At 39.4% G+C, this 288358-nt stretch overlaps 9 protein-coding genes across 14 annotated transcripts; 6 read left to right on the top strand and 3 right to left on the bottom strand.

Moving 5' to 3' along the window:
• The first annotated feature begins 25786 nt into the window (after positions 1–25786).
• Positions 25787–51075, top strand: LOC146583075 (zinc finger BED domain-containing protein 5-like). The gene is made up of 3 exons (XM_085279866.1): positions 25787–26033; positions 26430–27649; positions 50965–51075. The coding sequence occupies exons 1-3, from the start codon at positions 25787–25789 to the stop codon at positions 51073–51075; spliced, it is 1578 nt and encodes a 525-aa protein (XP_085135992.1).
• Positions 51076–156764: 105689 nt separating this feature from the next.
• Positions 156765–166199, top strand: styx (serine/threonine/tyrosine interacting protein). Of its 2 annotated transcripts, XM_085266837.1 has the most exons (11): positions 156765–156962; positions 157312–157344; positions 158879–158932; positions 159034–159131; positions 159217–159277; positions 159370–159406; positions 159490–159529; positions 163576–163626; positions 164273–164345; positions 164970–165060; positions 165615–166199. In XM_085266837.1, the coding sequence occupies exons 1-11, from the start codon at positions 156795–156797 to the stop codon at positions 165686–165688; spliced, it is 780 nt and encodes a 259-aa protein (XP_085122963.1). In that variant the 5' UTR covers positions 156765–156794; the 3' UTR covers positions 165689–166199. The 2 variants fall into 2 exon arrangements, with proteins under 2 accessions (XP_085122963.1, XP_085122972.1); XM_085266846.1 differs by lacking the exon at positions 157312–157344.
• A 588-nt stretch (positions 166200–166787) lies between these two features.
• Positions 166788–170154, bottom strand: gnpnat1 (glucosamine-phosphate N-acetyltransferase 1). Its single transcript, XM_085266859.1, has 6 exons — positions 169981–170154; positions 168995–169158; positions 168797–168859; positions 168424–168551; positions 168054–168115; positions 166788–167911 (listed from the first exon to the last, which is right to left on the bottom strand). Exons 2-6 carry the CDS (start codon positions 169146–169148, stop codon positions 167764–167766), a joined length of 555 nt encoding a protein of 184 aa, XP_085122985.1. The 5' UTR covers positions 169149–169158; positions 169981–170154; the 3' UTR covers positions 166788–167763.
• Positions 170155–171109: 955 nt separating this feature from the next.
• On the bottom strand, positions 171110–183966 carry LOC146583072 (E3 ubiquitin-protein ligase AMFR-like). The gene is made up of 14 exons (XM_085266797.1): positions 183794–183966; positions 182978–183291; positions 182802–182894; positions 182534–182698; positions 180136–180288; positions 179392–179432; positions 178671–178803; positions 178424–178557; positions 178220–178330; positions 177307–177503; positions 177121–177224; positions 176298–176432; positions 175963–176147; positions 171110–173241 (listed from the first exon to the last, which is right to left on the bottom strand). The coding sequence occupies exons 2-14, from the start codon at positions 183230–183232 to the stop codon at positions 173082–173084; spliced, it is 1866 nt and encodes a 621-aa protein (XP_085122923.1). The 5' UTR covers positions 183233–183291; positions 183794–183966; the 3' UTR covers positions 171110–173081.
• Positions 183967–186621: 2655 nt separating this feature from the next.
• LOC146583071 (leukotriene B4 receptor 1-like) lies at positions 186622–188597 on the top strand. The gene has a single exon (XM_085266823.1). The coding sequence runs from the start codon at positions 186650–186652 to the stop codon at positions 187664–187666; it is 1017 nt and encodes a 338-aa protein (XP_085122949.1). The 5' UTR covers positions 186622–186649; the 3' UTR covers positions 187667–188597.
• A 450-nt stretch (positions 188598–189047) lies between these two features.
• On the top strand, positions 189048–190800 carry LOC146583070 (leukotriene B4 receptor 1). The gene has a single exon (XM_085266809.1). The coding sequence runs from the start codon at positions 189357–189359 to the stop codon at positions 190446–190448; it is 1092 nt and encodes a 363-aa protein (XP_085122935.1). The 5' UTR covers positions 189048–189356; the 3' UTR covers positions 190449–190800.
• Positions 190801–193964: 3164 nt separating this feature from the next.
• On the top strand, positions 193965–217657 carry esrp2 (epithelial splicing regulatory protein 2). 4 transcript variants are annotated; one of them, XR_014891230.1, is made up of 18 exons: positions 193966–194158; positions 194338–194490; positions 194951–195079; positions 202003–202116; positions 202544–202658; positions 203165–203260; positions 204232–204286; positions 204799–204909; positions 205486–205618; positions 205901–205943; positions 209208–209509; positions 210098–210331; positions 210653–210851; positions 213892–214096; positions 214260–214449; positions 214792–214820; positions 215419–215519; positions 216211–216231. XR_014891230.1 is itself a non-coding variant. In XM_085266786.1 (17 exons), exons 2-16 carry the CDS (start codon positions 194359–194361, stop codon positions 215503–215505), a joined length of 2145 nt encoding a protein of 714 aa, XP_085122912.1. In that variant the 5' UTR covers positions 193968–194158; positions 194338–194358; the 3' UTR covers positions 215506–215519; positions 216211–216350. The 4 variants fall into 4 exon arrangements, 2 of the variants coding, with proteins under 2 accessions (XP_085122908.1, XP_085122912.1); XR_014891217.1 differs by having other exon boundaries at positions 193965–194158; positions 214260–214820; positions 216211–216229; XM_085266786.1 differs by lacking the exon at positions 214792–214820 and having other exon boundaries at positions 193968–194158; positions 216211–216350.
• Positions 217658–220206: 2549 nt separating this feature from the next.
• On the bottom strand, positions 220207–278812 carry nfatc3a (nuclear factor of activated T cells 3a). 2 transcript variants are annotated; one of them, XM_085266771.1, is made up of 10 exons: positions 278568–278812; positions 261169–262351; positions 255322–255484; positions 243189–243388; positions 242500–242672; positions 241934–242074; positions 237371–237426; positions 237120–237246; positions 233357–234433; positions 220207–223208 (listed from the first exon to the last, which is right to left on the bottom strand). In XM_085266771.1, the coding sequence occupies exons 1-10, from the start codon at positions 278656–278658 to the stop codon at positions 223159–223161; spliced, it is 3261 nt and encodes a 1086-aa protein (XP_085122897.1). In that variant the 5' UTR covers positions 278659–278812; the 3' UTR covers positions 220207–223158. The 2 variants fall into 2 exon arrangements, with proteins under 2 accessions (XP_085122897.1, XP_085122889.1); XM_085266763.1 differs by lacking the exon at positions 278568–278812 and adding an exon at positions 271712–273911.
• Positions 278813–286005: 7193 nt separating this feature from the next.
• ddx28 (DEAD (Asp-Glu-Ala-Asp) box polypeptide 28) lies at positions 286006–288069 on the top strand. The gene has a single exon (XM_085280361.1). It carries the CDS (start codon positions 286185–286187, stop codon positions 287868–287870), a length of 1686 nt encoding a protein of 561 aa, XP_085136487.1. The 5' UTR covers positions 286006–286184; the 3' UTR covers positions 287871–288069.
• The last annotated feature ends 289 nt before the right edge of the window (positions 288070–288358 follow it).

The following is a 288358-nucleotide window of genomic DNA, read 5'->3' as shown; positions in this document are numbered from 1 at the left end:
AGATGAAGTGAAAATGTGTTACATTATGCTGAGTTCTACAAAATGTATTGTTTTTACATAATAAATTGTCACCGTGACCTTAAACAATTCAGTTACTGTACCTTTAACTGGGTAGCTGAAAAACTCAATGGAGTTATAAATCTTATACTACTTCTTGTCCATAGACAGAAACGCCTACTATTTGGCAAGTACAGCCTCCTCAGAGAGACTGACAGTGTTGAGCCTGAAGCAATTGCTTTAAATTACTGTAGGCAATAAACTAATAAGGTGATGAATGCCCTTATTACATCCTTAGGTGTAAAGTTTTAGCTTCATGATTTACTATTTACAGTTCATCTCATGTTAATTTACTTTTTTTAAGAGATGCTCTAAATTAAGTCAGCTATGCTGAATGACATCTTTATGAACACTTTTCTTTATTCATTAAATGAAGTGTGTGACTGGAACTACAGAATTTTAATGCATTAACAGAAGATTTAGTTATAACATTAGGACATTATCACATTACTATTGTGAATTGTTATCCCTGTATCTCAACAGAGCCAAACGTCCTGTTAAGAAAATGATATTGATATTGTTCAGATGTTCTGTTAATATTCATCATCACACAAGCGGTTACAGTATTTTAACAATCTGCCATGTTCAGTGGTGTTGTACCACGCAGTAAAATAAACTCTAAAATCAAACTGCACACTTATTGCTCCATGCCAAACAATTATACTTATTTCCCAAATACTTGGTGAAGACAAAGAACATTTTACCTCCTAGGACCTGGCGTTCACAAATGTGGACATCACATTTTGGGTTGTCTAGAGCAAAATACAGGGAGTGCAGAATTATTAGGCAAATGAGTATTTTGTCCACATCATCCTCTTCATGCATGTTGTCTTACTCCAAGCTGTATAGGCTCGAAAGCCTACTACCAATTAAGCATATTAGGTGATGTGCATGTCTGTAATGAGAAGGGGTGTGGTCTAATGACATCAACACCCTATATCAGATGTGCATAATTATTAGGCAACGTCCTTTCCTTTGGCAAAATGGGTCAAAAGAAGGACTTGACAGGCTCAGAAAAGTCAAAAATAGTGAGATATCTTGCAGAGGGATGCAGCAGTCTCAAAATTGCAAAGCTTCTGAAGCGTGATCATCGAACAATCAAGCGTTTCATTCAAAATAGTCAACAGGGTCGCAAGAAGCGTGTGGAAAAACCAAGGCGCCAAATAACTGCCCATGAACTGAGAAAAGTCAAGCGTGCAGCTGCCAAGATGCCACTTGCCACCAGTTTGGCCATATTTCAGAGCTGCAACATCACTGGAGTGCCCAAAAGCACAAGGTGTGCAATACTCGGAGACATGGCCAAGGTAAGAAAGGCTGAAAGACGACCACCACTGAACAAGACACACAAGCTGAAACGTCAAGACTGGGCCAAGAAATATCTCAAGACTGGTTTTTCTAAGGTTTTATGGACTGATGAAATGAGAGCGAGTCTTGATTGGCCAGATGGATGGGCCCGTGGCTGGATTGGTAAAGGGCAGAGAGCTCCAGTCCGACTCAGACGCCAGCAAGGTGGAGGTGGAGTACCAGTTTGGGCTGGTATCATCAAAGATGAGCTTGTGGGGCCTTTTCGGGTTGAGGATGGAGTCAAGCTCAACTCCCAGTCCTACTGCCAGTTTCTGGAAGACACCTTCTTCAAGCAGTGGTACAGGAAGAAGTCTGCATCCTTCAAGAAAAACATGATTTTCATGTAGGACAATGCTCCATCACACGCGTCCAAGTACTCCACAGCGTGGCTGGCAAGAAAGGGTATAAAAGAAGAAAAACGAATGACATGGCCTCCTTGTTCACCTGATCTGAACCCCATTGAGAACCTGTGGTCCATCATCAAATGTGAGATTTACAAGGAGGGAAAACAGTACACCTCTCTGAACAGTGTCTGGGAGGCTGTGGTTGCTGCTGCACGCAATGTTGATGGTGAACAGATCAAAACACTGACAGAATCCATGGATGGCAGGCTTTTGAGTGTCCTTGCAAAGAAAGGTGGCTATATTGGTCGCTGATTTGTTTTTGTTTTGTTTTTGAATGTCAGAAATGTATATTTGTGAATGTGGAGATGTTATATTGGTGTCACTGGTACAAATAAATAATTGAAATGGGTATATATTTGTTTTTTGTTAAGTTGTCTAATAATTATGCACAGTAATAGTCACCTGCACACACAGATATCCCCCTAAAATAGCTAAAACCAAAAACAAACTAAAAACTACTTCCAAAAACATTCATCTTTGATATTAATGAGTTTTTTGGGTTCATTGAGAACATGGTTGTTGTTCAATAATAAAATTATTCCTCAAAAATACAACTTGCCTAATAATTCTGAACTCCCTGTACTACATTTTGCTCTACAAGGGCCTGATATGCACTTACGAGGACATTATACTGCCACTGTTTTATTGAAATCTTAAACAAATATGCTCATATGTGAATCTCATTTTTCTCAGAAACAAAAATTAGGTTAATAAAAAAATCAGGTAATTCTTTGTTTTTACATTCATCAGGTGCCAATCACCCCAAATATCAAAGAGAAATTAAAAATGCATGCCATGGAAGAGTTCGGGTCTTGTGAGGTTAAATAGAAAACAGAAGCAAAGTGAAAAGACAGAAAAGACAAAGATGTTTGGACACAGATACAGTCTAATGTTACTTAGAGTATTAGCTGGATGTGCATTACATATACAACTTTTTTTCAACATAGAATATGATATGTGCTGGCACATAATACAGCATGAAACCTTTTTTTGTTAATGTATTTATTGATTCTAATTTATTTTTAAATATTATTATAATTGACTATTGAGGTTTTGGCTCTTTAGGTTTTGTTATCTGACTTACAGTACATCAAGTGTATAATTAAACGTTTGCCAAGAAAGTTTTTTAATAACAACTAAAATAATGTTTGTTTTTCTAAATCTTCTATTTGCCTATGGAACAGATTAGACTTGGAACTGATTTTAATTTATAATTAACAGCAATGAAAGAAACAGGTCGCTTTACAAATATAATACCTAATGCAGATATTTAAGCAGCTTCTATACCTGGTATGACATTGTTTTTCTAATTCTGCAAGTATCAGACATCCTCTTTTCTATACACAGAAGAAACTTACCATTGTCCTTGATGAGGACTCTACGACTTGGCAGAATGGCGGGGGATGGAGGAGGAGGAGCAGGAGGAGGAGAGCAATGGCAGTAAAAACATGGCTGAGCACCTGCCCACAAAAGACGGCTGCCAGCTCATAAAGTGACTCTACAGCTCAGCGTGGCCTCATAAATCCTTCTGTATCTACTATGGGCTCCACAGCGACAGATACAAAGATGTAAATGCAAAGTTTGACTCAAATTTGAGAAGATGCTTTGTAAAAGATTAACATGACTACTTTCTAAAGCATTCAATGAAGATTTATCAATTCCTAAAAGGATCTGATTCGATATGTTAGTTCATCATGGCATGGTGCTTTTTACCGTATTTTGATATAACAGAGCGAGATAAGCTGCTATATTAAAATAAAGACTTAATTGCTAAGAATGGTCAGATCTCTTATAAATTGCACAGAACTGTCCCAGCACTCATCCAGTGCCATGTAAAATTCACAAACTAAAATGCCTTTGAATGGTTTTTGACCATGAAAGTTTATTGTATCTTCGACAGTAAAGCACATTACATCATAAAAACTCAATTTTGGATTCACATTACCTTTAGGGCCCAGTTTTTATGTAATTTTATGTTTGGATGTGTGGTCACAATCTGAGTAACTATTGCAATATTGAACTAGTCGCTATAAAAAGTTTTTTAAAAAATCATCATCAATGCATAATGCAGGTGTTTGTGTGCCGAATGGCATTTCATTGTACTTTGCTTTCTTCCCTTGGTGAAGTGATTAAAGTTGGACTCCAGTATCCTACTGGGGGACTGCAACACTCACTTGGGCAGGATTGTGACAAGGAGGAATGGCCTTCCTGGTCTGAACCCAAGTGATGTTTATGCTGTTGGACTTCCATGCTAACCACAGTTACAGTAGATAACAACCACCATGTTCAAGTATAAGTGCACCGAGATGACCTAAGTTGCAGGTTGGTGTTGATGAAGTTTTCAGACCCGAAGCTGTATGTTTTGGACATTCGGAGACTCGGGTATCTGATCAGTTGCCAGATCTGCCAATTGATCAGATGGCAGGGGAGGGAGCTGGACCTGGAGTACCCAGATGTGTAGTGAAGGTGCATTGTGAGAATTTGGCCGAGGTCAGTTTGCAAGCATTCTGAGGGAGCCTGGGGATATTGAGTAGACCAGGTTACACATCTTAATTGCTGAAGCTGTTGTAGAAAGCTGTGGACACTAGGTGGTTGGTGTCTGTTGTGGCAATAACCCCATCAACCTCAAGACAGTCCTACTGAGCTTAGCTGCCTTGTGTGATGCAGCTGACAGGTGCCAACAAGCCAAATGGTATTGCAACCCGAGCAGTTGCTGCAGCAACAACTTGGGTTTATGAGGAGTTAAGGCCACAGAGCAAGACTTAAGCTCAGTTTCAAGACTTCCACTGTGCACTACGGTGGTTTGAAGTGTGAAGTACACAGGATGAGAATCAGTACTTCCAAGTCTGAGGCCATAGTCCTCAGCTAGAAAAGGGTAGATTACTCACTCCGGGTCAGGCATAAGTTACTGCTGAAATGGAGCAGTTTAAGTATTTTGTCCTCATCTCACCACTTGAAGCAGAACTTTTAAAACATTACAAATTCAGCAGATGGTAATTTTATTACGTGAAACTTTTATTTGTGCTTTAAAATGGTAAATCCCTAGGGAGTGTGTTTAATTTTAAAAGCAAGCTTGTCTTTAGAAGTAGAAAATATAGTCAACAGCAAGCACAATGAACCATACTTTTTTTCCTTTGGGTGTGGCAGAAAAAATTATATAGCAAGTTTATGATGAGTTCCAGTTGCCCATTCCCTGGGGTGCAGTTTTGTCAGCACATCACCTGTTCCTGATTTCCGGGCCATCATCTGGAGGGTTCTTAAATCCTGCCTGCCACTCTCCGCCAGCTCGTCCTGCTACCATTGGTGGTAACTCGGTCTTCTTTGTGTTCGATATTCATGCTCCCCTGTTTTTGGATTAATGTGTTTTCCGTCTCCAGTTTTGTCCATCTCCTGCCATGCTTATCAGCAGCACTGGTCTTATTTCCACCCAGCTCTCCAGTCTGCCTTCAGACTAAGAATTTCACACGTACCTGCTCCTCGGCCTGCCCTCCTGCCCGTTGCGTCAACTGTGGATATCTCTCCCCTGTGGACCCCCTGGAATCCAGATACATCTCACCTGCATATTCCTTCATCCCCTGGACACACTCACAGCTACCCCTCCTATGCCAACCGGTCTGCATCTACAAGTACTCCTCCACAAGTACTACTTACCTCAGCCCTCTCTCAACCTTGTAAACCTTGTACAAGGCTTGTACCTTTGTGCAATTGAGTCTGCTCTTTCCTCACTTTTCCAATCCCATCAAAAGTTTAAGACCACTTGAAAAATGGCAAAAAATCATATTTTGCATGGTTGGATCTTAACAAGGTTCCAAGTAGAGCTTCAACATGCAACAAGAAGAAATGGGAGTGAGACTAAACATTCAATTTATTGAAAACAATGCTTAAAGTGAAACAGGCTGTTTTACAGCTGATCAAACGTTTAGGACCACACCATATATATATTGTCTTATGTGTAATACTGAATTAGAGTAGAAATTCAACCCCAATTCAATGAATTTATGCAGCATTTATGACACACTGTATTACCTTAGTGACTTAGGCATGATATTTTATTTTCATAGTTGCCTGTAACAACCACTGTTTTCAGATTTTTTTTGATCATCAGGTGGCATAGGCAGCTGTGCAGTGAGTGAGCCAGGAAAATAACTTTCAAACATTAATGTTTCCTAGTGGAAAATGGCCCATGACTGCAGGGGTGGAGCAAATTTGAGATTACAGAACAGTATCAGAGTATCAAGAATACATACTATGGCCCTAAGTTCTGGACACTTTTTTTTTCTGTACAGCAACACTAGATAAATGTCTTTATAATGTTCCTTAAGAACAAATGGATGTCATCTGTGAAATATTAGGTCATTTGAGATCAAATAACATTGTGAGTGTTAATGTCTTTGCTCATGGGCAATTGAATCTGTTTGTTATGAGATGGACGTTTCATACATGCAAAATCCTGATAGAAAACATGAAGGTAATATGTCAAGTGTCTCAGATTGAGAAATTAGATATATTTTCCTAATATTATGAATCATTTTCTTCAACATGAAGTAGGGATGATTCTAGTAATAGCCAAGTACGTCTGACACACTGCTGCACCTTCAGAACACTTGAAAACATCATGCAATATTAGCAATAATTTCCACTCAGGTATCTCATTAATTTGTTAATTTTCGCTGTAGCATTTTGCACATGTACAGTATTGTATTTACCTAGCAAAATATGTTTCCTTACACATTCAATTCAATTCAATTATATTTATATAGGCAAGGCAAGGCAATTTTATTTGTATAGCACACTTTCAGCACAAGGCAATTCAAACAGTTCAAGGTGCTTTACATGATTAAAATAAAACACAAAAAATAAAATATAAAACACTGTAAAAGTAAAATACAAGAAAACATTTACAAAAGAAAGCATTTACAATAAAACAATAATCAAGACAATAATTTATATGAAAAAATTAAAACAAACAGGCAGAGAGCCATAATAGGATCAGTTACTCATAAGCAAGTCTAAATAAGTGAGTTTTAATTTTAGACTTAAAAGAGTTCAGTGTCTCTGCAGCTTTACATTCTCCTGATAATGTGTTCCAGATGTGGGGAGCATAGAAACTAAAAGCTGCTTCTCCATGTTTAGTTCTGGTTCTAGGGACGGTCAATAAACGAGAGCTGGAGGACCTGACTGATCTAGATGGTTTGTACCATGATAGCAGATCCCTAATGTACTCTGGTGCTAACCTATTCAAAGATTTATAAACTAATAACAGCACTTTAAAGTCTATTCTCTGAGCTACAGGGAGCCAGTGCAATGACTTTAGAACTGGAGTAATGTGCTCTATTTTCTTGGTTCTAGTGAGAACACGAGCAGCAGCGTTCTGAATCAGCTGCAGTTGTCTTATTGATTTTTTGGGTAAACTTGTGAAGATACTGTTACAGTAGTCAAGGCGGATAGAGATAAATGCATGGATGAGTTTTTCTAGGTCTCCTTGTGTCATCAGTCCTTTAATCCTAGAAATGTTCCTCAGGTGATAGAAGGCTGACTTTGTTATAACTTTTATGTGGCCCTGGAGGTTCAGGTCTGAGTCCATTATTACACCTAAATTTCTGGCCTGGTCGGTAGTTTCTAGTTGGACCAGTTTAAGCTGATTACTGATATTTAATCGATCTTTTTTGGGTCCAAAGATAAGTACTTCAGTTTTGTTATTGTTCAGTTGAAGGAAATTATGAGACATCCAATTATTAATTTGCTCAATGCATTTATTAAGAGTTTGGATAGGTTCAATATCACCTGGTGACATTGAGATATAAAGTTGAGTATCGTCTGCATAATTGTGGTAGTTAATATTATTAGTGGTTATAATCTGGCTTAACGGGAGCATGTAAATGCTAAATAAGAGGGGCCCTAGGATGGAGCCCTGGGGGACCCCGCATGTGATTTCTATATTTTGTGATGAAAATTGGCTAATTGACACATAGAAGTTCCTGTTCTTAAGGTAGGACTTGAACCAGTCGAGTGCTGTACCAGAGAGTCCTCTCTAGACGTTCCAGTAATATATCATGATCAACGGTGTCAAACCCCCTCCTTGAATCGCTACCTTATCGTGGTGGAGGGGTTTGTGTGTCACAGGGATCCCAGGGGCTATGTTGTCTGGGGGCTTTTGCCCCCTGGTAGGGTCTCCCATGGCAAATTGGCCCTGGGTGAGGGACCAGACAAAGAGCGATTCATAAGACCCTTATGAAAAGGACATCGAGGGAACAGTTTACCATGCCCGGGATACGGTTACCGGGGCCCCGCCCTGGAGCCAGGCCCGGGGAGGGTGCCCGAGGGCGAGCGTCTGGTGGCCGGGCCTTAGTCCATGGGGCCCGGCCGGGCACAGCCCGAAGAGGAGACATGGGCCCATCCTCCCGCAGGCCCACCACCCGCAGGAGGCGCCATAGGGGTCGGGTGCATTGTGTGCCGGGTGGCGGCCAGGAGCGGAGGCCCTGGCGGACTGACCCCCGGCTGCCAAGACTGGCAATAGGGACATGGAATGTCACCTCTCTGGTGGGGAAGGAGCCTGAGTTAGTGCGTGAAGTTGAGAGGTACCGGCTAGATATAGTCGGGCTCACCTCTACGCATGGCTTGGGCTCTGGAACCAGTCTCCTGGAGAGGGGCTGGACTCTGTCTCAGTCTGGAGTTGCCCCTGGTGAGAGGCGGCGGGCTGGGGTGGGTATCCTAATATCCCCTCGGCTTGCTGCCGGTACGTTGGGGTTTTTCCCGGTGGACCAGAGGGTTTGTTCCCTGCGCCTTAGGGTCGGGGAACGGGTCCTGACTGTCATCTGCGCTTATGCGCCGAGTGGCAGTTCAGAGTACCCAGCCTTCTTAGAGTCCCTGGGGGGGTGCTGGAGGGTGCTCCACCTGGAGACTCTGTTGTCCTGCTGGGAGACTTCAATGCTCACGTGGGTAACGACAGCGAGACCTGGAGGGGCGTGATTGGGAGGAACGGCCTCCCTGATCTGAACCCGAGCGGTGCTCTGTTATTGGACTTCTGTGCTAATCACAGTTTGGCCATAACGAACACCCTGTTCGAACATAAGAGTGTCCATAAGTGCACGTGGCACCAGGATGCTCTAGGCCGTAGGTCGATGATCGATTTTGTAATCGTATCAGCAGACCTGTGACCATATGTTCTGGACACTCTGGTAAAGAGAGGGGCTGAGCTGTCAACTGATCACCACCTGGTGGTGAGTTGGATCAGGTGGCGGGGGAAGACGCTGGACAGACCTGGTGCACCTAAACGCGTAGTGAGGGTGTGCTGGGAACGTCTAGCAGAGGCCCCAGTCCGCGAGATCTTCAACGCACACCTCCGGCAGAGCTTCAACAGCATTCCGAGGGAATGGACCATGTTCAGCGTCTCCATTGCCGAAGCTGCTGCATTGAGCTGCGGCCGCAAGGTGGTTGGTGCCTGCCGTGGTGGTAATCCCCGAACCAAATGGTGGACACCAGAGGTGAAGGGAGCCACCAGGCTGAAGAAGGAGTCCTATCGGGCTTGGTTAGCCTGTGGGACTCCGGAGGCAGCCGACAGGTATCGACAGGCCAAGCGGAATGTGGCTCGGGCAGTGGCTGAAGCAAAAACTCGGGTGTGGGAGGAGTTCGGAGAGGCCATGGAAAAAGACTTTCGGGCTGCCTCGAAGAGATTCTGGCAAACCGTCAGACGTCTCAGGAGGGGAAAGCGGTGCTCTACCTGCACTGTGTATAGTGCTGGTGGAGCGCTGCTGACGTCGACTGAGAAAATTGTCAGGCGGTGGAAGGAATACTTCGAGGACCTCCTTAATCCCACTGACACGTCTTCCGAGGAGGAAGCAGAGTCTGGGGATGAGGGGAATGACCCGCCAATTTCCGGGGGCGAGGTCACTGAGGCAGTTAAACAACTCCTTGGTGGCAGAGCCCCTGGTGTTGATGAGGTCCGCCCCGAGTTCCTGAAGGCTCTGGACGTTGTAGGGCTGTCCTGGTTGACACGCCTCTGCAATGTTGCGTGGAGATCAGGGGCAGTACCTGTGGACTGGCAGACCGGGGTGGTGGTCCCCATCTTCAAGAAAGGGGACCGGAGGGTGTGTTCCAACTACAGGGGGATCACACTCCTCAGCCTCCCTGGGAAAGTCTATGCCAGGGTGCTGGAAAGGAGAGTTCGTCCGTTAGTCGAACCTCGGATACAGGAGGAACAATGCGGTTTTCGTCCTGGTCGCGGAACACTGGACCAGCTCTTTATCCTCTCCAGGATACTTGAGGGTGCATGGGAGTTTGCCCAACCAGTCTACATGTGTTTTGTGGACTTGGAGAAGGCATTCGACCGTGTCCCTCGGGGTGTCCTGTGGGAGGTGTTGCGGGAATATGGGGTGTCTGGCCCATTGCTACGGGCCATTCGATCCCTATACAACCGTTGCAAGAGCTTGGTTCGCATTGCCGGCAATAAGTCGGACTCGTTCCCGGTGGGTGATGGGCTCCGCCAGGGCTGCCCTTTGTCTCCGGTTCTGTTCATAATTTTTATGGACAGGATTTCTAGGCGCAGCCAAGTGGCGGAGGGCTTTCGCTTTGGCGGCCTCAGAATCTCATCTCTGATTTTTGCAGATGATGTAGTTCTGTTGGCTTCATCGGGTGAGGGCCTCCAGCTCGCACTGGAGCGGTTCGCAGCCGAGTGTGAAGCAGCGGGAATGAGGATCAGCACCTCCAAATCTGAGGCCATGGTTCTCAGCCGGAAAAGGGTGGAGTGCCCACTCCGGGTCGGGGATGAGTTCCTGCCCCAAGTGGAGGAGTTCAAGTATCTCGGGGTCTTGTTCGCGAGTGATGGGAGAAGGGAGCCGGAGATCGACAGACGGATTGGGGCTGCAGCTGCAGTAATGCGGACGCTGCACCGGTCCGTCGTGGTGAAGAGGGAGCTGAGTGTAAAAGCGAAGCTCTCAATTTACCGGTCGATCTACGTCCCTACCCTCACCTATGGCCACGAGCTGTGGGTAGTGACCGAAAGAACGAGATCACGGATACAAGCGGCAGAAATGAGCTTCCTCCGAAGGGTGGCTGGCCTTTCCCTTAGAGATAGGGTGAGAAGTTCGGCCATCCGGGAGGGGCTCAGAGTAGAGCAGCTGCTGCTCCACATCGAAAGGAGCCAGCTGAGGTGGTTCGGGCATCTGACAAGGATGCCCCCTGGGCGCTTCCTGGGTGAGGTGTTCCAGGCATGTCCCACCGGGAGGAGGCCCCGGGGCAGACCCAGGACACGCTGGAGAGATTATATCTCTCGGCTGGCCTGGGAACGCCTTGGTATTCCCCCGGATAAGCTGGAGGAGGTGGCTGGGGAGAGGGAGGTCTGGGCCTCTTTGCTTAGGCTGCTGCCCCCGCGACCCGGCCCCGGACAAAGCGGATGAAAATGGATGGATGGATGGACGGTGTCAAACGCCGCGCTAAGGTCCAGTAGTACCATCCATCCATCCATTCACTTCCGCTTATCCTTTTCAGGGTCGCGGGGGGCGCTGGAGCCTATCCCAGCTGTCATAGGGCGAGAGGCGGGGTGCACCCTAGACATGTCGCCAGTCTGTCGCAAGGCTAACACACAGGGACAAACAACCATTCGCACTCACATTCATACCTAGTGACAATTTGGGTTATCCAATTAACCTATCCCCATAAGCTGCATGTCTTTGGACGGTGGGAGGAAGCCGGAGTACCCGGAGGGAACCCATGCAGACACGGGGAGAACATGCAAACTCCACACAGAAAGACCCCGGCCTGATGTTGGAATTGAACTCATGACCTTCTTGCTGTGCGGCAACAGTGCTAACCACCGTGCCACCGTGCTGCCAGTAGTACCAATACTGTGGATTTCATTTTCTCTCAGCACGCCGGCACTCTCTTTTTTCATTACATACCAGTGGATCACTTCTCCACGGAGACTTCTTTTTACTAGAGACAGTTTTAACCTTGAATGGTGCAATCTTATCCATCATGTCTAAGATTTTGGATAGAAAATCATCTGTTTGTTTACTGAATGTGTGTTGGTGGATGTTGGTGATTTAAACAAGGTGGAAGTGTACATCACTTTAAAATATTCAGCTGAGTTTTCTCCAAAGAAGCGTTTTTTAACAGTGACCTTACTCTGATTAGGTATATTGGCTAAGATGTTGCTATCAAATGAAATGCAGAAATGATCAGATAATGCAATATCAGTAACGGCAATGTTAGTGATATTTAGATCTTTGCTAATAAGTAGGTCCAGAGTGTGTCCTCGATTATGCGTTGGCTCACTAATGTGCTGGATTAGATCAAAGTTATGGAGGACATAATTTAATGCTTTTGTTCCGCTTGTCAGTATGAATGTTAAAATCTCCCACAATTGCTATCTGGTCATAGTCTAGACATATTGCAGAGCAAAGGTCATTGAAATCATTAAAAAAGTTTGTATTAGATTTTGGTGGTCTATATATGTTTAAAAATAAAACTTTGTTTGGTTCATTTATTTCAGTAGCTAAATATTCAAAGGTCCTGAACTCACCTAGCGATACCTTTTTAAAGTTTAGTGATTGGTGAAAGATTACAGCAAGACCACCACCTCTTTTGTTTTTTCTGGTCTCACTAATGAAGTGATAATCAGTTGGGCAAGTCTCTATTAATACAGCTTGTTCTGAATTTCCATCTAACCAAGTTTCTGAAAGAAAGAGAACATGTATATCATGTGAAATGATGTAATCATTAATTAGGAGAGACTTCCCTGATAGAGATCTAATATTTAGTGCAGCTGCTTTAATATTTCTTTCAGTGATTGAGAGATTATTTTTGCACAGTGTTATATTCAGATTCTGTACTGTTCAATTATAAGTACTTTTAGTGTGTAAAGATCTGTTGCCTATAATAACTGGTATTTTGCTTTTAGTATATGAATGAGAGTGAGAGTGACCGGACACATTTTGGTGGGAATGATGCAATCTGGTAATGGCATCCGGTCAGTATCAGATATCAGACTCAGTTAGGTGGAGTGGAGAGCCATATTGTCTATAATTAGTAGGTGGGTGTGGTCCCACTTTTGGTGTCAGACGAATCCCTCTGTTGATTTGGGTTTGAAGGGGTTCGGGAAACGACTTAAATGGTGATATGATCACTGATGAGGATGATGATGATGAAGGTGTACAGGCATCAGCTGGTGAGTTTCTGCACGAAGTTGAAACTGCATATTTGGCTGGAGTCGCTGTAATCTCTGCTGGAAGTGAAGTTGTTGGGGGCTGGCATAGTAACTCAGCTGTTTGAGCTATGTCAACTGATCTGTTTCTGCACAGCGTTGCTGAAACTCTGTGTTTCTTTCGAGAGTCGTCAGATGCCGTTGTTTTTGGGTTGGCTGATACGTCTCTGGCAGGCTTATCACTGAAACGTGCAAGTACGTCATGGTCTCTGTGTGATACAGCTGGTTGGCGTCCACTGTGTGTCTCAGCTGATACTGACGTCTTTATCTCAGTTTGAGAACAGGGCGATGAGTTCACGTGAGACAACAAGTTCAGAAGATAAAGCCTCTGACCTTTCTTATTAATGTTACGTTCATTTCTTGTAAACAGGTGCTTCCTTCCACAAAAAATCTTAAAATTATTTATTTATGCTATTATTATTTATTATTTAGATTGACCTTTCAGCACAGACAGTTTTAACAAACCTGCTGAACGATTTCATCCTGCTATATTCTTCATCGTAGGGCGTTGCTGGAATCGGTCCAGATGCGTGGAGTTGCACCTTGTGGTTGTCAAAGTTCTGAAGTAAATCCAAAAAGTCTTTCTTTAAAATTTCGGATTTTTTCAAAAGGATGTCAGCAGCTCCAGCATGAACAACAACTTTTTCTAGCTCTGGGTTATTCTCAATAATTGATGGAATCCTCTCAGAAATTTCTTTTACTGTCATTTGTGGACAATTAAAGACACTAGTATTGATGCATAGCTGTTCAATTCCTTTGATTGATCCGTCATGAATAATAGCAAGTGCTCTCCCTCGCTTGCTGTTCTCTGTTGTCTTTGCCCATTTCGTGCGGCTTGTTTTATCTTTATTTACATTCCGGTGATCTCGCTCTGCAGCTGACAGTCTTTGCGGGCTGGACGGTGATGAGCTGAGAGGCGCAAATCTATTTTTTAGAGGAATAATTGAAGTTGTTTCTTGTTGGAGTGTCTTTCGATGTTCCTTTATCTTCTTCCTGGGAGTCTCCCGTCTAAGTGGGGGCCAAAGGTCTGATGAATGGGGAGTCCCTCCCGACAAACGTCCTCCACTCGGAGGGGTCCCACTCTGTGTTGATGGTATTGGTCCGCCATTTCGTGGATTCTTTGTAATAGTTCCTGAAAAGTCTCATCCGAGCAGAGGGCCATCCTCTGATCCTTGATTCCGCGCGCGGCCTCCTCGCTGTCTCCCACACGCACCCACGAACGCCACAGCTAATCGTCAGTAGCCCAGCAACAGGGCCGGCTCCGTGGCCGAAAACCGCAGAAACAGCCTGATTTCTGTCTGTCAATGAGTAACGTGATTGTTGGTGTCTTCATCTGACTCGGCTGTCTTAGCTCGAGCTCGACCTGCTGAGTGTGACGGGCTCAACAGAGGGGTAAAAAGGCGAGCAAAGCACGTAGTGTGCGAGTATGTAGCATGAATGTACTAAAAGTACCTGGTTTTGTGGTTGTGGTCTGCGGTCCCTGACCACTGCTGACTGGCTGGCGAGGGGAGCTTAGCTCTCGCCGTCTACGTCTGGAGCTTCACCGCTGTTCTAGTGAGAACTTTTTCTCTGGCTTGGCTGTCGGACGGCACGTTGCTACGTTGCTACTCTTGCCAGAATTGCGACGATCAGTGTGTAGATGCACAGCGCCAAATCATAACAACACTCACCTCAAGGCGCTTTATATTGCAAGGTAGACCTACACTAATACATACAGAGAAAAAAAACAACAACAATCATATGACCCCCTATGAGCAAGCACTTTGGTGACAGTGGGAAGGAAAAACTCCCTTTTAACAGGAAGAAACCTCCAGCAGAACCAGGCTCAGGGAGGGGCGGGGCCATCTGCTGCGACCAGTTAGGGTGAGAGAAGGAAAACGGGATAAAGACATGCTGTGGAAGAGAGCCAGAGATTAATAACAAGTGTTGATTAATAACAAATGCATATCATAAGAATATTTACCTCTGTTTTATATATATAGATGTGTGTGTGTGTGTGTGTGTGTGTGTGTGTGTGTGTGTGTGTGTGTGTCTTTAATAGCCTAATCTAAACATCTGCTGTACATATTGAGCAGAACAAGAAGAAACTAGGCACTTTCACTGGTGCTAAAATACAGCAAATAATGAATCATAGACAAAAATTCTCTCACTTTTCTCTTACATTTTTGATTTATGATTATTGATGTGCCAAGATGTAAATGTTTTGTCTAATGACCGGAACTAAAATATTCTGTAATCAGTGAGAAGGAAGGAGACTACTCAAAGCAGGTCTGTCATTGGTCAGAATCTAAATATAGACGAGATGATGAACAGCTAAGTATTACTAATATTGTTTCTCATGATCTACTTACCTGTGACAAAAGTTGAAAATGTATTTGTGTGACGTTTGCCAATGAGATGCCAGCTGTGGCTCCCCTTCTTTACACTTAAGGTTTCTGAGATTCTTTGAACCTCTGTTTGCTGAAGTGCAGTAGGAGTGCAAAGGTAACCAGTATTTATTTTTGAAAAAAAAAAAATGAAAAGGTGGCAACAAAAAAGTAATCTTTTACAATAGTGTGAAGTTATCTGAGATTGTGTTACAGTCTAAACCAAGACCGCTAAAGACCACAGAAACCAGACAAGAGTGGTACATTTACATCAATTAGCTGACCAGAAGAATATCATTTAGCAATAATTTAGCAATTAACTTAACATCAAATATGCCCATATCCCAGCTTCCCACTTCATACATAATATTACAATCCAGTTCAGTTTTATTTATGGAGTTACTAATGATAACAACAGTCGCCTCAAGGCTCTATTATACAAAATATCGTTGGGATTTGGAAAAAATAAGCAATATTTTCAAATAATAATGAGCTCCTGAAAAGAAAATCAACTAAATAAGCAGCAGGTGCTCTTGGTCTCTTAATATAATAATTAATGTTCAGTCTACAAGGTTTATAATGCCATTTCCTCAGAGCAGAAATAGGGTCGTGTATGCTTCTACCTGGTGTTATTCCCTGACACTGCCAAGAGCAACTAAAGTTGATTTGAGGACTGCTCTAAAATGACCCATATATAAACCGCTGTGTTCAGTGAACAAACACACAGACAGTCTATTATTTTCAGCCTGCACTAAAAGCAGTTCAATTATTCTTTAAGCAAAACAAAGAGTAAATACAGTCATCGCTCATGTTACAGAGACCACATGAGAACAGTTTTTCTCAGTTGTCAACGTTGCATTATTCACCTGACCATTTCTGTATATAGAAAGAGCGAATTCTTAGAGCCATTTAAAATTGATTTAATTCAGGATAATAGTAGCACATTTGTAACTGATTAGCTACATTTTGTTCAGCTTTACTTTATAATGGATGAATCTTTATTAATACAGCCTCATCACTGTTAAAAATGAGTCGTGTATTTAGAATCATCTGCAAACTTCACATGTGTATTTGAGTTGCTAGCAGGCTGGTAATCAGGTAAAGATGGATTAGTCAGTGTGCAGAACACTATGGTTGGAGGGACTATGAAATTCCTAGAAAATGTGGCTTGGCAGCCAGTTTTCTTGAAATGATCTAATCGATAATTGTGAGGACAATGTAGAGTTGTTGGTATCAGAGAAAGCCAAACTTTGAAATCATTTGTAAATGACTAGACAGAATGAAATGCAATATGTATGACATGCTGTATAGGGGCAACACAGTAAGAAAGAAGGTGGTTGATATTCTCATCAAATGTGTATATTAGAGATGGACCGATCCGATATTACGTATCGGTATCGGTCCGATACTGACCTAAATTACTGGATCGGATATCGGAGAAAAATAAAAAATGTAATCCGATCCATTAAATATCACGAAAGCACCTCACAAAACTTGCAACACGCCGTAACTCACCTCAGAACGTTAGCACGTCGGAGCAGTATGCATCACGTGATAGAGCGGCTGTGGCATGCGGGACCTGTCGGTGGTCTGGATAGCATGTGGAGCTTCGCTAGCAACCCGGCATTTCATCTCCGACAAAGTTATCCCCGAGAGAAGTAAAGCAAGTGTGTAAGTCCATCTCTGAATGTTTGTAAAGCATTCCTGCGTTAAGCTTAACAAGCGACTGCCTCTCCTGCTGCTACTTCAATCATGAAACTGCTTAACGATCAGCTGATCGGCTTTTCTGTCGCGAGTCCGTCTCTCTTGTTTGTTTTTGGCCCACTTTGCACCAGAAAGAGGAAACCAGCGGCTGAACAACAGCAGCACGTTTAAGCTTGATAAGCTGTTGTTAGAATTTATTTAATATTACTTTCTACACCAGGATCTTTTTCTTCGTAGCTGACGCTGGTAACTGTGCAGGGGCGGATCTAGCAAAGTTTAGCCAGGGGGGCCGATAGGGCATTAACAGGGAAAAGGGGGCACAAAGAAATACTTTTCTTTCTTATTCTCATTTAAAATTTCTAGCTTTTAATAAGTAATTATCTGACACCCAAAGTTTTAATTTGATGTAAAAGGAATAGAAGTCAATTACTGTATATAGTGACTATTAAGTCTAATATATATACCCTAGTAAGCTATAGTACTTTTTTCCTTTGGGAAGGTACCATCTGTGCAGTCTGCAATTTTGTTGAAGAAAGATGTTGAATCTATTTAATATTTCTTGAAAAATAATTGATTTCTGTGCTTTTTTTTTCACACTGCATCAAATTAAGGTTGATTACGTTGATTAAGCATCATGAGGTGGAGCGTGAGGGGTGGTTCCCTATTTTTTATTTATTTATTTTTTGTTGTTGCTGGGAGTTGGAACCCTATTAGTTAGGTTGCTTAATATTTACGCTAAGTACTCTTTAAAATACCAGAATAGGGAGGATGGTGTAGGTTTAAGTTTATTAGATTGATCAGTATTGCTGAACTATGAAATATTTTTTTTTGCATACAGGTATAACAGAATAGCTTTAGTGTAGTTGTTGTTTTAAACTTGAGTATGAACTTATACAAAATGCAGCAAGATATTTAAAAAAACAGTTTTGTTTATTAAAAAACACTATATCGGATTCATATCGGTATCGGCAGATATCCAAATTTATGATATCGGTATCGGACATAAAAAAGTGGTATCGTGCCATCTCTAGTGTATATCAGCTGGTCTCAGTCCTAAAATAGAGACCTGTCATTTTATTGTTTTAAAAACTTTTTAGGAAGGCTTAATGAACTATTTGTTTACAGTCTATATGTGGTAATTCATCTAAACTGTGAATGAGGTAATATATTAAGTTACCTCTAGCTATGCCTTAGGTCAGTGTTTCCCAACCTTTTGGAGCCATGGCACATTTTTCACATTAGAAAAAACACACGGCACACCACCAAGCAAAAAGCATATTGATAATTTGTCCCCGCACAACAGGTACAGAGAAATTGGTTCGGTTTGTCCCCAGTATACCTTTTTTGCTTTCTTCTGACCACTACTCATGCTAGGGCCTTCATTTGGGTTGGAATTTTCTCCAGGACCCAGGTCAGATTGACTACCTTTTCTTTTCAAATACTTATCTGTTGCTATTAAGCTGTTTGTATCACAGCATGTAATTTCTTCATCGTCTTCTTCTGTTTTACTGGCAGTTGGTAACCCATTTAATTAGAGCAGTATTTGTATCGCCCTCTAGTGGAAGAGAATGTAATCATTCTGCCCTTTACTCACCCTGATCGCTTAGAGTACTAATCAGGTGGAACCAGATAATCTTCCACAGCACACCTGATCATTTCTCACGGCACTATGTGCTGCAGCACGATGGTTGGGAAACACTGCCTTAGATATTGCCAGTGTTATAGGCCATTTATTTATGTGTCGCATTTGGTTTGAAAATAAATAGATTCTTTTCTCAGCAGTGATACTGGCCAAAAGAGTTAATGCAGAATTTTAACGAATTTATGTAAAAACTGCATGCTTTGTAAAGCTACAGGCAGTTTGCATTGGCATTGAAAGCTTTTTGTTTACGTGTTCATTGACAAAATCTATTTAGTTTCCTTTATCAACCATACTGAAACCAACTGGAGTTCACCATAGATCTTGAAATATCTCCTGCTGTGGTGATACTTGACCCTGTGTTGGCAGAAAGGATATTCAGGAATGGAGGCATGCTTGGCTTAACATTTGAAGGCTGGCCTTCCTACCCTACTTATCACTAAAAGATTCAGTAATCATCCCTGCATCTGTTTTCTTGCAGCGTATCCAACCCAAACCTGAGTGGAACTTAAGCTTACCTGAGGTGATCGTGATAAGAGGTGGGATACACCCTCAGCATGTCTCACTGAAGCATAAAAAAGTGGATCAAACCATAAAACATGTAAAGAATCCAATAAATAAAAAGAAAGCAATACTGACATGAGAAACTCCACAGAGCTTGCTGCAGACATCAGGTCAGCATATATTATAATATGACACAATCAAGAGTCCTGTAGTTGTTAAGTTTTTATACTCTTTGGTATTATATAAATAAATGTCTATAAAATCTAATCTCTCTTAGTGACCTCCAAACCCTTAAAGTCCTTAGCATACCTCCTCTAAATCAATTAAATGTAGTGAGCTGAAGTGCTTAAACAGACACTTCTCTCTTGTGTTTTGACAATACCTTCTGAGGATTCATCATAGACGTCGGGTCAGAATATATCAAGCAATTGCTTGAAGCTATATTTTGTTTATTTCTGTTATTAATCGTGGAGTTGCCAACTGTCACTCAAAAGCCCACAAATTTACCGTCATTCAATAAAAATGACAAGATAAATCCTTTCTGCAACACAATCTCCAATTTTCATGAAAGGTGGATCTCTCACCATATGACACTTATCCCTAAATTTCATTTTACTCATATTCAGCCCTGTTAAACCTTTTAAGGAAAGGACACTTTTGAGACTGCGAGGAACTAACGAAATTTGTTTCACTTAGGAAAGTAAGTAAAGACCTTCAGCAAATATAGCAGAACATTAAGCTGACTTGTGATGATTAAGCACCAGAGCGCTGTCATTTATTTCTGCTATTCATATACATTTGAGTTTTTTGCACTTTATGAATTTCTGTACAGCAAAACTGTACCATTGTGCATGAATAGTCAAAATAACCATGGTGGTCATCAGCGTTATATTATATGTGATATCTGCATCAGATAAAACTGTAAATATACTGTATGATATAGACTAGGGCCAGCTTCTAATCCCCCAATGTGACTTCTTACCTAAAATGAAGTTTCATTACATCTACATTACATTTTATACAAATTCATCTTACTTTGTTGCTCCTTCCAAAATTGGGTCAGCAAAGTCCCTTATCTGTAGGTATGATGTCATACTGTGTGATTACATTTTTTTTATAAAGGCAAACATTTGAATATCCTATTCCCTATTATACATACGATGTCTATGCAATGTACTGCAAACATTTCTGGAAAAGGATCCAGTAATTTTCCTAATTCTGACCAAAGCTCTCTTTTAATGAACATTCTCTCTAAAGTACTTCCAAGAAGATACCAGGATTTAACTAGTGTGTGTGTGTGTGTGTGTGTGTGCATGAGAGAGAGGGAGAAGTAGTTGCACATCTAACCCTAATTGTGCTTATTGCTTGTCCTTTTTATATTCTGATTTAAATCTGTTTTTAAAGAGCATGTAGTAAAATTTAGGAGATTGCATTACACATAAGTATTGCAGGATGAAATAAAACAGACAAATATGATTCTGAATATTTATTAATTTCATACTTCTGGATATTACCTAACCACATGTTGTGTGTAGGTTTAATGGTAGTGGAACAAAAACACGATAAACTGTAAGAGCACCCAATAAAAATGCATGACTGTTGTAGTGGAGAGAATTTTAAAAGCTGATTACATGCAATCAAAATCAGGACACCATTATTCACTTCTACAAGTGCCCCAAAATAAAACATATTTATATGCTACTTCTAAAATGTACTTATATGTAGCACTTGCAAATGTACCTGTTGCTTTTCACTATTGCCGTTAGCCAAACATGGCAATAAACTCACACAAACTTTTACTTGACTTTTGTCACAACTCAAAAATATGTATTTTTAAAAAATAATTAGCTATGCATTTGGGAAGAACAGCCACAATCTCATATATAGACTGTCAGCTTCTGCATCTGTGCTGCATGACTGTTATTTAGAGATTTTAAAGAAAAAACTTGGCTTATACCATTTGCGAAGTCTTACAGTGTTTATCTGAACAACTCATTTCTATCTTAATTTAGAAGGTAACCCCACAACTGAACATAAATTTATTTGAACTTCTTAACTACAAACATTGTGTCTCATTAAAAGTCCAAAATGATTATGAAAAGGCGGCAGGTACCCACCCTGTGAATATTCTAGTAATGCAGAAGAAATTTTGTCTTGTTAAAATGGCTCTGGTTGCAAGTCACTGATGAATAAAACATTTGTTTGTGGGTCCCAAACAGCACTGTTGTGAATGTTAATCAGTACGGCTATGTCACATTTTGAGGAAAAGTTTGTTTCCACTTCTGAGCGCTAACACTGCAGCCTGTATATAAATATGGGGTTTAGACCATTTCATGTATAATAATATTTACACGTATTGTCAGCATATTCAGGCATATTCTAGTCAAGACTGTCCCTTAAACATAATAGTTTAAAAACATATAAATATTTGAAGCCTATAAAACAGTCCAAATGTGCTATCATCTGTCCCAAAAGGCAAAGGGTGATAACGCATCCCTTCCAAACCAAAATCCATATCCACAGATATACAGACAATTCCCACCCATACACACACTCATGCACACACATTCGCTCCTTTCCTTCCTGCTTCCCCTCCAGTGTCTCTCTGTTTCTCTCTCCCCAGTTGGGATTATTTACCACTACATCCAGCAGACTGAAGCTTCACAGCTACTCTGCCCCGGGAACGCCTGCAGCCATGCAGCAATCAAAGCGAAACGTCATCCTCTACCACCTGCACCCATGGGAGCGTGGCAACAGAGAGGGAAGGAGAGTAGAGGGAAAGAGGAGGAAGAGGGAACGGTAAGGGAGGGATACAAACAGGGGGACCAAGAAGGAAGAGGAAGATGAGAATCTGAAACCTCTGGGATTGAGAGAATATAGAGGAAAGAGTCTGGGACTAAGTGAAAGAGAGACATTATCAGCAAATGCTGTGTCCCCACATGAGCTGTTCAGGACCCACACAGATGGAAGCTAAAAAGGAAACGAGGCAGAAGAACAGATGGAGACAAAGGGAAACTTAAAAGTTGATTACAGAACAGGAGAACTAGCTGTAGACAGGAGATGAAAATGAGATCAACAGCATACCTGTTTGAGACATAATGAAAATGAGAAAAGGACCGAAAAAATTAAGAAATTAATGTTTTGAGGGGTAATAATTTTCAACAAAAATTAGGTTTGGGAAAAAATGTAGCTTTTCCTAAAGCCTGTGAGAGAAGAAAGAAAAGTTAAACAGGAAAATCAAGTCAAGCTGAAAAGATGAAAAGGAAGGCGGACATTGAGGCTAGAGGCTCATACATTAAAAGCGTAGTGAGGCCAAACAGAAAAACAATGTAGGAATGATTAAAAAACACATTTGAAAGAAAAACACTGGCTGCATGACAGCAAATCAGTGCGTTTAGGCAACACAACCCACTGAAGTTCAAACTAAGGATCATAATGAGGAAGAAAGATCATTTAAGTGACTTTTAATGTGGCGTGGTTGTTGATACCAGATGGGCTGGTCTGACTATTTCACAAACTGCTGATGTACTGAGACTTTCATCCACAACCATCTCTAGGGTTTACAGAGAATGTGCCAGAAAAGGGAAATTATCCAGTGAGCAACTGTCCCCTGGGCGAAAATGCCTCGTGGAAGCCAGAAGACAGAGGAAGATGGCCAGACTGCTTTGAGCTGATTGGAAGACAACAGTAGCTCAACTAACCACTTGTTACAACCAAGGTATGCTTGTCTGAATGCACAGCATGTTGAACCTTCTTACCAAAACTGGAAAAACATTGTCTGGTGTGATTAGTCTCGATTTGTCCTGGTATGGTCAGAATTTGGTGTAAACAACATAAAACTATGGATCCATTATGTGTTGTATGAACAGTTCAGGCTAGTTGTGGTGGTGTGATGGTGTTGGGGATATTTTCTGGGCACACATCTCGTGGCTGTTTCCAGCAGGAAAATGTATTTTTAACATGACATTAAGTTTACTGTACTCAAAGTGGTTCAATTGTGGTAAAGGTTCAATTTTGAAGTAAACATGCTGGACAACAGCAAGAAAAGAGGAGATTATCCAAATATAAAAATGTATCAGTTTGTGCACATTTATTTACTATTTATTTATTTTATTTTTAAATGGATAATCTGTTATCAAAAGCTGATATGACATTTATGCTAGCACCACGTATAGCACAGGAAGTAATGTGCGTCGGAGATTAATGCTTAATTTGGCTTGTAAAAGTTTTTCATCCTTGTACTGCATGTCTGTCTAAGTAGAACTGTAATTTAAAACAGTCAAACCTTTTGAAGCAGCATATCAAATGAAGTGAAGTTATGGTGTACCGCCGCAAGCACAAGCTTTTCCCCTAATAGCTGCCAATGCAGAAAGCTCTGTCGATCCCCAATTATACCATGATAAAGTTAGTCTCTCTTAATTGTCCATTAACGTAATTATCACACACAGTAATTGCCTTTTAAAATAATGGGCACCAAAATGGCCCAGTAGCTGAATTTTGATAAGCTCAACACCTAATTTAGACCCATGATGTTTTACCTGAGTGATAAAAATGCACAAGGGAGTGATTAAACCACAGGAAAAACAGATTCCGAGATCATTAAATGCTTAAGTGGAGCAGTTTTCCTTTGAAACCACATGAACAAGGCCAGGAAGTCTCTAAATTAAAATTTGGACAAATAATAATGAAGTAAGGAGGCAAGTGTCATCACAGCGAACGAATAGAGTGGAAGAAGAAAGAATGTAAAAAGAAAAACTTATGTGTGGAGTGGAGGCTGTGTGAAAATAAAACTAAAAGAGATGAAAAGAGAAAATAAGAGAAGTAGATAAGGGCAGTACGGACCTGAGAAACAAACACAAAAAGTGATAAAAAAAAAACAATGAATGTTTGCAACAGACAGAGTGGGCAAAGGAGTGTGGGGATGCCTGCTGGGCTTCCTCCAAAGTGACAGCTCGATAAACACCTGAGACTCAGACAATGATGATGGGCGTCAAGGAGCGAAATGCAGCCTGGTTCTCGCTTGCTTCCTCGAGTCTGGTGATAATGGTAATAAACAGCAACATAAATGAACTGAGCACCAGTGTGTGTGTGTGTGTGTGTGTGTGTGTGTGTGTCTGGGTGGGTGTGCAGATATATATGTTTGCAGCATACATGAGTAAACCTCTTTGGTTTGACAGAGCTTTATGGATGATGTGTGCATTGCCAGGATAAAAGGCAGATCTATTTGTGCCTTATATTAGAAGAGTGTATGGGTAGCCATCATTCTAGCTACTATCTTCCTTTTGCTTCTCTTACTTTCCTAAACCCTCTCCTTCGTTCACTCTTTGCTTCTTACCTACTCAGTTTCTCTTCATATCCTCTATACTTCTTCTTTTCCTTTTCTGTCGCCTCAGATCTCATGTTTATTATCAGTTTAGTGGCATATTGCCTTTACATTCGATCTCAGATGGGCTCCCCTAAAGACATGAAAAATTCATCGAAAGAGACTATTACAGAAAAGCTTCCACAACTGATTAAAAATGCAAGACATTTATTTTCCATTGTAGAGTTCAGAAGTTAGGACAAAACACTGGAGTTTCACACCTGCCATGTTCCTTGCATGTGGATAAAAGACGTTTGATTACATTTCATGGAGTTGACAGAGCTGTTACGGAGCATAACAAGTGGATGTATACGCTGTTAGCCATGTGTGTGTTTGGCAAACAACATTTCAGAAAGTTATGTTTACTTTGTCTGAATGCCGTTGTGCAGTTTTCTTATCGTTTCACAGTAGCTGTGTCTGTGTGTTGGTGTGCAATATGAAGACTACAGGAACTTGGACTTGTCAGATAAATTAGTCAACAACTTCAGTAAAGGGTTGTGCAGATATGAGTAAAATGCTGTACTTGGGAAGTTTAAAGTTTTGCTTGTTAAAACACAACATAGATTAGACTTTGGATTTTATCCCTTTGGCCCCAGTTATGGGGAAGGGACGTGTCTGTAATTGGCCAGCCACATACTGTAACTGAGTTTTAATGCGAACGCACTGAGGCTCCTACCGTATCAGCAAAATTTGTGGATTAGTCTCTGACCAAAGAGCTGGCTGACCTTAATTATTAGTAATGAGATGCATACTAATGTACCAGAAATCTATAAATCCTGAAAGGGCTTATGACAGTTATTGCTCTAATGAACTCACTTTACCATTATATACCACCACTGATGACCAGTAGCATTGTATCGAGCTTTTGTATGTCTAACAGTCTGTAAGACCACATGTAACAGAAGTGGTTGTAAATCAAAAGTATTGCTTACATCAGTAGTTCCCAAACTACCGTATGCGTACCCTCGGGGGTACGCAAGTGGCTGTAGGGGGTACGCGTGGGTTGGGGTTGGAGTGGGGATCAAAAGTTTTAAAAGCCGAAATTTGCGCTAATGCAGTTTTTTTTGCCTGTCAAATACATGACTATATACCACCCTCTGGTGTTCAGCAAAAAAATAGCTCTGACAAAATACATGGGCGTGATTTGCCCAAATGACTGACACCTAACAGTTGAAGTTGCCTCCAAGCATTCAGTGCAGCGCGAAAATGGACAAGTGGTTAACAAGAAAAAAAGGCCCTACCACAGAGACACCGGCCACAACAACCAATAAGCTCAAATCTGAAGATGCATTTTCCAGTGACCGCACAGGTGATTGTTCAACAACAATGTGTTCGTCAGATTTGGATGCTAGCAGTGCTAGCAGGGATGTATCTGTGGTTACTAGCCAAGTGGCTAGCATAGCTGGAGCCAGCCATGTGGAAAGTGATGAAGTGTCTGATGCGGAGCGTCAAAGTGGGAGAAAGCATGACAGCACGGACTGTAACACAACCTCATCAAAGAAGCGCAAATATGATGACAATTATATTTCGCTGGGGTTTACGTGTATAAATATTGGTGGATTTCCCCGGCCACAGTGTGTTATTTGTGCAAAAGTATTGTCTCAGAACTCAATGAAACCTTCACTTTTGCGCAGACATTTAGAGACAAATCATCCCCATTTGAAAAATAAACCAAGGGAATATTTTGAGCGACAGCTAAAATCACTTTCAACAAGTAAAACCTGCATTCAGGTGCCAGATCTTATGAATAAAAACAGACTACAAGCATCTTACATGGTCAGTTACAGAGTGGCTAAAAACAACAAACCCCACACTATTGTGGAGGACCTCATTCTCCCTGCTGCTTTAGATATGGTAGGGACAATGTTGGGGGAAAAGGCAAAAAAGACGATACAGTCCATTCCATCATCAAACAATACTGTCTTACGGCGCATCAATGCAATGTCAGAAAATGTTTTACAGCAGCTACTTCTACGCATACGCCACAGTGAATGTTATGCAATACAGCTAGATGAGTCCACGGATGTGGCTGGCCTGGCGCATCTTCTCGTATATGTGCGCTACATTCATGAAGGAACCATCAAGGAGGACATGCTGTTCTGTAAACCGCTGGAACAAAGGACAACTGCCGCAGATATTTTTCAAAAGCTGGACACATTCATGAACACACATGGACTCGTGTGGGACAGATGTGTTGGCATCTGTACTGATGGCGCACGGGCCATGACTGGGAGACACGGAGGTGTGGTTTCGCGTGTGCAAGCAGTCGCGCCAGATGCCTCCTGGGTACACTGCAGCATCCACCGAGAGGCTCTTGCTGCAAAGGGAATACCTGTCCGTTTGAAACATGTTTTGGACACGAGTGTAAAAATGGTTAACTTTGTGAAAGCCAGGCCGCTGAACTCCCGCTTATTTGCTGCGTTGTGCAATGAGATGGGCAGCGAGCATGAGACATTATTACTCCACACAGAGGTTCGCTGGCTATCTAGAGGGAAAGTGCTGACCCGTTTCTTTGAGTTGAGGGATGAACTTAAAGTTTTCTTCAGTAACCATCCCTTTGAGCTGTCTGAACATTTGCATGATGAAGAGTACCTTACCTGCCTGGCTTATCTGTGTGATATATTTTCTCGTCTGAACGAGCTCAATCTCGGATTACAAGGCGTTTCTGCAACTATATTCAATGTTCAAGATAAAGTTGAGGCCATGATAAAGAAGTTAAACCTTTGGAAGAACTGCTTGGATACAAACAACACTGAAGTCTTTCCTGTGCTGCATGATTTTCTGTGCTCTAATGATCTCACACTATCTAAAAGTGTAAAGCGCGAATGTAACGTGCACCTTGAGGAGCTGGCGGTGCAGTTACGCCGATACTTCCCAGATACGGACGGCTCAAATGATTGGATACGTCACCCGTTCACCGCCGTGCCTACTTCGTTATCACCGTCTGACCAGGAGAGCCTAATTGAAATCGCCACAGATGGATCTCTAAAAGTTGAACACGCTCAAAAGAACCTGGCGGATTTCTGGATAGGGCTGCGCACTGAACAGCCCGCGCTGGCTAAGCGCGCTGTCAAGACTCTGATGCCTTTCGCCACCACATACTTATGCGAAAAGGGATTTTCTGCTTTAACAAACATGAAAACAAAATACAGAGCAAGACTTTGTGTGGAAAACGATTTAAGACTCAGCCTTTCCCAAATTGAGCCAAACATTGAAGAGCTGTGTGCCTCTGCTCAAGCACATCCATCACATTAAATAAAGTTCTGTTTAATGAAAGTTCATGGCCTTTATGCTCTCGACAAAAAAGTGAATTCTAATAAATCCTTTGATACACTGCTAGTATTAAGTAGTAAAGTTTGTTATTAAAACTCTGTCATTACTAAAAAATATTGATAAATTCATTTGGTGGTGAGAAATAATCGACTGTGCAGTATTTATCTTTATGCATGCGATATTGCAATGTATTTATAGACACTAATTAAGAGTCGTTCGTAGTAGGGGGTATGCGGCTGAGGGTGACATGTCTCAAGGGGTACGTGGCTGGAAAAAGTTTGGGAAGCACTGGCTTACATCATCTTGATCATCATCTTGATTATTAAATTGGTGGTTTGATCCTTTGAGTTTGGGCTTCAAGACTGCATCAAGGTTGTCAGATGATCAAGAGGGTCAAGTGATGTGATCAGTGCAATTTCTCTATTACAGTGTAATAGAGTTGAGTAAAGTTTGACTTATTTGACTGTTTTGTGTCGCTTAATGCGCCTTACAATCCGGTGCGCCTTATGGTCCTTTAGCATGTGCAGAAGTCCAGCTTTTTATGCGGTGGTTGGCATCTTCCTCTGCCTTATGGGCCTTTGATGCCTTTGATGGTGCAAAACGTTTCGTCGACATGGTTGTGTTTGTTGGGGAGAAAACTTACAAACATACAGTTCAGCACTTCACAGTCACTCTGCTAGTGATCGAAGATTTATGCAAATTGATTGCATTCTGTGCTGTACAGGAGACACGCCATGGAGGAGATTGATTTACAATGGTCTACAGCCAATCAGGACGCAAAACGCAATGCCCTGAAAAAAAAGCATGCAAAATTGCACACAAAAAAGCAGCGAAAGGTGAGCCACGTTATAGTGAGGGACCACTGTATTTGTCTGTTATGAGGACTATCCTGGTAAAGAGAAGGTGAACACTCAGTTTGCCAGCTGATCTGTTGAGCCCTATCCTTTGATTATAAGTGCTAGGTAAAGACAGAAAAACAGAAAAAACGAGATCAAAATGAGCCGATTTTTGTGTCCCCTCGGGGACATGGAAGGGAGCACAAAGTGGAAAAAAGCCTGTGGAAATGTATCTCATCCAATGGACACTTTCCTGTGGAAGTATCCTGGGAGAACCTGGGCAAGACCCAAAACACAGCTGAAGCAGTGTATATCATTTCTGGTTTTGGACATGCATCTGGATTGAAAATAAAGAACTTAGATCGGTAGAAAGTCATTCATGTACTGGAGCCAATGGATGATGTTAGTTGGGTGGTCATCATTTAAATGTGAATAGGAAGAGGGTATCCTACTGATTATTAATATCAGCATTTTATCTTATAACAGTGAGATTAGGTTTAGTAAAACGTTTGTTGAGGTATGAGGGTGGTAAAAGACCTCAATCTGGCATATGTAATTTGCTCACACAAATCAGTGTCTCAACTATAGATATATAGTTAGCTATATAGAGTGTGCATATATAGGTATATTTCAGCAGAAACTTTAGTGTGATCAGTCTCTGTCTAACATGGTGAGTTTGGAAAAATGATCTAACAGCAAAAAATGTGAAAAGTGTTTTCTTAGCAGGAGCAATTAAAGAAAAGAAGAAGAAAGCAGAAGAAAGTCACCTGTCTAATAAAAACAGCTTCTGTTGTGTCACTTTCATCAGTGGGGAGTCAAAGAGAGTGGAACACATGCAATATTAATAACAGGAAGCTGAGCGAGTTCAGAAGAACGCCACTTCATAACTCTTGATACCTGTTTGTTGTTTAGTAATTTTCCAGTCTCATTTTGTTTTAAAGTATTTTGATGCTACTTTTGTGGATGATTTGATCTTTGTGATGTTCGATGATGATTTTGAATAACCTGACCAGTGACCAGCTGGAGAAACAAAAGGACAAGGCTACAGCTTTCATTCATTAGAGCACATTTGTGATCATACAGGCCTCAAACAAAATCCAGCATAAATCCATACATGAACCTGGATATAGTCTTTTCTTCCTTAATGTTATATTAATCATTTATTGTATTTTATTTTAGATAGAGGTTTGTATACAGACCCATTATTATTTAACATGCTTATTATGAGATTTGCCCCAAAACCAATAATCCATGAGTTTTTCAAATTAAAATATCTCCCTTGTGCCCACGTAGACAATAGGCATCACATAGTCCAGGGGTCGGCAACCTGCGGCTCCGGAACCGCATGCGGCTCTTTAGTCCTTATACTGCGGCTCTGCATGGTTTGGGAAAATAAATTTGTTTTTTTTTAAGTATTTAGCTGAAGTGTATTTTATTTATGTTCTTTTTAACTTGTAGTTCTAAATTGGAAGAGTAATGTGATATTGAAATATAAAATTATATTCTGTCATTACTTTGATCGCTCAAAATAAGCGTCACACTCGTGGAAGCCGGCATACCCGCCGAAACGCCGTGCCTTTATCGAGACTTTCAACCCCAGGTAGGCCAATTATGGATCTTCGGATCCACATTATGTCAGCAGCTGTTCTCCACTGTGAACTATGTTAAAAACAAACACCGCTCACGCCTCACAGACGACAGCTTACAGTCCTGCGTAAAGATGAAAGTGACTTCGTACAGCCCCGATTTGTAGACGCTGTGCGCAGAGGTTCAGGAGCAGAAGTCCCATTGTAAACATATCACGGCAGACCCGACGATGTTTCCATGAACATGCTTTTCAGCATCTACCACTTTTCACACACGGTTGCTGTATGCATACAGCCGGCTGCAGCTTTTCAGCTCACAGCCCGACACACACCAACACAACAGCATAGATAGCACAGACGTTAAGGCGGCGAGGCGTGATTGCGGGTGCCGCTCAGGTGCATCCGCCTCCCCTGCAGCGGCCCCGCCACACACATTAACCAGTTAAAATACATATTTAGGCAGAATTTTGCAAATATCTATTTTTCTTTTTTTTTTTAGCAGCATAGTGCTTTTTTTCCAATTATTTTGTTAAAAGTCAGGTCAAGGCTCCAAAAGCCCAAAGGCGATATGAGGGTGGCGGCTCACAGCAGTTTTTGTTTGCTACATGGATCATTTTAGTTCAGCTGGGTGTCTTTCCTTTTGTTATATTTCTTTTAAGAGTTCAAAATGTGTTAATTACATAAATAAAATGTAATTTTCTCAGTAACACTTCATGGATTTCATAAGCAATAGACCTTAGTTGTTCACACAAAGCATAAAGGTAAAAAACAATATATACAGTGTTATCTTCATTTTAGATGTCAAAAAGTATTTGCGGCTCCCAGTGTTTTCTTTTGCGTGGTAATCGCGTCCTAATGGCTCTTTGGGTGTTAAAGGTTGCTGACCCCTGACATAGACTAAACAGAATTAAATAAACGTGTTACACAAGCTGACATGATAAACAAACACAGTTTAGCCCTCAATCCATTTTTGACTGTACTGTAATGGGCAAAGATTAAACTGTGCAGTTCTGGACACATTTTTACAATGCTGGAAGTTTTACTGCAGAGATATCAGTCAAATATGAGCAGTTATAGCTCATTCAGATTCTAAAAGCAAACCAGTCAGCCAACCAACCATTAAGGCAGTCAATCAATCCATCAGCCAGTCAGTCATTCGACCAGTGTATGACAAATTGAATATTTCTGTCTGCCCATTACCCATTCACCTCATTCAAGAATAATCAGGTGTACTCAACCTCATCACCTCTCTCTCTCTTTCTCTCTCACCCTCTCTCTCCAAGACTTTGCTAGAGGCAATGTAGAATCAGTGATGTGATTCCTTTTGTCATCCAGATAACTTAACAATTTGCAACTAGGATTCCTTCACACTGTATGGCCACAAGTAGAATTTTAGCTAAATGAGGCATCAGTAAATCAGCAGGCAATTTAATGAAAGAAAAAGCAGCACACTTCTCTTTTATTCTTTTGTAACATCCCCAATCTCGCTGTGTGCTGACTGTGCAAGATAGTGACAATTAAGGTTTGAAAAAGACCTGATTTATAATTTGCAATCTGTCAAGACGGGATATTTTACTTTTCATGGTCTTTTAATATTTAATGACTCAATTTGTATTTCACAAAATAAGTCACAGAAAAGTCCTAAGCTATGTTGTGTTCAATTCATTAGGTCATTGCCCCTCTTTATGAAAATCTAGTGCTCCACAGATAAATGCATTTTCAGTTGGGCTGATTAAGTCAGGTGACTTCTTTGCCCAGTCCACAACTGTTCTCTGATAGTCTCGTGCAGTCCCATTCCATATACTGTGTATTTTCATATCAGAGTAAGTATGATAAAATTATAAAAGTAATATTTGTTGATATAAAGAAAAGAGCAGTTCTGACTGCATTTCAATGTGGAGAGATCATTTAGAAGTAAAAACAATGATTTATTGATGTACAGAGAGCATGAGTAACAAATGTAATTTTGCAATAGACTCACATGAAGAGACATAGCTGAGTAGCATCTCAAATGAAGGAAGGAAATAGGACAGAACCCCCAGAGTCTTGATGCTGTGGTGGTGGAGCAGATGGCAGATGGAGACTTGGATGAGACTTGCTGAATGTCCAGGATAAGATGGAGATGGGCTAGTGGTATGTTGATGAATGATGGCTTGCAGAATAGCAGAGCAGCACTGAGTTTTAAAGAATGGAGAACAGTGTGTGTTATTATGAGGGGGGGGGGGTATATCCATAGAGAACAAAACTTTTTTTCCTAGGGTACAAATATACCTTTTAATGCCGTTAAGTGAGGTATAAGAGTCTATAGGGATTGTCATGCTTTTGGCACAAACCTCAGGTGGCCACTCCAGGAACTGCAGTTTGTGGTAGGCCTATTTATAAACTGGCTTTCTTTTCGAGCTCCAGAGGTTGTTGTTTGGCAAAAATGCAATGCTCCCAAATACCAAATAAACCACAGCCTCTAGGTTAACAAACTTGTAATCTATTAGTTTATCTCAGGAAAAATGCGCACAGCCAGTAATATGTCAGTTAATAAACAACTGGGACATGGTTTTAATATCAAGAAAAATATTGACTAACTGTGTTCATGCAGTGTGTAGTTGGGACTGGCATCTCTAAGGAGACTGTTGCAGATAGAGCAATAACACTCAAAGGATACACTGAATGTGTATATCCTGTGCCAAGAAAAAGCATTTGGCCCTTCTTGAGTAGTTTTTCTGTGTATTTTTCCCACTTACATGGTTCAGATCATCAAACACATTTGAATATTAAGCAAGGGCAACCCAAGTAAATACAAAATGCAGTTCTTAAATGATGATACTACTTGTTGAGGGAAAAAAACATCCAAATCTACTTGGCTTTATGTTGAAAAAGTAATAGTCACCTCTTGTTGAATCGTAAATTAACTATTATTAAACATTTTTTGGCACACCCAGGCATGATTGCTGGTAGATATGAAGAATCAAAACAACAGCTGTCTGATGAAGTAAAGTATGTTAAAAGAGCTCAAAAAGCAACACACCATGACTCAAAGAAACAGCTGAGGATGTGGACTGCGAACTATGGTGACCCATTGTCCGCAAGTGAAGAAAACCTCCCTTCCTAGAGGTGTCCAGCCTACCAAAATTAGTTGAAGACTGCATCAACAAATTATCTGGAAGATCACAAAAGAACCCAGAACAGCATCTAAAGAAATGCTGGCTATTTTTTTTTTCCTAAAGACCAAAAATAACACAAAGCTTTTCCTCACTTTTTCAAAAAATAAAAAAACATTTTGGACTGATGAGACAAAATTTGAACTTTTTGGGAGCTTGAGTCCTGTTACATCTGGCATCAAATTAACTCAGCATTTCATAAAAAGTACATCATACCAAGTGTCAAACATGGTGGCAATAAAGTAATGGTCTGGGGCTTTCCTGCTTCAGGACCCGGACAACTTGGCATTATTTTTGGAAGTATGAATTCTGCTCTCTACCAGAAAATCCTGAGGGAGAAAGTTCTGCAAAAATAAAGCAAAATAGAGGTTTTGTTGAGACCTTGTCACAGTCCAGATTTAAATCAGACTGAGATGCTTTGGTATGACTTACAGATTTTTCTATAATGCACTGTGGTTGCCAAGGGATCACTGACTGGCTTCAAGGCCTTCCTGACTGGGGCTTCAGTAATCAGTCTCACAGAAAACCAGCAACCTCCAGCAACTATTTGCTAACCACCAAGGAATACACATTTTTTCACTGTTGGATCACCCATCGGGCCTATGTGACTGAGGTCATATGAATTGTCAAGCTGCTTTGGTGTGCGAGTGAGGCAGCTCCAGTTGAGTTGAATTTTGTCTGCTTCACACTCCCATATTTTTTTTATTAAGAATGTATGATTAACACAAAAACACACTGTATGTATAGAAGTTTTTAAGTAGAAAATTCAGTACATATTAATGCTGCCAGATGTTTGTGTTAGTTTTTTTTACACTAATAGATGACAACAATTAAATATTTATTTTTTCATGTTTTTTTAATGGCTATAGATAACCGATAGCACACCTGCTGCACATAGCACTTTAGGAATTGCCTCAGAGATCTCAAACCTTGCTGATCACAATAAAGAATGGTGGCAGAATCAGTAACTGTTGTCCACTATAGCAATCACATATCAAAGACCAAGGCTTCTATGGTGAGTCTGGATGAAAGATGATCTCACCCGTTCTGTTGTCATACAGTGTCATCGTCTATATTGATTCAGTGACAGATTACTCCCACGGGGAGCAGTATTGGCAGATTGTGTGTGTTTCTTGTTTTCATTTCTGGGTTTCTTGGCATGATGCAGTTGACATAGGGTGTATTGATTGGGCAATTATTGCAACACTTGAGACAGCTGGGATCAGAGGGGTTGGAATAGGAGGAGCATCTGTAAATGTGTTGTTATAGCACCAGGAAAATATTCTCTTTTGAGCAGCAGCTACACCTTGTGCACAGAGGCATGAGCACATACTCCCTCCTCGGGATAAAAATGGAATATTATTCCCAAAACACACAAATTTAAAGAAAATTAAATAAGTAAAAGGTGTACTGGAAAATAATAAAAATCAATCCTCATCCTCAGCTAAACGACTTGTTCATTAGTGTGACCAGCAGCAGTAGTAAGCAATATACTGTTACAGCCGAGTATTGATTTGAAGTGGGGTATGTATAGCCTTTCTCTGTAAAGTGCCATGTAAACCAAGAGAAGCAAAGCTGTTTAATAAGAAAGGGCTTAATTGCTCTGTGTTTAGAAAACAGCTCGGTCTATTCTCAAAAGACCCCGAAAGTCTGCCAAACTGATCAGTATTCATGTGGATTTGCAGATATACAGAGAGCTGTAGCTCATTCCTCACATCCTGGACCTTTAGGTATTTGTGTGATAAAAGTTGCAAGAAGCATTGTTCACCAATTAAAAACAACAATTGCTGCAAATAGTGTCTTAGATCGGCTCGTGTTGTCACTGTATCACAGAGAGTGGATCGTATGAGGGAGGGAGACAGAACTGCATTGCTCTATATCAACTCTCCAGAGGCCTGTAGTGAAAGGACTGCGCCAAATATAAAAAAGGGAATTAACTCGATGTTTTAATTGCCTGTGTGTTAACAGCGCTTGAGATAAATGAGCAGCATTTAAAGAGCGAATTTTAGCTTTGTTTTTAGAAAATGAATCCGTAAGAAAAGAAGTAGTAGACTCCTATCACACACAATCAAAACTGAGAATATTGATTCCATTGCGCTTTAAAATATTCTCTTAAAAAGTAACTTTTTCTACTGAATCAGTAGAAAAAGCAACATATATTATATATTTCACTAATATAATATTCATAATATATAACAAGCAAATAATGAGCTGCAGGAATATAGTGAATACCATCACTAGACCATCTGAAACACAGTTACTAAAGCATTGCCTGAGGCAAGGGTGAGTTTCATTTACATCTCTCACATTTATTATTCACCTAGTTTTAGAGAGTCTGGCGAAAATAGGTGGACTAAAGATGATCAATATGAACAGTATTAATATTTACAGTACTCTTAGAGACACTTAATTACTTAAATTAATATTGTATAAACTGCAGAGCTGAGACACGATAAAGGCATTCACTGACTACATATATGAATTCATATGAAATGTGCATGCGCACCGAAAAATAGATTGACAATTCCTTTTTGGACATGTCACTAAAAGATAGACCAACATATAACACACCTGTACACATATTCACATTCACACACACACACACACACTTTGGGGCCATGTTCCAGACATCCTCCAGAGTACGATGAGGGCAGAGGAGACAGTGATGGATTACATGCACATCTGGGCTGTAATAAGTAGGCCCCATATCCCACCTGCATTCAGCAGGAGGCAGAAATCCTGCATAATGGCTCTGCATAGAAGGCCAGGTACCCCAGGCTGTATAATGCCTTGTCAGCGTGCATGTGTGCGTCGGCGTGCACGTGTGCTTCTGTCATTACTGGATTTACAGCTCAGAGCAGAATAAAGCAGTTCTCAAAACCATTCAATATCACAGCTGTACCTGAAAAAAAGACATGCAGAAATAAACATGAAGTGTATTTCTGATCTTTCTTCTAATTTTGAAAGACACAATAAGGGTATTCATCTGTTGCTCGTCATTTAAAGGGATATTGTTTTAATTTGTAAGCAGTAGAACACATATGTGTTTTGTTTTTTGTTTGTTTGTCTTGGTTATTGAATCAGTTGCTAAATGTTTCCAGAGTTCCCATAAAGGATTTATAGGACATGATAAACTGTGAAGAAAAAAATCTATTCCAACGCACAAAAGAGACGTCTCCTTTTAAACCCCTAATAAAATCGCTGATAGAGATCTCGCAGGTGCTGGAATGAGACAACAATCGATGGGCCACAAAAAGCAAGACACAGAAAACTACCACCTGCGATAATCCTTGAGCTTGTTTAGCAGGGCAGTCTATCCTCATCATACTGTAGTGCATCTACTAAGGGAGCCTGTAGCCTCAATAGCTCCTTAAACCAAAGACACCTGGGGGAAATATTTCAACTTAATTTATTAGTTGCTTGTTTGGTTTTTTATGCCAAAGAACTTTAGAGATGATGGTGGCTTAAATAAATGGTAGATTAATATTTATCATTGATCATTTTAACTAGCTGTGTCCTCTATTTTGTGTTATGCTTCTTGGAAAATTAGTTTATTTTGTGGCACTTTTTTTGTCTTAAAACATACAATGCAACACGATTTTCATGTCTAATTGAGCATGGGCTTTTCACTACTTATAAGACTAAATCTATAAATTCTATTTAATCGATTTCTTATATAGATTTCCATTTTATCTGCCAGCAGTTTTTGTATTAAATTATTTCGGTATTTTTGAAGAAAAACACATAAAGTGAAAGAAAAAATAAAAACTTGGGCTCAACTACATAAAAACAAACACATTCTCTGTAAAATCACCCAGTTTATCTGGTCTATAAATACAACAGTGTGTACAAGAATGTGTATAAAAAACCCACCATGACATTCATCTCTTTCTTTGCTGGCAATCACTTCCACTGCAGTATGTTCACGCTTCAATGCCCTGGCTGTTTGGGAGCCACTGACCCCTTACCACAGCTACTGACCAAGGCTGATGAAATCCTTGACAGGTAGGTTGTAAGATAGGTTAGATTAATTAGGTTGTGGTTTAGCTGATGTTGCAACATGCTCTAGAAGTATTATTGTGGGTGTGTAACACATCAAGTTGGGCCTTGACCTTTTTAGGCTAACGTAAAGAAAAATACTAGTTATGATGAAGCAATCCCTGGAGGGGGGAAAAGCTGCTGTTTTCCCAAGTGGGTGCAAGCTCTCGTCATACTGCATGAGTCTGCATGTGTAGTTTTGTCTGATGAGAACAACTGTGTATATGTTATATCGTGTTTTCTTGTTTTCTCGCCAAGAGTCTTTACACAAAATCAGGTTTTTATGCTAAAGAGGAAGCTTAAAGCAAAGTTACCATAACTTCCAGTAAAATTAAACAGCCTATCCCAGCTTCCATTGGACAGGTGGGGTACACCCTGAACAGGGTCACCAATCTGACTCAAGGCTAATACTCAGAGACAGACAACCATTCACACACACATTCACATCTAAGCATATAATATTTTGTTTGTCTGTTTTAAAAAGAAAATTGTAATGCAATGATTTTCAATGATTTGAAACCCATATTTTATACAAAGTACAACATAGAAAATATAACAACATACGGTTCTTAACAAATGTAATAAATCATCACCCAGTGTAAGTTTATCCCACAGCTTCACTAAATTAGTATTAGTATTGGTAATGACCAAAACCTTTTCCTTTTAATGTTTTTGTAATGGAATGCTTAATCCACAAGTATGTCCAAGCTCTATAACTGAAATGAAAATTTTAATGCTAAAATAAAACGATTGTTGTTGTCCAAATTCACATTTCAAATTCAAAGTTTTACAAAAGAAAAGGAAAAAAGTAAACCACAATATGTTTTTTGATTATGAAAATATAGTTATTTACTTGCATTACTGGAAAGGTATTTACTTTTAGTGGTTGAATGTTATGCAAGATTACTTAATGTGTGATAATCTCCAATATGCTATGTAGCTGAAATTTGGGGATAAAACATTTTTATATTTTAATCAAATGCTTTAACCAAAAAGATTTTATTATTTTACAAAAATGAGCTCATTTGATGTTTCATGGTAGGATGAACATGTCTCCAAAAACTTGATATTATGGCAAATGATAGCGTGGCAAAGATGGGCTCACCATAAGCTCACCAACCCCTCCCCCAAGTTAAATAATGCACTTCACCATAAAACTGTGAACACAGAATATTTCATCAACAACAGCACATAATATCATCAAAGATATAGAGAATCTTAAGAAACCTCTGTGTGCAAAGGACAATGCTGAAAATCAACGTGGGAGACCAGGCCCTCAGGTGATAGTGCATTAAAAAAAGACTAAGTCTAATGTTAAATGGACTCAGGCTAAATGGAAAACTGTTCTGTGGACAGACACATCAATTTTTTGTTGTTGTTGTTCCTCCGAAAACATGGACCCCATCGAGGAGAGGGGCTTGTTATTCTCACTCACTTCTAAAGCCTGTGTCTCTGATGGTATGACAGCGCATTAGTGCCTAATGAATTGGCAGATGGCACATCTGGGAAGGAACCATCACTAATGAAAAATATATACCGGTTTAAGAGGAACATATGCTCCCATCGAAATTACTTTTTTTTTTCAGGAAGGCCTTGCATCTTTCAGTGAAACCATGTTAAACTACATCTATTAAACCAGCTTTTAAAGCAGTGTAGCACACAAGTCCTCTTACTGTACTGAAAACACCTGGGACAGTTGCACAGCTAGAATCACATATCACACGAAAAAATGGGAGGCTTCAAACTTAGATTTTTCCAAATGTCTCAGTCCACATGAAAACACAGAAAACAAGTGTTTTAACAAGAGCGTTTCAGAGCAACAACTGGCATTATAACCCTAAACATGAACAGATGTTGTCCAATCAAAAGTCCACAAACAATAATAGTTCACACAACTGACGTCAGTCGCTCTTGGAGCTGAGTGTAAAAACAAAGAGGGAGATGTATGCTCCAGCAGGAAATCTAAGTCACAACGTCAAACCCCTCTGAATTCGTAATGACGTACATAACCCAGTATGCACCTCCCTGGAAATGCAACAACACATCACATCGATGTGCCCTGCAACTATTGTCACAGTAGATTTCTTTTTATTTCTAGCTACTTTTTTTACTCTCAGTGAGATAAAAACCAACATCATGTCAATGACAATAGCTATAGTATCTACACAAGAACGCACAAATGTCAGCATGTGTTGGAGGGGAACTGCTACAGTAAAACAGCTGGAATAGGGAAGACAGAATGTAGAAAGAAGTGGAGAATCTAAAGTGACAAATGTTTGCTCCTGCAAAAAACTGATAGCAACAAATAGCTGGGAACCCGAACAACATCACATGGTAATTAACAAATAATGCGCCAGCACAAGCATAAATACCAGCAACGATCTTGGCCCCTTCAGTAGGTAAGAGGGAACTAGTGATGGGATTTTCGGCTCTTTTTAGAGAACGGGCTCTTTCGGCTCGGCTCACTAAAAAGAGCCGGCTCTTTCGGCTCCGAACCAGCTCTTCAGGTTGTCTTGTTGCTTTAAACAATTTATTATTAACAATAATATAAAATTATGCACAAAAGGAATTACTAATGTAAAAAAAAGTGGTTTTATTTATATATGTTTATATATAAATATATGCGGTGGCCCCTAGAAACAAAGCACGTACAAATTCCAAAACACATTTCTAGAGTTAACTGAACTTCCAAAACAGAGCTACCCAGATCACTTAAATTACACAATTGAAAGCATATGTGTATTGTTTGTGTATTTATACACAAGCACTCATATATATTCAAATAATTTAAAAAAAAGGTTCATTTACCTGTTACTACCACACACCAAATCTGGTCGTTGGTACTTCCTGGCTTGTGTAGCCACTAGGTAACAAAAGCTCAACACTTCGCCCTAGCATCCTGGAGCACTTCTGTTGTGTTTTGTGCGTGTTTTGGAGTTTGTACGTGCTTTGTCTCTAGGGGCCACCGTAAATATACTTTTATTTATTCACTCCACATAAAATGTAATAAATAAATCATATATTACAAAAACCAACTATTCACAGTTCAGCTTTTAACTATTTAAATTTTCAGCTTTTTCCTTTTAAACGAATTTAAAGTGAAACAACACAAAAAACTGCAAACCACAACACAATTAAATATAAATTAAAATATGAAAAGAAAAACATCATGCATATTCTGTCATATGGACCTGCATGAATAAACTTTCTGAATCATTTATCATCCGCAACTGAAAATAGGTGTGGATGATTACTATACCTTTCTAATGTGATTTGTTGTGCCTGGCTCTCTTTCTCTCTCTCTCTCTCCCTCCCGCTCTGTTCCTGTGCTACTGCGAGTGTAACTACCGCCCCTCCCCCCTCTTCCCAGCGCAAAGCACAAGGCTTGCGCTTGCCCCTAATTTTCTTAGGGTGGCATGTGGCTGGCAATAAATCAAATGGGGTGGCAAAATCAAGCCCCCCCCCAAACACTCATGCAGGTGGTTACATATGGTTAAAATGATTCAAATGCAGTAAGTATACAAGTTTTTCATATAAATAAAATCTATAATTATTGGCTGTTGCCCACATAATTACACACTTTAGTTACATAAAACGTGTGAGTTTTGATCCTATGTATAATAAATAAATATGTGGCCCAATAAGTATAAAATCCAGAAAGCTACACAACATTTGTTCATTTACAAACACAAGTCTAACTTAAGTTTCCCACTGTTTTTTGTTAGAAAACAATCAAATTGTTACATGCTTAAATTTATATTTATCAATCTAAAAAAAATAAACATTTAGTCGGATTTGATGTTACAATTAAAAAAGTGTTTGTGTTTTTATCTGAAGAGTATGTAAATATCCGGTTTCAACTGTATATTTGATAATGTTGCTGTTTGGCTTGATTGTCAGCACAAAGAGGGAGAGAGAGGAGCAGAGATTGAGAGAGAGGAGAATGAGGACAAAACAGAGAGGGAACAAGAGCAGGTGAGACAGACATGTTAGGCTACATTCACACTGCAGGCGAAAGCGCATCAAATCCGATTTTTTTGACCCTATGCGACCCATATCCGATCATGGTATGACAAATTCGATATTTTCAAATCCAATCTGGGTCACTTTCGTATGTGGTACTGAATCCGATACATATCCGATGTTTCAGAAAGCGACTGCTGTGTGAATGGTCAAGTCGCATTAAATCCGTCTTTTACGTCACTGACACAAGACAGACGCCAATTATCAGCGCTGGAGAAGCGCCCGATAAGACATCGCGAACGCTTCCTGGCCATCCGGTGAAACTGCTGGGAAGACGACGTTGGAGAAACGTGAACATTTTATTTGTACTGTATAATCTGCAGATTCTGACAGAAACCTGCAACTATCCTTTGAAGCACCGCTCCTCTAAAACAGCAATAAGGATAATTATTAGGTTATCCACATTATTATGTAAATAACAAAATAAAGCAAAAACTGGGAAACGTGAAGTCCAAAGTATTTATATTAAGGCCATCAGTCAAACAATATTGTTTGCTCTGGGTCTAAACACAGCGCGTTGTGTGTGACATCTTCTTTTGCGCATGCAGGCCGCCTTAGTCAAATGGTTGTTTACCAAAAGTATCACCGTATCATAGGTACTCATGTATCTCGTACCTAGTGTTTCTTTTTAGTTTGTTGTTTTTCAAATTCTATATTTATTAAGTTATGCAGGCTTGTTTGCACAACGAGGCTAAATAATTATATAAACTTTTCTGAATCTAAATAGTGGACTTTGGTAAAATTAAAAAATAAGTGTAGTGCAGGTCTGATTCTGGTTCTGTCTTGGTTAAGTCCTAAGTAGTCCTGATTTTGAACTGTTGTAGTCCTGTTTTAATTCTGGATCAGTTCTGGGTCTGGTTGAATTGGGGTTTAGTCCTCGTGTCTTGATACAGCCCCGACTTTGTTCTGCCTTGCTGCTTAATTAAAAAACTAGTTTAAGGTGTCCTCCATAAGTGATATATATATATTTCCCTATATGATGTAATTCTTTTTTGAACAAAACTCAAAACAGAGCCTACTAATCTTTCAGTCATTTCTAACGCCCCCCCCCCCTCCCCCCTCCAATCCCACATGCATACTACCTTTTAGAGCTAAGCCCTGGGTGTATCAAACGTCTGCCTCCGCCTCTGATGTCAGCTGCAGAAAACATGTCTTTCGTAGATGCAGGATTCATTGGTAGTGTTTTTACCAGACTCATTAGCATCATTACTCATTAATACTTTCAGTGTGTTAGTGAAATGTGATCTTACAACTCCTTTCTTCCACAGTTTTTATAAATTGAATTGCTGTATATAATGTAGCTTTTTTTTTTTTTACTCCATCAGAAAAGCTGCTTTTCTCCATATTCACATTTATTCTCTCTGTAGCAGTTCATGTCCCCTTTTAAATTCACTTCCTCCTCAGGACCATACTTGGAGACTTGTCACAGTCTGCCAGACGGCCAAGACAGATGATTTGTGACCCCTTATCTCAAGGCACCAACACAAAGTAGCTGTTTTGCTGTGTTGCATTCGTTTGATAGTAATCTCTGCTCTGCAGGCTCTACAGGGGATGGATTAACAGAACCTGCTCCTGTACAGGTTTTTAAGTAGGAAACTTATGTCGTGAGTTAAAGGATAATGCATTTCAAAGGTGCTAACATTTTTTTTTTTTTGCATTGTTTTTTGTATTGTTTGTTTATTAAAGACAGTGATGTTAATAATAAACTCACTCTGTAGTGCAACCACTGACCACAGCTCTCTCCTCCATCTGGCTAGGTTTCACCATTCAATAATATGACAAAAGGGAAACACAAGTAACCGCATTTCAATTGGTGGTGTGCCTGTCCTTCACTCTTGGATGTTTTTCTTCTTCTTATGACTCAACCCATATCTGCACCACTCTCCATCTGGTCCACTTGTTCCAGATGCAACTGCCAGACTTTTTTCTGGCTGGGCCATCTGGGCAGCTCTCTACTGGCGCTCAATTGAAAGCAAATATAGTGCATTTCTTGTTGGATTGCTCTTTTTTTAATGTGCTGCCTCCCAAAACTTGAACACACGTTCAAACGGATGGCACAGATAAATGGAAAACCGCCGTTTGGGCAGAGTGCTTGCACTCCCTTGTCCTGAAAAAGAGAGGACAGTGTTATGCAAAGAGTTTGATCGTGCATTGCTGGAAACTATTTTTAGAATAAGGTCACTCACTCTCCATATGAATAATGATTTTAACGGGTAAATTTGTTGTCTGTGAACTTGTCTGGCTGGATTTCACATTACATACGTGAAATCAAGCCAAAAAACACCCTTCCTATCTCTCTTTCACTTGCAAGCTTTGTTGTATTTGCAAAACACTATAAACATAAACACCTTGGTGAAAGGCTCGGTTTATTTATTCTTCATTTCCTGAGCAATAAATTTCATCCATCATTTCATATTGTTTTTTCTTTCTTCTTCTTTGGCAGCACTATTAAAAACTCTCTACAAATAGAAAAATATGTCTGTCAACGTATCTAATAAATTCTTTTCTATTCTGCCTTCAAGTAACAAAGAACATGCATTCACAGCATGGTAAGAAGTAGAAAAATAACAACTGAAAATCAAAGATTTACTTTTATGGGGTTTTTTGAACTTCTGAAGATAAACACTTTAGTCATATTAAACATTTGCTGTGATTAGTCAGTGCAGTTATTAAAAGCCACCCACATCTGACAATACTTATACATCAATGCATAAATATACATTCAAGAGGCTGAGACAAAACAAACGCTGCAGTCATCTGTCTATCAAAAACATTTTTGAAAGACTGCTGCAAAAAAGCCTGCATCAGAGAGAAGGAGGGAGAGAACATTTCTCCTATCCTGTCATTTATCTACAAAGTTCCATCGCTTGTAATAATAAAAATGCCCCTGATACAAAGAGTTAACAAATTAAAGAGGAAACCAACGCAAAATGTAACTGTCAGGTTGTGGGTTGCTATTCATCACTATGAAACCTGCTACCCATAGATCTAATGCAACTTCCAAAAGATTCCCTCATATGGTAGCACAAATGCTCACTCAGGGAACTGCAGATGGCTTTCCCTCCCTGAGTCTGGATCTGGCACAGGTTGTCTTTTTTTTTAATCTATAAAGGAGTTTTTCCTTCCCAGGGTTGCCAAGCGTTTACTCTTAGGAGGTCGTCTGATTGTTGGGGTTGTCTCTGGATTATTGTTGGGCCTTTACTTTACAGCGGTCCCTCACTATAACACACGCGGTCTCGATGTTTCGCTGATTTTTTTTTGTGTGTGTGCAATTTTGCATGCTTTTTTTTTTATTATTATAACAGGGCATTGTGTTCTGCGTCCTGATTGGCTGTAGACCATTGTCAATCCATCTCCTCCGTGCCATGTTTCCTGTGCAGAACAGAATGTTTTCAGCTTGTCAAATTTACATAAATCTTCGATCGCAAGCAGTGTGACTCTGAAGTGCTGTACTGTATGTTTGAAAGTTTTCTTCCCAACAAACACAATGTCAACGAAACGTTTTGCGCCGTCAAAGGTACCTGCGGTAGCACCCAAAAGGCAGAGGAAGATCCTAACCATCGCACAAAAAGTTGGATTTCTGGACAATGCTAAAGGAAGGTAGAAGTTACCGTATTTTTCGGACCATAAGGCGCACCACATTATGAGGCGCATTAAGCGAAACAAAACAGTCAGATAAGTCAAACTGTACTCAACTCATTCTTTTTGCTTCCTCCACTTCTGTACCATTAATGTTGAATTCTCTCGCTGCTGCTCTGTTCCCATGTTCTAGACCTGAAAACAGGGTTTGATCTTTGTTTTCATTCTATAATACTGGACTTTTTTTTTCTACGAAGGTTTGAACTTAAGGTTTGAATTAAATTTAAAACATCCTCGTATCCGTACAACATTAAAAAGTTTTTGCATCTCTGTGTGTGGAGTGAAGCTGTGGAACAGACTAAGTAAAGATATGAAGCAATGTCCAAGCATGGCGCAGTTTAAAAAGCGGTTTAAGGATATGGTTTTTACAGGGTACAGGGAAAAGGTAGAGATTTGATAGGGTGTTCTTGTCTAATATTTTCATGTGTGTGCGCATGCACGGGTTTGTTGGTATGGGTATATATATATATATATATATATATAATTGTAGGTTGTGTATCCTTGAGGTGTTAATGGGGTCATTGAAAATGTGTATATGTGCGTATGTGTGTATATACGTATGTATGGATAGATAGAAACATATATGTGTATATATTAAAAAAAAAAATTACACATAACGTATTATGTAATTGCTAGGAGGTATTTCCGTAGTCTATTGATACTAGATAGTGGAAAAGGGGTGGGATTAAATAAGCTTATGCTTCTTCCTGCTCCTTTTTGAACATGGACGTTATTTGGAGTTGTGGTTGCTCGTTTTCCTTTTGTTTGCTTTGTTCATTTGTCTCTTTTAATTCTATTTTTTTTATACTTTTTCAACATGTTCAAAATAAAGATTCAATCAATCAATCAACTTTGAGAGCATTTAAACAAGAGAGAAAAGTGTGAAAACGTTCATGCCTGTCTGAGAAAAGTGTATAAAGGGTGTAGTGAGGGGTTTTACAGCCTTAAAACATCTATAATTATTGTAAAAAAAAAAAAAGCTGGCTACTTTGCAGATTTCACCTGTTGCAGGTTATTTTTGGCATGTAACTCCCGCGATAAACGAGGGACCACTGTACAATAACTGTTGACCTGGACAATTTGAAGTGAATTGAGCATCTTTTTGACCTTCATTAAAATATCGTATACAAAACTTCTATTTTTATCTTTTCAACTTTTCTGTTGAACTACTATATTTTTTTACTGGTAGTCATTTAATGGTGGACTATAAAGGGAAGGTTTACTGAGCTGACCACAAATGTAGCAAACAAAAAAGCCTGTTAGAAGCATTCTATTTTTAATAAAGCCAGAAATTTGTGTTTAGATAAATAACACCAACACTATACATAAGAGAGCTTTTTTCCTCTACTCTACAAAGTATTCCTTTTGTTGCTTGAAAAACACCTCCTATACTGTACATGTGCACCACAATGTTTCACTTTGCTTGGGATGGAGTGTAAATGTAGAGTTTGAAATTTAAGTTCCTTTATTTAAACAAATTTCTTTCCCACGCCCAGTCAGTAAAAATGAGTTATTTTAGGTTCACTTTATTATTTATTTATTAGATGTCACACTAACTTTATTTGTCAATGAGCCTTCACTGAGAAATGGCCAATCTTTGGCTGGTCTGGCAGTGATAGATCTTTTTATAGGATTGCCTCTATAGCACTGACAGCTCCTTACCACAGTAGACTCATCATGCCTGGGCCTGGCTGGCAGGTCCCGCACGAGGGAACATATCAACATGAGCATAGGCCTTAATCACCAGTTCTCATCAGGCTGTCAGGCATGTCAGGCTCTTCATAACCCCCTCCAAATACCCCCACACCTCTAAAGTAGTCATACTCCTACCTTAGAATATACAGTATCTGTACTGTGTTACTGTACATATTGCTGTATTAATCCCAAAACCTATATTTAAACCTAAAACAACTACAATCACAATTCCCACACTGAGAAAATAAAAAGTGATTTTAATAGTGATCAAATTATATTGTGAGTACATGTTTTACTAAACACACTATACATTGCAATGACAAAATTCATTGCCACTGAAAAAAGACAGATGACTGCATAAAGTCACCAAGTGGTCTAACAGGGAGCAGACAACGCTTTAAAAATAATGACTGCACAGACCACAGTTGATTTTACTTTATTGTCCATTTTTTGCTCCTCTTGGGCTGTGCTGCATTGATTTCAGGTGGCTGAATGATTAAGTGATTGCACTTATCTCCGATGTGCTCCCCAAATGGGAAATCGTATACCTGAGGCACAAATCCCTCAAATAATCTCTCAGCAAAATATTGGGCACTTGCAGCATAAGCTCAAGGTGTACTGTAGTTGGTAAACACACTTGACCAGATAAGATCAGAATCTGGTGTTAAGCCACAGTGTGTGTGTGTGTGTGTGTGTGTGTGTGTGTGTGTGTTTGTGTGTGTGTTTTGTGTGCCAGAGGCAGATGGCAAGAATAATGCTTTTAAAAAAGAAGATTTAGAGAAGCAGAGTGACAGCTCCATGTATAACTGGAAGAATCAGGATGAAAACGGGAAGAAAAAGATGTGATCAGAGGAGAACATATGAGCCAATCAACTGTGGGAAGACAAGCAGAGCAATATAAAGACAGATAAGAAAGAAGTGAGAGGCTTTCATTACAGGAGTCAATATTCAACAATGCAGTGTTTTTTCAGACAGGACAAACTTTACTAAAGAAACATTATATACAAGAAAAACATATGCAACCAAAGGAAGTAAAGCAGACACACAAATGATCTCTTATCACATATTTTATGGCTTTAATAGCTTATATTATCACACACAATGGTATCTCAGCTTAATATACCTGGGACGTTTCTTAAACTTCTGCTTCTTCATTAAAATAATTTTAAAATATTTATATTTTGTTCCTTTTAATCATGAAGTCAGAATGTTTTTGATATACCTTTATTAGTCCCACAAGGGGAAATGTTGTGCTAGCTGAACCGTGCACAAAAATGGGACTCGTTTGGCAGATGAGTTTTGCCCTTCACCTTGACACTGTGAGCAAATTGGAGAACAAGCAGAAATGACAGATGGGCAAAGAAGAGTGTTGTTTCCATCCAGAGGGTGGTATGATTGACCTGGTTCAACACATCCGTACTGCCCAGCCACAGCTCAGATTTTGTCAGTGGTTCAAAAGGGTCTGGCACTGCTGTTTCTGCATTGTGGGAAATGCTGACAACGTTTGATTCTCCTATCTGCATATATTTTAACATTAAGCACACTTGGTTTTGTTTCACATGATTGCAAATTAAACATAGTATATTTTTAAGAAAAATATATAATTATAAAATATATCAAATATATAAACCTCTACATTACATAATAATAAATAACTTCACAGCAGCTGTGCCACGCTAAGCTACCTGATCTAAGAATATAATGAAGGGAAATTACAATTTATTTTTCACTTGGAGCCCAAATGTGGGCTCAAAGGGAATCCTATTTTATGCTAAAATTCACAGAGTTAAATATTAACAAATACCTTCTCACTGGATTGATTTTAAACCCATAGATCAATGGTGCATGATCTTTTTTCCAAGTAATAAGCCAGCCCAATAATAACATTTTCTATGAAGGGCAAATCTAACACATGTTTTATTCCTTTGATCTGTGCTTTGATTCAGGGACCACGGACAAATATCTCTAAAAGCTTCAAGTAACTTGCCTTACTTCATGTTAATAATCAAAACTGGCATTGCTGCAGACAGTGTTGCCAACTTAGCAACTTTGTCGCTATATTTAGCGAGTTTTCAGACCCCTTAGCGACTTTTTCTCTAAAAAAAAGTTGCTAAAATAAGACGTGAAAGCGCGGTTCGCTTTTACTCTCAACAAGCAGCGGGTGCTGTAACGCAGTCAGTTCTTCTTTTACTCTTTTACTCTTATGCTGTTTTGTGGATCACAAGGTTTAAAACTACTTATAAACACACACACACAAAGTAACTCCACCAGAGTGCCTATTTCGGGTCACTTTTGCCGGTCCAAGCCCGGGTAAAGGAGCAGGGTTGGAATTGTGACATTAAAAAAAACAATAATTGCTAAAAGAAATTAAATTTGTAGTCCTAAATAAACTCTAAATGCATTTAGGACGTTTTTTACTCACTTTATGTCTCTTCCACGATGTTATTTCTCTTATTTCCAACAACATAGGTTACAATTAGATTAGCATGACCAATTATGCAAATTAGGCGATGACGTCATTTAGCGTCTTCTAGCGACTTTTAGGACAACCAATAGCGATTTTCCTTACTGAGGAGTTGGCAACACTGGCTGCAGAACAAATGCAGGTAATGCACCGACAAGTGTAAAACTTTCAAATTAGCCTCCTGGGACCCTATTTCCTCACATGCGATGTGTCATTTTTGTCTTTTCTGCACCTTATAATTCATTCTGCTTAAAAAGTGTTTTATACTTTAATACCTACCACAGAACCAAGGCCGCCAGAGCTTGCTTTATATTTTTACATATTTTACAACTGTTATAGCCCACATTTTAATAATATGTATGCATTAAGTCCATAGTAACGACATAAATTGCAAAAAAGTGCAATAAACTACAAAAAAATTGAAAATTGTTTTTGTTTTTTTTTACATATATTTCTACTTGGAGAAATTTAAGAGGTTTATCCCTCAAAACGTTAAATACAAAAAACTTGCAAAAAATAGTTTACAACAACAGGAAATTTATTTTGAGTGACTTCATAGTTTTATTTTTGAGATACACCAATTTTTATATACTGCAGAAAAAACAATCGTTCGCACTGACGTCTATTTCAATGTGGGAAGTGTTATGAAAAGCTGATCGGATCGGCAAAGTATGTTTCTGGAATATTATGTTTTTGTTCCTGCAAGCGCTTTTTATGCAGCTTTTGCAAAGCTATGTGTGGAAGGAAACCGTGACTTAGGACAAGCTGATGGCATAAGATGTAAGTACAACTCCTCCGGTTTCATATACGCAAAAAAAATTATTGCGCTAGCTTACACGGTTCCGGTTCTACAGGGATTTAAAAATAGTTACGCAAAACGGAGCGTGCCGCTCCGACCGGCTTTAAAGGGTTAAACAGCAGTTACTGTTTATAACTGTAGTATGATGTAAATACACTCACTGTTTCCTTGTTCAGACATGACGCTTAGTTTTCTACTTCTAGTTCCAACTCAAAATAATTAGCATTTTACTTGTTGAAATATAAATTGTTAACAAATGTCTTGCTATAAAATATAATTGTTTGCAATATTTATGCGTGCTGGAATAAAATGTTTAGGATCTGTGTATTTCATCATGCTAAATATTGTTTATTTTACTTGAATCTTTTCATGTTTACCTATGAATTTTCTCCACATGTCACACACACACCTGTTATGTATTCAACTCTGTATGCATGTATTCTTATCCCTGTTAGGTGGTGTCCACAAGCATCATGTGCTAATACAATGCTGACATTGCTTATTAAACAAGAGCACGAGTCATGCTTGTTTGATTAACATCAATACAAATTCTCCCTCTCATCTGCCTATCTAAAGCTATGGCCACACAGTGTTTTCTCCTTCAATTTGAATCTCAATGCTCACTCCTTTCCACACGGCGGCATCTTTAATAAAGGCTGCTGCTTGTCGGCGAGGGTGTCCTGTCTCTAGTGAGATGGTTAATAAAGCAGAGATGTTCTGCCCACATCCACAGGCTTTGAAAGGGAGGGGTGGGAGGAGGGGTGAAGACTATTATTCAGTCAAGAAAAACACGGGGGCTTTACATACAAGCACCACTGTGCAGAAGCAGTGGTGAACTTTTCTTCTTGTTCTTTTTAATGTGTTTTTCTCTTCCAGAATCTAATAGCTTCCCTGGACCCAGACAGCTTCACGTTAATTGGCCAAGGAGGCGATGCCAAGGCTATTCTACTCATGTCCTCTGGCGCTGCCACCGCCAACTCAATATAGACCTTGAAGTTCACTCTTATTCTCTGTGTCTGCCTGTTTCTCTCTTTCTCCTTCATGTTATTTTCCCTTTCTTTTTTCCCTTTATCCCTGCATACCTCCCCAGTCTTTGCATGGGTGATTGTTTGTTTGTTTCTCTCTCTTTCACAAACACACACACACACACACAGCCTTTCTCCTTTCATTGATTCCACTTATTTTTCTCGTCATTGTCCCCATCCTCCTGATGTTTTCCCACTCTCTCTTGCTCTCTCTCACCATGTCTTTATCTAACTCTTTCTCTCTCTCCTGGTCATTCTCTCTCTGCCCACCCCACCTGCTTTGTCGGAAGCATATAAAGGAGGAGCTTTAAGTCACAGCTAATTTGGACATTGCCCAGTGGGACTCATACCAAGGCCAGCTCAGCAGGATATCAACACTAGAGGTACCCCGCGGGCCTCTTCTTCCGTTCTCCCCATACATGCACGCATGAAGGAGTAAAGTTTTTGGCCTTATGTGTCGGACACCATAAATGTTGGATTGCATTCCCTTTCTTGTACTTTGCCCACTGATAGTCTTTATGTTTGTGGAAGGGGAATTTTACAAGGAGAACATCCTTGTCTTCTATTACTTCATGTTTTGTCTTGCTTCAGTGTGGGTATCCCACCAGCACTACTTTGACTGCAGCCTTTATAACTTGCATCACCTGTTATTTGAAAAGGATATATTGGACGGTTACAAGTAACAACAGCTCTGACTCTGGTCATGTCCAGTCATTGCAGAGTTATGGTTCAATCCAGGGTTGTTCAACATACAAAAGTGTCCTCGGTCAAGCTGTTTCAACACAGTTCCTTGTAAGGAAGGTCACCTGCCACTGGTGGCTGGGCATGTGTGCGAATGAGAAACATATTGCACCACAGAATTGCTAAAATAAAAATGTACTGTTTAACTTTAACATTACATGTAAAAAAAATGTGAAACAAAGCCCTTAACTAAGCATGCAAGAGGCAGAAGAGAAATGGAGCTGGTTCTGTCGTGGTTCACTACTTTAACACCATATGTTCAACAAAATTCACAGACGCAGATAAATGGCACAAAAATATGAGCATTGGTATGTTGCAGTGGGGGAGCTTTAGATAGATGAGATAGATAGATAGATGCGAGCACTTCGTGTTGTTCTTTCTCAAACCCTTCCCGTGCCGACCACTGTGTGAGATAAGAAATGAAGTCAAAGATACTAAAAACCGAACATGACAAATATCTGCAGTTTCTGGAAATTTAAATCAATCAATTTAATGACATTCCAAAGTATCCACAATAACGTATGTGATTTAATTTTTTTTCCCCATATGCAGTGTTATCCTAATCCCGTCTCATATAGAGTACAGTATTGTGTTCCTGGATTATTTTTATGACAGATTTAAGCACATTTATACATGCAATTGGTATTTTTTGCACACTCTATTAGTAAAAAACTATTTTTGATTCAGTATTGTAATTGCCTATGTTAACCTGCCTCATGATGTCATGAGGAAATTAAAAAACAAAGACCCTTTGGCCGGACTTTTAATGATTCTTCAGATGAAGTCTGGGCCATTCATTTCATAAGTGACCCCAAGGTTGTCAGAACTCTGTGAGGAGACAAACCAAAGACTCTAAGGAGCCACAATTTCTTGACATTTTTAAAAAGTGACTTTGAGCAATAGTTCTTAAGGCTTTCTCAAGGCCTACTTTTTGCTCCTTCCAATCCTTGTACCTGACCATTTTTTGTGTGTCTGTGTGTGTGTGTGTTAAGCCACTTAACATTGACCCAAGAATCATTCAAACAGGCTCTTTGTGTGATTCTAAAATATGATATGAATGATAAATGTAAAATAGGGTTATGAGCTTGAAAAATCATGTTTTAATTTCACACCACAATACAAATGAGGACACCACCAACACAGCCAAAAAATGTGCCACTGTCCTAATATTTCTTGCACAACTCACCCATTGTGTGCCTCTCAACTTTTGTAATGTCTCTTGAAATGGTAAGAGGGGTTGACAGCTCATTCGCCTTAAAAAAAAATAAAATATATATATATATATATAAACATGTCAGTTGGTGTCAGCAGTTGCTCAAAGTCTAGCATCCCTGTGGAGCACAGAGTAATTCAGTCCATCTATTTTGAAACAGTGCAACACTTAGCTTAGTCACAAGCCTGAGCAAAGGCAGACACAGTGCAGAAAGACGTCTATCGATCAGAGACAGGCTGTCAGATGTTTGAGGGAGAGGTTCACTGGAAATCGCCTCTAACGAGCTCTGCTTTCCTCCCACTGCAGCTTTTGATTCATTGGCGTCGGGAAGAGAGAGAAAGACGTAAGAGATGTGCTATGGTAAATGTGCGGTTTAGTGTCACAATCAATGAAAATAGCAGCAGCACTCTCTTCTCAGACAAACCCGAACACACACCCTTTACCCAAGCAAAATCGTTTTTGGAGTAGAAGCAATAGAGAGGCAAGTGTATTGAGATCTAATCAAATATCCTAACACAGTGTATTGATCAGAATTTCAAGGCAGAATTAACCAGTGTTCCCCCCTTGTTTGTTCAATATCTGAGAAGAAAACAAATGTTCAGAATGAGCCGAGTGAGCAAAAGGACAAAGAAATTACCATACACAAGAGAAAGTATCTCGTCGCAGTGTTGAAAATTCACCTTTTCAGATATAAAAATGAACGTGAAAAACAAAGAAAAAAGTTTTATTTGAGCAATGAATGCAATCAAGAGCAAATTTCCCCCGCGTGTTAATAACATTGTAATTAAATGAATCTACTATTGTAAAAATTATAATCTGTTATTCAATGTCAATTAAATTAGAGCAGGAAAAGAATTATACATGTTTTTAAGATCTTTTCATTAATCACCTAGAGAAACAAGAGGATTTGATAACTGGCATAACACAAAAGAAATGTTTTGTCTCTGTTAATGCGCATCTTTTTACAGTTACCCTTCATAAATATTCGCCATTTAAAAGGCTTTTTTGACATATATGTTTGCTGGATTGTCACTGAAAAAAGCCCTCAACAAAACAGTCACATGACAAATCCTTAATGAAAACAGTCATTAGTAGTTTGAGTCAATTATGAGCACATTAATTGTAAAAAAGCTAGAAGTTAAAATTGGCTGTTTTCACTACACTTGTGTGTCTCTGTGTGATAAATGGCATCTCCCATTTAACACTATTTGTATTTGCCATCTTCTTCGATCCATCTATAAACTCTCCCACACTGCAAGCTCAGTTAGACTAGTGAGTGGTTTGCTTAGATGCTCCAGAGGGGACATGGATGTGTCAGGGAGGAGGACAGACCTCTAATTAGTTGGCTTCTTTCTCTTGGGAAGGGAGTGTCTCTAAGACGCTGTCCCTGCTTCCTAATGAGCGCATTGGAGACCAGTGAGACAAACCCTCGCTAGGTAGACCAGCAGTGCAGATTTCTGCCTAAAGTACACTTAAAGTACCTCAAACTGTTTGTCCCTAAAGGTCTTACTTCTTTTTTTCTGTCATTCACTTTCTTTGTCTCCTTCTTTCACTCTGTAAAGCTTGACCCCCACCCCCACTACTCTCAAACAACAACAAGCTACTCTTTTTCTCAGGAGACTATAACACACATAGGTGAGTGCGCACACACAAAATCAACGCCCAGGTATTGGAGACAATCGCACTCTACAATGCCCCATTATTGCTGCGGTGTGCTAAGCAAAGCATCAATACACAGCTCCTTAAGCTCCTAGAAAGGAGGTTTTAATCTGAAGCAATAAGACCACTGAAGATAATAAATTACTTGAGAGTCTGAACATACTTGCACAGGCGATTACCTTCTCAGTTTGTGGGAGAGCAGCAGGATCATCTGTTGACTTGCACAAGGGAAGAAGTCTGCGGAGAGAAATAATTCACACCACCCTCCCACTTCCTACCCCCCATACAAGAGATAGCTTAGTGGGCTGTGTTATGTTGGGGTTTGATTAAAGAATCCTCTCATTAAAAGGTTCCCTCCAGTTACTAATCAAAGCAGAGTCGATATCTGAGAATTAGCTCGCCAAACACTCTTGCCCCGCTGTTTTCACTCTCCTTCCTGCTTTTGCTTACTCTCTCTCTTTTTCTCTGTTCATCCATTTCCTTCTCTATTCTTCTGCCCAATTTTATCTGCATTTTTGTCCCTCCTTTAACCTCACAGGCTCTTCCATCTTCTTTATCTCCCCTTTCTTTTCCTTCCCGTTAAATATCCAGTCTTCTTCTCTGTCCACCCATTCTGCATCTGTCCTTTTATTGCTGGCAAATTAACTGAGAGACGGAAGTCCAGTGATGTCAGTCAGCTGTATTCTACGTATATCTTTAGAGACAGGAGTCAACCAGCCAAGGAGTTACACGTTATTTTGCTTTAAATGTTATACACTGAAAGTATTGCTCTTGAGTTTGGTCGATTACACTCTATGGTTTAAGGCTGTTCAGACAAACAACAGTTTAGTAAAAACCAACCCGAAAGCATCAGTCATTTTGGGGCAAGTGCCCTAAAAAGAATTGTTTATGTTCAAATAACTGTGCAGTTCAGCACCCCAGTAATTACAATGGGAGCAGGTCACATAATACACTAATGACATGCAGTGTTTGCAGGGGTAGATTGGAGAGATGCCCAAAAAATGGGCTTGACAGACTGTTGATTGGAAATTGAGCTGATTCTTATTTAGTTCTTACCTTCTGGTTGGAGGTTGTGTGATTGCATGATGTACAAAAGTGTACCTCTGTACTTTTTCAGATCAAAACATCCTGGCAGAATCCATGAATGTGCAGTCACATTCATTTTTGTCACTGATGTTTTGATTAATTGCAAATATATACTTGGAAAATATATTTGATGGCTTATGAGCGGCTGGTACAGTGAAAGTATTTTTTTTCTGCATTGAAAGTAGCATGAGAATATACATGAACGTCTTTTTAGGGTTGGTGTAGTTTAGTTGACTGATAATACAATAATCCATACTCTATTTCCCACATAGCCAAAGAACACCACATTTGACAAAAATTAGATTTAAATGGCAGAACTCATGTGGCTCCCTTTATGCTTTATCTTTATCGATCTATCACTGCTTGACCTTTCTTGTGTATTCAACAAAGCATTTTAAAGGTTTCCGTAAAAATCCATGCACTCTCTTTTGTATGATCACGCGGTTCACTAACCACTGAACACAGGGCAGCTTGGCTCCCACCAGAATCTCTGTCATACCTCCTCTGTCTTTTACCCATTTTGTATGAGTGTTAGATCCTCTCTCAGCCTGTCCCAGACACAGGAGGTGGAGTGGCATCAACAAAGAGACTCTGCTTCTGTGGACTGATCTCTGCGTCCTTTTGAGTTGACACCGTTTTCACGAGCTGTGTAAAAAGCTACAAAGGTTTTCTGCCTCACACTCTGTTGGCTAATTGCATCAAAGCATTTGGAGTCTGTTGTCTCACCCCCTGTGTTTGTACAAGCATCAAAAGGAAAGAGCTTCAGCATGTGGAACCTGTGCCAGATATCATCTATCCAGCACGGAGGGACACAAGAATGCATAAACCACGAGAGCGTGACGGTGGCATTTGTTTGTCTCGACCTGTACAACAAACACAACCTGACAGGAAATTTAGAAATTCTGCATCTCTCTCTCCCAATAATGAAGGAAACCGTATGGCACAGTCTGCCTAAGACAGAGCGAGAGAGGTGTGAAGAATGTGAATTGAAGACGACAAGAATGAAGGATAATAGTGGCGAAAAAAGAGAAATTAAGAATATTTTCTATAGCAGGCTTGCAGTTGATTAGACAGTGTATGAAAGGGACTCCTTGCAAACTGACATGGGATTCATGCAGGTTGTGTTTGTCTGCACGGGCCTTCATGTGATTCTGTTTTCATACCCATGACTTAGTATGATCACGTGCATACATTCTGCACAAATGCATGACTGTGCATAGAATGAGAATCCATACACTGCACGGTTTTTCCTCTGCACACTGTGTTTGTGTATGACAGCAGGGTGGGCAACACAGAGCAGGGCTTTGTTGAAGCTAAAATGCTGGCGGTGTCTGTTCATTCAGCCATGTGACATGATTTATGTGTGAGATACAGAGTGTAAATGTCCTGCCTGTGACCAGCAGACCAAACAACAGACCAAACCTGAAGATGAACAAAACTGATTATACTGTGTTTTCCACCTCACTCATATTTCCTACCACTCTCCCTCTATCTCTCTCTCTGATACCATGTCTCTTTATCTCTGTTTTTTTTCCCCATCACCCTATCTTTGTTTGACCTGAGATCCCTCACTGCCCATGCCGTGATTTTCTTCACCCATACGCAAGAAAACTTGGTTAGATGTGCTCAGCCTCTGGGTATGCTAAGCTACAGTCACAGTCATTGACACCACTGTTTTTAGAAGTTGCACATGTGCAGTGTTGCATTGCCTGGTAATGTGTTTTAAATATGTGTAAATAACATAAGATATATAACAGTTACGCTGCTGTTAATGTGACAAAATGATAGAAAAAGAAAGAAGAAGGTCAGAAGTGCAGAGTGAGCAACGATCTTGATGTTATGCACAGTTTCTCTGTTCTTTTGGTGTAGACAGCAATGAAATGACAGAGCTAAAAGTGCACAATCATCAAGTATTAACTAGATTTTACACAATGTAGTTAATAATCATTGTTAGTAACTTTTTAAGAGTTTTATTATCTTGGAACGAACATACATCATCAGTAAAAAGTAACAAATAGTGTTATACCACATAATTCTTAATCTGCTCTCTATATGTATCCCTTTTGTTTCAGAAGAAATAAGTACTATTAGACTTTGTTATAATTAAAATAATAATGATAAATCAAATTATATAAATTGAATAATGGCAAATTTGTGGTGTACCACAAACATTTTGAGAATTAATGCGCCATTAATGAAAGATTATCAATACAGCAATATATTTAATCTTGAATTGGGGCAGCTCAGCCATCTGTAATACCAAGTGTAATGGCATTTTCCTGCATGACACTAACTATAATTTTAATGCAACTGTCAAAAAAAAAAAATCTAATATTAAATGATTCTGCAAATGTCTGCACCAGGCAGCAGCAGAGCAGTCATACATATGGAGAGATGGTGGTTATGGTAAATAAAATGTGGTTAATGACAGATTTACTGCAGGTTTACTGTGGTACTGTAAATAAAGTGGCAAATATCAATAGCTATAGTGAATGGTGCAATATGTCCTGCACTGTAAATCTTAAGGTGCGGAGGAACTTTGCAACAGTCGGTTGGCTCTTTAAAAGGGTTTTTCTTTGATAAATTGCTTTAAACAGGTTATAAACAGGTGCTTTTTGGGGGGGTTTTTTGGCTGGGGTGGTCATTTTTTCTCATCAAATTTGGCAGTGAACATCAGTATTATGTGCTGACTTACTTAGACTTAGATCCTCCCGCGCCGATCGGCGCATCGGGCGACAAGGGAACGCCGTCGAACTCGCCCTATCGCGGCAGTTGTTGCTTCATCCCATGACAGTTCGACTGAAGGTAAATCTTCAAGGAAAGTCCTCCTCCGTGTCATTTTGGGTCTTCCTCGCCGTCTCTTTCCATTCTTTGTGTTCCACAGAACCGCGACACGGGCAGGTCTCGGGTCCGGTAGCCGAAGGATGTGACCGGCAAATCTGAACCGACGCTTGGTGACTTGGAGCGGCTCTACTCCCGCACGGCGATATACTTCTTCCGCCATCGAAGACAACGTTATTGGAAGACGTCAAGATGGCGGTTGATCTTTGCAGTTGATTTCCAAGTCTCCGCTGCATACAGTGCCTTCGGTATAACAATGGTCTTCAGGAGCCGCAACTTGGTTGATAAAGGCAGTGCGGTGGTCATCCATATAGGTCGTAGTCGTTGAAAGGCTGCCCATGCTTTCCCAATTCTGCACTTAACGTCATGCTCCACGTCCCCGTCACTGCTAAAAGTGCAACCCAGGTACATGAACCTGTCCACCTCTTCTAGCTGCTGCTGCTCCTTCACAGTAACCACTGTGTTTGATGGTGTAGCGTAACCAACTCGCATAATCTTCGAGTTCTCACCGCTGATCCTGAGTCCTATCGGTGCTGCTTCGCTTTCCAAAGATGAGGTTGTTTTCTGAAGAGCCCAGAGTGTTGGTGCAAGTAAGGCTATGTCGTACGCAAAGTCCAAATCTGTGAACTGTTGCAGGGGATCACGTCCGACATGGTCAATGGCGATGTGCCATTGACCATGTCATAATGTTGTATTAGGTGCTGAATAGTATGTAAAGGCCCTTGTTATATTTGTAAGACTAAGATGTGTTAGGTGACGGCTGTGTGCGGACAGGGATAGGACCCAAGATGCACACTCCAGAGACAAACTTAAACCAAAACAGCTTTAATGCTGAACACAAACATAACATAACTGGAAAAAACTCAAAATAAACTAACACCTGTGGACTGGCAAAACACACAGCAAAATAAACGGTAGATCACGACATGGACACAGAGAAACACAGGGCTTAAATACACAGAGGGAGCAATCAGGGAATGAGTAACAGGAGGGAAACACAGCTGGGGCAAATCAGGCCTAACGAGACCAGGGGAAGCAAAACCAGACACATTAACATCAGACATGGACTTCCAAAGTAAAACAGGAAACATAACACAGACTCTCGGGAAAGCACTAAAACAAAGGGAACAGAGACGTGGGACCAGGGCAGACACAGACACTGACTGGACGTGGAAATACAGCAGACAGGGGAGACAGCAACAAAAGGAACACAGACAGAAAACCAAAACACTAAAACTCTAACCAAACCCCACCCAGAGGACCTTAACTTAAGAAAAACCCGTAAAGCAAAGCTAGAATATAAAGAAATAACAAAAATAAGAAAAAAAAAATGCATATATCAATCACCTGGGTCACCTGCTGAGAAAGAAAAAAGAAAACAAGCAGAAGAGAACAAGAATAATAGAATAAACAATATCACAATGATATATGGGAATATGACAGTAAATACTAAATATTAAACATTATTGTGCAGCACATAAGATCAACAGAACACAGTGTGCTTTGAGGTAGGAGCCAAAAAGGGTGTAGTTTGTGGGTGTGATCACCCGTGTGTACACCTGTGAGCATGGACGCGCTTGTTTTTTTTTTTTTTAAGGTTCCTTCATCTAACGATCTGCTAGGGAGTATGGGGGGCCATAGCCCCGTCCTTCAGGGTATGAAGCAGGTATGGAGGAGATCAAAACTCCAGACATCCAGAGGCCCCCAGAACACAAGAGACCAAGGAAGACCAACAGAGGGGCAGCCGCGCCACTGTCCCAGTAAGAGCTGAGGAGAGTCCCAGATGAGGGCTCATTCAGCAGCCGCGGAGCAGAAGCCAGGGGGAGTTGCAGTGACGCGCCCGTGAGCTCCGCCGGCAGCCAGCCGTGCCTGAGTGACCGAGCCCCAGGCCGAGAGGCCAGGGGCACCCCACCTCCGAAGTGGCCCGAGCGAGCCCCAGGCTCCAGGCCCCGATAAGCGGCCGCCAAGGAGTGAGCCGGTGTGTACCCGGACGCCCACCCCCAGACACAAAGAACCACCAACGCACCGACACCTGAGGGAGTCCGCCACTGGCAGGGGAAGTGGTGGTGGGTGGAGATAGGCCTCCCAACCTTGGAGGGCCTGAGATGTCCCCAGAGAGGTGGCGTCTGATACCCAACCTGACATATAGACACAGACACAAACATCCATTCCCACCCCCATGCTCTCATATGCACTTACTCCACACTCAACCAACGTGGAGACAGACATAAAGAGACGCTGTACACACGATCACACTTCCCAAGCGTACTCTACGAACCGGGTCTAGGTACCCTTGCCCCTGGAGGGGGGGGGGGGAACTGCACCCAGACCCAGGTGGTGTTACCCTGGGTCTGGGTGGTGTTACCCTGGTGTTACCCAGGTGGTGTTACCCTGGGTAACACCACCTGAGTCCATGAGAAAAGATTCATTCTCATATCTGGAGGAATAAATATATTTCAATAAATATTAACGTTAGCCCACGACTTTGTTCCAGTTTTGAATTTTGGCCCACTGTGTATTTGAGTTTGACACCCCTGATGTAGAGGTTGCAGGTGGAGCCGGTGGTGGTTGAATGGCCGCACACGAACCGTCAGCAGACACTGGAATGTGCTGGCTGGGTCCTCCCGGACCCCCAGCCGACGAGGCAAGAGGCTGAACGGGCCCCTCGGACCCTCCAGCGGAGACAGGAGGCTGAACGGGCCCCTCGGACCCTCCAGCGGAGACAGGAGGCTGAACGGGCCCCTCGGACCCTCCAGCGGAGACAGGAGGCTGAACGGGCCCCTCGGACCCTCCAGCAGAACCAGTTTGCAGAACAGATGAAGTGGGTGTGATGTCAGAATGTCCAGAGTCAGAATGCTCAACAGTTCTGTTGTGGCGGCGGCCTTCGGGATGAGGAAACAGGAACCGGTGGAGAAAAAGAGACCTCCTCCTCATCCTCTGACCACAGGAAAAAGGCAGGTGAACGAGAACCCAGCTGGTGTGGGGAGGGAGAGGAAGTCCGTGGCAATGTTGAGACAGAAGGAGAGTGTGTGTTGTCATGGGGTAACGGTGGGGAAGATGTAGAGAGTGAGAGAGCAAGCTCACCAGCCTTGACTTGCTCTCTCCAGGCAGTAATGGTGTCGTCCAATTTAGTGTCCTTAGCAAACTGAGACAGCTGAGGGTTATGGCGAATGATGGCATCCACTGCATTCAGCCCGACTGCCATAGTCCGTAGATCCTGTGACTGGGCAATGCGGTCGAGCAGACTCACCATCCGCCTCATCTCGCTGTTGAACTCCGAGGAAAAGGAGTCTGCAGGATCCATGTTCTGGTCGCGATCTTCTGTTAGGTGACGGCTGTGTGCGGACAGGGATAGGACCCAAGATGCAGACTCCAGAGACAAACTTAAACCAAAACAGCTTTAATGCTGAACGCAAACATAACATAACTGGGAAAAACTCAAAATACACAGCAAAATAAACAGTAGATCACAACATGGACACAGAGAAACACAGGGCTTAAATACACAGAGGGAGCAATCAGGGAATGAGTAACAGGAGGGAAACACAGCTGGGTCAAATCAGGCCTAACGAGACCAGGGGAAGAAAAACCAGACACATTAACATCAGACATGGACTTCCAAAGTAAAACAGGAAACATAACACAGACTCACAGGCAAGCACTAAAACAAAGGGAAGAGAGACGTGGGACCAGGGCAGACACAGACACTGACTGGACGTGGAAATACAGCAGACAGGGGAGACAGCAACAAAGGAACACAGACAGAAAACCAAAACACTAAAACTCTAACCAAACCCCACCCAGAGGACCTTAACTTAAGAAAAACCCATAAAGCAAAGCTAGAATATAAAGAAATAACAAAATCAAATAACCAAAAACACAAAACACTGGGTCACCGACCCAGGAACCCTAACAAGATGAACAACCTTGTGCGTCTTACACCTGAGACACTTGGGAGAATGTTGGAATATAATAAGTCTCCTTGTACCCCAGCTTTTCATGAAATTTAAAAAACCTCTAGGGAAAAAAAAAAAAGACACGTTCAATTCCACCTGACTAAATATGCCAGTTAGTGCTTAAACAGTGACCTTACAATAAGACCAACGTTATTTACGCACAACTCACCTAATTTAACAAAAAGAATACAGCACAACAAATGTTCCATTGAGTTTAGTTATACTATTTAACTCATCTTCAATGAGCTTCTTTTGAAAATCTTTTAAAATCATTCATTTTTATGAAAGAGTCTGAATCTGGTACGAGAACATGAAAGTTTACCAACCTGATGCAAGTGTGGTTTAACGTCAGTGCTGGGTGGATGAATGCCAGCATTTTAATATAAAAATATAGATTAACTGTGCTCTTTCTTTTCATGCACAGTATTGGCACGGCATATCAACTTTGTGTCACAATTAACTTTTAAAATATTACGTTAATAACCAGAACATTCAATTTTCAGTCGCTAAACTGTTTGTACCAAGGTCAAGAGTGAATCGTCAAGCTTGGCATTTTACTTAAACGAGTCTTTGAAACTTTGCCCTTCAACAAGGAATGTTTGAATTGTTTTAGGCACAAAGTTAGATGGGATGAAGGATGTGAGGGGAAAGGAGAGTTGACAGCAGATGAAAAAAGTATAAAGTAGATAAGGGTTGAGAAAGAGAGGAAGAGGAGAGAAATAAAGGACACAAAAGAAGATTAGGGCAGAAGGGAATGTCAGTGTCTATGTGTCCAGGTGTAGAAATGATGGGGAGTGGCAGACTGTGTGTGTAAATTACGGGCTGGCATGTTGAATATTTATGAAGGAGAGGGAAGCGCAAAGGGAAGAGATGGACACAGGAAGGAAATTGGAGGGGACAGACTATCTCCTCTGATGGATAATGACGGCCTCAAGTCACAGATTAAAGTCTGGACAACTGCTTCAATAATGTTAAATCCACCATGGGGCTCTTTTCAATGCATTTAACAGAAATAGGGCGGGAAAAAGACTTCAAGAATGAGACATTTCTATAGAGAATGTGAAACATGATGATCATTTAATAATGACTATGTTTCAGATAATATTCTCAAACCAAGACTACAACAGCAGTCTAACTGAGTTCACATTTATCATGTTTAACACGCTTTACGATAAGTAAATAAGATTCAGTTAAGTACTAAGCAACTGAGCAAACATGTGATTATCACATTTATATAGTTCAAATAAATAGCATGTATGTATTCAAAGATAAACTAAGGTCACATTTGATATTTAAGAGGAACAAATTCACGTGTTTCTAGTAAAAATATTTAAAATATACATAATGATTTTATTTCTTAAAGTCACACATCCACACTCAGGTTATTGTATCAACACTAGTAAAACCTGTCAAGCAATATATAGTCTTCGTACTTAGGTTGATAAGAACACATTGTAAGTACTTTGATTATGTTAAGTACAAAATAGTACCAAAAAGAACCTCACAAATACAAACTTTTTTGTAGATCATTACGTGTAGGGTGCAGGACTGTGGATGTAATGGGCCAAACACTTTACAGAGTGCTCATGCACATGCATAGTGGCACATATAGTGATGTTTAATTAGAGCAGCAAGTTCCCTTTGGCAATGAAACCTCCTGGTTTGGGAGAGAAGCATCTGGACAATACTATCCCAGAGGCCCACATGCTGGCAACTAACTGAGGAGTCCCCACTGTGTTTGAAGACAGAATACAGAGCAGAGCAAAGCTGCCTGTCCAGAATAACACATCAGTCAGACAACTGGGGCCAATTCACATGTCCAAAGGAGCGACATACATAGAACAGAATAGAATTAAGGGAGGCGGTTTTGACGATTAAGTTCTTTTTGTGATGAAAAAAAAAGAGTAATCAGAGTACATCACTGTACATCATGTCTTCAAAGCTGCCTATACTCATCTATGCTCATACTGGGACAATGAGGGTTTATATTGCATAAGCTAATTTGCTAATAACCAGATATGTCGTATTGCCATATCTGTTTGCATATACAATGTGCAGACTGTACTGTCTTTCTATTAAAAGGAAACATTGTTATTAAAAGTGCTCTCATCTACTGTCGCATATTTTTGTGGCAATGATGAAAGAAGAGGAGCAAAAGAAGAAACAAAACCACATGGAAACAGATAGATAGAATGAGGACAGCTTGGACCGGACCTAGAGCAGAGCAGCGGTAGCAGCTGTTCATATTTCCTGTTCTCTCCAGGCCTATATACCAACACATCATGGCAGCATACCCTGGGGATAAATCAGAGAAAGGCTCTTAAAACAAAACCCAATTAGCACAATGTAGCAATAATGGGCTTTTCTCAGGTGCATACTCTGTTAGGTCTGCCATCTGCACTCACATCTATATAGCCCAGCTCATTGCATGTTAGATTTAAGCTTACACCAAAGCACATTAAACCAGTTGCATATATTTTAGTCATTTTATCAGCGTTGCTGCGCTATTACCAATTTACTTCTCTTCATGTTATAGAAAGTTTACTAATGCATAAGATGAAGTTTAGCTTCAAACAAAATAGTGTTTCAATTTGAGCTGGTTGAAAATACGTAGTAAATTCTTAAAGCAGCATGATTATAGAGGGATTATTTTCTTGCAGAAGATTCTGTTTTGTCCCGTGGGAGTCAGCAGATAGACAGTAAGCAGAGCCTGACATAATGCATGTTCTGAAACTTTTGACACAAAGCAATATAACAAAAATTCTGACAAAATAGAAAAAGGGGAAAAGTAACATCGTGGAATATCTACAGTAGATAAGGTTGGGGGGGGGGGGGGGGGGGGGGATCAGCCATGCAGCATTTTCTTTTCATACTGCAGTGCATAGGAATGAAATATCATCTGTTTTTTTCTTAAGGAAAAAAAACAGCTTAGATATCTGATAATGTGGTTTCGCTTTTTTGTGTTTCTAACATCCACTTGTTATTTAGGTTTACATATGTTAGATATAGAAATACAAACATAGGAGAGTGTAATCTTTTTTTTTTATTAACCAATTAGTTAGTCACTTGATTCTTTATTGTCATCCAGAGAGGTTGGTATTACCTTAAGATTGGGTGTTTTGAAAGTTACCCAAGAACAGGTCAAGAGGGCAGACTAGAGGGAAATGGAAATATTAAATATAGATGGCGATTGCTGACAGCAGAGTGGAAGAGAAATAAACTTTCCAACCATGGAACACCCTGTCAACAGTATATGCCCACATCCTTATTATCAAGGGGACTCATGTCAGCTCTGTCAACAAGCTTGAAGTGTCTTGCTATCTGTGGAAATGTGTTAAGTAGATGTGGATCTGATGCTCTCCCTTTGCAGCTCTTCACATTTTCAGAACTGTCCAGTAACTTGGTAATAAGACAGTTTTACCACATGCACATGCTTTTTACTAATAAAATAAAATTAATCAAAACTCAAATTTATATAAAATGTTCTCTAATGTGTTAAGCAAAGTGACTGGTTACTCTCAGGGCATGAAATCATCCCATTTACTAGCCACATGCTGTATAATTTATGGCTCTGGTGGGTGACTCAGGCTGTCTCACTTTTAGCCTGGCAGGTCACAAGATGGTTTTCTAAATGTGTTTTTACAATTCTATAACCTGAGCTGCTAACATGTTAAATTGACTTGGAAAATTTGGTGTCAGTCAGCCACTGTGAAGGAAAAAGTTTCTTGGTCGGGTCTTTTTAAAAATAACTACTGATAATAAAGCCTCGAGGAAAGCAATCTAGTCAGCGGGGCTTCCATTATAAAGAGCCAGCTAGGGCACGAAACCTGTAGAGTGATGTTCAACTTTAAAGCCAAATGTTCTTGTTTACAATTAGTAAATACCCCTCACAATGCTACGAAAATGTGACATCAGTAATCTTTAAGCTCTGTTTGGATTTCCAGATGGACACGAGTCTGGACACAACTGAATCAAGCTCCAACCAATCAGAGCAAGAAAATGTGTTACTATATGTAATTGAGCAACTAAAAAATCTATAAAGATTACATGGTTATATCTCTGTATTAAGCCTGCTACACATACTTACATACATTAAATGGTTTTGATAGGCCTAATAGATGGAAACCTGTTTTAACAGGAGGTGGGTCAGACATATTCTGTCTGACCAAACGAATCATGACCTCTCTAGTTCCCAGGCTACTGAATACCTGAGGTCATGGATTTTTCGGAGGATATCTCTGCACGCATCAGCACAGACAGTGTAAGTGTTGCTGTTGCTTCCAGCAAAAAGAACATTTCTTTGTGTAGCACTTGTTACCAAAGTTCATGTGGTATTCAGTTAAACTCTGAGGCTTTAGCTTCATTTTTATAGCGTAACTCAAAGTGAATTAAAAACATTTAGCACGATTTTTCAGCTTAGCCCCAGTGATGGTTAAGAGACCAGGACACAAATCACCAGAAGACACCACTTGCCATCTTCCTAAAAGATAAAGCTATTCCAGAGGTTACCCTCACTGAGGTACTAATATGCCATCATTTCATATCACACACAGCATGGTGGCACAATTTTCCCAGGAAAACCAATTTGTAACACAACTGCATAAAATATGAATGATAAGTGAGAGCAGAGAGAGACACTTAAGCAACTTGTAATGTGTCACTTTCCTGAGATAACTGTCAAGAGAAAGCACCAAACCATTAAGTCAAAATGAATTTTTTTCACCAGGGTACCATCGCTACGACTGGAAGTTCAGTAAGTAACCTATCAATAGTGTAATGAGTTCGCCTATTATTTGATTTGTTCAAGTACGCAGGATTTGTAGTTGTTAAGTTTGCAGTTGACACATTTTCTTCAAGTAGTTATGCAGATATAAAACTTTTGTCCTCTTTCAGCTGCTCTCTTTAGGATTCACCACAGTGGATCATCTTCTTCCATCTCATGCGATCCCTTGAATCCTGTTCTGTCACACCAGCCCTCTGGATAAAGACTTTAAGAAGTAATGAGGACTGTTTCATACATATTTATCTACATATTTATTGGTATATGTCTAACTGAAATCCCACTTTGTGTGAGTGTGAGTGTGTTTTAATTATGAAACTGCAGCTCAGCTATAGCACTGTGGTTGTGCTGCCACAAGAAGGCTCCATGAGTGACCGCAAATAACTGCTAGGAATCGATGATAAGACAAACTGCCTTGTAGTACATCGCAGGAGAAAAAAAATGGGAGTGCTTTCTTGTTCTTATATGCAGCATGAGGTGTGATCAGTGAGCTCAGAGACAATTCCTGCTGCACAAGAAGAGGGCACAGCACGGTTATGCCAGTAGGTGCAAGCACTAACTTTTATTTGTGTGGATTTTTTATCATGTTACGCAGGGTTTAAAGTGGGATTTAGCAGGTACTGGGGTGGCATGTGTAAAAAAAGGATTACTTAGAAATATGTCCTATAAAACTAGTTCTGTGAGGCTGTGATCAGGTAATCTGTGCTGCTACCACCCGAATTCACTGCTCTATGTGGATTTAGCCAACTGAATTCAACAAGATAAGCAGATGTTTCACAAGCTGTATGGCTGTGCATAAAAAGCTAGTATTTATACAAGGTCTTGTTCAGAGAGCAAATAAAAATTAATCACCTTGAAAATTAAATTGATGTCAAATGCAAAATTGATGTCTGCAGTTTAACTCTGACCAAGAACACCATGTCTGCTCTGTACTAGTCCAACATACAGTGAATTACAGTAAACGTCATCACAGTACTGCAAACTAACTAGTTTGCTCTGAACTACTTAGCAGGTCTACATTATAATCGTGCAAAGTTTGCATAACACAGAATTAGTATAGGACAATTTGTTTTGCAGAAAATTTCAGAAAAACATATTTCAGCAACAGATCTTATATAGATCAGATATCTGATTTCAATTTTTAAAATAAATTAGGACAGGAAGATATCAATAAATTTTCACTTGCTGAACACTCCTTACCAATGTTCCCTCTAATTCTTCATGTGTCTGAGCAAATGTACAAACTCCCTGAGCCGACACTTGGACCACTGTGAGCGACAGCAGACCTGTGCACTGTGGTCACGCCAGCATCGAATCCATCCAAGTTACATGGTTTATTAAAATAATCAAATTACAGCATTTACATTTATGTTAGACTACTTTTAATTAACTGCTTTAGCCCACTTACAGGTACACTTAAAGGGTCGGGGCAGGGGTTTGCTCACAGGCGGAGAACGGAGAGTGCTTTGTTTTTACCATTTCTTCGCCCAGTAAATATAAACAGATAAAAAAAATTAAGATGAACTTTTGCGAGATCTCGCAAAAGTTCATCTTAATTTTTTTTTCTCCCATGTCCCACACTTTTTCCGTCAATTGTTCCGTCTGTCCTGCTCACATCTCCAATGGTAGTACAGGTTGTCATTAACGTGGCTTCACTCCACATCAGCCACACCGCTTTGCCAGCTAAAACACTGGTGTCAGCACATAAGGACGCTGTCACAGCCTGTCAATGACGTTGATTAGCTGCGTATATACGAATGTGAATCGCATCATTGGCTGGACTATGGGATAAGGTGGCATCGTTCTAATCCCATACGGGAGCAGCCAGTCACTTACTGACTAACACTGCAAAACAGAATTTTTAAAGCTTTAATTTTAAATTCATTTCCGGTTAGATTTATTTTTTTGTGCACAGCGCAGATTTTCTGTCCACAGAGACCGTGCCAGCATTACCTGCCACTAAAGAAAGAAAGAAAGAAAGAAAGAAAGAAAGAAAGAAAGAAAGAAAGAAAGAAAGAAAGAAAGAAAGTTAGGTTGTTTATACCTGCTTCACTTCTGCAGCTAGATGCTGAGGTACCATGAAAGCAACTTTACATGAACTCATCATGGAGATGAAAGGAAAAAGGGATATGCTGAAAGTGTAAGCAGGCTGTGGGATTTCATTATATTTTTATTACTGATCAAGTATCTCCACGCCATCACAAAAAGCAGTGCCAGGCACATGGAAAATTAACTTGTCTGAAAGAAACATGTATTAACCTATATATCAGATTCAAGGACTGGTAGGTTCAGGGATCAAAACACCAACGTTCCGATTAGTGGGTGAGCTGCTCTACACTGAAAAAAAGGGATTGGCCAGCTCTTGGATTTACGTAAGCATCTTGCGTGTATTTAACACAAGTGCCTCATGATATGCAGAGAGGCTTGATTAAATTGTTCAAGATTTCAGTCTCACGTGCTTTGGATCGTGGTTTCAGGAAGGCATCCATCTCAGTCAAGTCGAGCAGCCGCCTCTACTGTTTTCAGTATACCGAAAAAAGTAAATTGGGTGGTTGTTACATTAAAAAAGTCTTGTAATTTGAACACCATAATTTCATGTTTCTATGAACGTAATTAAATCATGAAGGATCTGTACGAAATTCAACAACTTAATTTGTTCTTGTTGAGATGACCTGATACAATCTAGTAAGAGTGGTTAGTTGCTGAACTTGTGAAATTCACAAGATCGCAGGAGATGTCAAACTGCAGGAAAATCACTGGAGTTATAAGAGGCAGACAACTACACACACACCACGTGTTTGCTATCAGTATTTACTGTGGTTTAACCTGTCAAGGACAGAAACGTACAAAAATTTGTGCATCAAGCCTTGAAATCATAGCTTTCCTACTTTTAAGTCTGGATTGGTGGCGTGGTGGTTAGTGCTATTGCTTCACAGTAAGAAGGTCCTGGGTTCAAATCCACAATCTGGCTAGTTTGCACTGGGTTCTCTCTGGGCATTCTGGTTTCTTCCCACAGTTAAAAGTCATGCAGTTGCTAGTTCATTGGTGATTTGAAATTACCTGTGAATGTGAGTGCAAATGGTTGTTTGTGATAGACTGGTGAGCTGTCCAGGGTGTACCCTGCCTTGTAACCTATCACTTCAGGGTTATTTCCCTGCAACCAGGATAAAGACAGGAGGATGGTAGTTGTTGTAGATCCATTCAACTTTCATTGTAACTAGACTATGTTGAACATTATGTAATATGAAGACAACATGTAGTATTTAAGTGACCAAGTAGTACTGGGCTAAAAGTTATTGAATAGTGTTGAAATAAAATGACAAAATTGTGAAGGATTAAAATATTCCAGCTCAACTTTGTTCATCTAAACATGTTTCAATTGCGTTTTATGAACACAAAATGCACATGTTTATTGAATATGAAAAGTTATGTTGATTTAACTCAGTTGTTTAGGTTTCTGCCAAAGCAAAACATTTGTGTGCAACCAGTGTCCACTATTGAATCAAATAAATCCAACATGGCCTTTCTTTCAGTGTACCACCTGAGCTACAGACACACCGTATGTGGGGATTCAAGTCTTCATGTTGAAGATCAAACAGCCATCTTCAAACTGAAAAGAGACCACAGGCTCCAAGGCTGAAGAGGGTAGTATTTTAAAGGGAGTGGCAGTCAAATTTAAATCAGGTCTTTTTTTTTAACTTGTTTGAACTGAAAGAATCACTCGATGTTTTAAGTTACCCCTGTTGTGTTACACCTCGTATTTGTGAAGAATGAACCCAGTTTGATAGTTAGGGGTTTGATTGCTGTACCAGTCACACAATTCAGATTTCAACTTTACATATAATCTCTGTGATTTTGTTGTGCCTATTTACGGAGTATCTACTGAGTACCAGTATATACTGGTATGGATATATTGTGGTGGATGATTAATTAACTCATAGTTCTTCCCCCCTGGTGATTTTAATGGGAGTGTGGTGCCACAGTTTGTGGAAAACATTTTTTTCTGTCCGTGCATTTTGACTTTCAGCTGTTGACATTTCCTTTTTTTCCAACTATGAAAGTTAAAAACCACATTTAAAAACTAAAAAAAAGAACAACTTTAAATTTAGCTTCTTTTTCACTCCCTATAAAGCTTTGTGAAGCTCTCACAGGACCTACTGTATGTATGCGACTTCTTTTGGTTCTTGTCAATACTCATCGTGTTATAAACTTATAGTAAAATATCAGTGAAACGGGGCTGCATTCTTTGAGGTTTTTCTGCTTTTCCTCTGATTTCACTCAAACAGCATGTCCCCGTGGGCTCTGAGCTGGTGACTGATTACAGATTCTGTCGACAAGCTTAGCATCAGTTTGAACTGTGCGCATGGTTGCATAAATACCCATTTCATTATCCTCTGACAGTGACTCCAACACAATATTTGCCTGCATCAAAAAGAGCCTTTTCAGCCTCCTGGGTGATAGTGTTGTCTGTAAGCATTAATAGTAAATTCCTTTACAAGGTTTGTATGATGCTTCTTGTTCTCAACAAATAATATAACCACTGAATCACGACGTGTGTTTTAATGCGATATTTCACACAGTGTTTCTTTAGTGCACTGCTTGTAATCTGTTTATTTAATTTAAATTTTCACTGGGATTCATTTTATCACATATTTGAGGTGAATTCACAACTATCACAAGGCTCGTCTTGTCTAATTAGGGAAATATCATCCAGCCTTTTGCCCATTGCAGAAGAGGTAATAAAAGGTGAAGGTTTTAAAACCAAACCCAAGCATTTGGTTGAGCAGAGGTGGCAGAGCAGACAGAACCCTGCTCTGAACCACAAGTCTCATTGATTGTCTCTGTACACTCAGTCATCCAGAATAGCTGCCATTTGGGTGTGTGTATTTGTGTGCAGCGCTGTAGGACCCAATGATCAGCCAAACACATCTTCTAAGGGGTTTCTGCTGTTACTGTAATAACACACATATGCAAACATCAACATTCATCACCCAAAAGCCCCACTGGAATCATCAAGTCTTATCTGTCCTTTCCACAAATAAACGAAATCGACTTTGGTCCAGTTATCTCTAAACCTGAACATGGTCTACTGAAAATGCTTTTTATACATACACCACTTAACTCTTGCAGAGGCACTGACTCACATCCAGGAATATCTAGTTAAAGTATGTTTCTTATTAAATATATTTATTAAAAAAAACACACAGTATATATTTTGTTTACAGAATGACCAGTAGAGGTCCTTTACACACTGAGCACATTGTGATATCATTCCATATTATTGCCAATTTGTCATGTAACATATCTGAAAATGATAACAATGCACACACAAAAATGGAGTCGATACCAAGCAATGAGGAGCCTGTCCTCATGTTTCTAAACAAGAAAAGGGGGAAACTAAGATTCTAGGTTTATCCAATTCTCAAGAGAATGCAGCAGCAGGGAGCATTTCATAGTTTGATCCAGGAATTGAAACTGTATCATGACTGCTTTCCTACATATTTCAGCATGTCAGTGGGGCAGTTTGAACTCTTGTTGGCAGAGTTGGAGCAACATCTGAGGAGACAGAGAAATCATTTCAGAGAACCGACTGACCCAGAGCAGTGTCTAGATGTGTGTCTGAGGTAAAGTAGTATTATTTTAATATTTCCAAATCACTGTATATTCAGTACAAGTGCCCTTGTTCCCAAATGCAGTGGTCTGATTGGTCAAGTCTGTTTATTCATATCAGGAAAAATCAAGCTTGTTCTGAAAACTCTGCAAATTAGTTCTATGAAGTTATGCTGTCAGTGTGTACAGCTGCATTAAGGTGAGTCTCAAAAATAATTTTTTATGTGTGTGAAGGTCTCAGTGTGTTCCTGCAAGCGGAAGAGCTTGAGATTGTAAAAAAATTCAGGTATCCTGGGCACACTCTGAACTCAACTTTCACTTTTAAAAGCCATGTTATAAATGTGTCCAGCATTGTTAAATTGCTGCAAGTATGTTCTGACATCCATTTATTTTTTCACATATTAATTATTTTTTCACTAACCGGTCATTAAAAAACAGCACTTAATGTGATTTGAACCAAATTCATTAGAATCATTATTCAAAAAGGCCATTAAAACTCATGATAAAAAGTCATTTTCATTTCATTACTGTAAGAATTTTTTTAAATATAAGTTTCTTGGTATTTAGAATTTGAAAAAAAAATCAAGTATGTCTATTTTATATATTAGGTTTTGCACTGGAGGTGGAGCTCACACAAGGCACAAGAGTAGATGGGACTGTGAGGTGCCTTATAGGTCGATTGCATTTTTGACTTATTTCTGTCTTGGTGTAATAATTCTATTTCTTTTTATTTGTTTTTTTTGCATGTCTTTTTTTATTGTAAAGTCTTTATATGACCTGACTTGGGACTACAGATTTAGATAGATAGATAGATAGATAGATAGATAGATAGATAGATAGATAGATAGATAGATAGATAGATAGATAGATAGATAGATAGATAGATAGATAGATAGATAGATAGATAGATAGATAGATAAGGAGCTCCATTTTTCCTGAGTGAAACTTCAGAAAATAAGTTCTGAGTTCATCTTGAGAAACCTGAAATATCAAAATAAAAGCTCTGGCAAACGCTGAGAATGAGCTAGTTTAGTCAAAAGTTGCGGTGAGATTGTCAAAATAAAAGCCCCTAGGACATGACAAGGTTAGTTTTAAATGTATAAACGTCACCTTAAAGTAAAAAAGAAAAACTGTTTAATGTGAAAACTGTCTAGAAAGAATTAAAAAAGATTAAGGCAGAATATACAGGAGACAGTCTGAAATCTGACATTCTCTGTATGTGTGTGTGTGTGTGTGTGTGTGTGTGTGTGTGTGTGTGTGTGTGTGTGTGTGTGTGTGTGGTTTTGGAGGTGCTCACTAATCAGCATTTGTTGCATTACTATTGATATTTTATACATTAGTAATACAAGGCTGCAGAAGCCTGACAGAACCTTAATCCAATAACAGGACTTGTATTCATGCAAGCCTCTGCATCTTTCCTGCTGATCAATAGGAAATGACACTACATCACAGAGGTCAAATCCTTTGTCTGTACAGAAAAATCCATTTCAAAATTATTTCTTCTGTATGCATACATAACAGTCACAACAATAGCTTTTGTAGTCTGTTTCTTTTCAGCATGAAATATAAATTAACCAATTAATGTAAATGAATCTTTTATTTATCTTTGAGGCTGATGACACAACATGTAGTTGTGTAAAAAACAACCTATGTTACAGCATCCTCTCGTGTGAAATTTGAGAGTGAGTTTTTCTTATGTTTACTGCAAACACTTCACTGAATCATGCTGCTGTATGTGAAATGACTACTCCATTAAATTCAGTTTTCATAAAGAAATCCACATAAGCATCAACAACATATGAACTATATATATATGATGTCTGTACAGGTATAACCATATTAAATATAAATAACATGGTAAACTTACCATAGGGTCTGCCTTTCATGGATTCCTTTGAACATCAAGCTCCCACAGCCTCCTTTCAATATTAATCCCGGTATCCAGCTGTGAGAACCTAACCTGTTTCAGTTGGAAATCAATAGCCTGTGTGAATCCATTGCTTTCCTCTTGCATCACATCCTGTGCTATGAAAGCAAGTTATGAGAGGTGTGTGAAAATGTTGGATGTTTCTACAACATGCTTGTCCCGCTCTGCATGTAAAACACAACTTCATTATCATCAGCATATGTCATGCTAAATTCACATAACTACTACTATTCTTACATTATAGCTTTACTGTAAAAAACTGTCAGAATGTTGTTTTTAATAATCGGGCATTAAAAGTCCACTAATCATTAGAGATGGCACGATACCACTTTTTTATGTCCGATACCGATATCATAAATTTGGATATCTGCCGATACCGATATGAATCCGATATAGTGTGTTTTTTAATTAATAAAACTGTTTTTTAATATATTGCTGCATTTTGTATAAGTTCATACTCAAGTTTAAATAAACAACAACACTAAAGCTACTCTGTTATCCCTGTATGTAAAAAATACACTGCACCCAAAATAATTCATAGTTCAGCAATACTGATCAATCTGATAAACTTAAACCTACTCAATCCTCCCTATTCTGGTATTTTAAAGAGTACTTAGCAGAAATATTAAGCAACCTAACTAATAGGGTTGCAAACTCCCAGCAAAAAAGAAATAGGGAACCACCCCCACCTCATGGTGCTTAATCGGCGTAATCAACTTTAATTTGATGCAGTGTGGGAAAAAAATGCACAGAAATAAATTATTTTTCAAGAATAATTAAATAGATTCAACATCTTTCTTCAACAGAATTGCAGACTGCACAGATGGTATCTTCCCAAAGGAAAAAGTAGTATAGCTTACTAGGGTATATTAGACTTAATAGTTACTATATACAGTAATGGACTTCTATATATTTTACATCAGATTAAAACTTTGGGTGTAAGATTCAGATAAGTATTTATTAAAAGCTCGACATTTTAAATGAGAATAAGAAAGAAAAGTATGTCTTTGTCCCCCTTTTCCCTGTTAATGCCCTATCGGCCCCCCTGGCTAAACTTTGCTAGATCCGCCCCTGCACAGTTACCAGCCGTCAGCTACGTAGAAAAAGATCCTGGAGTAGAAAGTAATATTAAATACATTCTAACAACAGCTGATCAAGCTTAAACGTGCTGCTGTTGTTCAGCCGCTGGTTTCTACTTTCTGGTGCAAAGTGGGCCAAAAACAAACAAGAGAGACGGACTCACACAGAAAAGCCGATCAGCTGATCATTAATCAGTTTCACGATTGAAGTAGCAGCAAGAAGAGGCACTTGCTCCATATATCTGTTGTTAAGCTTAACGCGGGAATGCTTTACAAACATTCAGAGATGAACTTACACACTTGCTTTACTTTTCTCTGGGATAACTTCCTCGGAGATGAAATGCTGGTTTGGTAGCGAGGCTACAAATACACACAGCCGCTCTATCACACGTGAGCACACTGCTCCTACTGCTACGGTTATGAGCTGAGTTACGCCATGTCGCAAGTTTTATGAGGTGCTTTTTTGATATTTAATGGATCGGATTACATTTTTAATTTCTCTCCGATATCCGATCCAGTAATTTACGCCAGTATCGGGCGATACCGATACGTAATATCGGATCGGTCCATCTCTACTAATGATAATACTGTAAGCTATTAGGTTTTTTTTTTTTTTTTTAAACAAGCCAAACTAAAAGTAAAATTCATTTCAACAATAACATTATTTTTCAGCTCTGCATACTTCAAATTTATGTGATTTGAGGAGCTGATTTTGACAGGAAAACCTTTCATCTAAAACTTTCTATTAGTTTAATAATCTTGCTTCTTTTTTACCTTTTTTGTCATTTTTTAAACCGTTTTAGAGAGAGCACTGTGGAGTCTGTACACATAATGTCAGGCACGGTGAGTAATGCATCACAAATGTGAACATGGACATGCAGCATCTGTGTATGTGTGCGTGTGTGTATGTGTGTGCTTTTATATGCTGCCGCAAATTTAGAATTATCTGGCAGCTCTGTAGATTATATCCCTTCATTCTGGAGCTTAGCCTTGTATTTGTCAGATCCATGGGATTCTGTAGAGCCCCTCCTTGTTATGAAGTGGCCTAAATGATTTAGACCTCTCTTTCCTCTAATCAAATAATTGGTTGGTGGTGATAACTAGGCTATGTGATTGAGACTAGAGTAACAGAGCATCACAGAGGCAAGGAATTTAGAAATTTGCCCTTGTCCTAACTTCTCAAAGTCCTTATTTGTTCCAAGTCAAATGGATGATTTCTGTAGTCTGGAGAGAAATGGAAAAACCGCAATTTCCAGCAGTCTTAGCTGGTTGATTTTGTTTGATTTACATGAAAGGGATACACACGCATATTTAAAAAACCGAGGGGGTTAATGAAGACTGACTGAAAGTCACTAGTGCTTTGTTCTCAGCATCTACAGGGAGCTTACTCATAAACCCTGACACACAAACGTTTTGGCACCCACACACACATTCACAACAGGTTGAGCTGCCTGTCAGTCATGCTTCATCCTTAGCCTGTTTCATAAGAGATGAGCATGGTGTTGTTCAGTCAGCTTCACAACAGAAAGAGGATGTGGAGATGGAGGCAAAAGACGAGAAATATCCATTTTTGCATTCGGCAAACAGCCAAAGCTTCACTGAACCGCAGCCACTTATTTATCAACACTTAAAACAAATATGCACATGCATAAGCATACTGTTGACATACAGTACATCTACCATATGCAAACTCTATTCATACACCCAGCCTTCTCCTTTGTCTTTGAATACAAACACACAGACAGAGGTTAGGCAGAAATACATTTAGCAGTTTGTTATCGTCTGTCCACCCATATTTAACAAAGATGTTGCTAGCCTCCACAGAATCATACAAAAATTAGTCTTTTAATTGTGCCAACCGAGCACCACCATTATCCTAGTGTTAATGTTTCACTGGGTGATTCAGAGCTCCCTCACTGTACAGCTGCATTATCAGGCTTTGTGTGGAAAAAAATTACATAATTTCAAGAGTTGTGATCCACTGACAGGTTAAATACTGATGAGAGCACATGTAAGTTACATGTAATTTCAAGCATTAACAGAAAAGAAATTCAAATTGTAACATTTCTAATTCTGTAAAGTCTTCTCCATATCACTTCTCATTTCTCACCATTTTCGCCTAAGAGAAAACCGGTTGTCAAAAACTGTCACGCTCGTTGGCAAGACCGCTGACGTTGGCACGGTGTGTAATGAGGGACTGTCGCTGGAGCACTGAGGGGAGACGGCAGCGACACGCCAGCGTGGGAAACTCATCTAAATCACATTACCAAACCCTGCCCCGAAGGCTCACATGGCTGGCAGATTAACCTGCATGGGCTGTCACCATCGCCTCTACTGCTTTCTCTAAGTTCACTGTTTTGTGTAAGGGTGATGGGTAATAAACTTTGTAATCTGGTCCACAATGCTGAATTACTTAAGTAGTAAATTAAACCAAATATAGAAGAATCTAAATTAAGGTGCAAGAAGATAAAATCACCTACTGAAGACTTCTGGGGAATACTGATGAATCACTCTTATTTACAATGAGTGAATGAGGATGCGTGACACGCAACAGGTGTGGGTGCATCATTAGGTGACCAAACTAACTGCCAGTATTTGCAGCCAACTGGCTTTTTACTGTTGACAGCACACTGCATCAAGAGCCAAGGTGATTTTATACCTGCATGGGGTAAAGCTCACCTCCCTTTCCAACCAGCCACACTCTTATCTCAGCTGTGATTTGCAAGATGCACTAGTGGTGGGCTGCCAGTTTTGTTTTTCTCCCGCTTATTTCATTCAAGAAAGTTATGTTGTAATTTATTTTAGTTAGCTTTTGTTAGGTTTATTTGTTGCCTGCTCACTTAGATTTGGCGTGTTTGTTGTGTTGACCTAGGAAAGGTATTTCCAGCTCTATCATTTTTACTATGCTGTAAATAACCACATCAGTCAAGCGGTCTGTCTTCTTAGGTGCTTGGAACTTAAGGAAAATAGGTGTATTTTATGTTGCTGCTCTGGGTGACGTATTGTTTTTGGTTAAATTTCCACATTTTCAGCAATATTTCCATTGCTTATTATTAAAACTCCCACATCATGGTTACAGCCTATTGACTTACAGAAAAAATACTTTTTTAAGTAATCCATATTAAGAGAACCAAACAACATATAGGCACAAACACCTCATACCAGCTGTCAAGCCCAGTGGCAGTGATGATGATTTTACAGCCATGGGATCTTGGCATCTTGCAGTCATTGAGTCAGCCACATACTCCTGTGTATACCTAAGTACTCTGGATTCAAAGCTTGGCTGACATTGGGTCATGAAACAGGACAATCATCTCAACCATTCCAGCAAATAGACAAAAGGACGGCTGAAAAATTAAGAAATCAAAGTTTTGCAGTGGCCCAGTTCCAGTCCAGACCTGAAATGCTTAAGAGACCTGTACAAATAAATACCAACAAAGCTAAAGGAACTGACGCAACGTTGTAAAGAGTAGTGGGCTAAAATTCCTACACAACAATGTCAGAAGCTGAAAAAGTCATACAGATAAGAAAGTGGTTCTACAAGCAACTGAATCATGGCGTGTACTTCATTTTCACATGGCTGTATTTACTAGAATCTTAATATGGAACTATGGACTGGAACTCTCTCCCTCATACATTAAGAACTGTGGACTCGGTAGTTGTTTTTAAAAAACAACTCAAAACTCACCGTTTTAAAACTGTTTTTGGTTAAATTTCTGCATGTTTTATATTGTCGGTTTTACCCTTTTATTATTTGTTATCTTATGTGCAGCAATTTGTCATTCTGTATAGAAAGGTGCTATATAAATAAAATTGTAGTTATTTATGACTTTTAATATTATTATATATAATCTTAATATTATAATATCATGCTGTATTTTTATTTTCACCCTCTTAAACTTGCTATTAATGTAAACACTGCTGAAACACCCAAGATGAACAGTGCTGAGCTTCATTTTAACATTTTTATTATTATTTAATTAGCTCATCAGTGCTGCCTGACATGGTGCACAGCCAGTCAGAGTGGCAATTACTGCTTTAGCAGGAGTCTAGAGTGGCATCATATGACATAAGTGAGGCACATTTAGCAAACTGTAGATACTCTGACCAGAGAGAGACACTCTGCCACCAGGGCTAAAAATTCATAATTCAGAAAGAGACATGGAAATTCACTGTCCGCAGTGCTATTAGACTGATTGGCAAGGTATATTACATTTTCCTCATACATTCTTTTAATAAAAACATCAAAATTATTCAACCACGGGAGCAATAAGCAGACTTACAGATAGAGTGAGGCAGGTTTTTCTAAAGTGCTAACAAAAAAGGATCCTTTTAGGCATACCATTTGAGATCCAGCACTGCAATATCATTCATCAGTTTATCCGTCCAGGGATAGTTTGCTGACCACCCCTGCCCTTTTGCAGCAACAAACTGCTTCAAATTCATTGGCTCAGTTACACACATTCACACCTGGGATATAACCACTGAAACCACATAATATCTTGCTGTTTCTCTTGTACTTGACAGGTCCATTGAAGCAGCTGGGGTTAAACACACTGTTCAACAGAACCTTGACAGAAATCACTATGGGAGGATCTGGGGTCATTTAGTTTACGCACCCAGACTTTCTGGGCCCCTGTGGAGTTTTCGGTTATGTCTGTTAAACATAAAGCACCGCAGTGCGTACATAATATATCACACATAATATGAAGAATGAACAAACTTTTCTAAGTATTTCTACAATTATAAATTTGACACATGTTGTAAAAAAAATCTTTATTTTTTAATCAAGCTTTAATTAAGGGACCGGTAAATTTATGTTATGAATCTTTATACTGGGAAAATGAAGACGTTTAAAACTCTTCAAATTCAAAGGATGTCAAGAATATTGCTCATCAGTACAATATTTAAATGAGGGAAATTCAGAATTATTTTAGTTTGGCCATCATGTTGACCTACATTAACCTCTATTCACTTAATTCCAATGAAGGTCACTAAAGCCATGCAAGCTGATTTAAATATGAGTTCCATCCAATATTGAGCCCCACACTAGGGAGCAACCTTCCCTCGACATTTAAGCCAGACTTATGAAAACCTAGACATATATACCTAGTGACTGGTGTTAAGTGGAATGAAGCCCAAAGGAGCTCGGCAGGTTTTGGCCCTTTGAAGCTGACAGGCCTGCTCCCTCCTGGCACGCCATGACTCCACTTTCTGCTTTATGGGTAATTTATTCAGCTGAATAATTAAGGGCCAGTCGGCAGCAGAAAGCACGAATAGCAATAAGCACAAAGAAAGTGTTAGTTTCCTTCAGCTTGTAAAGCCAGGCTGCCCAAAGCTAACCTGAGTCTGAAATATTATTTGAAATGGATTTTAGCGCTTTCTTAGGAATGACTGATCTTGTGTAGCATAGTATGTAAAAACTCAGTTTTTCTATTCTGCATTTACTGCAAGGTTCACTGCAAAGTGAGCAATAGATTGTCCTGTATGTATTTATGTTTTAGTGGTTTTAGTGTTACATTATTGCCATTAAATAGCCATAAGACATAAGACAGTTTGCCTTCTATGTTTCAAATTATTGATAGTTTAAGACTGAATATTAGCAATTAGATATTAGCAATTACCAAGGTAATAATTTAGGAACATATTGGTATTTAAAAGACAGTAGTTACAGCAAGGGGTCAAAACCACAATTAAAAGGCCCAAGTGGAACCAAGATAGTAAGGAACAAAGAAATTTAATTTAAATTGTTAGATTAAAATGGTAATACAGCCAAACTTTTAAGACCGTAATCTGCTGATAATAGAATAATGCATGTCAGGTTTTGTTTTGTGTTTTTAAATCAGTGATTAACACCTTAAAAATAAAATGTAAGTTTTAGAAAGATAGAATTGGTAATTAGCATATTATAAAGTTTATTTTATACACAAGATGATATTTAAAAATCGTCTTATTTTTGATTGTTTTCAATCAGTATATCTCATTATACAGTATTTAGAAATCATATCAATAAATCAAAGGAAAAACCTTTTGTTTATCTGGTGCTAATACATGATACCTATACAGGTTTTCCAAAAGGGAAAAATGTAGGTGTTTTTTTTCTTTGGTTTTGCACTTTTAACGCCTTATGAAACTAATAATTTTTGCTGTCAGTGTAACTTTACACACTTATCTGTGACAGTGGTTTGGCCATGAAGCTGGCTAAGTGTAAAAATCTCAGCCCCAAAACTATAGTATAAGAAAAATGGCCGTGGTAGAATGCAGAATGACATTCTGCACAAATTATAGGAAAACCCACCGATCCATTGATCCAGAGACTTTTAAATAAATTCTATTACTGTCTTACAGTGCTATTTTACCAGAGTCTGACAAATATGGACAGACACACACATATGCTCTCATGCTCCTGGCTCTGTTTCTTTGTAATTGAGGTCTCTGTGATAAGCCTGGGTCAGCAAAATAATGGAGCACAGAGTCCATTTAAAACATGAACACAATTAGGTGGGAGGCAAACACTGCCGATGGCTTCTGACCCCACTTCATTATTGTGCAAATGGAATGACTTTACTATCTCACTCAGTCTCGAACATAACCACTTGTTCCCTGTGTTCTGTACATACTTACTACCAATTGCACATGCCAGATAACCCACTTATCTCCCAAGCCAATATAATGATTTCAATCGCTGTTAGACAACAAACATATACTCAGACATACAGTACCACACTCTTATTTGAACGCCAGGTAAGTACATGTGGAGAACAAGCATAAACTGTCTCAGGCATCCTCTCATTAGGTGCATTCACAAAACCATTGAGACTTATACTGATCATCAAAAGGCAATTTAACTCTACTAAATTGCCAAATTGAAAGGATCACACAATCCAGCATAAGCAATTACAGTCCAATAGCTTTCTGCCCTGATGTCTTAATGCACAGAGAGGGCCCTTTTTTTTTCTTCAGGTTTTTTTCACAGACTATTTCATTGTCTTTGGAAAGACACACATTTACAGCAGATGTGAAACCTGTAATTTTGAAGGAGATCTCCCGCATGTGTAATGAGGCAGCTGTCAGACTCCTCTGGCCAGTCACTGATTGAGCTGTCAGTTCAACTGGGCCTTTCTATAGACATGAGTGTAACCGGTTGATACAGATCAACAGCTACGACAGCACTGCGTATGCAGGATAAATGACTCGTGAATTAACTGCACGCGCATAATGCCACTTTAAATTTTGGTTTAATTTGAGTATGCAACTCAAATCCAAGAGCAAATTTTTCTTTGTTTAATCTTCTACTTTGAAATGCGCTTCAGCTGGCTGAGATTTGCACACTTTTGTTTCTGTCAAGCAGGTCGGTCAGAAAGGCTTCAGTCCCCGTGACAGTTTCTCCAGTTTTTCATGTTAAAAGCCTGATTTGTCTGCATGATGATGGAGGGCTTTCATGTCAATTTACAGTCAACTTTTTGGGAAATGGGAAAGAAATTTCAGTTTGTAAAGCAGATAGGGCGCCCTTTATGTAACCAATACTGTGTGTGTCTTTGAGAACCACAACTTTATTGGCATCTGTCAATCAATAATAAATAATAAGAATAAAGCACAAGAATACTACAAAGACATGTAAAGCTATGGGGAGCTCAGTATGTGAGTAAAGTCATTTTGCAAAATTTTATTTACATGATATACAGTATGCCAACCAACCATCCATCTATTTTCTGCCACTTCGTGGGGTACAGGGGATTGTACAATCGCATCTGTTTTCAGAAACACTTTCAAATTATTAGTGTTCTAAGAAATATGCGTTTTTTTATTTGATGCAGTAATAGAGGGGATTTGATGCCAGTTAACAACAGTCACATGATGAGCCGTTTGCTGATTTTGTAGCATCTTTGCCAAAAATGAGTTTCTCCAGTAAGTGCCAAGATTCAAAGACAAATGTGAAAGTGAATTTATTTGGCTCCCAGGTCTTATACAATATGACATTTTGGCATTTTGATATTAATGAGTTTCTGTGTCATTTACATAGTCTCAAAGACATATTGGATTTATACAGGATAGTAATATTTCAGTGATGGAATTTTAATTTGTAATTCTTCTCTCTTTTCTGTTGTTTTCTCAGTTTGGCTAAGCATTATCTCATTTTGAATGGCATGTCATATCCTGTTTGTTCTAGTCTCTTTCACTATTTGCCTTTCAACAAACCTGTCTGTTTTTTCTGTGCTACTCTTTATTCTTATGTTTTATCATAATAGTTAATGGACATACAGTATATACACAGGGTCCAATTTGTGGACAAAAAAATGGGAATGCATCATTCACAAAGTTGTAAATGATGGACTGAATGACGGTCAGGTTGGGGTTAATCTTAACGCTGGGAATGTGGCTGCTCCTCCCTATCAGTCCATCACAGCAGCTTTGCACCATCCGTTGCAAAGCTAACAAACAATTCATGCTATTTCTTCAGAGACTCCCTTCAGAAAGCCGACTTGGTGCATATTTGTAATTTAACAAGATGAAAGAATTCTGATGTCAACAATCCAGAAAGTGGTAGTATGAATATTTCCAGAATTTGTTTGGTGATTTTTCTGATACTTTGAATCCAGTTCGTTTTTCATTTACTTAGTTAATTGTAGTTTTCACACTGAAACAGCAGCGCCATCTAAGTCATAACTACATTGTTGTTTGAGCTCTAGTCTGTTTTCAAGAAGCAATACTATGCATTTTTAAATGCAATAGTATACTCCTATGTACAGAAGTTGTACATGTTTTTTAAATTTTATTTTATTTATTTATTTATTTATTTATTTTTGCCAAAATAAACCACACTCCAGAAGCAGACATCGACCTCTAGTAAGAGAGTAGGAAGCTTTGTACTCCTAGCATCCACCCCAAACAACACCTGCCCATGCAGATGCAGTTCATGAGTACCTAAGATAAATATGACTTCTGTGTTTAATCTAGTCAGAAATTACATAAGTATAAAAATAAATGATCTGTAGAATAGTAATAAGACTTGACTGTTCATACATTAGCTTCTTGGTATTTCACCAGAGGAGAAATAATAAAGGTCTGTTTTCTTTGTTTGACAGCCAGAGAGATATTAATCTAAACATTCAAGGGCATCTGGTAATGTTTTGATCTAAATTCATATAGGTTATAAAGGTGATACATCTAGTTAAATATCACAGAGAATTGCTATTTTCCTGAAAACTTTATCTTGCACAATTTGTTATATAATATGTGGGATTGATTTCATATGGGACAGGAGCACATCCAATAATTGAGTTAGAGCTCTTTCACTGTCAAAACAATAGTCGTGTTGGTGCAAACAATTAGAGTCTGTAGCGATAACAAAGCCCTATTTTATAGTAACTGTAAAATGTTTTGCCAGGCTGGAAATCATTTATGTAATATATTTGACTTCCAGCAGTCAAATTGTAATGCCGTTAGACTAATGGCTGCCCTCTTACAGGCTTTACAACAGCATTGGATGATAAGTATAACAGGTTTACATAAATAAACAAACAAGCAACAGTATAACATTCCCATCCCCATGGGTGTTCTAAGTCGAAGTGATATTTCTGGGGGCAGGTGTGGTCTGGTGGAAATGCTGCAGTACCATATGCTGCATGCACCAGTAGTCACCAAGCCTTTCAGGAATGCTCTGTGATCACATAGCATAAAAGTTGTGGATCTATATAATCTAATGAATGGTTCAAACTCATGGATAAATCAGGTAATCCAGCTTGCAAAAAAAAGAAAAAGAAAACAGATCAGATATTATGAATCCTATGAACGTAAGGATTTTGAGAAACTACGTGTAGAGGCATATCACAAATGAAAAATAGAGTGTAGTTTGTTCTCAGCAAACAGTCATGGAGTAAATTAGATAATAGTATCTATTTTTTTGTAAGAATGGCCTTGATTGCTTCGTCAGCCAGCCAAGGGGAAAGCTGCAGATCTCTTCCCTCCCTCCATTCCTTTCTTTTTATTCTACTTTGTCTGTAGTAGTACCTAACAAAGGCCCTTAACAATCACAAAGCCACTGTCAGAAAAAACAAGCCCTAATATAGAAAATTTGTGACTCTTAAGTCAATTGTAAAATGTGTGCTTGCAGACAAATAAGGAAAGCTGAGCTCCATTCAGACCCAATCAAGAAAAGCAATTGAGTGTTTGTAAAGTAGATCTATCTGTAATCCAGAAAATACATGTACTATAAAAACAATGTGTTAGTTTACAACAAACAACAATCTAAAACTCAGCTAATTCCATACAACATTAACACTAAGACTTGAAACTAGCACACCTAAATGATCTTGCTTTTCCCTGACTGTGACTTGTGTAGACGGAAGTTGCTGAAACTTTTTCTCTGTCTCATCCATTATCCCTCTTCTTAGTCACTGTCTGTGCAGCATCTGTTTTTTAAAACTCATACATCTACAACATTTTTATTCTTCTTTATCCAGCGTAGTGTACTGGGCCAGAATATATGTATCCTTTTTGAAAAAAGTAAGTTGATATTTTTGGAAATGTTATCTGTTTGTTTCATTGCCATCAGTTATAACAGTTAGGTTAACTTAGCATAAATGGAGAAAGCAGACTCCACAAATGGTTGCTGATTTTTGTACGATTCTTCTGTGAAACTGTTCATTTCAGTACTGAAGAACAACCATGGAAAGGGTGAACCACGATCTTTCATCAAAGACATCTGTATTTTTTAAGCATATAATTAGAAATTCAGAGTCAGTGTGGGAGTGGGCATTTTGATAATCCTGATGCAGAGACATAATTCAAACATGTGCAAAACGCTAAAGCATTTGAGGTCATGTGTAAGTTTGATCCTCTAGCAGCAGAGCTATTGAGCCACTGCCACTGTTCACACAGAGATCAGTGACTAACATGGCTTTTTGTCGATGAGTTGTAACTGGTATTGAATCCATGTGTGCTTGTGTGTGTTTAGGTGTGTGTGCTGAGGAGAGCGGTAGCAGTGAATGATATAAATTTTTTAGCTACATCCAAGTCTACATTGATTTTTAAATATGTCCTCGAGGGCACAGTTCACTTTGATGTGCAGCTGCTTGTGCATACAATGCAATGCAATTGAAGGCAGCCAGGATGGTAGAAAAATAATTGAAAGGAATGCAAGCACAGACACACACTTACGCAGATGTAATTTCTACTTCACCTAGAGTGGATAGAAGGTTTCATGTTGGTAGCCTTTTCCTTGGTCATGTTGCACATTTGGTAAAATAAGCCAAAGTTAGTATGGTTACGATCTACATCTCCCCTAAACACACACACACCCTCACATACAAAGGACATGCATACTTAACTAACACTTTCAAGTCACACATGGGTTGAAGGTGGGGGTGGGATTACATCAAGGATCTCCTCTGAGCCCTTTCTTGTTTACAGTGGTGATGGACACTTTGACAGATGAGGTGAGGGAGTAGTCTTCGTGGACTATAATGGTGCAGCAACATTGTGATCTGTAGTGAGTAGGGAGCAGATGGAAGAAAGCCTAAAGAGGTGGAGGCATGCACTGAATGGAGAGAAGAATGAAAGTCAGTAGACAGTAAGACAGATGTAAAGGTGAGGTTATATGGAGCAGAGATAGTGCTGAGTTTAAATACTGGGATCAAATATCCAAAGCAATGGAAATGAATGAGAGAGTTCAGGAAGGTGTGAAGAGAAGAGAGTGGGTGAAGACATGTGTCAGGGGTGATTTGTGACAGAAAAATAGCAGCAAAATCTGAAAACGATGATTTACGCAATAGTGTAAGTGCTGGTAGTGGGATCTGCTATGGCATGTGGTTCAGAGATGGTGAGACTAACAAAAAGACAGGAGGTTTTGAGGCAGTAAAGGTATCCATGAGGTGAACAATGGGAGATAGAATCTGATACAAGATGTTTCTGATGCTTTTTACTGTGTCATAAAACACAACACACACATAACATACACACACACAACACACAAAAAGACAGACATAACCTAGTAGTTAGGTTGCAGTAAACATTGTTATTTGTATATTTATCTAGTAGAATACGCTCAAGTATCAAAGAAAGGAAAATATCCTACAAGAAATTTGCAAAGTAATAGAGTCACGACAAAGGCTGTGAATACACATGAACCGTACATGTTGTGGGGTTTTGTTTTTTACAAATTTGCAGGAATTTTAAGCATTTTTTTTTCCATTTTGTTATTATACAACACCGAGTGTAGAGTGTAGTGTTTTGAGGTGAAAATGTAATTGATCCATTTTTTTTTAATAAGGCTAAACTATTACTTTTATGGTATCACACACTGTAAAGTATTTATTTTACTTGCTGGTATTTTCAATATTTGTTGTTCCATGAAATTAGACTTATATATATATATATCGTGTCCCTTTGTCTTATTACCTTATTTCTCCTTCCTGTTCATCCAGTGGCTTTCCTTCCTGCATCAAACAACCCACTTGATTCAATAATTAGCTGTGTCTGCCCGGGTGTAATAATGTCGAGGGCACTGGCAGGTGTGACCAGATACAATCTGTTCTTTAGCATGTGAAGAACTTCCTGTCTTGGCCAATAACTTAGTCACTGCATTACAAGAAGCTCATTGTCAGTGTCTGAGACATGCACACACACTTCCTTACACTCCCGTCCACACACAAACATAGAATCATCCACCGTCAGTGTAGGTATGTACGTGTGTGTATCTTTCTTAACCCTTTACAATTCTGCCCCCTCTTGGTAGCTGTTATTGCAGCTAAAAGTGTCCATTGAATGTAAACCACACCTCTACCTCTACAAGGGGAAGCTCCACTCCGCTTCCCACTCCAGCATAGTGTTTGCATTCACATAGCACTTTGACTTTAATAACTCTAAGATAATACATGGCATGAAATTATATTAATGATAGTAAAAAAAATTGTGTGATCTTTAGAAAACTGTTGCGCTCAAATTTCTCATCTTATGTCAGTACAGAAACAGGCAACAATAAAGGTGTTTAATGCCATTAATTAAGAGCCCTGTTGACTATGTGTAACTAAATAACTATAAAAAAAATCACATAAGGCTTGAAATTTTTACATTTACTGCCTAAAGCTGTCGCACTATCAAAATTACATGCGGTCTAATCAGTTCTGCACGGGCTTCATTTGACACACTCTAAACCCCACAGCACAGTATGCGCATTATGTGGCTAATTAAACACACTAAACCAAATGCTAAATTACCCACTGCAGACTAATCATAGGTAAAGTATCCAAACAATGGTGAAATAAAATCCTTCGAACCATTGGGAAATTGGGTATAAAAAAAAAATCTGGGAAGGTAGAAAGGAAAATAAGTGATGCAAAGTCACAAAAATTTGTTCCAACCACTATGAGTCATGACTGGCCTATAATCAAATTTTGTTTTTCATTTGTTTTTTAACTCCTTAGGAGTAAGTCTTAAAAGTACTCAAAAAGCCACAGAGATACAGCTTGTGTAACACAACCAGTGTCCCCACTTTGATTTCAGGCGGCACATTTTTATGCTTTCCTCTTCACTTGTGGCTGTCAAATAAAAATAAAAGAAGAGAAGCAAGACAGAAAAAAATCTGTACTATGACAACAAATGCAAATATGCAAAAGCAGACAGCAAAAAATGGACAGAAGATTATAGGTATGTAAAGAGAATCAAAAAAAAGAAGTGTGAAAGGAAGTGAAAGCACAGGATGTGCAGGGATCGATGTTGAGCAGCTATATTTACCATGGTCCAATTAAACAGGAGGAAACAGGAGCACACTAATGACCTGACATTTACACATACTGAACCCTTGATTTGTTTTGATTACAGTGTGTGGGTGGGTGGGTTGGGTGTGTGTGTGTGTCTGCAAATAGGAGAGAATGAGGATTTTTGTAGGTGAACCTAGTGAACTTATCACCTAGTGATAGTGGACCTATGAAAAGCAAAGTCAAGTTTTAGAAGTAGCATTTAAAAGCAGCTTAAGTTCAATAAACATATAAATCCATTAAAATGTCCTCAGACCAGATATGTGATATGGGTTTTTCTTTTACTAATAATAAGTTTATAATTTCCTAAGAAATACATAACATTTAAAGCATCTACAAAGTTAGCTGAAACACTAATGCCATGAGCTAAAAGCCAAAACTAGTATCATTACTAATTGAGCCAGTGATGATCTTTAAAAATATATCCAGATCAACCACTGTGTTTTTAAACAACCCCCATGTGGTCACTTATGTAAAACACAAGGCCTTTCTGAAAAGACAGTGGCGTCATCTGTCACCTCGGTCCACTGCTGGCAGCAGTTCGTCACCTGTTGTAATCTGCAATCACTCTTCACAAGATTATTCAATTAGCTACAGTAACACCTTTCCAAACTCTAATTAATATCCTTGTGGCTTATTTTTTTCCTCCAAGTAATAGAGCTCTTTCTGTACAGTTCTACCTTCTTGGTGTAACAGCCTGCTCTCCAGCCATTCTCCCAAATCTGTTACCCAGGATTTAAACCTTAAAAGTCTTGTGACGGTCTCATACTTTGGGACTTTTGATATTTGTATTCTGCCTCTGAGTGAGTTATGTTGAATTGCAGAGCAAGTTCAACATAACCAGGCTTTCTCGGGTTAGCTGGCTTGATAAAACCTAAAACCCCAGAGATAATGGGTATCACCACTGTGATTAGCAACCTTTTCTGTTAACCCAGACTTTCTTACTCAGACATTTTGGATGCTCAAATAAAAGTGGCAGTTTGATACATTACTAACTCTAAATATAACATTACATAAAATATTGGAAGGTAGTGATGCATCAATCGACCAGCCAGGGAGTGGAACTGACCGATTTCCAATGTTCTCGCCCTGAACCAGCGACTGTCCAGTCACTCTCCCATTACCATCTCCAATTATGAATCTGTTTTATATATATTCAATACGTGCACAGTGGTACAGGAAAATACCACTGTGCACGTGGTATTTGCACGTGGTATAGGCTGGTACACTACTTACAGAAGCTGGAGTTTTCTAAGGCACAATAGAGTCCTAGGTGATTGCACATGGACATTACCATCAAAACTTGTGCTGTGACATTTTCTTCCCAACCATTGCAGCCACATACTAACATTGTTTACAAGAAGATGTGTTACATAGACGCAGTAAAGCAGATAAAGAATCTCTTTATGTCTATATGTCTGGTTTTAGAGTCTCTCGATTCAATCTACTTTCAAATTCGAAAAAATGCAAAGAAAAGTGCATTGTTTGAGTTGTTTGGATAAGCAAGCTATTTTGGAGGTTTGTTAAATTTAGGGTAAGACTATCTAAGTTTCGAATTGACACAATTAAGGCGCCGTAACCTCATAATGGTGTCATCAGTTCATTGATTTAATTTTTACGTAAGGTTCCACTAACTTTGATATCATGATGCTAACATTCCAGTGGTAGCAGTAAAATATACAAGAGCTAATATTATCAAGACATTTTAACCAAAACTCAAATATAAATATTCTTTCCTTTGAGCTGCAGCGTTTTTTTTCCTTCTAGATTATTTTGGTACATGTTACACAGTTTTAACAATAGTAGCTGTAGGACTGTCTGCCTTCTCTTGAATATGACAGAGCTAAATGTTGCTTCCTCTGTGGTGCTCAATGCACCAAAGGCAGTTCAAGGTAATTCAGTGATTATGGCCAAGTATATACTATAACCATGTTGAGAATCCATCAACATAGGATTATAAAAGAAACAATACCCTCCTTTGAAATGGACTTAATGCCCAACCTGCCACCGCCTCGTACCTATACCTAGAAAAATCTTCTTCCATCTCCAATATCTCCAGATGCCTTGGCGGGCCGCATCGTAATCCATATCCCCCGGCCAACACCTAAAGTAATCTCTCACCCTTTCTTTTACATCATTCCTTATCCTGATATTCCTCATAGCCTCTGCCTATTTCCCCTCCTCTGTCCTCATTTCTCTACCAAGCGCTAGTGAACCATTGTCCTTGCCCAGCTCATTGACGGTGCTACTAAATCACGCTGGATTCTTTCTCGCATGGAGTATTAGCTTACTTTGCTCTGTTATTGCTAGCTTTGGCCCACAGGCATCTGGGTTCTTCATGGTTCTGCTTACGACTGTCCTTCTGCCTCCACGCACACATATGGGGATGCACACCAAATCACATTCATGCACACATCCCAGATTATGCTCAGCATGTTGCAGAGGAGATAAATGGCTCCTCTGTTGCACAGCCACAGGTTGGCCAAGCCTGGAGGGAAAAGGATCCATTTGAGAGCTCTGCAACATGGGGCAGGGTTTAGGGGATAAGGGACAAAAGCAGAGGACAACTAAAATTGAATCATGATGATTTCCAGAATACATGCTCCAGGACGATTGGATTGGGAAAGATGAATTAGTGGAGAAAATAATGCGATCTTATCCAGAAGGAAGGTATTTTATTTTTTCCTTGAATGAAAACTTTGAAATGTAGAGTTAACCATGTGTCATTTAAGAATAGTGACCCACCAAGAGAAGTTTATTATTGTTCATAAATATCTGATTACTGAGCTCACAAGAGGAGGAAGACAGCAACGATATGTCCTAGTTAGAGCCATCTGCCTCACAACAGGAGGAGGATCTATCTGTCTGGGAATTACCTGCTGATGGGAAACACCTGAAGGGAAATATGATCCATGTGAGTCGTTGACAAATCTAATTATAAACTGCTAATAAAAGGATGCTTCAGCTGTATGTATGCTTTGAATTTTTGAAAAGGCCTTATTTAATATTTCCTGATTTTACTTTTATGGCATTGCTTTGTTAATCATAGATTGACATCTTACAAATATATGTTTAAATTTACAATAGGACTCAGGACAGTATCCTACCTCTTGTTTGAGACCTGAGCAACAGCAGCACATCTGTGTGTCAGGGAATTATTCATACCAAAATAAAAACGATGTCTTTTCCTGCCCCCACTCCCCACCCCTCCATTTTGCCCTGATTTCAGTCTTCTGTTAATGTCACGCAACTTATGACAAGAGTTTCAAAACTATGCTGTATTTTAAAAAGCACTCTTTGTGGACAGTACTATACAGCTCCTGTATAATCTACTGGTCCAATGTGGGGCCCTAGGTGAACTTGACATACAAGGCCGTCCTCATTGACATGCATGCCCATGAATCACTGTCAGAGACAAAGCTATTCTAGTAGTACTGCACTCATGAGTTTGGTGGAATACAGTTTAAACAAGTAAAATAATACAGTACGGTCATGCTCATGTACATTGTTGTTGCCATATGTAGTAGTTTAATTATTTAAAAGTAAATGTGGAAACGCTGGAATTTTCAAGTTGATATTTTAGACATAAACTGCAATACAAATTAGAATTATGCTTCGATGCTGGGCTGGTCAATCACTCCTCAGCTTACTGTAGTATGCATTGTCTTGTAACTCAAACTAATGAGATGGATTCAGGAAGACCAACAATTCACATAAATGGATTAAGTGAAAGTCACTTTCTTGCCTTCTTGGCTGCAAACTCAGTAATAAAATCCTTGTAATCCAGCTTGAATGCAACATTCTTTTCAACCGATAGCAATGCAACTGCAAAGCCTGCAAAGTCTGCCCTGCAACACGAAGGTGTGCAAAGAGGTTTTTCTTCTTTTTCCTCTTCTCAGTTTTAGCTTTCAAAACCTTTGTTTCCTTGGTTCCACAGTCACTGGGATAATCAATAGTTTTGTGGTCCCTTATTTCAGGGTAGAAATGTACTGGGCCTGTACTATGAGTTGAGCTTACTTTACGATAATCCCAAGGAGAACAACTACAGCGCTTCAAACACTTTGTTTTATCAAAAGAACCGAAGGAACTCTCTCAAAAAGTAAGATTAGTCTCATTCATTATACTCGGTTTGGTCAGATCTGAGAGAAGCTGGCATTTGTTTAAAAAAGAAGTTTAAAAAAGTCAGTGAGACTTTGGATCACTATCACTTTAAAGTAGTATGTTAAGATTTTATTCCAGGTTTGCAGTATGTTCATTTGATTTTGATTCACTTTTCTTTCCTGGATTTGTTTTGATTACAGTTTAATGTCTATATCAAAAGCAATCTCTGATGCAAAGAGTTTTACAGCTTTTCTTCTGAGCATTTTCCATAGCTAAGTAGAGTCTAAAACATCATGTGAATCCACAAAGCAACGTTCGGAAAGCGATTTGCCATACTCAACCCATGTTAAATTCTGGGTGTGCCCACCACATTGCATAAACCAACTTCAGGAATAGGGATTACTCAGATATTGATAAGGTTTCCGAAAGAGACTCAGGCGCAGGCCAGGGTTTTCCTTTAAGCGAAGGACAGTGCGTTTATTTACAGTGAACACATACACCAAGTGGCTATATACAACGTGCAGGGGAAACGGGTCCGGGTCGCCAGGGTCCGTGGGAAACAGGGTTGGGAGAAGGGTGTTCCACACTTTCTGTACAAAAACGTTCCCCCTCAATCACTCCTCTCCGCATCGGGTTCCAAAAATGATCTACACACAAAACGTCGGGTTAGCAGGATAATTATAAGAAATTCTCAAGGTACAGGTTAGCAGAAACACAAGTCTAACTGACACTGATAGCTCAACGATCCAGCGAAGACTAGTGCAGACTCGCCATCTAAGTAGTGCAGTAATCATCTGGGATCAGCGGCCGGTGTGGTGATGAGCAGGTGTGTGGGCCAGCAGCGGGAGCCCGCAGTGAGCATCGCCGTGGCGAGAGAGAGAGAGAGTGAGAGAGAGAGGGCGAGAGAGCAAACAAACCACAAACATATTGCCCCATAGAGGATTGACCAGCGGGGCACAGGGACCATGACAGATATGAGTTTGATTTTCCAGATTTTTGTTTTATTGTGTCCTTGGCCCCAACAGGCGTTTATGTTTAGTCCACAGGCCTCTAGTTCAGCCAAGAGTTTATTGGGATGAAATCAATAAGGTTTGCTTCTACATTTGCTTCTAATGATGTCATATTGACAAAACAGTCATCATTGACATTTGCTCTTAGTGGCAAATACCTGGTGTGCACTCAATAAGCACAGAAAAGTATCCTGCTCATGTGCCATAGTTTGTGGCCATGAAAGAAAGTATCTCATTTTCATTTTTAAAGCCATAGGTAATGTCTACATTTCTGATACATACTGTTTGTTTTATATTGTTTTATTTTTGTTTGTTCAAATCTGGCAAGCTTCTCAGTAACGAAAAAAAGGTCAATACTGTTGTCTTCATGAAGGTTTGCTTTTGTATCTGTAATCTGTATTACTTACTTGTACAATTTACAACTAAAGCACAATACAAGCCAATATCTGAATCTTTCTCACACAATAATGAAAATTTAACTTGGTGACAAGCACGTTTTCACTTTTTTCAAAAGAAATCTACTGTCTTGTCATACAGATGCAGTGGCCAGTAAGTTTGCTCATTAACCTCTCTAAGTTGCACTGACACCTTTTTCACTTTTGAAGAAATACTCTTCATTATCAAGTCTCATCTTTCACCACAGTCTGCAGTAAGTTGTAGTTGGCAAAGGAATTGATTGTCCGTACCAACTTATAGTTAACTGATACCATTGAAAATACCAGAAGCCTGGGTCCCAGTGTGAGTGGTTCTAATAGTCGCTGTATTATCATTTTCACAACTGTGAACTTCTCAGCCACCACATATCAGTGAAGGGAAAGGGTGACTTTATTAGTATCTGACTCATTTCTGAGAACTTAGTCACACATTGCACGATTCCATTTCTGCTCCATTTCACCAGCAACAAGATCGAGCCTGCACTACATAAAAAAGAAAAAAAATGTCAGAGAACATATTAAAGCTGAGGGATCACAGTGTGATATCAGAAGATGCATGTCTATTTAATAATCATCACATGCCGATACCATGCATGTGTGAATCTTAGTTTCTTAACCTCATTTCTTAACATTAAGTTTCGTGAAGGAAATGCAGAAAAGGTTACGAAGAGCGATTTTGCCCTCGATGCACAGTTCCCACTGGGATAATTGATGGTGATACTGAAACCCTGGTCTCCTACATAATCAGTGGGTTTGCAGCTTTTGGGGCCCACCCAGTAAGGATGTTACTTCCTGTATAAGATCTGCTGAGAGATTCTTTCTCACAGTGTCATGTTGTTCTTTCATCAAAGAGCCTTTAAACATCAAATGTTTGTATCTCCAGTTTTAGTTCCAAGCACAATGTGTCTTGCAGCTGCAAGGCTGCAAGCTGCAGGGCCTTATCAACAGCTCTATCGTTATTGTAGAGCAAGTTTTTGAACCTTTGACCCAGTAGAGATGGAAAAAGTAGAAGTTGATCATGGTGACATATCAACAAAGGTTGGCAGGACATTACAGGTTTACTCAATCCAATTCAATTAAATAATACAATATATTACAAAGTTACAAAATATAAGAAATAGCTTTATTGTATACAAATATCTTAATCATGAATATCCAGAATACTACGGAGATTAAATATATGATGATACGATTTACATTTTACTGTAAACTGTAGAAGATTGTTATTTGTTATTTTCATTGTAAAGATGTGCAAAAGGTTGTAACTATTGCACTGTGTACTGTGGATTAGTTGGAGTGCATTAATACATTAATATGTCTTTATACACATCACACATTATAGATATAAAGATGATCATTATTTTGATATTTCAGTGTGGTTAAATCAAGACCTGAGTTACACATGCTGTTACGGTCGCTGACCTCTAGTGGCTCTCCCTCTGTAGAAGAGTTGTTTTTCTCCTTTTCTTGTGTTGCAGGTCTGCCTCATGAGCCGCAGCTGAGGTGTGTTCCAGCTCGTCAGCCACGGCATATAGGCTGCCATCCTAAACTGCCACACCCCCTGCCATTTTCCCCATGTTGCCAGAGCTGTGAGCTGTAGAGTTTTGGGCAGCGGGCCTTTGTGTGTATGTGTGAGAGAACTTACCCTCTGTGAACTTTGGTTTTTCTTTCTTTTATTGTGAGCGAAGGTGTGCCCTTATTGTGATAATTAGTTTGTCATTGTGGAAGCAGGTAGGGGTTCTCTGCCATTTTTGTTTCACCTGTTTTCTCCTGGTTTGGTTAGACAGGGAGCTCAGCCATTGTATTTTGTTTTTGGTTAGTGAGTACTTGGTTTTGATTTCTAGCTAAAAGGGGGTGTTTTGTTTATTGTTTTGGCCTTGGAGACCCTGAAGAAAAGAGCTTCCCTGTGTTTTTGTACTGTAGTAGTTTTAGGCAATAAATCTTGTATACTGACATCTCTTTCTCCAGTAGTTCATGTGTTCCCTTTCACTTTGTGTTACCCCTCACTCCAGTCGACACTCCGTTCATTAAGTGGGGCGTAACATAAGTGGGGGCTCGTCCGGGATTATTTGGGTTATGGCACAGTTTAGCCTGGGTGATTTTATAGCTGGGCCTGCATTGGACCAGCTTGATGCATGTCGGAAGGAGGATTTGTGTGCTGTTGCCGCGCATTATGACATCCTTGTGGCCAAGTCCATGAAGAAGAGCGAGTTAAAGACTCTTGTTGTCAGTGGGTTGGTTGGGCAAGGCGTGTTCCCCTTAGAGGTGGACTCGGGGGATGCCGCGTCACTCCTCGAAACCTCTGGTCATCCTCAGGTTTGTGCTGAGGAGGGGGCGGGGACACCTACGGTGGTCAGACCAGGTGAGGGAAAGCCACCAACCTCTCTTCCACGGTTTGAGCCCTTCTCTGTCGAATCTAGTAATCCCAGTGTTAGTGCACGCGTAAAGGTACGTTTAGTTCACTCCAGTCGACACTCCGTTCATTAAGTGGGGCGTAACACATGCCTACAGACGAATCCCTGACTCTCTTTCCTCTGGAAACCTCTGGTTGCTAGGCTGGGGGAAATGGGCACTCCCCAGCAGACTGGAGAGTGGTTGTTGAAAGCTGCTGACTGTCACCAGGTTAAATCGGCCACAAAGTGGGTGCTACAATAAAAACTTCTTTATGACTGTTTTGGTTTCTAGCAAATTGCCAGGATTTGCCTGGTACTTTGCATGGGAAATGCCAAGTTGTCTGTAAATGCCAACTAGTAGTAGCGGTAGTGGAAAAAGTCTGATGGAAACAGGAAACAGAGAACATTAACCTTTAAAAGAAAAGTTGTGACATGTTTCAAAAGGGCAACGTTTCACTACTTTTCAGTTTCACTACTGTTCAGCAAACAGGTGAAAAATGTTTGCAGTCAAGGCAACTTTTTACATGTCAGCTATGTGCAACTGTAGCAATCTGCTAGGAGCCAACGCAAACACAAAGAGGTTTTGATGCTTTTGATCTTTGCGACTATTTTCCCCGAATATTCCACTATTACACCTAACCTCAAATAAGTAGTGTAGCTGTGACTAGTCTAGGTTGGTAATAGTAATGGGCGATTCTAGGTTCAAACTTATGGGTGAAACTCAGCTCCCAATCATAATGTCATGCATGCAGTGCCTTGTAATTAATATTAATGGAGTATGATTTGTTGCAGATGTAATCAACCCTTTTCATACACCGTTTTAGAGTGGAGCCTTTAGTTATCAAACCAGATGCAAAGGCCCAGTCATTAAATAAGTTAAATAACTTTAAATAACTATTTGCTGATGATAGTAATAGTCTAATAATAAAAGTTATTAGGTTATTAATAACAAGCCACACCTCTGTGTGAGCACACTGTAACATCATGACATCAACCACACTGGACATAAAACCTGTTTCCATCTATCCTGTACTGTCGTCAGTAGAGAAAATATAGCATTTGAAGGTTATTCCAGGAAATAATACTAAAATATGCTATTATTAATACTATTAATAATTATTTTTAGTGGTGCTTTAATCAGATTTGGGGGTGCTCAAAAAGGGTCTTAACTCACATATGGTCATAGTCAAATATTGTTTAAAAATGATTATCAGCAAGAAAACATCACAACATAAGCCACAAGTAAAGTTAAAGTTTGGGATAGAAGAATATGGCCAAAATGTTAGCCGTTATTAATATTCTGCTGGAGTGATTCTGTGTCTGCGTCCGCTCTTACTCTCTCCCTCTCACCAACTGTCTGTTCTCTTAATTGGAGCTGGGAGTCTAGGACCACTTCTCTGACCGTTGCACACACCCTTGGGAGGCAGGTCAGTACAGCAGCTAACACAAATATCTGTGTGTGTGTGGGGGGGGGGGAAGAGAATGAGAGAGAAAGTGGTCGCTGTGAAATAGGAAATTGGCTATAAAAGAACTGAATAGGACTAATAAAAGGCATATCCTGCAAGATTTGCTGTGAGTATTAAGCCGGATATAGTTGTTATGATGAGGACTTACATTTTTTTATTATTGCTAACTATTTCCTGAATGACACATCATATCAGTTAGCACACATGTTAATTTTAAAGAGAAGTATTAAATAGAAATCTCTGTATGCTCGCATTGTGTGCTTCAGCTATACATCGTTCATGTTCAAATCAAGGTTGTTTTTTAAGGGCTCTGTATTTCACTCATTATTTTGTAAGTTCACTCATGCATTATTTTTCAAGAGCAGTTTTAACAGTTCACTCGGTATAGCTCCACACTGTAAAAAGAAAAGATGAAGTACACTCAGAATGAGGGCTTTTTACACTGTACATCAAAGAGCTCAACATCTTCCATTTAGATGTCTTATTAATAATCAGGATTGTGAGCCCTGAATGATGGGGGAGTGGGAGGTGATTGGCATTAGTTCATATCTGCTGGAGTCTGTCATGTTTTAGGCAGATTCTGTGGAGTGCAATTTTCTAAGCTTCTGATTCTGTGTGGGACCGTTAGCTGTGAAATTTGGTAAAGTGCTTTCAGTGAAATGCTTTTTCAGTGCCTGTTTTGCCTAATGATGTGGGACTGTGTTTAGAGAAACAGCTTAGTGAAATGAGAATGTGGCCTGGGTGACCACTGCGGTCTTAATATAGTTTTTTGGCAAAGCCTTTTTGGACATGTTTTGTATTTTTCCAGTGGTTACTGATGTTTATCTGTTTTAATATTTTCATTTTGTATGTGTCACAGCATTTGAACTATATTCTGTACATCCTTTGGCCTAATGCTCATTCAATATAAGTACCTTTTTGTCTCATATTGTCTTTGTGATTCATGTCTGTTTACAATGAATACCTTTCATTACATCATATTATCCATCCATCCATTTGCTTCCGCTTATCCTTTTCAGGGTCGCTGGGGTGCTGGAGCCTATCCCAGCTGTCATAGGGCGAGAGGCAGGGTACACCCTGGACAGGTCGCCAGTCTGTCGTAACAGATAGACAGAGACAACCATTCGCGCTCACATTCACCCCCGTATTCACACCTATGGGCAATTTAGAGTTTCCAATTAACCTAACCCCACTAACTGCATGTCTTTGGACTGTAGGAGGAAGCCAGAGTACCCGGGGAGAACCCACGCAAACATCGGGAGAACATACAAACCCCACACAGAAAGACCCCGGCCGGATGGTGGAATTGAACCACCGTGCCACCGTGGTGCACATCATATGTTTTTACTGTAATATCTTTTAAGCAATATTAAAATAGGCACACTAGAATAAGGGGATAACAAAAATACTTACGTAAATACAAAAATAAGTAAGTAAATTTAAGTACTGCTCAGTTTCATGGTAATTTTGCAGACAAATAAACAATATTTCCCCATTTTACATTGTAAATGCTCTGTATATTTTGGGGCACAAGGATTATGAATTATCATTATGGTGTAGATTAATCTTTCCTCTATATTTTTGGGGGGGCTTTACTTAACAGTAATTATGCATAATGGATGTTTTGCTACTCAATTTTCCAGTTATTTTACCAATATAAATGTGGCAAAGACTGTTATTACTGTTATCCCTTACCAACTGACAATAATAAATAAATGCCATCACAACTGGGAGGTCTATATAACCTGATAATGATGAAGCTAAATCTAACTTCATTTCTTTTCCCTTTAACGATCACTATTCAAGTGAAGGAGTAAAGGAGTGTTTAGAAAAGGAGTGTCGTCTTTACTGTAAAATACATGGAAGTCAGGCAAGGTTATTCCACTCCATAATAAAAGTACAGTGTCATTTGTGTATCTATTCCTGTAAAATACCTGAAATTTAGGCACTACTTAAATTTACTAACAATGTAATGTTACATTGTTAATGTTAATGTAATGATGTTATACACAACTTGATATTATTTATTAAAATTACTTACAGAATAATTTGTGTCTCCTTTTCTGTTAAATACCTGCAGTTATGTAAAAATTAAAATTACTCATGAACTACCTGAAATTATTATCACATTAATTAAAAGTACTTACACACTAATTAAATTTACTCACTATATGATTATGTCATCGCGTAACTTTGTGCTGAACATTGGGGGGGGGGGGGTCAAGATGTAGATAGTTGTAATTAATAGATACCATTCAGCATCACTAGACATTTAAAACTGTTATTTAATGGCATATTTGTGTACAATACACCTGTAGCAGCACTATTAACTTTGGAAAACTCACCCTTTGTTGGGGTTTGTTAGTTATTTTCATTCAGTTACTGAAGACACACACACGGACACACATACAGTTTCAGTTTAAGCATTGTTTTCAAAAAATTGCTTGCTCAAAAAGATGTTTTTGTCTCACTCACATTTCTTCCTGTTGCATGTTGAAGCTCTACTTGGAACATTATTAAGATCCAACCATGCAAAATATGATTTTTTGCCATTTTTCAAGTGGTCTTAAAATTTTCATCAGGACTGTATACAGGTTTTTTTTCCCCAAGTGGCCAATCATGTTATCATGTTTTTTGGTTAACTGATAACCCTTATTGATGATTCAGAATGATGATGAATAATTACTCTGCTGCATGCTCATGTACAAGTAAGTCCTCTCAGCAACATAGGATTGCTCATCTATTGACATATGCAATAAATAAAAGGTCTCTAATGAGGAAAAATCAACATGTCATTTCTTAATTCATCCTTTTATTGATAGATTGATTAAACACAAGTTATGCGTGCATTAGGCTGTGCATTTACGCAAGTTAGATTAAATTACAGGAAGCTCATGGAGGCTCCTCTGCAAAATTAGAACTAAAGAATGATCTGAATGTTGCGTATGATAGCAATAAATGAGCTCAATTATGTATGTGTGATTGAATTGCTCAACCACTGTGTGAGACACTCCATCTATGTACGACAATCCTTTCCTCCAAGCAGATGCTGCTTTTTTCTTGTCTCTCAGCTTAGCTACTGCTTAATGCGAATCCCATCTTGATCATAAAGCACATTATATTTAGGTGCATGTATGCAAATATGTCAAAAATAAAAAGAATACAAATTAAATTAAGTTTAATTTAGTTTTACATCATGTTCCTTTAAACAGATGTCTTCATGAGTTTAGTGTTCCAAAGGAAACCCAAAGGAAACGTGACTAGAAAACAATTATTAGAGTAGGATTTTTTTTTTTTAAATCATTCAACCCAAGGCAGCACAGACGTTCATAAATTTGTACCAGATGAGACAGATTTATGAAAGAAGCTGCTGTTGATTAGATCTCAGGTAGTCAGAAAACATCTGCTTGTTTAAAATGCAGCATGCGTTTCTGCTTTCAGATTGTTCAGTCCTCTGAGGACCTGTTGAATCCAAACATCACCACCGTCTGTACAAAGAACCAATGAAACCATTGGTTCTTTGGTTTCATTGGTGATCGTGGCTCAAGAGTTGGGAGTTCGCCTTGTAATCGGAAGATTGGACACAACGGACAAGGACACAACGACCGCTCGGACAGTCTCGGTCATTGTGTCCTTGGGCAAGACACTTCACCTACCGCCTACTGGTGTTGGCCAGAAGGGCCGATGGTGGGATATGGCAGCCTCGCTTCTGTCAGTCTGCCCCAGGGCAGCTGTGGCTACAACTGTAGCTTGCCTCCACCAGTGTGAATGTGTGTGTGAATGGGTGGATGACTGGGTGTGTAAAGCGCTTTGGGGTCCCTAGGCGGGACTAGTAAAAGCGCTATACAAATACAGGCCATTTACCTTCTTAATATTAACTGCAAATGATTAAATGTATAACACTTTGTCACCTTTGTAACTTCTCTGAAAGGTACAAATTTTGGCAGCAGTGCACTGTGAAGTAAACATGTTGTTTGGCTGTGACTTACAAGACAACATCATTTTAGGGTTTGGATTTCTTTTACTCCAGTGACAACTCGCCACATGTCTGTTGTCTTCAGCACGGAGTCTCTTGTTAGCTTGAAGTGCTGCTATGTTATCAGACTCTCCTCAGTCTGTCTGCCCAAGGCTGACTCACTGCTTGGCATTCACTAATGCCACCCACACCAAAAACTCCTCACACACTCTCTATCACAGGAGAGCTTTATCTGTTTACATCTGTCTTTCTTGCCTACTTAGAGACACACACATCGGGGTGGCTACCTCAAGCTTTTAAGTGTCAGAGGGTAAAAAATAAGGGCCAAAATTTTTAGTTTTTGTACTTTTCTTTTGCATTAGTCAGGAAATCAATTTTTTGTCATTAAGTTGACATTATTGTATGTCTTGTCCTGTGTAGTGTTCTGTATTGATTTAATCTATGACTTGGTATGAGTTGATGGGTTACATGAGCTGTAACACTTCCCCTCACACTGCTTTTTACTGTTTATTGTACTTTGCTTGCGTCTCTCTTATTTTGTTGCAGCAAGTATACTGTATTTAATAAAGTTTCTGGCAAAGACAAGAAGTTTGCTTTTGTATCTGTAAGATTTTGCCTACAGCATTACATGTTGTATAATTTTGTAGGGTTATCGTAGCCACGCTGCCCCTCGTATCTTCTGACCTGTGGCACATGGGGTTATTCGCCCAACACAGCACAATGATCTATTCACGCACACCAACAGAGACACATATTTTGTCTCTCGTTCTCTTATCTGAAAGTAAACACATCTTCATTTTGTGCTGGAGGCTGCATGCCACACAGTGTCTGTTGTAATCTGCCTCCTCTTGACAATTCTCAATTCAGATGCATCTGAGCGGCAACACCAATCTGTTTTGTCATACATCAATTTCACAATCTGTATCAACCAGCGCTCTGCAGCAACTTCTCCCTTTCTCTTCCTCTCAGCACTGAATTTCTCTCCCAATTCTTACTCTCTCTCCTTCCTTCAATGTCTTTGTAAATTTTGAAGATTTCTAACTTACAAATAAGAATTTCAGGCTACAGATGTTGTCATGAATAAGTAAAAACAGGGCATGTCGATCCCAGTCCAGCAGCCAGACCCGGATCTTCAACAAGTAACAAAAGTAGTGATGACCATTTCTATCTGTTCATGTTTCTGCAGTAGGATCAATGTGGTGATAGCTTTGAAGTCTCTATGAGCTTTTTTCATATTTGCTTTGTGCTATTGGCTTTGTGTTCATAGGTAACAATGAAAAGAAAGGTCATACATGTGTCCTCATTAGGAGAGGGATTTATGTTGCTGTGTAGGACTGTAGCCTATACATTTATGCTGTTAACTGGTAATTATGTGACAGTATGTTTCAAATCATTTTGCAGAGTAATGAGAAAGTACTGTAACGAGAAGTGTTAAATATTACTTTCTCCCGCAAGTAATTAAGTAACATACTGCATTACTTTTAACAAATGTAACGGGTAATATGTAATGCATTACTTTTCTTGAGTAAGAACCCAAACAAGCTGAGAAGTTATAGAGCCCGGGGTGACTGTGGCTCAGGAGATTGGGAAGCTCATCTGTAACTGGAAGGGTGCTGGTTCGATCCCCCTGCTCTCTCTGGCCTGGTCGTTGTGTCCTTGGGCAAGACACTTTACCCTACCACCTACTGGTGTTGGCCAGAGGGGCCGATGGCGCGACGAACATATGAGATAAGAAACTGTGAATTGTGGGAACTCGTGATCCATATTCTGCCCCAGCAGCTTGTTTTTTAAAATCCCGGTCTATCCCAGAACTCTAGTTCAGTGGCATCTATGTGTATCTAGGAGAGCAAGGGTGTCAAAGATAAGGCCCAGAAGCCAGAACCGGCCCAGCAGAGAATCACATCTGGCCCACTGGATGGTTGTGAAACATGTAAATAAGGTCGTAAATTTTAGACTTTTAACGGCATTTTCATGAGTTTAACAGCTCACTAAAATAAGTTAATCAAAGCCATTTATATTACACTAGAGTAAATAAGTAATTGATAAACAATGAAATGACAGAAAAGTTCCTGTTTTTTCACTACCTACTAAGAAATGTCATTTTTTACACTGGGTTCACACATGCTCCTTCACCTACATATTATAAAGATGGGATGTCAGTCCATTAATTCACAGTACTGTGAAAAAGTATTTTTCTGGCTTCTTTTTTTTTTAATGTGCATCTTTGTCACTTTTACTTGTTTCAGGTCAAATAATTTTTAATACTTGCTAAAGATAACCCGAGTAAATATAAATGCAGATTTTAATTGATGAGTTCAATTTTTAAGGGAAAAAAGCTGTACAAACCTACCAGAGACAATACTTTTTTAACTTTCTTTTACTAGATTGGACCTATTACGCTTACATAATGCTTTCAACACAGCAGAAGTTTGCATAAAATCACATTAACAGGTAGACACACCTGTTAATGGGGGTGGCTTTTGCTCAGGTGGTAGAGCAGGTCAGCTACTAACCGGAAGGTTGGCGGTTCGATCCCAGGCTCCACCAGTCTGCATGCCAAGATACTAACCCCATATTCCTGTCCAATGCATTCATCGGAGTGTGAATGTGTATGAATGTTAGACAGTAAGCACTAAAAAACAGTTTAGAAAAAGTGATTGGGTGAATGAATTAGTTGTGTAAAGCGCTTTGAGTGCTCAGATAGAGTAGAAAAGCGCTATATAAGAACCAGTCCATTTACCATTTACAAGATAAGGATTGCTTGTTTCCCCCTAGAATCTCAAGGTCCTCCAGACATTAAAAGACTATTTTTGCTATGTCTCATTTTTGTGTGTTTTTGTTTATTCATACAGCAGAAAGAACATTTTTAGCACAAACATCACACTTTACGAGCATTTAGTTAGACGTGCCCTTTGACCTCTCCAAAATCAAAAAATACAGTTCACCTATATTTTGAGTTTTCAGGTTTTTCTTTCATAGTTTCACATTTAATACAAAATGGTTTCCTCTTCCCTTTATTTCATGCATCAGACAGAAGTAAGATATTTTTATGATCTTCTCCAAAGCGAAAACATTGCGCACTTTCATGCTTAGAACATCAGCGTTACCTTTTTTAATTAGGCTGTTTTACCATGACAGATCAAGATCCAACACCAAAAGACATGGTGTTTTTAACATCAGACAGGTGATCTGTCATTTTAATCCACGGTTTAATAATTAACCTGTGTATAGATGCACTCCCAGTAACAACACATAGGATGTGGTGTCTCTAAAACCCGTGCAGAATACATAATAGAGAATGATTACTGCAGCTCATTTTATCAGTGTTGTACGACTGTATAAATGAAGCTGCGAGTAAAACTGCTCTGAACAACCATCAGATTAACAGATGAACAGACATGACTGAAAGTAGCTGTGTTCTGGCAAAAAGCCATTCTAAGTCCTCTTCTTCTCATCCTCCTCCCTCGCGTTTACTACCTCATGCAAACATAGGTTTCTTCCAGATGTTGTTTCAATCAGTTTCAGGTACCAGCCTTCAGCTCACCTGTGTTTCCTGTGCACTCATACCTACCTTATACGGGTGTGAAAAATTTTGAGTCATTGTGGCTAAGAAATGACACATCTGTGCAGTAATTGTGCTCGACTTGAACCACTTGTAGTTGCCATTATGCATCTCAAGGCATCATCATGGAAAATGTGTTTTAGTGGTGTGTCAGGTTTAGTGAAAAGAGCGATTAAGATATGCAAATTTTGTCTAAGTAGGTGAAAATGGTTTATAAAGGCGGGATTGATTCAGTAAATCAGTTTAGGACAGAATGCAAGTGGTTCAGAGGATGGGATTTAGTGTTGTAGCAATTCAAGAAACTGTAAGAAAATCTGTTCAGGCTCTTCTTTAAGCTATGGCTCTTAGACTACTATAGAAAAGACAGAACAGTTTATTATTCTGCTTTCAGCTGGTATTATTCTGGTTTCAAGTTGGAGATTTCGAGCCTGAATATTTATACAAAAGCCGAATTAATACATGACTGCCTGAAAGAGGATAAATGGTTGGCAGTAATACAAAGAACGCAGAAAAAAACATGAAGCCGTCAAAGCACATACAATGTTTAATGTTTTGAACTATAACTGTGTGGTCATTTATTATTAAAACCAAAATAATACAGAAGTATCCCTTCATACTTCCATGCAGGGAAGACCACTCCGGTTCTGTTGTTACCATCACATTGTTTGTGGACTAATTCTCTGGCTACACTTTTTAATGGAGCTTCTGTGCTATTAGGTCGAGGATAAAACCTATGACACAGAACACGGGTGAGCAAATTATAAAGTGAGATGCACAGAAAAAACAGTGTGTATGCAGATGGTGAAGAGAAGAGAGGAGAAGGTTTTATATTCATTAGTGTTTTCTACCTGTTCCATTACTATTATGTTGCTGCTGCCTTTACTTTTCCCATTTTTGTTTTTAGCTTGCACAACTCAAAGCTTCAGGATTGTTTTTCTCCCTCTGGTTGTCCATTTGTGTGAGCTTAATGAGGATAAAGGTGAGGCAGGTATCAGAATAGCAAAAAGGATACGAATGAAAGAATGAGCAAGAAAAGCAGTACCTATGCAAATGGACTTAATGGGTGTATTGAAAAAGGGTGAAAATGTCTTTCCTTTACCTGGCCTACAATCTTATTGGGCTTCTGAGCTAAAACATGCATGTAGAGGATGTGTGCACCGTTTTAACAGCCTGAGGAAAGCCTTTTAGAATTTTTATTTTTGCTATACTCCAGAAGTAAGAACATTGGTAGTTAGGCAGGTCTCAGTGCCATTACCTCTGTTTCCTTTAGTGACTTTATCCTTTAGCTATCATAGATTCTTCTGTATTTAGTACATGTGTTTTTGAGCCACCTCACTTGATGCAGGCTTAATCAGTTTAAGATTAAAAACAAAACAGTTTTTAGAAACATTACATTGCACGACATTAATAAGCCATCATTTGGGATTATTAAATAGCCAGAGACCTGAAAATAAAATGTCTTTGCGAGCTAACACATTTTTTGCACATGACTTTTTTAATCAACTCATTTTGAGTGAAATGTCAAATCAGGACCTTTTAGGCTTTGTTCTTTATGGACTTTCTGTTCTTTGCAGACCTCCAAAGTCAACTCTCCCTTTGACTTGCATTTGTCATGCATTTGGGTCTTCTCACAACGCAGGTTATGGTTATGCTATATTTAGCCCCCAAGTGAGACTGTACTGTAGCTCTTCTAGAGTCTCCTGAGGCATGTAAGGCTTGAGTCGCATAGGTGTAAGACGAGTCATTGACCCACTTGCTGGAGGTTGTGGAGGTTGCTGGCAGTCACTAGGTACAACCGGATGCTAGCACATTGCCGATGTGTCCCACAGATTGTATGGAAGATACCAACTTGTCTGCAAACACTTGACAGCTATTCACCAAGACGTAAAACTGTGACGTAACCAAGATCATTCATATTCAAGGCAAAAATTGTGTCTCATGAAACTTGTTAGCTACATTAGTGATGCATGATTTACCAAATGATAGGTGCAGGTCATCAAAGGTCACCAGAAAAGAAAGCAAGGCAAGTAAACAAAATAACTGAAAGGAAATCCAGTGATTCTAAACTAACACGAGCCACATTAAATCATTATAACAGCCAGTCAGAAAACATTAAAAAGCAGTAACTAGAACCCAAATAACAGAAGAACTAATGCTCAAGATACTGGAATGATAATGAAACCAGAACAGCAATCAAAAACCCAATCTCACAGTGATAAGACACTTAAAAAACAATAGAGTACTAAAGGAGAGTCCTAAAATGCCAAAGCAACTCAAACTCCTAGCACCAAAACACTGATCTTGGTTCTTACAGCTTCTGTGCATCTTGTGCTCTACGCCTCCTCCCTACACCACTTACTATCACACAGCAGGTTGTCTTTCTGCTGTAGTGGAGGACCTGCCATCTCACCCTAAAGAATTTCATCCCTTCTAAGGTTTACTCTTTTCTTTTAATGGCAAGTGATATGCTGGCTCGCCCCTTTCCTTTGGTCATCACATCACACAGTGGCATTTTTCTCTGGAGGTATGTGACCTTTATCAGGGAGCAGAGCCCAGTGTTGCTTCAGCTAACTACTGACCCTCTCCCAGGGAGCTCATTAGCCAGCCACACTCTCAACTGCCACTTTCCAGACACTTGGGCAATTAAGCTCTTTACAAATACCACCAATACCTGAGGACAGCCAGCAGCAACGGACAAACCAGGAGGGCAAAGCCGATGAATGCGTGTTTTTGAATGTGTGTGTCAGCAGGAGGGATAAGTGTTCAAATGTCTGTGTGTGAACACGTTTGGTCTTTTAGCTGCAAACACAACAAGTGCGTGCGGGTGCACACTGAGGTAATTCATGCCATAGCAGTGAAATGTAAACCACACTGGCACAGCCTGGATGTATTTAAACACCAACCAAAAACTGTACAACAACCTTAAGTTATCTATATCTCAACCAAACTTTAACATTATAGTAACAGATCCATCTTAAATTAGTCTGTGATTATCTTTTCATTATGTAGGTTTCTGTCATTTCTGTTAAAAAAAGAGACTTTTGGGGGGTTTTTGCTCCTTTTTTGATGCTTCAATTTGGTGAGTTCTCACTGATCTGGAAGGTCAGACTTCAAGCCTTTTTTATACAATGACCAAAACCAAATATTATGCAGTCAATGAAAGTATCATTACAAAACAGATAATGATAGATAAATAGATATATACGGGTCGCTGAGAGCACCCAAAAGAATTAACATGTGGGGGGGAAAGAACAACATAGTTGGGTTTTTTTGCACTGCTGAAGTGCAGAAAGGCTAGAATCAGTTGACCTTTGATTTGATATCTCGAAATCTCATTACCCAGCTATATTGATCTTGTTATTGCTACTTGTTATCCAGAGTAAAAACCACAACCGGTGCCTGAATGATTATTAAGATCTCTCATTAACTCTAAAGGCTAAAGTGCTGTGACTGTTGAGTGTTTGTCACTGGAAGCCCAATTTGAAGCTACTAAATAACAAGGCTGATATGATCAGAGGAATGACCAGAGCATAGCACAGTGTCCTGTCTGTCACTGATTGGCAGCTATTTGGAGAAGTTAAGCCTCAGTGGGCTGTAATATTTGGTACGTACTTGCAAAATCTTTGCATTTGACTCACAGTCAACCACCTTCTGTCCTCCTAGCTTTCCTGTCACTCACATGACCACAGCCGACTGTCCAATTAAATAAAACTGTTTTAAAAGTAGACAATTTCTCTGATACTCTTTTGATCGTGGACAGTGTCGTCTAATTTGTGAACTTGAAGAGCTTTTTGCCAAAGTTGAAAACTAAACACAAAAACTCTTAATGATAGAACACAAAAGACAAATTAATGTAATGTATTCAAAGAGCTGTCAAACTAAAGAGAACTTGGGAAAGTTACACAACAAAACTTGCAAACCCCACTTTGCATCTCCTGTCCTGCCTGTTGACCTGGAAGACATAAACTCCGTGTGCACTGACGAGGTGGTGTGAAGACAACGATGGAAGGAGGAAAACGGATAATGAGAGAGATAGAGGGATACTCCTTGAAGCAGCGTTACACTCCAAGGTGAACCGAACACTCGATCCAAGACTGCGGTATCCTTCATTAGACAACCCATCTCATTAAACAAATCTCGCTATAGGCCAGAGATACGCTGAAAGAAACACGCTTTTATTTAGGAAGCAAGGCCAATTAGCATTTTCTTTGAGAAATCCGTCTTAATGAGGTAACAGGCTTTGGCATGCAGCCACTATAGTCCAGTTAAATGATTCCTTGAGTCTTTCGTCGGTTCTCCGGGGCACTGTGTCCTAGGCTGTAAATATTTACAGTTCAGAGCTTCTTACTGGTTGCATTAATGGCAGTGTTTTGTTTGCGGAAAAGGTTGAAGTTCAAAATGCATCTGCAATGCAATTATTTGTGTAGTTTTAGTAATGGTAATCCAGCTGGCTCAGAGGATGTGGAGGACGCCTTCTTTGGAGACACTTTCCCCTTCTCTCTCTCTTCACTTAACCACTGAATCCCATCTTGAAATGGTGAGCTATTGTGTGGCCGGCTCTTCAGCAAACAATCCTTAATCCTATCACCTCATCTCCGGTCTCTTGTTAATCCTGGACAGAGAAAAGTATTAAGGAACAAGGGGGACATGATGATGGTGTGGAATACCGACCTGTGAAAACAGCTCGCTTAATGATTTATCGCATTCTGATTTAGCTGAAAGCTTAAACTTAACCATTAAAACCATTTTTGCTATTAAAGAAAAAAAAGAGTGTTTTTTGTTGTTGTTTTTTATCCTATCAGTGCAACAGATTTACATTAAAGTACAAATATATTAGAAAATTGCAACACTTGTCAAACTGTGATCAACTGGAACAGAAAAGGAAACTAGTGTTTTTCCATAATTCTCCACTGTCCTGCATTTCATGACAGTTTCTCCAGATAATAAATATGTCATGCTGAAGGAAGGCTAATCAAGCATTTTATTTTTAAATTCTGAGCTATCAGCTTCTGTCTGCTCACGAAAGGCAACGTTTGACTGTAAAGTGAAAGAAAAAGGAAATTAAGACGTCTGTATTGTTCTCGCTTTGCAAACTCTTCTGACCACAGGAATGGGTGCTCCTCGCTATTCGCTGAGAGTCTCTCCTGCCCCCTGCTGATTCCTCTAGGAACGGTTTGGTTTAGCCAGAGAAGAAGACAGAAAAGCCACATGAGCTACAGGGTTTAACCCATAACCTATGCTAGAAAACAAGCTTTCTCTGAGCCTTTATTTTACTAGTCTTTGTTTTAGGGAGGTCTAATAAGACATAGGGAAGGAGAAGGGAAAAGAAGGAAAATAACAAGTCAGACAAGATTGTGAATTTAAAGTGGGTGAAAAAGAGAAGGGGGCAAACATGGGGAAAAAATAGAGACACCTAAGAGAGATCTAATGAATACCATGCTCTTTAAACCATCTTCTGTCCAGCTATTTGATCTGTCGAAAGCATTCTGTCAGTCCCTATAACCAGCCCTGTTGATTAAAAGAACGATTTTAGAAAAAGGAATATAAACAGTATCTCGCTCTCTTTCTGCAGTACTCTCTTTGTAACTCTCTCTCCTTCTGCTTCTTGCTTTGTCTTTATAGCCATGGGCGATGACTGAATAATTCTGTTTGAGATTTGTAAAAGTAAGGGAGAGAAAGACATCTTGACGTGCTGAATGTGAAAACAGTGATCGTTGAGAGGTGAGAAATATCTTGTCTGCCAGAGGTTGTGCCATAGATTCACAGCTGAGCGCTGAGACATTATTTTGGTGGAGTTTGAATGGCACAAAAGAGAGTGCACTGTGACATCCGTATTCTGAAATTTGCACTGTTTTTCAAAAATTAGAGTTGGATTTCCAGCACTATAATAGCATCTGTTGCTTTGCTGTTGGTGAAATTACGCAGCAGGGGTTATTGGATAACAATAAACTTTAAGAATCTAGAAAGAGTCCAGCAACTGCTGCTACTGTTACACAAAAATCTGTGTGTTTAACTTGAAACTAACCAAGTGTTTCTTGTCACAAAGTCACAAAGCGTTCCTATTTTAGAAGAGATGTGACCTTAAATCATTGCATTTCTGTCAACCTTTATAGTTTTCGTTTGATTGAGTGTAAGAAAATTAATGTATTGATATACATTATGTGCTCTCCTCTATTTACTTTCTACTTAGTAACCTTCTCTATGGAAAAGATGTGTGTAATGTACAGGAGTAAACAAGAAAGGACACCTCTGACCACACATCAACGTCCACGTAAAATCCACATTTGATGCTGAATGCATGTCTGCATCCATATATAGAATTAATATTGTTAACTTGTTAAAAACTGAATTTTAGCATGTTTATCGGTCACTTACTTACCTAACTAACTATAAGGCTGCAAGAGGATTAGACCTAATTATGAGAGAACTGAAAATGCAGGAAGAAGGAACTAAAATTTACATCTTCGTCTGCAATATTTTCATGTGATAGAGCTGTGTGTATTGAGATTCCTCTAAAAAAAGAGAAGATCATGTTAACATGTGCACTGCTGGGGTGCAACATTGTGATTCTCTGTTTGAGAGCTGATTGCTCTGTGGTCTCCTGGCAAGGGTCAAGAGAAAAACAAGATTTCCCCTCATTGTAGGAGTCAGAGAAGTTGCAGCAAAATTAGCAGCACTAGAGGATGGGTGGAGCAACAAGGTAGATTGCTAGAGCGGATCCTTGCTATTCCTCCTCTCCGTTCTGATCCCTTGTTAACCCAACTCTCAACTCTTACCCTGGGGAATAAAAAGAATAACTTTCATATTTACTTAATTCCCTCAATGTTACTCTGAAAGTACTTTAAAGTAATTCAATTTTTTGTTGTTGCTTTAAATCCAGGTGCTGTGGTCCTCGGGGACTTTCTGTCTGTGTATTATAAGCCCTGGAGTTGCCCCCTCCCCTATTATCAGTAGACATAAGTACCTGTCATCTAATATTAGTTAACTAAACCTATTAGATAGTTCGCTAGAAGGCCAGAAAAGTTCAACTATGCTTTAAGGTTTACCATCACTCTATGTCAGCAGAACTAGGAAAATCTTATTACTTCATTTCAATAAGGAGAAGAAGACTTGAACACAAATAATTATGCCCAAAGTCTTCCACCCATAAAAAAATGGAAATAACAGAGACAGAAAGAAAGCACCAAGAAGCGAAAAACACATTTATGTTCATGTTAAACATATCAACATAAATCCATCTTAATTCAGGACAATTATAACAAAACCATGTCACTGATGACTCCTAAATAGAAATCAAATTGATCTACAGGAGACTTTTGTGATGGACAGAGTGAAACCTTGTGCAGCTCAACAGCTCAGCGGCTGTTTCAGGGAATTATGTTTTAGTATTCTTTTATTTTAATTATACTCTGGAGGAGGGTTAATAGGATGGCTAGTGCTATAAAAACCACATCTATATTTGAGAGGTTTTCCTCTGTCAGCAACTGTATCATTACAGTGTTGCATCTCAGAACAGGAGTGCTAAATGCAGTGATTATGTGGAACATCTGTCAGTAAAACAATTTCTGGTGCAACAGGAGAGGTTTGAAATGCTGCCAGAGCTGTAAAAATGTGACTGAACACCTGCTGACTGATGTGTTAATGCGTCTGTTTTTCTTTGCAATTGTTGTCATTCATATCAATTTACTGCTTGTGAACAGGATATCCTTCCCTTTCCCTCTCATCTGAACAGTGAGGTTCACGTCTTAAAGATAAATAACTAGCTACAGCACTGTGAAGTTTTGGTTTTACTCAGGTGACAAAGATGCAAATTTACTGCACTATGAGCAGTAAGGACAGAATTAGGAAATGTCTGTGACTACAGTCTGGTAAACGCCTACACTGCAATGCAAGCTGTTTCTTTATTGTCATGCTTTTCATGTCATGGGAGCTGTAACTGAGCTCTTGGCCTGACCAGTGCTAGATAAAGAAGCAGTCAGACATTTAAGAGACTCGCCAATATTGGGATCGTGACTCAAGAAAAGTAATGCATCACACATTACTTGCTACTACTAAAGTAATGCAGCACGTTACTTAATTACTCACCTGAGAACTGAATTTGCTATGGCCACAAAGATTTGAACAAGTTAGATAAAAGCTCAACAAAATTGAGGTTTCAATTACCTCTGCTCTGCTCAGTGCACCGCTGTCTCACTGTGCAGTATATATTAAGAACATTAATGTCACTGAAAGCATATTCATTGCATTTTACTGGCTCCTTTTGTTTAGAACGCGTTAGATCAGAACTGTTTACAAAGATTTACAATAATCTAATGCAGCTTAATACCTCTGCTACAGTTTACTGGCAAAACTGGAAGAAGACAGCTAAACAGACAAATGGATTTTGTTTACTTTGATCAGTTGTTAAAAGGAACTCTGGTCTTGATTAGGTGCATTCCTCAAGGAAATCAATCAACAGCCATAAACAACTTTAACTATAAAAGAAATCCCCCGGAGTCCACTATTTCCTTCGCCTTTGATCACCTTGCATAGCTGAGTGCATGCTATTTCAAAAATGACTATGAATTTTAAAAGGAAATTCTGCCATTTAAGAGAAAGTATGATAAGACTAACATGCACAAGATTCTCAAATAATTGCAACAATAAATGCTTTGAACTTTAAAGATCTTCAGTCCATTTTAAGGATGCCTGGTCAAATTGTTGGCCCGCAGGGAGTGGAGAGACATGTGCCCTCTCTGTCACACATGAAGTTGCCGGCCTCATCTTCTCAGCAGTGTATGCAGACCTTGAGAAGAATGTCATTACCCACAGAGGATTCTTACGATGCCCCCCACTTTCGCCACCCACTGTGCAGGCATCCTAACCAAGTGGTAGGAGTTGCTAGGGCAGCAAAAGGCCATCATGGCTGAAAAAGTGCATAATATACTGGGGAAAAAATGGCCTGTGGGCAATGAAATGTGGCTAAAAACTCACAGCTTAAGCCTTCATACGAGTAAAGTTGGATTTAAGTCATCAAAGTGGTTTATTCTAGCTTTTATTTCTCTTCAAAATTTAAAAAAAGATGCATGAAAATTTATGTATTCGCTTGTTAGAAACTTTGCCCAACATAGTGACAGACATGTGGGTGGAAAGACAGATGGACAATCATAATGACAGACAGCGAGCCTGGCTGTGAAATCAGCACGATGTCCTGAAATGCAAATATGCAGAGCCTGCAAGATACCCAGTAACATTTTAACACCATGAGATTATGTAACTCTTCACATTATTACGTGAAAAAAATGTTAATGTTCTATTTGCTTATCGTCTCTTATACTGGAAAAGAAGCAGTTTTGCTTGTCAGAATACAAACACAAAGAAAACTGACTAGTGATATCGTTGTTATTCTTGTGTATTCTGATTGATTGAATCTGCACTATGTTTCTGTCCAAAGTGTAGAAGTTTCATTTCAGTGTTTGCTTACTTCACAAAATTTTATAAGGGAGCATTGAAGTAGCAGACTGGAGGTCTTGCTTTTGAAGCAGAACCTTTTTCCTCTGAGGTTCATGTGTTGGATACAGCTTTGTGTCACAGTCACAGTCAATACACACTGCTCTCCATCTCCATCATCACAGCTCCACGGGGACTGGGAAGGAAGAGAAAGGAGAGAGACTGTGTGTGCATGTGTGGGCATTTGTAGACTATGATTGTCGGCGCCTTTGTACCAACAGGAAATGTGTGTGTTTGCTGTTTGGGATGTGTGCGCGGATCTCTGTGTGTGTTTGCAAGTGTGTGGGAATGCATGTTTGTCTCTGTGCGTGTTTTGCATGGGTAGGAATGTGTGTGTGTGCGTGTGTGTGTGTGTGTGTGTGCCAGACTCCCAACTCTCTGTGGTATTCTCCACTTCTCTAACCGTCATCCTTCTGTCTGCTATCTGTCTAAGCTTAAAGCGCCAGTTGTTTTCTAAGGGGCCTGTGGGAGAAAAAGAAACAACTGGGCGATTACGCTTTTTCTTTTATCCTCACAAAGATGTTCTGCTCCTCCCTGTCTTGCTTTTCTTCCAGGAGGTCTTTGCTGTGAGGCTTTTCCCTTTCTGCCTTTCAGTGATTTTATTTATCCATGTGCTGCTGCTCAGTTTCTCTCACATCTCCTCCCTCTCTCTTAAATGATGATGTTGACTTTGCTTCTCAGTTAAGACTCTCCCTCTTTTTCCATTTGTCTTTCTGCGCGTCCCTCATCTGCTGTGTTTTATTTTCTTTTTAATGTCTATTGAAGCAGCTAAAAATATTCACACTTCTTTCTCAGTGATTCGGACTGAAAGGCTACAACTTGTTTTTGTATACCAATATATATACATATAAAACTTTCAGAAATTTGCATGCTATGCTCTGGTCATTACTATTCCGCTCAGATTTTGAATCTGATATCCTGCTGCACTCTACATTTGCCTCATATCCTTTTGATTATGAATAAACATCACGGCCAATCATGGTGCATCCATTTACCTCCAATTCTGATGCCCCTCACACACACACACACACACACACACACACACACACACACACACACACACACACAGCCATCCTCTGTATCGTGTTTGAAACACACATGAATACACGATGCTTACCTAGGAGATAAACACGAATTGCATCTGTTTAACTGATTAGGATTTGAGTGTTGTGGCTGAATGGACAAACCCACACTAAGACTCTGCTGAATTATCATTTTATTACAAAATATAAGAAAGGTCATCCATTGCTTTCTGATAACTAAAATCTGGACGGCTGATATTAAATTGCGGGAGGGGGAGTGACATTAAAATCCGCCTCAGGATGGTGTACAAAAAGAAAAGTAGTTCCTTATCTCACCAGAGCACAGTTTTATATTCCTGGGTTATTGGAGAGCCGGAGTTGAAGCTTAACTTACTGTTATAAAAGTTGTTTAATTTCGAGGTTCTATATCAACCATTTCTGTAAAATTATACTTTTATGTGTGTGTTAAGTATTTCTATAGGGTGTGCAGTCAGGTTCATAAGCATTTAGAAAATGATCATTTACTGTAAGTGCAGACATTCAGCTTTAATTCAGGAGTTTTAACTAAAGTTTTGCATTAATGTTTAGTAGTTTTGGTACATGGCTGTTTCACGATCCCTGCCACAGTTTCTGTTCTCTAATTATCCATTAAAAGATTAATGGCATCCACATAGGGAGTAATCTGGAGTAAAGTGGTGACTAGAGACCACAGATTGACAATAACATTCACTGACAAGCTGCTGAAAACACAAAGTTTGTGGGTTTCAAATTAAACTTTTCTCAGCTTTGAGGCAAGAGGTTGAAGTGACTACCAATGAGAGGAAAGGATAACACTAATTGACATATGACAAGGTAGTAAATTAGTTAGTAGCCGACCTAGGAATCCAGATCAAGGAGAGTCTGCTAGCAAACAAATTTCAGCCCCAGAGCGATGCATGACAAGCACATCGGTTTCTGTGTGGATGCCCCTGTAAGCAAAAGCAAAAGATAGAGTTCATCTGGAAACTGCATTAGGTAGTTGTTCTCTGGAGCTTTCAATATGAGATCCGAAGAGAGAGAGAGATTTTTAAAATCCTGGAATTGAGGACTACATACATAAAATTAGCTCTAATTCCTAAATTCCTAAACACTTGAATTAAGACAAGACAAGACAAGACAAGACAAGACAAGACAAGATAAGATAAGATAAGATAAGATAAGATAAGATAAGATAAGATAAGATAAGATAAGATAAGATAAGATAAGACTTTATTGATCTTATGACTGAGAAATTTGTGCGTTGCGACAGCTCAGGTACAGATAGCGGAAGAATACAAAGAGTATACCAGAATATAAAGTCAAGAAATACAAATAAATAAGATAACACAATATATAATACAATGCAATATATACACAAATACCCTGAATGTGTTATGGATAGAGGGTTATGGAAATATGCAAGTAATAAATTTAAACTATTCTACTGCTACTATTACTATGTAAGTAATAGATATCTATAAGTATCTATAAGTATAGACATGTACATGCACACATACACCACACTCACTAAATACACATATGCATACATATACGTACACATATACATGAACACGTCCATACATATGGAATTAAAGCTGAAAATCTGCTCTTTGATTTAAAATCCACTGTGGTACTGACAGAGGTGAAATTCCAGAAATATTGTCTAAATACTTATCTAAGTATACTTTCTTTTTTGTTTTTGTTTTTTACCTTGCAGTAATGTTTAATAGGCTTTAATAAGGCTGAAGCCAGTTTTAGTGACTGCGCTCTCAAAGAAGAAGAAGTACAATTTGATAAGACATACTATCACCATAAAGTTTCACTTTAACAGCTTGAAATATAGAGGAGTGAGCAGCTTTCGTATGTGAAAAGGCAGAATAGTTTGACTGCTGCTTTGCACCCTGTCCAGTCTGCAGCAATCCTCAGACACAGCACCTGAAGCAGATCAGGAAAACAGCTCTGACCTTTAAAGCCAGCCATGGCATCAGGAAGAGCAGAACCAACTGTCTAATGGTGTGTAGCCCGATTTATTTATTTAAATACTACAGAGAGTATAATGTAAGCTGTCCAAAGACATGTTGCATTGCATGTGTAAGTGAAATGGTGTAATGCACCACAAGCCCATTACACTAATTAAAATGATCAGTTGACAAGGAGAAAAACATTATAGAGAAAATGACAGAAAACAGGCACAGCTGGAAGGTGACGCAGCATTCCTTAGGAGACAAATCCAGGGTCTGCTTCATGAAGAGTTAATGTGAAGGCTGATTTTGTGGGTCCCTTGGCAGTGATAATGTACCCCATGAATCCACGCTGGAAAATAAAATGACCCACAAAAAATGACTTATGATAAGTGACAGGTGTTTTTTGTTTTTTTCGTTTTTTCTCACTCACTGTCCAGGGATTCTGTGCTGGCAACAGACTGTTTGGGAAACATTACTGAGGTCGTTTCGCACTCGGGGAAAAACAACAATTGTGCGTCTGGGGAAATGAAAAGGACGGGAGAAAATCTTGTAAATGAAGTAACAGCCATATGCACAAATGCAAATGTGGAAAGAGAGATTTTCCTTCCTTGAAAATACAATAGTTACAACTAAAAGGCTTAGAAAAGAACTGTCTTTTCTCTTTATTCTCTGTGATTTACACAATATTTTTACTTATGTCCTGTCTTTCCATCTGATATCTTCTCTTTTTCAGTCAGATACGCTATCGTTTCACTCTTTTACAGGTATGATGTCTTCTTTTTCCCTTCCCCTCTCTATTTTTGTTCATGGCTCCGTGTCTCATCTTTTTGTAAATTCAGTATTCTCACCCTGTGTCAAGTGGAAGGTAGGAGACGCCCAGGTGTAAATTGCACAGCTTGCGATGGCTGGAGAAAAGCACAAAGCAATTTCCACACCATTTCTTTGTAGGGTCCATTGCCTCTGCTGCCAAGCCCTGTAGGGACCTCAAACGAAAAGAGAAACCACCACTTAACCGCCAGCCAGACAGCATGGAGGAGATTAGGAGAGAAGAGCGCAGCAAGAGGGAAGGAGAAAGACGTTATCGCAGCTCACCCTCGACTAGCAGTCAGAGCCACCCAGATTACTGTTATTGCCACAGATTTTAAACAACTGAATCCACACTGCGGCTGACAATAAAGAGTGTAAACCCCGCTGTTTAAGGGTGGTTCCACATCCTGGAGCAAATAATATGATTCTGAAAAGGACGTGACTGTAACCACCCAGCCTAAACAATGTGTCTGATTCTGCCTTTATGTGCTATATACTGCTGTTGTCAATGAGGTTTCACAGACACAGGCCAATGGTGCAAACACCCACAAAATGAAAACTTCATTTAAGGTCTCGGAAATTTTTGATTTGGACAAAAGAAATAAAATGAATTGAATTTGAAAAATATTTTGAAATCTATATATGACAAAAACCAATGCAATCTTCAATATAATACCCATCAGACGCTCTGAATCAAAACTGATTTGCATGTCTTATCCATCAGAAAAAGCTTGTGACTAAGCAGTTTTGGCTTTAGTAAAATCTGATGAAAGATAGAAATGGGATGGGAGTATCATGCAGAAAAGGTGAGCTACCAAGCTGCCAATCATTAGACAAGTTTACTAAATCTCAGATTACAAGGTTATTTCGCATTGAGTGCCATGTGTTATCCATTAATGGCAACCTAAGAATGATTAATATTAGGTAAAGACTGTGATTAAAATTAATTAAGGTATTGTTGGTGAGAATAATTTTTAGTCTTTAATAATAATGTAATAACCTTCGTTGCAACCTTATAATGGAATGCAAACTCTGTTTACGTCCATCTACCATGTCAGACTCTTCCACATCCTTATATACACCTTGCTACCTTCCTACAACCACTGAATGCTGGCATTGGTTTAGCTTCAGAATCAGTCAATGAAGATGAAATTCCTCAGAAATTCCAGAAAAGCAGAGATTTATACTGTTTGTTGTTTACAGCAAGAACCCTTAGGCCACTTGCAGACTAACAGTTACCGTGCATTTAAACAAAACCCAGTCCTTTCAGTCATTTGAATAATGTCTTTCCAGCAGCACAGAAACGTCACCAATTTTGCCTCTTAAAAATTAAAGCTTACTTAATCAATTAATCTTCATCACATAAAACGTGCAATCCTCTTATATTCTAATTAGCATCCTAACAGATGCTAGTTTATCACTATCAGTCATCTCTGTGTGCACAAGTCACTTTTGTAGATAATATAGCACTTCAGCTATATAGATGCATATGCTATTAAAATAAAAATCAGAAGGCTATCCTAATGTTTGTCCAAAAACTGCAACAGCATGCCCCAAAGCACAGTTAAGTCTATAACTGCTAGACAAAAACACATATTTTCCCTAAGTACACCACCAACAATCAATGTGATTGAAGTGCAGGCTTTCAGCTTTAAAGGACATTACAAAAAATGTATCAGGAATTACACCCATTTTTATAGACAATCTCCCATTTTCAGTGGCTCAGAAATAATTGGACAGTTGACTGACAAGCAGTTCTGAAGCCAGGTGAGGCCTATTCCCTTGATATTTCATGACACTTGAAGCCATCCTAATGTCTAAAAGATGAATGTGAGTCTTGAATTTGTTATTTATTGTTCCTCATTGTAATTTTTAGTATTAATTTTTAGTAGAGGCCTATATTAACATAATGATAAAATAATATCAGTAGATGGGAATACAAACTTTTTTTATTCTTATTATACTCAGCTTGAATCTGAAGCAAAGGAAGGAAAATGTTTCTCTATTTTCTGTTGCCTGCATTGTAGAGGGTGACTTTGCCTGTAAATGGGAAAATATATACATTTACAGGCAAACTGTCTTCATATTGGATACTATAAAGTTACCTTTTAATCCACCTCTCCTGTCCTGTCTTTCTTGCCTTTCTCCATCTCTGAGTCAAGTTAGCTCTTTCTTCTCTCTCCCTGTGAAATACAGCAGCTGGACCTTTAGCTAGCAACACATGGTGCGACAAACTGCACACAAACAGTGTGTTTGCTGATGTTTGTTGAGCAGATCGAAATGTTGTGTTTGAAATGACCTGCCAAAGTCCTGTCTTGTAGCACTAGCTGGATGTACTGAAGTACCACAACTTTGGGACACCTGCATTTGTTCCGGTATTGTGACAAAAACAACAACTAGAAAACCCTGACTTTGGCACATGTCATCTCGTTTTGTGCAACATCTTGTTATTTATAAATGAACAGCACTGCCATTCATGTGTTTCTGTTTAGGTTCAGATCGGTTTGATGTTTTAAGGCTCGCAGTGACGAAATAATAACTCAATGCAAATGCATCAAACCAAAAGTAACGAGCCTGTTTTAAAATGTAGGGAGTATAAAGGACCGATACTTGTTTAAAGTATGTATGTAGGGAGTAAAAGTAAAACGGAGACAGGAAAAAAATACTCAAGTACCGATACCTGAAAATTGTACTTTGACCTAAATGCCTGCTGTTGCAAGAGGAAGAGAGAGAGGACGGTCTCGATTAAGCTGAGAAAAACAAAATAAACCTATCAGAGAAACTTTAAAGTGGCCAAATCAAGAAACTGGCCTATATTGTTTGAAAGCCTGGATGCACTTACCAGCTCAGCAACACTAAAGGAAATTATTTATTATTTTCATGGTTAAGAAAAACAACTTTGCAACATCTAGCCAAGTCAAGAACACTCTTAATGAGGTGGGTGTTTCAGTGTAAAGGGGTACAATCAAGAGACACCTCTGTGAATGTAAATATGGATGGTTTACAAAAAAGTGCAAACCAACGGTTGCACTCCAGAACGAAAAGCCCAGACCTGACAGAAAACATCTAAAAGGCGAGGGTGAGAAACAGCTCATGATCCAAAGCATACCATATCCATATAATCTGTCAAACATGATGGCGGCAATGTTATGGCATGGGCATGTATGCCCGCCAGTGGAACCAGGCACACTAGTGTTTACAGATGATGTGCCTGCAGGATGAAGTAGCAGGGTGAATTCTGAAGTGTACAGGGCTACTCTCTGCTCAGATTCAGCCAAATGCCGCAAAACTGATCAGACAGCACTACTCTGCTGTATGCCAACTACTGTAAGATAAATGTAAATGTGTGTGATCCATTAAACTATTGTCAGTGGTAATGTGGTAATAAACAATGAGAATGCAGGTCCCATCGAGAAATGATCAGATCATTCGGTTTCTGGATTGATATGGTAGAAAAGCATAATATTATTTTATTTACCATATCAATTGTTTTCAGGAGCAACCAGATAAGAGTAACTGGGTCACTGGTGCATTTTCTGTCACTAAGCATGCAACTTTTACCATGTGTACACTATACATACTGTTTGTGTCTGCTGTTTTTCAGAAGTAAGCTGTAAATAGATCATTGCCTCTAGCTGTTTATTCTTTCTGCTGCTTGTTTCCTATCTACCAGTCCAGTCAGTACACTGGTTATTACTGCTTAAAAAAATCCATTTCCAATAATTGCAATTGCCAAAAGCCAGTTGACCTACAAATCTCTCAAAAGCTGCCTGTAAAAAGCACAGACAAAGGCTGTTTATATGAGATAGTGGTTCTCACAAAGCAATTGGGGGTTCTAGTTTAATCTTTCTGCGGCCTACCTTGTATTTTGATATAATCTCTGAGAAATATGGTTTTGACAACAACATTTACAGTATATCACGCTGAAAGCTTTTAAATAAGGACCGCAGCGCTGAAAAAGAGACAATATTGCTTATTTATTGTAGAAATTTTGTTTCGGAGCTGCAGGGTGGTTTGACAGACTATAATAACTTCCCATGGAAACGTAGTGAGTCCATTAGACTACTGCTCCTATTTAAAAACATCCACACAGGCAGTTTTTGGCAATAATTCAGTACCATCCAAGCTGATCTATTAAGATGTATTACACCCACTAGAGACCTACGGGGGATGGAGAGGTCAGATAAAAGTGAAGGCCTCACCTCAAGCTGATGCCCGACATCCAAATCAGCATTTCAAAATCACTCAGCAAGATTAAAAAGGCAGGGAATGGAAGGGATGAGTGGGATAGAGAGGTAGGGAGCTGTAGGATAAGAGAAGCAATCTAGGTGCTCCTGCTTAACTGTTGGCACGATTAGATACATCTTGTTCCATTATGCATTTTCTATTTTCTATTGCATTTTCTCCAAGGAGATTTGAAACATTTCTGATAGCTTTTCAAATGACTTGCTGTCTATATCGCTTACTTTAAGGCCACTCATGGACACGGAGACTGACGTGCATACAGAGGAAACATTATCAGTCTCTTTCTATTTGTCTTTTGATTTTTTTTTTTCATCCCTCACAAGTTTTTCCTTCCTTTGTGGTGTCACTCTTTTCATCTTCCTGTTAATTGGCTTTCTTTCTATGTGGTTAGCTGTTTTTATATTACCATTCATGTTGTTTGAGCAGGTTTAAAACAAACATGACCCCAAGTAAAAGAGGAAGGAGTGAAAATGCATAAATCTACAAACCCCCTGACACACGATAAAGAGCAGCTCTCTGTGCTGCTCTACCTGACACATTATCACCCTGTCTGCTGTTTTGAAGACACTGTTACAGGGGAAAAGACAGATGCTGTCGGAGTCTAAAGCAAGAAATAGCAGGACAAACAGAAGGAGAAATTTGCACTTTGGCTTATGCTATTACTGGTTGCTGATGTACAAAACTACTGCTTATTTATAATATTTTTAGGAGTTGTAAATACAGACGTAGCACTGGTTACATTTCTTTATTGAAACCCTATAAAGGAGAAATTGATTTATTATATCAAAAAGCAATTTTAAAAAGCAAACCTGTGAGTACCTGTGGCAGGCAGAAAACATGTTTTGAAGAAATAGTAACACATCTGCATTCAGCAGAGTACCCGGGTAAAGTACAACCCTGAGATATACACACGATGGATAAACAAACTCTAGCAGCTCATATTTTCTTAAACACTTCAAGCTAAACGAGTAAATATACTACAATGTGCATATGAGTAAATTCCCTAAGGAATATTAGTTAAAATGTGGAGTAGTGCAAATGTATAAATAATGCTAGCTGGGTATAGCAGGTGCTTCCAGACCACAGGAACTTTCAGTGTTGTAATAAGTGTTGGAGGTAGAGCTCTCTATTTTTCTGTGAGAGCACTGCACCAACAGAGAGCTCTTACCTGACTGCAGTGCCTCTCAGCTCTAGGGAGGCTTTTAGCATCTTTCAGGTGGATGCTTTGATTTCATGACCATAGATTTCAATTTTACCATTTTGGTTTGCTCTCACTTCCACCAGCCTTATAATGACGAAATGAAAACAAATTCCTATATCATATTTGTTATTTTTAATTCTGAACTGTATTTTTTAAATGTTACGCAAACAAAAAACGCTTTTTATTACTGACTTTTCTATCCAGGGTTTGATTGTATAATTGTAATTTTGAGTTTTTATTGTTAATCTTTTATTTTAATTCTAGTTACTGCTTAGCTTTTAGTGGAGTCTCTGGTGTCTGTTTGGATTGCTGCAATCCTGGGATCGCTCTCCTGTTCCTGTTTTTTTGTTGTTGCTGTTGTTTTTTATTGCGCTTCAGTTCCTGTTTGAAGTTTATTTCTTCTTGTTCCTGCATGTTCCTCCCTCCGTCTCATCTATCTGTTAATGTCTACTGTTCAGCGTGAGTCTTCTTGACTTTGTTTTTAGTAACTGCCTTTTGGTTATTTCCTGATTTCTCTTGCGTCTTGTTTCACTTTTTACTTCCTGTCTGTCCGATTGTCTCACTTGTATTGATTACACATGGACCAATCCCCTCCTTTTTCTAAACAGTCACCCATCAGTCAGTATGTTGTCTTGGGTTTTTTTTTCTTTTGTTTCTCCTTCCATGGTCCAGTGTTTTTCTAAGTTTAACCTCATGCTCTTTGTGCCAGTTTGGTTTTTGAACACATTTTTTTTATATTTTTTCCAACAGACACTGGATATGTACTTTGTGTCTGGTAGTGTGCTATAGATTGCAGTGTGACAAAAGCACTTTTAAACCTGTAACCAGCACAAATCAAATGGTAAATGGCCTGTATTTGTATAGCGCTTTTCTAGTCCCTAAGGACCCCAAAGCGCTTTACACAACCAGTCATCCACCCATTCACACACTGGTGATGGCAAGCTACATTATAGCCACAGCCGCCCTGGGGCGCACTGACAGAGGCGAGGCTGCCGGACACTGGCGCCACCGGGCCCTCCGACCACCACCAGTAGGCAACGGGTGAAGTGTCTTGCCCAAGGACACAACGACCGAGACTGTCCAAGCCGGGGCTCGAACCGGCAACCTTCCGATTACAAGGCGAACTCCCAACTCTTGAGCCGTGATCGCCCCAATTACATCACAGTGTTTCAACTAAGTTAATCATACTGTATATACTGCATTTTCATTATGACCTGTCACGCAGTATCGTTATTTTGGTTTGTAGATCTTGAATCTAGGAGCATGGACTAGTACGGACCACTGAAAAAATTCTATCTATCCATCCATCCAGAGACACATAGATATCCATGTATGCATTTATGTTTCGTTAGTTGGGGAGGGGATAGATATATAAATATCTGTAAATAACATGCAAACTATTCCCTGATCATAAGTTGCCAGAGCTGCATTAATTTAACAGCTTGTTCTTGTGGTAAACTGCAATGTTGCCATTTTTAACCATTTTCAGTGTAGTTGTGTGAAACATTGTCAGTCCTAGATGCACATTTTAAGCAGAAATGTATATGTCCCTTGTATTTTAAAATATCCATCTCATTTTTACTTTGAAAAAATAATAGAATATATTAGATTGTGGCATGTTCTCCATATGTTCATATAAAGATCCCTAAAAATGTGAAAATGCTACCAATCCTACAAAGTCCTACAAAAATGCACACCCACAAATGCAACAATATGCTAGACAGGAGGTGACATAACACATCCAAGTCTCTCCCTACAGTGATGGATGAGTCCAGGCATACCAAAGCGAGTCGAGGCGTTCCACAACATTGACAGAGAGAGACAGAGATGGGCATTTTCTGTGTGTGTGAGAGGGAGAGTGACTGCAAGAGAAGGAGAAGAATGATTTTTGTGCATGTGTGTGAATACAAGAAAGACAGCGTGTGTTCTCATGAATGTATGTGCACACGTGCGCGTGTGCAGATATGTGGGTGTTGATGGTTGTTGCTGAGCGAAGTAGAGCGGAGGGTGACAGTGATAGAGAGGTTCACAGGAGGGGAAAGGGAGATGACTGGAGGGAGAAGAGCAGTGAGAAGGACAAGTTACTGTCGTCGGTGGTTGATGACTTGAGGAAAAAAAGGGAGAGGAGAGAAAGACATCATCAGACGGGGGAGGGGGAAAGCGAGAGAGGGGTCATGGCTGAAAGAGAGGGAGATTCCATTACTCAAGAGAAGGAGTCGGTTGTCTTCGGTATCATTGAGGAATGCTTCAGAGCGTAAGTGAAGTCACAAGCTCACAGCCTGGAAAATGTGTGTCCTGCTTGAAATAAGTTTGATTTCAAAGAGAGAGTACGATTCAAACATGGGCAATATGTCAAGACTGTGCAGAAAGGCTGTTTTGATCAACTAATTTCACTTTTGCCATCACATTCATCTCTGCCACTAATGCTGATTTGGGCTAAAAGCACATTTTAGATTTCACCAAACTGTAACTAAAAAATATTATTTTGATCCAGCAATAGTATCTTTCAGCAAATGCTCAGGTGGGTAAAATGTCTCACAGTTATGACTGTGACCAAGGAATGATTGTGTAATCATTAAATTATAATGCAAAATAATCAGGGATCAGACAAGCAATGCAAATTATAATATAAGATGCAATCAAGAGGAAGAAGTGATTTCCTGCAGTTACTGATAGGAGAAGACAGACTAACAGTCAGCTGGGAGGCTTTAGATCATTACCTCGATTTCAAAAGAGAACATTGATATTGGAGAGTTTTGCAAAGCGAATATCTTTGTTGTGATAATTTAGTGCCACTCCAGCTCCGGTATCGTTAAAGTTATTTATTCCTCCAGAACAGGGCTTAGCTTTTCATCCCATCACTGAAGGCTGAGAGTGTTTGATGTTTAGACTACAGCACAGAAACGGACTGATACAGGAATGAAAAGGTTGATGGTATCCTATCTGCTCACCGCAAGCTAGGATGCCAAATAGAGTACGAAGGCAAAGTGCATCGTGGGTGACGGGTACTTTACCAGAAAAGTGACAGGAAATATGAAAGGCAAAACAAGCCTTGTTTTCTTCTCGGAGCACAATAACGTCACCGGCATGTTTTGTAAAATGATGGGTAAGACCATAAAGTGTTTTGGATTTTTTTTTTATCTTTGTAAATTTCAGTTTCAGATTAGCTAATTGCAGCTAAAATCTAACTGTGCATCTAAAAATCCAGACATCAACATGAGGGCTTGATAAATATAGTACCATATATGTGACCAGCATCATACAGAGGACTGCAGATTTATGTTGCTTTTCCAACACTAACAGTGGACATCTAAGAATAGGTATTGCTGTTGAATAGCAGCCCCAATGTGTAATATCTGGGTTTTGGATATAGGCATATTACATATTCTCAGTTTGTGTAAAAGTCTTGAGCCACCTTCATCATAATTTGCTAGAAAATAAGGAAATAGGCATAGTGATTTATTAAGACATATACAAACATACATGGAAAATGCAGTATGTAAGGCGGTACATTTCTGATTAGCTTGAAAGTATGACCATCATTATCATTATTTAATATAGACTAAATTAATTAATATGACAGCTTCTACTATGTTTTACAGATGGCTGTAGACATCTCCCTCCTGATCTACTCTGTACATATTGACATAAGTTTGAACCTAAAACTGCAAATTTAACTTTATCACTTTATAAGACCTGTTCATAATACCTTCACTGACTTCCAGTTCCTTTCTTGTATAATTTGGCAGACCTTCGCCTTTCATCCCCTTCTATCTTCCTTGTGAGTGGCTTCTTGACAACCAGGCTTCCATTAACACCATTTCTGATGGGGCTCCGGTGAAAAGCGAGTAGTTGGATGCATCTCTCAGGTCCTGTATCAGGTCTTTAGGATTTAGAAATAGGCTTTGTTCCTGTTTCTTAAAGAAAGACTATGCTGCTTATGCTTTCAGAAAATGTTCAGTTTCCTTACATTTTTTAAGGACACACTGCATATCATGCTGAGACGTGCCAGTTTTGCACCAGTAGTTCTTTGTGAATCACCTTGTTATTGCCAATTCTCTCAAACTGTGTTATCTTTAGCATTTTTCTTAAATTCAACTTAAGAAACGAGGATAAATGATGTGTTTTTACAATAGACTGCCAGTAAAAATGTGCTTAAAAATACAATTTATAATTGGTTCTTTGCTGAGATGTCTTGTACGTGTAAAACACAGACAAAACAAACAGAAAAGAAAAAGGTCAGGTACAAGGACTGAAGTGAAAATGAATGAAAAAAGCATCCAGTATCCAAAGAAAAACTTTCACAAAGGCTACAGAACTATTGTTCAAGACCACGTGTACAAAACTGCAAGAAGGTCTGGCTGATTGGAATAAAAATGTAAATGAGGGGTATTTCAGATTTAAAAGTGACCTAGTACTGTGCATTTTAAAAATCTGATCTCAATGACAGGTAAACAATTTTTGCAGATGTACAAAAAAATTGTAATATCCAGTAAAGACAGTTTAGCATAATAAATTGTGCTTCATTTGAACTGTAATACTTTTGTAATTGTAATTGTAATACACTGTGTAGGCGTACCTAATAAGCTGGTAATATAGTATAAATCATATTGCAGCGCTAAGTTTGGTCTCTGATTTAGTCTATTTAAGCCTTTTGTTATCGGCAGGGAAAAAAAATTCCCTCCCTTGATGTCGAAGCATCAATGTAATACAAAATAATGAACACACAGCCTCCCTCGGCTTGCCTCCATCTCTCATAAGTTGAGCAATTAACAATGCATTACATGTGTTAGGATTTTATTTATGACTAACGAGCAGTTAACAAATCATAATTTCTTCCATGACTGGGTGTAATGTCAGGTCTCAGTGGAAATTCAGCTGAGTTACAGCAACTTGACAGCTGTATTTCATAACGACCCGGCCACGCAAGGCTCAATAACGCTGATTTAAGTCCCTGTCTGTACCAGCCAGCGCACACACAAAAGAGCTGTATCACTTTATCACACCCGGTATCCATCTCCCACAACAAAACAAGCTGCAGAATAAGCACAATACGAGTTAAGTGGTGCTAAAGTTAAAGAGATGTTGATTTGTTGCCTGGCTGGCAGTTTGTGTCAAGGGAGGTAATAATGAATGAAAACAACAGGAATGAGAAGGTTAGTGGAGAGATAGGGACAAACAGAAAAAGTACAGTGAAGCACAAAGGCAAAACAGTAAAAAAAAATTATAAAGTAAAGGAGCAGAAATCGCAGAGCCAAAAAGAGAAGAAGCAAGCAGAGAATGCAAATGAGAGGGGAGAATACCACGGAAATGATTGCCTCTATTACAATTATCATTAGCATGTGTTGTTGGCAGTAAGTCTTCTCATTATGGTGGATCCTATCATCAGGCTAATTGTGGAGGATGCCGTGTTTTAGCATGCAGGGGGCTCTCTCCGGTATGAGGGGGATGGTTCACTACAAAAACCCACACGATAAGCTTAACTACATGGCTGACGAAGACGAGCAGATAATGCAATCTCCTTGCGTGTAGTTACACGTCGCAAATGGAGCTGAACAAATCTGGTCACTTATAGCTCATCTCCTGATTTACAAAAATAAATCTATAATAAATTTTACTATTAGTTATCACTGAAGAGGATCCATTATTTTCTGTCTTTAATCATTCTGTCATTCTGTCTTTAAATTAAAGTGGTATCCTTATTTTATCATCCCAGGCACACAGCTGTGACCACATTAGCTCCACCTACCTGCTTTTCAAGCCTCATATTTACAAGCACGAGCAAATCAGGAGGAGGTTCTCCTTAAATTGGGTTTTGGCTTTAAAGATAGTCAACTGATCTGTTTGTTGAACTGAGTGGCTGCATCATTCTTAGTATAAAATAAAAAATTATCTATCTATCTATCTATCTATCTATCTATCTATCTATCTATCTATCTATCTATTAGGGGTGCAACGATATTCGTATCGATATTGAACCGTTCGATACAGTGCTTTCGGTTCGGTACGCATATGTATCGAACAATACAACATTTGTAATTTATTTTATCAATTTTCCTTCTGACGATGCTGTCTGTGTGGAGCGCTCAGTGAATCTGTGTTCGACTACTCCGCCTAGGCTGCACTGTCGAGCGCAGATCCACTGAGCGCTCCACACAGACAGCATAGTCAGAAGGAAGAGCACAGGGCAAGCTAGCGAGACAGAAGTTAAGCTCTCCTTGCAACAAGCAAATTGAACCTCATTCAGATCTGGCGTTTGGAATTATTTTGGTTTTCATGTGACGTATGACCCTGAAGGTAAGCGAGTCATGGACTAAAGTAAAACAGTATGTTGGATGTGCCATGCAATGCTCAATTACATTGGTGTGAACTAGTGTGTTAGCGCAGTTAGCTCGTTAACGTGTTGGCCGTCTAGCCCCATGCACGGAGCGATCGGCGGTAGCTCGTTAACGGAGATTTGCCGTGTTGTGGCGTTAAGATCATTTCAACGAGATTAACCTGAAAGCACTAGTGGGAACACAACGAATATGACTGCACATTTACGCCGACATCATCCTAGTGCAAAGACAAAAACAACAAGCATGCTACTAACTTTAGCCGAGTCATTTAGACAGCTGTTAGCACATGATTCTCCTTATGCTGCTGAGAATATAGCCCAGAAGAAGCGGATAGTATAGCTTTTATTTTGGAAAGAGACATTTCTCTGTAATAAACTCTCTTTTCCAAAGATGAGTGATTCCTCAATCAGATACAGGGCTTGCAATATCGCTAGCCCGACGTCCCGGAGCTAGCGATTTTTTCAGTCGGGCTACCAAAATCTATCTCTTCCCTGCCCGTCGGGCTATTGTAGGAAAAATATATGTCAATGCTTTTGCATTCTTTCAGAAATGTAGCTGGGTAATTATGTCATTGGCATCGGTGAGCCACTGTCAATATGTGACATATTGAAGTCGCGTTTGAATTTGCGCTTGTTTTTTTGCTTTCACTTTGCAATCGTGCGAACTGTGTATAGAGAGCGACAGCACTGATCTGTGAGTGATGATAATTTGTGCACCAATTCCTCTGACATCGTCTTATTAATCGTTAGCTTACTATGCAAACATGACAAGTGAAATCTCCCGCAGCAAGCTTAAACATGTGAGAGGTTGATCGCGCAGAGAATCTCTGAGCTTATGTGAGTGCGTGTGTAAAAGCATTTCAGTTCTGCTGAGCCAAATAAGACAGGTCAGGGTGAAGAAGTGACAGCCAAATAAAAGCTTACCACAAAACGGAGAAGTTATGACAAATCAGACTATAAGGCAAAAAGAAAGTGCAGCTTTATGGTTTCATGGACAAAATAATTTCTGTGGCTGCAATATGACGAGCTATATAACCAGGGCTGCACATAAGTGGTCCGCAGGTGCGCATTCGCTGTCAAAATAAAAAACGCGCACAAGGGTTAGGGTTAGGGTTAAATTTAAAAACTGTACTTTTGAGTTAAAATATATATTTATAATTTTAATAAATGACAAATTAAAAATGCATGAACATTTTTTTGTATCGAAAAAATATCGAACCGTGACACCAAAGTATCGAACCGAACCGAACCGTGAATTTTGTGTATCGTTGCACCCCTACTATCTATCTGTGTATATATATATATATATAATCTCTCTTGGACCATAACTAATAGGGGAAAATGGGGAATTACATTTGTTGAGTTGGGAATTATAGACTGCACCTGTAAATTTCAAAAGGACACCAATGAGATTAGGAAAAATATTTATGTAATGTTGCACAGAGGATGAAATATGTAAAATCGCTTGAAGCCATGCCAGTATCAGCACTCTACAGATTGCACTTGCTTAGCAAGTTGTTAGCGAGTGTATGCAGAGAAGTTCGATACAAACTATAGGTTACCGTGTCAATTTCCTAGCAAAGGAATCTCAAGGTTTTCAGTGCAACATCTATATCTCACTGTGACCAACGTCACCCAGTGACAGCAAAAAACCTCCCTCAACCACTCACCAACCGTTTGGGAAATACACATTTTTCCCAGCCGGAGGTTACCAGTAGGTCACTGACCACTCTCAAGGCCTGCGTGACTGGGACTTGGACATCAGTTTCACAGTGATGTCAGCAACCACTCAGAACCAGTCAGGGATACTGTTTCCCTAGCAAATGTTCTCCAGTCCTGTGTGAGTAGAAGGATAGATAGAAAGTTGATCAGTGAACAGAGTACAGTATGAGAAACTTTAACACTGTTATTGTGAAAATGTTAGGATTGTGACATTTTGTAACTCACAGTTGTTTAGTGCAGACTCACAGAGTCACTTGCATGTCTTTAAATTGGTCTAATATGCTGGTGCATGCTTTTTCTGGACTGCATGCAAATTATCTGGTCTTATAACAGGGTTACATGGTCAATACCAGCTTAAATTAGTCACAGGAAAGAGGATCTTTTTTATTTTATGATATCACACTTCATTATTCCATCTATGACATTTTCTCAGATTAAAAACAAAATTTGGTTTCTGTAATTTTCAGTCATGTTATTAAATCTGAACATTGTAATCCTGTGTTTTTTATATGAGCTATCTTAAGTGACTAACATAGTGATGTAAATATGGATAAAAAGTGTAGTGAGTGAAATAAGTGTTCATTTACCCTCTTGACCTGTGAAGTGGATATTTACTCTCCATTCTTTGCCAGGTCTGGTGGGGGTTTCTTTTGTTTTGTTTAGTTTTTTTTATAAAAACACCCTCCACGTTCATCTTACACATTAACTTTTATTCACACCTGAAAACTTAGAGGCAGCAGGTTCACTGAGAGGAGACTTTCTGGCCTAAAGCTGATATCTCATATGTACATTTAGGCACTAAATGCAGGTTCTTGGATAAACTTGCGGCAGTATGCAAAAGCAGCTTGAAAACTTGCTAATTTAAATATTCTTGTTTAAGGCCCAAAAGTTCAGAAAGTAATTTGCCAAGTGCACTCTGCCCAAGGGAATAACAGTAAAAATTTCCAGTGGAAAATACAGTAAGCAACTCTCACTGAGGGAGGCAGCTCTGCATTTTACATCCTGATGATTCTCGGTGCTTTAGCCTCTGGTTTTGGTTCAGGTTCATCAATATTAATTGGACAAATGTTGACCAAAGAAATAACACAAATTCCTAAAAATGGCAGTATTTTCTCAAGTGAAATTGTTGCTGATTAGTACTATATACATCACATATCTATATATACATGGTCTATATAAATATTTATATAGTGAGTGAGAGAGATAGATGCTCTCCATTCTCTCCATTTGTGCCTCATGTGTTACTCTGTGCCTGATTGCGGACTTGAAGAGAGGTGTCCCAGAACCTGAACAGAGCCTCGCCAGCTGCAGCCACTTCAACAATCAAGTTTGCTTCAAATGCACTGCTTTGCCAGTGCATTTGAAGTTTAGCCTCGACTCTAGCAGTTTGTGATCAGTTTCATTGTTCTGTCTTTATTCTGCTCAGTTTGTGTTTCTCTATGCCTGTAGTCACTTGCTACCCCTCTTTTGCTCCTGGGATCGGTCTCTGGGCGACTCCCCTCTGCACTCCCCTCAGGCCCCATCCTCAGGCTTTGGTTAACTCTCAGGATGTGATTTCCAGCACAAGCTTCCAACCACAGCTGCCAGGCCTCAACCTCAGATTCCCAGTTGCCATCCTCAAGCCTTAGCTCCAGATTCCCAGCTTACAGCTCAAGCTAGTATTACCTGTGTTATCCTGTTAACAGCCTAGCTCTTCTCCAGCCATTTCCCACATCTACTTGAAACTCATCCACTTGAAATGCAGCTTTCCTTTCTGATTTTAAACTGCCCGTTACTGCTCCTATTTCATCTTTCTGTGTGTGCAGCTACAGCAGGAAGTGGATTATTTTATCCAGTAGGTTTTCTTTAGAGCTGAAATGCATAGTGCAAACACTACTTAACCATTTTATTCTATTCAATTCAATTTTATTGATACAGCGCCAAATCACAACAGTTGCCTCAAGGTGCTTTATACTGTAACTACAATAATACAATTCTAATAATAATTATAATACATTTTTATTTTAACATGTGTTTTTGCATGTAAGTTAACACCATAAAGTGAATTGTTTTCCACTGACTCGCTACACTTTTCGTTTCTCTATTTATGCCACCTTTTTTCCCCGTCTCATTCATCCTCCTGCCAGCGACCAAGAAAGCCACCTGTGCACATCATCTTAAAGGATGTCTCAATACTTAAATATGCATCTGGAGGAGAGAGAAGAGAAGGCCTGATGAAGAAGCTATGAGTGAGGAGGCACAGGTTCATTGTTTGCAGCAGCTACAGAAATGAGGCATGACACACACCTGGACTAAGATTAACAACTATGTGATCAAACCCTCTGTTTGTTATGCATAATGTATAGTAGCCATATATTCTAGTCCCATCGTCTCATTTAATTAATTAAATTCATTGTCAAAATGTATTTTTTGACATTAGTTTGATATGTAAAAAATAACAGTTAATGCAACTATATGTTAGAGTAAAATACAGCTACATTTGAGATTATATGTATTTAAATGGCAACTGTGTTGAAAAGGCACATAAGAGAAATGACAACCGTGCTGAGCATCAGGTAGCATTTATGTACACATGCTCAAAATAATATGCTTTCTGGAGACCAGTGGAACCTTTTTTCACTCCAGTGGGTGTGATATTCAGAGTAGTGGTTATGATATGCAATATTTTATAGCTGTGAGCTGTTGTCTGCTGAAACTTGAAAGAAACTTTTGAGTACCCGACACTTACATTGCCTTGATCTAATATTGGACTTTCAGGAATTTAACTTCATATTTTGAAATCTAAGCTAAGAATACATAAATAATACTTGACTTTTTCAGCCTAATGTAATGATTTTAGCAATTTTCCACAAAGATTGTTTCAAACCTCAATGACAGCTGTGTCCTTACAGTTCAAGAAATGACTGCAATCATGGCTGTAGCTAGGGAGGTAGAGGTCATCTACTAATTGTAAGGTTGGTGGTTCGATCCCTGGCTGCTCCAGCCTACATGCCAAATATCCTTGGGCAAGATATTAACCTGAAGTTGTTCTCAGATGGATACACTGGAGTGTGAATGTCAGAAAGCACTTAAGCATAGAAAAAAGGTGCTTGTGTGAACGGGTGATTGAGCCATGTTGTATAAAGGGTGTTGAGTGCTCAGAGTAGACCACAAAAGCACTATAAGAACCAATTCATTTACACGATGCGTCGGCATATATATGTATGTTCTCTGTTTAATTTTCCCATCCAGTACAAGCCATCAATCAAGCTTTAATTTTAGTTCAAGAAGGGAATATTAAAATCTTAACTTTAACGAGGAATGGATGAAATTTAGAGTGAAAGTTTTACTAGTAAAAGTATTCTTGAAATCTGAATATCATGCAGTGCAGCACAGGCCTCTTTGTTTCTGCTAACTCAAATGCACAAGACTTTAACATACTTTGCAGTGTTAAAGCATTAGACACACAGAACATAAGCTGACATAACAAAAACAGTGGAAAGATCATTTTCATTGCAAACAAAACACTACGAGTATAATATATGTACTTAAAAATATGTCTTATTTGCCTCTGGATGTTTATATGCTTATAAAAGTTTTCTTTTTACAGCTTTGCATAACACTGTTAGTTAAATTTGAATCTAGTGTAAAATAATAAAAAATTAATCAATTATAATTTCCTTTATATTTTGAAAGCTTCCTCTTAAATTTCAATTCCTTAGCAATGTCAACAATTTACCTTGACATGGACGATAAATACTTTTATTTTCGTCCTCACCATAAAAACTCCACATTCTCTGATTGCTGATCAGTGCTCTCCCGTCTTAACAGTAATAAATTATCTACAAACAGCTACTAGCAAATGCCAGTAAAACCTCAGTGCTGTGACTGCTCAGAAACTGTGAATGTGACTCAAAGGTGTATTTGAGCAATATAATAAATTTGTAACTGTCCTCTGCTTTTCTGTTGGGTTTAATTTCCTTTCTGTGTTTTTGTCCAAACTGTCAACTCTAAGTTTGCATTAGATGTGAAATTATTTGTCAGTGACCTCTTTACTGGAAGGCTTGAGGCCATAAAGATCCTCAAGAGGGTATGGCTGATAGATGGAAAAAATTGTCAATGTCCAAGTCTGTTAAACTGTGCTAGCTGTTTATGATATTTTGTTATCGAATGACTCACAAGTATTATTTCAGCACACCAGGGGAGAGAAATTAAAATGGCCAAATGCCATAACTGTACAGAAATGTGGGAATAAGTGATACTTATAGAACATATTCTTTATAACTATAGCCAGTAGCCATCCTCAATAGCTGGCGGTCGCATAGGGCCCTGGTAAACCTATCCCAGGGTTGACTGGTTAGACTGTTCCCTTGATTTACTTCCTTTCATAAGACTCGACTGAATCACTCTTCATCTGGCCTCTCACCTAGGAACAATTTGATTTGGGAGACCCTACCTTGGGGCAACAAAAGCAGCCCGACATCTGCAGTGATGCAGATGCTGTACCAGTCAATTCTGGTAAACCGAGCGTTGATTGATTTACCTGATGATCCACATCCCTACCCTCACCTATGGACAGGAGCTTGAGTAGCAACCGAAAGAACAAGATCATAAAAGTGGCAGAAACAAGCTTTCTCCAAAGAGTGACTAGCCTCTCCCTTAGAGTAGAACCTCTACTCCTCCACATAGAAAGGAGCCTGATGAGATTTTTTGGGAATCTGACTAGAAAACTCTTGGGCGTCTCCTGGGTGAGGTGTTCCGTTCCGCACAGGTATGTCACAGCAGGAGGCTTCCTTCTGGACGGGTGGACAGGCTGTATAACTACATTTACCCCGACTAAAACCCCCTACAAGACAAACTTCTGCCCCATAACAGATACAGTCGTGTTATTATGCTGATGACAAACATACAGAATACCTGGTTACGCAATCTGTGACACACTCATTAATCCACACACACACATGCTCAGATACAGCACAAAAAGACACACCTGTAGACACATACAGGAATGCAAAATGCAATGACACAGATGCTTTGTGTGATGTGCTCTGTGCACCACTAAATACACAAAGATACACATTCAGGATAGAAATCAGTTACCTGGAAGGAAGAGTGAAATCAGATTCAGCTCGTGGTTGCCAACGGCTTGGGTCTCAGTAATTAGCTGTGTTATATGCTTGAAGCACACACATAATAAACCAAGAGGGTGGAGTTGTGTGTGTGTGTGTGTGTGTGTGTGTGTGTGCCTTTTTTTTTTGCTTTGCTTTGAGCATGTTTGATGTGCTGTATGTAGGTTGTGTGCATGTCCAAAGTCCCCCTATGCATTTAAGACCCTTCATCGTCAGTCTCAAAGTCTTTTTCAAGTGTGTGAAATGTGTGCTTCCTCACTGTGTGTATGAATACGTGCATGCGCGTGCCTAGTTGGGGATTATTAAAGTCTTCATTGATGTTTGTGACTATAAATTTCAGGCCCCAGGGTAGGGCCGATGCTACCGAGATATGTCCTCATATAACAAACTGGACTAATGAAAGCCAGGAAGTAATTGTGGGACTGAAGCCCTGACTCACCCACCCCACCGCCCATTTCTCATTTTCTTCTCCAATCTAACTGCAATCAAACTCAATCTCAGGTGGCAGTAGACTGGTGGGTGCTTGTATATATGGCACCCATGTAATTAAGTTTTCAGGTTCCCTGACTTTATTGTGCAGCTTGGACTGCGCACTGCCAGCAGTAGTAATTAAAGCTGAGCCTTCTTCTATGGATGTGTTTTACTTCCTGATTTAATTACCTTTATTAATCAGATAAATGATGGAGAATGAAATGTTAAAGCGAGTGGATCTGGGTACACTTTACCTGTTTGTTTTTAGTTTTAGGGAGATTGCATTGAGATTTTGTAGCGAAAACGGAGATGCAATAATGGTAAACAATAAAATATAACCATAAGAAGGTACTTATTCTGAGCTGGGATAGTTTTACATCACAACAAGAGTACAGACAATTTACTAAAGCTGGTGTTGTTGGTGAGGAATTTCTCAGTGGCTTTTTGCCATCAATTACTTTTATTTCCTTTAAGAAAAAAGCATAACAACAACAAACAAGTCAACTATACCTGCAAAAGAACAGATAAGCCATAATGGTGGACTGTGCTCATAAAACAAGCATAGAGGCTTGCCGAGACCCAGGGAGCGTGGGTTTATGTTTGAAGGAGACTTGCAGCTTTAAAATTGTTCTTTGCTGTTCTCGTCATGAAGCAAACGGGACCACACAGCTCACATCCAAGCAAGTCTTTTGGTGTTTAGACCTCTGTGCGTCATCTTTTTATGCCAGTCCAACTACTAGCCAATTTCAGAGAGTACAGGGAACAGCAAAGCAAGTGGGAGACACGAAAGAGAGAAAAGACAGAGACAACACAAGTCTGACCCTCACACTCCACTTGTCAGTCAAACATCTGGAGTGAACGCTTGGAGGAAGCAGCCTGTCAAATCCTGTTAATTATTCCCTACATCTCTACTTCTTCTTCCCATCTGACAGGCTGACAATTGGCCAGACCATGAAAAAATGTTTTGAAATATAATAAGGAGCATATAGTCTATTAATATTAAAGACATATAAAAATAAACTCTTTCATCCTGTCAGTCAGCTTACTGTGCTATAAAACCCCCATAGTATATTTAATGTTTTGTATATTTAATGAGGTGATGGCAAGAATAGGCAAAGCACGAACTACTTTTCTGATCATTAAGAACGTTTGGAGCTCGAAAAAGATCGGAAAATCCACCAAACTGAGAATATTCAAGACCAGTGTGAAAAGTATACTCCTCTGTGATTTAATGGCAAAAAGACCACTCTGCAAGCTACAGACATATATCAATGGCTGCCTCCGTTGAATCCTCAGAAGATGGTGAATCCTCACACTTCAGCAGCCAGACTTATCCTGAGAAAAAAGTGGAGATAGCTTGGTTGTGGATTTCCCCACAAAGCTGCAAAAAACGGCAAGCCATTTTCTGATGGGGGAATTAATCAGAAACAAACAGAAGCATTTCACCCCTCTTCAGGTGAACAGTAACACGATCAAGGGCATTGCGGGAAATATGAAGCTTCAGTTAAAAAACAGAGTGGACAGTTTTGACTTTTTCTCCGTGGATCTGGACAAGAGTCGTGATGTACATGACACAACCCAGTTACTCATGTAACATCTACTCTTACCAGCAGCAGTTTAAAACAGAGATAAAAAAAAAATTATTATGGAGCAGAATTAAGTTCTTCTTATCAGTATGACCTTCCACAATAGTGCTGGTAACTCATGTGGCCCCTTGAGAAAATTAATTGCTGATCTAGCGCAATGCCTTACAAAAATGTTTTCACCTCTAACCCTCCACAGGTTCTGAAGAGGTAAACAAACCGTTTTTAATGCTGTAAAGCTGGGCATTTTACTAAGTGATTTACTCGCTTTTAGAGCCAGCCTCAAGTGGACACTGCAGTTTTTGGCACTTCAGCACTGGCTTCATTTTTCTGCCCCGGAGGTTGCCACTTGGACAGAATAGGACAATTCTATGCTCCCAACGCTGCCAACACATAATTTGTGAAACACAGTTTTAGCTAATGACACTAACACAAATAATGAGGAAGATTAAATGAATAGTTCCACAGTTTAGGAAACCATACTAATTCACTTGCTTGCCAAGAGTTAAGTAATTGGATCAATACCACTCTTATATAATATGAACCTGGAACCCAGAGGCTAACTTAGCATAGCACGAAAACAATAAGCAGTGAGGTGGTTCTATCCAGGGTCACCGACTTATCCTAACAGGGTGTCTAAAACTCAATACTTAACACACTATATTTCATTAGATAAATCCCACTGTGTGTTTTTTTGACAGTATGTATTAAGAACTTTACATGCGTATGTATGTTTTCATTGCAAAAAACAAACAAGCGCTTAAAAAGAGGCTGTGCTCCGTTTAGCTGTGCTGTAGTCTAATTACCAACTAGCAACAAACAATTAGCAGCTAGCATCGGTGGCAGGTAGGCCTGAATGGTTCGTAATTCCACAACAACCAGGCAACATAAACAATCTGATGAAAACACGTGTAAATCGGGCCTCTATACACAGAGAAGCCAATTAGCAAATGAGGAGCAGCTGTGCAGGCGAGTGGCTGATAACAAGGGCAGTCAACACAGTGAGTTCTGAGTCCCGTCACCTCTTTTGATGAATGAGGACATTTAGTCAACATGGTTTTACCCCCTATCCCCTGTATCCCTGTATGGATAGCCAGCTTTAATTATTGATGAGGACATATACATGGCTTTTCTTTACCATCACCTTATCATTTAAAATGAGACAATGCTGGTTAGACATACAATATCCTATACAATAGTAAATTTGTGTGGATGTAGGTTTATAAGAACATTAGTGTAAAGTAGTAAAAAGTGTTCTTATAAGGTAAATAGTGACGATAAAATGTGTGATTAGTATTTTCTATATCAGGTCAGTGTTTGAAGTAATAATAATAATAATAATAATAATAATAATAATAATAATAATAATAATAATGGAACACCAGATGAATGACTTTTTTATTTAACTGAACAGGAATGTTCTCACTTCGTAAATGTATGACCTACAAATGTCTAAAATCAAAACCTTAGGGGGTGAAAAAGGGGGACAGAAAGAAAGAAGCAAAAGAAAGCAGCCAAATTTCTTCAGCCTGCAGGTCTCTTGTCATCATGTCACCCAAAGGGACTAGAAGGATGTGTGACAGTCTAAGAGGCTAGCTGGAGCCCCGAGAGAGCTGAGATGCACTCAACATCTAATACATCATGTAAGACAAATGTGTGAAGATAAAACACAGACCAGCCTGAACAATATTAGTGTGCTTGTTTCTGTATATATGTACTTGTTTTTTGGTGCATATGTTAAAAAAATGTGCACATGTGCGTGTGTTTGTACATACGTGTCAATCCGTTTACAAGCTACGTTTTTAGATATAACTATAGACCACAATAAAAGTCAAGCAAAAAACATATTCCCATGTTAAATCTGTAAAAGATGCCAGAATCAGGCCAATCCCAGCATGAGCTGATGGCTTATTAATGCACAGGGACCTGGTACCCAACATATTCAGATTGTGCATTTAGCTTTTTGCCCCATTACGGGCAATATTAAGCCGAAGAGTGCAGGGCCATTTCCAAAGAGCCAGCCTGTAATGAGAGATCAGAGGCAAGGTTTTATCATAGGCAATAAAACATGAGAACTGCGTGTCTGTTAATAAGACCCCGAGAGGATTGGAGAGAGGGGGTGAAAGGCGTGGGATCCTAGGATCAAAGAAATGTCTGCCTGGAGAGGAGAGGAGAGTAGAGGAGAGGAGAGGAGAGGAACGAGTGAGAATTTGCAGACAAGCATAGAAAGAGTGGACAAAAGGTGGAATGAATTGTACTTGAATCCAATAGAAAACCAAAAAGTAATGACAGATTGTAAAAAATAAAGATCTTTTTCTAGTCATCCTTACATTTATGTGTTTTATTCCATCAGCTTTTCTTATCTACAGCAGCAGCATTGGTTCAGATTAATAGGAGTGCTGATTCTTTTAGATGATTGCCATTCCTTTGTTATCCCTACAAAGTCCACTGACATGCCTTTTTCATGCAGATGTTTTTCCTGCACAAATGTGGCTTCAACTGCAATTAAAATAATTCAGTTAATACGATTTTCTCAAGCTGCCTTTACACCTTGCATTACACTGAACTTGGATATAACAAATTCCCATCTGAACATAATACTAATCTAATGCATAATACTGTAATACTTTAATTTTTTGTCTTCTCTTTATCATAAACTGTCACTCATTGCTTGTTATAAGATGTTTGAAAGTTTATTTTGAATGCTGGTCTACATGCACCTTTTTAAAATAATGTAAAACAAGATGTGAACTGTAATGTGTGTTTTCGTTTTATCATGTTATCGTATAACATGTTGGGTAGATTAATAGTATAAAGGAATGCATTTTTTATTTGGTGATAACAGGTTTTTGTATGAAATAACCTTTATAGTAACTATAGCTTTAAAAGGTCTGCGTAAAATATTGCATGGACACATAAATTGCCAAAAAGGTGTAGCACCACTTTAGTGAGCGGAGGCCCTGCATAAAGTCTCTTTTTCATAAATCTTCGGGGAGGTCAGAAATGAAAACATGACTTTGGAGCAGCTGCACTTGATGTGACAGGAGCCTTCCCAATTTATTTTGATTGGCCTTGCTTTATGCAAGCCTCGGGTAGATTTCCCATGGGCAACTATATGTTCTCGCTAAGACTAGGAAATTCAAAATGTGTGATGCCTACAAGCCGAAACTACAAATGAAAGCAGAAGTATCATCCAAGCGGACGTGTCTATTACCTTTTGTGCAATACTTTTGTAAATAGTCAACGGTGCAATAGACTCAATACTTGAAATGTGCAATTCACTTGTATTTTTATTTTTATTCCTATTTATTCTATTTATCCCCTTCGTATATTTTATTTATATTGTCTCTGTATTTATATATATATATATATGTGTGTGTGTGTGTGTGTGTGTGTGTGTATTATATATATATATATATATAATATTCTGTAACTCTGTAACTTCTGTCGGTGCTGTGCTTTTTTGGAAATCGAATTTCCCAGAGGAACCCACCCGAGGGATTAATAAAGTTCTATCTAATCTAATCTAATCTATTAGTTTCAGCCGAAACGTGTTTTGAAACGCTAACTGTGTTGTGTTCATTTTAAATACTGATAGCAAGAAAGTGACATCATCTTTACATTTTAATATTTGCTGTTTTAGTACTTACTGTGTACATGAACATACAAAATAAAAAAATCACCATGGCAACCATATTTATGCATCTACTCTGAGTGTCAATTAATGCGTTTCTCACCAGCTGATTGATTTTAGTGCTTGTTTTAAAATGGAGGGCAATTAGCCTGGTGAGAACTTAATTAAAGATGTTTAAAAATTATTCAGCAGAAGCTAATTCCAAGTGTAAGACGGGCTAATCAGTCTGACTGGATTTATAATTGACTTCAGCCCACATGCTATATATTGTGCGGAGGTGTGGACCTCAGTTTGATCCTCATTTGCAGCTTCACCGCCACCCTGCTGTCTTTGTCAAGCATCCCAGCTCGTGTTGCCTAGAATCCACATAAAAAGGCACAAAACCATCTGATCAGTATGAACTGTGCATAGATGCAGATGCATAATTAACTGACAGTAAAAACTGTGGTTTCCCTGGAACCGCCAAATCACTTTCAAGCCAAATAGACTGCAACAGTTTATGATTTCTCAGCAGTGTCTCTGATCAAATAAAAAACTACAGCTATATAAGCAGTTAATGTTGAAAATTCAAAGAGCAGATGGTTCTGTGTTGTTTTTAGATATACTGTTTAGTCTTGATTTCCTTTCTGAGGGAAGCAATTGTTTGAGAGGAAACCTACAGGAATGCCCGTACTGGTCCAATGATTAGAGAAACCATCCTTTTGCAGGGAATGTGTCTTCATTACTAATGCCTAGACCTTTATACCAAACCGGGTCTCAGAATAATATAATTTCTTTAAAAAAAAAATAAAAAAAAAAGCAGAAGGAAATCTAGCTCTCTTCCACCCACATTGACCATGAATCACACAAACAAATCTGAGCACAAATAATCAGCTTGCTTCTTATAAACAAGTTAAGACTCACATTTGAAAAAAAAAAAAAGAATTAAAACAGTACCAGATTCATTACTCTAATTGTGTCAGATCAGGCCTGGCTGTTGTATCGCCCCGAGGCCATAGCTGGCCCTTTGGTTGTTCCTGGCTGGCCCACATGATCAGGCAGTAACGTACTTACTGAAAGAGTCATTTATTCCTGGAGGTAACTGCATGCTTGGGCTGAAATAAGATAAACTTGCTGGTGCTGGAACCAATAGCAAAGTGACCAAAGATAAAGTGACTAAAACAAATCCAAAACTAAAATTGGTATTTTTACATTGTATTATATACCAGGCTAAAAGTGCTGTTTTTACCTTTTGGTTGATGTTGTAGCTGAAATAGTTAACTTGATTGGGACAAGAGCACTGAATCACAGGCAGTCTTTTGTACTTATGAGGTGCATGAGATAAACATGGGCTAACACACTGTTGTCAGGTGCTAAAAAAAACACTAAAGGACCTAGAGGGCAGAAATATAAGAGGGTTTTTTTTAGAAGAAAGGCAACGGCATCCGAGTTCTCAGATGCAGAATGGATGGCGGACATTTGTTGCTGACGTGATGGCACTAAATTATGAAACGTTATTTGAAATATTCTTACTCACATGCCAGCACTGAATATGTTGGTTCTGTTTGGATCTGTTTTAACTTGTTTGTTAAGTTTAACAAATCAGGATACAGATTATCTGACCTGTTCATTGTACTTTGCATTTCCATCTCATTGAACCTCACTTTAACGTACTCATTCAAGCCCAAAACCAACTAAAATTAACTCAAAGTAGAAGAAAAGAACCAAAAACTTGCAGATGAAGCAATAAAACTACATTAAGTTACTTGTATAAGTTACTCTTCAAAATTTAGCAAAAACTTGCACATTTTCTTTCACAATTGTTTTTGCAATTATTGATAAAATAGTGATAAAATACTGGCATTTCTACTATGTCTGCGTCACATTTTCATTGCCTAATTATGACATCTACTCTTAAAATTAGCAGTTTACGAAGAGATTAAAAAAAAATATTGAGCGGGATTTAGTTCAGCTGAAGATGTGGCACAACTACCCTCCGCTGTGTTAGATAGCAATCGGAATCCTAATCCATGACGCTGGTCTGAATAAAGAACCAGGAATTCTTCAGTAAATAACTTTCCCCCGGCTGTAGCACAGCCTGAATGTCTCAGTGGAGGAGATCCTGTAAATAACAGTCTGTGGATTGATGAGCCAAACATCCTTGACTGTCTGCTTTTCTTGAATTTTTTTTTTTTTTTTTTTTGCTTTAGGCCGCACCACCATGCATGTTGGGTGGGTCAAGGTGGCACAAAAAAGTCCATAGCCTTCACTCAGAATATTTAATATACCGAATATATTATTCTATTTTCGAGATATCTAGTCCAGATTTTCCACTCCGGCTAAGTAAATATAGTTGACAGAATTGACAGACTCTGTCGGTATTGAAGTTATTAGATTAAAATGTTTCCCTTTGGAGTAGACTTCACAGTCAGATATAAAAATAAAGTTGAAGTTCGACCATTTCCTTCTGCTGATATTTGCGCATGCACTGACATACACAGAAGCACGGATGCATGATTCATTAACATTTTCATTAGCAAGAATTGTGGTCAATTTATTCGAATCCCCTCCCTTATTTCCTTATTCAGTACCTCAATTTAGTATTTAACTTTAAAAAGCTTTGAATCAGCAGCTAAGTTAAGTCTTTTTTATGATTTGCTTTTCTACATGGACTTTCCTTCAGAGGGAATTGGAAATTCATAAACAGGGCTGACTCGTCTGCCCACATCAGTCTGGAAGGCATATTCTGTGCTGGTTTCACTTCCTATTCTCCATGTCCTTAATGAAGCAGGATTGATAGCATGCCAGTGGAAAGAGATCTCACCTCATCAGCGACCAGCCAGGGGAGGGACGCCCTCCAATAAATAGTGCAGTAAACACACAATTAAGGGCCCACATATCACTGCTCCGTTATTACATCCTACCAATTAAGCATCGGGGGCAACCTCCTCATTTGTATCGCTTTAAGCCTGTAATCAGTAATTTAGTAATGATGTGCTGAGTCTCAGCTGCAGGCTCAATAACCAGTCAAAGGTTGAAAGTGGGTGGTGGTGGAGATGGTGGAGCATTTGTCTACATAAAATACAGCAACATTTTGGTGAACAGTTTAGGCTGTTGTGTATTAGGTCTTACTGTTGGCTTTAAAAAAAAAAAAAAAAAAAAAAAAAAACAATAAAATAAAAGTTTCTATATGCTAAAGTGTATGAAATTTTATCCCTTTTTTCAAAATTATCCACAACCTCATTATTCATTCTGAACAGCCAGGGGGTATTAATACATTTAACTGATGTGCTGCTATATAGGCCAACAAAAGCACACTCACTTTAATATTGATCATGTTTCGAGCTACAGGGCTGATTTTTAATCAAGTCGAGCTCCGGGGCTGAACGCGGTGTGAAAATAAAAGGTAGACTGGAGGGGATGAGCGCGTATTCATAATCTGGTTTTTTAGCAACATGTCTGGCACAAAAGAGATGTGGCATCTTCACAAGAAGCAGTTCCCATCGATGGATCTGGGCAAGCCTAGCGTCAGCTGCTCAGTCCAGAAGCTTTTAAATGTTTATGTTTGTCTGCCACCTAGTGCAGGAGACTGGCATTTGTCATTATCAGATATGTGTATATGTGTCATCTGATGTTGGTTCTATCGCATTAAAATACTTGAGTTTTTGCGTGTAAATCGCTGATGCACCTCATGTCCTTCCCAGTTTACCTTGCTGGTGCAAGCTTTCATAATCACTGAATAAACATTTTCCAGTCTGTTACCAGAATAATCCAAGTCAGCAGATATTCCTTGTTTGCAGAGCCTTGACAGAAAACAGTGCAACGTCTTACCTGCACCTCCTCAAACCTATTAAGTGATCTCTTGTGGATACCATGAGAATATACTGGATGTATGCTCATGTGGGTGGGTTTGAAGGAAGATTTCAAAAAACTAAAGTGTAATATTACCATCCACGACAAATTTAAAAAGTATTCAGATAATGTTAATGATTTCTCCTGATCTCAGTCCTGCTTAATGCCACAAGAACGTCCAAAAAACACCCACCCGTACACCCTCAGCCATTACACTGATAAATGCATGATAAGATTAAACACTGACACAACAGTTTCCCAAGTGAGTAAAGTTTCTTTTTACCAGCGCTGATGGCATTTAATAATCAAAAGTGTAGAAGTTTTCACAGACAGCAGGGGGCTTTTATTATTCTTTAGGGATTAGAATTTTTCTCCAAGAGAAATATTATCACCCATGAATATGAGTTATGTAAGATAATGCCACTCCGTATAGACCCCCGTGGGTGTTCTGTGCCAAGTTAGCATATTTAGGTTGTCTTCTACTGTATATGCTCATCCCATTGCTATAATGTTTCCTCTGCTTGTGCTGGTTGACTGGTGACTGTTAAAGCGTGATTCAGTAGGTCCACAGTACCTTTATGGATGTGGTATATTCGTGTTTGTATTACAGAAAAAGGGTTATTGTCTGTTAGCTGGCAACCTGTCCGGGGTACACTCTGCCCCTCACACTATGACATCACATCCAATTCTGAACCCTGCAGTTAAGAAAATTGAAGGATGGATGGATGGATCTTCCCAAAATCTAATTCAAAGGAATCAACTTATCTTCTACTTCTTAGTAATTTTTGTTGTACTTGTTATTCTTGGTAATCCTCTGAGTCAGCTCTCTTAGACTGAACCATAAATTGCTGGAGGAAAAAGATTCTAGGGGGCAAATGTCTTTTTGTTTTATTAAAAAATCCAAGGTCGAAATTATTACTGGTCCTCAGTCACAGTTTGATCTCCACACAATAATAAATATCACACAGTCTCTCTATCAAATTTGATAAGTCTGGATGCAGCCACCTTTATTACAGTTGTCTTTGAAGCAACAAAAAATTATTAAAATATCTCAAATCTGTTGCTTTAATTAACTATAACAACTGTATACAGTTACCATATTAGAGCTAGAAGAAGTGTACATTACTGTTAGGCAGATTGGGTTGTGTGTCTTGGCTGTAGTTTCATTGTCTCAATCTCAGCTCCCACTCTGACTCTGTTGTCTGTCCCATCTATATGTTAATGTAGGACTTTTAAGAGAGTAAACAGAAAGACTCCACCAGGTTGCATTTTCTTGCTAAACTATTTAAAGTTCCTTGAGGATTTTCTTTTAGTAAGTTCCTCAAATTAACTAACATTTTCTCACATGTTCTTGCTATTATTTTCTCCCTGAAAAAGGCAGAGCTTCTGTAATATACTTTGGCTTTCCATTGTACATTTTGATTCATATACAGCCAGTTTCAGAACATCCAGATATCTATGATGGCTTTTTGCCACAGATTTATACAGGGAGTGCAGAATTATTAGGCAAGTTGTATTTTTGAGGAATAATTTTATTATTGAACAACAACCATGTTCTCAATGAACCCAAAAAACTCATTAATATCAAAGCTGAATGTTTTTGGAAGTAGTTTTTAGTTTGTTTTTAGTTTTAGCTATTTTAGGGGGATATCTGTGTGTGCAGGTGACTATTACTGTGCATAATTATTAGGCAACTTAACAAAAAACAAATATATACCCATTTCAATTATTTATTTTTACCAGTGAAACCAATATAACATCTCCACATTCACAAATATACATTTCTGACATTCAAAAACAAAACAAAAACAAATCAGCGACCAATATAGCCACCTTTCTTTGCAAGGACACTCAAAAGCCTGCCATCCATGGATTCTGTCAGTGTTTTGATCTGTTCACCATCAACATTGCGTGCAGCAGCAACCACAGCCTCCCAGACACTGTTCAGAGAGGTGTACTGTTTTCCCTCCTTGTAAATCTCACATTTGATGATGGACCACAGGTTCTCAATGGGGTTCAGATCAGGTGAACAAGGAGGCCATGTCATTAGTTTTTCTTCTTTTATACCCTTTCTTTCCAGCCACGCTGTGGAGTACTTGGACGCGTGTGATGGAGCATTGTCCTGCATGAAAATCATGTTTTTCTTGAAGGATGCAGACTTCTTCCTGTACCACTGCTTGAAGAAGGTGTCTTCCAGAAACTGGCAGTAGGACTGGGAGTTGAGCTTGACTCCATCCTCAACCCGAAAAGGCCCCACAAGCTCATCTTTGATGATACCAGCCCGAACTGGTACTCCACCTCCACCTTGCTGGCGTCTGAGTCGGACTGGAGCTCTCTGCCTTTACCAATCCAGCCACGGGCCCATCCATCTGGCCCATCAAGACTCACTCTCATTTCATCAGTCCATAAAACCTTAGAAAAACCAGTCTTGAGATATTTCTTGGCCCAGTCTTGACGTTTCAGCTTGTGTGTCTTGTTCAGTGGTGGTCGTCTTTCAGCCTTTCTTACCTTAGCCATGTCTCTGAGTATTGCACACCTTGTGCTCTTGGGCACTCCAGTGATGTTGCAGCTCTGAAATATGGCCAAACTGGTGGCAAGTGGCATCTTGGCAGCTGCACACTTGACTTTTCTCAGTTCATGGGCAGTTATTTGGCGCCTTGGTTTTTCCACACGCTTCTTGCAACCCTGTTGACTATTTTGAATGAAACGCTTGATTGTTCGATGATCACGCTTCAGAAGCTTTGCAATTTTGAGACTGCTGCATCCCTCTGCAAGATATCTCACTATTTTTGACTTTTCTGAGCCTGTCAAGTCCTTCTTTTGACCCATTTTGCCAAAGGAAAGGACGTTGCCTAATAATTATGCACACCTGATATAGGGTGTTGATGTCATTAGACCACACCCCTTCTCATTACAGAGATGCACATCACCTAATATGCTTAATTGGTAGTAGGCTTTCGAGCCTATACAGCTTGGAGTAAGACAACATGCATGAAGAGGATGATGTGGACAAAATACAAAATACTCATTTGCCTAATAATTCTGCACTCCCTGTATAGCAGAGGGGATGGAGTATACTTTCCATAGGTGATATAAGTTAAAGAACCACCTTTCAGTGCAATGTTTGCATTATTACTGACAACGTTTTGGGGGTTTTAAGTTATAAAACACAGTTTGAGTGGATAACTTTTTCATCATCCATCCATTCTGTAGCTGATAATGCTCATGGGAATACAAACAAACAGCAGCTGTCATCGGGTTCATGGCTGAATGATCTGACAAGAATGAAACCTCTGCACATCAGTAAAGTGGCAGAATGACAGCTCCGGTTAACAATTAACTGTGCAAATGTAGACCTCAGAGTAATAGAGGAATATAGATACATCCATGAATAATCTAACAGAGTCATCTGCCCTTAATAACATTTTTTAAATCACAAGTAGTTTAAACAGGTGATGGTGTCAGCGATAATTGGATTAATGGATGGATGGTGTCTGATATTTTAGATAATTGAAAAACCTTGCCCACAGATTAAAAGATACATACATAAATACTGTATTTCAGGCTCTCTTTTCATTTCATTTTTAATTTAGCCACAAATGTCACAACAAAATACTCTTGCTCCATCTAAAGCCCAGCCCAGAGGAGGGATAGAAAACCATTAGAGCAGCCTTGTGGTAGCAGTGACCCTTCAGATGTGCACGAGTGGTTTTTAGATACACAGCATTACTAATGGACATAATTTTTAAAATAATTCTCTTCTTATCTAGTTGCCCCTTTAACATCCATCATTGCAGTAAAAAAAGATGTATATCTCTAAAGAGCAGGTGCCTGTCAAAAGTGGGATGTGCTGTCATGAATGTCAATCTCTTTGGGGCAATGGCACCGGGTGATGTCTGTGTTAAAGGCTGTATTTATGCATACTTGTGAATGTGAGTAACAAACTGTAATGAAGGAGAATTTAAACTTAATTTGTGTTACATTTATTACTTGTTATATGTTGCTTTTGAAATAAGCATACACCAAACATCAGGTTGATGTTGTAGCAGTGCTTAATGTTACTAGATGCCCTTCTAACCTCTGAGGATGTTCTTCAGGATAAATAGTTTTTCAGACAAATTTATTTCATAATTTCCTATTTTTAGCTCCAGGGCATGGATGATAGAGAGAGGAGGAAATCTACATTGAAGATTGAATGTAGATTTGAGGAAGGGAACTGTAACCAGAGATTGATAAAAAGAAAGAAAACACTAAGAGAAATTGCGGGTTGATGGAATCAGATTTGTGGTAATATTGTACCATTTAATAGGATTCCAGGCTGATTTGAAGTTACACCATTGTCTTAAAATGTTTTTAAAAAATATTAAATAACATTAAATTTAAAATGCATGATAGCTGAGATAGGTTCAGGCAGCCATCGGGACACTTTGGGTTATTTTGGGGCAGCTCCACACTTTCCAATGGACTGGCAGATCCCATACCCTAACTCTGAACATACACTTTTCCTTAATCCTCTCTTTCTTCAGAGTCAAACTTTTGAATGACATACGAGTACATATAATGTCTAAGGTCAAACTTTTATCTTTGTATATATTTTATAGTATATATTTTAAAATATATATACTGTCAGATCAGTGTGCTCTCCTGCAGTGATCACTTTATTCCCTTTGCCGGGGTGAACTACGAGCTGCTTTTGGTGCAAACCCTACGAGAAAAGGGTTTTGTTTATATTATTAAAAATAATCAGTTCCGAAATTTGTGTGATCTTTTGAAGTTTCTCGCATCCTCTCACCTCTTTACTTTGGAGTCATACTTTAAATGACTCACCAGCGCATTCGCTGGCTAATGTCGGCTGATCCACCCACAGTCCTTGAGTTTTCTTATATTCACTCATCCAATAAATGTTCTGATGATGAAAAGAAAGCGCTATCCAGCTTTTTAACCATTAATGAGTTTACTTCAGCATGGAATCATTTCTGACAAATAAAAGCACATTATATTCTGTTTTGTATGCAAAGGTAGAGCTCCTCGGCTGACAGAGATTTAAATACAAGTTTTAATCTAAGACAGCTGAGTGACACTGGAATCTCAAAGCGTTTGCAGTGTCACTCTGCAAAAAACAAGGTATAATTATTTTTTAATATATTTGTTGTTTGTTTAATTCTGTCTTATTGGCTTGCAACTTGTGCTATCATCATTAGGCTCTGCAACGACATAGACAGATGGCTGATAATGGTCTCCACTGAAATGACAGTGGCTCACATTCAATTAGACAGTGATGAATTATGTGATGACTATGACCTGAAAAGGAGTTTTAAAGGTCACAAGAGAGCTTATGCTGTGGTCTTACTATTGGCCCATAACCTGTAACTGGAAGTTGAGTGAATAGACTAATATTGAAAATGTATGTTTCGCAGTCCTTTGCTAACTTTTACAGTTAATAAAGTTAAAGGGAGGTAAAGTCCTCCCACTGATTTTGTATCCATCCCAGTGGGTGAGACATACAGCAAGTATTGTGTTTGCACAATTCCAGTAATGTCTTTATACACTTTTCACACGACGGCCGTAAATCAAAGCTTTTAGTTCATGACTAATGCGACCTGCTGAATTTCATTCTGAGCACGAAAATGAAGAGGAGAGGTGATTTAGGTAAAACTGGTTCCAGACGGGTTGGCCTTGATGATGACAGGGGTCAGATAGGAGGGCAACTAACTCATATAACTATTCTTATACCCAAGGTGTGCAGAAGAAGATCTTTGAACACACATGCTGAAGCTTGAAGTAGATAAGCTACAGGAACAGAAGGACCACATCAGTCGCCCCTCCCCTCCTGTCAGCTAAGAACAGGAAACTAAGGCTACAGTTCACACAGGCTCATCAAAACCTGAACAACATGAAAGCATCGGATCCATCCTGCTTTGTCTTGGTAGTTCTGGTGGTATGTCTGCTGGTGGTGACATAATAGTGTGGGCATCATTTAAACATCACAGCCTAAATCAGTTTTGTTGCTGACCATGTCCATCCTATTATTAGAAGTTCAAATCATCTCAAACGAATTTCTTGAAAATGAGAGTGAGTTCCCTGTACTCACATCTTTTGGGATGTGGTGGAATAAGAGATTTCCAGTACCTTGTTGAATCTGTGCAATGAAGAATTAAGTCAGTTCTGAAGGCTAAAGCGGGCACAACTCGCTGCTACCTGGGTGTGCTTAATGAACTGGCCGGTGAGTGTATATGTGACTCAAAGAGATCAATCAGCTAAATCAGTTTTACATATCTTAAAATAATTAAGGATTAGAATCATAAGTCTTTAAGTTTATAATTATGAATTGATTCACTGTGGCTCAAAAAGTTATTTTATTACTTTGCACATGGTTTATGATGTTATTAATGAATTATTAATACAAAAAGGACCCATTAGATTTATTAAGTCAACTGACTTCTGATTGATTACCTTAAACTACTAAGAACACACAAGTTTCACATGTATATTAAATTTAATTCAATTCAAGTTAAAGTTATCAAAGCATAACATATCAAAGACCACCAGGAATCAAGATCAGGAGTAAGTCTATATTTTTAAAAACCTCAACCAAAGAAACATACTTTTATTTTTTTCATACTGTGTGACACGTTTCTTTGGTATGTTGAAACGCATGGCAGTGTAGTTTATATGGAAGAACTGAGTACATCAGAGGGACGGCTCAGGCTGAGCAGTTTGGAGACAAAGTCAGAGAGACGAGGCTGACATGGTTTGGACGTGCAGAGGAAGGATAGTGGACATATATGTAGCAGTGAGGAGGGAAAGAGAATGACCACAGAGAAGATTCATGGATCATGAAGGAGGACACGCAGATGGTTGGTGTGACAGAGGAGGATATGCAGTTTCCATTACATGCACAACTATAATCATTAACATATCCAAAAACAAAAATTTTCGGACTTTTCCAGTATAAAAATACTGACCAAAACGTTATCCTTATTATGTAAGTTTCATACTAAAATAAAGTGTTCGTTTCTTTCTTACTCCTGCTCTGCCGCCCCCCTAGCCACCGCTACGTATTGCCAGAGGAATCTGGCATGGCTGCTGATTTGGCCTGAAGCAGCCAAATATCAAAGAACCCCTGTCACCAGGATGCCTGCACCACAGGGAAATCATCACACAGGGAGACACTGGCACTAGCTGTTTATTTTCATTAAATGCGGATAAAGATTTTTTAAGCGGAAGCTGAGAGAAGATGATGCATGCGCATGGAAAATGTTTTAACTGGAAGTGCATGTAAGGGACGTTCTTCAAAGATTCTTCTTCAAGGTGTATCTGTGACTGTGGAGGAGCAGCAGTGGGGGGCACATCTGTCCTTGCACCTGATAAGAAATAACTTTTGGTTACACCACCCATGCTGACCAGCGGTGCTGCAAAGCTAGGATACATTATTCAGACACACAAACATATGCACTTATAGAAAACCCACACACGCACACGCATACAAGCCTTTGTTGACTGGTGAGATCTCATCTCCCTCTGATCTGTGAAGAAAGTGTTGTCCCCACCCACGGACCAGACAGTAAACAAAAAAATCACAAAATGCTGCAATGTCTGACAACAACAAACAGATGCCAGATCTGAGACGCCAAACAAACATCTACAGATTATCCACGCGCTCTGTTCTTTATCAGATCTCATTATCAGTCACTGCTGATGTCACTATTAACAAGGCATGCATGGTGGAGGGGGAAGAGGTTGAAAATAATAAAAGACTGAAGGACCTGCTTAGTTTTTAACAAATTTTTAGACTGACCATTTTCAGATACACTTTTTTCAACTATTAACATTGACCGTAAGAATAGCACCTAACTCAAGGGATGAACCAGTGCTGTGTATATGCATAACAGACAGCTCAGCAAAAAATCGAATTTAAACTGTATCTTTGGGCACTTTCTTACCAGCAAAAATCATTTCTTCCCATTTCTTCAGTGGATGAAGAATGACAACAATAACACAGTTTGTAAGAAAAGGTCTCATGGAGGGATTAATCTAAATGTTAAAATTTTGGTTCAAATTATCATCAGTATGTACAGAGCAGGTCAGGAGAGCGGTACAACAGTGAGTGTCTACAGCCACCTGTGAAACACAGTGAAGGCTCCGTCTTGGTTTGGAGATGGATTTCAGCCAGTGCTGTTGGGAATGTTCTCAAAATTAATGGAATTAGAAACTCAGCAAAATACTCTCAGATACTGATCCACAATGAAAATATCATCTGGAGTTCATCAACAAGTTCATCAACAAGAAATTCATTTTTTGTCGTGACATGATCCCAAACTCACTGACATCACAGTAAAATCATACCTAGATTATTAGTTATGGACTGGCCTAGCCAGTTCGGACACATTCAAAGAATAGCTTTAAAGGCCCTTCGATAAGCAGTGAGCAGAAGCTCGTAGACTACATCTCGGACTACGTCTTCATCTTAACTCCTTAATTTCACAAATCTAAATATTCCCTTTACAGTGGCACTGGGGGTGCTCCTCTGTGACCTCTGCGCTTCGCAAAACGACCGCTAAGCGACGCTGTTTCCTCTTTTCCGTTTCTCCACGCGTCTGTCGGCCAGCTCCTTCGGGATCACGTGACGCATGTGACCGAGCAGTATGGCGGACATGCATGTGGAGCCTCAAAACAAATTGTACCGTTTGTTCAGCTAACCCCGCCGCGAGGAAACATCGATACCGCGCGCGAAGTCGGGCCGGCGGTGGCCGAATGGTCAGCAGGATGGACGAGGACAACAAACTTCAGTTTCCGTCTCTGCCCGATACCAAGGAGGACCTTCTGGTGAGATCCTGTATTAGCCAACATGTCCACTGTGTCTGTCTGACCAGCTAATTTGAGCTAGCCTCCACGCTAGTTTTACTTTCTGGCAGGGAACAATGTAGAGAGGGCGATATATGTGTGTGTGTGTAGTAGTTTTTGGGAGGGTGACGTGTTAATGTAATGTGTGATAATGTGAGAGCCATTCTCAAAATTGTCTTTTAATTAGTCTTTTGCGGCGTTTCGGCACTGAGTAGCCTACTAGCATTAGCAATCAGCGTGCATAAAGTAAACTAGCATTCAGCTGTCGTTTAATGGTAGGAACACTTGCCACATCTTTTAACATTGGTTTCAAATTCCCATTTTTTTCCAGGATTGGGCGTATCCGATGAGACGAGATATGCAGGTGTGTAAGGAGGAGTCTGTTGTTTATAGTGGCAAGTTTAATCTTGACAGTTGAACGTCTTTAGTCTATTCCTATGGTAAATGCGGCTTTAAAGTTCTTAAAACATTAATCTGGAGACAGAACAATGCAGCAAATTGTATTTTTAATCATTATAGTTACTGTTTAAACTTTAATACAACTTTTTTTGGCTGTCGTGGTACTACTTTGATGATGTGTGTACATTTTATGACCAGATGTTTACATACATGCCTTATGGGTGCATACATCTGTAATGACTTGGGTGAACAGGTTCCTTCATCGAGTTCACTTCTTATTTAGATTCCTTAACGATTCTCATTTGGTGCTCATCAGCACTAATGTCAGAGTCAATACCATCACTAAGCAGCATATCAAAAACATTATATTTGTGCAAATCAATTGTATGCTCTGGGTCAAATGTTTGTGCATTTTGGAGGTATTTCCCCTCATCGTTGTGATCAGTGCTGCGGTCGTTTACCAGCGCAAAGAGACTTTAAAGCGATCGCCCAAGTGATTCTCCTGTATGACCTGAGGCTCCAGTCTGACTGCTCATCACTGCTTTTGCCCGAACTGTCACCCTAAAATGAGAGATAATTGGTTAGGATGTTCAGGATTAACCCAGGAACCATCAAGGCTCAAGCCTGCCATGATCTTGACTGAACAATTTGTCGCTGCCAACATGGACAAGCCAAATGCCCCCTGGAGAACGGTTTTATTGACAGACAACAAAGATTTAGCTATCTGGCCACAATAGCAGGAGGTGTGTTTGCAGAAGTAAAGCAGAGGCTTTCAAACCTAAGAAAACTGCACCAGCTGTCAAACACGGTTGTTGTAGCATCATGCTTTGAGGCTGTTTTGCTACCAGTAGTACTGTTAGTGGATGGAGTAATCGAGGAGGAGGAGTACCCTCAGAATCATCAACAGCTAGCTGGTTAAAACTTCAACGCCATTGGGTTTTCCGGCAGGACAGTGATCTCAAACACACATCAGGGCTGTTAAATGTATAAAGCAAGCTAACTTTAAGCTTCTGGAATTGCGTTCCCAAAGCCTCAAATTCAACCTAATGTAAAATTAAGTGCTTAAAAGCAGAGTTCGTGCCAGGAAATTTAAATGAACTCTATGCATTCTGCCAAGAAGAGCAGCCAAATATCCAGGAAAAAATTTACCAGAAGCTTGATGATGGCTACCAAAAGCATCCAGTCAAGGTATACTTTGATAAGGGACATTTAACCAAAGATTAGTTGGGTGTATGTATATTTTTGACTTTGTGTGGAACTGTGGAAAATCCAAAATTATAATTAATTCTTGTTCACTCAATTCTTTTTGTTTGTTTTTTTAACCATCCCAAGAACTCATTAAAAGCTCATAATTACCATGATTCATGCCCTTGATGAGTGTGTGTAAACTTCTAGTGATCACAGTAAAATGTCAGTGTCCAGATATAAAATTCTTTGTTAAAGATGAAGAAATGTTGGTGCCTGTGTTGTGTTAATGTTTGCTGTATTTTTCTATTCAGGAGATTTTACCAGGACTGTTTTTAGGTCCCTACTCTTCTGCGATGAAAAGCAAGGTAGTTGCTGGAGGACTGATTTCATTGATTTCTCTTGGATATGGAGACACAAATAAAATGAATGCATTCAACCCTCATTTTACTTATTCCTCTATGTCTAGCTGCCAATTCTCGAAAGACACGGCATAACGCACATTGTGTGCGTCCGCCAAGACATTGAAGCCAATTTTATCAAACCTAATTTCCCTCACATGTTTAGGTAAGTAAGGGCTTCTGTGATCTTTGTGCAACATTGGTACGTTTCTGAAACAGGGAGTTTTATTTCATCATGCGTTTTCTTGCAGATACCTTGTGTTAGATATTGCTGACAATCCAGTGGAAAATATAATCCGCTTTTTTCCTATGGTGAGTAAAGAGGTGGGGTGTGTTGTCTGGGAAAGCGCTCTTTCGCTGAAAGGTGTGGCGTTTACAATAAAATTACATTTTCCTTTTTACAGACTAAAGAATTCATTGATGGCTGCTTAGCAACAGAAGGTAAAGATGCATGCCTTTCCCGTTTCTATTGCCTACAGTGTAAGGCATTTTATTAACAATCTTCTGTTTCCTTGCTCTTTCAGGAAAAGTACTGGTTCATGGTAATGCAGGGATATCAAGAAGGTGAGCCTACATTTGTTCTGTATGCTGTAATTTCACCTCGTGCATTAAAGGGCATCATGTACTGTACTGCCAAAGCTGTGAAATTCTAAAATATGATTGGCTCATGCACTGTTTTTGTTTAGGCGAGTGTTATATGTGATATTTTTTCAGTTTACAGAGCAAATTGCATGTAAGATAAAGTTTTGCGAAAGTCTTGAGCAACCCTTCATTTTCTTATATTTTGCTTCCACTGATCTTGACTTCTTTTTTTGTTTGATTTGAGAAATAGTTCTCATGGTCTCTCAAACTTCCTCTTTGGCAACTGGCTGCTTTTCTTTACTCCTTTTTAGTCCAGCCCATCAACCTCATCAATTTCAGAAGAATTTTTTTTTTTTGTTTAAGGTAATTTTTAAGAGAGAAAAATTACACAAGAACTGGACTGAAAATCAGTGTCAGCAGGTCCAATTTTGATATTTTTGGTTCAAATTCTGGAGGTGGTCAGATGAGCAATGCAAAAGCGAGTGTCTACAGCCATTTCTGAAACACAGTGAAGGCTCTGTAATGGTTTGGGGTTGTATTTCAGCCAGTGGTCTTGAGGACCTTGGTGGGATTATGAACACAGAAAAATACTGTCAGATTTTCATCTGTCATGCAGTACCATCTAGCAGTGGTTGTATAGTGTAGTGCAGTGCTTCCCAAACTTTTTCCAGCCACGTACCCCTTGAGACATGTCACCCTCAGCCGCATACCCCCTACTACGAACGACTCTTAATTAGTGTCTATAAATACATTGCAATATCGCATGCATAAAGATAAATACTGCACAGTCGATTATTTCTCACCACCAAATGAATTTATCAATATTTTTTAGTAATGACAGAGTTTTAATAACAAACTTTACTACTTAATACTAGCAGTGTATCAAAGGATTTATTAGAATTCACTTTTTTGTCGAGAGCATAAAGGCCATGAACTTTCATTAAACAGAACTTTATTTAATGTGATGGATGTGCTTGAGCAGAGGCACACAGCTCTTCAATGTTTGGCTCAATTTGGGAAAGGCTGAGTCTTAAATCGTTTTCCACACAAAGTCTTGCTCTGTATTTTTTTTTCATGTTTGTTAAAGCAGAAAATCCCTTTTCGCATAAGTATGTGGTGGCGAAAGGCATCAGAGTCTTGACAGCGCGCTTAGCCAGCGCGGGCTGTTCAGTGCGCAGCCCTATCCAGAAATCCGCCAGGTTCTTTTGAGCGTGTTCAACTTTTAGAGATCCATCTGTGGCGATTTCAATTAGGCTCTCCTGGTCAGACGGTGATAACGAAGTAGGCACGGCGGTGAACGGGTGACGTATCCAATCATTTGAGCCGTCCGTCTCTGGGAAGTATCGGCGTAACTGCACCGCCAGCTCCTCAAGGTGCACGTTACATTCGCGCTTTACACTTTTAGATAGTGTGAGATCATTAGAGCACAGAAAATCATGCAGCACAGGAAAGACTTCAGTGTTGTTTGTATCCAAGCAGTTCTTCCAAAGGTTTAACTTCTTTATCATGGCCTCAACTTTATCTTGAACATTGAATATAGTTGCAGAAACGCCTTGTAATCCGAGATTGAGCTCGTTCAGACGAGAAAATATATCACACAGATAAGCCAGGCAGGTAAGGTACTCTTCATCATGCAAATGTTCAGACAGCTCAAAGGGATGGTTACTGAAGAAAACTTTAAGTTCATCCCTCAACTCAAAGAAACGGGTCAGCACTTTCCCTCTAGATAGCCAGCGAACCTCTGTGTGGAGTAATAATGTCTCATGCTCGCTGCCCATCTCATTGCACAACGCAGCAAATAAGCGGGAGTTCAGCGGCCTGGCTTTCACAAAGTTAACCATTTTTACACTCGTGTCCAAAACATGTTTCAAACGGACAGGTATTCCCTTTGCAGCAAGAGCCTCTCGGTGGATGCTGCAGTGTACCCAGGAGGCATCTGGCGCGACTGCTTGCACACGCGAAACCACACCTCCATGTCTCCCAGTCATGGCCCGTGCGCCATCAGTACAGATGCCAACACATCTGTCCCACACGAGTCCATGTGTGTTCATGAATGTGTCCAGCTTTTGAAAAATATCTGCGGCAGTTGTCCTTTGTTCCAGCGGTTTACAGAACAGCATGTCCTCCTTGATGGTTCCTTCATGAATGTAGCGCACATATACGAGAAGATGCGCCAGGCCAGCCACATCCGTGGACTCATCTAGCTGTATTGCATAACATTCACTGTGGCGTATGCGCAGAAGTAGCTGCTGTAAAACATTTTCTGACATTGCATTGATGCGCCGTAAGACAGTATTGTTTGATGATGGAATGGACTGTATCGTCTTTTTTGCCTTTTCCCCCAACATTGTCCCTACCATATCTAAAGCAGCAGGGAGAATGAGGTCCTCCACAATAGTGTGGGGTTTGTTGTTTTTAGCCACTCTGTAACTGACCATGTAAGATGCTTGTAGTCTGTTTTTATTCATAAGATCTGGCACCTGAATGCAGGTTTTACTTGTTGAAAGTGATTTTAGCTGTCGCTCAAAATATTCCCTTGGTTTATTTTTCAAATGGGGATGATTTGTCTCTAAATGTCTGCGCAAAAGTGAAGGTTTCATTGAGTTCTGAGACAATACTTTTGCACAAATAACACACTGTGGCCGGGGAAATCCACCAATATTTATACACGTAAACCCCAGCGAAATATAATTGTCATCATATTTGCGCTTCTTTGATGAGGTTGTGTTACAGTCCGTGCTGTCATGCTTTCTCCCACTTTGACGCTCCGCATCAGACACTTCATCACTTTCCACATGGCTGGCTCCAGCTATGCTAGCCACTTGGCTAGTAACCACAGATACATCCCTGCTAGCACTGCTAGCATCCAAATCTGACGAACGCATTGTTGTTGAACAATCACCTGTGCGGTCACTGGAAAATGCATCTTCAGATATGAGCTTATTGGTTGTTGTGGCCGGTGTCTCTGTGGTAGGGCCTTTTTTTCTTGTTAACCACTTGTCCATTTTCGCGCTGCACTGAATGCTTGGAGGCAACTTCAACTGTTAGGTGTCAGTCATTTGGGCAAATCACGCCCATGTATTTTGTCAGAGCTATTTTTTTGCTGAACACCAGAGGGTGGTATATAGTCATGTATTTGACAGGCAAAAAAAACTGCATTAGCGCAAATTTCGGCTTTTAAAACTTTTGATCCCCACTCCAACCCCAACCCACGCGTACCCCCTACAGCCACTTGCGTACCCCCGAGGGTACGCGTACGGTAGTTTGGGAACTACTGGTGTAGTGGGTTACACAAAAGGTCAGCAGTTCAATTCCAGCCAGAGACACAAATTCCCTTTCGTATTGTGACAGGAAGGAAGGAATATTGTGTAAAACTGTCAAATCTAGTATGTGGTGTTACCACAGCTGATATTTGCTGTCATGCAATACCATCTGGAAAGTGTCTGATTTGTAGCATCTTCATTTTTTTAGTACGTCAATGATTCCAAACACATTGTCAGTGCAGTAAAAATATATACCTGGACAGAAAAAAAAATCGCAGTGGAAAAATATCAGTCATGGATCGGCCTTCTCCAAAGCCCGGAGCTCAGTTTTATTGAGGCAGTGTAAGATCATCTTGATGGAACCCAACAAAAGGCAGTTAACATCCAACAAAGAGCTTTGGCGCGTCCTTCAAGAAGCCCAAAGATTTTTCCATTATTCTGTCAAAATATAAAGAAGGGTGACTCAAGACATTTCACTGTACTATACACCTATGTTGCCTTGACATCATGACACGCCTTTAAAAGTTAAATAATGCTCTTCCTGAGTGTCCATGCAAGTCCTATTATTAATGGACAACCTTAGCATGACTTACCCTGGATCTTGCCCAAAGTTAACTTATGTGGGCTCCAGCTCTGCCACAATTTAATTAGTCCATTATTTCTTTGTCTAACTCTCTAACGTGGCTTGAGGGAAATATATTACATGAACTGATGCACCTTTTGTACCACTTAAGTAACCAAGTTTACTTTTATTTGTTCTTTCAGTGCTGCCTTAGTGATTGCATATCTTATGGAAACATTCGGTATGAAATACAGGTGAGTGTTTTTTCCTCACAACAATGTATTGCTTACAATTTCTGCACATTGTAAAACTAAGCTGACTTTATTAATTGGATGTAAGTGGACTGCAGCATAATTGTTATAATATATAAATATACTGGATAGAAGCACAGGAAGCAGTTGCTGGTAGAGACACTGGCTCTATCCCAATTCAGGGTCTGCAGCCTTAAAGTACGCATTTCAAGGCCGATTACGTCACAGCGGCGCGCCGAAGGCTGTCCCAATTCAAAGGCTGCTCGAAATGCGGCCCTGAAATGCGTCCTTCATTTCCCTGAATTTTAAGGCTGTGGCAGTGTAGACTTCGTGGCCCAACATATCCCAGAATGCATAGCGCGGCAGTGGGTGTGGATAATTTTGCCGAAAAAAAACGGCAGATGGGGGGGGCGCCCGAAGAGTAAACTTTAAGTAAGTACTGAATATTATGTCACTTATTTATGTGCAAATGTTTAATAAGGGTAGACCGTCCCATTTCACAAGCCTCGCACTTCCAGCCTTAGCGGTCTTTGAGTACGCGGCCCTTGAGGATCGTTGAGGCTGCGTACTTTAAGGCTGCAGACCCTGAATTGGGATACAGCCAGTGTTGCTTGCAGAGGTTTCATGTTTTTCCTATTTCACTCTGTAGGGAAGCATTCAGCCATGTTCAGGAGAGGAGGTTTTGCATTAATCCCAATGTGGGCTTTGTGCATCAGCTACAGGTAAGCTCATATTTTAACCTTTTAGAATATCCTAATACCCTAATAATCATACTGTCTGCACATGACTGTAATTGGTCTGTATTAATAATATTGCTACTACAGCAGATTCACTGTGCCCCCTTCATTTTCCTTTGAAAGAAAGGCAACATTTATATGATGGCATTGGATAAAAAGTTGCATACACAGAAGAAATACAGAATCACTACAGCCTGTGTTGTTATACTGGTTCATTTTGCTGTTTTTGCTTTCTTGTGTTTTCTTATTCGAGGCTGCAGAAATGATTTTCCCATGTTTCCTACCATATATCATCTCTCTTTAGTCTGTCTTGGCTGGCCACACAAGTGGCTTGCTAATTTAGTTGGCACGTGTACTTGTTGTGTTTTCAAATTAAAGTAAATGTGTTATCACACAGTTATTTTTTTTACTCCATTAACTCAAAACAGAAATTGTGGCATGGGCTCACGAATACTGCCACTGTAAAGTTTTTGAGCTTCATTAAGTAATTAACTGAGCGTGTAAGAAGTCAGCCAAGAGACAAGCAGTCGGAGCTTCAGGCACGACTGTGTAGCTGTTGTCATTCCTGTGATTTTTACAGCTGTATTTAAATTTGATTTTCTTTTAAAGGAATATGAAGCAATCTACCTAGCCAAACTGACCATTAAAAGGATGTCGGTGCAGTTGGACAGGCCGTTCTCACTACAAGCTGGGATGCCAGGTTTGTATTTAACGTACCCAGTTTTGGAAAGAGACACACGTCCCATTATTTCTTGTTATTACTAAACCAATGCAGGTAAAGCATTTGGTTACAGCTTTAGCACAGCGGAAATAATAAAAAAATATTTCATGTTAAAGAGAATTCAAAGCAGTGTCGATGGGTCCATTGTGCCATTTTGGCATCCATTATCAGACTTTCTCAGGATCATTAACTGGTGATGTGGTAATGGTGGGTTACTCATTTGTAAAACGCTGCTTGATATGATGTTTGACTTTAAAGAAGGCTTTCATTAGAAAAAAAAAAAGCTAGCTCCATTGTGACTCATTCTCAACTGATAGCATTCATATTTTCTTTGGGACTTTATTACTATTAAACACATAACATTCAGGCATGTGTAGGTCTAGGACTGACTCATAATTTCCCTCAGTTATAATTTATTGGTCTGAATCCCAGCGATTTCACTTTCCACAGGCGACAGTGTTCACGTTTGGAGATTATAGGCGACGGACTTTGTGTTGCCGTTTTGTGATTGTTCATTTTCTTTTCTATAATAGGAAGCCGCAAACGCAGCCTGGAGGAAGATGAAGATTTTGGAGGGATGCAGGTCACAGCTGCACAGAACGGATGAGCTTTGCTGATAATGTTTGCTGTGTGGCAGAGTGCACTCGATTCTTTTCTTTCTTTCTTTTTCATTTTTAATGGGATTAAAAATGTAAATATTTGAACTTTTTCTAAGGGGAAGGGATCGGGCCAGGACAGGAACTACTCATGTCTGAGACATGGAGTACTAAAGGGGACTGGGAACAATTTGATAACTCCTTTCTTTCTTTTTTTTCTTGAGCTGTATGCACTGATGGGGGACTTTTTCTTTTTTGCAGTTTTATAGTATTTAAAGCATTTTGCATTTGCAGCGGGACAGTATTGCAATAATGCACTTTCGATACTTGAATTTGTGTAGACGAACAGGTGGGGAAAGTTGGCAAAAGGGAAAGTAGCCAAGATATTTCCCAGTTAAGGACATGAGAAGAGGAATAGCTACGCCTTTATTTCGGGAGTAATAGGGTTATGGACTAATATCAGACTTAATATGGGATAGTAAGGAATAGAAAACTCACTGCTTAATAAAGTCCTGAGTCCTGTTCAGCTGCGTCCTCATTTCTGCTCTTCACTGCTTTTATTAGAGTGCCAATAATAAGTCACATTTAAGATTCCGCAACAATAGTTACTGTAGGTCACTCTATAGTGATGCTCGATAATTAAACATCAGCAATGTTGAAACAATATTGCATTAAGAGCATGATGGAAGCTAAATCCCCATTTTAGTATCATTTCCTCTGATTGACTAGACCTGATACATTAATCTCAAGTGAGAAGAGTATGGGCTGTTTCTTCATGATACAAAATCAGTTTTAACTGAGGATAAACTGATTTCATTTATCCCAGCTGACTGGGTGAGAAATGCACCTTTGAACAGGTTGCCACTCCAACACTGGACTAACAGTGGGACAGTGCCACACCTACAACCAATTTCAGCATCTTGCCCAAAGACTTCACTTCAAGACACTGGAGAATCGGACACCACCTCAACCACAGCATACCAACGTTTTTGAATTCCACCACCATCCTGACCTCCAAAAACAACACTCCAAATATCTCAAATCAAGTCTTTAATTAAAACATGGAGCTGCCTTTTTTGTAGAAATAAAAAAGCAAAAAAAACAAACGACCTTAGGCCAAAGATGATTTTATTTGACTACACGTTTTGAAATAAATTACATTAAATATGTGCCCCCTCTCTCCAGGATAAAAGAATAATTATAAAACTTAACTAGAAAAGCTTAAATAAGAGTTAATTTAGAAGAATCATTTTTACCCACTTCCCATTACAAAAACCGTTAAATGCTCATCCCATTTGGCAACTTAAGTCAAAACTTAACAGCATGTTAACAACTTACCAGTACCTCAAAATATTTTTCCTCACTTAATGTGAAACTTTATAACAGTCTTCATTGTAGTTCTTGTAATTTAAATTTGATTAGTTACCCAGCTACACATAATCTATATGACACTGCATCTTGTACCAAGTAGGATTAAACAAAACAAAAAAAGTAAAACAAATCTTTTGTTCTAAACAAGTTTAGTTTTCTGGCAGCCGTCTGTCAGTTCAATCACAATCTACAATTAATTCTTAAAGCATATTTGGTTTTGAAGTTGCCTTGTAGAGTTGTCTGTTACCTGTAGATTGTTTTACTTACATAATAAGTAATATAACTTCATTTGGTATCATCCTGATCTCCCACATAGCTGTCATTACTTACAGTTGCATGGAAGTCACATATATAAACTGTTCTTTCACTGGTACATGGAAAAGAAAAACTTTAAGCAATTTAAAGAAAGAAAATAGTATTTTTCTTTTCTAGATGATGAGATGTCAGGTCCACCCTGGTGAGGTAGCCACAGTTACCAAAGGGACAAGGGATTGTGTTGCACTGAGCTTGAACATTTGTAAATGTTTACTCGAGTGTGCTGAAATCATGATAAGTGTTCATGGATGACTCAGCTGTGACACAACAGCAACCTCATCCACGGGAAGCTCCAGTTCTTAAGACATTCTGCAAGTTCTGATTATCACCGGGCGTGCAAAGGTACAGTCCGTTTTTCCCAAAACAGATTTTTGTTGTTCTTTTTTTTAAACTTCCGTTCTCAGTCAAAAAATCGACACTGCATGTAGGTCTCGTCTGACGCAGAGTAGCCAAACTTCTGGTAAAAAGCCACGTTTTTGGGTGCACATTCAAGAGTGATTTTATAGCAATTCAGTTTTTTGCTGAGAAGAGTAAGAACCGAGACTAATCTGTTGGGATAAAGAAGAGAAGTGAAAAGTTTTAAAAGCAGAAATCACAAGATATAAACTATTCAAAATATAGAACTGTCTTTTGATATGTTGGGCAATATGTGAAATATTAAAGACAAGCCAAAGCCGTGTCTTGACTCACAGTTTGCCCAGCTGCTTCCCTCGGCACACATCGCTGACGACGACCTCCTCCACCCGGCCTCTCTACAAATAAATATGATTTTAATTTTCTAATTGTCAAGATTAATAAACATATATGTATCTCTACAATGTAAGCTGAGCTTTCCTAGTAAAGGAAATAAGAGCGCATTTTGATTTGATAAATTAAATAATTATTAACCAGTTTAATGACCATATACTGGGTTAATAATTAAATATTAGTGTTGTAATTACCACTACATTAATCAGTAACTTTTTTTACGTAACTGGTGATAAGGAAAACACAGGGAGAAAAAAACAAACAAACAGTTGTGTACTTGAATATACACAAATTTGTGTAGGGTATACTGTACTTTGGCACAGGAGTGGATGAATTTGTGTTCAGTGATCAGTGTTGCCGTGGCCACGATCTGACTCAGATTTGTATCCTCCACCACGATGACATAGTAATCTCCAGTCTTCTTCATGTGCTCAAAATTCTCTGTCAAAAAATAAACAAAATGTGTGTTTATGAATCATCACTCATACTTTAATTAGTTTGTTTTCTAGGATATTTCTTTAAATATATATGATCTGCTGTCTAAGACACAACAATAGTTGTGTTAAATTGAAAATTAGTCATTCACTGTTAACTGAGTGTCATTCAAAATGACACTCAGTTAACAGTTTATGTTCCAAACTTAATTATCTCACTTTTAGAATATTTATAAGACAAGTATGACTTACTAGTGAACTGCTCGGGTGTGACATCGCCTGTCTTGGTGAGCTGAGATAAAACCTTGAAAAATCCTGGAACGAAAAAGAATAAAGAGTTAGTGAAAATTTCTGAATTTTAACCCATCTCCTGGGAATTTCTGAGATGTTTCATATTATACCCCAAGAAAAAAAAAGCATACTGGTGTGGTTTATGCTGTACAGACTCACCTCTGTTGAAATCTGCCATACAGAGTGGCCTCAGCACCAGGCCTTCCCCTGGATTGCATGGTGAGATTGGGGGAGAGAATGAGGCAGTGTTGCTGCTCCAGTCTAGCTCCCGAAGCAGAGAGGGCTCAAAAAGTGGAGTCTCGTCCAGCAGCATACCAAAATCTCTGAATGGAAAACATGCACAGAGAGATGAGTTCAGGGACACACACCCAAAGAAGTATGTGGGCAAGGCAGTACCCAACTTATTTGGCTAATGAATTGATACAAGTCATAAAAATCAGCCTGGACTGAAAGAGCGTGTGCTCTGGTCATACAGAACTTTGACCTGACAGTTTCACTTGTTAAAACGTTTCCTCAGGGTTCACAGGTATGCTTCGGAGGTTGACAAACCAGCTGACACACCCGCGTACAGATAATGATACGTTTCCTGATGATTCATGATCTGTTCTCCAGGACAGGACCCGGGGCCTGACCAGGATATGTAATATGAGAGGGCTTTACAGAGCAAGGGAAGAAGGTAACACTGTCGCTGTTGCTGATGGGAGTCACTCTGAGACTTTCTGCGACAGAGTTTCCTACTTCTACCACAGGCGTCCTAAATCTTGTTTCCATGGCAGCACCATAAAATATTACACTTTTACAAGCGTAATCGTTTCCCGGTTGAGCACGGCAAAAAAATGAGGGCAAACTGCCCATGTTCACTAAAACAAATTACAGTACAGCGACCACAATGCTTTAGCTAACTAATGTGACGTTAGCTAGCCAAACGAAACTTGGGTTATTGAAACATACTTTGCCAACTAACCCGGCAAAATACAGGCGTATGTAAACAGTGTTTCTCCTATACTGTTAAACGTCTACACGAGGCTACCTTCATGTAAGAAAACTTATACAGCCGAGTTAGTGTCGGAGCTGTATCCTCACATTTCATACCAAATGATAAATTTAGCGTTAGCTAAGCAGTTAGCCACCTGGCAGCTACTTACCAAGTAAAAGCCAACACAGCTAGAGATGGTCCCTCGGAATCCCCACAGTGAAATAACCTGCAATGGTCTTCTCTACTATAGTTTTGAATGAGGCTGCGCTACATCATTGAGCTGAACACTGTGGCTGCCTTCAGCATTCATTTCCGCTTGGCACTAGCCCTTGTGTATGACGTGGCAAAGATGCAGAGGCGCAACCAACTGACGTCAATTGATTAAAAGAAATCCAGATGCCAATAGTTTTCCACAATACATCATGCATCCATGCTTTGTGATGGGCTTGTATACTCTCATGAGAGTTTTGTACAGAAATACAGTTGTTTTCTGTCAAAAGGAGCACAAAAAACATACTGATGTGGTTTATGCTGTACATGTACTGCCCACTGGCAATACGTTTACCAGCTGTAGTTCAGATCCATGTGACTGCATCGCCGCACTCTAAGAACAATAATGAGCTAAATTAAAATGGATGAAACAAGCTCTTGATGGCAGAAGTATTTTTAACTCTTCCCTATACTGCCAGTATGTGTTGTTTAATACAACTGAAGCACTGTTACTCATAATTATACATAAATATTATCCAGTAAGCTACCGTTGTGATCAGAAGTTAACATGTAATCATTATAGATATCTGACCACTCTTTCCGGCAGAATTGGAAAAAAATGTTTATTTAAATGGGTTGATCACCTGGCACAGACCTGGCTTTTAAGTGTGGTCTACAAGTTTTCAGTAGGATTGAGGTCAGTGCTTTGGGAAGGCCATTCCAGAAAGTTGGTGCTAGCCTGCTTTATCTGTTCCAAAACCAGTTTTGATGTGTGCTTGTCATTGTTATCCAAGTTTCAACCATCTTGCTGTTGATTTCAGGTGAAGCTGATCATTCTGGAGGTAGTCATTATTCCATCCACTTTTTACAACCACTGTACCACTTCCACTGATAGCAAAACAGACCAATTAAAGAAAACCTTTCTCTATTTAACAATCTCAACCTCACTTGTTGAACTTGGGAATTGAAAGGTTAGGCTGCACTATTAGGACTGGAGGTTTACATCTGCAAAGTAAAGCCAGAAATCCACGTTGTCTCAATAAACAGAAGAAAAAGAAAACCCAGTAAACAAAGGATACAAACCATCATTTGTTAAAAAGCTGTAGAAGCTGTTTATTGAGTCTTTTATATTAACATATTTTACAAAAACTAGATTTACAGAAATTATCCATAACTGAACCATCTTGATTTAGGCACAAAAATACCAGAAAGCTCAGTCCAAAAGAAAATATTTAAATTCTGATTCCATAGTTAATGATTATGAAAGGTAATCCATGCATAGGAAAATATATCATGGATTTTAAAAGTTGCTAAGTAACTGAATGAAAACCAAACTGTCCAGTTTTAGGTTGGTTTTTTTTTTTGCTTTTTTTTTTTTATTTATTTAAACATGTTGAATAATTAAAATCTTTAAACTAAAATCCTATGCTGTATCTTATTACAACACTCAAAACAAAAAGTCTGAGCAATAAAATGAGCACACAAAGATAACAACACTTCAGTTTTAGTGGAAGTTTGTGGGCTGTTCTTTGGGATAAAGTTGAAGAAAACATAATCACTTTTATAGATGCATGCATATCTCACCCCAAACTGCCTTTTTTCATTGTAATGATAGAATTCAAACACACTTCATCATTATATCTGTCGATATGCATCAACCAGCTACAGATTCAGTGAAATATACCAATACCCAAAAAGCCTCTACGGCTACGTTCAGTTTGCACAGCTGTGCATTTTCCAAAAAAAAAAAAAATTAAAACCAGCAGGTGATTATGTTCCCCCACTAGTGTAATTTCTTAACTAGTATTCAATGTAAATAGACAAAAGGCCAATCAAATAAAAAACCCGAAAAGTTTATTCATGAAGATTCTCAGTCATTCGGGTCGCAGAATATTTAAACAAGGAGAAAACCAGTTATTTGCTAAGAACTTCATTGGTTTTGCTACATATGCAAGAGGCAACACTATTTCTAGCAAAAGAAGAAAGGGTTCACCGATAAAACTGACGAAGCCTCTTGAATTGGTGGCAAAACAAGCAAGTTAAAATGCACCACAGAAACTCCATCTGTTGCAGACTTGACAATTTTTGCCTTTCTCAACAGATAAAGATGACCGACACACCCATTAATCAACAGAATAAGATATTTTTACCGTGCAGAGGTTCCTGTAGGAAAGACACCACATGTAACACTCATTGATCATAATGTAATACATCCCTATTTTCTGCATATGCATCGCAAAGGGACCGGTTTTGGGGGAAAAAAAAAAAAAAAAAAAATTTACAGGCCCATTTCCCCATCTTGTTAAATAACAAAATGCAAACAGGTGATATTACACACTAAATAGAAAACAACCCATGCGGGTGAAAAGAAGAAAAAAATAAACAACTTTGTTTGCAGCATTTTTTTCTGATAGAAACATTCATATTTGACAGAAAGGCTGAACAATACTAAAGTGACATTCTCTTGCGCCTATGTAAGAAATAAGAATGTGTTATTTTGCCTACACTTAATTCACAGTTGAAACTCAAAATAACACACAGACACATCAGATGAGTTCCTCCATCCAGAATACAGAATTTTCTGCCATGGGCTTAATATGTGAAAGGAAAACCAAGGCCCATATAACAGCTTTATCTACCAATGACACCTTCAAACCCTTCTCATAAACATCTTCTTGTAATAGTCTTCTGAACGCAAAGCATGCTCGTTTTTTGACAGCCAGTCTGAATCATGACAGCTGCTGACTGTCTATTGAAGCTGGTGGTTGCATTGTGTGGCACATGTATAGAGGGCAATTGCAACCTTGCACCAATCAATATATAGATCATATTCCAAATACTAGGCTGAATTCAGTGATACAGAGGCTATTTACAATAGTCTCACCCTTTTAGGCAGCCTCAAAACCGCTCCACGGCCATGTCTGCAATGGTTTAATTTTTTTGTGTGTTTTGTTTTATAGGTGATGACCACTGACTACACCAAATGGGGGAAAGTTGAAATAGCTCTTGTCAGTGCCTCTTAGGGTAACAATGTACTACACCCTTCTGCTGAAGCCAGAATCAGGGCGCAGGGTCCTGTAGGTTTTGTAGACGTCTCTCTGCAGCTGCCGCCATGGTTCTACGTCTCAGCACAGTTGAGTCCAATTCTGGGCCATCCTCCTCCTCCTCCAGTCCAGGCAAATCTTCATCCTGATCCTCCGAATTTTTGTTCAGATATTTCCTACAGGGATGCAGAAACAATGTAAGGATACAACAACAAGAACTGAAAACCCAAAAGAACGGGGAGGAAACAGAACCAGTAATCCTTACTATTAGTTATCACAGTGTTTCTCCTAGAATTAGATACTTTTAAAAAAAAAATAATAATAATTTACCACAAATGGTAAGGTCCACAACTGCAAATATATGAGTTCTTAGGGGGTTTTGTGTTTGTTTTTTTAAAAACACAGAAATAAGTCAATACTACATTTCCAGTGCCAGAAAGTCAATTCTGTTTATCTGGATATAGTGTTTTCAGTGATTTTATTGCCCCACAACTTGACTTGGACTACAGCTTGCAATTGTAGCCCTTGGTCTGCTTTGTAGGATGACAGTGTGCAACAGTGAGCTAAAGCTCCATTTCCATAAGAACTAGCACCACACCTGCTACACTAAGTCAACTAAAACAGAGGAGATTAAAGACTAGGGCTGCCAGGATTAGTCGACTAGTCACGATTACGTCGACGACTAATTTTATAGTCGACGCGTCGTTTGAAGCTTTGTAGGATCCCAAAAGACGCAGGAATAAGTAGTAGGATTTAAGAGTGTAATAACGGACTGAAACAGAAGATGGCAGCACTGCATGTACAAGGATGCCAGCTGCCGTTAAACTTCGAAGAAGAAGAAGCAGTCTCCGATATCGTAGCCGTGTCCAAATTCAGGAACCGCATCCTCCTGTGCCCGCATTTGTAGGCCGATTACGTTACAGTGACACGACAAAGACTGTCCAAATTTGAAGACTGACAAATGCGGCCGATAAACGCGCCCTTCATTTCCCCAGATTTGAAGGATGGGTCTGATGTATACTTCGTGGCCCAACCTATCCCAGAATTCATAGCGCAGTCCTACTCAGTTTCCAACAATGGCAGCAGCTAGTTAGTTTTAATATTACTCTTATTATTCTTTCTGCGTCACAAAATAAACGTTTAACATATTTTCAGGCGAGAATGTAGCTGTGTAAATTTCAAATATCTGCTTGGTTTATCAAGACACCACATATTTTCAAAAGCGCGCTGATGTTTTCGGAGACGTCTGTTACCCACTAGCTCGATTGCTAGCGGGGTTCAAGGCTCACTAGAGCCGGTGAGAACACCGGACTCCCAGCAAATTGTTTTCAAACCCACCGCCTTCTTTTGCTACTCAGGTTAAACATGATATACAAGTCACTTAGATAACTTAAAAATGTTATTGTTTGGCTTTTTTCAGCATTTTATTTGTTCCTGAGTAAATGGGTTTGGCTGAGATTAAAGTTATAGTTTTTACACAGCTGAATAAACGTCAAGCAGACAACTGATGTGTGAAGTGTGAGATGCTCTTGAATATACTCTGGTGTCCTGTTATATTTTAGATAGCAAGGAGCAGAAGGCTGAGTTTATTAAACTCCACCGAAACAATCTGCAAATTTCATTAAAATTTAATAAACTATCATCTTGTCTTTATTTTTAGTTAGCACATACCTTAGACACTTAAAGCTGTAAGCTAATGATAGTTATATAAGAGCAGATGCATGCTGGTGCAATAAGCTGTACGCTTTACGTCCAACGGATGCATGATCTGATTAGTCGACTAATCGCAAAAATAATCGGTGACTAGTCAACTATCAAAATAATCATCAAAGGAGCTTGCAAAGAAAAGCGTCTGGACTTCTTTAAGTTACTTGAAGACGTTTCACCTCTCATCCGAGAAGCTTCTTCAGTTCTAAGGTCAAATGGTGGAGAGTCCCAGATATAAACCTAGTGGGAGTGACCCCCCACAGAGGGACAAAAGGACCCCCTGATGATCCTCTAATCGTCTGAGCCAAGGTGTGAAACTGGGTGTGGGTCCCAATCAGCCAGAGTTTCAGGTGAGCTCATTGTGAAACCTGGCGCCACCTTATCGGGACTCTCCACCATTTGACTTCTCGGATGAGAGGTGAAACGTCTTCAAGTAACTTAAAGAAGTCCAGACGCTTTTCTTTGCAAGCTCCTTTGACTACGATGACCTGGATGACTGAGAACCTTCACAGACATATCAAAATAATCGTTTGTGGCAGCCCTATTAAAGACACCATAAAAATACACCTGTGATTAGACGGCCAGCAAACAATCGACAGCTGCAGCACAAAACAGTGGTTTAAGAGCCTATCTGGGGAAGCAGTTGAATGAACTGACTGTCACCACAATGGCAAAGCAGCCAAGCTGTAGGAAGGGAAACTTAAATTTTTCTAAATTTAGACTTAGAAAGTGACATTTTAACATCCAATTTAGTCCATCTTGGTTGAAAGAGTGATATAAACTCATCTCAAAACCCAGTATTAAACAGGCACAGAAGTAAAATGACATAGACAGCAGTATAGATAAGCTCTGAAATAATCGGTTATACACTTGATACTGCAGAAGAGATCCTTTATACCCATTCAGAAGCGAGATTGAGAGGCTGTTCTAATAAAGGGTGGAGAAAACTGATCAAAATGTAAAACAAGTGTTTTGCATGTGAGGGAAGAAACATGAGCAGTCTGTTTAAACATGTGTGACAGCTTGAATGTGTTACATACAAGTGTAAAGATGAACAGTTTGACTGCCTAACCTGGAACACAGTTAATTAAATTATAAGAACTTGAGTTAAAGACTAAATATAGTCAACCACATACACAAAAACATTTTGAATATAAAATGTGGAAAACTCAAATTTGTAGAGGAACAACCTGCGTGCTTGCTGAAGCATCTCTTCTTTCCTCTGCTTTAACATCTTCTGCCTCTCCTCTGCAGACTTAGAGAAGCGGCCTCCTCTAACCTCCAAGTTGTCAGATTCACCCTGCTCAGCTGCTCCACTGGGCCCAGGCTGCTCATCTGGTGCAGGATTAACCTGTAAAGGGGCTCGCTCTATGGCCTAAGAGAGGACGACAAACATAATTTTGAGTTATTAATTTTAAGAAACACACAAAACAAACTAACAAGGAAAACTAAGAGCAAGGCATGTCTGCAGAAATCCAATGATAAATAAAAACTGCACTTAACATTTAACCCCAAGATGACTGACCTGCGTAGGGAAAGGCACCTGGATACGTCCCTCCAGGATGTTGTCAGTAGTAACTTCCACAGAGCGGGTCAACTGTAAGTCTTGTAGTACCAGGTAGGAGGGCACCTGAGGAAACATCTCTTGAATCTGATGGGCCTGATGAGCACAAGTACATAAAAAGCAGAGTGAGATGGGGAACACTGGTATAAGTTACAGTATATGTTACATTAAATTTAGTTGTTTTTAAGCCCAAGCAATATTTGAAGTCATAGACACTGACTAAGACATGGAGTGAAGGCTGCAATAATAAGGCGGCAGCAGGGATTTTATGTAAATAAAGTTGTTATAGCCCTAGCAGGGCCTCGTGTGAAATTGACCTCGTGTGGGTGTGTCCTGGCATCTCTCCTGCCTTAGGTGCCACCCTTTTTGTACAGCTGACTCTAAACAGCATTAAGAGTACGATGAGGTGAGAGAAAGGTGAGCTCTCGTGCCGGAGATCCTTTTTCTTTTTTAACTTCTCAGTTTGGTGATCAACTCCTGGGTTTTGTTGTTTTCCTTCTTTAAAAGACTATTTCAGCATCTGTCCCTCTCTGTTAGTTTAATTACTAATAGAAACATTAATGAAACCTTTAATTTAACAATGCTGCTTTCCCGTCTCCTTTTTTCAACCCGGAAACCTTTTGTTACTTTGCCCACATCCCCTGGACTTTTTAGGAGAATGTAACAAAAGTTTTAAGATCATCAGCCGTCTAAAAAGATCTTACAAGTTTAAATATTAGCCTCAACTTGCAGTCTGTGTATCCTTTCTCTTAAAGACAACAGATTTCAGTAAACTCGAACTCACCATAGCCATAAGCTGGGAGTTATTTGCTTGAGCAATGCCCAAGATGTTAGTAGTATGCATTACTTCTACTGAGAAACTGGGCAGCCAGCTGGCGATACGAGATCCTGTAAGACAAATGCATGGATTTTTAATTTTAGCTGTGACACAGAGCCCATCAGTTTTAGGTCACGTATCCAGCACCCTTACCATCAAAGTGGAAGAAGTGATTGTGTTGGTTGATATGTGGTCTGGCATCTGGGGGGGCTCCAACTGGGCCAATGTTGTCCTCCAAACCCCCACCCTGCTGCGGGCTTCTTGCTTGGCCCCCATCCCCATTAATATTAAGGGATTTCCGACATGTGGGACACGACGTGTCCTGCTCAAGCCATGAGCGCAAACAAGAGCTGAAGAAACACATATACATACCCTAAGTAAGTCGCCAGTCTGAAAACTTGACATGTATCTTAGGGGTCAGGACAAATTTTCTACAGCTAGGCTCTATGCAGGGCATCTCAGAATGGATATCAGAGCTCACAGCAATAAACATTCAAACAAGCAAACTCTACTACAAAAGCTAAGAACTGCTGTGCAGTCTAGTTTACACTTCTCTATGTAAATCTTTTAAGGATTTTGGGAACTACCCTAACGGAAGCTTCAGCCTTTAAATCCTGCTAAATCCAGGATGCCGATATTCTCCTTGGCTCTTTTAGCATTGTTATTTAGGTACATAACACAAATGTTTTCTCAGGACAAATTCAATTTTACTTCATGTGCTGGACAACAAAAAGCATTGCATAACTTCATGTTTGATAAAATAACACAACTCCAAAAATGCCCCTTTCAGTAAGTATAAAAAGTATATTCTGTAGACGTTTGCCTGAGCCATAGCATAGTTGTTGTTTTTTTTATTGTTTTTTAAATCCAAAACCATAACAATATCCCTAATAATTTTCCAGACATTAGAAAGTAAAGCAACTTAAGCCTGAAATCTCTCAAGTGGAATTTCCACTCAACTGTGTCAGTATAGGCCACATACTGACAAGTACTATTTCTAGGGTATAGCACCTCAAAGCAAAGGCAGATAATCCCAACTATAAGCAGTAAAAGTAAAATTATTTACTTGTGGAAGAGATGACCGCAGGGCAGTTTGCGTGCTGTAAGCATGGCATCCCAGCAGATGGCACAATCATCATCATTGGCTGCCAGCTCCTCTGCAGTAGCAACAGCAAATCTGCAGAGTTTATAGTATATGCAACTATTAAGTAAACAAGTAATGATTAGCAAAAGACTGAAAGCACACACGCACACACGCGCACACACACACCTTGTCTCCATGTTATTGATGACACGCAGGTAGTTCTTATGTCGGCGGACACGGCGCTGCACCTCATGGAAGAGATATCGCAGCTGCATGAAGATAACCAAGCTTGCCATGGACAGCCAGATATTCCCGAAAAGCTAATAAGTGAAATGTGCACACAAAGGTGAAAGATTAGTGGATCAGAAAGTCACACTGGGACAGGAAGTGTTCAAAACATGACAGCCATACACTCAGTCATACTGCATCTTACCAGCATATGGATATGGTGCATTAGGTCAAGAAACAGCATGGCCAGCTCCATTATGAAGTCTGTGTAGTAGACATATGTCCCCTTACTCTCCCAAGTCCCTGGATGGTTCAAATCCCAGAGATGAATTGAGTATCTGGAAGAGTAAGACACAGCTCTTTCAGTTCATGAAATGCTGGTGACTTTTAGAAGATCGGTGGAGGCAAAATACTGCAATAAATTAAATGTGCAACAATATACTGTATGTGGTACAATAATGCCAAAAAGACTGAAATTCAAGGTTGAGACAGAACTGTTTTGAGTAACAAAGAAAGAAGAGTTATGATACGGTTCTGATTTCATCATAAGATGTATTTAGTTAAGTGAGTGAAAGTAATCAAAAGCTCAAAAACAAAACTTGCAAAGGTATAAAGAAACATCTTTAAAGGGAAGTCACCATAAACATTATTTTTCCATGCACCAAACAACTGTACTGCAACAGACAGCTGTTACCAGCCAAGGGAGTCAGTACTGTATCCAGTACTGATCCAGGACCTTGGCCCATCAGAGTTGGTGGTAGTTCAATATTAGGAACCCTCTCAAAGACAAAGAAGCCTTTCATAATAGAGCCAATGGAACCAGAGGAAAACAAACAGTTTTATGTGCTAAGATTATCCCAGATTCCAAATTTGCACAGGCTGTCATCCATGCTGCAGTGTGTCTATGAGGCTGCACAGAGACTTACCGCATGATGACATGTCCAGTGCGCACAGTCACCAGCAGACACTGAGGAAAAAAGTAAATGTGAAAATGATGCAACTGTTATGCTCTGCTTTCTACACAGACATTACAGTCTAAAAGAGATAGTTTAAACTCTCATTTACACTAAACTCGGTGGTTTTGTTCACTCACAGACAAACTCTTATTTACTCAACATTGTTGACAGCTTTTACAGCAAATAAGATTATTTTTTTTCCCATTCACAAAAGTGCAGCTGCAAATTGAAAACACTGATTATGCTTCTGCTTCTTCAGGAAACATATACATGAGCCAGAATGCACAACACCAGCAAGAAGGAACCCACAAATGAAAAAGTACTCTTATAATTCTGTGGTGGTGAATCAGAGTCACATTTTAATTGGTTTCTAAGTTCATCAAAGAACTGCATTGATACTGAAAAATGTAAAAACAATTTTGTCCTCTGGAGGGATATCATCTACAAAGCATGAGCACCTATTTCACTAAGTAATTACATGAAAATTAAGGTATTTTTCACTTTAACTGCTGCAATTATTCTCAACCAATCCTGGGTTGAACAAGAATACAAAGCAAATGCATGCTGAGAAGTGTAGTTAGCAAATGTGTATAAATAAATACCTGCACCTAAACAAAAGCTTAAATGACATTAAAAAAAATAAAAAAATAAATCCATAATCATATGTGCAAAGTGTGGCCAAAACTTTCCCACAGCTTGGCTCCAAGTTCTCACCTCTGCTGCCATGAAGGAGAGCGTGTGCATGCCATGAGAAGCTCCCAGGAGGCCGCAGACCACAGCCAGGCCACAACAGTCCAGAAGCAGGGAGACCAGCAGACAGAGCACACGCACATGGCTGTTCATAGGTGTGGATGGGGAGAAAGACAGCTGTGGGGGGGGAAACAAAGGTAAATGAGTATGCTGTGCTTCTTAATTTTTTCTTCTTATGTCCTAAGATTTCTTTTCAGTGTTTATGCAGGTTAAAGATCATTTCCTCAGGATGGCCTTTGAATCCCACCGCAATACATTTTGTGAAACTTTGTTACCAAAAAGACCCAGCTATAAATTAATTTAGTGGATATGAGTAGACAAAGGAAGTATAACAATGATTTGTCAAACAGTGGAACATTTCACTTAGATGCTCATGAAACATGCTGTTGAAAGAGAGTTCATGTTTTTCACCACTGGCTACAGACAAGAGTTTTAAGAGGCTCAGTAAGACACTCAATTTTTACTGCGACATACTGAGAGAAAATCCTGCATGTACTCTTCTAAATATTACACAACCCTTTTCTATCAATAAAAACACCTCTCACACAACCACTAAATATCTAAGCATTAGCACAACTAAACTTCTAGCAAAGTGTAAATAACAAAAGATTTGCACATTATTATAGATTATAACTAAGGTGAAAAATATAAAAACCAGCTGCTCGGTATCACAAAGACCACAAGGTTTCCAAGCTAAACCTTCAGCACTACAACCTGCATTTCTTATCTTCACCCCAAAGCAAGAAACCACAGTGACAGGAAGACAGAAACGGGAAACAGCTGGGCAAATAATGGACTACCTCCAACTAAATTTACAGTTAAAGTTGAAAGACGGAAACAAAAACAGCAAGAGGAACACAATCACATCAAAACGAAATGTTTACAATATGGCAGGTTGAAATAACCTTCTAGTATACTAAGGCAGCCAGCATTACATTACGTCTAACTTTGAATGTCAACCTGACATTCAAAACAACTTAAACCTTGTTTTAAATGTCAGCACTTATAAGGTATTTAAATGTGACATTTTGTTTTCCCCACCATACAGAACACAGTCTGATAGAGAGATGTTAGCGTAGTAACTGAAACAGTAGTCACAGTCAACCTCCCAGTATAAAAAGCTATTAATAGATCCCAAGCTGAAAAGAGTACAGTTACACTGTGTCTACTGAGGGAAAGCACACTTTTTAAATAAGCATTTATAGAAAGTGTACAGAAGTATTGCTCAGGTGGATAAATGGCTTAGTGTTTAATATTCAGAAACAGTTAGGCAGGAAGAGAATTAGATTTGCCAAGCTTTGCTGTGGCAGATTTCTATTTATTACATACATACTGAATTACAAAATAGACTGGCACCAGTACCCATGTTCAAGTGCAGAATTAATATCTAATATAGAAAATCTAAATCTTTTAATAAAATTAAAAAAAAAAAACACCACACACAAAACAAAATGAGGGTAGACGACAAAAAACTGTGTTCCTTTAAAGCACAGAAACAAAAAAATCTCCTGTATATATACACTTTTGCAATTAAGCTCATGATCCATGAGCTTGCCTAACGCCACACTGACCATTTCCTATGATCCAAATAGGAGGGTAATATGGTAAGGACATTGATATACTGTTTCTAACTGATATTTCTTAAGTAACATGTGACTCCTTTTGTAACAAGCAAGAGTTCAAAGAGCTGTGCCGATATCTGGTAAAGAACAAGTAAGGTATATCACCCATAATTACTCTGAGTGATGCACTACTCTCCGATAAGCCACTGAAATGACACGTGTACTTCAGAGGCTTTTAGGAAGCATATACATAATGGGAAAAAATTCTTAAAGCCTATATTTAATCCTACATCCAATAAACATATTGCTCATTTCTTTTCGCTATGAAATCTACACAACTACAACATTGTTAGCTAATGTAGTTTACTCTAACTGTGATCAGATAATCACTGACTTTCTCAGCCCTTGATTCTCATAAATCTAGCTGTTCTCAAGTCTGGCTTCCAACAAATATGAAAAAAGGAACACCACAATTAAGATAATACTATTATTATGCTGCACCCCATGTAAAGAGGAAACTTGCATTTTTAATGATCCAGGGCCCCCTTTTCTTTTACACTGGTTTAAGTCTCCTCAAGTGCCCAAAATCCCCGATCCCCACTAGGTTACAGAAGGTTTAGTTATACTCCATTGAAAAAACAAACAGAAAACTTTGGAAACAGCTTGGCTCAAGGAGTCAAATGCCATAAAACAGAAAGAACCACAGACAATAAATGCAATGTGAGTCTAGTCATATTTGTCTAAAGTGATGCTTAGATTTGATTTTATTTATTTATTTAAATATACTTTTATATACTTACATATTCAAAGCGATCCTTGCAGAGCTGAACCATTAAGTGGAGAAAAACGAGTGCAGAGAACCACAGACACCACATGACCACCTCCTCCACTGTCTGGACGTTCAGTACACCAAAAATGAAGATGAACTTGTAGAAAATGAAGTTCCAGAATTTATCTTTCAGGTGCTGATGAACCATAAAAAACAAAAGAGGAGACATGAAATGAGATGAGTGACCATTTGCTTCCTGTTTGAAAGAAGTAAAAACAGCTGTAACAACACAGACTTACCTGCTTCTCACTGACTCTGAGTGGGCCGAACACCACATACTGAATCATTTTAGCAATTAACATCAAAGAGCAGCAGAATGTGTTCACTAACACCTGTAGGTGTGCAGATAATAAGGTCACCATTAGTTTTTGTATGAACTTCATAATCACTTCACACATTGCACTAAAATACTCACCCACACAAAGAGACTGTCTGTGACAAGATACCACAGGACAGTTGTTGCCAGTTCTGTGTTACTAATATCATTCTTTAGAAGTTCACGCTCCACCTCGGAGGGAGGCTGTGCCTCATCCGTTTCCAAGGCCCCAAATCCCGGGTCAGTTACTGTGGTGTAGGCACTGAAGATGCTACCAGCAAGCAAAGCCACACTCAGTGCTGTGTAGGTCTGCAGGCTGGGCCAAGGAAACCTCTCCAAAAACAGCAGAGGCATTGCAATCGCAAGCTACGAGTCAACTTCTCAGCTTGTTAAAATGGTGTCAGTCCAACAACCTGTGAAGGCAGTAGGGACGTTAGGCCAACTTTACGGGACAAAGAGTAAATATTACGCAAATAGAGCAAAGACAGGAGGCGATAGCAGCCATTTCGGCAACGCACGAATTTTGTGCTTTAACAACTTGGACACAAAGTGCAAATGTATCTTTTTAATTTTTAAAAAGTTAGTCTCCCCCCCCCCCCAAAAAAAAAAAAATAATATACGTTTACTAAACATTTTGGCTAACCCACACTCAGCCGCCAAGCAGTGCTAACTTCCTTTTAGCAATAATTACTACCGTGTTTATTTAAGTGGAATATTAATTAAATTAGTCAAAGTAAGTAAAAATGGCTTATCATCATCAACGAGCAACACCTTTACGGAACAAACGGGAGTTCACTCACATAACATTAGTTACTTATCTGGCTAATGTTACCTAACACTTAGCCTAGTGGTTAGCTAATGCTAGCCACCGTTAACAACCATCAAACGCTAGACTTGTATTAAATGGTCACTTACAGTTTGTCACAGATTTAAATAGACACAATATCCGGCTTTCCCTGTTGCAGTCAGTGTTGAACTTTTAGTCCTGTGGCACTGGGAACACGATACTTGACAACATCGTCATGTTTATTTCACCGAGCAGACAGCTGGCTGAAAGCTGAAGCAAGGCTTCCCGTCTGCGCAGCGTAACAGCGTCATCACGACAACTTTAAAGTAAAGGGTCATTACAAAATAAATATCTTCATTCAGCGGCTTAATTTAACAAATAACTCGTTCCCCCGTGATTACGAAAAATGTTTTTATATATTTTGCTTTATTCTTTTGATTATATTCTGGAAAAATAAATCAGTGTGTAAGCTGTGGGAGTTTCCAGAACACGCAAGAATAGAAGTTATTTCTTGGGATTGGGTGTATTTTTGGTGCAAACAACAAAAATAGAAACGACTTCACCTCTAGGCTAGTGTTTATAGTACAATTGTTTTTACATTTGAAACCATTTTGTTGTACTTTCAAACTGCTTTTAGTGTGTACACACGCTAAGACACTTTATTGCACTGCAATGTTATACTTATCCCCTTAATATCCTGTAATTTTTTTTATTGTTTTTCTTCTTTGTTTTCTTTCTTAAAAATATATTTAGTATGAAATTTTTAAATATTTTAGTTGTTATTTGAAAGTTAAATGTATGCTTATTGTTAGTTATTGGACTTCAGATTCGTCTTACCGCATTAAGACATTTGTTTTATCATATTTTATTCACATACTTAACTGTATACCTTTCTACATATTTAATCTGTTTGTTTTTAGTGGCTGCAATAAAAAAAAATCTAAATTGAAGATAAATTAAGCATTTATCTTACCTTTGTTTTCTGCGTTGTGTATATCAAAACACTAACCTCACATTAACCTTGCATTTTTCAAGGTGTTTTGTGCAATATCGGTAATGTCCACAAAGAAAAAAGATTAAACTATATTTAGTATAGTTTTCCTTGAAATTGCGGCACTGAAGCTATATGCTTAGATCTGTTTTGTTGTTGTTTGAAGGTAATATAAGGTGATAACGTTTTCAGGAATTTCATTTGGCATATGTAAAGTAAATTCGTTAAAAGTATTTATAATTTAAAAAAAAAGAGATTTCTTTTAGTTGTACAATTAAAGGGAAATATTTATACCTAAAGTGTTTGAATGTATTTGTTACGATAAAAGAAATTAGTTCCTCTGACTTTGGGTGATACTTACACTACCGCCCAAAGTCCACTGGAGGTCACTGTTTCTTCACTGAATTATATTAAGACAGATAAATACGCTTAGATAATGTCATCGTTCAGAAATTTACCATACATGTTCTTTTACATAAATTGTGTAACTAGTTAAAGTTTCCTCAAATAAATCTGATAAAAGAAGTGGGGTTACTGATTATTGATTATGTAACCAAATAAGTCCCTGCAACAGCAGAATTTAAAAAGGCAATTTATCATATGTCACCCAAGTCACGCAAGTCCACATATGTCAGCTCCACCACAGTTTTATACCGCATGGGCCAAAAGGAAAGACAGGTTTAACATGATATTATTGCCTAATCAGTTGTAGAACTAATACAGCACAGTACAGGTGCTGTAACACTGTTATTATGATCCGCTTGAGGAATTAGCTTCACTATGACTGTCAAAAAAAACTTTTCAGTTGTGTAATGGCCTGACTTTAAACCCTGTTTCCGTTTACAGTGAACCTGTTACAAGAAATGATTTGACCTCACACGTGTGATTAGTTTCAGTTCATGAGTTTAACATTTCTGCCAAACTAACTACAGTTTGATACAAATTTATTTATCAAATTTGCTCAGTTTTTGTCATTACAAATTTAGCAATAAGTGACATCTTCGGGTATATTTTTCTAATTATGTATCTACAGGTTTTAATTATTGCCTTCGGAAGACATACATACACAAAGAGAGATGTGTAACATTTCCATAGTTTAAAGGCAGTTTAAAGACAGTTTATGAGGGCACAGCATTGGGGATCAAGTAATCTAGTTAATCTAATATATCCCACCCACTAACAGATGCTATGATGAAGCTATAATCAGTTGTCATACTCTTATCCCAGATTGCTGTATGGTTCACTTTATGTGTATTCATCACTCGTCCTCATTTCTTAGAAGGCTGACAAATCTTTTCTGATTTACTAAAGTTAAAGTTGATGGTCTCACCTCATTTTTTACACATTAGGCCACTCTTTTTCTAATAATCGTCTATCACATGGCAGACTTGTAATGCTTGTGTAAAAGTGTAATAGATATATAATCATCTAAAAGAGGATAAGAATTTCATTTATTCACATCTGCTTTGACATCCATATTTTAGCTATAGCCAATGATTGAACAAAAATCTAAAAAGCAAACAAACTGCAACAATCAGTGTTGATTTTCTGTGAAACTCACTTTGAAATTACACTTAAAGTGTGTCAGATAAAAATGATGTTCACACATCCAGCATTAACTTAAAAGAAGTGCCATAACAAAATGATAAATCTGCCGCCTATGTTAAGGTGGAACTGACACTTTTCTAAAAGTAAACTTAAAACTAAAAAACCACGGGGTAAGAAAACAGAACTGGTTTTTGTTGTTGTAGATGACTGTGTGATAAGATTCTTAAGTACTCAATAATATCCCTTTCCTGTAAGGTGTCCTTCCTGTTAGGGAGAGAATTATGGAAATTATGACAAGTACAACATGTTGTCACATATCCCTTAAAGGGTTGTGCAAACATTTTAGTTTCTGTTCAATTTAACTATAAGAGGAAATGAATCCTGCTTTTACAGCACTTATTTTGCTCTTGATGCCGAAATCACTTCGAGCACATCAAATTGCAGCATGAACCATTCAGTTGAGTTGTCTCTTTCAGAGGAGTTTGATGGCAGCACAGCAGTGGCGTGTGTGATCCTCGGTTTGTCCTTCCTGGTTGGAGCTCCTGGGAACGTGCTGGTGATCTGGACCATCCTGAGACACGTCAAGCAGCGCTCCCATACTGTGGTGATCATTCTGCACTTGGCTGTTGCAGACCTGCTGGTTCTCATCACCCTGCCTCTATGGATCTACTCTCTAGTTCACACTTGGGTGTTTGGAGCAGTATTGTGCAAGACCTTAGTGTACACTGTGACTGTGTGCATGTTCAGCAGCATCTTCTTGATCACTGTTATGAGCGTGGAGCGCTTTCTTGCCATCTGTCATCCATTTCTGATGATGCGCTGGAAGACAAAAAGCAATATAAAAATATATCTTGTACTTTTGTGGCTGCTTGCTTTCCTTCTAGGAGTGCCTGCCTTAACACAGAATCTGGAAAACACTGATGGAAATGTGCAATGTTTCACCAGGGAATTAAACTCTGACACCAACACAATTATCATCCTTTGCCTAGAAACCTTGTTGGTCTTTATAGTTCCTTTCATTGTTCTAAGTATCTGCTACTGTCTAGTAGCTGCACAGATCAAGAAGATGAGTTTCAATTCAAAAGAGAAATCCATGGTTCTCATCCATTCTGTAGTGATTGCTTTCACAGTGTGCTGGTTGCCTTACCACGTTATCAACATTATTGATCTGATTTGTATCTTAAGCTGGCCAGACACTGACGACGACTGTGTATCAAAGCCTATCATCTTCATAGTTGGTGCCCTGGTTTTCATCAGTAGTTCGGTAAATCCTGTGTTATATGCCTTCTTTGCAAAGAACTTACAAGGGAGTCTGGAAGAGTCCCGACTAGTGAGGCTATTTAAGGAAATAGCCACTAACACAAACAAAGTGAGGGAGCTGGCAGTGCAACAACAGACAGACCAGAGGGCAGCAAGTACACAAGAAGAGCTGCTATCTGACTGTGTGTGTCAAAGACTGTGATGATGGTAAAATGTGACACTTGTCAATTAACATTAATCACGAAGGATTAAATGAAAATGTACTCATATTATTGCCATGTGTTGTACTCCTCCATTGTTTTTTATGTATATATTTTTTTTAATTCGTGTAATGCAGTCAAAATACATAACTTTGAACTTGTGTTTTGAGAAATGTCTGTGATAAGTATTTTTTTTATTCTTAAACATTTGATATTGTCCATTATTGTGTAAGGTGTTCTGTTTGTTATCCTACCTGAAAAAATAAAAAGTGCTACTGAAAACTGCTCCAAATGTCATTTTAACTGCTGTGACTGCTGTATCGTTCTATCAAACTTAAATGTAATGCACAATTTCTTCACTATTTCTGCCAAATAACTTCAAAACTATCTAGCTAACTTTCAAAACTAACATTTTAACTACTGATTTTATCTATTGTTCTGATTTTATCTGTTTTGATTTTATATACTGTTTTGTTTGTTTGTTTGTTTGTTTGTTTGTTAATTAGTTAGTTAGTTAGTTTGCTTGTTTTAATCAATTTTAAATCATGCTTTTTATTTGTTTTTGTTTCTAATGTCTCTGTAAAGCACTTTGAATCACCTTGTTGTTGAATTGTGCTATACAAATAAACTTGCCTTGCCTTGCCTTGCCTTGCCAAATACTGAAACAAAGCCATTAATTCCTGTCAACCATATGTATCGTCTTTTGAAAAAGTGTAGTGTCTGAACATGTTTGTAAGTAAATTATATTTCCACGTGTGCCATCATCCTTCATCATATTTTCCTAGCAAGCTGATGAATATTTCTTGGTTCACTGAAATGAAAGCTAAGGAATATCTCTGTTGTTTAAATATTACGTAATACCTTTTCCAGTGATGCTGCATGCCATGTAAAGACCTGCAAATGAAACAATAAACAAAAATACACAGCATAGAATCCATTTTAATTTTACTTTTACAATTCCTTAGTGACAAAGATAGAATGTTTTTGGAAATTATTCATAATCTGCTAGTTTTTGTATGTGCTATTGTTTCTCTAAGTCGAAGACAGTGGTTCTCAAACTGTGGGTAAGACAGCTAGGTTTAAAAAAATGAAGTGAAAGTAACATAAAAAAAACAAAAGTCAGGGAAAATACACAGCAGAAGAGCTTTTTGTTGCTTTGTGTGACTTTTAATCGAGTCATTTTCTATTTTAATCTTGTTTTCATCGTTGAGGTTTTAACAAAAAAAAAGTAAGGTGTGGAGTGTGAACTTTTTTCGGTTTCTGAATGTGAACTTTTGTTTTGGCCTATGATGTAGCAACAAAGCAGAACAAAAATCTAAGAACCACGGGGGTGGTGAAACAGAAACGTTTATCAAAGTTTCAAAAGCTAAAGTAATTTTTGTGTGCAGAGTTGTTCCCTTGATACAGCAAAGTCAATCATTTATTAATTATTCATCCATTTACAAATTAATATCATATCAGTTTGTTTAAAAGTATTTGATAAACACATTTCTACATTTTTTTTTTTTTAAACTAAACTGCAACCTGAAGTTATGGACTTCTGGCACATGCATGAGTCATCTCTGCTTAAAAAGCCCTGTTAGGAAACTCTTTTCCTGAGCTTTCCACACAGCTTTAAAGGGGAAGTGATGACTTAGAGTAATCTGTTTTTCTTTTCATGCAGACACCACAGTCAGCACATCGACTTGCACCATGAACAACACATACCAGCTGTCTTCTCAAGAGGAAATGGCCCCTTCAGAGTTTGATGGTGGGACAGTGGTGTCGTGTGTGATCCTTGGTTTGTGCTTCCTGGCTGGAGCTCCTGGGAACCTGCTGGTGATCTGGACCATCCTGAGACATGTTGAAAAGCGCTCTCACACAGTGGTGATTATTCTACACCTGGCTGTTGCGGACCTGCTTGTCCTCATCACCCTGCCTCTGTGGATCTACTCTCTGGCCCACTCCTGGATATTTGGGGTGGTATCTTGCAAAGCCATGGTGTTCATGATCAACACGTGTATGTACAGCAGCGTTTTCCTCATCACCCTCATGAGCGTGGAGCGTTTTGTGGCTGTGCGATATCCCTTTGCTTCAGCTCACTGGAAGAGGAAACAAGCTCTAAATAAAGTACTGCTGGTTCTGTGGATTGCAGCACTCTTGTTCAGCATACCTGTCATCCCAACTCAGATTGTTGACAAAGATTCTGGTAAGGATAGCTGCCTGTACCGTGAATATACTTCGGTGACCCAGGAACTGGTGTGTGTCTTGTTAGAGACACTGGTTGGCTACATAATACCCTTCTCCATCCTTGTGGTCTGCTATGGCTGCCTCTGCAGCCGGATTACTCGGATGACTCTCAAATCCAAACGCAAGTCCACCATCCTGATCGCCAATGTCGTGGTTGCATTTGGCATTTGCTGGACACCTCATCACATAGGAAATATCCTCTCGCTGATCATCCTGGGAACTGAAAACTCCTACAAGGATGTAGCAGAACATTTGGAAAACGTGAGGACCACTATGGTTTTTGTCACTGGAGCCATGGCCTTTATCAGCAGCACAGTTAACCCCATCCTCTACATGTTTGCAGCTCGCTCCTTCAGGAGCTCCCTCCGTGACACGGGCATCCAGAAGCTCTTCCGCCACATCTCGAGCACCTCCCCAGGTGAGGGCAACAGGGAGGTGTCCTATGTGTCCAAGAGACCCAGCAATCAGACCAGCACCTCTCATGTGCTATCTGAGTCAAAAGATCAAATAGGTGTGTTGATGACAATGTGTGAAAACAATCCATCTGGGCAGTGAAATTGAACAATGTCTGTTTGGTCTGTGTAGATACTCCTGTGTACTCAGTATTCTTTTTCTGAATAAAATAAATGTTGAAACACTGATGTTTATTTGTATGAAATTGCAACAAAAAATAACAAGTATATCTGTGCTACACTTGCCTAACTTAATAAATTACCAATTTTGCATGTTTGTATTGTGAATATATTTATAGAAATGCTATACGTTTTGTACTAAATGTCCATAATGACATGGGCCAAATAACCAATAAAAAATTCCTTATGTAAATAATGTCTCAGTTTTGTAAAATACAGTTTGTTTCAATTACTTTGTTGATTCCATCAAAGAGAAAATTAATAAATAAGTTCAAACCGCCTGTAAGTGTGGGATTATGATTAGATAAAGCACAGTGGTTGTTATTTCCTGTTATTGCATCTTTCATTTATTTATTTATATGACCACAAGGAGAACTTCATCAGAGATCTGTCTGGCTGCTTTAATATAAGGATTTGAACATTTGTAACCTTTTTGCCTCATTCTGTAACATTTCTGATAAACTTTTAATCTGATAATATTTTATAAAGGTGTTCTTTTTTCAGCCATGGCAGATTAAAATTGACCTGATAGTCTACTTCAGACAATAGTCATGCTTTCAACTTCCTCTCGATGAGTAGATTGCCAAATGAAGACTAGCATGTTTCCTTTGCTAAGCAGCAAAAAAGCGGAATCGTGCCCTGATGTTTGTCACATTTGCACATGTTGGGAGTGACAGAGTTCAACGTCCAGTTATTCACAGACATTTTTAAAGGCGCACATATTAACAAATTAGTCGTGTTAGTTGTAGTATTTTACGTTTATCTGTCCCCACAGCTACACAGCAATAGTTTTGATTAATTTATCGGCCAGAAGATGGCAGTGGTTGCTCTGTACATTTGTACTTAAGGGGTGGCTGTTGTTCAAGAAGTAGGGCAGGTCACCTGCTAATCAGAAGGTTGGTGGTTTGAGCTCCGTCTGCTCCCGTTTGCATGCCAAACATCATTGGGCAAGATACTAACCCCAAGTTGCTCTCCAGATGGATGCTTTCTGATGCATCCATACGTGTGTGAATGTTAGATATAGAGGACTTACATAGGCAAAAGCAAAGGAATGAGGTGCTTGTATGATTGGGTGAATGAGGCAAGTTGTATAAAAGCACGTTGAGTGCTCAGTTACAGTGTTCATGATATGAATCTGTTGTGGGAACAGGAACCAAGCTTTTCCATTCTTTCTCCACTTTAGAAATACACATCTACAGAGTTTATTCATGATTTAGCCCCCACAAGTCTTAATCTCAGCCATATACAGTGAATTCTGTGAATTAAGTCACTTAGCTTGTAAAACATCATATTTTGGCAAAGTCATTGAACAAACGCACCACAAAAACCTTCAATTATAGATGTGATTTCATTGTTTTAAGCCACACAGCTGGAAGAACTGCCATTCCAGTCTAATAATTTTCCTGTCTGTTTAAATATGAGATGAACAAGATCTGATGTGAGAGCATTCACATTTCACTTAATTGTTTGGGCATGAGTAAGTCAGAATTATTTTGAATATGACAGCGGAAAATTACAACGCTCAAAGGGTGTGACAAAACTGAGCTCACACTGGTAAGCATAGTTGACTTGCTTGACATTTTCTCACAGAATGAGGAAGCAACTTGTATATCATCATCAACAGTGTGGTATGTGCCTGCTGTTCCCATTGCCTTTCATAAGGCATATTACTGCATGCTTACCACATTTAAGTTAGGTTTTAAGTCTCTGCTATATAATAATATTGTGTAGTGTGAAGGTTTTTCCAAGAAAACCTGGCTTATACTAATAAAGCCGCATGAACAAGCAGGGGTTTTTTTGCTATTCTTTTAAGTCATACTTACCTAACAGGACAAGACTTGCCACCTGGTACATCAGAGCCGCCAATCTCTTCCAAAAAATGTACACAGAAGTGTCAAAGGTTTTAGCGCTGGCTTTCTGGAAGCTCATCCACTTTACAGCCTATGATAAAAGTTATGCCAAAGCACATTATTTAGGAGGATATTTGGAGTGTGAATGTGACATGTTGTCTTTCTCAACTTTTTCACCAGTTACACCTGCTGAAAGGAGTTAGCTTGTGACTTTACTCTCCGGGTCAGTCTACATGCATAAGCATGCCCTCAGTATGATGTAATGAGGATAAATGTTCTTTGCTGTTGTGTTGAAATATCATTATATGTCTCAGATTTCAGCGTTTTCCAGTGTCCCTTAAGTAATCGGACTGGTTTGGCTGGAAATAGTGATTCAACATGAGAAAGGAGACACAAGGAATTACTCTTGAGATAGGGGAGATTTATTTTGAGTGAATGGACATGAAAAGGCAAAAAGCCTTGCATTCAATGCAGTTTGTTGGCCCATAGCAGGCAGAACAGGGAGTGTCAGTAGCAACAAAACCTTGGATTTCTGGGAACTGGGCCAAAGACTGGTGAAAACTTCACTGCTATTTTGAAGTACCTTAATTTTCTGGCGACAAATACTTTCTATTGACAGGTACATGCAGCGTATAACAATACAGTGGGATTTTAGAGGGAAGAATATGGATCACAAGCTGGAAATGTAAAGTACATTGCTAATTCCACTGTTCTTCCTTGTGGTAGAAGTTCCAGGATGTGTCCTTTTGTTTTGTTCTTAATTTTTCCATTTGCCCTTTATTCATCCCTGCATTTACTACTACCGTTTACCCAAAACTACATTACAATTAAGAAGCCTACAGAAGCAATAAATCTTTCTTTTGCCTGAGGCAAATGCATGTTGTTCTGTACATAGATATTTTTTTTTTTTTTTGTGATCTCCATGTTTACAGGTTTTCATTCTGGAAGTGAAATAACATTATCTGAAGACAAGGAAGCAAACAGTGAAATGATAAGTGTGAATTTGTGCGCAGAAACACTTTCGTTGCATCAAAGTTCCACACTGGCATAAACATGTAGTGTCTGAACACCTTTTTAGAGAATAAACATGCTGGAGTATTTTCTGTCACCGTGCCCACTGAATTACAGCTGGAGCAGAAGTCCCTAACTAACTGTTCTTACCCTAGTCACGTTTGAGATCAAGTTTGACATGGGTTAAAGCAAATGTCTGGACAAGATGTGATCCAAATGGCCCAACACCTGGCACATAAAGGGGTTGTTTTTAGATTATATTTTTTGCAAATTCAGGTAGCACAAAACTAATTTTAATGGAAATGCACAGAGTTTGTCCCGCAGTTCAGTTTCTCTTTAATGTACCTTTATGTGCCTGTATGATTCGGTTCTCTTCTTTTCCACTATCACCGTGAGACATCTGCAGGTTGCCCGGCGTGGTCTGCACAGCGTACGCATAAGCCTCATGGAGCGTCGCCCCGTTTTGTCTTCCACATACTTCCGGATTTAACAGCACCAATAAGCCAATGAGATCACAACACTCACCTCAGCGTCCCGCCCTCACCTTTGCGAACCAGCCAATAGAAGACGCCCCCGGGGCTCCGCTCGCGCAAAGGCCTAGCCATACAGGTAACTCGGTGAAAAAAAAATAGTAAGGGGAGGAAGAAAAAAAAAAACAAAAAAAAACCTCCGGGCTTGTTATGGCGTTCGTGTGAAGGAAACACGGATTTCCACCCTTCTTTACCAGTTAAACCAGTATCTCTGGATAGAACACACTCAAGTACTGCAACAGGTAGAGTCTCTGACCGCAAAGTCTTCCGTGGCTCCTCTGAAAATAATCTCCCCCTTTTTTTCTTTCTCTCTCCGTTTATCTCAATTGAGTTTCCAGCTCTTTTGTTCGCTCTTCTTATCACTTGGAAAAGGTGAACCCTCGTGTTATTTTTTTTATTTTAATCTTTGCTTTAATTGTAGTTTTTACCCTTGTGGTCCCTGATGGCTTCGCACAGTGATACTCTGGTGGTGTTCTTTGGGGCAACAGCTGGTGAAAATGGGGGTAAACTGGGTTCGGATGAGAGGGAAATAATTCTCTTGGTGTGGCAAATTGTGGATCTACATGAGAAAAAGGTACGGACCTTTCTGACCCCTTCGTTCGTTGTACGGTTTCTTATGTATTCAGAGTGTTTGTGGCATAGTGTCTACCTGTAGAGTCTGACATTTAAATCAACATGGTGTGCTCTCTGAAACCGTGTGGAGCCCGCTTGTCTTGTTATGCTAGCTAACGCTACTACTGCCCGTCGTTAGCGCACCTTTTTAACAGGTGTGCGACCAAATTAAAAAAAAAAAAAAGCAGACAAAAATGGGGGGCAAACACACCTTTTTGGTTTAATATGTCAGCTTCTCGATGTAAACGACGCTTTATTGACAATTGAGTGCTTTTTTTTGCGACTGCATTGTCAATTCTGTTTTGTTTGTTTTTAAACAAGTCATTTCCTGTATGTGGGGGACCTTTAATTTGCTATAAGTTAGCATATTTTTTGTCATCAAACTGTATTCCTACGCCATGAAACGCTAAATGCTTTCACAGGTCGGGAAGCTTCATAAATGTTTTGTCAAGCCGGACACCTTGGAGCTGACAGACCAGTGTAAAGAGGAGACTGGGCTGACTGTGGACGACATCGTCAAAGCTGAGCCACTGGACAAAGTTCTGCAACAGGTTAGTCTCACTGGTCTTTTCAGGTGCATTGGGAAACTTGAAGTGATGCATACGGGTATGAAAACCACAGCAGCTGCTCATTTTGTGGGAAACCCAGAAGCTTATTAAACCCACAAAACTTTCTTTTGGCAGGTTTTTGCCTAGAGCGTGATGCGATATGACAAGCCTGACTGGGTATTAAGCTGTAAGCTAGAGTAAGAGTGTCAAATTTCCCACATGATCTTTTTGTTTTTTAAAAGTGGTGTTCCACCTGGTTGAGATGTCATTGGTTTAGCCCTGACAGTGAAACTCTGCTGATGGCTTGCAGGAGCTCAAGAGCTATGATGGGGCAGAGCCTCAGGCGTCTGGAGATGAGGAGTCGTCGCAGGTCTAGTCTTGCCCAGGCCTCATGTATGCTGTAGACATCTGGAAAGCAGAGTGTTTACCTGGGACCGCACCTCTGTTTTAGGCAGCAGCACAGACAGGAGGGTGGAAGCTTTCAGGTTGTGGGCTTCATCTTTAGCACCTGGTTACAACACTTCTTTATGACCAAGATGTAATTTTTCCTCCCTTAGTCCCCACTGTCTGGAGGTATATGTTGGCAAAAGTGCTTATGTTGCCAAACATGTTTTTTCCAACCACCCTTGAAAGGAGTGTGTATTTACACTGCATGCAGTATTCCTGCCCCTCCAGTAGTAGTACTTTAAAAACCTCTCATTATCACGGTGAAGCAATATGTTGGTGTTAATGTTTGTGCTGTTGTGGTCTGATTGCAGGTCTGTTTGGGTTTTAGCGTTCTTGTTTTTATTGCTTATTTAATTCCTTCTGAAATTTTGAAGCAGTGACGCTCCTGGGATTATTATACCCAGCGTGTAACATTCCACAGTTTTCATTTACATGCTGATGTACATTCAGGTCGCCCAAGACCTCAGCTTCAGCTACTCCAGCTTAGATTGTGTGCTGAACCTTCAAATATTAACCCAAGCAATCAGTTTGGTCTTTTCATACCTTTGTCTCATTGGTTGCGTTCTCTCTCTGCTCGTCACTCAGAGATAAGTGTTACCCTTGTTGATAGGGGGAAGAGAAGAAAACTGACATTTTTTCAGATATACAGTCTAGAAGCTGTTTGGCTCATGTTTAAAATTTAGAAGTGATGTCCTACTCCAACTTATAAGAATTGAGGGAAACGAGCAGTTGCCTTTTGTTTTCTTTTCCTTTTTTTTTTTAAAGTGGTGGGCTTATTGTATTGACCTGTGTGGTCAGAGCACCCAAGGACATGTGCTGCATTTCTTTTGTGAAAGATTGATCAAGGTAGAGAAGCCTGGAGAGATTAGCAGGACTGTTTAAAACTTTGCTCCCATACGTTTTGGTGCAATCTGCAAAACACTGTCAAAACTTCTATTTCTATCAGTCACTGTGTGTTAATTTTCCTACACAGAACAGACTGATATGTTTTGCATGATGCTTTGCCATTGCATACAAAAAGCAGCACAGTAAAAAAAAAAAAAACCCACAGGATGTACCGTACATCATTCTATTTCAAGGTGTAGAATAGATATAAGCATATGTAGGCATTTTTCAACCCTATGTTTGCAGCTCAGCAAAATTATTTTAACCTCCTATGTGGTTGGTGAGCTTTCAGTTTCCAGCTCACACTTGTCTTTTTTTCCTTCTTTTTTTTGATACCAAACAAATGTACCAGGCTGCTGTCAGAACAGGTTTGTGTGGAGCACGATAGTCCAAAAATATGTGTAGGTCACTGTAGCTGTAACACTTTTTACAGTATAGTTTGCATATCACACCTGCAGGCCACTCATGTTTTTCAGAATAAATTTGTATTTAGCTGTAACGAAGCTATTTCTGACTGTGAGGGTGTGGGTTTGTTCAGCTTGCAACACAACGTGTAGCGTGTTTATGAAAAATGTCATGTGATGTGAGACTGTATCTACATTACTGTGAAGCTGAAATATCACATTCGTATGCAGTCACGGCATATAGAAATGTTTCACCTGTTTCAGAAATGTATCCAGTAATCCAAGTTAATAACATTTGGTTCTCACTTACAAAGGCAGCCAAGTTGTGACATGCTTCTTATGATGAATCACACGAAAGTCTCGCACACAACCAGGATTTGAATATTTCAGCAAAAAGCCTTGTAAAGATGACAGATTTGTGCTAACACAAATAGTTATGCCAATTCATCATCACAGCTCTGTTACTTCTGCTGGGTGTGTCTAAATCAAACATGCCGTTAATTAGTATGTGAAAGGAAGACTGTTTATTACAACAACTGCAGAAGGAAGATATTGAATATATTTGGATCCACTGCAGATCCTACAGTGAGTTTTCAGTCTTCACAGTGCAAGAACAAATAGAATTTATGTTTCTTATTATGTTATGCGCCCTCACGGCTCGCACTGATTTGGGAAGCCTGGTTTTGAACCCTTAAATTTTTGTTGGTGGCCATATTTGAACAAGACAGTATAAAGCTAAGTTCAGCCAATACAAGCAAACTTGATTAGCAATAATAATAATAATAATAATAATGGATTGGATTTATATAGCACTTTTCAAGGCACCCAAAGCACTTTACAATTCCACTATTCATTCACTCTCACATTCACACACTGGTGGAGGCAAGCTACAGTTGTAGCCACAGCTGCCCTGGGGCAGACTGACAGAAGCGAGGCTGCCATATCGTGCCATCGGCCCCTCTGGCCAAGGCATTACATGTTGCAAATATAGGTACTATATTTGTGTGAAGTAACAGATTTTTATTAAAATATTAACTTTTCAGCCACCTATACTAGAGGCAAACTTCTAGGATGGGCTTTACCGCACACAAAGCCTACTTGACATCTTAACTTCAGCAAAAATTGCATTAAAATGTTCCAAAAGGCAACAACACGCAAACAGAGTCAAGAAGTCAAGTTTTGTGACTCGATTTAGCTGAGGTAAGGCCGGTCACTGACAGTATTCACCTTTCAGACCAAGTGGTCATGCTGTTAATAATTAATGTTTTAACCATTTTACAAATTAAACAGGTGAGGTATATAAAAATTCAAGGGAAACTGGCTGCAAAGTTTAAAATCAAATGTTTAAAGTTGGGCTTTATCTGTTTATTTATTCATTTCAAGTATTATTTCAGTTTTTCTATTTTATGTGTAATATGACAAAGTCTAAGCTGACAGGGGGAAGAAAATATAAAACGATGCAGCACAAATAGAAAAGCACAATGTGTTTCCAGCTGCTGCACCTGTAAGAAACAACAAAAGGAGGAAAAACACATACCTGGAACATAGAACACAAAAAATGGAAAGTTGGGCATTTTAACAGAAGTTAAAGACACTGATTTGCCTTCAGGGCAAGCTTTAAGTGGCCATTTAGGGGAATTGCACAAATTCGTGTGACGCTACTGCCTTGGCTTCATTTTCCAGCGAGCTGCCGAACAAATTGTGCTCTTGTAGCTAGTAGAGCTCATAGTAGGGCGATCACTTGTGAAGGAGGGCAAACTAGCTTACTGTTGTAAAACATTTCCCATGTGATTTTTGGCCTATAGTTGCAAACAGTGTGAAGACCATGTCACGTGTTCGGTGGTGTAAGCGTGTTGAAAGTTTCCCAAAGATATTGCTCGGACACTCCCAGCCGCTCTTATCAGAGGTTGTTTCAGTCACCACCACCTTACCTCACCTCTACATACAAACAGTCCAGCTACAGTAGAGCGCAAACTCTGATAGGACTATGTTCAAAGGCCACTTCCTCCCACTTATCCATGAAAAGTGCTTTCAGAGGAGAGTGAGACGCAAAGTTGCACCATTAATGTGCAAAACTAAACTAAAAGTAAACTTTTACTTTTAAAAACTACTTGTGAAAAAACATTTTAGCTGAAAAATTAAAAGTTGTTCAGAGCCTGAGAAGGTCTTTGAAGGTCATTCATGAGACTTTGTATGTTCAGAAGACTGAGTCACCAAAAGCGAACTCTAAAATTAAAAACTAAATTAAAACCAAGCATTTGACTGAGCAAATGAAAACTCAAGAGAAATGAGCAAAGCCATTCTGGAAACTGAATCTGAGCTAAAATTAAAAACAAAAAGTCAAAACAAAATAAAAATGAAAGCAATTAGAAATCGCAAAACTATAACATGTGCAACTTCAAACAAATATTTTTGGTTCATTCAAACAAAGATAAGTCTGCAGATTATAAAGGGGCATCACCAAACATCAACTGTGATATGGGTGATCACATCAGGATGGGGCGACCGTGGCTCAGGGGGTTGGGAATCGCATCTGTAACCGGAAGGTCGCCGGTTCGATCCCTGGACTCTCTGTCCTGGTCGTTGTGTCCTTGGGCAAGACACTTTACCCTACTTGCCTACTGGTGTTGGCCAGAGGGGCTGATGGCGCGATATGGCAGCCTCGCTTCTGTCAGTCTGCCCCAGGGCAGCTGTGGCTACAACTGTAGCTTGCCTCCACCAGTGTGTGAATGTGAGAGTGAATGAATAGTGGTATTGTAAAGCGCTTTGGGTGCCTTGAAAAGCGCTATATAAAATCCAATCTATTATTATTATTATTATTATTATTATTATAATATTATTATTATTAATGAACAGCCATTTTTGACAGGTTTGCTAGTGAGGAATAATGAATTAACAGCGTTGTTAATTCAGAACTGGAGCGTGCTGCAGGCAGAATAAACACCAACAGTCCTGAGAAGAAAAAGACTTTAGCTAAATATTAAAAATAAAACCAGATTAATCTAGAAGCACTGGCCCTTTTTCAGTGGTCACTTTATGAGTTTGGCTCTTGTCTGTGATATCGCTGTTTGATTAATTTTCTGTTCTTCGTGTTTGCTCTTTTTAAACGTGGATTTTGACACTGTGGAGAAAGAGAGGGTGTGTCTCTGCATCCTCTATAGCTTTTCTCTCAGTAATCCGGCTTTAGACAAAAGCAAAGGTGGAGCTGCATGAATGGCTGTGAGCAAATATTAGTGCTGTTATCGCTGTACACATGAAATAGAAACTAATTTTAAGTCCATACATATTGCACTAAGCTGATCTCTATAACTTTTTGTCTTTATCTTTTTTTTTAAAATAAGTATACATAAACTGAATCACTCACACACACCTGAAGTAAAAAGTAACTTGTAAAAATGATGCTTTGCATCTTTGGGGCAGTTCAGCGGTCGTGGATTTAAGTTGCATAACTGTCTTTTCCTTTTGCATTTGCAGCCTATTTTGAGTGTAATGATTAATGCATTGACTGAAGAGGGTTTTCATCTTGATGAACAATGAATAGTAGAGTTACTTTTCATGTGGTTTGCATATCACCTGTAAACCACTATCTTTAACACAACTCTGGGAATGGTTACGTAAATTGTTTGTGTATGTTTTTGCTAATTAGGTTGTGCATTTGTTTCATTCATAGCTGAGCATGTGGTTTCTCCAATGTTGCAATGACTCCTTTAATAAAAACTCTTACATGTTTCTGTCCATCCATCCTAAAACCCCTCTAATCTAACCCCGAAGCATTTCTTTCCTTGTTAGTAGATGCTGCCAAAAAGCAGGTATGGTTCAAAGATGATTTTGAGTGTTCTGGGTTTTCTTGTTTATTTGTTAATGCTATTCTCCAATATGTGTTCTGTTTTGCTACAGGTCCCTGAAAGTTGGTTGGAGTCTGTTTCAAGTTTGCACATGAGTTAAAGCAGGGGTCTTGAGAAAACTTGCCATTACGTTGACATTGTACCTATTTTGCAAGCTGCAAAGCCACAAACTGCTTTTAGAGAGGAGCCAAGCACTGCCTCTTTATTCAGCTCTGACCTTTATTTTTCCTCTAATACACCAGTTTTCTTTCCAAATTATTTTCCACAAGTATCCTAACTTTAAGAAGCCTAATGCTACCAACAGCAGCTTGCTATAAATCAAATGCTGTGTCAACAATAAGTGAACTCCCAGCTTTATGAAGCAGCATGAAATGGTGGGAAGCCAAAGAAAGTTTGTGAAACATTTAAAGGGGGCCAGAGGGGCCGATGGCGCGATATGGCAGCCTCGCTTCTGTCAGTCTGCCCCAGGGCAGCTGTGGCTACAACTGTAGCTTGCCTCCAGCAGTGTGTGAATGCGAGAGTGAATGAATAGTGGCATTGTAAAGCGCTTTAGGTGCCTTGAAAAGCGCTATATAAATCCAATCCATTATTATTATTATTATTATTATTATTAATAAATGTTTTTCTCATAATATGGTGGCCAAAACGGTATGAAAATGTGATGGAAAATTTGATTGCAACTTTTTTGCAAGTGATTTGTTTTTCTGTACAAGAGGTGTCCTTCATTGGCAGTTAACTGCTGCCAATACAGGTTGACAAAATACAAGGAAGGGGGCTCAATAAATGTTGTAGTTACAAATAAGCATGGCTATGTGGGAGGTGATGGTATTTGGGACTGGGTGGCGAGGCCATCAGTGTTTATGCAAAGTGGAGACCAGCAGGTTTGACTTGTATGGGTTGGGATTTTAACTCGTCTGGCTGCTACTGTACAAAGAGAAAACGGTGGTGCTGGTGATCAGTGCTGTAATAATTCCTCCCTTTTGTCTGCACCCTCCCTCACTGGGCAAACACTGAAACCTGTTAGACGAGCGTCGCTTGTAATGAGGAGACAAATGTCAAACACAACACCACCTTCACTTTTCTGTCTTTAGATCTCAAGTACACTAACAGATTCTCATTTGTACACCGTAGGTGACGCAAGTGGAATGATTTTAAGTCCCACTTTATTTTGGATTACTTCCCATTAGCTTTTCTTCTCTCTTGCTCTTTAAAATATACTTTTAGGCAATTTAAATATGGTGCCATTTCAATCACAGTTCTGCTTTTTTTTTTTTTTGTGAAGGATAAAAATACTCCAGTCAGTCTTAAAGTGGCCTTTCTCCTTCCTCTCTCTGTATCTGTGCAGTTCCAGCAGTCCGTGTCATCAGAAGTAAAATGCCTTGGCAGGACCACGTACACACTTTGTGTGGACAGTCCCCTTGTCATTCGTCAGGCCCTCCACCCAGAAGCTTCCAAAAAGGTGATTATTTCACTCCATTGTTCCATAAACTGGAGAAACATAGAGAGTAACATATAAAAATATAGGATTTTAGAAATATTTCCAGTATTTTTTTTTTTTAATATTTGAAACGAGTCTTGTGAATCATGACTCAATAGTAGAAACTACATTTTTCCCTTTGATTACTTCAGTTCAGTTTTATTATAGTTTGTAATAAATTGGCGTGCACTGATTTCGTATTACTAACTAATTATAGCCATTTGACTTACATTTACCTCCTATTCAGTAGCACAGTGTGATGCTAGTGTGCACATACCCTCTCCATCCAAATTCTCTCCTCTTCAGCTGCTTGTTTATTAGCATCCTGCTGTATCCAGTTTCCATATCAGATTTCCAAACCCTCATTTTGCTGCACTAAGTAACTTTCTTTTTGTTTGTTCCTATCCAGAATCTGGTCCTACCTGAAATATTCTTTTCATTTGTGGATGTGAGAAAGGAGTTTCACAAATGCTGCCCAAATGCTGGCCTTGCGCAGAAGCTCACACTCACCTCGATGTTGGAATGTATCCTTTGCTAGCCTGTCGTGGCTCAAGAGTTGGCAGTTCGTCTTGTAATCGGAAGGTTGTCAATTCGAGCCCTGGCTCGGACAGTTTCAGTCGTTGTGTCGTTGGTCAAGACACTTCACCCGTTGCATACGGGTGGTGGTCAGAGGGCCCGGTGGCGCCAGTGTCCGGCAGCCTCGTCTCTATCAGTGCGCCCCAGGGCAGCTGTGCCTACAATGTAGCTTGCCATCACCAAGAGTGTGTGTGAATGGGTTAATGAATGTAGTGTAAAGCGCTTTGGGGGGTCCTTAGGGACTAAGTAAAGCGCTATACAAATACAGGCCATTTATCATTTACCATGTCACTGAAATAGGACATTTTATAATCCTGACAAATAACAGAGTCGTAATAACAGAGTGTTTATACTTTTCTGAAATACTATATAATAGTTTAGCAAGTAAAAGGTAGTAAAATATCAACATGTAGTCAGAATAAAAACTGGGATGCAGCCTTAACTCTGTGTGCAGATGTTGGTCTCCCTGCTGTGTCAGAGGAGTCGATAGGGGTGAGGGAGGTGAGGAGCATGGTGCAGCTGACGCTCTGCATACTGGCTGAGCCCCACAGTAAGTAATGACAGGCCTTCTATCTCAAGTAACCTCACACTGAACAAGATGCTTAATACCTAGTAGCTGAAACTAAATTAGGCACAGAAAGAAGACAAACTGACCGATGGGGAGAGCAGTGAAGTGATCAAGGAGACCGTACTTTGTGTTAACACACTATGACTACCTTTGATATAATCAGAACTGTGTCTTTGCATTAGCCCACAGCAGGAAGAATATGGAAACTGGAAGCCCTCATGTTTATACAACAAACATTTAACCATGTTAATGTACAAAGTGGAATTTTGTCATTAATTTCTAACACTGAAATTACACACTAGCTAAATAGTCAAAGGAGAATGCTACAGTTAAGGTTTTAACATCCTTTTTCTTCTTCACATGGTTACTGATTTTATCCACGTGAACATACAGGTTCATATTCATAAGATCACATGTTCAAAAAATAAAAATGGCCATACTGACTGAAGAAAAATAACTTTAAATGCAGAAATAATCGTGTCATCTGAGCTAAAGATGTTATGACGAGTGAGCCTCTGTTCTTTTCTTTGAATTATCCCAACTACTAAACATACACCACACATGGGGAAGAAAGTAAAAGAGTGACTGTGATAGTTGGTTAATGATTAAACCGTGCCTTGATTATATTATTTCTATTTAAGGAACAAGTACTACTATTTATTTATTTTTTTTATTGTGACCCACTGTCAAAATGCGTGTTACAAAGTAGCACTTGTTTGTCAAAAGTTTTGTACATACAAGTAAAGTGAGGCAACATATGTAACAATGAAAACATGTCAAACTTTAAACTGAGCCAGAGCGCTCCGACTCTATCACTGTTATCACAGCCAAGTGTGTTTCTGGGTATTACAAGTTTGTGTTGTGCTCCTCTCTACATGAGAGGGAGCGTTGGACGTGCGTAAGCCAAAAACACATCCCATAATATAATGCTGTTTTGCTTTTGCTTTTTTTAGATCACAAATTCTCCTGTGTTGAAACAGTGAACTACAAGTTTGACTCAGGCACATGGTATGTATCGACCTTCAACACAAATATTATCTCAGTCCATCTCTGTGTAGTTTCTTGCCACACCTGCAGCCAGGCAGTGCTGTTTAGTCTGACAACCCCCCTCGACCACATTCGGGTCTCAGACCTCTCCGGCTCTTAGCATTGATTACAGCAACAAGGAAACCACAGGTGTGTTATTAAACCTGTCCAACTTTGCCATCAAGTGCTTACCAGGATATCTTATAGCAGAGCACCAAATCCTGCTGTTCTCAGAAAACCAAAAGCCTCTCACCTCGACAACCTTCTGACATTTAATCATGGGAGTGTGTTACTGTGTTTAGCACTTACTCTGAGTGTCTACTCGATCTGTTTAAACGCAACAAGAATCAAGGTTTTTCTGTTTGTTTTCCCTAAATCCCAGTCATTTCCAACAAGGCTTTGAATATTCTGCACACATTATTTTATATATATATATAAATAAACTATTAATAGTTTTATTTATTTAAATTTTCCCCACATGGTGTTTGGTGCAGCAGTAAGACTGAGCCGGTGGACAGTGAGGCTGTGATCAGAGCACGAGGGCTTCCATGGCAGTCCTCAGACCAAGACATTGCTCGCTTCTTTAAAGGCCTCAACATCGCCAAGTACGTTGGATTTTGTGCTCATCTATCAAAATGTCTTTGGAGCCTTTAACATGTTAGTCACAGAATTTGTCAACGTTTGCAGTTAGGGGAACTTTATTCTGTTACTCTTTCCTTTAAAATACTTTCCAGATTATGAAATGCTTTTAAAGCCCAATGGAAACCTGACCTTGTTGAAACAATTGCTGTGTCCAAGTACAGCCTAATCTTTGCTAGTCATCTTTTTAACATCCACTGCTACACTGTTAAAATGATTTCTAGAAATATTTCTGGTATTATGCTTTTTCTGTCTGAGAGTCTGACATGCTATGCCTTCACAATATACTGGCAGCAGCCAATCTGTTCACACAGAGCTAAAAGACTGGAGGCATAACAGATGTTATATTAACTGCCAGATTACAAAATGCTAGTTTTGCTGAATTAATGACTTAGTCAGGCTTTGTTAGAGTTTTTGATGGCGATGATATGAAAAGACAGTCACGGTGGTAGAAATTTAAGATGGAGAAGATTTTGTTTGAGAACCCAGCAGATATAGGTAATTGTCCCTTGCATTCATTTATCGGTGCCCTTGTGTTTCAGGGGTGGTGTGGCGCTGTGTCTTAATGCTCAGGGCAGGAGGAATGGCGAGGCCTTAGTTCGCTTCATCAACTCTGAACACCGAGACCTGGCATTGGAGCGCCACAAACACCACATGGGCAGCCGCTACATTGAGGTGAGGTTCTCTCAGTTCAATTGTGGCTCCATGGTGTAGTTTTTTTGGGGGGGAATTAAAAAAAAAAAAAAAATCTGATTAGAGTCCTCTTTTGATGTCATTAAGAAGTCGAGCTGAATGTGAGATTTAATCAAATTAATACCATCAGTTTTATGAAGGAGTTTTGTGACGTGATTTTTCTTCTTTCCTTGCTTAAAAGTTGGGTGATTGACGTGTCTATTTGATTTTTGCCTGAAATCGTAGTCACATATTCATATTAAGTTTTCATCTCGTGTTTTTCAGGTCTACAAGGCCACAGGAGAGGAATTCCTCAAGATTGCTGGAGGTCAGATTTCAGGGTTTTTTTCTCTTTCTTTTTCTCCTCTCACCTGACCATGATTACATGGTCATACTGAAAGACTTTCTCAGTGTGAGGTAGCATTTTGTTTCATGGATTTCCTGCACTTTTGAAAAAGGAAAAAAAACCCACCCTCTCGCATCTGTAAAAGTTCACCACTTTGCTCTCTTAAAAGAAGGAGAGAAATCTCCTCTGTGCTCTAACTCTCCTGTTACCTGTGTGTTTGCCTCATCCCAGTGGCTCCCTTATCTCAGACTAATGAAAGGCGCTTTGTGAGGTGTATCCCCCACAGCCCCCATCCCTTGCTAATCTCCCCTTCCCTAGGCCAACCCCTCTGAGGCCACTTGGAAAGAAATTTTATTCTGGGCTAACAGCAGTTCACCTGTTCTGTTCAGTTTAGCCTCCGGCTCCATTCCCCCTGAGGGAAAGAGGGCTGTCGCCCAGTAAAAGGACCAACTCAGTGCTAACACAAAATGGGTGTGAAGAGACAAAGGCATGGCCCGGGGCCTGAGAGGAAGCCAGTAGTAACACAAGGGTAGAGATAGCAGTCAAAAGAAGCACAGCCGCTTGCAGCAGAGAACTTACACTGGCTGCTTGTTGGACCCTGGACTTTAGTCAGTGGGTTAAGAATCAATACATATCGATAGCACAGTGAACTTTAAGCAAACAGTGGAGAAGCAGACACAATGCATGATAAATGAAAGCAGTAAACATGTAAACAGATGTGTAGATTAAATTGTTTCATTGTTTTGGATGTAAAGCTTGAAATTGAAAGATCTAACATTTTTCCATCCTCTGCAAAAATACCTTTAGGCTGCCGATCTGAGTTTACTGAGTAAAGGTGGAAGAAACAGGATCAATAAAGAAGAAATATTAAAGCCATTGAACCAAAAATTATATTAACCTGATCACATATCATATAAAATTAATATCTGGAGATGAGTCATTAAAATTCTTGATCTGATTAGTTGTGAAGTTTCTTTTTTTTCTATGTACTTTTATACTTTCTGCATTTGTTACTGCACATTTTATAAATCTTACTGTTTACAATTGACTTTGTGGTGGAACAAGACCATTTGTGTCTGTAAACCTTCTCTTTAAAGGCTGATCCAAGTAAATATAGCCTCTTTTTGCTGTTTTTGTCTCACACCCAAACTGATCTTGCCTGGAAGCACACCAAATGAGGGACACAATTTACAGAAACTGTAAACCAAAGAGAAAAATTTAACTTGGTTAAGTTAAATGTGTCCGTGGGCAACGCTGGTCACAAGTGTCAGGCTGGGCAGCCTTCTTAACAATTAACTTCATTTAATAAGATGTATGTAATTGTAACCTCATCTGTTTATCTTTAATGATCTTTTATTAACCAGTATCACAATTTCAAGCAGCTTAAGAGTTGTTCCTTAATATTTGCTGTTTTCTCCAGTTTTGAATTAGATTTAAATTCTCAACATTAAATGGGTCCAATTGCAGTCAAATTTTAATATTCCTAGAGACCACTTTTTTGGCTTTCTCCAGGTTCGTAATTTCGTTCATTCTAGAATTCCACAGTCTTCAGAAATAGTTATATATGATGATATTGAGACATTTCTTATTAAGCGAAAAGACAGAACTCATTTTATCTCAGCTTTTTACTCTCTCCTATATACTCTTAGTAGCAACACACTGAGCGCTATTTATAAATGGGAGAGAGATCTTAATAATCAATATACCGAAGAGGAGTGGAAAGGAGCCATTAACATGAGTAGTTCCACTTTTACTTGTAACCGCTTGCGAGAAACCCAATACAAAATCATACATCGCCTTTATATAGCTCCTAATGTCTTGCATAAGATTGCACCTCATATTTCCCATCTTTGTAGTAAATGTCAAAAAGAAACTGGCACTTTTTTTCATTACTTTTGGGAATGTAAATTAATCAAAAGATTTTGGAGCTTCATATCTCAAGAACTAAGTAATATTTTTAACAACCTGATTCAAAGGGACCCCGGGTACTTTCTTCTCGGCCTACCCTCAAAAGAATTAACATTGAATCACTTGCAGCGCAAATTATGTCACAAACTATTGCTGGTAGCTAGGAAATGTATTCTCATTAATTGGGTTAAGGATAAACCTCCCTCTGTGACGTTGTGGTACAGAGAATTATTTAAAGTTATTCCTCACGAAAGAACTGCTGCTATTTTAGGAGGAAATGAGGGTCTCTTTCTCAATGTTTGGACCCCTTTGCTTTCTTATTTGCCAAATGATTTGTCCCAACTCTTTCTTCTTCTCTGTTTGGTTGTGTTGTTTTATGCTATTCTTGATAAACGAATAAAAATTGTATATCAAAATGTAAATGGGTAACCATAAACTTTAAGACACACATTCATATCTCTCTTACAATAAAAAGTGACAGCTTAAGTTTCTTTAGAAGTCACTTTACAAATTATACATGGCTGCAAAATACAGGCATTTTTAGCATTTCTTTCAGCTTCATTTCTCTTAGCCAAGCTTGCCCCAAAGGTTTACATGTCAAACCCTGATTCCATACTAATTTATTGTGCATTAAACTGTACAGTCGGTCTTTGAGCACAGCACTGATCTGTGCTTTCTCTGTACACCACACATGCAGAAACGAACTGCGTGCTGCATTACTTGTGTGCCTTTTCTACCGCAGCTTGTATTTTTGTTTATAGTTTAGAATTTAATGGATTGCAGGAAATGTTGAAATTTTATAATTTGTGGGTGATAACATAAAATACCTTGATTTTTCAGATATTTAATATTGTAGACTAGCTGACATGGCATAAATGGCATCTATAGGTTACTTAGTTAGTTGATCCACTACTTTGTTTTAGGCTGAGTTGAAATATGATGGCTTGCATTTAATGCTTCATGTTTGTTAAATCCTCAGTTTTCAGCTTTTCTTTTGGGTCACTGGAATTGAATGATTGTCCCGACAGCAATTCAAAAACTTCATTAAATATATGGATCTATACAACCAGAGGAATCACAGTCACACTTCCTGTCCCTTGGTTGCATTGTTACTGAGTCAAAAGTCTGATTTATGACTCAGCTTTGTTGTTCCTAACTTGTGGACTGATCAACTATGACAAATGCAAATACTCCATATAACAAGATTTACTTTCAGGGTGGCTGTTAAAAGTAACTTAGTCAGCAGAGAGTGAATAGGACTTTTTGAGAATTACAAAGTGATTTTTGGAGGCCCTATGGTGTAGCGAGCTTTATCCTTCCTGTCCTCTGTGACTATAGGTACATCTAATGAGGTGGCCCAGTTCCTGTCCAAGGAGAATCAAGTGATTATCCGTATGCGGGGATTACCATTCACTGCCACACCACAGGACGTGTTGGCCTTCCTTGGTCCTGAGAGCCCAGTTACAGATGGCACCGAGGGTCTGCTGTTTGTTAAGTACCCAGATGGGCGACCCACTGGTGACGCCTTTGTGCTCTTTTCCTGTGAAGAGTATGCCCAGAATGCGCTGAAGAAACACAAACAGATCCTCGGGAAGCGTTATATCGAGCTGTTTCGGAGCACTGCAGCAGAGGTGCAACAGGTACATTCTTCCAGTTGTGTGGCCTGAAAGTTTTTCTAGCTGTAGTTTTTGATGTAACAAAAAGACAACATATAACTGTTTGCGCTTAGATTCTCGTTGTAATGCAAGAAAAAGATGTGCTACTCCAAAAACAAAAAAAAGAAGAAAGTTTCCCGTGCAAGATACTTATTAGATGGGTTTGTGTTGTGTAATACACTTTCAATTGATTCTTTAGTGCTCTCAGAATAGCCTAAGAAAGTCGTTTTTGTGCAAGTGTGAGAGAAAGTTATGACAGTCACCATGGCCTGAGGTCCACAGCAGCTGTTTCCTTGGGTTTCCAAATGAATGGTGTTATGGCAACATAGAGAAGTGAGAAAACATAGTATCCAGAGTGCGAGGTATTAATAAATCAGACAATACTGGAGTTTGTGCAATACTGTAGATGACAAAATCATTTGTGCAATGTGTGTGTATTTATTTTTTTTAGTCACCATGACACTCGGTTACTGTTTATGTATTTGTTGTACATTTTTTAATGCTTGTTGCATATGCAGTCAAGATTCATTTATTTATTTATTTATTTATTTTGTATGTGTCTGTGCTTTCCAGGTTCTGAACCGCTACATGTCCACACCTCTGATCTCCACACTGCCCCCTTCGCCAATCATGCCTGTCCCAGTCCTCACAACACCTCCGTTCCTTCCAGCAGCCAGCAGCACTCGCGACTGCGTACGCCTCCGTGGTCTGCCCTACACTGCTGGCATTGAAGATATCCTGGAGTTCATGGGAGAGCACACTGTTGACATCAAACCCCACGGAGTCCACATGGTCCTCAACCAACAGGTCAGCCTATTAGAGAGTCATGGGCCCAGGCATACTTGTAATATTAAAGCTCTATATCTTAATACTGACTTTAAAAATAACAGCCATACAGCATTTTCACTTACATCTTCATCGTAAATCTCTAAAAATGAGAAAAAGTTTTGTAAATGTTACCAAAATAAAACAAAGTAAAAATAAAAAATTGGGAGGGGCAATATTTGCAAGTCCAGAACAGCTCAATGTACTGTTAAAATTATTTTCCCCACAGATTTACTTACACTTCACACAAACACACATTCATTCAGTCATTTGTTAATTGGATTTCTACCCCTGTCTGTGCAGGGACGGCCATCTGGTGATGCCTTCATCCAGATGAAGTCACCTGACAAGGCATTTATGGTAGCCCAAAAGTGCCATAAAAAGACAATGAAGGACCGGTATGTGGAAGTCTTCCAGTGCTCCACAGAGGAAATGAGCATTGTCCTGATGGGTGGAACTCTGAACCGCAGCGGCCTCTCCCCACCCCCCTGCAAGCTTCCCTGTAAGTCAGAAATGCCAAATAAGGTCCACATAAGCAAGAGTTGCAGTAACATTTGATTGATTGATTGATTGATGATGATGATGATGATGATGATGATAATAATATCTGAAAACCATGCTACCATGTTGGAAATTCTGCTTAATCTTTTCTGGTTCTAGCACTTCTCCACCAGATTAAAACATGCCAACACTGAATAGAAAGGCCAGTCTTGTACAAGGATTAAAGTCTCCCTAAGAATGAGCTGTAATAACACTGAATTTCTTTTTTTCCCCCAATAACACTGAATTTCATCATCTTTAAGTCACACTTTACCAACATCTTAGCTTCAGCTGTACTTTGTTTAGTGGTGAGCATGTTAAATAGTGGTTAGTGAAAAGGTGCCTGTATTTGTGTTCAATCAGACTCTTGACCTCTGTAAACAAAACAAAGCCATAGGTCATATTCAAATGAAAGGTGAGGCCAGTGTGCAAGCGCCTTAAATCTGCATTCTTTTTAATGGGCAGCATAGGCGGAGTGGTCCGTTTGCAAAAAGGTGCCCGGTTGTATAGAAGTCTATGGATAAACGGAGCTCATTTTCTTTGCTGCACACTTTCCTGATTCCTTCATAGACTCTGTTGCTAGTTTCAGGTCATAAACCACAAGGTTCATTTTGAAAATTATAGACATTATTAGCCATAAATGAGGACATTCAGAGTATGGCTAACAACTTGTCAATCACAGGTCATTCATGCTTCGACAGTGTTGGGTGTAGTTCGTTCCAAAGCAAGTCTTCACTGTAATCACCTTACATTTTTCAGTAAGGCACTGCACTAAATTCAACACTCACATTAGAGCAGGGCGATATGACCAAAAATATTTATCACGGTATACATTTGAAAATTTGCGATAACGATATAACTGACGATATAATTGACAATAGACAAAATGCTTTACAACTCCACAACTTTATTAGTGCAAAAAACCCCATCAATGTATTTTCACTTAAACAAGCAGCTTTTTTTATGTGCATTAAAGTTATATAAAAATTTAACAGTGCAAATGCAAATTCCTTGCTGACAGTTTAACCAAAAGGCATTTCCAGTGGAAACTGGCCGACATATCCTCAGCATAACCATGTATAATATCCACAAAACTTAAAAAGAGGTTATACACACACAATACGGTAATATTATGTTGAAGCACAGTACGTATCACTCCTCGAAGCTCTGCCTACGATAGCCGTAATGCTTTGACAATCCATCAAGCGGTGCGGCTTCGTAGCTTAGCAAAGTCCTACTGAAACATTTGACAGATCTTCGAGCGCCGTGTACCACATAAAATCGTTTCGAGGTCAGTAAACACAACCAGAATTCATACATAAGGCACACGGGATTATAAGGGGCACTGTCGATTTTCAGAAAAATCAAAGGATTGATTTTAAATGTGCCGTATTTTCCAAAAAACACGGTAATAACGACGGCTCGCTAGCATGCGCTACCAAAAATAGTGCTTTGTTGTGTATCTGACGGACGAAAGCCAAACCAGTTCCACACCACTGAAGTCACAGCATTTTTACAAACCAGTTCTGGTTCATCTGTTTCATTTAACGATCCGCTTTCGCTCTTCTCATTCTGCGTCACCGCCATGTGCGTATGTAAACAAAGGCACTACGCATGCGTGTTTTACCCATATTCTATTGCGATATTTCATTTTCCTATCGTTGCCCAAAATTACACCGGTATTACCGTGAACGGTATGATATAATCCAGCCCTAACTCACATTACAGTTACAGTTATGCTGCTACTTGGATTACAAAGGTTCTTAAGTTATTGGAACACGCTTATATACAACAACAGTCCTTTGCAAGCATCTGCACAGACAACACCAGAACCCAGTGCTTTACAACACTGCATCTGACTCTTTACATTGTGTTTGGTAATGTAAGGATGGATGTAGTTCCTTGTCCTTGGAAACCCGTTCCACAAAGCTCTCTACACACTACACTTTTGCTGGCCACATGACGATTGGAGGTAGCGACTGACACTGCAGAAAGTTGGTGACCTCTGCTCACTATGAGCCTTACCATCCGCTGACCCCAGTCTTTGATTTTACATGGCCTACCGCTTCTTGGCTCAGTGGCTGTCGTTCCCAGTCACTTCCACTTTAACAGTTGACTTTGGAATATTTAGTAGTGTTGAAATATCCCAGCTGGACTTGTTGCACAGGTAGCATCCCATCACGGTACCATGCTGGAATTCACTGATATAATGTAGCTGCTACTAGAGGTTATTTTGTTTTGTTTTTTTAATTATCAAATGTTGACACTTTGTTAAATTTGCTAAATACCTACTTAATAAAGGTTGTTTTGCTTTTTCGCCTATATCTTAACTAGAATTAAGAATTGGGGTAATATCTTTTTGAACATAATTTTACTCAAACTGACCCCAAAAATGCTGCCAGAAGATCAGCAGTGCTGGTACCATGTTGCCTGACTAACACTGGAACTGCCCACAGTTTCGCACACGTAGTGGCTGTTTGTCTGTAAATAGATCTGTGCCATCATTTGTGCGTGTTTACACTGCACCATGAAGGACACTGCGAGCTACGTAAATAAATTCTGATGGGTCTTTAGGGGCTTTCAAGTAGTTTTTTCTGGCCTAGATCTTATTTTTATAGTTATGGTTTTAGTTTTTAGTTTTATAGTTGGGTTATAATCAGTGCATCCCTACATGTTTGACTACCTTAAAGGTGCAGTATGTGAAATGCTCTACTCAAAAAGGCCATTGTTTCCTTTTTGTGTGCAGCAGCTGCTCTACATTTGTTTCTTAGTCTGATTTATTTTACCTTTCAGAGCCGTTTGAACGCTGACATCTAACACAATTTTGCAGTCCTAAGTTTGTCAACCGTAGGAATGTGTTGTGACATGTTTATGACAGCTTCTGCAGTTTATCCAGAGACAGTTGTGCAGCATGCTCAGTTGATTCATATGCTTGACAGCACTTTACTTGTGGCGGACTGTACACACACCTTACACATGCATACCTCTGTCTCTTTCTGTAGGTCTGTCTCCCCCCACTGCCTATGCTGCATTCCCCACTCCACCTGCCATTCTCTCTGAAGCTGCCCTCTACCAGCCTCCCCTGCTTGCTGCTCCCAGACCTCCTCAGACCACCGCACACAGCCCTGCTCACACTCTGGCATACTACCCCCCTCAGCCACATCTCTATATGAACATGAACATGAACTACACTGCCTATTACCCCAGGTAAGTACATTGTGATCTAAAGCACATGTCGAATGTGACAAACTGATAAAGGTCAAAGGTTAAACTGCAGCATCACAGGCTGGCAGAAGAATACAACTGTGAGGTGGCAATTTTAGTATTCATCATAACTTTGCTTTTCCACTTATTCCCATTTGCTCTCCAGCCCTCCAGTGTCTCCCTCCACAGTTGGCTACTTTGCAGCTTCACCTGCAGTGGCAGTTGCAGCTCAGCCCCACCATGCTGCAGCTGCCGCCTCTCCTGTATTACCCCAGCATGGTGCCCTGGTCAGGATGCAGGGTCTGCCCTACAATACTGGAGTCAAGGACATCCTCAGCTTTTTCCAGGGATACCAGGTCAGTACATGGAACTCTGAAATGAAAGCATGTTTTAATTCACAGGAAATGTGGAGCCATATACTTGAAAAGCTTTGTCTTGTATTTGGATGTATCAAGCTTTTGAGATAACGCCTTGAATAGTGACAGGATAATTGTTGTCAGTTTCTTGCAATAATTTGGTAGTTACTCTTCCCACAGTGGGTGAGTGCCACGTGAAAGTTTCTAACTGTTGAACCATTCGGCGCATTTACTTCTGTGTTTTTATTGCAAAATTACACTATAGTACTACTCAATTAAAGGGACATGTGTGCACTTGTGCTCTTCCCCCTCCTGTTTGCTTCCCGTGTCTAATGCCGCCAGTCCAAGTTAGGTGGAGTCCCCTGAAGCAGGTATGAACACTGATAGGTGTGGCATCAGACATTTCCCAAGATGGGGAGGGAGAGGGGTGGGGTCTGAGGTGTCATAGGGTGGTTGTTGTTGTTGCTGCTGTTGTTGGGGCAAAAATCTGCGGTCTGCTTTTGGTCTTCATGGTTCATGTGTTTTATAAATCTGTGCAAATATCAGGTTCAGAAAAATAAACTTGTTTTGAGTTGCACACTCAAGATTGTTGGAAGTAGCGTGTGTGTGTGTGTGTGTGTGTGTGTGTGTGTGTGTGTGTGTGTGTGTGTGAGAGAGAGTGACTGTTGGCTGAACCATTGCAATTGTATCCCTGTTGGAGTGTGTTTTTCTGGCTACAATAGCTACTCTCACACTGGTCCTGGGTGAGAAAACTATTCCCATACCGCCACTGGTATCCTTTACCACACACTCCCCTCAACTAAACACTCTGTAGTTAAAATGACACCTACTCAGGCGTGTGTGTGCTTTGTTTTTCCTCCTTCAAATAACATGTAACATATTTTTCCCAAAACTGTGTACTGCCATGTGTGAAACAATGTGGAGGGGTCCCACCCTGACTGTGTGTCCGTCATTATGCTGTATCTGTAGTATGCCCCTGACGAGTACAGCGGCGTGGTTCAGATGAGCGAACAGGCCAGGAGTCTGATTCAGCCCAAAGAATGGCTCTGTCTTTAGGGACTCGCCCCAAGGTAAGAAGAGCCTCCGGACTAGAGCAGCGGAGTGGAGGGAGAGTGCATGTCCTAGACTTGACTAACATCTTACTGTTTTGGCCGTCGCACGACATCAGATACAAATGGCTACTAGCTTTAAAATTGTCAACAAGTACTTCCAAGACAGTATTTAGACTTTGAATCACTGATGTATAAATTGCAGTAGGAGCTGATCATGATTCTGCACTGTTAAAGTGATCCAGTCTATTTCATGCTGTCAATCATTACTTTTGGCTGTATTCACAAAAGAAAATGTTATGACTGTCTCCCTTTGTAATGCTGTGACATGTGATTGATAAAGCTTCATGGATTGTTGCTGCTGTCACTGCTGTTGTGATCAGTGGATTGATACATACCTGCATGTCTGAAGGAATGCAAGCTCCTTTGTTGCATTGAGCGGATTTTGGTGCAGGATCCGAATGCATGCAAACTAACCAATGATTGTGTTGCATCTAAACCTGCCTTGTGGGTTTCAGGTCTCTGAGAACAGCATGTGCTCTGCTTCTCTCTTCAAACTTTTGGTTGCTTTCTGACTGGACCGGTTTGATGAGATAGTCTTTTCCCAGTGCATTATTCCTCCTCTGCTTTGTGGGCTCCCCCTGGTGTTTTTATGCTCCAGTTACATTAAAAATACACTTACTGACTTCATCACTTTTTTTTCCCCCTGCAGCTTCAGCCAGACGCCGTTCTCATCTTGTATAACTTCAGTGGGCAATGCAGCGGCGAGGCCTTGATCACCTTCCCCAGTGAGGAGATCGCCAGGCAGGCTGTAGCCGAGCGCTCCAACCACCCCTTCTATGGGCAGCAGGTCCACTTGGCCTTCTGTAACTGACCACTAGCCCTCCATCTCCTTCCACCTCGCTCAATTTAGCATCCCACCAAAGAGCACTCTCCTGCAAACACCTCTTCAACCTCCGGTTATTCCGATACTCTGTCAAACAGCTATTGCTCCTCTCATTTTTCCACGATCTGCTTTTCACACCTGACACTACTGGTACTGGCACTCCTGAAGCTGCTGTTGGAATTTGAGCATCTACTTACGCTCAGATTTTCAGGTTCATGTCACTTTGTGGATGTCATGTATAGCATTTCTATGTGTTTGCACCAACTGTAATAGCTGGTTGTGGAGAAGAGAGAGTAAGGAGTGTGGACAAACCTAAATGTGGATGATCATTTAAATGCACACTGCATGTGTTCCCCATAAAACTGTACAGATGTTCATCCTGGAATGCTTGAGGTTGTAAAAAACCAAACAAAAACAAAATACAAAAACAACAAACTTCTACACACAGTCATTTATGTATATTTCTAAATTTTCACTTTGCAGCAGTGTGGGATTTCCTGTGTGTTCGCTCTGTGCAAGCACAGCTGCGTGCATGCGTAGGCTTTTGTTTATTATCTGGTGGCCTGCAGCAGTGTATTTGTAACACTGAAAAGAGAAAAAGCCATAAAGTGTGACTTAGACTACTGAAAGAGAGTATAACTGTACACTTGTACTTGTAAACTGTCATGAATTAATTTGACATAACTTTGAGCTTCAGGGACTACTAGTTTATACACAGCTGTGCAACAGGAGCAACTAATGCACAACTGTTTTCTATAAAAAAAACAAAACATTTATGTACAACATACTGTCATCCTATTTAGACTTTTTCCAAGCACTACAGATTTCTTTTTGCTTCAGTCAGACTTGAAGAACTGAGTGTCTTTAACAGAGTAGCACAATAAAATAATTATATTTTTATTAATGTCATTTCTTTACAAAAACTAAGATTTTGTTATCAAATGAACATGTGTTTCCTAAAGTTGTTTATAATTAGCTACTGTATGTCTTTTGTTCTTGTCTCCAGAATATTTATGTCTGTCTGTAGCATGCTTTAATTCCTATCAGAGTACTGTGTAAAGCTGCATGAGTTTTTCCTGTGGCAGGCCCTCTGACAGCTCACTTAGTTTTTCACCTTTACTGCGCCTACATCACCCAGAGTGCTATACTGGCCCAAAAGAGGCTAGGGCAACCTCTGGTGGCAGAGGAGATATTTCTTTTTGTAGCAAGTTTGAGACTTGCCTGAATTTAGATCTATGTATAGACTGTAAAGAATAAAAAGTGTTGACAATGATCTGTGTTAGTTGTTCTTATTTAGAGACAAATGCAAAAAACTGATTTCTAGTAACTTCTACTCCTGGTGTTTGTTTTGGGTTTTTTGTTTGTTTGTTTGTTTGTTTTTTTTTCTCAAAATGCTGATGAGTGATGTATTTCAACCTCAACATATTTTAGGCTACTATCAACCCACCTAGAGGCATTTGGATTATCACTTAAAGTAAGAGGCCATCTTGTTAGGTCCACTTGTTTACCTGCCTATAAATGTTATCTAATTAGCCAATCAAATGGTTGCAACTCACTCCAATTGTGCATATAAGGTCAAGATGACCACCTGTGTTGGTGTCATAAAGCTCCACAATCCTAATCCCCATATTTCAATCCAATAGAGCATCTTTGTGATGGTGGAACATCACAAAGATGGTGGAAGATTCGCATTGCGGATGTGTAGCCGACAAACCTGCGGCCACTGTAACGCTGTCATGGGATCGAATCTAGTCTGTGGCCTTTGTGTGCAGTTTGCATGTTCTCCCCATGTCTAAGTGGGTTCCTCCACAGTCCAAAAATAGGTGTGAATGTGGACATGAATCTCTGCCTTACCTCTGTGATAGACTGGTTACCTGTCCAGGGTATTGATAACTAGATAAGCAGAAGAAAATTGAAAGGATCTATTCTTTGAAAATGTGCCATTAAAACACAGTAAAACAAGCCCAACCCTACCCTTAAGACTAGATGGGTTGATTACCTGTTACAGCTGAAGCGGTCAAAAGAATGTCTGTAAATAAGCAACAAAGTCCTGTTGAATTGTAGAGCAAGCCAAGCGTGGACATCAGAGATTCTCAAAAGAAACAACCCAACAGGCGACCTGTTGGATCTAGACTTATTTCAAATTAAGAGCAGATTTTAAAAAAAAACTAATTCTAGATGTGAGCGCTACCGCCAGCTGCAGCACGTTAAAGTTTCAGTAGATGGCGCCAAAGAACGGTTTCAATTTTTCACGTAGTTCTGGGAACCGAAATTCAGAGGTTCAAAGGTGTCAGAGCAAAAGGAAACGCGTACGTAGACGGACACATAACCACAACTGAAATGCGTTTCCTTCTTCAGTTTAATTTCGGGACATCTTTGGCACAGCGTGAGTGGAACAACTGTAGAGAGAGACGACACAAAGAATCAGTCTCTGCAGCAGCAGCAAAAGTGGCAAAGTTTAATTTCGGGGAAAGTGGGGACATTTGCGACTGAACCTGCACTCTTTCTGATCACTGAAATTAAAGGTGATTCGAAAAATGCTAAAATAAGTACGCAAATAAATGCACATCTGCTCAGTGCAGAGACCAGACTCCAGAAGGTATTTTATGATATTAAAAAAAGAAACTGGAAAAAAGCAAAACAAAAACTATAATGGTTTCAGAGAAAGTTCGGGACACGAGACTTCGGCTTTGTAACCACATCAGTGCCCGTCCAGTCCAACTGGTACCGCTACAAGTCACAGTCCCGGATCAGTTTTGCATCCGGGAAACAAAACCCTTCACGTGCTACAAAAAAAATGAGTACACATGTTTTAATAGATCCCGGAAAACTGAGTAATTGCTTTGATGCTTCCAGACGGGAAATCAGTTTATTAGCGAATGTAAAACCCAGTCTGCGATTTCAAATACGGACATTAACGCTTTATGATTACAGCTCAAGACATCGACTCAAGTTTACAAGAGGAGACTCAAAAAGAGACGAGCTGATCCTGCTGAAAATCGATGCTGATCACCAGACAACTGAGTTATCAGCAGCTGGTCTGGGTAAAAAAAAAGTAAGATAAGATGTTCATATGTATTTCCTTTTATTTATCAAGTACAGTAGGCTGCTATGTAAAAGTCTTGAGCCACCCCTTATTTCTTTATAGTTTGTCAGACAATCATTTCTTAAAATACTCTTTAGTAGTTCTTCTGGCTTTCAAAGTTTCTGCTTTTTTCACGTATTTTCAGTCTGGTACTTGTACCTGACCAGTTTCACGTGAATGTTTTCTTTGTTAAGCCGCTTAACACTCACCTATGAATCATTCAAGACAACAAAAGCAACCTAACCCAGATGAACCAGTGTTGTGTCTAAACTGGATACCTGAAAAAAGCCTGTGTCAAACCCCAAAACAAAAAAAAAAAAACTATCAACAGGAGATGAGCAGTATCTCTGAAAGGCATGTCCTTTCAGAAGGAGGAAATTCCAAGACCTGATGCAGGAGCTGAGAGATTAATCTGGTTCTTCAGTTCATCCACCTACGTTCACTGAAGCTTCATCAGAAATGGTCTGAGTGGAGGGATGGGAAGCTTGCCTAAGAGTGTTAAATAAACAAAACTAATATCAAAACACTGATGTTTAAGCTCACTGGAACTGTACAAACTGTGTTTTTGACTTATATATTGAACTTCCAGTTATGTTTACAAATAATGTTTATGAATATTAATAAAATCACTTCACCCATTTACCATTAACTTTGCAAAATATAAAGACAAGTTGTATAAAATAAAGTTGTATCTCAGAGAGATCGATGAAAAAAGTGAGGTGATGCAAAGCCATGGCTGAGCTTTTGGTTTTATTGACATACACTAGAGTCTACAGTATGATGCAAGGTATTATTCCCTTTGAATAATTTCAAAAAGCACTGCAGTCTTAAAAATTACAAAAATTGAAACATACAAAATATACAAGAAATGACAATACAAGGCTTGGTAAACATAAGCTAAACCTGTATTTCCCTTATTATTATATGAGACGCTCATGTCCCCACCTTTTTTAGGAATGACATCCATTTCAAAGTATCAAAAATAGAGTTGTACAGTCTCTGTTGCTTTACTATTATGTAAAGTGGGAACATATTGTTCGGTCTTTGGTTATGACAGACGAGGGCAGCAGCCAGAGTTTACTGTCAATGCTGGTTTTGCTTCTTTTTAGTTTTTTTATTACATTTTTTTTTAATTTTATGGGTTTTTTTTGCTTGTTTTGTTTGTTTTATTTTGTGTTTTTTTGTAGACTCGCGTCTTTCAAACTGCAGAAGCAGCTTTATGCAAAAAAAGCCCAAAACATCTTTTTCCTCCCACCCCACCCTTAAAGTCCACAATTCCCCCTAAAAAAAAAAAAAAAAATCAAACAAAAATAACAATAATAGTTACCGACTTATATCTTACGCATAGAAAAATAACAACAACCCAGAACAGCATACAGACACACTGAAAACTGGTTTTCAAACAAGAGTTAAGGCATTCTAATAGTTTACATAGTGACATGATACTCGCACTATCTGAAGGTTCAGTTTTTTTTCTCTGTGAAGTTCATAAGCGACTTTACACCTATTTTATAATCTCCTTTCTCATATATAACATCATATCTCACATTTGCTGTTGTTACAATTTGCATAGCCTAAAATACATGTGTGTGCTTCTCTTGTTGAAAGTAGGACTCTTAAGATTCCTGTCTTCTGTACAGCATATTTGGTACGAACATCAAACACTCATCTGCACACTCACTCAGAACTGAACCTATTAAGATGCTTGCACCGCGTCCTCGGCAAAGCAGGTTGGCTGATGGACGAATCCAGGATGCTAACGGAATCAATCAAGCATCTAAAACACATCTAGAGTCTACTCCTACAGGCATCAAGGTCTTTCTTTTTTGTCTTTTTTCTTATGTAAAGGCATTAGGCAGAGTCTGAATGCATAGCATAATCATTTTCACCTGGAAACTCACTTCAAACCATAATTAAAGAAAACACTCCTGAGCTCTCCTCACCCTTGTCAAGCTTAAGGCAGAAACCAGTGGAAATCTTCAAATCAAAATCAGTATCTGTCTGTTCACATCCACATCATATCTGACTAAAAACCTGCCTGAAGATGCTCTTTCCTCAGGTTTGTTATTGCCGCCGTACAGGCACTGCACATCTGCGAGGAGAGAAAGAATGGGAATGAATAAATCCTGGATGAAGGAGGAGTCTTGGATTGTTATCAGCAAAGACTGATTGTTTTTAATAGAGGGATGTGGGATACCCCCCCGATACATCCGATTCCTGTTTTCTGGAGTCCTGGATTTCAGCTTTCATTGCTAAACAGGGTGCAATACATAAACATTTTTATGCATAAATACTTTCTCATAATTGCTGCCTCAGCTCTCATACCACTAGAAGTATGACTGCTGTTAGGAAACTGAAGGCACACAAAGGGCCCTGGGAGATTTGGGGAAGTGTCAGAGGCAGAAAGCTCTGTGTCTGTGGACCAATGAAAAAACTTCTCTCGAACACCAAAATAATCTGCGTCTTCATGCATCTTCCAACTCTCCCTCATCGGGATTCCTGAAATCACATCCGCATAATCCGAGCCCCATATCAGTTTCTGAAACAGTTAAACTTAAAGCCTGCTGTGCAAAACAACAAAAACAAAAAGCTTTCGCCACCACTGAAAGCTCCTAACTGGTAATAAGGCATTTGTTCAATGTGAAGAAGGCAAAGAAACAGAGGAGAAAGGAGAAGAAAAGCTAGGGTATGGTGGTGTATGGGAATTAATGTACAGATATCTACACGGCTGCAAGATTACAAAAAGTTGTGGAATGTTGCAGATCCGAAAGAGACCGGTGCCACAAGAGCTCGTTCTACCTGCCAGGACCCCGCTCCTCTAAATCTGAATATTTTCATCATTTACAGGAGGGAAAAGAAGGGGAAAAAAAGAGTGGACATCATCATTACAGCAAATTTTACTCACTCAGCCTGACAGCAAAGCTTGGCTAGCAAAGCTTTTTCTGAAATAATTATGGGTGTTCTGATCATTATTAAGCCAATTTCACCTCTTAATTGTTCTGCCACACTTTTGCTGATGTTCAATTAACCCTGAATATTTTATAGCACCCTGGTGCTTAAGAGTGTTGCCTGAGAAATTGGCAACACTGAGAGCACTGCCACAGCCTTCTGGCTCATTGTGATTGTGCACTACTGAGCATCTCTTATTCTCATAAGAAAGGTCAATGCTGGTGAGAGGGCGACGACAGCGCATTAAGTTGTCTCTTGTAGACAAACTTAAAAAAGTTGAGTGCTCAAGACTCACAGAGGTGAGAACTGATTGGTCAGGAAGACTGGGTGCTTTGAAGGGTCACAGACAGCCCTGATCATTAAAGAGCTGAAGAAAAAGAAGGGTTTTTTTTTAACGGTTTCTTATTGTTCTCTGACAGTTCTTACCCTGGCTCTAACTTGGCATGGCTACAACATCCTCCTGCTCTTTTTTTAATCTGTGTAGTTCAGCATCAAGTTCTCTACACAGGACAAACAGTTTTAAAAGAAATCAGACGAGTGTCTTCTTCAGGCTGGTGAACTTGCAAATCCTTGTGGTTTGGAACAGACTCTCCCAACTGTATTCAGCCGTTGACAACAATCGTCTCTCTTCAACCCCCTTCTTCCATCAGGACCAGCACCCGGACCGGCACCTGGGTCCATACTGGAGGTGAGGAAGTGGCAGGATTTACGAGTTGCAGGGGATTGGCGCAAGGGCCAAGCTACGACTGGTTGGGGGACTGGGACATGTCTCTGTCGATGATCTCATTCACTGTGAAGGGAGACAAACAGAAAAAAAATATTAATAAATATTCAAAACTTTAAATATTATATTGTCAGAACATTTGCATTTCTTTCCAGCAGAGGTCAGTGCAGTTCCACCCTGAGTTCCTCATAGGACAAAAATAGCAAATTCAAACTGCCAAAAGATTAAAATGGAAAAAGAAAATACTCAAAAAAAACCTGGCAAACACAAAGGTCACAAAGTCATGGCTCTGACGTGAGATATAATCTCTCCTGACATAGCAAATGAGAGAAACTATTCCATTCACTGAATGTGCCAATTCTAAACAGTGTTCAAGTCCAAGAAATGTTAGCAGTTAGCACAGCACATTGACTCCTATAAACACACACTCCTGTGCAGCTGGCCAACCAGCAGGGCCGTCCATTACTTCATTAGAGATTTAATGGTGGTTCAGTACATTTCCTCAGGCCCGTTCATGGGGTGTGTAAGCATGGCAAAAAGGTTGTGTAAAACCAATCTATTGTTAAACACGTTGTTGAGCCCGGAGAGGCACTCAGGCACAGCGAGGTTAATTACTCAACACACTCAGTTAGAGCCTGATTTTAAATAAATAACAAGCAAGTCTTTCTCAGCCTGTTTTCCAGCCAGCCTGAATGGTTGTTTTACATCTGCTGCCTCCATTCAGAACTCACACTGGGACCACAAGAAACACAGCAGGGAGCCAGTAAAAACTCCAGCCGTGAAGTAAATCAGCTTTACTTTGACGTGGTGAGGAAGACATGAGGAAAGAAAGAGTAAGAACACTTTCATTTATTTTAAATTTATGGAAAATGTGAGGTGAATGTTTCTTTTTTTTTTCCATTCTTACAACATGTATGAGTTCACCTTTTATCCTCTGACTTCTTCATGTGGTTTCCCTAAGTGTTTTAAATGACACGATGACAGGTCAAAAACACAGAGTGTAGAAGACAGGCTCGGCAAACTGGTTTGGGTGGGTGTAGCAAAGACCTCTGGCCCAGTGTGACACCAGCACTCAAAGGCAGATATGTCTGTGCATGCCCATCAAAATGCAGCTCTTCTCCACCCCACTCTGTCCACATGTGCATCTGTAGTGCAAAATCAAGCCCCCACTCCTGAGAAGTTTATAAGCAAATGCTTTACTGTAACTCAGTTAAAATATGTGACAGGGAGCGACTTAGTCATCGATGAGCAAATGAACCAGCCAAGAGCGTTTCTTCAGAAAAAAGAAACCATATTCAAATTTAACAACACGCACACAAACACGCATAAACGCTATAAAGTAATACAAGTGGAGTAAGAAAGCAACACAACCTTAATAAATTCAGCAAAACAAAGAAGTCTTAACATTTATTTTGTTAACCTTTATATCTGTTTCACAGCTTCACCGCCGCCTCCTCAAACTCAAGAGTACTTCAAGTTCATTTTTTCAAATTGAACACATGATTGTCTGTCACAGTCTGTCATGGGACCAGAAGCGCAATTTAGTGCCTTGGTGTACTTTATTTGTGTTTTCTGCTGTTCGCTTTTGTGTCTGGCCACCATCACTCACATCATCCTGTTAGCGTGGGAGGCTCTTCCTTTCCCATGTCAACCATGTTCACACACACACGCGCGCGCGCACACTCTCACACTCACAGCAACACCACGCACTTATGAGACTACCGTGTGATTATCAAAGCAAACATTTACCTTTGAGCATACAGTCTAACTTTGACGTATAACATGCAAGTGGACTGGTTCATTGCTTTGTCACATAATTCCTCATGTGAAATAAAGCTCTGATGGAGGACCACAGATCTCCTTTAAAGGCCGTGACCTTTTGAAAGACAAGTGCTGCAGCTGGGCTCAAAATAAACTGCATCTTACAGCTGTTAAAGGACCGCCAGAGCAGCAGCTGTATTGATAAAATGACACAGCTATAGACTGAGTTTCTTTTATTTCTGTAACACCAGTTTAATGAAGTTCAATAAAGGTTTAACATTTGACTTCTTGCATTTTTAATCCAGATCAAATTTAGAATATATCTTAATAGCACTTAACTACACTAAACGTAATTAAATTGCTTTTAGTGTGTAAGAAAAATTATGACTGTGAGCACTGATGGATCAAATTAGAGGTACACATTACAGAGTTGCGCTTACAGGCCTTCTGCACAGCTAAAGCGTTATGTGGTAAGCTCTGTTTATTCAAGGGAGTGAATCTGCCCTAATACCACAGGAATATGAGCAACATAGTGTGAAGTGCGACAGACCGACATTAGGTGGGCGTCTGCAAAAACTCATCACTTTCCGCTGTACTGATTAGATTGTTGCATAGGCAAACATTAATCTATCAACCGATAAATACGTAAGAAGAGACAAAAAAAAAAAAAAAAAAGGAATTAGCATAAAAATTCACAAAACCCAGCTAAAGTTTACACTTATTCCGCTCATTTCGATTCAATTTGTTCTCGCTCTCTTTCAAAAAACAAACAAAAAAAAACAACAACCCTCTAGTGAGGTTTCCCAAAATGAACTTTCAGAAATATTTTCATGAGGCTTCGGTCTCGATATTACATCAGCGCTCGATGCAAATTTGGACAATTTCGTGTGGGGCCGTCGGAAATAAGCAGAACTTATTTTGGAAGAGATTTTCCATCTCAAAAGAGACATACAACGGAAAAGGAGTTTACTCCACCTCTGCCCATTTACGATTCTTTTCTGTTTCCCTTCTCATTCAATTCAACAAACTACTTGGAACAGCTTCAGTTTCATAACAAAAGTTCTAACGTGTGGACTAAAAACTAGAGCTAGCAGGTCAGTAAACCAAAACGCTTATCTCTAAGGAGAACAAGGCCAAAACCAAAGCAACAGTAAGCAACTGAGCAATCATCGCAGTCTGTAAAAATAAAACGTTTCCCTCATCACTGAGCAACAGATAATCTATGCTTCAATTTAACCTGGAGCTCCACACATCAATAACCAGAAGTGAAACAGAGGTTTGAGTCGCGCATAAGCTATGACTAGTTTCATATGCCATAGTATTTTCTCAGGTTTACTGGTATTGTTCATGACGGTGCAACAGAAAACCAGTGATTCAGCGCTGCCTGTCGTAGTAACTGTGGCTCTGAATGTCTCAGCCGAAGGGAGATCCTCTGCAGATGACTGGGAGGGGGGCTCCCTAGTCAAAATATACATCTGCAGTCAGCCTACTACCATTACTACAGTTACTCCTACTTGTAAAGGCTACAATCAGATCACTCAATCCTCTGGGAGCTAACAGATTTAAATCTTTTAACTGACTGAAAAGAACAAAAGAAACCCATGAAGTGCTGCCTCCTCTCTTAATCATCGATTGCGTTGCACGATTAAAGATGTTAACTTAGAGGGAGGACAATTTTTCCAGTCACCATGCATGCAGACCTTTTTTCTCATCCAATCTTTAGCAATACACTGTTGTGTAGTTTCCAGCACAAATACGAAAGAAGTTTGTTTTTGAATGCAGGAGAAAGAGAAAACTCTTTGTGTTAAGCACCACTACTGTCTGCCCGTAGGCTCGGTAAGAGTCACAACGAGCTAGAAGGTCCAGAATATTATAGATATTACCTCAAACCCAGGGGGAAAAAAAGCGTGGCTACAAAATGTCAGGCAGATTTTAAATCTTAGAAATAAACTGCTAAGTGAGAAATGAATTTGTTGTCAGATTTGCATATTGTGATTGAAGTGGTATCAGGGGCTCTGTTAAATTTCCCTGAAAGGAGGTTTCACATCTAGCAGGAGACCACTGTGACTGGGGTAGCTCACGTTTCTAAAGTGCATGTCAAAAGCATAGGCATATTGAAAAGATTTCCAAAATGCAAAACAGAAGTGAAACAGGCAGATGGTCATTCAGTACGATAAACATGTCTTCTGTCGAAATGGAAAGTGGGTAATTATCAAAACTCTTTATGACACACTGAAAAACATTCCCTGACCCAGGAATTAAAAACATTACCCTGGCAGTGCGGCTTAAGCAAATAGCTCAAAGTTTGAGTGATTCTTTGGTCCAGCAAATGAAGACAACATGCCACAATGGAAAATACTGGCGCAAAGGGAACAGAGGGAAGCAAGACTCGGTTTGCCTGCAACAGGGAATATCAAAGCACACAGTTTCCACTTGCAGGGCCCTGTAATGACATGCACACATCCTCACAAAGCCTCGTCTATGAGAGCAAACTTTAAGTAAAAGAGCCACTGACTGATCACACACATTGGAAATAGACGGTCAGTTGATAGAACTGGTATTGAAATCTTCCAGGCCTGCTCCGGAAAAGTCTTCCCCCCCCTTTTATTTCCATTTACCCTTCATCTCAGCTGCTTCTCTGTGATCCCTTTATGCTTCATTTTAATTTTACTTCTGGAGTGAGTGAGTGGGTGGGTGAGGGCACAGAGCATACCGGAGAAGCTTTTTACAAAGTCTCAGTTTCTCAAAGTCACTCATCTCTGTGAATCATCTGTGGATTTCCCATTTGATCTAACGGTAAGTGATTCGCAAGACTCTCGCCTTTCAACGAGGACACAGAATTGTGGTTCCACTTAGCGGATGACCGGAAGACAGTTTTAAAACAGAAACCACTGGAGTTTGAATGGCCACTTGGGGGGCATCTCCAAAACCCACACCACTAATAAAATGTATAAACTATTGTTTTGTTTTTTTGTTTTCTTCATTTAAACTGTCATTTTCTACCAGCTGCAAGCTGAACTAAAACAACAGATTTAGAGCTTTTTCCCCACTTCAATTTTCAAAAAAAGTGACATCTTCAAATACTTTCATTAGCAAGTCTAACATCCAAAGATATTTCAGGAGCAAAGCAGGAAATCTTTTAGATTTAAGAACAAACAGAAGAAATTAATTTTTCCTGTAATATTTTGGCTACCAACAGGAATGCAGCGGCAACGTAGCATCAACAGGCTAAAGTGACTCACCGAAAGCTCACGGGCACAAACACACACAAAAGCTTGCAAACACACATTTCCACAGCATTACAAGGGGAGTGAAAACTGCTTTACTACAATCTGTCAAGTCCTTACTTGTGCAGCATGAAAATGTGGTGACTAGTATTAATTTTCCAGTTGAGCACCAATGCTCCATACCTGGCTTAAGAGCACAAAAAACAGACTGTCAACAAAGCAACAGAGAAAAAAAACAATGAAAAAACCTTAACCATAAAAGCAGCAGTACTACTTTCCTAAATAATATCATATATGCATATTTAAAAAAACAAAACAAAACAAAAAAACAACGTACGAGCTAAACTACTTTTATTACCACAGAGGGACTTCTAGGCTTTCCCTTCTTCTAACGAAAAATGCAGCAACTGGCACCGTCTCCATACCAGGTTGCGTCTGCCAAGACATCTGCATTAAACTCTTTAAGACCCTAATTGTGTGGAAAGATGACACAGAAAGTCCTTTTCCACTTGTTTGAGGGGAAAAGACCAGCAAATGTTTGCCATTGTTTTTAAAGAGCAGCGGTGGCATTTAATGGAAATCTATTTTCCTTTCACTGCTTACAGCGTTTATGCCAGCAAATCAGGAGTTTGGGGTTATCCGTGTTATTCTTCTGCCTAATGGCAGTATGAAGTCTCTAACTCTAATGTGTTAGAGACTTCATACTGTCACACAAAACAACTAATTTCTTTCTGTGTTTTCATGAAAAAAATAATGTTCTGCAAATGACTTAAATCTGTTTGTGATGGCGACTCGACAAATTAACTTTTCATTCCAAGAAAAAATATCAATGAATTACAGCTTAGAAAAGGACCCAAAGACAAAAAGGTATTTGAAAGTCTAATTTTATGTTTAATTTCATTTAAGAGAAAGCTGTAGCTGTATTTCTCAAAGTTAAAATCCAATATTTACTGGCTTTCCCCCCCTTGGAGGGCCAACTGCTGAGAAACAGTCTTTTTGGATTACTTGGTCAGTGGCCAGTTCACCACTTTTTTTTTTTTTAATTACAAACTTTCCAGTTCTCAGCTATTTGTAGCATTCATGGTGCACACATCATTTGCAGGATGCACATCATGAAATGACTTTAAATAAACAAATGACAGTTTATCATTTAGAGATAAGCAAAATGGGAAGTCGTTGGTTTCGGTGGCATTATAACATGCCTCTCATTACCTGGTACATACCAAATTATTTCTGTCTGCTAATATGAAACTACAACAGCTGGTGAATTCACAAAGACTGGAAACGGGAAAAAATTGTTTTCTGTGAAAGTAATCCATCTGCTAGCACCTTCACACATGACTTAACAGCAGATTATCTTTCTGTTAAAGAAACAAGTATCACTTTCATTTGGACATTAAGTGCAGACTTCATGAAGTGGCCCAGTAACTGAACTCTGTAAACTCTGTATGCATGTGTGAAGCAGCACTACTGAGCTGGTGGGTGGATTTTGTCACATAATGGTATAGACAGTCTAGCTGCTCCATAACCCAACTCTATTATGAAAGCTAAGCTAAGCCAACCTAGTGCTGCATTCACCATCACACTGAACATAGAAGAAGAGATTAGTGGTGCTCTTTAGATAACGAGCAAGAACATTTTTTAGTGCAAAAATGTTGCTTAGCAGATAAATCTGTGTGGACCAACAAAGATGGAGCAAAAAAAATAAAAACTAAATCTCCCAACGTGAAGATTTTTCTTCCACCACAAAATGCTTTTTGTCCTTTTAGCAACAGCTGGTGAAACTTTTTCATTTGTATGTAGTCTCTTTCCTTGTAAACACAGAAAAACAGAACAATAAAAACATATATTTAAAGATGGACACTGCCTGGCATATTTGATGACATCCACAGGATGATACGTGTCGCTCAATGTGCATGTTTCTGTGTCTTTACTGTGCCAGTGTCTCTGCCTCGAGGAGTGCAAGCAGCAGGGCTCTGCCTAATATTAACCCTCAAAGCCATAGCTCACAGTTTGGGGCAGCTATGAAATTGGGCAGGGCAGTGCAGACAAAAGACCGGCTTTGTTGTGGACACACGCTGCGTGCAGTGTCGACACTACAGCAACTGCTCACATGCAAACAAAGCCAATAACACACATGCTATTCTTTCCCAGCTGTGCTCTGCAAACATAAAGACAGTCACGTGCAGATTAATTAGTTAAGTGCACAGGTTGGCAGCAAAACAGCTTCAGACTCTGTCACCATGACCACTATGCATTCTTTAAGCCGCTACCATGCTCATACAGTCACCAAACAAACGTGTATCTATAGATGCTTGGAAAACCTGCCTGACAATCTCACGGATTATAAACCTATTAACCTATTAATCACGTATACGACACCTAAATGGAAACTATAATTCATTTTCTGGTTAAAGTTCTGATAAATCTTGCTCTATACACCAAATTTGTTATAAAAAAACAGTGTCTTTGATCATTTTCCATTAAGACACCACCCAATTATATTCTGTTCTGTTTTGATTCAGACATCAAAGCAGTAGAAAAGCTCCACATTTTAGAAACACTCTGTTAAATCTCTTGTTGCTTTTACATTGAGAAGATACTTCTTTGCTTTTGTGGCTTATGGTCTTTCACTGCAAAGCCTAATAAAAATAAAGCATGGCTGCCCCTGTATCACAAAGAAGCAATTGTTATCTATGTAATTTTTATATACATCTTAAGTGCTGTTTCTCCAAAAATACACTTCTGTGTTTAGACAGGAATGAAAATTTCAAATGTGCATTACACATTGTACATAATCATTAAATTATTCAGTTTACACTTCAATTTAATTTCAGATTCCAAGAACATTTCAGATTGAACGTCTCAGTTGAGTGACCCTGCAGTGGGTTTGGATTCAGGACTTGTCTGTCCATCTGTCTGTCAGTCTGTCTTCTCACCTCCTGTGTCTCCTGCTCTGTACGGGCAGGCACACACACACACACACACACACACACACACACACACACACACACACACACACACACACACACACACCCCTCCACAATATCAAAAAGATGCACACAAACACAAAACACACAATCTCTCCCTAACACACGCACCAAGACACACATCTCGCGCATGCTATGGTGTGCGTCACAAGTGCCATCTGCTTGCTAATCAGAGCAGTTTTCTACACATTTGTATTCCCTCTTCTATCGCCGACTTCAGTCTATGGTAGTACAGCAAAAGTTGAGCTTAAGTGTGATGGACATCCATGCAAAAATAGTGAGTCTATATTAAACCAGTCTGAGAACAAACTCTTCTAAACACAAGACGCATTTTATCAGAAAACAAATGATAATTATGTACAAGTGTTCAAAAGTCATAATTTTAGATTTATTTTTTTTTTCAAATTATGAAACCAGAATGCAGGTTTATCGCCACGCTTCATGAATTCATAAACCCTTGTGGTAAAATTTGTGTTCATCCTGATCTGCCTGTCTGCCAAACTGGGGTGTATGTGGTCTACTTAAGAGAGTGTGCTGCGACCTCCTAAAACTCAGAGCCGGGTAAAAACTCCACATTTCTACTTCAAAACATGGCCTACAGAGCTGGGCTGGCACAGAAAGCTATTTTTAGCCACAGGCTCAAAGGGAGAGCTTACATTCCCGTCTGAACTGTGTCACTCACAAACTTTTCTCACACTTTTTTTCAAATAAGAGATTGAGTACATGCAGCTACTTTCAAAGTGACTGTGTCTCCGTGTTTGACAGGGGCAGAGGCTGAATAAAACTGCGCTAAAGTTTCATGAAGAAAAAAAAAAGCAGCTAAACAGACTTCATGTGTGCACATGAATGAGGCTGTGAAAAGGGAATAGCTATATGTATTCTTAAGTTTTATGCACTATAGAACGCCACCAGCTGTTCACACGACTTACTGCGAGCAGTGCTGTGTTAATGAGACTGACCCTTTCTAGAACGCAGTATCACACTTCCCTTACATAGCCTTGCCAGGCTACTTATTAACCCTAAATCTTCAGAACTCTCATTTGAATATGTCAGTAGTGGTAACACAACCTACAGATAAGGAGGTAGGTGACTTAGAACGGTGTGGATTAACATATTTTAGGATGAGAAGTTCATGGATGAGAGAAAAAAAAAAGGTGCTAAATGCATGTGCTGACTTCATGGTCAATTGTTAAGTCAACAAGTTCTTCTGAGCATGCTAATTAGAGTTGTTAGTGCAGGTACACACACGCTCAAGTACACACAAGCACACACAGGATGTAATTACTGCAGCAGCACACAAACGTAGTCGTAGTGTTCCAGCCACAGTCTTTGCAAGTAGCACAAAATGATGCAATCCTCTCCCTGCCTTCAGCTCCAAGAAGCCAAAACATTCAAAATGTAATTAATCTCCAAACTGCTGCCACAGATACAGAAGCTCTGCAGTCCACAATTAGACCCTTTAATACGATACTACAGCTATCAGTCTTATTGTGTCTATGTTACCCAATACGAAGTCACAAGACCCCTCAGTAATGAACCTGTGTACACAACTGTGCACTGCAGTGACAGATGAAACACTATCACTGTTATCAGGCATCAAGGTTTCAGCCTCTTGAAAATATAACAACTGGTGCTGTGTATTGTTTTACATCATCAGGTACAAATTTATCTTGTGCGTCACATATTGTAGGGTAAATTTAATCCCTGAGCGGTCCCTTGTTTCAGACTGAAAATGAGATTGATCACAGATGGTTGTGCTCTAAATATCTTGTGTAAAAGGATAGGAAAATGTGATAATGAGAGTTGAAGGCTGGACTGACAGAAAACTGAGTGAGAGTCAAAGACGCATAGTTACACACAGAACAAAACAGGGTTGCAGAGAGAAAGAAGCATGGTTAAAATAATAATAATAATAATAATAATAATTTAAAAAAAAATAGAAATTACTATTTTTACACTATTACTCCATCAACCTTTAATTTTTTATTTCAGATTGCTTTGTCTGTTTTGTGTTACCGGTACTTCTGAAAGACAGTCAAATTTGAATGAGTTCAGCTCTTTCTTTTTACGTAATGACAGTTAAAATTGTAAAGGCAGCTAGTTCTAAACATTGAACTTTCTCCCAAAGGTTACACGTGTTTCACTGTTTATTAAAATACAAGGTAGCCACTGAGCCTAGGCAATAAAAACTAAACCCACAGGAAATGTTTTAAGAATATAAGGTCATACATCTCACCATCATCCAGTGTGATGTCCTGTAAGCCAATGGAGCGGAAGGTGGGCTCCCTGTCCTCTGGCTCCTGTTTAATACTCAGCCTCTCCCCATCTGATTGGAAGGGCCCCTGAGGGCTTAGAGGATGAACCAGAGGCCCCACTCCTGCCGGAGAAAGGCTAGTCATGACTGGGCTTGTAGCCTGGGGAGAAAGTTGTCCTGAATGTTGCTGTTGGAGTGGCCCCAGGGGGCTGCCGCCTGAGGTGGGTGAAGATGAGGTGGGAGACTGGTACGGCAATGAGTGGAGCTGAGGAGAAGAAGGCCCAGAGTGGGGAGAGGGCACCATCCTTGGAGGAGGGGCGCTGGACGTTGTGGGACATGATGCTGATCTTTGACTAACTGGGTGATAGCCCATGGCCCTTTGCAGTGGTGTGGAGTGCTGCCCTGTTAGGGGGTGTCCACCTGGGGAGGGCACCTGGGTGGGAGAGCAGTGATAGCTTCCCAGCGTTTGGAGATGTGAGCATGAGGGAGGAAAGAGGGGTTGCTGGCTCTGTGGGGAACCCTCAATGGGGTTGGTTGTTGAAGAGGATGGAGCGGTTGGTGAGGAACAAGGGGAGGAGGGGTACAACATTCCCATGCCCATTGGGTGTGATGTTGCACTGGGGCTCTGCTGAAATGGCATCCTCTCATAGCCCTGAGGAGAAAGGCTGGGCTGGCCGTTGAAGGGCAGGCTGTGACCATGACTGTGCTGCATGGGCTGGTAGGAAGAATGAGGAGGAACAGAAAGGGGAGCAGAGTTCGGGTGGTACGTCATTTGGCAGTCTGCAGGGGGGTGATGCAAAATGCGACCCTGGAGCTGGGGCAGGTGCTGGAAAGATGGGGAGCCCAGGGAGGGGCAGGGGGTCTGCACGGGTAGCAGGCCAGGTCCGGAGCCCGTGGCCAGGCCATGAGGGGAGCTGGACAGAAGGTTATCCGATGGGTGGCCCAGCTCAGGAGAAGGCAGCTGGGTGCGCACCAGACTGCCAGCAGGTGCCCGGGGCATGGAAATAGGAGGTACCGCAGGAAGGTCCAGCTCGTCTCTGTGCTCCTGTTTAACCATAACTAAAGGGACAGAGGTACACACAGACAGGAGGAAGGGAAATGAGAAAAATCACACAGTCAGTCATGTCTGCCAACCAAACACAGCAAGAACATAGATAAAAGCAATATGCATTTATCAAGCCAGAGTGTTGCCGTATCAACAATATCACTGCTATTTTTGCTTCAGGTACAGTAGTCCAAGGACCTAAACCAGCTACAAAAGTGAGTTGCATTTTTAAGTTTTTCCACATTTTCAGGTCCCACTAGTTTCCTCAGAATTGTGGTTTAAGGCTGAAAGTAGACTAAAAGACCCTTAAAGCTATATAAAATTTAAAAAAAAAAAACCTCCCAAATGTTTTATACTAAATGGGGCCATTTCCTTTTACTGTGACAGCTTAGAGCACTGCTATGCCAATCAGTAACCTATTTCCCAATCTGGTGCCTAGTGACAGTGAGTTTTATTTTTATCCAGCTCTGAATCAGAGAGAGAGCATATGTTGTCAGTCTGGCTGCCATCATGTGAAGTGTTGTGTGGGAAGAAGAGCTGAATGCCCCCCAGCCCGGATCAGACCAACAGAACCAACGAGTTCACTGACTGTGCTTTTAATCACTTTCTGGGATTAAAAGGCAAGAGGCACAGTAACGTTGCTTTTAAACTTGAAATGGCTTGAAAAGGAGCCAGGGAATACAAATATAAACAGTATATGAATAAGCTCAAGATGTTTTCATCTTTTATTTTTCGAAATTTATAAAAAATTTAGTCCAAATACGTGAGATTTATCCCCGTTACCTGAATGACAATGCAGCGATTTCAAAAACCAAAACAGAAACAAAGGTTATTTGTTCATCAGTTTTTCTCCAAGTTTTCTCAGAACACATTCTTAAATTGGGCCAGGGCCTCTGCAGCAGCCCACGATGAAACATGAAACCGACTGATTAGCAGATTTCTTTTTTCTATTTTTGCCACAATAAAGGAGGCGGTGTCCGTGGTGACACTAGTGGTGTCAGCGACCCATCTTGACTGACTGAGCAGGGTTATTCTACTCTGCTGTAATTGGCTGAACTAATCTGTCAACGGGGAAAACAGGAACTGCCTGTGCAGAGTGGGCGTGCTTGCAAACAGAAAGGCTGGGTGGGTGGATGGGCAAGGCTGCTTATACACATAAACACACACACACACAAACACAATTATACACACTGCTGCGGTGAAAGTAAGGGTTTGGATGTGTTGCACAAAATGCTCACATGTCAATATATTCCGCCAACTATGTTTTCAGTTTGACTTGCTTTATGAGGGAAAAAAAAACACAATAACAATATCTAATAACAAGACATAAATTTGATCCGAAAAAGGATTTGAAATATTGAAGAAACTTTAACAATAAAACGTTAAGACTGAGTTCCTTAACGTTTTAAGAAAAATAAGTACACTTCACACTGTAACTCACACTCAATGTATAATAAAAGTTTCCTGGATAGCAAAAGATCTGTATCATGCAAATGCAGTGCATGTCAGAAAAAAAAAACAAAAACAAAAAACGGTTGGCTCTGGATTGAGAAAGCTTTACAAAATAAACAGTTGGCAGGTGTTAATGTTATTGTTAGTGGAAGAGCCCTCTCTAAACCACAGCAATGCTTTCTTTGGAGAGAGAAAGAAAGAAACGAGGTTAGCAAAGCCCCCGTGGAGAAGCGTGCAACATGATGTTTTAAACTTTTGTCATTAACTTGGGGGTGTCACACAAGCGTGGAGCAATGCCAAATAATGCTTAAAGTATTATCTCACATTGCAAAAATATTAAATGAAGTAATTGTGTACTTTCTTAATTAAGAAAAAAAAAACGTTATTCAATTCAATTCAATTCAATTTTATTTATATAGCGCCAAATCACAACATAAGTCGCCTCAAGGCGCTTCATAGATATTATGAATCTAGACTCTAAAAAAAGCCCATCTGTGTTTACAAATATGTTCAAACGCTTTTTTACATACGTTTATTAACGTCAAAAAACACAAAATCTTTGATAAGCTACAAGACATTTAGTATTACAACAGTACGTGCAATCTGCAGTATTATCTGAACATTTTCTATTAGTCTGACACAACCTGAAGGTAAAATGCTTTTACTTTCACTATGTGCCCAATTCCTCATGTGGTCCTTTAGTCTAAAACACCATCAAATCAGATTAAACATCAATTAAACTCAGTAACTAATTAAGTAATTAGGTAACTAGAATAATGCTGATTTTTTTTGGTTAATAAAAAAACCCATAACAATTCCAATAGCCTGTGCAACACTACTTCCTTTTACATCGTCACCAAGTCATAATAGCACCTTGAATTCTGTCTTGACTAATGAAGACTTTCATTTATAATTACAGGTCTAATTAATACATTTCTGTATCATTTGTAGAAACTAAAAATGCTGGTTAAACAGAAATCTTGAAGTAAACTATGATCATCACCTTCATCTAATATTTGTTTTTCACTTCCTAGATTGGATTGTGGATCAGACTTTAGTCTGCTCCAAAAATACCATGGTGTTAACAGTCCTGATGGATTGTGTGATCTTAATGTGCAGAAATGGCCCAAACTCCTCAAAACTAAATTTAAGATACATTTTTAAAGCTCTTTCTTTCTCAATCTGTTCTTAAGACTTTTAAGGACCCTTAGCCGCTCTGTTAAAAAACACAAGAATATTTCAACTCACCTGAAAGGTAAGTGAAGCGTTGTGATTGGCTCCTTTTCCGCTTGCCATTGCAGACATAGAACTGCACCTGCACGGCTGAGCTCACGCTCTTACTGTGGTACGGAGGGACCTCCACCACAATGCATGACTACAAAAACATTGAGACTTTTTGTCATGAAACATATCACAAAGTTAAAAGCACTGTGGAAAGAAAAAAAACATAATGTAACTACAAAGTCAAAGAAAAATAAAAGTAAATAAATACTACTTACACCTTGAGTTTTCTCATGGATTATTTTTGCCTCAACTTCCCACTGTGGTCGTCCATCTGGAACGAATGGTTTAGAATTTTTTTTAAAAAAAGGAAAAGGCTGCATAAAGAAGCAAGAGACTTTAGATTGACAGAGATTGTAATGTCAAAGTTAAAATTCTTGAATACACATAAAAGGGACTCCCAAGTTTGTTTTTGAATTTTTGAAATCATCAGCACTGTCTCAAGATGAAAATAAAACTGCACACATTAGGTTATACTAATATATCAAAAAATCATCAACTGCTCCTGAGTGGCAGCCCAGCTAAAAACAACAAAGTGAAGCAGAGTTTCGGTGAAGAATTTACTGAGAACTTGTGTGCGTGAATCATGGAGGCTAAGCTATAATGGTGAAGCAGACAGCATCAGTTTATCGCATCACTACAATACCGCTTCAGGCCAAACACAACTTGAATCATTGCGACTTTGAAATACACTAAAAGAGGGATATAAAATACAGCGAGAAAATTATTAACTAACTAAAACGGCAGGCTATACATGATCACTACTGACTAAAGCACTTTAATTCAGAGACTTTAAAGTAAGTTGTTTTGAAACTTGTTTTGCAGAGTCTTTGTATTTTCAGCCTTCTTAAGTATGGCTCAAAAAGAGCCAAAGGTCTTGGAAAAGTAAAAATTTCAGTTTACTCAGAATATCAGGAGACGTCAAAATGATGTAGATTTAAAAGCCCAAAAGCCTTACGAAGAAAATCTGGCTTCTGAGCCTTTAGTAATCCAAATATCATGCTGTTTGTCTTGCCTGGTTAAAATTATGGAGAAAGCAGTGGAATAGTTGTATTTATTCTAACATAAGTAAGTGCCAGGTTTCTGGCTGGAAAACCTCTTTTCCAGCTTTCCTATGAGGGATCTAATTATTTGGCCAGACACCTATGAGGGCAGCTGCTTGAAGGGAAGCAGCTGGGGTGAAAACACTGACAAGTTTGGACTCTGGCTGGAAGAAATCAGTCACTGCATCATTCAGAAGAATATGAACTGTGACAAATAAATTACTCAATTGCCTTTTAGCTTATGTTAATTTGCAGTTACTTTTTTCAGGACGTATGTCTGTGAAGGTTCTGAGAACCTTTTTTCAGGGCGCCTACATGGTGCAAGTAAAATGTGCACCTGCATAGCCTCTTCCACAAAAACCAAAGGATTCCCCCAAATACCACTTTCAGGCATCTGCAACAAGTCTGCAGAGAGGCCTAACCTACATGTAGATCCCAGCAAACTAAGCAGTCTTAGAGGCCTAAGAGGCAGTCTTAGAGTCATTGTAACATATTCTACCAAAATCAACTATGGGTTTTAGAAGGTATTCTGATCACACAGAACATTAGCCTTACTTGTAGTAAGCACAAAAGACAGATTCACTTGATTGCAAAAGAAGAGCTTAACCTGTTGATAAAAAGAGAATTTTTTCCCCCCTCAGTGAAGAAAATGACCTTGAATGCCTTTGAAGCCGACAGCAGTGCATTACAGCAGCACAGCATGTTGACATTCAACAGGCAGCAGCAAGGGCCCCACATGCTCTGTCAGACAACAAGCTTCGACAGGAGCCTCATACCACCACCGAGACAATAACTCGGTTCATCGAGACACCCTGCACACTCCAGACAGAGGGAAAGAACATGCTCTGATTGTGCTGGGAGACAGAATAAAAATATAAAGGGTGATTGCTTTTTATATTGCAACTGTGGGCTTTTTCTTTTTAAGAAGCTACAGCTGAAACACTGGAGTAACCAGGCTGTATTTGAAACAATTCAAGGTAGCCTTTAAAGTCAAACCCCTTCTATAAACAGTCATGCTTGTAAAAACTGACTCATACCAGTTATGGACTCAGTTTAACCTCAGTATTTGACAAAGAGTAGCAACAACAAATACATATGTGTAAATTAGTGTAATTGTGTTTCCATCTCCAATTATTGTATATTGCATTAAATTAACAAAAAACAAGATTCATACTAAAACTGTGCAAAACCTAACAAACCTAAACATCTATCTGCTTTAATAGGCTCTCACTCCAACTCAGATATAGATTGGATCTGTATCCGTTTATAGTAAACTTACTTAGTAGCATCTTGCAATGTAAGTAAGAGTGACAGTGGGCAAATCTCTAGTTTTTGATAAATCTGTTGTCCCTCAATTATGAGAAGCCGTGGAAAAATATCTGTCATTGCCTCTCTTTTTTCTTCCATTCCAATACTTACTCCAATCAGTGTTTTTCTGCACTAAAAGCAGGCGGATTAGTCATAATCAGGTAGATCGTTTACACAAACCCAATCAACATTATTGCCCTCTCTCCTTTCATATTTTTCTTCCACAGTCCACTGCGTTCATGCACCAGCTTTTCTCCCTACCCAAGATGTGCCTCTTGAAGGTTTCCACATTTCTATGCTATGCTTCACCTGGTACACCTTAAAGAGCTAAACACATTCCTCCAGGCAGCTTTTTTTGTCCTTAATTTTTTTTTTCAGAATGCCTCTCACTCACTCACTCACTCACTCACTCACTCACTCACTCACTCACTCACTCACTCACTCACTCACTCACTCACAGAAACATCACTCAACCTTTCTGCCGTGTGTGAACTTGATTCTGTAGCTCTTCATCACAAAAGTGCCTCAGGCAAGCAGAGACTGGCTCAACAAAACTCATGCATTTAAAATTTCCATCCCAAGTAACAGCTATTATATTTGTTGTTATAGAGTCATGTATAAAAGAGAGAAAGGATAAGGAAGAGAAAGAGGCCCACTTAACAGAGACTGGATGAATACCATGGGGGTTTAACTGAGGCTACATGTACAACGCGTTTTCATTGTAAAACAATGTTTTAAATGCAAAAGCTCTCTTTCTAAATGTGGGGCAAAGTGTGTGCATGAGTAAATCAGGAATCAGAGGGTTGGTTTATGTAATAAATACTACAGTAGATGAACAGCAATAACAAAAAGACCAGAGATTTCTTTGTTTGGACAGACAATGAGGTGGAAGTGTACTAATGGCATTTAAAAAAGAGGACTTACACACGCAGGGTGAAATCAAGCAATGTACAGTATGTGTGCCTAGCTATACTATCATGGCTATATTAAGACTGACGAGACCTGTGCAATTGTCTGAACAAGTCTCAGTTTCTTGCTGCACAGACTAAGCCACAATCTTGGATTTTTCAAACTAAACCCAGACCAGAATCACTTTTGGTTAAAGTCATTTAGTGGGTCTTGAAATACCAGATTAGTGAGGGCTGAGGCAAAGGTAATAGAAGTTGCATGCTTTAAATCAAAATGATCTGGATGTAGCTATATCCTGAGTATTTTTTTTCAGCCTAGATAGATATATAGACACTATCAATCCCACAAGGGAATCTTTAGTATTTATTAAACTAATACATTTTCGTTATAGAATTTTACATTCATCTTGTTCCCCACACTCACATACTCTTTACACGACACCAGTATTATTTAGTAGTGTAGCAAGTTTTTGTCACTTGCATACCAAATGCAAGCCCAGTTGATTGTCATTATTGTAGATGCAGAGATGTCCCCATCTCCACTGCTCTTTAGCTTTAGCAGTTCATGTTTGCTGACAGATGACGGACTAAACTAACTGTGGCATGTATTGTACACTTGAGTCTGTAGGTGTTTTTCATGCCATCAACATTACAAAAATCACTTTGCTGCACAAAAATAATTTAAACATTTTAATCGTTTCAATTACAGTGTTTGAGTATATAACGGATGGGTGATTAACAAAACAAACAGTTTGAGGGTGGGGTCCTGCTACAGTGATTTGATCTTTATTTAAAAATAAAAAAAGAATGATATCAACGCTATAATCTGCCGCAATAACACTTATTGTGGCAGATTATAGCATTGATATTATTCTTTTTTTTTATTTTTAAACAAAGATCAAATCAGTGACAACTGCAACATAAGCACGAATGATGATGTACTAATTTTTTAAGTGTTAATAAAAATTATGTTTAAAATGTTTATTATGTTTAAAAAATACTGCAAGCACAACTAACCAACTCACATAACCTGTTTGGAATTTAACAAATTAGCTTGTTGGAACAAGAAATTCCCTGAGGCTAATATAATGATAGCTGTGAATGTAGCTGAGAAGTGACGCAGAAACATTAACAACACTGTTAAAAGAAGTCAGGAATAATTTTACGCTTTTGTAATATATACTGATTTCTCCCGATATTGTCTTTTTTCGAGAAAACAGAGGTCACGGTCTAGTAACAGCACAGAAAATGTGTAATACAAATGCAGAATAAGCACAAGACCTCTCGCAATAATGCATAAAACGTGGGTTTATATGATCTCACCGGGAAGAATATCCCACTGTAAATGATAGAAGAGTAGGTTTGGTCTGTGACTAAAACTATACAGATCGAAATGACACATTTAATGTTTTACTCATGGTGGCTTGTAAAAAGCATGAAATATTTTTGCACACACATTTGGCACGCATTAATTCTGCAGGGGTGGTTCAAGGCTAAGCTGCTGTGCGAACACAAAACTTACCAGGGCCTTTCTCCAGGAAGATGACCTTAGACTCTGGGAAAAAGTTGGCACCAGTGATGACCATCTCTTCTCCCCCGCTGACCAGACAGCTGGTCAGGCTGGATTTCTCCACCTGGGGTAGTTCCTGAGCTGACCGCTGGGCTGGAAGTGGGATAGAAAGGGTTGAGGAGAGAATGGTTATTTGTTGAGCTGTATTATAAGTGACCTTATGTTATATAAGGTATAACATAAAGATAGAACAGACTGTAGATTTAAAACCTCTCTGAAAGCCTACGTATAAAAGAAGAATTATGTATTATATATTTTTGTAGGTCTTTGTAGCTTTATAGATAACCAGGCTAGAAGGGAAGAGAAAAAACTGAGCACATTTACATTTTTAACAGTTATCAAACATTCTTATCTAAAGTAACCACAGCAGATCAAATCTTAAATTGCTGCAAGCTTGCTAATAAACAAGTGTGTATGTGAGAAGGTTTGTGTGTTTCTATCTTTGTATCTTTCCTGTTCTGGCTTTCTGAATGAATATTTTTATATGTGTAAGCTGAGTTTAGGAAGCAGACACTCACAACACTCCACAGGAATGGAGGCAGCCTGCAGCGACAGCACCTTCCCATTGGGTTGAGGGATGTGCACTCTGAACACCACGCGGACCCGTGTGTTCTTTCTTCCGATATCCGTCTCCCCCTTCCGCAGCTCAATGTCTGAGTTCCGCAACTTAAGTATGCCAGCACAGTCGATACTGCAGGGTAATGGGAAAATAGTTGGCCCAATACAGCACCACCGGGATAGCAAGCATCTAAGACATATTTAAGTAGTAAAGGCCTAGGAGTGATAAAAACCAACCACAAGCCCAGCAGGGGATTGGCAACAAGAAGCCGGGTTGTAATTGCTCAAACTGTTGAAATTAAAAATGCCTGTGAATATGATTTATTACAAGTGTAAATGACAAAATCCCTTCCCATTAATTCCAATGTAAATGAAACCAGGTCTTATATAAATTAATCATTCTGCTGTTATAGGGATCCTAAATTTACTAATAAAATTAGGTTCTCTGCTCCATGGGAAACACTCAAATTTTCCTTCGGCCCCCGACCCTCCTGTTGGTTTAAATTAAGAAAATCTAAAAAATCCCCTTTTATGATTATACATAGTTGTAATATCTTCCAAAGAGGTTATTTTTCATTGGACATGACTTCCTTCATGGTGGTAAACTCATAACTAAGTAATGCAACCCTGAAGTGGTCTTGACATTTACCTGGCTGACATGTTGTTTTCAGGGAGGAGAGGAATTTCGAGAACTTTGGTGCTTGAGACCATAATTTCTTGGCTGGCTGTGGCTACGGTTTTCCCAGTGATCCGGTGCACCTGGTAGAAGGCGTGCGGCCTCAAGTAACGGTCATCTGCTGTTCCAATGAACATCTGCAAGTTGATGGGCTTCTCATTGTAGCCAATTAGCTGACACAGACAGAGACAGAAACACAGAACAAAAACAGACGTTAGTCCTTGGGTTCCAGATGAGAGGTGCTAACAAAAGAATACTCTTCATTTCCACTGCCTTAAGAAGCAACCTTTTCTGGAATTAATCTTATTGACAGGTCCAGGATGTTGTGATATTTCTGGCAGAGCCACTGGAGATTTGTCTAACACTCTGGCCTCCCACCAGTCTGACACTGATGTTTTCAAGTAATTGACTTCTAATTTTTTCCCTCTGCATACCCGCTCATCATTGACAAGTAAACCTCATGTACTCAGCTGTTTCAAGACAAAAAAAAGTTGTATTTCTACAGTAGTACCACATTAATAATTAATGGTGTACAAATTACCGTAACTGCCAAGATGCTAAATCAAACGAGTTTTAAGAAAAAACATAACCAAAAAATCCGATCTGTGTGATACTAGTTGAGATTTCAAAAAAAGGTTAATACAAATCAATGGCTTTTTGAATGTAGTGGTTGATGAATACCAAACTGGTGAGGGGCAATGCTCTTTGGCTGTCCTTCGAGAGCTAGAGCTCTGGTTTGAACTCAAACAGGTGAGATGTCTGATGACGTAAAAGTGTTGTAGGTTGGGTAGAGACAAGGGAAAGATGGAAAGGAGAGCAAAACCTTTCCTGCTCATAGGGACAGAAAAAAAAATACACAGACTGCACAATCCCACTACTGTTGTAATGTTGTACTTGGCAGACTCCGTGACGGCAGGATGGCACCCCCCTTTATACGCACTCCCACCATACTGCCTCACAAGTCCACACCTCCAGCTCAGATGGAGGGCAGCCCATTGAGGTTAACAGAAAAGAACAAGGCCTTTCATTGCTGTTTCACCCCAGGAACTGCCAAGCCTCAACCCCACCACAGCTGGCTGTTGAACCCTTCCTCCCTGCAGGTTTGCGTCATACACCGCTGTGTCAATGCCTGGTACAGAGTGTTTGGTGCATTGACAGAGAGAAAGTGGGTGTAGCTTGGGATCTGTCGTATGCTCTTCCAAAAGTAGCTAAAATAAAATGACTGAAATCGGTCACCATCAGGAACAAATGTACCTAAATAACAACAGAGAGCAGGCACTGATGCAGGATTGTCTCTGTGTTTTTAGGCTGACTTTATCTGAAGCCAATTTTAAAACTACATTAGTTCAAAGAAGTATTTCCAGCATTCTTAAAAGGTAAACTGGATCCAGTGGTGAGATCTGTGTTATGGGAATTGTTGTCATTAGATGCATCTTCCTCTCTTTTGCTGTTAATTGCTGCTTCTGAGATTTTCCCCTTTGTGAAAGAAGTCAAGGTATGGCAGTACCTACATTAAATCAAGCAGTGGAAAAACTGAGAAACCCTGAGTGGCAGATACGAGCTATGCAGCCAGACTGCTTGAGGTCTTAATTTTAATTCATTTTTGTGAGCTAAATAAATAAGCTTTTATCTAGAAGGCGTCAATAAAAGGTGGTTTGTTTTTAAAAACAGCCAAACGCTGTTTGTAGCTACTAAACAAAATTAGACTGGTTATTATACATTTCTCTATAATTTCCAGTGTTTCAAGCTGAAACCACACCTTGCTGCAAAGCATTATGGCATGCATCAAGTGCAATGACAGAAAGGGATAAAGTGGCCAAATGTATATTTGGTTAAAAATGTGTTAAAAGTATTGTTTTATGTTACGCAGAATTTAAGGTTTGCTGATGGGTACCAAAGAAATAACTGGCTGCATTTCAAACTGTGGCTTTCAAAAAAACACATACAAACAAAAACCCCCACAAAAAACAGAATTTCCCCTAGGCTTAGCCTGAGTTTTCAGAGCAAAAGCTCCCCGCCCAATGTTATGTTGACACTTCTCCACCACATCCTGCAAATTTGTTTCATTAATGCCCAGTGATGGATTACTTCAGCTGAATGACTAAACAAAAAAGTGATTCACATTGCTGTTGGGTGTGTGTTTTTGCCTGTTCTTAAAGTGTAGACTGTGATTGCAATAAATAAAATATAATCTCAGTGGCACTATTGACACGGTTGATGACCACAGAGGTTAGCTTCCTCCCTTAAAAAATTATAAATTCAAAGAGGGGACCATACATTTTTGCAATCTAACTTCATCATTTAAACTGACAGATACAGTCTTCTCTTTCTCACCATTATCCATGTGAATCTGAATTCAACACAGAACATCTGGCACAAGAGATGTATTCGGAAGGAAGCTGCACCAAGGGCCAACATGAGGCCCCTATAATAACCAGTAATGGGTTCATCTTTAAAAACCACATTAGATCTTAAAAGCCACATCGAAGAACAAACCTTCCAAGTAACGCGCTAACAGGTAATTATGCCCACCAGCTTGAATGGATCCACGGCTATAAATGACACCATTTTTCTGGAGTCATGAAATGTAGAGTCACAGGAATCAACAGTCTGTGGGCTGTGTTGCTTGTTTTATGATCATGCCTGCACAGTGTGGAAGTGATCATAGACAGTGCTTGCACGTGTGTGTGTGTGTGTGTGTGTGTGTGTGTGTGTGTGTGTGTGTGTGTGTGTGTGTGTGTGTGTGTGTGTGTGTGTGTGTGTGTGTCTATAAATCAAGACATGTTTATTTGTAGCACCATGTGTGTTCCAGACAGGGTAAAAAGAGTTAAAAGTGTCTGGAAAAATGCATCTGTGAGAGGACAAACAAATGGCAAAAAAATGAAAAGCACAAAAAGCACAGAAAATCTTCTTTCTTTCTTTTTTAAAGTACGGTACGGTATGTGGTTTTTTGTTTTTACTATTAGTGACAATAATACCTGGAGCTGATTTGTTGAGGGTAAACATGTTTAACACTCTGTTAAATAAAGTGGAAACCTTGTTTTTCTGCAACCATGAAACAGAAGGTCTCCTTTTCTCCTTCCATTCATTTAACCCCTTCATCTTGACCTCTTTCACTCTCTTTGTGTACACATGAGGGATTCTATGTGGAGCAGGAGTGTTGACAAATATACAATTAGTAGGCCATGAGTTGTTTTCAAAATCAAATAATAAACTGGCAAAACCTGATAAGAGAGCCAGAAAGAAAAGGCTCACTTCAGCAGTCTCAGTTAATCAACCCCGCAGATGAAACAGAAACATACTACAACACGTGCCAAGCTAGTCTCTGTCATAGTTAGTAAACCAAAATTGCTTTTAGTCTGGCATTTCCTTCACTTGGTTTACTTTGATTAATTTAGATAAGTGAAAAAACAGCAGCTTCACAAAACTGATCTACACGTGTAAGCACACAGAACGAGTACAGCAAACAAGTAGTGAAAGCTGCACAAAGAAAAATATGTCACTGCATTTTTTAAACACCTTATTAACCTTTCAAATCACTGCATTTGTTTGTAGAGCACTACAACGAGGATCAGAAAAAGTAATCTAACTACACTTCAGGTGACCTTTTTACACCTTCAGTTCAGAAACTGGATAAAGCATCACCTGCTAACAACAGGACATGTAAACAAGCGCACATGCCATGGCTGTGATTGTGCCATGGTCTTGGCACAAGACTGCCGACTCCTCTTCTCGGTAGTGGATGTACACGACACATACCCTTGACTTGTTTCACATTCCTGAGTGCCCCATCCTCCACCCCCTATATCCACGGCTGAGTGTGAAATACCACAGGAGAGTGGTCTCTACACTTTCAACTCCTCAGCTTTCTGCCTGTTCACTGAGCCCTGCTGGTCAGTCAGCATGCAACTCAGGCCTGATAGAGATCAGTTCTTATATTAAACCAAAGTGACATTAAAACCCATCACATGACCCCAGGCCAATGTTCACCAGAGCATGTAACTAACTTCTGACTTCTATCTTCTGACCATGGATAGAGTTTGGGATGAACTCCCTCCCCTAAAATAAAACTCCGGGATACAGTTACATACTCAGCTCATACTAAATAAAGTACCACTTATTTTCGGCCTTCATCTGTTCCACTGATCCAGTAATAAGGCTAGAAGCTGAGGGGGAAAAAAACATTGTATCCATATAGAAACATGGCAGATTAAAGGGGAAAAACTTCACCTCATGGGATACGACTGGATCTGGTGACTCTGTAGTGCCATGGAGGTGCACTTTGCTCACATAGTTTGAGTCTGCTTGTGCCACTAAAGGAAAAGGTTACCTCAAATAAGAAATTCAGAGTAATTAACTTTATTTTTTGATTTTTTCTTTTTTCTTTTTTATCCTGGGGGAAGTGGTCTCTTCTGGGATGTCAATCATGCACAGAGTGTCACTGAATGGTTTCACAAGTTTAAAATTCTGGAAATCATGTGCTAGGACCATTTGCAGTGATCACACACCAATCCAGCTGATTACCTAAAGGCAGGCTAGGAAGGTCCCAGCGTGTTTGTAGTCCGCAGGTGCTACACAGAGCCTAGCAATCCTTGTTCTATGTGTTGTAGCTGAGTATTTTCACCAGAGGGCAGCTTCAAAATTATGTGGAACTGTGCTTATTTCGCTCTTCTTTTGGTTCGTAGTGCACTCCGCTGTCGTTTCCTTTCCTGTTGAGCCCAACTTTTCAAACAAATCAGCATTCTGCATATGCATAGCACAGTCTCTGCATAGCTAAAGACTTACACAAATGGACACCAATAATGTAGTGATCCTTACCCACAATAAATGTCACTGCAAATATAAATTTTTCCTGAGTAAAGTTTTTCAATCTGGTGGGAGTGGTTCCTTATTCAGGGTGACATTACCTCCCATCGACAGGGCTGATAAAAAGCAGCATTGCACTTAATTCTGAATCCTGAACATTGTCACGACAAAGTCACTCAATAACTATAAAAATACCAGCACTCACTGACAAGTATATTTCGTCACAGATCAAGACTAAGGTGTGGGTAATCAGCACAATTTGCTAAAAACAATAGCGCCAATATATGTAGAGAAAAGGTCCAAATGGTTATGGCAGATTTTGAAAAGCCAAGTTAGATAGCACTGGTTTATGGGGTCAACGCCTAGGTGCACTGAAGCAGTTCTGATGTTCCAAAACTCCACTAAAGACACATCATATTTTATTTTAATTTACCGTTGATACATAAATAGGCACATCTCTCTTAAGAAACAAACACACAAACAAAAACAAAAAAACAAAAACATTAAAAGCTCCTCTTAAGAGCTGTTCTGGACATCAGGAGATCTGATAATGGAACATCAGGGAACAGCACCTGCTCTCAAAAGAAAAACACAGGCTCTCTTCACACACACAGTGCTTTATCTACAACCTGGCATTCATTACATATGTCTTTTACTTATTTTGTCCTCTTCCTTTTTTTCCCTTCACTCTCTTCAAACCCGACATGTTCTTTCATCTCTTTCTTTTACGTTTGTCACCCTCTCTTCTCTATCCTCTTATATCCTCTACCTTCGATCTAGCTCACTGCCGTAACTCGACACTGTCTAACAGCTAGCGCCTGAGTCTGCTAAGTTGTTTCGCTGTGTTGCTCCATTGTTACCATGGTGAGACTCTGTGTGTATGCAGGAGTGTGTGTGTGTAAAGAGTGAGCAGCCACGTCGATGTAAACTACAGCCCTAGAGCGTATACCGGTTGGTGTATGTGTGTCAGACAATGTGTGAATTTAAGTGTACTGACTCTAGTGTAAACTGCGATTCTTGCAAAGTTTTGTCGCGTGTGAGTGTGCGTGTCTGTGTGTAACAGCCTGACCAGCATGCGTGTGCAACAGATGTAAAAATGGGAGAAATGGTGGTCAAGGTCACCAGAGGACCCGTTTTTACTGGCAGTGGTTTCCCTAGTGTGACATGGTGGCACCATGGCTTGGGATCTATGCACACACACACACACACACACACACACACACACACAGATCAGCTCACCCAGGCTTGCTGTTTGCCCAGCACACTAGGGAGGGCAGCAAGAGCCAGGGGGCCGGTTAACTGTTTGTTTAAACAAGGTCAATACATGCGCACACTCATGCGCGTTCACACTGTCACACACAGAGAGCGTTTACTGTATACTGCATGAGGGCTGTATATGGCCTTGCTAAGCTGGTCCAAGCGCAATTCTTCTTATTCCTCATTCTAACCTCCCCCCCTTTTACTCTTCGTTATGCACATGCACACACCTCTCTCCTTCTCCTGCTCTCAGCAACTGTTTTCTTTCTGTGCTTTAAGCCTGATTACAACAAATGAGAGCCAAGCTTCTGACATGTTTACATCAAATACAACCCTGAGGCAAAACAACACTAGCTCCAGCCAATTCACACAGTGCAACCCGCATGGCTCTGCATTATTGTTTGTGTGTCTCTTCACTGTACCCCAGTCTATTCAGAATCAAAGGAAGAGACATAGCGGCACAAAAAATTACAAAAATACATGAAAGAAACTGAGGCTGATAAAATAAGAAGGGGCTAGAGACGCCGTAGAGACAGACAGTAATGGAGTTATGGACAAGCGTTCAAGCACTAGGACCAAATCATTTAATGCATCCAAGCTGGTAGAAATATATGGTCGTCTCAAACAACTTTTGTCGTATTCTGTTTCAAATGCTTGTTACCAGACACCATAGCCTCATTTAGATTCCTTAACTATAGTAACAGATTAAAGATGGAGATAATAAATTTTGATATTTGATTTTTTTTTTCCCATGCACGCCGTAAAAATACAGGATAGTCCTGTTGTGTTTATGCACTTTTTTTGGGGGGGGGGGGGCTTCACTTGCTCCACATCTGTTGTGTCTGCCTCCACCTATCTGTAGCCTAGTCAGTAATACCAGAGGGGTCCTTATATTTGTCTGGGTGTTGTAGCACTCAAATAAGCTGGTTAAATACGCACAAGGATACCTCAGCCTTCAGCCAGCCAGAGAGGCTTTGGACTTATATGTCTCCTAGCAACAGGTGTACTGATTAAGGTCTGCAGCTAGCCCCAGAGGAATGACTAAAACAGCCAGTCACAGATGTAGCCACATCCTACAATGAAAAGTTATATTAAGACAGTCAGATGGTCCCTATTGTATCTTGTTGAGAGCAGTTTCGGGATATCTTTTTAATACAACATTGCTACTAGAGCAGGGCGATATGGCCAAAAATATTTATCACGATATATATTTGAAAATTTGCGATAACGATATAACCGACGATATAATTGATGCGAGACAAAATACAACTCCACAACATTACTAGCGCAAAAAGACAACCTTCCATTTATTTTCACTTAAACAAGAAGCTGGTTTTTATGTACATTAAAGCTTTATAAAAATGTAACAGTGCAAATGCAAATTCCTTGCTGAAAGTTTAACCAAAAGGCATTTCCAGTAGAAATGGGCTGACATATCCTGAGCATAACCATGTATAATATCCACTGAAGGTAAAAAGAGGTGCTTTGCAACATTAAACTGCAGTGTTGAATTTAAGCTTATATCCTGTCTGCTAGGACAAAAGGATTATATTTCCATTTTGTTATTTTGTTACTGTCACCCATTAGAAAGTTTACATATTTTGCTGGAAACTAGATTGAGATGGTAGGATTTACCAAATTCCTGCTTTATGGATTAAAAGCTTGAATTGCTACTACAAAGCTATAGTTGGTCAACTATATAATTAGCCACAAGTATCAGTCTTTGCATAAGAATAGGTAACATTCCTCAGATTCTATGGAGCTATAAATCATGTCTATCATAATAACTCAATGTAAAAAGTAATTCTTTCTTTGTCTGGCTACCATGCATGCAGACAGAAAACCAAGGCTTCAAGACCCTTTTCCCCCCTCAAAAGATCAGTGATAACCAGCAGATCAAAACCATAACCCTAAATTTTACATATATTAACAAACCAAGATCATGTCAAATTTGCAACCAATCATGGTCTCATGTTTTATTTAGTAAGCAAGAGTTAGATGAATTACATATAATGCTCCCTCACACTTAAGTGAGGCAACAGGATCTCCCCAGTGGTTATTCTGATCAGTTTCTTCTGTGGTTATGGTTCTTAAGAGGCGCTATATCCTGTGTGTGGGGCTCATTACTCCAGGTTTTAAAATAAATGACCTAAAACCACTTCTTATCTTGCCCATTCATTCATTCATTTCCAATGACTAAGTGACTAAATAGAAACACGCTAACATATCAAAATTAAGTTGTTAAATAGGTTTTATGAAAAACATATTTCAAACTTGCAAACACAGCAGTAACACAAAAATAAAGATGAGAGTAGCCTTCATAACTCTGTTGGGACTCCTATTGAAAGATAAACAACCAACTAAGTGAATAATTGGCAGAACACAAAAAGCTAGTAGATGCCTAAATGACATAACAGAGAGATTTGCAAGAGTGTGCCCCCTATGTACTGAAGGCTGTTCTCACACTAGATGCCTGGGTCTGAGTCCACTGTTTTCTTCATTTTATCCACCCTCTTTCTTTCTCTCTCCATTCATACTGATCATTATACAATAAAGCCAATAACCCCAAAAGCCAAAAAGCAAAAATAAATAAAAAAAAACAAAAAAACATTACAACTGCTAAAAGAGAGGCCAGAAAAATAGGCCTTTCTCTCAGACATCTGTAAGTATACAGACCCAGAAGAACTGAAGACACTGATATAAGAACACACAAAGACAAAGAAGGTATATGATAACCTACTCTGCTGCTCCTAATACTGCAACAGAGTAAGGCAAACATATTTAATCCTTTAAACTGCACCAGCTCCACATTGTTTTTTCTGTTGACACAGCAGTTCTGTGGTGCACTGATTTGTGCAACAGTGCAATCACAAAGGGAAGTCATTAACATGGCCAGATGGCAGCTATGGCATCATCTGGTGACATCACACTACAAGACTCTAAAAGAGTAAAAGGACTCACAAAGTGCAGATGATATATAATCTACAGAAAGGACAACTGTAGGGGTTTCATAGTATTTATCTTTGAAGAAGAGCTTGCACTGACTATAGAGCAGGAAATAGTAACGAAAAGAAGACGGGTTTTTAATGTCTGCAGGATTTGAAATACATAAAAAAACAAAAACACAAACTCTATATATAATCTAAATCTATTCAAACTCTTTGGCAGAGAAGATGCAGTCAAACATGGCGAACCCTGTGACATTCTGCCTTCAGGGAACAACTTCACACAAATAGTGCACCTGGAAAATATGCTATATACAAATGTTCTGATTCCTCATGTTCAATATATACTGAATCTGTTGTATGGGATTTCCTCCAATAAGAATGCATGTTTCCTGTATTTGCCATTTATGCTTTTATTTAACTTATGTATGCCCTTATATCCAGCATCTTATTGTGTGTTCTCAAAACAATAACACAAAGCACAAAGTGTGTGTGTTTGTGGTTTTGGTTTTCGAAGTAAATGTGTTTCTGTAAAAACAACAATGACATGACAGTGTAAGAAATGACCTTTCAAATAAGGTGTTTTTTTGCACAGTGAATTCAAAGACGCTAAAGAGACTAAACAGTAGAGCAGTGCATGTTTGGTAAACAAAGACTGACTGTTAGACCTGCTAGACAAGTGCTTTCTGTCCTCATAGTAGTGCAAGACAATGGTTAATTGCTTGTCAAGTGTATTTAATGTCTACACTCACATACGGGTTGTGTACGTGAAATAATTGTTATTAATATTAAAAGAAGTGACTTGTTCAAAGTTGAATACAAGTAATGAATGTTGAGGCATGAAAACCATTAACTTTAAAAACTGCTAATGCATTAAACATTTTGAAAGAATATGTGTATTTGTTGAATAGAGATCTCTGTAAGGACTTCTTTAGTTTCATGTCACAATTAATGTATATTCAAACAGGTAAACGAATAAATGACTCACTCGCACATTCTTCTCACTTGTACAATCGATTCACCCACACATTTTCTCTCTGTGCATGCAGCTCCACACCATTGCTGTTATCTGTGCCTTTCCCTCACTGTCTCTGCTTATCCTCTCTGTGACAGTGCATTATTGTTTGTAAATCTGATGATGAAAGTGTGTTCTAGCAGAAACACATTTGATTTTCATTTTCATCACTGGTAGTGGCAGCTTACTGCTACTGAATACAAACAGTAACGGCATGCTGAGAAAGATTTAGCAGCAATCTGTGAAGATCAAAGAATTATTCTGAAGGAGATTTATTGTATGGCAATTTATCAAGTAAGTACAAACCAGATTCCTGCTGGGTTTGGAAATGACTTTTAAGTTGCCTTCTCTGACCTGAGATATATATATTCTCTAGTCACTAACTACTGCAAAGCAAGTACTGTAAGTTATCAATTCCCTTTAGGAATGAGAAATGAGGGCAAGCGTGGCAAATGCTTGGTTGAAAAAATTTGATAGCTAAATTATGCATCGTCACATATGGCTGTACTGAATCTCAGTCTAACTGAGGTAGAAATGGTTAATGATTGGCCTGAAGGGAGCCTGCATGACTGAATGTATAAGGACATAGACTGTTTCTAAAGCAACAAATGGCAGTGGTCTGCATGCCCTTGTTTTGTGAGGTGTATTTTTGTTTGGGCACACTGCTTATTCGTAGCGGCCATGGTTCAGGGGATTGGAAGCACATCTGTAACCGGAAGGTTGCCGGTTCGATCCCCTAGCTCTTTCTGTCCTAGTCGTTGTGTCCTTGGGCAAGACACTTTACCCTACCGCCTACTGGTGTTGGCCAGAGGGGCCGATGGCACGATATGGCAGCCTCGCTTCTGTCAGTCTGCCCCAGGGCAGCTGTGGCTACAACTGTGGTTTGCCTGCACCAGTGTGTGAATGTGAGAGTGAATGAATAGTGGAATTGTAAAGCGCTTTGGATGCCTAGAAAAGCGCTATATAAATGCAATCCATTATCATTCAGTACCACAGTCCAAAAAGAAAATGATGTACGTGGCACTGAAGCACAAACTAGTAAAAGCAATCCCATCTGGATGACTGGACTACCAACCAATCTATCAGTCTGATCTCAGTCATTGTTAGGTTACGCAACAATGATTATGGCCAAGCATTAGACCCTTTATTAATCACATACAAAGAAAGCTTGTCACTGGGACCTTAAAATATTAATGAGAATCTTCCTCTCTCTCTGAGTCAAAAGCACACCATAGCTCTATGCTGGCTCACCGACTCTCTCACAGGTGCTATCAAATGACAGACCAGCTGACCAGGCTACAGTGACAGCTCTTGTCTTCTTGCTTCAACAAACTGATTGACAGTCTTCTCGCGGGACAGTCCGTGTGACAATCTACTCATCCAAACATGTAAACTGACACCCTGAATCCAGTGTCTGTTCCCTACAACCAGCAGATGTTTGAGGTGCAAGCCTGAACACTTACGTTTTTTATAGTCAAATAACATACAACGATTCTAGTACATAATAGGCAGGTGCTGAGATCTTTGGGAAAGCAATGAATGATCCCATTTTTCACCAACTCCCTGATGTGTCAGGTTTATATTATTAGAGAGTATTTGAATTTTTAGCCAGAGTGTTGATCCTTGCACAAGCTATGTGGAAAATATATATTTCTTTCAGCAGAGGAAAATTCCCACCAACTGCTGAATTTAGAAAGTTGGGTTCAGCCTTTTTTTCCATTTCATGTTTATTTTCAATCATGTAGGCTTCACGAGTTGACATCTAGACTGTGGTTGGTACAGTGGGAACTAGATAATGTAAAGTATAAGTTTAGGAATGCATGGCAAGCATTGTGTTAACAATAAATCAGTCCTGAGCTACGGGAATTTAATACTCAGGCAAAGGCATTATTTCTTGTATTTTGCTCAGCTTATGCTCTGTAAAAGTCATTTTGGCTTTTTTGCCACAAGATCTCAGTACAAAAAAAAGGAAAACTGGAAAAAAAAAACAAAAAAAAAAAACAATCAACACACACACCACTAAGCTTTTTAGTAGTAAATATCTTTATAACATTTCTTAACGTTGAGTAGCAGGAAGAGTTACCTTTACAACTGGATGGCCACCGGATGCTGCTTTGATGGCCCCTCGGCTGCCTTCAGTCTCATAGTGTGCTCTGTGGTGGGCTTTGGGTTGTACCTCTATCTTCAGTTCATACTGGCCAAACTGGCTTGGCAGCGGCCAATCTAGAGGAGGCAGTGAAGAGGTCCTGAGGAGGAAAGGGAATACCACGAGCATGCACATGCACACCCACACAGAGAGACAGAGACATGAAAGCTTTGGTAAGAGTTGTGTTGTTCAAAATATCCAAAAGCTTAAGCCTTAAGAGGGCACGGTCTTATTATGTTATTTAAATGTAGATAAATCATTTTAACAGTCATAAAAGGTCAAGCAGCACAATCTAAAGGTAATGACTGATGACAGCAATCTGTCTTAAAGATGCCTTTAAACATTCAAAGGCTGAAAAAGTGGTAATCCCCTTTCATGGGCTGAAATGGTGCAACAGGTACAAAATGGGGGTATAAAATGCAGTGTGCTTAGCCCCATCAGACAGTGAATCACTGGAATACCCACATGTATGAATCCTGTTCTTAAACGTAACACTTGTTATAGGTCAAGTTAAGCCTTAAACGGTGAATCATTTCCTAAGAGGGACTTTTTTTGTCTGAGTCTTTACTCGTTTACTGTGTGGGTCAGTGAATAGGTGGTAGGACAAGAGTGTGTGTCAGACGGTGCATATTAATCTGTGTGTGGGTCTGTGTGCATACTGTAGAAGTATATATTTTATGTGCTGCAAACTGCATGGGCTAGCATTGTGTGTGCTTTTCCTCGGGGCCTCTTTTTGTTATCTGTGTAGGCCACAATCATATTTGAACAGCTGCACTCGAAAACAAAACACTCAATGGCCTTCTCCACAGAGAAACTAGGTCTCTCCACTTGAGTGCATTACAGCAGTTTATCCCCAAAACATTTTGTAAACACTATGAGCCATTAATATCAACAAAGCCATGGCCTATTCATTAATTTTATTTTATTTGTCTATTACTGCACGTATTGTTTTTGATTATTATTTATTTCAATTTTTTAAGAACATTAAATAAAAATAACGACTTGAGAGTAGAGAGCCACGTTCCCAAACACATTTTGACATATGGACAAAAAACCCGATCATTTTTGTCTTGAATTGGTGCAAGCCACACTTCAATCCATTGCCACACCTTGAACTGTTCGTGTGTCATGTTATTTTTTCTTTCACTAGTACAACACACGTATTCGGATGCATGTGAATACATGCAGCTGTGCATTAAAGGACTGAATCCATTATTGTCTCAGTACTTTAGACAATTATAGGTGTAAGTTTTATATATGATCTGTGCCCGAGTACTGACCACTGTAAGCTCTTTGTGCAGTGCCCTATTTTAGAAGGTGCAGCCTTCGAGCATCAAAATTTACTCTAAACGGTATGACAGAATTTTGACAGCCCAAATAATTTCAGAGGAAAGTTTGTAAAGTTTTAGCCAGTATAGCCGACTCACTTTTCCATTTTGAGAGGCCTCTTACGAGCAGTCTGATCAAACTGAATTAAGGACATGTGAGTCAGGCTTTCAGTGGAGCCGTTTCACTTCTTAAACTACCAAACAACATAAAACCACAAGGAATACTTATTTTTAGAATGAAAAGGCAAGTCTCGGATATTATATAAATGTTTTTTTCCAGCTAACCGAAGCTTTTGATTTCACACCAACTAGCTATACTATACAGGTTCTCCTACCACTTTAAAATGTAACTTCTTACACAAAGATGTGCCAATCATATGTATGGTGCAATGTTGCACATGGAAATACTCTGACACTTTCAGCAATGCTTGATTTTGTTTACTTATTTTTCTTTCTCCTTCCTCCCTGTCTTTCTATAGGTTATTTTGTCTTGGTGCCATTATAAATTTAAAAAAATAAACAAATAAATTGTAGCACTATGTAAATTCCAAAATCATCAGTTTGCCAATCTCAGTAATTTAACTTTTCAAACTAGAATTTGACTGAGAGCATGGAACAATATCGAAGCTCCCACACAATGTAACAGACGCATCCCAACCCTTATGTTTTCCTCCTAGTAGCCATGACATAACCACCGACGTAGTGTGGGTTTGCATGGCTGCTATGGTGACAGGAGCAGAAGAGGACAGAGGAAATATGAGCTTGTGACGAGGCAGGGCAGTGGCCTCTGTTCTGACATAGCATAACCTTTCTCAAATGTCGAAGCCATAGTGTAGGTGCTCCTCACCCAATAACATTCCCACAACCTAGTCTTCACTATAGCCTCCATGGTCCCACTTTCATCCTTTCCATATAATGAGGTATTCTTGCCATCCACACAAGCTGCAAAAATTGCAAGGTCTAATAACATTTTATTTGCAAGTTCTTACTTTAATTCAGCACATCTTAATGGGCTTGTCCACTATTTAGCAGCAAGTATAAAATGCATGATCTTCAAACAATAATGCCATTTCCGCTGATCCCTTAATTTAAAAAAATAAATAAATAAATTATGTGAGAGTTCCATTACTCTTTTTCATATTTGTCCTTTGTTACTTTCACTTTTTGTTAAAAAAAAAAAATCTAATCTAAGCTAGTGCTGTTGCTGTTTACTGGGAGGAGCTGCACACAAAACATTTATCACTAAGTAAAATGGACCTTTTGCTTAAAATAAAGCTTACGTTACAAATGACATCAATTTGTCACTGCAGACAGCTCAGGAAGTAGAGCATGACAAAATTCTTTGTAAGAGCAAGTGTCAACTCCCCGCTAATTTTTCATTCCATGTGGGACATCTGTTCAAAACACTGCTACTGACCGAGATGTTTATGTATGCAAGCAACTTAACATGAGTATTGCAAAACACAAACAGTGAGAAGTTTCATCTGAAGTTTCTGTGTATGCCAATATCTATCTGCCAGCATCTACTAGCTTAAATAAGAAAGGCATGGTTAAAAAAAAAAATGCTTGAAGTTAATTCATTTAAACAATCAAATCTCTGTTTCTGATTAGAGTTTTTACTTCTGACTATATATATAACCAAACTAAAATCTTAACTTTGATTAGGCAAAAACTTCAAGTGTTAAGGCAGAACACAAAAGAACTGGGAAAATGCTTTTTTCACGTCCAAAGAAATAAAAACAACAAACAAAAACAAAACAAAACTACCTCTATACCACTACCTCCATGGATGGACTTTATACTGACAATGTTTTATATTGCTAATGAGTTTTCATTTTTATTGCCCAGTTCTAATTGAAATCTTTCTTTTAACTTTTAAATTGACCATAAAGTCTTCAATCATGAAGGCTAATGACATGTGTGACTAGCAACCAGCCATTTGTTGACAACTGCTGCTGCCCTCGCTACTCGGTGCCAGAAATCCCAGTTGGTTAAATGTACATCCTTATTTTATTAACTTACAACTGTAGTACAAAGTGGTACAAAGATATTAAAGTGCTACTGGCTATTACCCGGGGCTGCAATTCTGACAGACGGCTATGTCTCAGTCTATCCTCCTGCAAATTCAAGTTGTAAACAAGCGAGTGGGAAAGTAAACCGAATATAAACCGAAGTGATATTCTGCACCAGTTTGTATACACTAGCGTGAATGAAATCAAGGGTACTGCTGCTAAGACTGCTAAGGTTAGCCAAACTCTACGAACTAATCTGATACTGTGTGTATTTGCGAGATTATACACGGCACAAAGTGCAGCACATTTTAGTGACATTTAAAACCTTGATCCTTGATAAAGACAGAGCCTGTGACAGGACAATTAACTAACAAAACAAAATGTAAATTTTGACAAAAAATCAACAGGAACTAAAGTTAATTTTTTGCTTCAAGGCATTTATAAAAGTCTTTTTTTCTAGATTTTCTCCCAAGTAAGAGTTGTGTGTGCATTTATACACGTAACACAGAGATAGCCAATAATTACATATAATAAATTATCCCAAGCATGTGCCAATCAGGATCTAAAAGCAAATCGCTCTGTTTACTTTACTTCAGACTTTTGTTTAGTAACTGTCTGATCTGTTTACCAAAGTTTACAAAAATCTGTATGGAAACATTTTACTTAAATAACTAGCATATCAATTACCAAACTATATCCCCACCCGTTAATAAGAATCTGACATGTTAACTCATATGTTGTAAAATTTCACTGCGTACCTAATTACCGTGGCTAATTTCATCAACATCGTGGCAATGTCTCAGTGGAGCCATGGAGAACATTTACTTACCTGTGTCTGCATTAATTTGTCCCTTTCACAGATTGATGTAGCCTTTAATGTCACAAATCCCATGTCTGAAAAGACCTTTAGAAGGTCAAAGTGCAAAAATCTAATTGTGACTCATCATAAATCTGACCCTATTATTGTCTGGATAGTGTTATGGCTAAGTGAGCAAGCATTTGTGTTATGTCTATGGATGTCTCTGTGTGTGTATTTGTGTGTACCCCTCATGCCATATGTGCCCTGTGCTGATTTACAGTGCTAGGGGCCAGTATACATAAACAAGGCCATGTCTTCATCTGCTACACACATTGGAGAACAGACAGGACACTTCGCCTCATATTTCTGTGTATGTTGGTAGGTTTTTGAATACATGCTGCGTTTCCTTACACGCACACAGTGCTAATATATAACTCAAAGTTCCCTCATTATGGCCCATACTGATCTACAGAGTGCCATCCTATTATTCATATACCATGCACCATGATTCAAATTTGCTGCACTGTAGAGTTTACAGTTCTCACCTAGATCAAAAAAGGTTTTGAAATTTTATGACAGCTCACAACACTCATAAAAACATTCACCGCTCAGGTCTGTGGACTAACCTTGGCCTACTAAGTGTTTTTGAGACTGACAATGTGCTGTTTTACAAAGTGGTGATCAAATTAATAATTCACAAAATGGTGATGAAGGGACTGCTATCGCCACATCACATGGCAATTCTGGATGTCATCCACAAATAATCTCTTATTCTAATACTAATGACATATGTACAATTGAGTACCTTGGTCAAATCTTTTGTAAAAGCCACAAAAGAAATCTTAGCAGATCACATTTTTATATGACTTTTAACACCAAAACAGTCCATACTGCATTCAATTGCATCGACAGAAATGCAAGAAAGGCATACACATGCCTCTCACGTATATCTGTCAGTTTCTGTTCTTGCTAGAGAATGTATTTTATTTAAGCATATCCTATTCTAGTTTGCTGTGGTCTTGATTTATAACTAATATTTGCTATTACAAATCCTACACCACAGAGAGAGGGGCAAAGAGACTCTGCTAATAGCAATAATAACACAAAGTCTTAAATGTTCAAAAGTATTTCTACAATACACTGAGGATGAAATTGCTTGTTCCCATAAGTCCAACAACTCCTTTGGACACAGAAAATACTGAGAATGTGTAGAGTGGCTCTGTCAGAATTAGGCCAAGTCTAAATGTTTAAAAAAATCACTCTTGTTCATAAAATGTCAAAAAATGTTAAGAAAGGTAATACAGTTTCTTAAGTGTCATTATTATCCAGTCCATGGCAGCAGTATTCCTTACATGTATAGACACTACCCAAAAGTTAGTGTTCTGCCAGGAAAAACCCTGGTGTCCCATGTCTGGAAAGTGTCTTTTCTTTTAAACAAATAGTAAGTAAAACATAAGGATATTATAAAATAAACTTCTTTTAACAATATGGAGAATTACCCCTTGCTCTCAACTGATTTTTTTTCCCCAGACAGTTTATCTCCCACTGACTCTTCCACAGCATTTGAATACATTTGAATATAAATTGTTATGCGACAATCCTTCACTTCTTCCTGCTTTCACTCCTTTAACATTAACATATTTACCTGAATATAGGTGTATGACCAGGCTTGGGTTTATTCCATGAGAAGTGCGAGGGCACCGAGAGGAACTGTTCAGCAGGCCCATCCTTCTTCAAGCTGTGCAAGGCCTCGTCTGAAGGGGAGTCTAGATTAGGAGACATATTTCCCTGGTCATCTAGTCCCAGTTCCCCTTTCCCGGTCTGCATAGTTGTTCTGTCCTGTGAGGTCTTTCTGGTCTTGGAAGGGATGTCTGCCTCTGATGGGCAGCACTGAAATGGTGACATGCCTACAGAAGGACTGCCAACCCAAGTGTCCTCTGTCACGCTGCCCCTAGGTGAAGGTCCCGGCGTGGGTGTGGGTGAGTGATGGGGAGATAAAGAGCCAGGATAGCAAATATCAGCGCTAGAGTGACGCCTCTTCCCACAGGGTGAGGTGGGACGTGAGGAAGGCCTGGAAGGTGGACGTGGGCTGAGCCAGTTCTCATCAGTGACACTGGTGCGCGGCGAGTGGCAGGGCGACTGTCTAGGAGACAAGCTGATGGAGTGGGACTGGTGCACAAATGTGGGCTGGTGGTGCTGCCAGTGGGGCAGCTCCTCCATAACTCCACCTCCACCAGTTTGAGGAGAGGGACAGCCTGGGGAAGTGAGAGGGGAGCCCAGGTTAAAGCGGGCTGCTGCTTCATTCAGCTCTGAGTCAACATCATCATAGACATGTGAAAATGATTCACAAGAGGAGGCATCAGAGAACCAGCTCCTAGATGAGAGGCTGCTGCATGGACTAGGGCTGAGAGAAGAATCCCGGTAGGAGTGATCCAGTGGCAAATACAGGTGGTCCCTGGACAAGGGCCTGTCACTATGGTAGTCCCCATCAGGGCCATTGGCCCTTAGATCCTCCTGGTTAGTATCCATCTCCTGCGGGCAGCTTGGGGAGATAGATGTGATCTGGATACTTGGGCACTCAAAGGCCTTTGGTGCCTCCACAGGAGCAGAAGGCAGCATGGGGGAGGTACCATACTTAGAGTCTTGTGTATCATAGCTTGGGGGCTCAGATCCTGGTTTTTGTGTCTGAAGGCGTGAAGTGTTGATGATCGGGGAGTGAGATGGCATGCCATGGCGAGGCAAGCTCATAGACTGGTGGTTAGTGACCACAGACTGGGGCTGGCCCACATTCAAGATATAAAATGATGTGTTGTCATCAGGCTCCAGATCTATGAGAAGAAAGGAAGAGAAGATTAGGATATAGCAATGTGTCTATTGGGTTTTCCCCTACACGTTCCTGAGTACGACTTAACTAGGTCGACCAAACTGACCAATCTCAGGCTATAGCACTAAAACTAAAATGTCAAAATTAAAGGAACCAAGACACTGTGAGAATTTTTGAGGTTTGAATATCTGCTATAGGCTTCCTGGTCTGTTACATTTAAAAGGAATAAAAAGAGACGCAATGTGTCCACTGTCTGACCATACAGTTCTCCTAGTACTAGTAAGTGTATTTAGCTTGTTCCACTCTTGTTTTCAAATAACTATTCATTACACAAGGAATACACACAAACCTCTTTTATGGTCAGTCAAATTTAAAAAATGAGGTTATGTGTTAATTTTTGTGGTTGTCTCCCGAGCTTGTGCTTGAGTCCAGTTTCAGGAAATTAGATGCCAGGGTGTTGCTGGGTAGCAGACAGTCATACAGGCATCATTCCAAGAGGGATAACCGATGAACAGCACTACTCAGGAAACAAGTTCACACAACGGTGCGTGCTGTCGGCTGTCATCACAACTAGTGCCGGCAGGCTATTTATACCAAAGGTCATCCGGCACAGCCAGCATATGCACACACACACACAAACACAACCACACACAAACAAATAGATGAGAGCCAATTGTGTGCATTGGCACTATTTCGTTGGAGTTTATTGATAAACTTCCATTGCTATGCTCTACTGCTGCCTTTGGAGTATCCCCCAAATCCCTCTTAGTGTTTCACATGTGTTGCATTTGCAGAGATACTGTCACATATAAAAACCTTCACTGGCCTCATTTGCAAAGTTTCTGCTTATGACACTTGTGTCTTCTAACAGTCAACCAAAAATTACTCAATGACAAGTCTTAGTCAAACAAGGTTTTGAATTGATGGCTGGATGCAAGACAAAAAAGACCATACTAAAAACGATGACACTCAGTCTTAATGTTTAAATTGCTGGTCCTTCTTGTTATTAGATCCTAATTTAGTTTGACAGGCAGGAAAGCCAAAGTCCTGGGTCATTTTGAGAAGATGACCACAAGAATTTGAAATCTAACCTCCAAACACATATGCATCATCTACCAACCTCAAGCGTGGTTGAAAGACATGGCCCTTCCATCTAACTTTACATGAACAGTCGCAACACTTCATGTGGCGACACATTCAAAATCCTTACTGCTTTTGCGGGTGCTGCTGGCTTGCTTCATTTGTACTTGTAAAAATACATATTTTAAGGGCTTCTTATTACCTGTCGATTACTTGCTTGAACTAACTTCTATAAGTCAACTATGAAACTTATTTGCCATGGTCAAAGACAGAAAAGGCAAGTTCAAAACTTAAACTTATATTTATATACTATATTTTACCACACAAAAAAAAAGTTTTACAAAAAGTACATATTCAATGGAGATTAGCAAATTAAAACAATGTAGACATCATGTAACATCAGACTTTCTGTAAAGCCTTCATTCTATGATGAATATAAGGTCTACTCTAGTGTAAAAGTAAAAACATAAAAAAAAAAAAGATTTACATCACTTAAAGAACTGCAAAACATTCAAATATGACATCAATGAGTAAGCTTAGCTAAAACCACACTGTAGCCTGTACAGGATAAGGTTGTGAAATCATTGCAAAACACTTCCCCATATTCCCTGAACGTACCTACCCATCTAAAAATACAGCTTTCTTAAATTTGAAACAGGAATCAAGGCTATAACAAAACTTAAATCTTTGTTAAATTGTCAAACACAGATAGAACGATCTGAAATTGGGGCTTCTCATAAATATTTCCTCTCTAAGTGATGGACTGATAACAGCGGTATGACAGGTTTGTCAAATCAGATGTCAAGGCCAGTTTTGAATAAGTTCATAAAAAGCAAAATAATTTTGGAAAGAGAGTATGTATCCAGGATTTTGCCTGCCATCTGTGTCCAACAGCAACAAAAGTGGCGGCAGCAGCAAGCCTGTTATTTATAGCTGCTCAGCTTCTCACTGGCCCTGCCTGCTTGTCACAAGACCCAGCAGTGTATCCTCTGACGACAACATCTGACTGACAGAGAGCAAGAGAAGGACAGAAGAAGAAGAAGAAGAAGAAGAAGAAGAAGAAAGCTGTTCTAATTTGAATAAGTGTATCCTCTGATTCTGAACCTCAACTGGGAAATGACAGACTACAGAAACTTATAAACATGTAACTTTGGTGACTGCAGTTTGTTCTTCTGTCTGGGCTGCAAAAATGTTCAACTATGCACAGTCATGATGATTAGTGTAAATACAAAAGTATATTTGTTTCTTCCAATCTCAACTAACACTTGCATATTAAAATATTTACATTTATTCTGATGCTTTTACCTTAGCTTGGAAGACTTGCATGGTCTTTGTGTATGTGGTACTTTTGTGGAATTATGGGTGCATTATTAATGTATGTTACTACTTCTTATTGAACTGCTGCATATATTGTCCAGGACAATCTTGCAAGAGTGTTTTTTATTCTCAAATATTTGCACTGTACAATTGTAAAATTACAGAGAAATAGGAGAAGGTAGGAGTAGATTTATAAATATCAGTGCAATGTAGCACTCAGTCATGTTTAGAGTAGAGTATCATTTGAGTTAACTGTCGTAATAAACAAAAAATTTTAAAAGAGAAGGACAGGAAAGAAGGTACCAAATGGAAAGAAGAGAATAGTAAAAAAACATACTTTCCTCTTGCTTCTCTGAGGAGGTGCTGTTGCTTAACACCATACAGGCCAGGAAAGGAAAATGTAACATTGCACTCAAATAATGTAGTAGTATTCTCCTGCCATAACAAGAACATAAGCTATCGCCACAAATCAGGAAATTAGTTTTTGCAGTTGGTAAGGCTATGCTAAATGCTAAAGGGCTTGGTTATACTAGCAATTGCTAAATTGCTACATAACAGTCACAGAAGTTATAAACTGACTGCTAATATGAATCCTCTAGTTTTCTTGTCTGGGTTTTGCAAATAACACAAGCTAATGAACTAATTTTAAAAATAGGGTCAGCCATTTCCAGAGGCTGAATGGTAATCAGCTGCTGTCTTTGTGCTACTCACACAAATTATGAGAAACTGTGTGAACTTTGCCACAAAATGTGCCCACAAGTCTGACATTATACCAACTTAACCTTTTACTGTGCCCAAATTACTACAACTATAAATTACATGAAGAGTTTTTTGTTTGTTTGTTTTTTTGTTAAACTTGGAGGCTAAGCTGGTTTATTACTATAAAGACAATGGAAGTTATCTGATAAAGATAAGGTGACTTTTAAATAAAAAGACTTCTAGATAAACCAAAGTAGGCAGAAATGTACTTTAATGCTCCTTCAACATAATTTAATTATGTAATAAAGAAATCATAATTATTAATAATGCAATTATGTTCATCCAAACATAATTACTTTGTTTGGATCTTGTTTATATTCAAGACACTTAAAAAACACTGTGAGGGAGTCTTGGATTTTTCATTAGATGCCTGAGTTGGCCTGGTGAAAGTAATGAGAGCAACTTGTCTCTAGAAAAGTCCATGGCTCAGTCTCCTCAGATGACAAATGAGAAATCCCTCTGCCAGGTAGTCCTACCGTATCAGTGGTGTAACAATTCGTCAACTTCAGTTATAGAACTGTTACACCACAGTTGTTCAAAGTTTAAATTTATATCTTTTAATGGTGATTATCATATTAGTTCTTCTCTGTGTTTTATAGTAGCTTATTTATTATTATATTGCAGGTAAAAATTAGGTAAGAAAGTTTATCAACTGTTACACTTCTGTGTATTTTTATTCACCTCAATAGACTGTGAAAAAAAATAGGTAGCAGATGAGGGTCAGATCGGGGGCGACAACGTTACCTGGCTCACAGCCCTTTCCTTGCTTTGAGTTAAGATTAGCCTGCTACCTAAAACCTTCCAGTGCAAGGAAACTGGTGTGCGGTGGGGAACCCCCTTGTCAGAGCCAAACCCCAGTCATTTAAGGGGAGTAGGACAGGGTGGGGCAGGAGAGGGCAGGAGAGGAGACCAGAGGAGAAGAGAGGAGCAGGACAGTAGTAGCATTGTTGTTTTATCAATGGTACTGGTTGCAAAGCCTCTGCCTTGTTCCTGAAAGCCCTGTGCGTCACAAACTCCTCAAGTGTCCATACATTAGACAGCCAATCTGGTTAAATAAAGATCTCTAAGAGGCTTTGCTGTACCTAAGCTAATAATAGCTCCACCTCACTGTGAGATCTTTCAGTGAAGCATGGAATGGTGGATGTTTTTGACACACCACCAAGGCCACTGTGTTTTTACAGTAACCACAGAGAGCAGCCTGATCCACTGGCAATAGTGGTATTCGCTCCTTGACAGGAAGCTCAACGGGCCTCTGGCTGACCGTCACACTGCATGGGGATTCTCACTTGGGGGATAATCCGCAGAGACTTTGTCCCTCCCGCCTCCTGCTTTCACTGCACACAAAGTGTGTCAGGGTCTTGTGACCAGCAGTGACACACAGGCCCACATTCTCAGAAAGTCTAGTTTACTACAGAGAGAGGGAAGGATTTGTCTCCCCCAAAGAAGATGACAAACTCATTGCTGCAAGTCTCTGCTGGTGCGCCCAAGATCTTTCTCTCGACCTCTCTTTGTGCTTATGTGCAAGTCTATGGGTATAAACGAGTGGGTGGTGTATGAATGTGTGTACGTTCCTGTGTGCCTGTGGTTGTGCCTCTGTGCCTTCCTGTGCTTTTTTGCACTTATTGTATGGGTATTTGAGCGATCTTTGCATGTGTTTGTGCGTGTGCACTAATACATATTGTTGTCTTGGGTTACCAACTAGACCCAAAAGCATGTGGTGCTGGAGCAGGAGGGTAATCTAAGCCAGGGTTCCCTTTGTGGTGGGCAAGCAGGTTGATTAGAACAGGCTCTGCTTACATCCCCTGTACAGAGGTCTTTGTGTTTTGCCCAGTATCCACTTTCAGTTCTCCTCAAGAGCTGCTGATCAATGGACCAGAGCAAGTGTGCCAACATGAACTGCACCATATACATCAGTGAAATGATCAAACTTAACGGTGTATAGTAAAAAGTAAAACATCTACATGTACAAAGCTGAAATATTGTTTTAACTGTTTCCTTTTTTTTTCCTTTCAACATTTTGGACATCTATCAACTATCTATAATACAGATACATATTATATATCTGATATCAGTCCTTTTTCTCCATGTAATCAACATCTAATACTTCAATGTCAGGAATTTATTAGGCCTAATTTGCTGTGATACCAAAAACGGAGTCAGCAACTAACTGTCAGCAACTTAATGACTGTAACCAGTCGTAAAAAATCAAACACCTTGTTCAGTTTAGGTGAACAATTTACAATGATTTGGCAACAACTATTTTATAAATATTTAAGAAAAATGTAGATTAAACACATTACTTATATTTTTAACTTCTGGGTTCAAACTCATTTTTACTATAATTACCAGAAGAGCTCATAAAAAGTGAATTTAAGGATTTCCTATTGGGTCTTTGAAGAAATCTGCAGTTGGCTGGTTGCCAGCAGTTCTAAACACATCGTCTGTGACGCACTTGCACAATCATATTGTGAGGGCTGGTCTATGCCTATGGCTCCAAACTTTTTTGACTGTGTTTGGGCCAAATCTACTAGACATCTCTCTTTGCGTAGGTTGCTGGGTATGTGTACACATATTATTTATTGAGATGGAGCAAAAGAGAAATGAAGATATTATGAACAATGAGGCAGGCTGGATCTATCTGGAGTCATGAAGTCAAATATACGTATAAAGCATAATATTCAGAAAGGAGTCTCACTTTAATGTTGCATCAGCAGAGACGTGCTACTGTCTTATCCTGTAATGTTATGTTAAGATTACATCAAAAAGCCTTCCTTTGCTGTCACAGAAGACTCACCAGCCAGCAGAGGCTTAACAATGGAAGGCTAAGCCAATGTTAACATATGCCGGCAGCTAAATTAAGCTCCTAATTAACAACCTCATGCTGAGATAACATTATGGGATAAACAGAGAGTGCCAAGTAACCACCTGAACTAAATACTCACCACAGTACCAAGATCCACCTCAAACACATCGCTAACTGTGTTTGAGGGACATTTATTTAATACTACAAAAAGCTCTCACTAATGGTTAATACTTAGTGCACCTATTAGATTAATTCATAATGAAATGCTTAATGTAAATTTCATATATAAAACTGATTTATAAGCTATAATTAAAAACTGAAGAACTTAAACAATGCGGTGCTAAAGAAAATTTAACTAGCCAAACATGACAAAAAAGTCTTCATCCAACAACAAAACTAATTAGCCTGTTGCACGTGTAAATCATAATTATGATATACAACTATTATTACAAAAAAAAAAATCAACAAAACAGTCACAGTACCACATTTTTGTCTTTTTTTTTCTAAAACAGCACACTCCCTTCAATATGCAGTTGGGGGTTCTGCTTTCACAAAGCATTGATTTGTTCACCAAATAACAGGGAACACAAGCGGGGGTTAAACCATGGTGAGACAGGTTCACTTTACCTTACTGATGTGTTGTTGCAAGACTAACCCTGCTCAGTGTGACAGGAACCACAGGATCACACATTTTGATGAAAGTGCTTGGCTGAGGAACCAACAGTGCATCTCAACAGAGTGTGTGGGAGTAAGAGTTAGGCGCCAAGTCAGAAACGCGCCTAAACATGACCACCTTGACCTGACCATAGCATCACAGAACTTCAGCTAGTCTTGGATTGCTAACTTCAGTTAGTGCGGTGAGCTATGCTAGATTAATTGCCATTCATCTCCTGTCTTGCATCCTGTACTTGCAGACAGCCTCGTGTGTCTCAGTTTTTTTATTTAAATTTTAATTACGTTTTCAGGTGAAGATCTGCAAAATAAATTTTTAAAAATGTAAGTTTAAAGTGTAATATTTGCATGTTTCTGTAGTCAATAAGTAAAATTCAAGTAATTTCAAATAATGTTCTCAATATTGCCCGAAACGCATAGTAGTTTTGCCCTAAGTGACCAGTTCTGCATGTAATCACCTGTTTTTGAGTAAAGAGGTTCATCCTTTATGTCAAAATGCATGGTCAAAGTTCCCCCTATCCCCCCTTTAATTTCACTGCTCTAAACAACCAGTTTTTTATGTCTATATACATGTAATCACAAAAGCTTGCTGATGATACAGGCACGTATTGGTTTTCAGTGGAGCAGGAAAGCTAGCTGCATGATGGCCTGCAATAACCCAGAGGAGATAACATCAGAGGCTACTGCTAGCAGGGGTGACATTTAAACAATCTGTCAGAGCTGACTGTGCATGTGCCTGAAAAACTCAACTAGGGAGAGGGAGCATGAGAGAAAAAGAGCATGGAAGAGGGAGAAACGAACAGAGCAAGTAAGTGAAAGAGAGACAGAGAAAAGGAGAAAGCACAGGAGGCATAGTGTGTGAGGAGAAATACTGAGCAGATAGAGATGGAAGAGTTGGCATTAGTACACTACACTTGTACAAGGGACTAAATTCTTCAAAGCCAGCTATTTATTTTGTACATGGTTTGTTTCTGGAATATCCAAACACATTCTTAATCTCAAAAGTATCTAAATCTGTAGGCCTTGACCCAACTTAACACATAAGTAAATTACACTACTGCAGCAAAAGAAACATTCTCTTAAGTTCCTCACACAGATAGACGAAATGACATGATAAGAGTGGTGTACCCTCAAAAAAAGGGTCCACCAGCTCTGTTTTGGGGAGACCCTTCTAACATCCATGTTACTCTTTATCATCAGCTTGAAATCAGGCCCAAAAAAAGGAGAAAAACTAGCAGGAAACAATCAAGGAGCAAACAGGAAGACAGCAATTTCCCCTTCAAAAAATACAAATAGAAGTGGTTATATATCCAGATAGAACTCAAAACCTAGAAACCCTTCCTTCACATTTTTTTCAAAGCTCTACAAAGTTAAACCTTTTTTAAATACCAACAAAATTGTGTTTATAGTCATATGCAACCTAAAAAAGACATTTCATGTCAAATGAAAATCACCAGATATAATATTTACACCACACTGTGTGTCAGTGTGTACCACCACCTTTTAACAGTACTATAATAATTCTTCATATGACAGTGTATACACAATTTATTTTAACATAGCAAGAGCCAAATTGTGCTAAGTAAAAATTTTATTATTGATTTTTGGCCTAAGGCACCAGAAGTTTACATAACAACCCGACAAGTTATTATGTGCACATGGTCTGCATTCCATACATCTACATCTAGTAGAGTAAGTATACTCAGCCCATTGGCTGCTTATTGAAAACTTACTCCAGAAGTCTTCTTTTTTTGGTTAGCTTCAAGTCATTTTCTCATTTATGGGAAGTGTTCTACGACTGATAAGTTAATAGTTTGATCATCTGGTCTAGACCTGATCATTAAAAACAGAACAGAAGGACTTAGGAGAAACTGAATTAGTAGAGCTTCCATTACCAGACACTGACAGAAATATGGCTTTGAGGGACAGCCTAAGCTAAAGTGGGATTTAAATCACCCAAATCCTGATCCAGCAAGCCACACCTCATGACAAAAGGGGACAGGAGAAAGACAGAAAATAAATGAAACTAGATGCAGGAGTACGACAGCTTTCTCTCTGGGGTAATGCAGTCTCTGACATGTTGATACAGAGCAGCCAGCGGTAGCTTCAGTTACACTAAATTTAAACAAGACAGATGCCATACATAGTTGCTCATGCCTCGCCCCAGGAAATAAACGTCTCATTCATCACACAAGGTGCTAGGAATCTCTTAAATCAGTAGGGTTGGGGGTCACCCACGTGGTGATCTTACTCTACATGTTGACTTCACATATGACTGATGTTTGACCTCCATTTTCATAGAGATATTATTGCCTTGAGATTAAAAACTGTCACTAACTGAACAAAATACTTGACTTCCTCAGGACTAATAACAACTTTGTTTGACCAAAAAGCTTAAAATAGAAATTAAATATTCAAATATTAAATTATGTCCTAAATAAAAAATCTCAGGCAAAAGAGAAATTAACATAGTAAAGGTGAAAAAATGCAAACAAAAACTAACTGGCAAAATTAGCTGATGAACATTTAAGCTCAGATGAAACCTTTTTCTCCAAGTTAACCAAAAAATGCAATGCCTCCTTCAGTTATCCAGAGAAGCTTAAATATTATTTCTAACAAATATCATGACACTTTTTATTGTGATGACACCTGTTTGAGTGACTTTTAGTCTAGACAAATACACACACTCAAAACACACCTGGGCAGAGTCTGGGAGTGCCGGCACACACTCACCTGACATTGTGGCACACAGCATTCTTCCACTTCTCTCCTCCTTAAGATCGCAAAGTGTTTGAGCAGTAAAAAGTTGAAGGCTGGAGGGACAAGAGGGGTTCTCTTGCTCTAAGTATGGACGAGTCACTAGAACCTGCCGCCTGCCCTCTGCCACTCTCTTTGGGAGCTCAAAATAGTCCACCATGAGAGCGATGTAATTTCAGTCTTTCAGTCTTTCCCACGACAAGGACTGAAAGGATCGTGCTCTTGGTTCACAGAAGCTCAGCAATGACAACAACACAGATAAGGGCAAAAAAGCTGTCTTCACTAGCTGCTCCCAATCTGATCATTTCATTAGGATAAAGATATGACTTGACATATCGTCACATTTAAGCATGACACGCACAATCTTACAGGTACGAAACATGTCACAGCCCATTAACAGAACAAACCTGACTAATCAAAGTGGCTGTGGTGAAGGCTGGTATCTGGAGATTTCATTAGCCTAGTTCAGTCTCTCTGATGTCACTGGTGGTCTCTTTCATATCCTGAGAAAGCAGCGAGAGGCTTTAGTTGTCCTGGTGGCAGGTCTACTATTCTGTGTGCTGGTATGTCAGCTACCAGCAAACCACAAAAAAAAAACTTCTTTTAATGTGTAAGATAAGAAAACACACAGAAAAACAGCCAGAACATGTGGAATACAAAAAAAAGAAACAAAGAAAAGCTTTACGCAAAGTAAACGAGTCACAAAACTGCTGTTCGTGATCAGCAGCAGCTAGAGAGTGTGTGCCCCTCTCTCCTTTCATTTCATCCAGCCATCTGAAGCCCACATGGCATGTCTGGGCAGACAGCCAGACACCTCCACAGTGGATCTACTACTCTGCCACCCATAAAGGGCACTTCTTCCCTCTGCCTCAGATCACCTCTAACACCCAATGAGGCCACCACATAATCATGACCTACATAACCCAATACTCAATACAATTTTTCTCAATCACCTCACACGACACACTTAACCACAAAAAGGGTAAGCGGTACTTTTTTAAAAAATTTGAGTGAATACTTTAACATACTATAAGATGGGTGGTTTTTATTCTTATACATGAAAAAATATCAACAATATTATCTAACTACTGACATGCTTACTTTATTAGATACTATCGATAAAGTATGTTTTAAGTAATTCTGTGAAACCATCAAATGCAAATCTCTTATATGGCCACTTTCAATTATTTCACAATGGCATTTAGTTTTAGGATACAAAGGAAAAAGTTCTATAACTGACAGGCTGAAAAAATGTCATCTTATTTACCAAGAGACTTATGTCAATCAAATGTGGAGCAATTCTGATACATCTGAGCATTTCTATTACTGCCAAAAAACAGATGGCTGTTAAAATTTTGCCAAAGATTTATACTAAATCACACTGGGCACTGTGTGATTTTCTTTTTGTGTTAGGCACTTTTCTGGTAGCTAACTTGACAGTTAAGTAAACAAGAGAAAAACAATCTTTCTGCTACATTCATCTTCTTTTAAAGGCTCAAGACTCACTTAAAGCAGAAGAAATTGAGACGTGGTTAAAAATCCTCAGTACAAATTATATTTGAGCCATTTGTGACCAACAAATGCTTTTATCAAAGAGTGAAAATCCATCTATCTATACATCAGTTTCCTTCTGCTAATCAAGAGGCACAGTACACCCTGGACAGCACACCAATCTGTCGCATAGCACAGTGAGAAACAATGTTGGTATTGACTTAGAAGCTTGAGAAACACGTTGGTTAGTTAATTAGTTAATTTTCTTAACTATGGCGATTTAATTAAAGTCTTGACAATCAAAAGACGTGAGATAATAATTGTGTGATGTACTCATTTTCAAGGGCAGCTGAAGGCTCCATAAAAGGATCTTACAAACCAGTAGTTGACGTCTTGATGGTTACATCCATCTTTGAACTACAGTTGTGGGCAGGAGTTTGCATACAATTATCATGAGGTTAACGCCATGATAGTTTAACCAAATCATTGTACAGCAATGATTCTGAGTTCAAAAAACAAGATACACAAGTTTGCACATGGTGCACAAAGTTTGAATCTATTTTGGACTTTCTCTAACCCACTCAAGCTTAAATATAGATATACAATTATAAAATCACTTAAATGTTTTCTTAAGTGGTGCCAAAGGTTCTGTGATGTCTTTTAAGTTATTTTAGTGATCATGATCGAGTAGTTTCAACTGATATATATATATATATATATATATATATATATATATATATATATATATATATATATATATATATATATATATATATATATATATATATATATATATATATATATATATATATTTATTTATTTATTTATTTATTTATTTTTTATTTTTTATTTTTTTTTTTTTTTGCCAGCATAAAAAGGATTTGTTTAAAAACACTCACTCGGTTAACAGGTACGAAGAACAGAGTATAAGAACTAAGGAGACTGGTAGATTTACACAAGATGAGAAGTTCTCTTGGAGGCATTTCCAAGCAACTGCAGATTCCAAGATCAGTTCAAACAACTGTACGCAAGTTCAAGTTATTCGGATGTGTCACCACCACTTTGGCAAGGTTTGGAAGAAGACCCAAACTGTCACCCTCGAGCCTGTCATGAGCTGGAAACTGCAGGAACAGCAGCAGTCCCCATGGATTCAGAGGGTACCAAACAAGAAAAAAAAGTCCCTACTCCAAAATTGATGCCCTCAAGGTCAACTGAAATTTGCTGCCCATAAGCAACATGCTTTCTGGAGAAAGATTTATGGTCAGCTGAGACAAAGTTTGATGTATTTGGCCACAATGCCAAGACATATGTTTGGTGGAGTAAATGAGAAACCTCTCTCTCTCTGTCTCTCATATATATACCCACATACACAAGATCTTATATCTTATACATATAAGATAAAATGATTGCCTAATTTTAAAATAATATAATATCATTTTAAAATATAAATATTTTTGCATTACTAAATTATTGCATTACCATTTTATTATTTGTTATTAATTAACACTTTTAACTAATTTTTTAGCAAATATTTAAGCACTGATATTTAGCCCGTATGAACCATTTTATTAATTCTGCAAAATTAAATGAATAGTTTATTAGTTAAATACCAAACCAAAGAAATTGTTTTAAAATAGTTTTGTAGTTTATTGTCTTTATTGTAAAGCACAGTGAAGATAGGAAATCGAGAGGAAGCGAGAAGTAAATATCCAGCCCTCCAACATCAAACTGATGACTCAGCAGCTAAAGGCATTTTTTGCCCATGTGCACCCAACCCTTGCCATACGTTTGTCCCCAGACAATGCCTTTCATAATCTTTTTTTTTAATGAAAGCATTTGTGTATTTGTTTTCTTCACAAATAAAATACTTGTTTAGCCTCTATTACAAAGCAAGACTCTCAATCTCTAGTTAAGCTGCTTCACGAAGGGAATTGTTCTTTTCGTTAGCCGCATGTAATCGGGGAAAACCCTTACAGTAAGTGTGCCCAATGCCTTTGAATAGAACAGTGGAATATTTCACCTCAAAGAAATGACAGTTTCCTGAGCAACAAGAAAACAGAGAGAGCAGGAGACTGACACTTAAACAAGCAGACAAAAAGGAGCAGAACAATAAAAAAGATAGATGGAGAGGTGTGGTAAACATTACCACACGATTACATCGAATTTTAATCATATTCACATACATACAAGCAAGCAAACAAGTTGGGCTGAAAGTTACGTACACATTTGCAGGTCAGCTTCATGTATGAATAAGATAAAAATTGCGATGCTCAGATTTGTCAGAAACCTGAACATCTTTGGTTCACAGCCTATTATGCAGCTGCTAAAACATATATAGAAAATATGATGCTATTGCTTTATTTTTATTATGGAAACCTTTACCACTCCTATTTAAAACGCTTAGATAAAAGATTTGAAGAATTAACTGTAGAATCACAAGTGACGAGTAACAATATAATATTTGCACCAATGGTTCCTTGAGTTTTTATAAAAACAAGCCCCAACTTGAGCTTTGGCTTGCAAGTGTGCAACTCCCTGTTACTGTGGCAGAGTGATACAGTTATACACTCGAGTTATTAATTTGGACAAGCACCCCTCCTTACACCCTCCCCCCCCCCCCCCCTCCCAACCCCATTTTTGGCCAAATCATACAGTCCAGACCAGATTAAAACCACTTGCACAGTGGTGCTTTTATTCCTACGCTTATTCCAAATGCAGTTTTTCCCCTCACACCATCTCCAAATCGAACTCCCCCCATTTTTCCCCCCAAATCAAAGGAAAAATGTATTTAAGACTGCACGAGCCAAACCCTCATGGACTCACTTCTTTGCCCAAGTTTCAGGCTGAACTCAAATGTGCAAGCACAACAGAAAAACCTGAAAAAACATAAATTAGCAGATTTATAGCCATCTCATAACCTTATTACATCACTTGCTCTACCTTTAAACCTCCATTTTATATGTAAATGTCCTTTTATTAACCATATAAGTAATCCATACTCAAAACTACATCAGCATGTGTCACTACACAAGTGCCAAAGCACTTTTTAGCAATATCAGATAACTGCAAATGCCACATTTGTTGGTATGTGTTTTGCTTTTTAGTTTATTTGATATTTTATTCTTCTCAAGCTATTGTAATTATTTAAAAATCCACAAATCGGGAGTTCTTTCTGTTCAGCATTGGTAAAAACATTATTCTCTCTTGGCTAGTGGTGTGACACCCTCTTGCCATTTTCCCGCTGCCAGCGGATCCTTGAAATCTTTTCTGGTACTTTGCTGCCTCAACCAAAAACAACCAAATATACAAATGGAAAAATCTGCTCTTCTGAATTCCATTAGATTACAGAAAACAACTACAGAGGGGCACAAAATGAAAACATGCAATAATCAGGCAATTTATTGTCTCAGTACATTTAGTATATTCCCATTTTACTTGTGACCTGTATATCTTAATATTTAGCAAATTTTGCAAGATAGTTATCAACTACTATGCACTACTTCAAAGCAAAAAAATTCTCTGCTGATAGAAATCAAAGGTAGCTTGTCAGGTTTATTTCCTCTTTTTTAAGGCAATAATAATACAATAATACAAGTTGTACTACTAGATAATAAGCTTTTCAGTTGACCCATGAGTAATATATACCTAAAAGTTTAAATTAATCAAAAATGTCTGTCCCACCAGAAACAAATTCATTCCATGTACAATTATTTTCATTATTTTCTACTGCTAATCAATACAATTATGATCATATGTAATTTATTACTAATGAACAAGGCCACTGCATGAGCTATTTAGTTCACCGCTTCTCTATGGGATATTTATGTCCAAGAAAGTTGGATGAAAGGAAAAAAAAAAAGGTGTCCTCCAAGATTTGTGCTTTTTGTTAGGCATTACCTTTGCAAGCAGCAGTAAGAGAAAGAGAGTGAGGTTTTTGTTTATATTCAAATCCAAAGAATGCACTGGACACACCTGAGATCACAAGACTATTGTTTTTAACTTTCTTTTTTACCTTGCCCTGGATGTAAAAAAAAAAAAACACATGAGGAAAAAGAGGATTTTAAGAAAATGTCCTTAAATACTATCACCATGAAGCATCAATTTAAAAAAAAAAAGATCCAACATTTGTGACAACAACAACAGCTGTGATGTATGACCACAAACAGCAAACTAATTGATACACCATGAGTGTGAAAATTTCCCCGAAGCTTCGTCTTGCAACCTGTTAAACATGTGACTTTCACATATTTAAATTTGCATGTATTAGCTAGGGGCTTGTTTCAAAATATTTTTACTCCCAGAGACCCAGTATGGAATCACGTTTGTACCAAACAGGAAAACATAAGTAGTCTCCATGCCATGAGGTGATAAACGGTCCAAACAAAGTTCTTCCTGGAATTTGTCAAGTTACAAAGCTGAGGGCCACCTCATCTCTGTGTATGCCCTGTCTGCAAAAATTTATCTGCAAAGGTAGTGTTTGTATTGACTAAAGTTTGTCCCAAACTGAAACTGAAAATAAATTTTAAAATATTAAAGAAATTATTTTCACAATTTCTTCATAATTTATTTGTAAATTACAAATCTGTATAAGTTTCAAATAATTACTTTAGGTCTTTGAACCACACTAAGTGGACAACATAACGTCTTTGCACTTTGTATTTGAAATTTTTAATTACTGATAATGCATGTGACTAAATAACAATAATAACAACAATAATAATAAAAAGTATTTCATAATAATTGTTTGCATCAAAGCAAGATGCAGTCAGTTATTTTTCTGGATAAGCTTGCACTTCCTTCTCATTTTATCTGTAAACAATGAGTTAATAAAAGTTTTGACAACATTACCATGTGCTACTTTTGTGGATATGTACCTAGTGACATTCAAGGTGTATGACTCTCTCAGTTATACTTCACTTAAAACATAGGAACTAAGCCATAAGGCTCCCCCAGCCACCCCAGATTTCAGAGGCGGTTAACAGTTCACAGACTGTCTGTTGCAAAAAGAAAATGTAGGAGACATTTGCAAGTTCAAACTTTCGCTGTTAAATCAACCAAGGGCAATAAGAGCACTCCTGCTAACCTGCTATGTTAGCATGACAAGCTAATGACAGCTGGTGGTGTGTGTACGAGCTTGGTATAGAAAAGGCATGTAATATTTGAAAAGCTCCATTTGAGAGAGAAAAAACATTACAGATTGTATGGTATGAGGCTGCAGCTGAAAGACGGCGGGGTAACTGAAAGTAGCAGTAGATACTGACTAATTTATGTTACACGACAAGTGCCTTAAGTTTACTACTAGTATAAAACATACCACTGGGAACAGTGGAAACCCACTGACCTGCAGGGCCTAACGGTTGTTGCTGCCCTTCCTCTCCGAATATCAGTCTGAAGTCCAGCTCCTCATTCCCGGGGCAGTTTGCAGTAGTCATCGGGTTTGACAGCTCGGGTTTTACCCCGCCACTCGACCGTCGACCGCTGGAGCAATTTACGCTATATCCTAAAGTGTCACAACATTTACCGACTGCCACGGCGGACGCCAAACTTCAACTTTTTGTTCATTGAATTCGCGAGCTTTCTTCCCCCCCACCCCCTCCTTCGTCTGACAAATCCAAAAAAAAAAATGCAGGTCGCTGGTCTCCTCTTCCTCCCCGGCAGTTAACGAGTGCAATTCTGGCTTCAACTTCAGAGAAAGTCGGCTGCCCCCCTCCGTCTCTACTCGTCTCACTACTTCTCTCTGTCTCCCGACCTTTCGTCAGCGGCAAAGAAGCGCTTCCCCGCGGTTAATGTTCGGTGTGGAACCGATGAACTGTCACAATAAAGTCGCCGTTCATCTACCGTTCTCTCTGTTTCCCTCTCTCTCCTCCTATCTGTTCTTGTATCTCTCCACGGAGGTCCTATCCCAACTTTTACTAACCCCGCGTGACAAGGCAGTTCCAGCGGTGACGTCAGCAGACACAACACAACACAGGGCACGCGCACGCAAGCACACACATACACACATCTCCTTGGCTGCTATAAGCCCATAGCAGCCCAATAAATAGTTATGAAATTACTAACCTGTTTGAAATACCGAAAATATATTGCCATTTTTAATTTATTTTTCTATTTTGTTTACACGTTTATTCATAATTTAACAGTTCTCTTTGCTCTTTGTTTTTGGTGAGATCTACTTATACATGTGCTGCCTTTTAAAAGGTGCTATGTAAAAAAAAAATGGGTAGTTGGAGTAAATTAAAGCTCCAGCCCACTCGTTTTATGATCTGTAATGCGTGTGCTTAATTGTTGTTAATTGTTGTCAACATTCATTTTCATGGGAGTCGTTCATCATTATTTTCTTTGCCTTCTAAAACCAAATATACAAGCTGATGCTTGATGATATGCACATAACAGTGGAGAGATTTATCTAAAATTCAAAAATATTTACATTTTCGAACATGCACAAATTTGAAGCGGAATGTACTGTCCCTACTGACCTTGTAACAACTGGGTCTTGCAGCCACTTTGCTCTTTTTAATTGGTCCTTCAGTCTCTTCCAACCGCTACCCATTACATTACATCAATTGCACCTGCCCCCAGCCCTCCCTCTTTGTGTGGTTCTAATCCAAGCCAGGATGGGTAAGTAAGTATAATGACATCCTGCACTTTTTACCTTTAGATCCCTCGAGCCTGTCAGTACTGAAGCCCATTAATTTCTAATCAGCCAATTTAGGCTTGTGAATGGGCTATACAAAGAGGCAGACAACTTGATCGCTGCTTGTGCTGTAATTTTGCCTGTAGATGGTGCTGACTGAATAGCAACTCTAACACAGATTTTTTGTTTGTTTGTTTGTTTGTTTCCGGAAGCTGTTTTATTCTATCCCCTTATCTACAGAGCCAAGAGAAGTGTTTCTCACTGGTATTTCCCAGCCTTTTCGATGGCTCTAACTGTTCATTTGGACACTGCTTTGCTCTTGGTGGGACTTGGTGGATTTTCATACTGTAGCACTGTAATAAGAATGCATCAAAAGAAAAGTGGTTGAAAAGGCAAGCATGGCCACTCAAACAGAAATTATTTAGATAGGTGTTTTGTTAATGTGCATCCAAATGAATGGTTTTGCTTAATGACTTAATGTCTCATTTAGTATTTAAATCACAATGTAATTCTGACTCTTTCTCACTAAAGACGAGGTAAGAGTAGATCTGCGGCTAGAATAAAGCAATAGTAAATCCATCTTTATATGGGCTGCTCCATTACCTTTAACCCTTGTGCTCTAACCCATCAATCTTTTCAGGATAATCTTTATTGGGTAAGTCACACAGAGGTTGGCATACTCTAAAACCTTAACGGGCTGCTGCTTTGATGATATTTCTGGTATTTATATTAGCATTTAGGTATTTCCTGCTTTCACCCTTCTAGAAATATTTGTGCAAACCAGTTATACACAAATCTTTTTCATCTCTTGATAAAATAGGCAACAGTGGGGCATATTCGCATCTGCATTGTCACCCCTCCTACACACACACACACACACACACACACACACACACATCTGCAGCTGATCAAGAAATTACTGCAAGTTTTTAATGTTTCACCAAAGGTTTTTGCAACACTGATAAGCATAGATATAAAGCACTTTTTTATTGCATGCATTACTGTTAGGGCACTTTTTATGATCAAGTTGCACTAAAGAGTAAATAAGACAATACATTATTGTTTGTGAGAGAAAAAAATCAAGATGGACATTCCTGAAATCTAAGCAGTTGCAAGGGCAAAAAAGAGTCTTTATATTTTTAAAAAAAACTGCTTCAGCAGCAGAACTTTTTGCTATAATTCGCCCCATCCTTCTGCATATGCAGCAGTCAACACCGTCTTATTTTTCTGACACAGACACACATATACCTATGCAAGAAGCATGTGGGCGTTCAGACAAGCACTCAGTTCTCAAATGCATCTGAAAACATCAATATCACATTTCCTGTGGTCTTTATTTCCAAGCAAAAGCACAAAATTCAACCCTTTTCTTATTATTTGACATTTTATGAAGCGTTGTCTGTAGGCAGGTGTTCTACTTAGTTTTCTACATCTGGAGGATTACAGAGTCCTCCAGAGTTCCAAATATACATTTTAAAATGTTTTTCTAAATCTTTTCACCTATTAATGTCATGCCACTTTTGCAAAGTACTTGTTAAATTATACAAATGCACAGAAAGAGAACAAATACCTGTCTCTCATAGATGCATATTGACTTAAATAAAATTACCGTAAAACTATGCCACATTCTTGTAAGTAAATTGCATTATAGATTACATTATGCATAGAAGTCACCATATGAATCTTAAGGCTTTTTCAAACTTTATCTTATCGCCTTACCACTGAAAAGAGGAACCAAGCATATTTAAAACAAACACCACATATCGTTGTTGCAGCAGTTTGTTTAGAATGATTTTTAGTAGCAGGGTTAAGAAAACAACCTGCCTTAAAAATGTAAATTAAAATTATAGTTGTATCTGACTCAATTACAAATACAACTAGGGCTCTGGCTATAAAACAGAATGAGGAAGGAATGAAAAAAAGGCTTTGGCTGAAATTGATCCACGTGTATATTAGTATAATAATATTGTAGTTAGAAATTATAGAATTATTATATTATCATGTTGCAATTATATAACTTGAATGAACTTTCTCCTGTGCAGAAGTCATGTCTCCAGACCCACCCGTCTCTAATTCAGGTTACCTGCATCTCTTATCGTCGCAGATGACCTTTGAAGGGAGAAGATAAAGAAAACAAATTGTGTAGGAGGCTGTAGATGTGGTTTGTGATATTATGTTCTTGTAAAGAAAGTTATGAAGGAAAAAAAAGCAGCATCTGCCCCCACACTGGTCCTGTTTCAGAGGTGTCATTCTTTCAAGGATTGGAGTTTGCACACACTGCAGAAATGCAATGCAGCACCATGGCAGCATGTGCAATGTTCACAAAATGTCAGTGAATATCAAACTGTGTGCAACTCCGTATCTGCATGTCAGCTGATAAGATTTTAAAAGCTCATGATAATGAAAGTAGTAAAAGAGAAATAAGAAACTGCAAATTATACCTTTATTTTTTGTGGGGTAGATTTACAGACTAGCAGCAATATTTACCATGCAGAAAAGGTGTCTGTGTGATGCATATAGTTTACAAAACGAACAGTAATGCAGACACATTATGCTTTTGTTTGTATATGTCTATGTGAAAGAAATGGACAGACTTGAAAAACAGTGCAAGCCTTTACTGACATTTCTCCGATTAGGATTTTGGTTGGTGTGAAATCTACCTTGAAGTTGTATACTGCCCTCTTTTGGTCAATCTCTGGAACTGAATGTTGATGTCTAATACTTGAATAATTCAACAAACACGGATTGGTCATAAAGCCTTGTATGAATAGGGGACTCACACTATTTAAAATTTGCCCTGCAGTGTTATGCTTAATTAAATAAATTCACATGAAGTAGTACATAGACTAATACATCGTCAACTCAGCTCTTTCCTACTTTGGGTACAGCACACAGGGATTCCTACTGCCAGAGCATTTGTTTGGCCAATATGTGACAGAGTCTCTAATACTGAAAGAGTGTGTGATGTTCTGAAGCTACACTAAATCAATGAATGAGCTGATTCGTTCAGCACATGCTGAGGGTAGCTGATACACAATCAATGCTAGATCTGACAGCAGCACTGATGCAGACAGCTGATTTTTTTTCACCCCTGATGTATAAATACCTTTGTCCTTTGCATAAAATAATATGCTGTGTGGGAAGATACAAAGTCCCTTATCAAAACACAGTCATAAGAGTATTTCCATTAAACAACTGAAGAGAGGCAGAGTAAAATGGCAGTAAAGCTGCTTGTTCCCCCTGTTTGGACCCTCTCTAGATGCATGCCTATGGAGATTAGTCTCCTTTTTTATAAGCTTGCACACCAGTGTTGAAGCAACAATGAATTATCCCCCTCAAGGAACTGGGCACCAGCAGGATCTACAACAGTCATACCTCTTGTGATGATATTGACAATTAAAATGTTGGAGCAAAAGCCCAACAAGAACACATCTCAGCCACGTTTTAGGTAAAAGGTTAGGCTCTAATGATTTCATTAAATTTGTGTTTAAAATCTTAAAGGAATCAGTAAATTACAACATAATCTTGGCCTCTTTTGGGTTCAGTAACGCAAACCAAAGGTGTTATTAGGTGTGTCTGTTCAACTGTCAACATGGTAGTTGATGACAGATGTTCTGGTCTGAGTACTTCAGAAAAATGCTGATTTACTGTGATTTTTCCCCACACAGCTATCTCTGAAGTTTACAGAGAATGGTGGAAAAAAGAGAAAATATCCAGTGAGTGTCAGTGAAAATGCCTTGTTGATGCCAGAGGAAAATTGCCAGACTGCTTTGAGGTAGGCAATAGTAACCTCCAATAATCAGCTGTTACAATGCAGATATGAAGAAGAACATCTCTGAGCACACAACAGTCTTGTCAAATCCTGATGTAGATGGCCTTCAGCAGCAGAAGACCATACCAAATGCCACACACAGGGACAACTGGACCATAGAAAATTGGATTTATTGGTTTGATGATGTTGCTAACCATGTCCACTCTTTTATGATCACAGTGTGCCCATCTAGCAGGATAGGGTTTCTATGTCCCACAGGTCAGATCCTCTCAAACTGGTTGCTTGAACATGACAGTGAGTTCACTGTACTCAGATCTCAGTCCAGTAGAGGACCACTGTGATTTGGTGGAACAGGAGATTCCCATCATGGATATGCAAATGACACTGCAGCAGCTGCATAGAGCTATCATGTCAATAAGAACCAACAGGCCAAAAGTTTCAACCACCTTGTTTAAGCTGTGCCATAAAATTAATTAAAGCCATTCTGAAGGCAAAAGCAGGCCCCACCCAGTGGTATCTTATGCATGTGTCATTGTACTGTTCTTTCTGTATGTTCTTGTTCAGCATGTAATTTTTTGTGTTGCATAATTGTAGGATTTTGTTTCTTACCGTGCCTAAGGTTATAAATGGTTTGATGCATGACATCAGTCTTGCTACATACTTGTCCTTCCACAAATAACCCATACCTTTTCTTGTCTTTTTCTTATAATGTAATGGTGGAAAAGTCAGGGGCGATCGTGGCTCAAGAGTTGGGTGTTCATCTTGTAATCGGAAGGTTGCCGGTTCGAGCCCCGGCTCGGACAGTCTCGGTCGTTGTGTCCTTGGGCAAGACACTTCACCTACCGCCTACTGGTGTTGGCCAGAGGGGCCGATGGTGCAATATGGCAGCCTCGCCTCTGTCAGTCTGCCCCAGGGCAGCTGTGGCTACAACTGTAGCTTGCCTTCACCAGTGTGTGAATGAATAGTGGAATTGTAAAGCGCTTTGAGGGCCCTGAAAAGCGCTATGTAAATGCAATCCATTATTATTATTGGATGTTGTCCAAAATAAAGACAATGTTGGGTAACACCTCCCACCCACTCCATGACATGCTGGTCAGTCACAGGAGCACGTTCAGTGAGAGACTGAGATTACTGAAAAGCACCACTGAACGACACAGGAAATCTTTCCTGCCTGTGGCCATCTCCCTGTACAACGCATCCACTTAACACACTGTTTACTGCTACAACTACACATGTTTCTTTTTCAGCTATTTATTAATAAGTGACTTTATATGTATATATTCTTAGTTAGCGTATTGTCTGTCTTGTTAATGTTTGTTTATAATGGAGCACTGTAACAAAAAAATAATTTCCCCCAGGGATCAATAAAGTATTCTGATTCTGATTATTATAATTAATGTAGTGCTAAGGCTACAACTTCTACAAATGGTATTTGTTGTTTGGTGAAGGGGATTGAGGAGAACTCAAAGTCAAAGTCATGTGGACTGTTATTGACAGTCACTGCTGAGTCAATGACAGTGTGCTTTCTCACCCTAGAGTAATCTATTACAGTTTCTTACATTACCATATACAGCAGGCTGTGCTGAATGCCCAAGCCAGGCAACAGATGAATGAGTTACCATTGTAACAGCCCTATGATGAATACAACTTCAAAGTGGATGCACTAATCAGGTAGAATTCTTTTCTTGGGACCCTCGATTGACTTTGTTTAATAAATGTATTCTTTTATAATGCCAGTGTGTATCTTTAAATATAATCATACCTTTAAAAATTCATTATGTTTTCTTTCCGCTCTTGCCAATTATCTCACCCTTCCTTTTTCTTCTGCATAACCAGTTCTTGGTGATTAAAGGCCAGAGCCTATTCTAGGAAGGATACACGCTAGACAGGCTGTCTGTCACAGGGCTAACACGGAGAAAGAGACAAGCTTATGGCTATCCTGAATTACAAGTTAACCTAACTCACGTGTGTCTTTGAAAGGCTGGATTACCCTGATAGAAGGCGAACGACCATAGGGGGAAACTGCAGACTCCAGACAGAGTGGCCCAGCCATTGTTTTTAAACCCAGCACCTTTTTCCTCTGAGACAACAGTGCAAACCACCACCCCACCGACTGCAAACGTTCACATTACACAAGTAGATATGATAAATATAAAATGTTAAAAAATAAATAAATAGTGATGGCATGTTAATATAGGACGTGTAATATTATAATAAATAGTAATAACTCTCTCGTAAGCTACATTTCTGTCTTTTTGGTTAAAATTTAGCTCAAACAATCAAACAACAAAACACACGAGTTGAATCGGGATTCGGCTTTTCTGTACACCTCGTCACGCCACGCCCACTGACATCATCAGCACTCGCCGGGAAAGCATGGCGACATGACTGTCTAGTATATAAATTTCTGCGCCTTTTGGACCTTTATATTGTCTTTTGTGGAATTACAGTGAATTTAATGGGCTTTATTTCCAATTTTTTTATGGTTCAGTTTTGTTGCTTTTTCTCGTCAGCCGACCGTTGGACACTTGCGAGCCGGTTAAGTATTTAAAATGCAGGCTGTGAAGGTCGCCCATCTGGCTTTGGTAGCGTCCAGAGCTCTCGGATCAAGAAGATTGTGTTGCTGTGAGCTTTTTAAAGCGTCGGCTTGGCTTCGATCTCTCGGTCAGAGTCGCTTCTGTCAGACTGGAGCAGAGACCGCGGTCATTCGTGTTCCCCGGTACCTGCAGAGACGCATTGAAAACGTGAAGGAAATTCGAAGCAAAAGCAAGATCAACACCATCAAAGCTGGAAAGCTCCTCATCCAGAGCAAGAACCCAGCTCTGAACCAGTCTGCCGGATACATCCTGGGAAAATTCGAGCAGCCTTCTCTTTGCTCTAAAGGATGGAAACATAACAAATCATTCGGTGACTATTTCAGCATCAACAACGTCAGGGCTGTTGCACCTTACGTTGCTGAAAACGGGAATGAGGACGCTGAACAGAAACCGCTAGCCACTTTTAATAATCTCCACATCTGCAAGGAGCTGGTGGAGACTTTAGAGACTCTCAGTATTAAACATCCCACCACTGTGCAGCTGCAGACCATCCCCAAAGTCATGAGAGGTCACAATGTACTCTGTGCTGCTGAGACTGGCAGTGGGAAGACGCTGAGTTATCTCCTACCTGTTATTCACAGACTGCAGGCTGATAGGGAGTCTGAAAGTTACTCTGAGAGTGCACACAAGATATGCACTGTGGTTCTTGTGCCTTCAAGAGAGCTGGCAGAGCAAGTGGCAGCTGTGTCCAGGACTCTGTGTGCGCCATTTGGTTTTGTTACAAGGACCATTGGAGGAGGACGAGGTGTGGGACACATCAAGACAGTCTTCAGGAGGGATCATCTGGATATTTTAGTGGCTACGCCAGGTGCTCTGGTCAAGGCCCTGCGGAGGCGTTGTCTGGATTTGAGTGAGCTGGGGTTCTTTGTGGTTGATGAGGCTGACACAATGTTCGACCCCAGCTTTTCTGACATGCTGGAGAACATCCTGCTCCACGTCAACGTTGCTAGTGATCCCAAGGAAACACGTGGCCTGGGTCACAAAGCACAGCTCCTCGTGGTTGGGGCAACCTTCCCAGGCGGTGTGGGCGACGTGCTCAGCAAGGTGACAGATCTTGGAAAAATAGTTATTATTAGGAGCAAGATGCTGCACTTTCTTATGCCCCATGTTAAACAGACATTCCTGAAGGTAAAAGGTGCCGACAAGATCCTAGAGCTCCACCAAGCTCTGAAGCTGCTGCAGCAAGACAGAGGTGGAGGCGCAGTTCTGGTGTTCTGCAACAAGTCTTCCACCGTCAACTGGGTTGGATACTCGCTTGAAGAGATGGGGGTAAAGCATGCACGTCTCCAAGGGGAGATGCCTGCTGCTGTGCGTGCAGGAATCTTCCATTCCTTCCAGAAGGGCAACGTAGACGTGCTGATATGCACGGACATTGCCTCACGTGGCCTGGACACATCCAGAGTGCGCTTGGTGGTCAACTACGACTTCCCAGAATCCCACACGGACTATATCCACCGAGCAGGCAGAGTAGGGAGAGCAGGTGGTGTAGAGGATGGGGAGGTGCTCAGCTTTGTCACCCATCCCTGGGATGTGGAGCTGGTGCAGAAGATTGAGACAGCTGCACGCAGGAGATTGAGCTTGCCAGGCATGGAGTCCGACATACATGAACCAAAGCCCATAATGTTAAATGAAATGGAGTAGATGGTTTTTGTGTGTTTGTGATTTAAATGCAAAACATGGAACAGAATAGATTTTAAGGAATGGTTATTTGAAACTAAACTGCAGTCAGAACCTATAAAGCTCACGTTTAAGAATGATTTGTGTGTGCTTCACATCTAAATGTATTTTTCTGCCATGTACAAAATCTTGTCAACACCTTTATCTTTTGATTAAAGATGTTCTGCTTGTACAGATACAACATTTGTTGGGTATATTTCTGTTAACTGATGCAGTTTGTTTTTTTTCCAAAATGATTTCACCTCAAAGTAAAACCTAATAGCATATTCCTCCTGTGCAGTTGCATTTACTAACATGAAGAAGCATAAAAGATTATTGGCTGTCCAAGTCTGGATTGGAAAGCGTCTAATTTTTGAATCTATGTTCAATCTTTCTTTAGGAGCAGCAACAGTTTTGATAGGTTTGTCACGAATCTTATGTTGCAGACTTAAACCTCCTCAAAACATCTAAAA

The sequence above is a fragment of the Mchenga conophoros genome, linkage group LG1 (assembly GCF_057382185.1).
Source record: "Mchenga conophoros isolate Kocher_MC1m ecotype Shallow Benthic linkage group LG1, M_conophoros_male_GT1.1, whole genome shotgun sequence".
Lineage (NCBI taxonomy): Eukaryota > Metazoa > Chordata > Actinopteri > Cichliformes > Cichlidae > Mchenga > Mchenga conophoros.
The sequence above is the reverse complement of the archived record's forward strand: the minus strand, read 5'-3'. Positions and strand labels throughout refer to the sequence as shown.

What these genes read in the sequence shown, in the direction of transcription:
- LOC146583075 (XM_085279866.1), top strand. Translation starts at nt 25,787, where the DNA reads ATGGACAAGTGGTTAACAAGAAAAAAAGGCCCTACCACAGAGACACCG. An exon ending in GTCTGATGCGGAGCGTCAAA is followed by an intron (nt 26,034 to 26,429) that starts GTGGGAGAAAGC and finishes CTGCTGCTTTAG; the next exon opens with ATATGGTAGGGACAATGTTG. An exon ending in CCGCGCTGGCTAAGCGCGCT is followed by an intron (nt 27,650 to 50,964) that starts GTCAAGACTCTG and finishes TTTCTCTTCCAG; the next exon opens with AATCTAATAGCTTCCCTGGA.
- styx (XM_085266837.1), top strand. Translation starts at nt 156,795, where the DNA reads ATGTGGAGCCTCAAAACAAATTGTACCGTTTGTTCAGCTAACCCCGCC. An exon ending in AATTTCCCTCACATGTTTAG is followed by an intron (nt 159,132 to 159,216) that starts GTAAGTAAGGGC and finishes GTTTTCTTGCAG; the next exon opens with ATACCTTGTGTTAGATATTG. An exon ending in TGGCTGCTTAGCAACAGAAG is followed by an intron (nt 159,407 to 159,489) that starts GTAAAGATGCAT and finishes TTGCTCTTTCAG; the next exon opens with GAAAAGTACTGGTTCATGGT.
- gnpnat1 (XM_085266859.1), bottom strand. Translation starts at nt 169,148, where the DNA reads ATGCTGCTGGACGAGACTCCACTTTTTGAGCCCTCTCTGCTTCGGGAG. An exon ending in TATGGCAGATTTCAACAGAG is followed by an intron (nt 168,860 to 168,994) that starts GTGAGTCTGTAC and finishes TTTTCGTTCCAG; the next exon opens with GATTTTTCAAGGTTTTATCT. An exon ending in TCATCCACTCCTGTGCCAAA is followed by an intron (nt 168,116 to 168,423) that starts GTACAGTATACC and finishes ATTTATTTGTAG; the next exon opens with AGAGGCCGGGTGGAGGAGGT.
- LOC146583072 (XM_085266797.1), bottom strand. Translation starts at nt 183,232, where the DNA reads ATGCCTCTGCTGTTTTTGGAGAGGTTTCCTTGGCCCAGCCTGCAGACC. An exon ending in GCAAGGATCGCTTTGAATAT is followed by an intron (nt 180,289 to 182,533) that starts GTAAGTATATAA and finishes CCCCCCCCACAG; the next exon opens with CTGTCTTTCTCCCCATCCAC. An exon ending in TGCGGTCATCTCTTCCACAA is followed by an intron (nt 177,504 to 178,219) that starts GTAAATAATTTT and finishes GTGTTTCTTCAG; the next exon opens with CTCTTGTTTGCGCTCATGGC.
- LOC146583071 (XM_085266823.1), top strand. Translation starts at nt 186,650, where the DNA reads ATGAACCATTCAGTTGAGTTGTCTCTTTCAGAGGAGTTTGATGGCAGC.
- LOC146583070 (XM_085266809.1), top strand. Translation starts at nt 189,357, where the DNA reads ATGAACAACACATACCAGCTGTCTTCTCAAGAGGAAATGGCCCCTTCA.
- esrp2 (XM_085266782.1), top strand. Translation starts at nt 194,359, where the DNA reads ATGGCTTCGCACAGTGATACTCTGGTGGTGTTCTTTGGGGCAACAGCT. An exon ending in ACTCACCTCGATGTTGGAAT is followed by an intron (nt 202,659 to 203,164) that starts GTATCCTTTGCT and finishes CTCTGTGTGCAG; the next exon opens with ATGTTGGTCTCCCTGCTGTG. An exon ending in TACACTGCCTATTACCCCAG is followed by an intron (nt 214,097 to 214,259) that starts GTAAGTACATTG and finishes TTTGCTCTCCAG; the next exon opens with CCCTCCAGTGTCTCCCTCCA.
- nfatc3a (XM_085266763.1), bottom strand. Translation starts at nt 271,895, where the DNA reads ATGGTGGACTATTTTGAGCTCCCAAAGAGAGTGGCAGAGGGCAGGCGG. An exon ending in GAAAACAACATGTCAGCCAG is followed by an intron (nt 242,673 to 243,188) that starts GTAAATGTCAAG and finishes ATTACCCTGCAG; the next exon opens with TATCGACTGTGCTGGCATAC. An exon ending in CTCCATTCCTGTGGAGTGTT is followed by an intron (nt 242,075 to 242,499) that starts GTGAGTGTCTGC and finishes TCCCACTTCCAG; the next exon opens with CCCAGCGGTCAGCTCAGGAA.
- ddx28 (XM_085280361.1), top strand. Translation starts at nt 286,185, where the DNA reads ATGCAGGCTGTGAAGGTCGCCCATCTGGCTTTGGTAGCGTCCAGAGCT.